Raw genomic sequence first — 239,893 nt, 5'->3', positions numbered from 1 at the left:
TGATTTTCCAGAGGCAGAGTGTCTTTTATTTTTTGTTAAACCTCCTTCATCAGGGATTTGATCTACCGCCCTCCAGGTCCCAGAATAGAATTCCATAATGCATTACCTACTTTTCTAGCTCTTTTCTGGGTGATCTTAAACTGCATCTGGATAATCTTTTTCATCCTGACATTTCTAAACTCACTGAGCCAATCACAATCCTTGGACTCCGGCAGCCCTGTATTATTCCCACTTACATCACCGGACATATTCTTGCCCTGTTTTTATCAATCACACACTCTTTCAAATTGCATCCCCCTCCTTCTCTCACGGTGTGAGTACCATCCGATCCCTATCAATATCACCACACTCCTAACTTTCAAAGTCATTCCTTAGCTACCACGAATTGCTCTCTAGCTCGACCTTAGTTAAAAAATAATCAATCTAAATTGCCCTATGCCTTGAGGAACACCTCCTCCAATCTCCAGAATATTTCTCTCCTCTCTCTGAAAATGTTAATACCTAGTTCTTATCAGCTCTGTACTCTAGAGCGCCTACAAAAATGACTAAGCTGCATAGAAAGCTAACTTCAGACCCCTCGGAAGGTAAACACCACTGTGCGATTTTGTAGAGTTGCTAGAGAAAGACCTATCAGATGGAAGCCAGACTGATGTATCTTACTGATACTGGTAAGTGGAAACAATTGATCAGATCAGTTTTCCCCATCTATTACACCACTAAGATCGAGATATATAAAAACTGCAAGTTGTACTTAATTGCGAAAAGCCTCTTGAATCATTCTGTATGCTGTAATAGCACATCTCTCACCAGCCCTAGATGATGATTGCTCTATATTCTTTAAGTATAATACAGACAAGATTTAGCAGAATTCCCCTACTCCCTCCTTCCCTGACTCTCGGTCACATTTTTCTTCCCTTATGACCTTCCCTGCAGGTACCTCACTGGTAGAACTCGCTCCACTGCCCACCAACCAAATTCAGGCCCTAGTGATAGCCACCAAGACAGGGTTTCCACTAGATTCATGCCCTCTAAAACGTCATTTCCTTGGCTTTGGATCTGATCACTCCTATTCTCTCCAAGTTTTGCAACTTTTCATTGACCAGTCCTACCGTCCCCAGCAACTGGAAACAGTTCCTGATAGTTAATACACTTGAAACACCATCTGATGAAACTGGCATCTTGTCATCTTCCCTCCTACCTCTGCCACCAAAGACTTTGGAGAAAGTAGTCAATCTCCAACTATTCAATTATCTTGAACACAATTCCCCGTTAGATCTTTCTCAGTCAGGATTTTGACCATTGCATAGAATTAAAGCTACTTTTTTGGCAAAGTCAGATGATCCCAGAACCGGTATGGTGAGTCCTGTTAGATTTACTTGCAGCATTCGATACAGCATCCCACTCTATTCTCATCCCTTGTCTCCCTTGTCTCTTTAACCATGGAATTCGTAAGCAACCATGGAATTTGTAAGCAAGCCCTCAAATAGTTAAAAAACAAATTCTGTCAGATACAGCTCAATCTGTATCTCTGCCACTTCTCTGGGAATCCCAGATTCCATCAAGTTTGGTGCATCTCAAATGTCATCCTTCAGCTGGACGACTCTAATCAGCATACACCTCTTCCTACTGGCTGTCTTGGTTCGTTCCTTTGAATCTGAAACTATACTTTCCCTACATCACCATTTCCATTTCCTAAACCATCTCTTAAACTCAAGACGATATTAATTCCTGCATGCCTGACTCTCTTCAGCACAGAAGGGACAACGCTAAGGTCCTTATGTTTGGTAACCAGGACTCAACTTGGTCTCAACTGTGATGGCCTCCAGATTTACAGTACTCCCATGCTCAAGTCAGTTGTGCAAGAAACATGGGTGTTTTTTTATTTTTTTACACAAAATTAACTTTTCCCAATCAAATAAGTTATGAGACTACCACTTGTTACCAAACACTGAGGATGCTATGGAAAGCCTTTTTGTTTGATTCCACAGCCTCTTACAAAACGGTGGTTCAAGCAATGACGTAACATAAGCCTCTGCAGTCCCCACGGTGCGGGATGGGCCGAGTGGTAGGTGGTGTGTCGGGGAGGGGCAGCCTCCTCTGTGTACTTTGCGGGGGAGGGTGGGTCCACAAGTTTCATTACGCTACTGGATTCAAGCTTTCAACTCCTCCCATCTCTATTTAGGGGTGCCACTCTGTCTCTTGCACTATCTACACACTCTTCAGAACTCTGCAACCTGCCTCATCCAGAACTCCAAACATTTTCCTCCTAACATGAAATTTTACTTTCACAGCCTATCTGTGAACACTCTACCTTAAAAATGTTCTGCTTCACTCACAGACCAATCAATTATTCTGACCCGATTGACTCAGACAAAATTTTACCTTACCATCACTCCCACCCTCTCCGTTCTTCATCTTGGAACAAGCTGGTCATTCCCTAGATCAAACAAAGCAGACTGGGAGAATACTCCTTTTAGTATTTGTCTACAAAATACTGGAACTCCCTTACCACACATATCAGAAGCATTCACAACATCAGTCTCTTCAGGAAACAATTAAGAACATGGGTGTTCCAATAAGCTGAATCCCCTACTGAAAAACTGCATCTGCTAATGCCAGGATGCCCTTTGGGTAACAGCTTGCTTTGCAAGATCGCTTTGTCAGCAGTACATGTACTACTAGACAGCCAAATGAAACACCCAGCCATTGAGACAAATAATTTGTCCATCACCTAAGATGAGACAGATCACATAGGATTTTTAAATGAAAGTTTTAATAATTGGTGCCAGCGCATGTAAGGAGGAACATCAGAGAAGTCGATAAGAGATCCCCTGTTACAAAGGACAAGTAACGTTATGCGAGACATTCTCTGAAATGATAGATGTGATAGCACAATCTTGGGCTTGAGAGATGTGCGAGCTGAGAGTGCATTGCCTCCAATGGACTCTGAAGCTGGGTAGAAACCTGTGGGGCATGTTCAGGTTAGAAGGACATAAAAGAGGTGTGAGAAATATATTGTCTAACGAGAGACAATAAATGATAATAAATGATTACTCATATAATTAGGGACACGCACAGGGATGTCAGAATAAAATGTCCTGTGACGCATGAGAGCTGTGTGAGCATCCTGTCTGGCAAAGGCCATGTGATATGGGTTATGACTGTCACCTGAATTTCGGTATACTTTGGAAATGCGAGGGGAATCTCAAGTAATCAGAGGAACATTTTTGAGTAATCACGGACCTTTGCATTTTGAGGGGCATGTAACAGAAGTAAAGTATGCCCTTTGAAGCTTCAAGAGGGCCGAGGGTCATTCAATGTGGCAAGGGGCATTTCACCTGCAATGAAAAGCCCAGGAGTTGTGTGAGGGTTATCCCTATAATAAAGAGGCATTAAAGAGGAGTGATCAAAATCTTCCCTGATGTGGGACATGTAACAGCAGTAAGGACACACTATATGCTGCTGTTGGGCATAGCAAGGTTACTTATGTGGGGCATCTTTCATGGTGAATGACATTTGTGAGATACCTCCTTTATTGAGGACTACGCGAGTGGGCAAATGCATAGCTCCAGCGGCTGATGAGGGAAGTGCGAGAGGAGTGAGGGACTACTATTTGCCCAAAAAACGGTGGCATGTAATGTAGGTGAGGGTCTACCATTGATATGTAGAATGAAAGATGTGTGAAGGGCATCCTTTGTGGTGCCACACGTTGTAAGCACACCCTTTTCATTGAAGAGTATGCTAAAGGAGAGGCTGCCCTGTGTTAGGAAGAATGTCAGATAAACCCTATGACGAGCGATTTACAGGATAAATATGCTCACACCTTATAACTAGGAAAGAGAAGGTAAATCTATTTCTTTTGGCAACATGTAGGTAAATGCTGAGAAAAATGCAAGGCAGTCAAGTGTTACGAAGGGCAGCACGTGTGGTAGCACATGATGAGAAGCAATATGGTGGCCAGCCTTTAATAAGGAAAGGGCATGAGGCTTTATGAACATCTTTTGTCACAGAGCACTTTTGAGTGATGGGTAAACGTCGTGAGGCATAGTCTCTGAAAACAAGTATGTAAACATCATGCAAACAATGCTCTTGATATGCATCTCAGTTGTTCCTCAAGCTATTAATGGTATTGACATCAACTACTCCAGAGCCTAATTTCCAGATCCTTTTGACTCCCGCACCATCCACCCAAAGGCCTTTCTATGTCCTCTCAAAGTGTGCTTGAAAAGTAGATACACTGGGCTTGGCAGGTCCGTAGCTCTGCAACTTCAGTCACATTGACTCGTCCTGCACCCAACCACCAGCTGGTACTTTAAACAAATAAATCTGCTCTATTTTGAAGAAAGCCTCAACAAAGTCCACGTGTTCTGACCACATAACACCTTGAAATCAGTGCCCAGCCAAGCAAAATTTAATCCTATGTTATTCTGCAAAACGGTATACAAAGCTGTCGTTCATTCAGTGAATCATTTATATCCGTTTCCACAATCTGCTTCATTTGCCTCAGATAGGCTCTAGCAAAGAAGCACTGTCCCACTGTACACCAGTGTAATGTCCTCCATATGGCCCCAACTGCAGAAAACATTTGTAGGTCATGTGTTGATTGCAGAGTTGCAGATAATCAGCTAGAATGCATTATGGCCACAATGTGTCTACAGTTGCTGAAGGAATTCATAGCCATGGATATCCCAGCATATGAATTGCACTGTAGCTTCATGTAGAATTACATCTTTAATTTGATTTGGCTTAGAGTGTCATACGTATTCTCTGTTAATGTGTCCAAGGTAAGGGCCTGATAAGTACTGTCTTCATTGTTTCTGCTGCTAGGGTTGGATGAATGGTTGTTTTGAACCATCATCTCATAGATTCCACTTTTCTCCTGCCTTTGTTCGTTGGCGCCATTCACAGGCCCAACGTGCTGACATGGTAGAGTGACTTTTTCGTAGATGTGCGGCATGCCTGGACTCCCATCTCCCTGTATCACATAACTGTTCTCAGAATGGTGAATTGCGAATGGTGAATTGAGGCAGCTGATGGGTCCTCCCACCTTTGCTTGGTTACTACCCATGAACTTGCCATCACTGATCTTCTCTGGAAGAGACAGTGAAAGAAAAACACATTAGAAAAGGCACTTCAGGAAACGGAAGGAGTGCAGGTTGTTAAAAACACACACTTTCGACGCATTAGCACCCAATTCTCATTAATCTTTAATCAGCCCCACCCAAGTCATGAAAGTGGCACACAATCAAAATTAAAGTGCTCCACAAAATCAATAAAAACAGACCAGAACAGTACCCTAGAACACCATAAACTGACTCACAAACTTTGGCCAGGACGTTGGTAAAGTAGAAGCATTCTGCAATGTGCTATGAGACCATAAGTTATGAGACAATAAGCAATGAGTTTGTTGAAACATGAACCATGCATTCTCTAGCAAAAGAGTAACTAGTAATATGGGCTAAAATGTTTTCTATTCATTTCTTTACTTCAGAGACATGCATTAATTTACCATAATGAGATAATATGAAATGATGCCATGAGCAATGGGAATAAGAATTATTAACCTGGAAAAATATGATCCATGAGATTCCATCCATAGGAGCCATGAGTTTCATATATCATACGTTAATAAATGTGTCACTTAATAAGACTCAAAATCATAACAGAACATGAATTACAGTGGCAACTCCTCCGCTATGGTGGAGGAGCACATCCCCCCCCCAAACCCCCTCCCTCCCACGGCAAGCGGCAACCACTGCAAATCCTTCAATAATGAAAGGTTAATAAACTTGGTTTATTATCCTTTCTTTGTTAAAGAGGTTGGGCATTGGGGTTGATGAGCAGTGAGGGGAGTGCACTCTGCACTCCTAGTGCACATGTGCGTTTGGCCGGCCGTCTTAGGCCAGCTTATCACACATGACACTGTGCTCTGTCCAGCTAGAGCTGGAGAGAGCAGGCACAGGCTCCCACTCTGTCTGGAAGCGCCCTGGCTGGGCGCTCCCAGCCAATCCTAACGCTGCTTTGAGCGGTGTCAGGATTGGCCTCCTGTGCCTGCGTGATGTTGAGAAGACGAGGATCGGAGGAGCGGTGGTAAGTTTTTTAAAATTTCTTTTTACATTTTATTAGTCTTCCCTCCCCCACCCACTGTGTGCCACCACGCCCCCTGAAAATCCTGGCGAGCCCGACTGATAAATAAATAAATTATGAGACAAATTTGCAAAATTGAATTTATTCAGGGAAATGAATTAGTTATGGCATTTAAGAAAAAAAAAGCATTTGTATGCGGCTAACTTGAACTAAGGCCTAGATTTATCACCATTTGGTGCAACACAGCAAGACAACCTGCTGTGCTGCATCAGATGGAGAAAGCAGGAATGCATCATGTTTATTAACCTATGATGCATTCCCAATCTCTCTGTCTTCGCTGATGTACTTGTGGTCGGGTGGGAACACCCACACTCCATCCATGGAATGCCTTCCCAACGCAGGGTAACGCAAGACAGTGACTTGCACTGCCTGCCTTGCGTTACACCAGATACACTATGCCACACACAGCCACACAAGGTGGCTATGTGTGGCTTAGTAAATCTGACTTAACGTCTTGCGCTGCCTTGCCTCGTCTTACGTGACGCTTGGGAACAGAAACCCTTGATAAATCTGGGCCTATGTTTCTTGAGTGACCTGTCAACTTTGACTTTACTTTCACAGTGTGAGGAGGAGCAGGGTCTGGTCTGGGGAGAGGAGCTGAAGCTTTGAGACAATCACACCAGCCAACAATACAGAGGGTGGGGAGGAGAGAAAGGAAAGGGGGCAGGACTTAGAGATCAGCGCTGACCAAGAAGACCCCACCACTCTTCCCAAACAAAAATAGATTACGGACACTTCTAATGCAATTGCTGATAGCCTGTGTCAGATTGTCAACCCCTGATGGACATAGGTTGGGCAGAGCCTCCACACAATTAATTGGAAACTTGCTGTCTTCAGGGATTTCCAGCTCACTGTATGCATAATGTGATATCAGCTGTTCTCTGGAAGATGGTGTGAAGAGAGCCATTTTCCTATCAATGTATAAGCCATATATCTGCCAAGATAGGTAAAAAAGGTTTTGACTTGGCATGAACCATGGAGTTGTCAGGATACAATTCAGAAATCTGTCAAATGGTTGCCCACGAATATGTCACACGGGGAGTCCATTGTTTGCTGATATATGATTGATGTATCTGCTACTATACGAGTCAATTTGCCAAGATAAGTAGGAAGGATCTTCCAAATACGAAACAGAAACTCTTATTTTTACAAGCTATTAGTCAGAGATTTACAAACATACCCTCTTTTGCAGGATAGGTGTAAGGCATTTACTGGAATATGACTAAGGGAATAATAAACATGAGTCTGAGAATTTCCAAGGCAGGGATTGGCTCAGATATCAATCAGGAATTTACAAGACATTATGCAAGTGATCTCAGTGGTTTGGAAAAGGAGTGCCACCATGCCCCATAGGTTTCCCTCCACTGATTTCAGCACTCTGTGTACATTGGAGGTGCCTCACAATTCTGCTATTCTATATAGTAAGAGAGCCTACCTCTGCTGACAAGTAACCAAAAGTGAACAACAAATGTCAGCATGCAGATGGACCGACTGCCCTGTGATCTTCTCTCATGAGGTGACTAGTAGTGGTGAAACTATGATTCTAAGCCAGGGTCAAAGGCATCATTATATGTAGCCCTGTAGGGAGAATGTTTATGTGTTCATTTGGATAGTATGTACCCTCTACATAACGGTGGGCCTCCCAACAGATTTGTTTTTGCCCTTTTGTGGACATTGCAAACTGCATGTTTATTCGATTTCTCTTATCTAAAATTGGTGTTTTCTGTTGTCTCAGTGAGATTTTCCATTGCTTAGTTTAGTTCAGGGCTTCCCAGCTCTTGTGGAGGTCTCCTTTGCCATGAACTCCTGTCACCTTGCAATGGTGGTCTTTGTACGAACTTCGTCTGAGGGCAATCCACATTCAAAGGCTGGTACGTTTTAGCAGATCTGACTTGGAACAGTTTGATCTTAGAGTTCATCAAAACCGTCGGACAAATATGACGTATTGTCGTCCATCCTTCTGGACTCAAGACTGATTTAAACTTTTGAAAAGTCACTTTGGTTGTTTTAGTTTCCTGCCCTAGTCACCGAGGTGGAATAAACACTGACCACCTTGGACCTGCATTTGTATTTTATATACACTGTTTTACATCTAGAGGACTCTGTGGCTCTTCCTATAGGAAATATGTTGCTAGGAATCAAACCTTTTCTGGGGCTAAATTATCTTACGCTCCCTAAAAAGAAGCATGTGCTCTAAAAACCTTTATAGATCTTACCTATGGAGAGAAGAGAAGCCATTCTGCCTTGAAAGAGTATAGCTGGATTGCTCCTGAAGGAAAGTCGCTCAGGGAATCGAGATCAGCCACAAGCCTTGAGTTACAAATCACAAAATCATTGCAGTCCATGGGACATAGGCAGGCAAGTATAAAGGGAAGGTACCATCTGGAAAGAAGATCTTCAAAACATCCTACTGATGCTTTCTGTTTAAATATTCACTTCCCATAGTGTTGTTGGCTTCCTCGTTGTGTGTGTGTGGGTGATATTTTGATAGTGTCTGATGACAGGGTCCATTTCGACTGTGTGTGCTGCGCAAGATAGTGATTCTCCATCATGAAGGCTGGCTCTTTTCAGGTCGCACATGCTAACCCACATACACTGCTGTCCAGGATCCCTCTTCGAAAACTGATCTACCTGATGGGTGTGGGGGAGGCACCCAGCCCAATCCCTTTGTATAATACTATAGTTGCTTCACTTGCCCATGTGAAATCAATACTTCCTTGTCATCCTGTAAAGCTGTTCTCTGCATCAGTGAACAGTGCTAGGGTCTGTTTGATATGAAATGCTCACAGTCAGCTTAACCACATCCAACTGTTCCAGCCCCTGTAGCTCATTGCCTAAGAATCCTGGGAAACTTGAACTTGAAAAAGAAGATGCCTTTCTCTGGGATCGAAGTAAGCTTAAAAAGGCAGCAGGTTGGTTTGCGTTGACATCCTGTCTCTTCAAGAAAAGTGGGATAAAGACTAGAAAACCACCACAAACCATATGTTCTGCCAGGAGCTGAACCGCTGCCACTTTGCTGTTTTGCTTCCTATTCAGTATTCATAGGTTCAGCCTCAATCTGGAGACCTACATGTCTTGTGACTTATTCAAACATGGGGTGCTTACTTACCTGGCAAGAGGTGATACAGTATACCCAGAAGAAAGTCCCCTAAGCTGATGAAGAACTATAATAGGTCCAGCTCACTGTGGAACCCTCAGAGGGGATATCCTAGTGAAACAAGACCACTCAGAACACACTTTGCTTCCCAATTGGTTGTAAAAAGAAAATAACCAGAAACAACTTAATCTGGGACAAGAGATGGAAAGTCACAAGCTAGTGAAACTGCATCCTCCCTAAACCTATTCCATGCACATACAACCTCTACCTTAGTCAAAGAAGGAGCAAGAAGACATCTGCCTTCACTTTTTCATCATCGGCTCTGGTTCTTTTGACTGCTGGAGGTTGTCTTAAAGCAACCATATATATATGGTTGTCCCAGGTTTCGGTAAGTTTGAAATTACAATCTTGAATTAGAACAGTGGTTGTTAACGGCTCTAGTACTGTGGACCCCCACTTAATCATTACTGGAACCCAGTTAATCATTATTGGAGCATCGGATCCCAACCTAAGCAAATTTGATGATCTGAATCGCAAGACAATATTTTTAAAAAATGTACATTGCTTTTTTATTTATATATTCTTTATAAATCTGTTAATATTTATGTTTTGGAGCAGTCGTAGACTCACTGGGTTGGCCTCACAGTCACCTAGGGGTCCCTGAACCACAGGTTAAGAACCATGAATTAGAACATTGACAACATTATAGCTAAGAGACAAGAGAGAATGATTTGCATATTGTTAGAAATTGGGTCTTTGGTTGGCATTCAGGTTAGAACCCTCACTCTAGTCAGGGTAAGTCACACACAATCCAAATTATCCTGTGCCCACCCTCTGGTAGCTTGGCACTGAGCAGTCAGGCTTAACTTAGAAGGCAATAAGTAAAGTATTTGAGCAATAAATCATGCAATAACACAGTAGAACACCACAAAAATACACCACACAGTGTTTAGAAAAATATATAATATTTATCTGATAAGAGGCATGTCAAAACGATCAAGATGCAATAAGTATGCAATGAAATATCACTGTAAAAATGATATAAAGTGTCTTTAGTCTCTTAAAAATCAACAAGTGTCTCTTGCAAGCACAAAGTACCTGGTTTGTGTTCAAAATCTCCACAAGGAACCACAGAGGAGGAGATGCGTGGAAAACAGGGAAGTGTGCTTCAATTTCTCGGGCCGCATACACCAATGCTTTGTTTATTTTTCACGCAGGGAAGGCTTTGCGTCAATTTCCGGTGCTCGGACTTGGATCCTCTTTGGGTTGCAGGGTTTTCGGGCACCCTGGGGACGATGCATTGAAATCCAGCACTTGCAGGATGAAGTCACATGGGCTGCATCGATCCGGTGTGCGTTTCCTGGAGATTTCTGCCGTATGGCAGGCGATGCGTCGATTCCTCTCAGGAAGTCGGGCTGCGTCTTTCCAGTTTGGCTTTGTGTCAATCCAGTGGGCTGTGCAGCAAATTTACGGTCGCTAAGCTGGCGCTGCGTCGATCTTCTCCTTGCGAAGTCGGGCTGCGTCATTCCGGTTTGGCATGCAGTGATTTTCTCACCGCGATGCACGCTGTTCGACGATTTCCGCTGCATAGGTAGTTCTTCTTGCAGGAATTAAGTCTTTTTGGACCTGAGACTTCAGGGAACAGGAGGCAAGCTCTGTCCAAGCCCTTGGAGAGCACTTCTGCAGCACAGCCAGAGAACAGCAAGGCAGCAGGGAAACAGCAAGGCAGCAGTCCTTCTCAGAAAGCAGCAGGTGAGTACTATGGGCAGCCAGGCAGTTCTTCTTGGCAGGTTGCAGGTTCTGGTTCAGGTTCTTCTCCGGGAAGTGTCTGAGTTGGTAGGGTCAGAGACCCTGCTTAAATACCTGAATGTGCCTTTGAAGTGGGGGAGACTTCAAAGAGTGGCTTAGAAGTGCACAAGGTCCCCTTTCAGTTCCATCCTGTCTGCCAGGGTCCCAGTAGGGGGTGTGGCAGTCCTTTGTGTGAGGGCAAGCTACTGTCCTTTGACCTGTAAGTGTAAGGTCCTCCACCCTCCCAGCCCAGGAAGACCCATTCAATATGCAGGTGTATGCAAGTGTGACTGAGCATCCTGTGTTTGTGATTGTCTGAGTGAATGCACAATGGAGCTGTCAACTAAACCTAGCCAGACGTGAATTGGTAGACACAGAAGGATTTAAGTGTAGAGAAATGCTTACTTTCTAAAAGTGACATTTCCAGAATAACAATATTACATCCAACTTCGCCAATAAGCAGGACTTTCTAGTACCATTCTGGCCATACTAAATATGACCTGGCTACTCCTTTCACATCAGAATCTACCACTCAAACAGTGTATGAGGGTAGCCCTAATGCTATCCTATGAAAGGAGCAGGCTTCACAGCAGTGTAAAACGAATTTAGGAGTTTTACGACACCAGGACATATAGAACACACATGTTCATGTCCTGCATTTTACCTACATAGCACCCTGCCCTATTGGCTACCTAGGGCTTACCTTAGGGGTGACTTATATGTAGAAAAAGAGGAGTTTAAGGCTTGGCAAGTACTTTTGTTAGACTTTTCATCCTTGGCGTGGTCTCCTTTAACTTTTTGCCTCTGTTCCCCAGGTTGTTGATGTGTGCTGGACTCTGATTTTGCTGTTTTTGTTACTCTGGGCACTTTACCACTGCTAACCAGTGCCAAAGTGCAAGTGCTCCTTTACAAAATGTGTATGTAATTGGTTTATCCATGATTGGCATATTTGATTTACTAGTAAGTCCCTAGTAAAGTGCGCTGGAGGTGCCAGGGCCTGTAAATCAAATGCTACTAGTGGGCCTGCAGCACTGATTGTGCCACCCACATAAGTAGCTCTGTAATCATGTCTCAGACCTGCCACTGCAGTGTCTGTGTGTGCAGTTTTAACTGTAAATTCGACTTGGTAAGTATACCCACTTGCCAGGCCTAAACCTTCCCTTTTCTTACATGTCAGACACCCTTAAGGTAGGCCCTAGGTAGCCCCAAGGGCAGGGTGTAGTGTATGGTTAAGGTAGGACATAAAGTAATGTGTTTGATATGTCCTGACAGTGAACTAGTGCTAAATTATTTTCTCACTGTTGCAAGGCCTGTCCCTCTCATAGGTTAACATGGGGGCTACCTTTAAATCTGATTAAAGTGTAGATTACCTTTGGGAGCGGATGGACTTGTGGAGTTTGCGGTCTCTGAGCTCACAATTTAAAAATACCTTCTTTAGTGAAGTTGTTTTTAAGATTGTGTGTTTGAAAATGCCACTTTTAGAAAGTGGGCATTTTCTTGCTTATACCATTTCTGTAACTCTGCCTGTTTGTGTATTCCCTGTCTGGGTCAGTTTGACAGTTGGGCTGGTTGCACCTACACTAGGCAGTGACACAAAGGGAGCTGGGGTGTAGTCTGCATTTCCTGGTGAGCCATCTGTGCTAGGAGGGAGGGGAGGAGTGGTCACTCACACCTGAAAGGGCTGTGCCTGCCCTCACACAATGCAGTCCCCACCCCCTGGTGAGTGACTGGGGCTTGGCCTGGGCAAGGCAAGTTTCACAAACAAGAGAGACTTTCCTTTGAAGTTAGCCTGCTTCAAAGGCCAACATGGATATAAGAAGGGCACCCAAAACCACAGACTTTAGAACACTTCTGGAAACAAGAGGAACCTCTGCCTGGAGAAGAGCTGAGGAGAAGTGCTGCCCTGTCTGTGACTGTGCTTTGTGGAGCTATCCTGCAGTTGCTGCTTCTGCCTGTCAAGGGGACAAAGACTAGACTTTGTTGTACATTCCTGCTTGTGAAGAAATCTCCAGGGGCTTGTCCTGAGCTTGCTTCCTGTTGTTGAAGTCTCAGGGCCATTAAGGACTTCTCCTGCCAGCACCTGGATGATCTGCTGAGACTCCTGCCCTGCCAAGTGGTGTCCTAACCAGTTCCTGGGGCCTTGGAAGGTGAAGCTGGCAGACCAAGACTGAAAAATCCACACACAGACCGATGTGTGGGGAAAATATCGACACACCTTCCGAGACGCAGCTGAAAAATGACGTGCCTCCGGCTTAGTGGCAAAAATCGTCGCTCCGTCTGCATCGCGGCTGGAAAATCGATGCACGCAGCTGGAGAAACGTCGCGCAACACCCGCTGATGGAACCTTGCTGGGTGCGAAAAAATTACGCAAAGCCTGCCTGGACCTGAGTGCTGCCCGGATCAACGCATCGCTGTCCTGCGGAGAATAAAAATGACACATGCCGACCCGACCAGAGAAGGAAAGACGACGCACGGTCTCGCTTGCGGGTGAGAAATCGATGCATCGCTAACCTTTTTCGACGTACAGTCGCCAGCGTGTGTTATTTTGATGCTACCCAGGTACTTTTCAACACTAACAGTGTTTTTACTGTTTTCTCAAAGATTTAAGACTCTTCTTGCTTTTTAATTAATAACTTAACTTGTGTATGTTGGCTTTTTGTCTTTTTGGTCATATTTTGATTAAATAAATATCTCCTATTTTTCAAAATCTGTGTTGTTTCATTTTGTGGTGTTTTCACTGACTTACTGTGTGTGTTGGTACAAATACTTTACACCTGAACTCTGAAGTTAAGCCTGCCTGCTAGTGCCAAGCTACCAGGTGGGTGAGCGGGGGTTAACTGAGGGTGATTCTCCTTTACCCTGACTAGAGTGAGGGTCCTTGCTTGGACAGGGGTTAACCTGATTGCCAACCAAAGACCGCTTCATACCGCCATGAGAAGGCTGGCGGGAGGGGGACTAGTAATCCCTTGGGCAGCGCTGCAAGCAGCGCTGCCCTGGGGGATTACAACCACCGGGACCAATGTGGCAGGAAACCGCCGGTCCCGGCTGTGCGACCGCGAATCCCATGTGAAGCACCGCCAGCCTGTTGGCGGTGCTTCCGTCGACACACTGCGAGGGTTGTAATGAGGGCCTATGTGTGTTGTAGCCTGAGTACAACAATATGGAAGGAGAAGACCTGCAGAAGATGACGGCAATCGGTGGATGTTATGAAGGACTATTTCATTTGCTATTGGACAGTAGACATTGCTGTAAACTTTATTTATTAGTTTGGAATTGTAGATGTTTGAGTTTATTCAGTTTTGAAGCGGATTGCTAAAAAAGAAGGAAGATGGCTGGGTGTTCTACTGTTTTATTAAGGTGGAACTTTGTGGTTGTTCCATGTTCTTTAAAGGGTCTGCTGTGAAGTGATGGCATTAAAGGAGAATGCAATAACATTAGCCTCTGCGCCTTTAATGAAATCCAGATTTTCTGTCCACCAAGCTGCAGAAAATCTACATTTTCCCTTTTACCGGGTCTACTCTTAGCCCTTCTCATGCATCAGCCTTATGCTAGTCTTCCTTTCTGAAACAAAACCAACTGTTGATTCCCTTTTCAAATTGTTTTATCAATCTGCTTGGTAAAATTGTTAAGCTATTGTTGTAAATAAAAGGATACATTCTTACACGTGTAGAATCTGAATGTGATCCAAATATTTAAAAATATGTACAAAAGTAGAAATGCACAGGTGCCGCAACACCCTGTTTGAATATACAAAAACACCAGACAATAGGGCATAATACATTTAGAAACTACTCCCTAAATATACCGTGCATGTGACAGTGTGAAAGGCATGTAGGACCTAACTAATCCTTATAAATCACTCCTGATATAGTATAATTTCAGTGTTTCAACCCGTACAAAATAATCAGCAGGCCACAATCAGGACATCAATTTATTTATACAGCATCTGAGGATATGGCAAAGGACCCGACAATTAGGACCTGCACTTCAGTACAATCAATGTTAGAAGCATGTGTAGTATATGGATAATGTGTTAAGTATTTTTGAAATAGAATGTAGGTAGAAAGCTGGAGAATTTATACCATTTGGCAATGGTAATGCTCGCCAGCAAGTCAAGAATGAAAGGCGGCAATGGAGTTTGCGGTCTACTCGTCGTTGGGTCCTCCTTTCCTGGCAGTTCTTAGTCCTAGTAGTTGCCACTCACTTGAACTCTAAGAGTTTAAAAAACAGTGATGGCATTTCTGTAGACATATGCCAGATACGATGAAAAAGGCAAAGTGCTCGAAGGGCAGAGAATTAGGCACTAGCAGCAGGATAAGGGGAATGCTGAGAAAGAATTAGATAAAGTTTTAGAGCCAAAACTTATCATTTTCTTGAAACTCAAAGAATTAGATGCATCAAAGCTCTCCACTACTGCACTACAGTTGCCACTACAGTTGCTTCTGTAACCATCTCTTATCTGTCTTATGTGTCATCATGCCTAAGGACATGTGAGACAGATTACAGGTGACCAACACTATTTATGCAGCTTTCCTTATATGGATTGTAAACATGTAGTTAACTTGCGCAGTGCAGGAGCTAACCTCAAAAGAAAAGGCTGGATCATGTTCCCTTATTTGATCAAGGCTATCTTCAAGTTTAGTTAGTGATACTGAAATTTTGCACTATTAGGTCATGAATGATGACTGAGGAAAAAGGTGTGGCCTGGCAGAAGAACTTAAGAGCCACAGTACGAATTATGGGTTGTTATTTGAGATGTAGATGCCTATTGGTGATAGGAACATTGAAGGCTAGTTAAATGGAAGGTAGGAAATAAATGTTAAATCTCTGTAAATCCGTTTATTATTTGTGTCCCTTCTGAAACAGTGCTCACCAGAACTGAAGCAGAAACCTACTGACTTAAAAGAGACTGAGTGGAAACTATTGATTGTACTAGCTGAGTAGTCGATGGCCATAAGGTACACTAGATAGGGTAAGATTGGAGGGGAAATAAGATAAGAGGAGAAATAGTCCTCAACAGCATAGACAGCAGCTTGAAATAAATTACCTGAATGCAAAAAGGGATATTGACTCTCATATCAAGCAACCAGATTGCTGCTTTCACTTTTGTCTGCCAGGGAACAGGAAGAGAGATTGCACAGAGGTGAACCAACAAAGCTCTGATCCACGTCGAAGACGAGTTTGCAGGGACCCCTACAGAAACAGGCATGGTGGTCCTAATTTGTGGAAAGGCAAACCTAGATTTGTCCCTGAGATCCCACTTAACACCAGCCACCCATAAACCTTTCAGGTAGCTACAGAATCACTGCTCTACAATAAAGTTTAGCCAGCAGGATGATAGTAAAGCCTAAAGTTGTGTCCTGCGAGAGGTAGTTCTGAGGAGGCACAGACCCCAAGTACAGAACCTTTGTAAGCACGCCATGGCTTATGTCAGCTTGTAGGATGAAGGCATAGTAGACTGAACTCTGGTGGATATAAGGAGGATCTTCCTGCTGAGTGAATCCTTTGGTGTGATCTTCTTGAGCCTGGTATGGTACTAGGTTTCTTATCACAAGAATCCTTTAGTGGACACTCCTTGGACATATGCTCGCCAGTATAGCCAAGGCAGATTAAGTGTGTCTCTGAGGGTTTCCCTAGACCAATAGTTTCCAATGGCTACTTTGCAAGCTAAGGAAGCTCACCAACTGCAAGGAAGAGACTCACAGACTTGGAGGTAAGCAGACTATTTCATTCATAGAGTTTGAATCTGAGAAGGGCTCTGCTCTGAAGACAATACATGGGAGGCATTGCTGTAAAGATCCAGACCCACAGAATTGCAGCTAGACAAATCAATGGGAAATGTTCTCGCTCACATATACACTGGGGTGACATCACTAGTTCTGCAACACATTCAATCACCATGGGTTGGAGGTCAAAGCAGCATACTTAGTGACGTTGTCGCAGATCTGATGTGATTAATCACATGGTATTTAGAGCATTAGACTAGAAAAGAAGATTATCAGTGGTAGCCTGAATAATTTGAGTTAAGGACTGCAGGAGTGAGTATATAAGGTTGTGAAATGGTGTGGAAGCAGACTGGCCCACCAGTGAAGGAGAAATTGGACCAAAGCAGACATGGAGACATGTGAGGAGTGTAGGGAAATAGGTGCAGTACATGTGCTCGTGTTTGTGTGCATGTACATGTGGCCGTTATTATCAGATAGTGTACATTGCTATTGGCAATTCCGAACATTATAGACATCAGTGGTATATGTATAATGGTAAACCTTGCGTAATAGTCATCCATCTAGACATAGTGTGTGTGCACCACAAGCCTTATTTAAACCTCTTCTGCCACAATGGTGCCCCCCATCAATATGGAGTGTCATTGAACAACATGTACAATATGGAGCTGGATCCACCACTCCCTCACGCACTTGCAACTACTGCCACAAATTATGTTGAGGCAAGTTATACGTGAGTGAGGGATCAAGGAATAGAAGAGTACACAGGAGCGTGGCTTCGGGATGGGGGGAAGGAGTTTGGAGTGTTACACCCCCTAAAATTTTATTTCTGCTAAATAGGTGCTTTCAGTTGGATATGGTGATGTGTCTGTCTGATTTCACCAGGTATTTTTACATGCATATAGAAAAAAACACATACACACACACTGTTTTGAAACAGTTGGTTAGTTTAAAAAATATTGTTTTTCATTCACTTAGTACCCTACCAATCTGCCTTCCTCATCCTTTCCACTGCCCCTTAAGCCCCTCTTGTACGCCCTGCTTGTCATATAATGTATGTTAACATTATGGGCCAGATTACAACCCAGGCGGTCGAGCCAACAGGGAACCGCGAGCTCTGCCAGGATCAGAGATCTCAGCAGTGTGGAGGTTGGTGGCGGTCCTAAGCAGCGCTGCACTGGGGATTACGACCTCATCTCCACCAGCCCTTGGCACAGGCAGTGCAGGGGCCCACTTGGCCAACACCATCGCAATGTTCACTGTCTGCTTTGCGCCAATGTCTGAACATTGCGAGGGTGCTGGTGCACCCTCTGGGCTACAGCTTTGCGGCCAGCTCGTTTACGAGCCAGAGACAATGCTGTAGCCTGTTTCCCGCTAGGCCAGTGGGCAGAAACTCTGGTTTCCGCCCGCTGACCTAGCGGGAAACCCTTAATGACACCGGTGGGGAGGTTGCCATGTAGGCAGCTGCCACCCTGTCGGGAGTTTGGCAGGCAGGTTTTTCCCATCTGCCAAACTCAAAATAGGGCCCTGTATGCCTCCATGACTGTTGGAAAACCTGAAGCACCCCCCTCCCCCCACCTTCTTATTGACCATGCTACACCCCTGGGAGTAAACATTGTGCTGCTTGGTCAACATCCTATTTTTTGGTATGCACCCAGAATCTGGTCATTATTTTACAAAAGATCAGTCTACAGGTGCACAGTCAACCTTGGAATTCCTTATTGAGAAAGCACAGTGTATAGTATTAATGGTCATTACAACCCTGACGGTCGGTGTTAAAGTGGCGGTAAGAACACCAACAGGCCGGCGGTAAAACTTTTGCAATTACGACCGTGGCGGAAACCGCCAACAAAGACAGCCACTTTAACACTCCGACCGCCACAGTGGTACAAACAAACAGCACGGCGGTCACCGCCAACAGATAGGCGGAGGGCAAAGTACCGCTTACAGTATCACAACCTACCAATCTGCCACCTTTTCAGGGGCGGATTTACCGCGGATAAAAACACGGCGGAAACAGGATTCCGAAGGGAAACCGCTCACCTCTACACACCCCACGAGGAACTAGGACATCATGGATCCAGAACTCCAAATTCTCCCTGCGATAGTCTTCCTGCTCCTCTACCAGGAGCACGAACGCCGGCGGCGGAGACCACTGTGAGTACTGCACCTAGGACACAGGGGAAGGGGGAGGGAAAAAACAGGGACACGCAACACCCCCACTCTCACCCACTACAACACACACACTAATACATATTTAAACGTCACAGTTAGCAATAAAACAGGCACCTCAGGGGAGGGAAAGGGGGGCACCTCAGCTGGTTGAGTGCACAACGCCAAATCCACGAGAGGGCCACATGCCCACTGTTTAATCCTGGGGAGTGAAAAGCCACAGTCTCTCAAGTCTCTACAGTGGGTGGGTTGCCCACTGTTCAATCCTGGGGAGTGCAAAGTCTCTCAAGTCTCTACAGTGGGTGGGTTGCCCACTGCCATATCCTGGGGAGTGCAAAGCCACAGTCTCTCAAGTCTCTACAGTGGGTGGGTTGCCCACTGTTCAATCCTGGGGAGTGCAAAGCCACAGTCTCTCAAGTCTCTACAGTGGGTGGGTTTCCCACTGTTCAATCCTGGGGGGAGTGCAAAGCACAGTCTCTCAAGTCTCTACAGTGGGTGGGTTGCCCACTGCCATATCCTGGGGAGTGCAAAGCCACAGTCTCTCAAGTCTATATAATGGGTGGGTTGCCCACTGTTCAGTCCTGGTGAGTGCAAAGCCACAGTCTCTCAAGTGGATAACAGTCTCCACTGGTTCTGGAGGGGGCTTTGTGCCCAGAGTGCTTCATCCTGATAAGGACAGAGGTAGTGGATGTGATGTATCTCTCCACTGGTTCTGGAGGGGGCTTTGTGCCCAGAGTGCTTCATCCTGCTAAGGATAGAGGTAGTGGATGTATCTCTCCACTGGTTCTGGAGGGGGCATTGTGCCCAGAGTGCTTCATCCTGCTAAGGACAGAGGTAGGGCATTGTGCCCAGAGTGCTTCATCCTGCTAAGGACAGAGGTAGTGGATGTATCTCTCCACTGGTTCTGGAGGGGGCTTTGTGCCCAGAGTGCTTCATTCTGCCCGTGACGGACTCAGTAGCGTCAGTGCCCTTGGCGCTCATGGGCCGGCGTTGCTTGAGACGGCGGTGCCCTGTTCAGTGGTGCTTGGAGCGGCGGGCTCCTTTGCAGTGACTCAGCTGCTGGCAGTCCTTCATGGCCCAGCGGGGCTTGTGCTGGCGGTCCTTTCTAGCCCAGAGGGGCTTGTGCTGGCGGTCTTCTCTAGCCCTGCGGGGCTTGTGCTGGCGGTCCTCTCTAGCCCAGCATGGCTTGTGCTGGCGGTCCTCTCTAGCCCAGCGGGGATGACGGCTGTGGCCTCCTGGGCAGCGGGGATGATGGCGGTGGCCTCCTGGGCAGCAGGGCTGGTGCTGGCAGTGGCCTCCTGGGCAGCAGGGCTGGTGGCGGTGGCCTCCTGGGTAGCTGGGCTGGTGGCGGTGGACTCCTGACCAGCAGGGCTGGTGGCGGTGGCCTCCTGGGCAGCAGGGCTGGTGGCGGTGGCCTCCTGGGCAGCAGGGCTGGTGGTGGTGGCCTCCTGGGCAGCTGGGCTGGTGCTGGCGGTGGCCTCCTGGGCAGCGGGGATGATGGTGGTCTTCTCCGCCGTGCTGCTCTTCCCAGACTTACTGAGTTTCTTGTGCCCCTTCCCCACCTTGGAAGGTGTCTCAGCTGACTCCACACTCCCACCTGTACCTCTGGGAGCGGCTTTGGTGGCTGGAGTCTTCCCCCTCTCCTGCCGGGCACTGGCCAACTTCTGATGCTTGACAGGTGGGGGACTGTCTGTGCTGTTGCTCCGTGCCACACTGGCTGCCCTGGTGGCCGGTGCACTCCAGATTCCAGTGACTACAGGAACCACTGGTCCCGGAGATGTTGTGGCTGAGGTGCTAGTTCGGGACCTAGGAGACGGAGGGGGTGGGTGAGGTGTGGGAAAGAGGTCAAGGTTGGACAGGAAAAGTTTTTGGGAGACACTGGGACTGGTAGCTGGAGGGTGTTTGGGAGTGGAGGAAGAGGTTGTGGTTGTAGGAGGTGTTCGTTTGCTGACTTTGGGTGAAGGTGCATGCGCTGGAGGCTGTCGTGAGGTGGATGGCTGTTGGGTGGGTGTGTACCTGCGTTTGTGTATCTTGGGAGGTGGCGTCACAGACACACTGGGAGAGGACACAGGGGACGTGTGAATGGTAGTGGGGGTGGTGACTGCACATGAGTGGGGTGTGGTGGTGGGTGTGCTGGTGATGGTAGTAGTGGCTGTAGAGGTAGTGCATGCAGGTGTGAGTGTAGACGAGACTGGGAGGGAGGAGGGAGACGAGGAGGAGGGGGACACAGTGGAGGCAGTGGATGTTGGTGTGTCTGCATGAGTCTGATGCTTGCGTGAGTACCTGTGGGATGTGTGGTGCTTATGTTTGCCTGAGCTTCCCTTGTGTGTTGACGTGTGTGCATGCTGGTCTAGAGGTGTGCTTGGGATAGGCTGGGGTACAGGGGATTGGATCTGGGTGGAGGAAGTTGGAGGGGGAGGCTAGACACAGGGACAATGGCTGCCATCAGTGCTGAGGCCAGAGTCTGAAAAGCTCGCTGAAGGGCCGCCTGACCAAAATGAATGCCCTCCAGGAATGCATTTGTTTGTTGCAACTGCATTTCTACACCCTGGATGGCATTGAAAATGGTAGACTGCCCAACAGTGAGGGACCTGAGGAGGTCAATGGTCTCATCACTGAGGGCAGCAGGGGTGACTGGGGCAGGGCCTGAGGTGCCTGGGGTGAAGGTGATGCCCACCCTCCCGGGTGAGCGGGCACGGGGCAAAGGCTGAGGGGCTGCTGAGAGGGCGGTGCTGGAAGGGGGGGTGGCGGCTGTACCTTTAGATGGGGGGGGGGGCACATATGTTGCCGCCACCACAAGGGAGCTCCCATCAGAGGACAAGTCCGTGTCACTGGTCTCAGCTCCTGTCCCCGCCGTGGAGCTCCCCTCGCCCTCCGTCCCACTGGTGAAGTCCGATTCCGTAGTGTGGCTCTCCATGGCCATGCGGGATGCAGCCCCCTCGTGCTCGTAATGCACACAAGAACAGGGAGACCACAAAAAGGGGGGGGGGGAACAGAAGAGAGACATGTTGAGTGCATGCATTACCGCTACCGTTGGCGGCCACGACAGACACAGAAGCCCCCTGCACTACGCCGTGCTCTTGGGCTCCACTGTTCAATTCCTGGGAAATGGCCTACTAGGCTATGGACGACATCTGCACACATGGATGACACAGGGGCATGACTAGGTGTAGTTGGCACTCTACAGAGGTGTGGTGGGGTGCCACATGGCCTGCCTTACGGAGGGACCTTGCTTATGGAACTTACGGAAGGAAACCCACAGCCCACCTCCCCTACCCAGACCCCTCCACTGCGCGCAAAATCAGCAGATTGAGAGTGTACTCACCCCCTTGTGGCTGCTGTGATGCCCTCAAGCGCCCATCCAACTCCTTGTACGCCACCGCCAGGATCCTGAACATCAGGGGGGTCATGGTGCGGTGGGCACTCCTCCCACGTTGGGAGGCCATCCCCAGCTGAGCCTCCACCGTCTTCTTGCTCCAGCGGCGAATGTCCTCCCATCTTTTCCGGCAGTGGGTGCTCTGTCTGTGGTAGACCCCCAGGGTCCGGACGTCCTTGGTGATGGCACGCCACATATATTTTTTCTGGTGGGCGCTGACCCGTCACAGTCATTGGCCGCCATCCCTACCTTTGCCATGTGGCACATGCACTCACCGTTGTTTCATGCACGCCGCACTCTCTCCCCTTCCTTCTTACATCCACCCCACTCCACACAGGCATAGCCCATACAGCATGCTCCCTGTGTACTTACCTGTTGGTCTGGAGGACCGTAGAGTACCGTGTACTGGGGGAGGACCCCATCCACGAGTTTCTCCAACTCCTCCGATGTGAAGGCAGGGGCCCTTTCCCCAGACACTCGAGCCATTGTCTCTTGCAGACCGAGGTCACAGCAGCACTTGCAGTGTAGGTCCTCTCCTGTCGAAGATCAGGTATCTAGTGATTTAAGTGATAGAAAATGGCGGTCACGTCCGTGGCAGTGCGTACCTTCACCGCCGGCGTACATCGTCATTGACTCCTGGGACCCATATGGTCTAATGTTAACCAATGCAGCATTGCGCCGCGGTCTTCGACCGCCTACCACGACGGTGTACAACGCCAGTGCAGTTACCTCACATCCCATTGTCCCACTTTAGAGGTCAGACAGCCGCCATTTCAGGGGCCCACATGGCTTCATTTTTAACTGCGTCACACATACCTAGGCCTAGACTCAACACACATACAGGCCACTTTTTAGATTATGATTAGTGTTCTGTGTAAGCTGTGGGTACGTACCTTTGAGTTGGTTGACTCTGTGCTCGCTGTTGTCCTTCATACTTGGGCAAACTTGGCCAGTACCGTTGCCATTGTCTCCTGGGAGTGGTGGTAGGCTCCCATGATGTTGGAGAGCGCCTTGTGATGTGTGGGTTCCCTGGGCCTGTCCGCCCCCTGTCGCACAGCAGCCCTCCCAGTTCCCCTGTGTTCCTGGGCCTCCGTCCCCTGGACCGTGTGCCCACTACCACTGCCCCCAGGTCCCTGTTGTTGTTGGGGTGGTGGGTTAGCCTGGGTTCCCTGTAGTGGTGGACACACTGCTGATTGACCTGTCCTGGGGACGGAGGTATGGGCCCGCTGGGTGGGTGCTGTGCTGGTGTTTCCAGAGGGGGGAATCTCTGTGGTGGCCTGTGACTGGGTGAATGGAACCAACTGTCCCGAGGTCCCCGATGAGCCGGGCTGGTCATCTAGATCCAGTTGGACAGAGGTGCTGTCATCACTGTGGGCCTCTTCTGTTGGTGGTGTGGACATGTGTGGACCCTCCTGTCCAGTGACGTTGGGTAGGAGTCCTGCAGGGGTATAAAAGGATGTTTATTACATCTGTGTGTGCCATGGTGTGCAATGGGTGGGTGACCGTGTAGCCCAGTGCTTGCATTCCTGTGTGGGACCTTGTGTGATGATGGTTTAGGGGGGTGTATGGGTATGTGCAGGGGCCATGCATTGGTGATGGGTGTCCATGCTTTGTTGTTGCATGCAGGGCTTGGTGTTAGGATGTGTGGTTTGTGATGTTGGGACATTTGTGAGGAGTTAGAGTGATGGGGGTGAGGGTGAGGGTTGGGGTATGTGCTGGCATGCAGGTAGAGTGGGGGATGTAATAGTTAAGATTTGACTTACCAGAGTCCATTCCTCCAGCTACTCCTGCGAGGCCCTCAGGATGCAGAATCGGCAAGACCTGCTCCTTCCATTTTGTTAGTTGTGGGGGAGGAGGTGGGGGTCCGCCGCCAGTCTGCTGAACCTCAAGGTGGTGTCTTGAGACCACGGAATGCACCTTCCCCCGTAGGTCGTTCCACCTCTTCCTGATGTCCTCCCGATTTCTTGGGTGCTGTCCCACTGCGTTGACCCTGTTCACTATTCTTCGCCATAGCTCCATGTTCCTTGCAATTGAGGTGTGCTGCACCTGTGCTCCGAATAGCTGTGGCTCTACCCGCACTATTTCCTCCACCATGACCCTGAGCTCCTCCTCCGAGAACCTGGGGTGTCTTTGCCGTGCCATGGGGTGGTGTAGGTGATGTGTGGGGTGGTGTGTGGGGTGATAAGTGTGCTGATATGTAGTGGTGTGTAGTGTGAGGTGCGTGGAAGTTCTGTGGGTGATGGTGTTGTGTGCCTGTGGATGCTAGAATTGTTGATGGTGGTGTCTCTCTCTGGCCTTCATTCGTGATTTTTGGTTGTAGAGGTTTGTGGGTGATGTGGGTGAATGTTTTATATTGTATTGGGTGAGTAGGAGTGGTGTGTGTATGTGTATCAGGTGTGTGTATTTCGAATTGTCCAATGTGGTAGTGTTTTGTAAGAGAGTGTGTATTTTTAGCGCGACAGTGTGTACCGCCAATGGAATACCACGGTTGGAAGACCGCTGTGTGGATTCGTGTGTCGTGATAGTGTGGCATATTTCTGTTGGCATGACGGTGGAGGTTTTGTTTTCGCCAGTTTATCACTGACCTTTGGTGTGGCGGACTTGTGTGGGTGTCTGAATTTTGGCGGATTCTGTGCTGTGGGTCATAATAGCTGTGGCAGATTTCCGCGGCCGCGGTGGTGTGTTGGCGGTCTTCTGCACGGCGGTAAGCAGCTTTTACCGCCAATGTTGTAATGACCCACTAAATGTCTATGTATATTCAATTCTATTGCAAACGTAATACAAGCAAGGTTTTCGCAGTTCTGCTAAAGCTACTGAATACTAACAAAACATTTTAAGGACATTTTTACGTAAATTTGTTCGCACTCTTGGTGGGATGTTCTTGGATTTGATTTACATTTATGCATTTCATCATGCTCTGAGAGGCTCTGAGGTTTTAAAAATACTTCCAATCAAAAAAAGCATCCATAGTATGTAGGAAACTTCCAAACTGTGCAGAAACAGGCCAGTCTTGAATGCTATGTTACAAGGCTTAGTTTGTAGTGCTGTAACACTAGGTAAAAGTATACTAAACCCAAACAGAGCTTTTAGATGCAAAACTGAAAAATGTGAGCAACCATGTGATCTCCCTAAATGACAAATTAATATTGCTTTAATCTTGATCTTCCAGCATTTATCAAAGAAAGAACTGTGAAGCAGGTGCTGGAACTGGAACTCTGGAGCTTATAAATCCTAGCACCTCGACACTAAAGATCATGATTAAGTTCTATAGGAATGCCGGTGAAGCGATGGGATGAGCTGGTCTGACCTGAAGAGTGGATTCAGGATAACATATCACCTACAAAAATATTGAGATTCAAAAATATTGCAGAAAAAATATTGAGGACCAAATATATGTTAGACCTGTCAGCATTAAATGGTCTTTCTCCGAACCTTTTGCCAGCTTACCTCTTATTTGTGCTGTATCTTTTTGTTGCCCTTAGGACTCTGAGCACCTTACCAACTTGGACCAGTGCTAAACTACATATGTTTCTCTCCTAAATATGGTAACACTGGTGTATACACAATTGGAATATTTTGTTTACTTGTAAGCCTTTGTAAAGTGGTATACTATATACCCAAGGCCTGTAATCTTAATGCTACTAGTGGGTCTGCAGAATTGGTTGTGTCACCCAACCCAATAGCCTTTCAAACCTGTCTCAGGCCTTCCATTGCAGGGCCTGTGTGTGCAGTTTACTGCCATTCGACGTGGCATTTAATACTTCTTGCCAAGCCTTAAACTCCTCTTTTATTACACATAGGCCACCCCAACATAAGCTGTAGGTAACCCTAAGGGCAGGTTGCTTTGTAAGTAAAAGGTAGGACATGTACTTTTAATTTGTACATGTCTTGGTAGTGACAAACAGCTAAATTCACTTTTCACTACTGTGATGCCTACTCCACTCATAGGCTAGCTTTAGGAATTTCTTAATACACTTTTAAGTTGTAATTCCTGATTATCTTTTTGTTGGCCTTAGGACTCTGAGCCCTTTACCACTACGGACCAGTTATAATATGCATGTGCTTCTCCTCTAAACATGGTAACATTGGTGGATACACAATTGACATATGTAGTTTACTTGTAAGTCCCTTGAAAAGTGGTATACTTTATACCCAGAGCCTGTAATCTAAATGCTACTAGTGGGCCTGCAGCACTGGTTGTGCTCCCCCACATCACTAACCTTTCAAACCTGTCTCAAGCCTGTCATTGCAGGGCCCGTGTATGCAGTTTACTGCCACTTCGACTTGGCATTTAAAACTACTTGCCAAGCCTTAAACTTTCCTTTTATCACACATATGTCACCCCTAAGCTAGGCTTTGACTAGCCCTAAGGTTAGGGTGCTGTGTAAATGAAAGGTAGGACGTGTACCTTTAAGTTTTAAGTTTTATATGTCCTAATAGTGACAAGCAGCTAAATTCGTTTTTCACCACTGTGATGCTACTGTGATGCCTACTCCTCCCAGAATCCTGATTAGAAAGGAGTAGCTGCATCATATTTCATATCTTTGGGATGGTAATGATAATTCCTCTTTAATGATAAAGTGGGATTTAACATTAATATTTTAGAAATGCCACTTTTAGAAAGTGGGCATTTCTCTGCTCTTACTGGTCTGTCTCCAATACACGTCTGGAGTGGGGGATAGCTACACTTTGTTCATTCCCTGTAGACAGCCAAAACGAAGGAAGCATGGGTGTGATAGGGAACTCATCTGCATTCTGATTGCTCTTCCTGGGAAGAAAGAGGGAGGGGGAGCTGACACACCTGGATAGTCAGTGTCCTCTGTCCCACACAAAGGGCTGATTTCCCACTACTCATATTGTGGCCCCAGGGCTGAGGAAAAAAGGATCCTTGTGCACTTCAAAGACACTTCTTTGAAGTCACACCGAATTCAAAGGCACTTGTGTATAAGCACTGGGCCTCTGACCCTACCAAGACAGTACACTACTGGAACTCTGCCAGGAGTAAGGACTACTGTGCTACAAGGATTGCCACTCTGCTGGACTGCTGCCGTGGAAGGACCACTTTCTGCTTTCATGAGCTACCCTGTTACCTGCTGATCTCTGCCCTGCTAAAGCAAAGCAAAACACAAATGATGGACGGAATGCAGAACCAATAAAACATTCACCCCCAGTCACACATCTGGGTTTAATCCATCATTCTTTTGCTCACCATGCCACCCCAGTTTAGACCCAGCCATTTACAAATCAGTCTTGACCCTGTTCCTCATGGGAAAAGTCCAGACCGAACTGGCAGGCCAGGTCCTCCCTGGACCAGAAACAAGCATCCTGGGACCGGTTTCAGGGTTTCACCCTTCATCAGCCAGGATAGCTTGAATCCAGTGGCATAGTGAGCCCGGGACCCACGTCTGGGCATACCTGGCGCACTTATGGCAGCAAAAGCAAAGCAAAACACAAATGATGGACGGAGTGCAGAACCAATCAAACATTCACCCCCAGCCACAGATCTGGGTTTAATCCATCATTCTTTTGCTCACCATGCCACCCCAGTTTAGACCCAGCCATATGCAAATCAGTCTTGGCCCTGTTCCTCATGGGAACAGTCCAGCCTGACCTGCCAGGCCAGGTCCTCCCTGGACCGGAAACAAGCATCCTGGGACCGGTTTCAGGGTTTCACCCTTGATCAGCTTGGCTAGCTTGAATCCAGTGGCATAGTGACCCCGGGACCTACGTGTGGGCATACCCGGCGCACTTATGGCAGCAAAAGCAAAGCAAAACACAAATGATGGATGGAATGCAGAACCAATCAAACATTCACCCCAGTCACAGATCTGGGTTTAATCCATCATTCTTTTGCTCACCATGCCACCCCAGTTTAGACCCAGCCATTTACAAATCAGTCTTGACCCTGTTCCTCATGGGAACAGTCCAGACCGAACTGGCAGGCCAGGTCCTCCCTGGACCAGAAACAAGCATCCTGGGACCGGTTTCAGGGTTTCACCCTTCATCAGCCAGGATAGCTTGAATCCAGTGGCATAGTGAGCCCGGGACCCACGTCTGGGCATACCCGGAGCACTTATGGCAGCAAAAGCAGAGCAAAACACAAATGATGGACGGAATGCGGAACCAATCAAACATTCAACCCGAGTCACAGATCTGGGTTTAATCCATTATTCTTTTGCTCACCATGCCACCCCAGTTTAGACCCAGCCATATGCAAATCAGTCTTGACCCTGTTCCTCATCGGAACAGTCCAGCCCGAACTGCCAGGCCAGGTCCTCCCTGGACCGGAAACAAGCATCCTGGGACCGGTTTCAGGGTTTCCACCTTCATCAGCCAGGCTAGCTTGAATCCAGTGGCATAGTTAGCCCGGGACCCACGTCTGGGCATACCAGGCGCCCTTATGGCAGCAAAAGTAAAGCAAAACACAAATGATGGAAGGAATGCGGAACCAATCAAACATTCACCACCAGTCACAGATCTGGGTTTAATCCATCATTCTTTTGCTCTGCCCTGCTAAGGTCAAGACCCATCTCACCTGAACCCAGAGTGACTCCATGGGCTTGCTGGCTTGTTCTTCTGCAGTCTCAGGGATGTGAAAGACTGCCTACACCCTGAAAGCAGCACCTGGACTCTGTCGGCTGTGAGTTCTGCTCCGCCAAGTCATGCCAATCAGTCCTGGGCCCTTCGAAGTGAGTATCTGTCCTGCAACTCAAGGAAACCAATGCATTGACCATGTTGCACCAATCAGCGCTGGAGCATTTCTACTCGGCATTGATGAATCGCCACTGCTGCTCGAGCCGCGGATACCGCATCTCTGACTTCACAATAAATCGTCCCCGGACTCTGAAACATCTTCGACTCTGTGGCTCAGCACTGATGCATTCCTTCATGCTGAAAGGAGCCCAGCAGCTCGACAACAATGCATGGCCTTGATGCCCATTGCTGCTTGACTTCTGCACTTTCTCAACACTGTACAGCTCGGAAACAACGCATATCCTACACTTCCATGATCAACAACAACTCCTCTCTTCCTAAGCTTCATGTATCAAGTTCTGAACATCAAGGTACTTTATCAGTGGGCTCTCCATCGCGGTCGGCTTGAACTTTGGATTTACCCCGGTCTAATGTGACCTCGGGTAACCCATATGCGCTTTTTACTTGTAAGCACTATGTTGTAAGTTAGTAGTAATATTATAAGGTAGCAACTTGTAATTACATATAGTCAGATTTTGCTAGATTAGAGGTTAGGACATAATTAAATATAAGTAGTACGTTCCCCCCTCACCTTCCCTTTAGAATGGAATGTTCTGACTGTTAGGTAGAAGAGTTCACAATAGAATGTTGGGAGAGAGAGCTGAGAGAAGAGGAGATGTGAAGAGCTGATGAGGAGAAGTGGAGATGAGAATAAAGTGTGATTCTAAAGAACCATTGATTTCTCTTCATTATAACACACTACTTTTTGATTTATTCTTTAAAAATTCATATCTTGATTTCTACTGATTCGATTTGTGTTATTTTGGTCTTGATTTACTCATAAAGTTATTGTATCTGTTTTCTATCTTGTGTGGAGTCTTTCTGTGGTGTGTTCAATGTGTTACTTTGTGTGTGTCTGTTGTACAAATACTTTACATATTGCCTCTTTAGGGTAGCCTGACTGCTGTGTACCAAGCTACCAGGGGATGAGCACAGGTTATCTCTATGTGAATATCTAGCTTACCCTGACTAGAGTGGTGGTTCCTCATTGCACAGGGTGTATACCCTGACAACAAGAAACCCCAGTTCTCGCAGGTACATGAATATTAACTACAAAAATATTGTGGACCGAAATATCAACTTTACTCAGAATAGTATTGTATTTAAATTAATGCAACTTAAAACAATACATTCATATTTTCTTCTTAAAAAGTTATAACTATGTAAATATATCTAATATAAAACATGTAAACATGAATTTAATAACTTAAAATATCACACAAATACTTGTGAATGCAAAATAACTTCACAAAAAAATCAAATAAACTGTGTTCATTGAGTAAAATCTAAAATACAGTTTTATACCAATAAATATGATTATTAATTAACATATCATTAATTTATCAAACCATTAAAATACATTTCATAAATATGTTTCTAAAACTAACATTTGCCAAATAATATATTACACAAGAAAACACAATGAAAAATGTAAAGAAATATATTTATTTTATGTACATTTTTAAATTAGTACCCTAAGTATGTCTAATGCAAAAGCAAAGGATAAAATAAAAAAATAGCAGCCTAACTCCAAACTAAAATTATTTAAAAAATTAGCAAATAAAAATAATTAAAATAGACAAGGATCCTGAGAAAACCTCAGGGACAAGATGGAGGCGCAGCACTATTTGTGTGCATAGATTTTTCCTGGGCGGATCCGGCCGAGATGTATTGATGGCGTTTTCAGGGTGCCGGAGACCAGACGGATACTCAGCACTCTTATGTATCTAGCTGCGAATGCGGGGGTCTCCTCTTGCGGTGCATGGATCTCGTCCACATTTGGCCAGCTGCACAAGACACAAGACTGTGGCGGGCAGCAGGGGTTGCGACTTCCCTGATGATTGTTTATCTGAACAGTGCAGATTGGGCAGAGCCATTCTGGTGGTGTGTGGAAGGATGCGTGGGATCTCCTGCAGCTCTGGACCGGCCAGATCGAGAGTAGTGAGCAGCGGGTATTTTCCCTATGGTGGGTGAGGGGCAATGCCTGCACCCATGAGGCAGCTTTTCCATTCTGTAAGACTCAGGTCAAGCCAGGGACTTTTGTAACAGGGAGAAGCGTCATTGAAGTTCCTGTCAACTGTCTGTGTTTTTCTGCCTACGTTCTACTGTCGAGTGGCTGCAGTGTAGCTGGGGTGGGAGACTTTCAACTGTTTGGCTGAATCTCTGGCTTAGTGTGTTTTTGCGGTCACCCTTCTGCCTCACAGCACTAAGGATGCCTTCAAAATCAGTTGTTGGGGGGGCTCCCCCCACCCATCTGAATACTAACAGCACACATATCATGGGGAAAAAGATCCTGCAGCGAGGCAAACCAAGTGCCATCCAGATTAGCAGCCGGGGAGATACTGTCATAGTACCAACTACAAAATAAGTGGTATCAGTGTTGCTCCTGAGACCCACCACCAAGAATGGTAAATTCCAAAGTCTGGATAAAGTCTCTGAAGGCATCTCAAGCCAAGTGGTTGTGGTGGCAGGTCCTTCATCTGCACCAACCATCGTATCATCCTCCCAGTTGACCCTGGATCAATATATCTTTCCTCTTCAGTCAGGGGGTCATACACTTTTAGGGAGATGAATATCGCGCACCTATGGGCAGCCACCTGAGGCCATTACTGGTGCAGTCATTGAGTCAGTCATTACCAGTTCGGGAGAACTGTTACTAGCAGGGAATGTACCGGCCACAGTCTCAACTGGATCCAATAGGTGTGAATCTCAGAGAATTATGTCTCCACAAATTCCAGTTGGGGCAGTAGAAGCAGAGTCAAGGCACCTTGGCCCAAGCAGCCTGATTGTAGAGCAACAAAGCCAGTGCAGTCACAGGTGCAGGTACATACCTGTTGGAGCCTCATGAGACCTTTTTTTCCTTATATGATTCTGGAAGCTTGTCAGGCTCTGATTCTGACTCAGAAGACCACAAAGTGGAGGGGATTGCGCAAACGGGCAGTCTAAAGGACTGATTTACAGCCAGAGCTAATGGCTCAGGGTGTCGCACGACTCCAAATGGTAGTGGACCGGAGATAGGGAATGCCTCCATCACAGCTTCCCACATTTAGGACCTGGTAACTCAAGTTTTTATACAGGGGGCTCTGGATCTTGTATTAGCACCACAAGATGATTTGCTGTGGGATCCTGGTAGCATCGAACTCACCTCAACAAGCTCTTCTCCCCTGATCCTAGATGTGGGCACTGTTCCATCAAAGTGCAGCAGTGGCCTCCTCTGTTGCCCCTGTCACTTCTTTCACCGAGTCGGACTATCCAACCTTAGTCGCTATTTACGAGCTCTTGCAACAACCTAGGGGAGGGTATCGTAAGGACTCACTCAAACTCAAAACTGCCCATTTAAAGACTCAAGGGTTTCTTGGGAAATTGGCTAGGAATTTGGACACTCTCAATTCCTGTCTTGGCAAAGCAGAAAAGGTGCAGCAGAGTCTTCAGACCACTGTAGGGGAAGTTCAAATGCAGTCTTCAGGGCAGGAATCTCAGCTGATCACGCTCTCATCAAGAGTTGAGGATAATGAGAACTGGTCCCGGCCGAACACCCTTAGGGTACTTGGTATTCTAGAGGGGGTCGAAGGGTGACCCCGTGGCTACATAGCTCGCCTCTTCAGGGAGTGTTTTCCTGCACCCAGGGACTGGGATAGGGACAGCATGATCCATAAAGCCAATTGATTCCTATTTCAGTTGGTCTTAGCAGGATACTGTTTGGATTCAGGTGATCGATGGATCATTGCAGGGGCTACTGGGGGAAACAATCGGCTTATGTTATTCATACTGTATGGTCCTCACGCGGATGACCTTGTAGTTTTTAATGCTCTTTTGTCTGAGCTGCATCAGTGGCCAGAACCTATGATAACATGTGTGGATTTCAGTGTTACTCTTCATCCACTATCTGACTCCTCTTACCTCAGGAGAAGGTTTACTGCTCCTAGTGGCACTATCGTTAGTGGGAAAAAATGCTCCAGGATGGCTCTACACCAAGTTATGGTTTCTTATGCTCTTGTTGATGTTTGGCAACACTCTCGGCCAGGGGGGTCTGGGCTTACCTATTATTTGGCTCTCTAAACTCATTCTCTCAGATAGATATGTTTCTTGCTAGCCACTCTCTGCTATCACATCTAAATATCTCCCTGAATATGTGGGTGATCTCTGACCATAACTCTCTCTCTTCCTTCATTTGGAAGGCTTTCCATTAACTCCTAAGCCCCATTCATGGACCTTTGATTGGAAGCTCTTTCTTGATGAAGCACTCATTCATCATGTGGACTTGGAGGTAAGGATTTTTTGGAGCAGAATCTTGGTTCAACATTTATTCTTTTGGTATGGGATACCCTTAAAGTTTTTGCATAGGCTATACTTTAAAATACTCCTCATTACCTGTGGATAGAGCTAGGTCAGACCGAAGGATGCATGCGGTCTTCACTTATTTCTCTAGAACACCTTCAGATATGCAGTGTAATATCTCAGGATAGGGTGACATTTACATTTCTGTTGGATCAATTTGCAGTCGCTCAAGCTTCCCTTTAGGAAGGATTACTTAATAACACAATCAAGAAGGGTTGGGCTAAGTAATTAACTACTTTCAAAATACCAAAGAAATGAGTTGAACACTTTCTTTCTTTCAGAGTCAAGGATAGGGCTAATGTTTGTATCATCCACACAATTATAAATGACAATGGGAAGTAAGTGACTGATCACAAACCATAGGTTTTATCAGAAGTTGTATAATAAAGAGGGGATGCATCCACAGATCGTATAGCTCAGTTTATACAGACATATCATCACAGGACGCTGTCTGATTTGCAGCAATCTAGGTTGTGTGGTCCAATCTACGCTTCTGAAGTTGAGACTGTGATTGGTCAGTTGTCAAGGGAGAAAGCCTGTGGCCACGTTCAAACCTCTCTTGACTTCACATGTGCTAGTGCCTGTCCTATGTGATCTTCTTAGTTATTTTGAGTCACTCGGCCTGGTTCCCAGGTCTTAGGCAGAGACTAATATTGCCATCTTTCCCAAGACATGGAAAGATTCTTTGTTGTTTGGTTCATACCATCCCATATCATTGATTAATGCAGACGCTAAGGTCTATACTCAAATCCTGGCCAACAGATTATCTGCGGTGATATCTAGTTTGGTAGATGAGAACCAGTATGAGTTTATTCCGGGGCGTGATACCCCTGCACATGTCAATACAGTAATTATAGCTCTTGAAGCGTGGTCAGCTGGTGGAAACTGGGTCGGAATTATAATGCTGGATGCAGACAAGGCATTCAACCGGGCTTCCAGGCCGTTTCTCTGGGGAACTATGAAGGCATCAGGATTTGGTCTGCGGTTTATTACCCTGGTTCAGCAAATATACCAGAGCCTTACCACCAGAGTTCTCTATTAGGGTAGTCCTACAGACTCTATTCTGATTAACCAGGTTATCCAGCAGGGGTGCCTGTTGTCACTCCAGCTCCTTGCAGTTTATATCGAACCCTACATTCAGCCCTTATAACATCTAAGGATATTCTTCCACTGCAAATCTACCAACTGGAGCTAGAAGTGCTAGCATATGCAGATGATCTTGCTATTTTGACCTCAGCTCCTGCTGCCTCTTTATCAGCAATTGAAACTATAGCAAGAGCATTCAGGTCTATATCAGGGTGCAAACTCAACCTTGGTAAGATACAGGTCCTGGCAAACACATTTCTTCTGGGACAAGATCAGCATTGGGTCCGCTCGGCTACATATTTATGGGTAGAAATATCTCTAAAAATGGAAGAGGTAATCAAGTCTAATTTCAGGAAACTCTTCACAAGGATGGTAGAGATTTTTACTACGTAGAACAGACTATAGATTGGGTTGATGGGAAGGTGCAATCTCATCAGCATGATCATATTGCCACTTATATCTTTTTCAAAGCATTACTCTTTACTTAATTAAAGTATTTTTCTGTCAGATCAAAGCCTTGTAGCAAAATTTTAAATGTGGGTATAAAAAGCCTAGATCTAGCATGCAACTTCTTCAGATGCCTCAGGAGAAGGGAGGTTTCTTGTTACCAGACCTACAGATTTACTATTTAGCCATGTTCATGGCATGTCTAGCCAATGTTTTGGGCAGCGAATCAGGAGAGTTAGGTTGTATGTTCCCAGAATATCTTCCCTGGGAGTGGATAGTGTTCCACCCAGTGATATCATGAATATGGTATATTTCAAAAGGACTCGCTTCAAGACCTTGCAGGCCTTTCATTCCATATGGGCATATCTCAAAACGAGAGTATAGGGCATCACTTTCTATAATACACATTCATAGTTAGGCTATAACCCTACTTTCCCTTGCAAGTTCATGAGAGTTTCATGGACTGCTGGGAGGCCGCTAGGCTTTTTACGTAGGGTCACTTTTATGAGGGTGATACTCTTCTCTCATATAAAATACTATGTCAAAGATTTTCTCGTCCCTGCTCTGGATTCTTCTGTTATCTTCAGGTCCGGCATAGGAGCTTGAAGTCCGAGAATGTAGACTGTTCTCCAAATACCTTCTTGAATTACCTGTGGCGTGGCCCACATAAGATGGGCATCAGTCTGGCATACAAAATGATATTATCTGCTGAGGTTGGGCGGCGGGCAGATCCTTTTGAACATGCTGCAGATAAGTAGAGCTGCCACCTTGGCGTGAAGTTACCCTTGAAGACGTAAGACTCTCAAACGTGTTTGTGCATACTGTCTTAAGTGTCTCTCAGGTTAAAACCCATCAGTTCATCTTCATTAATTATTTTCACTACAACCCCCTACCATCTATATATTATGAATCTTAGGCAGGACTCTAAATGCTTTCGATGCTGTGCAGATCAGTCGGATGCTGTCCACATCTTTGCCACCTGACCTACTATAGCTCATTACTGGAAGAGAGTTTTTGGGAAAATTAGTTGTTTCTGTTAGGCCATTCTGGTTTGGGACCCTAAACTAATCATTTTAAGTCATCGTATATACCGGGCCATCTGGGTAAGACCTATTTTTATGCAATTGCACTATTAATTTTGGCCTGTCATTGGCTACTTGCTCAAGCTCCTAACCCTACGCTTTGGTGCCATGTTTTTTAAATATGAGTCTCTGCTTAATGATAATGATGAACGAAGAACTAGGCTTGGGAAGATTTGGGATCCATTGAAGGAACTCTTGTCGGGCTCTCTGGTTGGTCATGACTATACACCATCATAGCAGACTTCCTCTCCCCCTTCCTTGGTGTCTGTCTTTTTTAAGTCTTGTTCCAGTCACACCCTGCATATGCTTTAATTTGTAGTTGTTCATCTTGGTGAATAATAATGGTATGTCATATCTTCTTCTGGATGTCTGTGCAATTACAATGTACTCCATATAAAAATTGTAAAAAAACAACTAAAATACACTACTGTAAATACAATCCTACAAATATTGTGCACAAACATTCAATGTCTGGGGCAGGGTCAAAGTTGCTATTCTAGTTCCAACCTAACAGACATTGGGGAAAATATACAAACAGGGTGGTAAATATTTTAGTCTAACTCCAGTCCACCAAACATTCGAGAAAATGCATACATTGGGTAAGAGGGTGGAGGATCAGATTTACTATTCGAACTCCAGTCTAATAAACATAAAGGAAAGTGTATATATTTGGTGTGTCACATATACTACACCCTAATAATATTGGACAGTGAAAAGCGCAATGGGGCTGTCCATGGGGGCCTCTGCACTGCCCATGCCAAGTGCATGAGCAGTGCAGTGGCCCCCGACTCCCCGTCTCCGCCAGCTTTTACATGGCAGAGAGTGGCGATCCCAACGGTCCGACCATGGTGCATTTGCCATGGTCATAATGTGGAGGCCGGACCGCCGCATTAGCGGTGGTCCTACCGCTAGACTTGTAATGAGGTCTTCTGTCTGGCTCATAGACAGCTTAGGGGGTCAATCTGACTCCCGCCGGCGGCGGTAACCGCACGCCCGGCGGGAGCCGCCGAATGACCGCACCGCGGTCAAATGACCGCGGCGGTCATTCTGAGTTTCCCGCTGGGCTGGCGGGCGACCGCCAGAAGGCCGCCCGCCCGCCCAGCGGGAAACCCCCTTCCACAAGGATGCTGGCTCCGAATGGAGCCGGCGGAGTGGAATGGGTGCGACGGGTGCAGTTGCACCCGTCACGATTTTCAGTGTCTACCATGCAGACACTGAAAATCTATTTGGGACCCTGTTAGGGGGCCCCTGCAGTGCCCATGCCAATGGCATGGGTACTGCAGGGGCCCCCAGGGGCCCCACGACACCCGTTCCCGCCAGCCAGGTTCTGGCGGTGAAAACCGCCAGAACCAGGCTGGCGGGAAGGGGGTCGGAATCCCCATGGCGGCGCTGCTTGCAGCGCCGCCGTGGAGGATTCCGTGGGGCAGCGGGAAACCGGCGGGACACCGCCGGTTTCCCGTTTCTGTCAGAATGCCCATGGAAGCACTGCCAGCCTGTTGGCGGTGCTTCCGCGGTCGTTGGCCCTGGCGGTCCATGACCGCTAGGGTCAGAATGACCCCCTTAGTGCCAAAGGACCCACTATGATAAAGGCAGTCTTGATCCCCTACTTCCCCAGTAGGGCTTTAAGATCCTCTACAGGCCGATTCTTGAGGGTACCTAGAATTCACAAGGCCAGATGGCGCAGTAGGTCCTTTTCATATCTCATTCCCAAACTTTGGAACCCACTCCTCATAGTATTAAGATGCCTAAACAATTAATCACAGTTCAGAAAAAGGCTAAAAGCATGGCTATATCCACATTCATAGCCCATGTGTTTCTCCACTTGTCCCAAAACAATGCTATGTCTTAGCCAGCGCTTGGAAGACTACTGGTACCATGCGCTTTAGAAATCCATATAGCATAGCATACCAAATATTTAAGCTAATATCTGGAAACAAGGTCAGTGCACTTCTCTAATATGTTTAAGGTTGATAGGTGAATGTTAATTCATGCTAAGTTTGCTTATATAATTTACCAAGCGTCAGAAAACAACTGCTGTTCACACTGAAATTTCATTACTTATCTAAAGGCATTTGATACTGACACAGCTTTTCATCACAATACTGCTGGAAACCCTGCCAGATTATGGATATGGACGCATCAAGTGTGTGTCCTGATAAATCTGCCACCATGAGCCAAGGGGTCAGTTGATGAAGATTTAAACAATATAAACAATAATTCAACAGGTTGTGAGATGGGCTGTTGAGGTCTGTGATCCTCCGGAGATGCCTGCCGCAAAGAGGATCCTGCCACAAAAAGGATCCTGCATCAGTGAGGGATAGTCTGGTATCTGTCTATTTGGATTTTCTGTGCCCACAAGCAATGATTTATTCTCAGGTATGGGTCTTCGAGAGAGATGTGGTGTGCAGGGAGCATGGGTCCTGGGACCTAATTGCTCTTGAGATAACTAGGAGTTCGCCAGGACCTCAAAATTGTCCTCAGGCTGATACCATGGGAATGGAAGAAGTCACTTTGGAATGATGGGTCAGGAGCTTCCTGGTGAATATTCAGGGAAAAATCCCAATTGTCCATTTGGGCCCTTGATCACTGGAAGGTGAAGTATCCTCCTCATGTCTTAGAGGATAGGGAAAGAACCCCCTAAATTGTGCCCCTTGGGAATAACATTCTATGAGATAAGGCTAGTTCTTTTACTATGGAGATAACAGTGCACTTCAGCTCTAATGGATCTGTGGAACTTGGTTAGAGGACATTGAGGACTTGTCACTTCCCTTTGTATTAAGACTCCAAGTCTGTTCTCTGTTTAGTTCCTTCCTCTCACTTTGCTTAATGTAGTTTTTACTTGCTCTGCTGAAAGACTACCCTGTCCCTGTGCTGTTGGCTGCCATTTGGCAATGTCAGCTTTATAATGCACTTTGTCAGACGGTTGTCCATGTTCACATCTTGACCAATTCAAATTGGTCTGACATTTGGCACTGTACTTTGGAGCCAATGAACAAGGTCGAAGATACACTTCTCCAGGACTGGGGAAAGACCTGTAGGTTTGAAAGAGCTAGTGTTTTGGTTGGCTCTAGCTTCCATGCCATGGGATAAATACTGCTTCTATTAATCCAGTAATATGTACATCATTTGGACATCAAGGTAATCTATAAGATTCAACCATTGAAGGGTTGTAGATTTTCTACTCCACATTACCTCTCGGAAGAATCCTTGTTTCTGTACATGCAGAGAGAATATGGGCTTACCTGCCTTGCAGGAAAGGAGCTCACTCAACTGGGGAATATGAGAAAAACTCCTCCTCTTGAGAAGATCTGCACAACGCCTATCTGACTGGAGAATCTGGTGGTTGCATCAAGGAAGTGAGACAGCCCAGGAGCAAGGGGATCGCTATGGCCCAGTTGGACTGGAGAGGAGCAAAGACGAATAAAAAATCATCACCCAACTTGTGACGATGCAAAGGTTCCTTTCCTTCATGTGAACTGTTGTGCCTGCACCATCTCTGGTTCTCAACTTACCTCTAGAGTGCTCTGCAATGATCCCTTTTCTTATGCAATACTGACTAGGTGGCTTTACCTTCAAACTCCAGATATGATTTTCAGAGATCTTGACAGAGGGTGTCATCTTGAATAAAGAACTGTTGGTTCCTTAAGACAACACAGGTTGTTTTTGTGGTTGAAATCTAACCCTAGAATCTCGTTCCCAAATGGTACTGTTGTAGTCTTTCGTCCATTGCATGCCCCCAGTCCGGTCCATGCTGTGGCCACTGGAATATATAGACCAAGATTGGTAATTTTAGAGATACTGTCTAATCACTGGTACCACTTAATAGTTAGAGTTGATGATTTGGTACCTCTGTCCCCTTCATAACATCTGAAAGCCAGCTGAGTTTTTATATGCTTTCACTGGGTGCTGCCTGTTTTCTGGCAACAGGACATCTGCTCACCATTGGAATGGACTTAGTTTTCTCTCTGATTTTACTAGGTAGAATCCCAGTTGTTTAGGTGGTTGAGATCTGGGTCCATAGGTTTTTTTAATATCTCTTTTGCTAGAAATGAATCGATTGCGGTTTCAGCCTACTGAGTTGTCCAGTTTTTCACTCAGAGAGACAGATCATACAAAGGTTTTTGATTTGTATTATTTTGTCTGGCACTTCTGTCCCATTGACTGAAAAATAAAATGTATATTTGTAAATTTATAAAAAAAGACCTGATAACTCTTAAAGTCACCTGAGACAACCTGAGTCTAGCCCCATTAGAAAAAAAAAACTTGCCATAGTGCTTAGTGCCTAAAAACTACAGAAATGTTTGGAGTGGCATCTAAGCATCAGAATACTCTAGCAGGTCTTGTTTTCTTTGTGTATCACACTTCCTTGTTTACATAGCTTTAAATAAAAGTCCTTTAGTCAAAGTTATACCACTGGATGAAATCCACCTTCATTGAGTGGTATTTGCTGTATTATACTATATTTGAGTTTCTCGCTAGAGTAAGCTTTGAAAGGCAAGATCCTGTTATCCAATGAGAGTATATTGATATTGGGGGTACTGGAACATTTAAAAAAATATATATATTTATTGATGAGTTTTGATCGTACAACAACAAAAAAAAAGGCTCCTCTTCCATAACAACATTAGCACCCAAGAAACCCCGACTCAAGTGTGACAAAATTCGGCAATGTTACAAACAAAATAGACCGCAATGAGCAAAATTTAGGGGTCACGAACAATAGCTGTCGGCATTCGAGGAGCAAAGAACAAGTACAACCAACATAAATATAGCAAGGCGGCCGGAACAGGCAAGTCGGCACTGGCAAACATCCCACAGCTCCCATCTTCTCACAGGTAGGGCGACACAAACCATTCCCCAAATGCATGCCAATTGAATCTAGCATATATCACTCAATAAGCAAACTCCAAATAGGTATGCAGAGGTGCCCAAATATCTCGTGGCCTAGAACCCTCAGGCGCCAACTCCCAGAAGGTCTCCAACTGTTCTCGACAAAAAGCAGCATCATGCAACCAATCAGAGAACTGTGGCCGACCGCGTTCCCAGCAAATCGCGACTCTGCGCTTTGCCAAAAGCAGCAACATGCCCACCAATTTCCTCTGAGCCAGCGGAACGGTATCCACACTGCCCAGCAGCACCAGCACAGGAGAGGGAACCAGCTCAAGCCCAGTCATCTCCCCAATCACATGCATGACCTACAGCCAGAAATCATGCACCTCCCCACATTGCCACGCCAGGTGGAAAAAGTCAGCATCCGGAGCGTGACATCGTTCACAAGAAGCATCCGCCTGCAGCCCCATAACACACAGGCTGCGAGGATTGTAATAGAGACGCTGCAGAAACTTAAAGTAAATGAGTCGCAGCCGATAGTTTGGCGATAGTGCCCTCATCTGCGCACAACACTTCTTCCATGTCTCATCAGAGATTGCTGCACCCACATCCGCCTCCCATTTTAACTTAGCGAGCCCACCCCCTTGGTCCTGCATGCAACCATATAACTTGGTGATTAGCTTCCTCGGCGTCTGTGCACTCCATACTACCTCCAGTGCTCGACACGTCACCGGAGACTCCGGAAGACCAGAGTATCGCGCTTGGAGCATCGCACACACACGCAGCACATATAGCCGGTGCAGCGCACTATCAGAACCATCTCTCAGTGCCACCTCCGGGGAGATCAGCCGCCCATCCACAAACCAGTCCCCCAAAAGAGACAAGTCAAGGGTACTGGAACATTTTTGGCAGACAATAGTACAACTTCCCAAGAAAAGGCTTCACAGTGTGCGTTAGGTTTTCTAGGTTACAAACCAGAGAACTACAAGGTGTGAATCAGTAATTTGACAACGTTTGAATCGATTGATCAGTATGTTTTTTTGCCAAGCTGTCCTAGTGATTTTGAATGTTGTGCTTAGGGGCTTTCCAAATTGATTTCAAAAGGTTAAAAGAAAGGGCCCAGGGCAGTGTGACGATATTAGGGAACACAATAATAAAAAACTATTTGAAAACCAATAGGTCTGGCTTTAATGTTGTAACGCATGGAGGCTAAGCAAATTAAATCCAGACGGAGAAACAATCTGCACTCTATAGTGAAGTATCCTTCTATGTCAAATAAAGGTTGGCTGGTAAGGGAGCCCTCGTAGTAGTCCTGAATCATGACTATGACGTAGAAAAAAGTAATAATTAAAAAGAAGGTCCTCTCGTCGCCCAACCTTCTTTCGACAGGGAAACTTAAAGAGGGCCATACTGAGGGCAAAAAAGAAAAAAACAATATCAGGTACAAGTGGCACTTATGAGAGGTCACTGCAATGAAAATGGGAACAAGGAGTCCACAATGGAAGAAAGGAGGAAAGGAAGGAGGAAGAGGAGGGAGGAGGGCTAAGGTAAAGAGCAGAGCTCAATGGGAGGAAGGAGAGACAGGAAGAAAGAATGAGAGGATCGTGGGTGAGTAGAACAAGGTGTGCACAGCAGGGGCGGCCCCTCTATTTGAGCGGAGGAGCGTCGCCCACCAAAAAAAATGACCCCCCCCATAATGGAAAAATAAAATGGTAATAAACTTTGTATTTTACCATTTTATTTTTCAGTGCCCCATCCTGAATCGAGTGTCAGGACGGGGCGGGCAATTGCTGCTGTGTGGAAGCAGGGAGCTGTGCATTTGTTTAAAGTGAGCATGTCCCTTTGGCCGGCCGTCTTGCGACGGCCAGCCAGACAAGCGCACTTAAAACTTCTCTAACCTCGCTGTATTAAGGCAGCTGGGTTAGAGAAGGCACGGGCCTCCAGCGCTCTGGTGAGCGCTGAGAGAGCCTAGTCCTACCAATCCTGACGCTGCTTTCATGCTGGTTACCAGCATGAAAGCAGCATCATGATTGGTTAGTGGTGTTTCCTGGTCCCATGCGTTGAAGCTTCCAGGAGCATGAGGACGCTGCGAGCAAGACATCTGAAGGTAAGTGCCTTTTTCTGTCTTTTTTAAAAAAAATTTATTACTGTGTCTCCCCCCCAGCCCCTCCCGTAAACATAAGCCAGCTGCCACTGGTGCACAGGGGAAGGTGGTAGAGGCGCCCAGGAGTAACAAGAGAGGGTGACAGGCATGAGGAACAAGGCACAAACAGGGAGAAGAAGGGAGGAAAGAAAGGCAGGCAGGAAAATGTGATACACATAGGAGAGGTAAAGGAGTCCAGTAGAAGCAGACAGACATCTTGTAAAGTAGTTCCTCATGCATTTCAATGTAAGTACTGCTTTGGAGGAGGAAAAGTAGATCCTAACAGCCAATAGCATCAGGTGAGAGTGAACTAGTGATCTAGGCCAGTGATTCCCAACCTTTTTGACTTATGTCGACCCCCAGCTTATCAATACTGGAACCCAGGTACCCCCACTGAATCATTATTGAAATCCGGGTACCCCCACTGAGTCATTATTGAAAGCTGGGGGCTCAATCTGTTGAAATTATTAAATTTTTTAAGCAGTCGAGGACACTCTGAGGAGGCTTCACGTACTCCTAGGGTCCCCGGACCACAGGTTGGGAACCACTGATCTAGGCTAAGCTTAGATCTGAATGACAGCGTCTACACCTCAGGGAGGCTGGTTAAAAAAGACTTAGGCCTATATTTATACTTTTTTGCGGCACATTTGTTGCATTTTTTGACGCAAAAGTGGTGCAAACTTACAAAATACAATTATATTTTGTAAGTTTGCGCCGCTTTTGTGTCAAAAAATGACGCAAATGCGTCGCAAAAAACGTATAAATATGGGCCTAAGTGGTTGAAGGGGCAGGGCTAAAGGTCACTCTAAGTATATTGTAAACAGAAGGTTTGTTTGACAGCTGTGCTCAGGTCGGAGTTCCCTTTTATGCTCATTAGTGAATTTGACTGATCTAACCTGCGGCAGTGTCAGCTTTCTTTGCAGCACAACCACTGTACCACTTCTTGTTATATGCAAAGACTAGGCCAGCAACCACGGCAGCAAGAACTACAACGGCAACAACGATGGAGGCAGCAAGCACCGTCACACGGGTCCCAGGACCTGTGAACAACCAAAGAGCATAAGGAACAGTTAATGACAGTCTTCAGGGTGAATGAGTGCATGTACGATTGAGTAAACCATTGTAAGACTTTTAACCCCCTACATAAATGGATGGGCCACTCAGTAAATTCATGAGGAAGTGCATCTGTGACCAAACGTTGGAGTAACTGGATGAATGTTGGAGTGAATGTATTAGGGAGAGGATGTCTGATGGAGAAGAAAGACTTCAGTTAAATGTGACAGGTGTCTATTATTAAAAGTGCAGGTAAGTCAAGGAGTGAATATAAGACAATTGACCCTCATTCTTCAGGGATGCCAAGTAAGACTGCATCAGCCTGTCTTGAGGAAGAAGAGACTAGCCTCAAACCAGGATATGAGTCACACTTTTCCTGACTAGCCCGATGTCTCCATAGGTGCCTTCTGATTGTCATGTTAAACGTTTTGTGTCGCCAGACCTACTGGTATTATGTGGCAGAAAAGCATCAAAATGATGCAGCAGGTTTGACTAAATTATGCAGCAAAAAAGACAAGTTATGCGGCATAATGTATTACGTTATTACTTGATTGTTGTGTCATTTTGACACATGGTAATACTGTATCGGCAAAGATTCCACCTCATTACTACCGGTTTGACAACTAAATACTGAAATAAGCAACTGATAAAATCACCATTTAACCTATGCAAAGGATCTTTCACTGCATGCAAACACGTCACTGCGTATTAAGTAACTTTAGATGTGCTTGCCGAGGAAAACATTTTTTGCTTGTAAAAATGTGCAGATTGTCCAGAAGATGATGGATTATGTGGCGAATGTGGTAAATTAGATATAATGCAAAAAAAGCTGCAGCTGCAAAGTCGCATAATTTCAGTTGGCCTTTGTATAGCAGAGCGTTCCTCACTTTCAGGGACTATTGGTGTATAGAAAGATTCAGTTCACAGACTATTGTCAGCTGGATGTTATATTTCTCACTTATGAATGTCAGGTCTTGCCCTCTTCCGCCAACAACCCTGTACGGGAAATCAGTGAGTCCTGTGTTTCAGTCTTGGTAAGCAAGTCAGTGTCTTCCTCTTTCCTTGTATTTGTCAGTTTCTCCTAGTGCGGGTGTCAGTTTTTTCTAGTCAGAATTTTCCTGGCCCAGCGCATGTCTGTGTTTCATTAGTCTCTGAAGCATATCTGTGTCTACCTATTCCATTGTCTATGTTCACGTCAGGAATTTGAGTTATTGGAAGCTGCTGATTCATTAATTAGAGGGAATGAGGTTCGTGGCTAGTGTTGCCGTGGTTAGGTGATTCCAGCTGGCATTTGTGGGGTGGCTTGCCTCTATGTCATACTACCATAATGCCATCTGTTAGGCCTGTCAGCCTTCTGGTGGTCTTCCTCTAAATATTTTGCCTGCTTACCTCCCCTTTTTGCTGGAGTTTTGCTTCCTTTGTCCTTAGGACTCTGTGCACTTTACCACTGCCAACCAGTGCTAAAGTGCTTGTACTCACTCGCCTAAACATGATTGATTGTCAAGCACCTGCCTGGCATATTTCATTTACTTGAAAGTCTCTTGTAGAGTGATGCACCATAAACCTAGAGCCTGTAAATTAAATGGCACGTGTGGACCTGCAGCACTTATTGTGCCACCCACCTAAAGAGTACTCTAAAATGTTGCAGCCTGAATTGAGTATCACACTGCTATGTCGACTTGGCATTTAAAACTCCTTGCCAAGCATTAAACTCCCCTTTTATTACATATAAGTCAACTCTGACGTAGGCCCTAGGTAGCCCATAGGGAAAGGTGCTGTGTAATTAAAAGGTTGGGCATGTATCTTTTAGTTTTACCTATCCTGGTAGTAAAAAACTCCCAAATAGGATTTTCACAAATGTGAGGCCTACCCCTCCCATAGGATAACATTGGGGATTCCTTATTACATTTAGGCCCTCATTCTGACCTTGGCGGTCTTTTCGCGAGACCGCCGAGTTACCGCCGCGGTGAAGACCGCCGACCGCGGCGGTATGCCGCTGTGCGCATTCCGACCGCTGGGAGCGTTCCGCCGGGAAACCGCCAGCAGCCACACTGGCGGTCGCCGGAAAAGTGGAGACTGGTCAACCTCCACCGCCACGCCAGCAGAACACCGCCCACAGAATTACGACCCACATATCTGTGTGGCGGTCTTCTGTTGGCGGTGTTCTGTTGGCGGTCACCTCCCCATGGCTCCCGTCGCCTCCCGGAGGACCAACGCACAAGGTAAGTTGACCGTCCGTGAGGGGAGGGGGAGGGGGGGTGTTGTGTGATGTGGGCGTGCATGGGGGTGTGCGTGTGAGTGTGTAGAGGGGGTGTATGAGTGCGTGTATGCGGGCGGGGGGTGCTGCTGTGTCTATGGGTAATGTGTGCTGTTCGGCAGGTGCGCATGTCTGCATGTATGTGTGCGGGTATGTGTCCCCGTTGTGTATGTGTGTGTAGGGGGTGTGTATATGTGCATGTTGGGGGTGTGTGCATGTCGGGGTGCATGTATGTGCATGTCGGGGTGGGGGTGGGGAGGGGGTTCGTACCACCTCTGGGGGGTGGCAGGGGGGTGGAGGGTGTGGGGGGAGGACTCGGGTGGGTAGTGGGGGGTGGGGGAGACCCCTATCAGTGCCAGGGAAGGAATTCCCTGGCCCCGATAGTGCTTACCGCCATGGTTCGCATGGCGGTTCCCGACCGCCAGAAACCGCGGCGGTAGGCAGGGTCATGATACCGTTGGCGGTCTTGGGACGACCGCCGGGCCGGAGTGCGCAAACTCCAGCCCGGCGGTCATGACCGCCGTGGCGGTCGGAGTGGGGAAGTGGCGGTCGATCGCGGCGGTGACCGCCGCGGTCAGAATGCCATTTTTCTGACCGCCGGTCTGTTCGCGGTCCGACCGCCGCCTCTCCGCCGACCGCCAAGGTCAGAATGAGGGCCTTAATAAGCAGTAATTCCTAATTGAAAGGAGGTAGATATATCATGTTTACTACCTATGAAATTATAATGATATACCCTCTTTAATGGTGAAGTCAGATTTTTAACAACAATTTTTAAAATGCCACCTTTAAAAAGTTGGCATTCATGTTCGTGCCCTTAGGCCTTTGTACCTGCAGCCTGACTTGGGTCACATCACTGGGTGTAACTGGCAGTTAGACTTTGTGAATTCCTGCTAGACAGTCAAACAATAGTGGGATTAGCAGAGCCTCAAAGGGCCATCAACTGGCAGGAAGGGGGAGCAGAGCCCCACTTGCACCTGAATAGGCTGTGCCCCGTCTCCTCACAATAGGATTAGTATTATCACTGCAGCCATCTTGGAGCCAGGGCAGGCGAGTCAGGAAATTGCAAGAACTTTAAAGAACCTTTCAGAAACTTCTCCCACCTTCAAGGAGAAGGGCAACTGGATATACAAATGGGACCTTCACCTTGACTCTGCCATCTGTGAGTCTACCCTGCCAAGTCCTGGACTCTTGGGGTGGGTCTAAGGTCCTTGCCAGTGGAACCAAAGCATCACCTCTGCTAAGCGACGCATCCTTGAGCAGAACTGACGCATCGCTAATGCTGCGTGGAATGGGCCCAACGTGAAGACCCCCATTGCCTTGTCAGTCCTTGGAAATGATGCATCACTCTGAAGGTGTAGAGCATCCACAGCCCAGGTCCTCACATCCCTCGTCGATGGCAGCCTCAATGTTGATGCCAGACTCCACATCACAGCCTCACAGCTCCTCAGAACCGATGCATCACCAGGTGTGCACCATAACCCCAACTTGAGACTTTACATTGCAAGCGCAATTGACAGGACTTTCAATGACGACACAACACGACCTTGCACCGCAGCCTTACTGCTCCTCGGAACCTACGTATTGCTTCGGCTGCGCTGCACATCTTCGACACAGCCCCACGCAAAGCTCCGCAACCAGGATTTATGGTACCTTGTACAACTGGCCTAACTGCGTCCCAGTAGCCGACCTGTGCTCCATTGCAGTAAGCCTGAAATTGTGCCTTTGTCCGGGTCTGTCTGCGGTTGGTGCTTTTATCTTTCAAGTGCTATTTTGAGCCTTAAACTTTAAGGGCCTGATTACAACTTTGGAGGACGGTGTTAATCCGTCCCAAATGTGACAGATATACCACCTACCGTATTACGAGTCCATTATATCCTATGGAACTCGTAATACGGTGGGCAGGATATCCGTCACATTTGGGACGGATTAACACCGTCCTCCAAAGTTGTAATCAGGCCCTAAATCGTCATAACTTTGGTTCTACTGATTGGATTTTTATTGTTTTGGTGTCAAATAATTTATTAAGATTTACTCTATTATTCCAAATTGGTTTGAGTGGTGTGGTTCACCTTGCAAGGGATTTTGGCTGCGTCTTGAGCAGGGCTCACGCACCAGTCAACCAACAACCCAATTTCTCACACCATCTTACTCTGCATTGCACCACAGAGGTCTGGAAGTGGGGAAGGGTGACCAGCAATGATGAGCAGAGAGTGAGAGTGGGCTGACCAGGACTTCTCTGGTACGATTTGAAGTGGCATCTGGGGGAAGTGAAGCTGTAAGATGCCAAGTCCATCCGGGAAATGGGGTACCAGTGGGCTTAAGGTGGACACATCAATGGTCGGAGCAACCACTTTACTTCAATTAAGTTAGTATACAAAGGTGGTAAATATATCTCTGAGGAAATAGCCACTTTGACAAAAACAAGCTGTGAAGGTTGGGGAACATAGGTTAATTATTTGCTGTTTTATTGGCTTATGCTATGTGCTGCACATGGTACCACAAATGTGGTGCCAGAATAGGTACGCACAGGTGTAGAGGTTTAGGAGTAGAAACAGCTACATTGACCAACTATGGAAATATTTGTCAAGGGAGTACATGTCAGTGACATAGTTACAATTAGGTAAAAGTGGCTTTATGGCTTTATAAACTGGAATGGGGTGACAGCTGGGTATATACATTGGTTCATTAACTGGAGAAGGGTAAATTGGTCTAGGGTGCTGGGGTAAGTAAGACTATATTATCCAGACATTTTGAGCACATCTCAGACCAATCTCTAGGCCTTCCTGTCTGGTAACAACTTCTCTAGAACAACCTGAAAAGGGAGACATGTTTAGGAAGCTGGCTGGTCAGGAGTAAGGAAGCACCTGAGAATCAAACTCCTATTACAGCGGCGAAATACCATGTTCATTCACAAGAGAAATCAGATCTCTGGGCTAAAGAAGGAATGCCAAGCAATGGCCACTGAGAATAGCAGCACATGAAGAACAAAACATAGCATGTGTTTCTGCTGTCACTAACCTTCTTGCACAAAACCTGCGGGAGTTGGAGTTGGAAGCACTAAAGGAGAAATACAAAAATGTTTAAGTTAGATGTGCAAAACCTTAAAGGGCATACATATATTTGTTCTAGATCTTGCTCTGGATAGTGTGAAAACTACTCACAAATAATTACAGTTACTATGCAGTAACACCCAGCTAGTGCCAGGCAATTACATGTTAAACCCCTCAGAATGGGAAATGACTATGTGGACTTTGACATACTGTGCGGTACTCTGCTTGGTATTCTATAGTCCTAGAGGGTTAACTCATACATTTACTACCTGTTCAGAAGAGTTGGCATATGTGTGCTAGGACTTCTGTGTGTGGCAGAATGGACGGACGGGAGGTCAGGCAGGACTGGATTCTGAGTCCTGGCTCCAGCTGAAGCCTCAAGTGATTTTACTGGCCAGAATTTCCAGCCGGTAAAGTCAGGTCGGGGTTCCCATACCCAGTAAAACTGTGATAGGGTGAAGCAAATTCCTCACTGGAATGCTGCTCCAGTAGACTGATAATTAGGGCTCAAGTGATGTGCAAGTGTGGTTGTGTTCAAATACAGGTAGAATTGGAGGAGTACGTGTGTCAGGACTTTGCTGTGTTCACATCCCATTTTTAGCCCTTCGTCTTGTTAGGTATTCGCATGCTCACCATAATATTCTGAGGACAAGTAATGAAAGTGGCATCATTTTTTTGGCTCATGGTTAGGGGTAATGTCCTATTTTTGAGTCATTGCTGGTCACGCCATTGTGTTGTCATACCATTGTGTGGACATCTCACTCTTGATACTTCCTGCTTCTTTTTTTCAAACCCCATCAAAAAGAGGGTAGTCATAACTTTCATGGAGTTGCACAGAGAGAATATTCCAAAGGTTTGGACCAAACACCAGAAAGGCTTCACCTCCACAGTGAGCCCTTTTGAAAAGCAGCATCTTTAAGAGATGGGAAGCGCACCGTGTTGAGAAGAGACACAATCATACTTGAGGAGCTCACAAGAATGTCTGACTGCCATATTAAGAAGCATTCACAGCAGTTAAAAATTCTGATAACCCGTGATATATTGAATTGTTGTAATCTAGATATGATGGAATTGTTGGCCCAGTGACATTGCAGCACCTCTGTTAGACCTATCAACTCTTGGCATGGTTTCCCCAATCTTTTTAGCTTCTGACCTCCTGTTTTGATCCTGTGCTTAGTTTCCTTTTTGCTGGTTTAAGGACTTTGGGCACCTTACCACTGCTGATCAGTGCTAAAGTACAAGTGTTTTCTGTCTAAATTATATTAGTTTATCCATGATTGGCATATTTGATGTGTTTCGCCTGTAGCCAGGAAGGGCATTTCCAGGGGAGTCTCAAGTATCCAAAGCGGGCACAGCTCCCCCACCGTTGGGTCAAACAGGGTGGCCAGTATAGTGCTTGGGGAGGAGTTGCCCCAGTTAGTGGTGGAAAGCCAGCTGAGTTGACTCTAGTCTCCTGGGTGAGGATGAGGTGGTCCAGAGAACCCTCATGCCTGACAATACTAAGAAGTACAGGCAGTGGGTGACCATCAATAGGAGGTGGGTGAAGGCTCTGAGAGAAACTGGAGCCAGTATGACAACAGTCCGCTGTCTTTTGGTGTTTCAGGAGCAGGTAGTCTCTAATATGGTCCACCAGGTTGTAGCAGTAGACAATAGTGAGCGGCAATGCTTTATAGCTCAGGGGGTCTCAGGTTCCCTGAGGGTAGCTATGAGTCCGTGCATGCCTGTTGACTGTCTACTATGGAATGACCTGGAGCATAGCATCTGGAAGGAGATGGAGCTTAGGTCACACTTGGAGATGTTGGTATTGCCAGAGTGGGCATGCATGACCACACAGTCCATGGCCACCAGAGATGGTGATCAGAGGAATCTAGTGCCTGAAACCGTGGTCTAAGTGCCTGCCAAGAGGTGGAGGGGTAAGGGGCATGGGAAACCAACTCCTGAGATTACCACAGTCCAGACGGAGGCTGACCCTGAGGGGGACACCCCGGAACCTACCGGAGAAGAAGTGGCTGAACTGGGGAACCTATCTGAGCTGACCAAATGGCAGCAGGAAGGAGGCCCCACCAGGGAGGAGTTCTGCATGGCGCAGAAAGTGTGCCCCACACTTGAGGGTCTTCAGAAGTAGGCCGAAGTTCAGGCAGCTGGTGACACATCTGGATCTCACCTGATTTACTGGGAGAATGATCTCCTGTACAGTGAGCCTAAGGTTCCTGAGCCTAGGTGGTGGTCCCCCATTGTTTTGGAGCCTTCCTAGTGGGTCTGGCTCATGATGTGCCACTGGCAGGTCTTTTGGGGCAGGACAAGATCTTTGAGAGGCTTGTCACCCAGTTTTATTGGCCTCAGATGCATTCCGCAGTACCTGTCAAACCTGCTAGGTGGGCAGCAAATCTGCGAAGAGGTGCAAGGCTCCTCTTCAACCAATCCCTGCCGTGAGCACCCCTTTTAAGTGGGTGGGCATTGACAATGTGGGGCCTCTACATCCCAAGACAGCCATGGGCAACAGGTTTATCCTTGTCTTGGTGGACCATGCCATCAGGTGTCGGGAAACTGTCCCTCTGAGGACAGTGACTGCACCCACTGTGGTCAGGGCACTTATGGGGATTTTTACCCGTGTGGGTTTCCTCAAGGAGGTGGTATCTGACAGTGGTACCAATTTCATGTTGTTGTTCATGAAGGCCATCTGAAGGCGTGTGATCTTACCAACAAGGTCACCACGCCTTAGCACCCCCAAAGTAATGGGTTAGTTGAAAGGTTCAACCGTACCCTGAAGGGCATGATTATGGGTCTGTCAGAGCGCATGAGGCGCGAGTGGGACGTCCTGTTACCACACCTCTTGTTTGCCTACAGACAGGGACTGCAGAAAGGGGTTTGCTTCAGCCCTTTGAACTTCTGTATGGGCACCATGTGAGAGGGCCTCTCAGTTTGGTGAAGGAGTGCTGGGGTCAAGCTCCCAAGAAGCCACCCCAGGATGTATTTAGTTACATGCTGGCCTTCAGGAACCAGACAGCCTGCTTCCGGAAACTCACTCAAGAGAATCTGGAGGCTAGCCAAGAGAACATGAAATGTTGGTATGACCAGAATGCCACTCTGGTTGAGTTTCAGCCTGCCTAGAAGGTGTGGGTGAAGGCCCTGGTAGAGCCCCAAGCTCTCCAATATTGTTGGTCTGGGCCATTTGGGGTGAAGGCCCGCAAGAGTAATGTCACCTACCTAGTGGACATGCAGACTCCTCTGAACCCTTTGAGGGTTCTTCATGTGAACAGCCTCAGCCGCATTTTGAGAGGTCTGAGTTGACCATGCTCTTGGTCACGAATTATGGGGTGGAAGAGGAGAGTGAGCCTCTCCCTGACCTCCTGTCTGCCAAAGAGCAGGATGGGTCAGAAACGGTGTGAACCTCTCCTCTTCTCTGACCCTAGAACAGCAGAGGGACTGTCACCAGTTGCTGGGACAACTTGCCTCTATGTTCTCACTCACCCCTTGAGTCACCCAATGGTGTACTTAAGGAATTGACACTGGGGACAGCCTACCTGTTAGGCATAAGTCTTACAGGATGACTGATAGCATGAGAAAAAGCATCAAGGTGGAAGTCTCTAAGATGCTGGAGTTAGGGTGATTAAGCACTCCAACAGTCCTTAGTCCAGCCTGGGATTTCTGGCCCCAAAGGCTGCTCCACCTGGTCTCACACCTGAACTGAGGTTCTGTGTTAACTACTGGGTGTTCAATGCTGTCACTAAGACTGACATGCACCCTATCCCCTGAGCTGATGAGCTCATTGGCCTGTTGGGAGCTGCCAAGTTCCTCAGCACGTTTGATCTAATGTCTGGGTACTGGCAGATTTCCTTAATCGATGGGGCTAAAGAGAGGTCTGCATTCTCAGCACCAGAGGGACATTAAAAGTTCTGTGTTATACCCTTTGGGTTGAAGAACGCCCCTGCCACCTTCCAGAGGCTGGACAACCAGGTCCCGGTTAGGCTGGAGAGCATCAGGGCCGCCTACCTGGATAAAATTGCTGTCTTCAGCTCTAGCTGGGAGAACCACTTGTACCACCTCCAGGAAGTGTTGAGGTCTCTGCAAAGTGCAGGCCTCACTAACAAGGCCAGTAAGTGCCAAATAGGGCTGGGGTCTGTGGTGTACTTGGGACACCAGGCAGGGAGCGACCAGGTGGTGCTCCTACAAGCCAAAATTGATACTATTCTGGATTGGGCACCCCCAAAGACCCAGACAGAGGTGACAGCCTTTTCAGGTCTCACCCTATACTACATGAGATTCCTCAAGGGGTATGACACCATTGTTGTCCCCTTGACAGAGCTGACTTCCAAGAAGCAGCCCCGTCAGGTGATCTGGACAGAAGCATGCTATACCGCTTTTGACACCCTGAAGGAGGCCATGTGCGCAGCACCCATGCCCAAGGCTCCTGACTTCTCTGAGGAATTTGTGGTGCAGACAGATGTCTCATAGTATGGTGTGGGAGCTGTGCTCTCACAGCTAAATGAAGAGGGCCTAGATCAACCTGTGGCTTTCATTAGTAGGAGGTTACTTTCCTGGAAACAGAGGCGGAGCACAACAGAAAGGGAAGCTTTTGCTGTGGTCTGGGTGCTGAAGAAGCTAATACCCTACTCGTTTGGGACTCACTTCTTGGTTCAGACATTCCACAGGCCCCTCAGATGTTGAATGCAGATGAGGGGTGAAAATCCTAAACTGTTGAGGTGGTCCATCTCCCTACAGGGAATGGACTTTATCGTGGAACATCGCCCTGGCACAGAACACACCAACGCTGATGGTCTGTCCAGGTTCTTCTGCCTTGGTGATGAGAACTTCTATGAGGTTGGGTAGTTCTTCCCACTTTCAGCTGGACGGGGCACTTGTTAGACCTATCAGCTCTTGGTGTGGTTTCACCTATCTTTTTGGTTTCTGACCTCCTGTTTTGATCCTTTGCTTAATTTTGTTTTTACTGGCTTCATGACTCTGGGCACTTTACCACTTCTGAACAGTGCTAAAGTGCAAGTGCCTTCTGTCTAAATGATATTGGTGATTGGTTTATCCATGATTGGCATATTTGATTTACTAGTAAGCCGATAGTAATGTGCACTATGTGTGCCCAGGGCCTGTAAATCAAATGCTACTAGTGGACCTGCAGCACTGATTGTGCCACCCACATGAGTAGCCCTGTAAACATGTCTCAGCCCTGCCACTGTAATGTCTGCGTGTGTGGTTTTAACTGCCAGTTCAACCTGGCAAGTGCAGGCACTTGCCAAGCTCAAACATTCCCTTTTTCTATATGTAATTCACCCCTAAGTTAGACCCAAGGCAGCCTCATGGGCAGGTTTCATTGTATGTAAAAGGTAGGACATGTACTGGTGTGTTTTACATGTCCTGATGGTGAAATAACGTTACATTCAGCTTTCATTATTGCAAGGCCTATCTCTCCAACAGGTTAACATGAGGATTGCCTTGAAATATTTTTCAAGTGTAATTTCCCGTTGGGAGAACATTGAGATCTGGAGTTTGGGGTCTCTGAACTCACAATTTGAAAATATGTTTTTGGGTGAAATTGTTTTTTAAACTGTAAGTTTGAAAATGCCACTATTGAATTTGGACATTTTCGTGCCTAACCATTCTGTTCCTCTGCCTGTCTTTGGAATACACATCTGGGTCAGAATGATAGTTGAGCTGTTCACTCTAGACAGTCACACGAAGGGAGCTGAGGTGTGCCCTGCATATACTGATGGCTGTTTTTGGGCTAGAGTGGGGGGATGAGCTGACACTTGCACCTGAATAGGGCTGTGCCTGTCCTTACGCAAAGCTGTCTCCATTCTCCTGCAGTGTGTTTGGGGCCAGGGCAAGAAAGGCTAGGTTTTGTGCACTACAAAGAGTTTCCTTTGAAATTTGCCTACTTCAAAGGCAGAAACGAGTATAAGTAGTGAGCCTCTGAGACCTCAACTTCAGAACACGTCTGGACTGAAGACATTCTGCCAGGAAGAAAAGCTAAATGCTGTAGGAGGAACTGCCACTCTGCCTGTTGCTTTGATGTGCTGGCCTGCTGCTTCTATCCTGGGAGTGAAAGGACTGGACTTTGCTTTCTACATCCTGCTTTCCAAAATTCTCCAAGGGCTTGAACTGAGCTTTCCTCCTGTTAGAAGTCTCCGGGACATCAAAGAATTCATCTGCCAGCCCCTGGGCTCTCTCGCTGAGAGTCATAACTCTCCAGTGAGTTCTGGTGCAACCAAGAAGAAACCAAGTGCATCGACTGCACTGCGACTTCGGAACCAATGCCACTGTTAGGCTCCACGCCGATTCCTGCACTGGAGCTGTGGTCCCTTCTGAGTGCAACGACCGCGACCAACGCCACTGCAGCACCTCTGATGTCCTGCTGCAGTATGAGTCGTGAGTGCCATGTCTCCAACGTCTGGGAAACCCAACTCTGACCCCACCGTAGCACATGCGGCCCCATGGTGTGATTGCAACACCACAAAGTCAACGCCTCACGTCTTGTCCTGCTGGATTCATCAACCCTGCTGGATCATAAGGAACCGACGCCTCGCCACTGACACCGCATCACCTTCCCCACAACCGTAAGGAACTGACACCTCACCACCCCTGCCTCGCAGTAAGGAACTGATGCCTCACCTCCCCAATAGCAACAAGGAACCGATGCTGCACCGGCTCCAGCGATGCCTCACCTCCCCAAATCTGTGCAACATCTTTGTTTCATTGTTTTCCAAAGGTACTGTGCCTGAGATACGTGTGATTCCTTGATAGGCCCACACTCCCTTGCGAGTGGTGTCAGACTGTTGTAAACCAATCCATCAACAACGTCGTGATAGCCCCAGTTGGAGCTGTTGTGTTTCTAAGCGCTTTACTGAAATTACATTTTTTTAAATCATATCTCTGCTTGTGTATGTTGGAGTTTTGTTGTTTTAGTCTTGTTTTACTCAGATAAATATTGGCTATTTTTTTATGTGTCAGTACAAATACTTTACACATTTCCTCTGAGATAAGCCTGGCTGCTTGTACCAAGCTATTAAGGGGTGAGCAGAGGCTATCTTAGCTGTGTGACTCCCTTACCCTGACTAGAGTGAGGATCCCTACTTGGACGGGATGCACACCACTGCCAACTAGAGACCCCATTTCCAACACCCTCTATGGAGGAGTGAAAGGAACGATCCATCTCAGAAGGTTCAACTACAGGAAGCAGGCAGACCAAACCTTATGGACCTGGTCAAAATAACAATGACAATAAGTCACAGACCACAACTCAAGGCACTAATAGGTGTAACTGCTGTACTAGATGGTACCCTTTCAAAAGATAAAGAACATATTTACAAGAAAGTGGATCTGCGCTGCACCAAAATTGGCAGTGGCGCGTCACATCAGAAATGCAGGGATGCACCCTATTTACAAAAATACGGTGCACCCCTGTGGTTCCCCTCGCACTGGTGCTAAATTTAGCTGCCTAGTGCCAACGCAGGCACCCTTGCACCGCGTTGCGTTGCAGGAAATTATTGTTTATGTGTAGAAAGATGTCCCTTCCTGCACATAAACAATAAAAAATGGTGAGTTTGTACTTCTATGTGTTCTTCAGAATTCAGCACACACAGAAGTAGCAAATCGTCATTATTTAGTGATTGTTTATGTGCAGAAAGGGACACCTTCCTGCACATAAACAATAATTCGTGGCATTTGGCGCTTTCTATGTGTTCTGCAGGATTTCGCACACTTAGAAAAAAAAAAAACAAGGAGAAATAAAAGTATTTCTCCGCGTTGCGCCACCTGGAGTGTCGCAAAAAGTAATGCTACAGTGGTGCCAGGGGCTTGTAAATATGCCCTTAAATGCCAAATAAGCCTCATCAGGATTTGCACCAAAATCTACAGATCTCTATAGAGAGAACATTCATCTGTTAGCCTCTTTTAACAGCTTTATAATCATATACAAAAACATGTCGTAGCTTGTATACCACTGTTTATTGGCATCTAAAGACATATTTATCAAATTTTGAATTCGAAAATATCACAGCTCATGATTTATACACTTTTTATTTTTAATAAATTATTCAGATAAATTCGCTAACAGCTGTGGAATCGTTGTATCAAAGGATTTTTGTCAGTGGTTTTTGAAGTGTAAGAGATACCGTGCATTATGATACTGATTGTTTTTTAATTGAACATAGTGTCCTAATTTACAAAAGCCTTCATGAGAATGTAAAGTAGCTCTGCAGGAGTACTACTTCATGTACTCATGAATGTCTCTGTGCATTAACCCAATAGTTTGGACTATAGAATGCGCTTTTTATGTGTGGCATTTATTTTTCCCACTCCTCGTTTGGGTCCCTTTCCCCATGTCTTCCCCCTTGCTGTTTGGCTGTTTCCCCCTCTCCTCCTGCTTGCCATCTACATTGACCCCACTCCTGCATATCTCACTCGCTCCCATGCCCTGTTGGCAGCAAAGCTAGATGCCCCTTAAACCCTATGCCCTGGCCTCCTGATGTTTCTTGCCCCTTGCTGCCGCCTGCTGGCTTCTCCCCTCTGCACAGACTGCGGTCACAATTTTCTGAACTTGGATGTAAGTGAACTTCCTTAAGTGCTATCCTAAAGAAGCAATGTGATCCTCATTAGATGTCCTTAATTACCCAAATGTAAAATTGACCTCACAAATTGCTCACACTGTTACAACTACAACATCCTCTCTCCACTCTATAAAGAACATAAACTCTTGCTTCATCAGAAGAGCTTCCGCACTGTGGTTAAGGTCCTCGCTTGCACTCTAGTAGGTATGCCAACCTCACCGTTAATGTCTATGAATGCCATTCTGCGAATAGGGTGCACGCTTGCAAACACTAGCGATTTAGGTCATAGGCTACCACTTTTGAGGCAGTGCTACTGCCCACTGAATTATCTCTGACTTTCTATTGCTTTTTATGCCCAGATAGGACCAGAAGTTGGTGTGTACACGAGTTACAAAAAAAATGAAAATTAGCCACTGATTAAAGGAGTGCTAATAGCCAATCATCTGAAGATACATAGCATTCAGAGTCAATAAGGCGCTATGAGTGTGTGATTGTGGCCCTCAATGCCTCCTTTAGAGTAATTGTGTGCAAGCAACAGACATGGGTGGTCATTACAACCCTAGCGGACGGTGTTAAAGTTAAAGCGGCAGTAAGACCGCAAACAGTCTGGCGGTAAAAATTTAGGAATTATGACCCTGGCGGAAACCGCCAACAAAGACAGCCACTTTAACACTCCGACCGCCACGGCGGTACAGACAAGCAGCGCGGCGGTCACCGCCAACAGACAGGCGGAAGACAATGTACCGCCCATAGTATCACAACCCGCCAATCCGCCACCTTTTCCGGGGCGGATTCTCCGTGGATAAAAACACGGCGGAAACAGTTTCTGCAATGGGAAAACGCTCACCTGAACACATCCCACGAGGAAGGAGGACTCCATGGAGCCTGAACTCCAAATCCTACCGGCCCTTGTATTCCTACTCATCTACGAAGACCAACGCCTGCGCCGGCAACGACAACGGTGAGTACTGCACCTATGACATAGGGGAGGCAAAAGTTAGGGACACACACACGCAACACCCCCACCCCACGCACGCATATTACAACACACACACCAAAGCATTTACAAAAATAACATCAACAACCCACAACCCCCCCGGAAGAAAGCAAAGACAAAACGAAATCAGTCCAAACCTTGTAATGTATCAATATACATGTCTCAAAAATATACAGATATATTAGCTAACCATACAAAAGTATATACATTTCGAGAAGTAGTGCAGATATGCACATATAAATGTCCGTGCACCACTTGTCCAAAAATGCATGGGCGAGGCCCACAAAAGATACCTGTCCACACACGGAGAGAACACTGCCGGGGCATCAGATAGAAATACTACAGGCACATCAGGGGGAAGGGAAGGGGGGGCACCTCTGCCAGAGGAGTGCAAAGCCAGATCCACGACAGGGCTCCATGCCCACTGTTCCATCCTGGGGAGTGCAAAGCCACAGTCTCTCAAGTCTCTACAGTGGGTGGCTTGCCCACTGTACCATCCTGGGGAGTGCAAAGCCACAGTCTCTCAAGTCTCTACAGTGGGTGGCTTGCCCACTGTACCACCCTGGGGAGTGCAAAGCCACAGTCTCTCAAGCCTCTACAGTGGGTGGCTTGCCCACTGTTCCATCCTGGGGAGTGCAAAGCCACAGTCTCTCAAGTCTCTACAGTGGGTGGCTTGCCCACTGTGGGGAGTGCAAAGCCACAGTCTCACAAGTCTCTACAGTGGGTGGGTTTCCCACTGTTCCATCCTGGGGAGTGCAAAGCCACAGTCTAACAAGTCTCTATAGTGGGTGGGTTTCCCACTGTTCCATCCTGGGGAGTGCAAAGCCACAGTCTCTCAAGTGGATAACAGTCTCCACTGGTTCTGGAGAGTGCCTGTTGGCCAGAGTGCTTCTTCCTGTGCAGGAATGAGGTAGTGTATGCATGTCTCCACTGGTTCTGGAGGGGGCCTGGTGCCCAGAGTGCATCGTGCAGCCCTGTCCGACACAGATGCGGCACTGCCCCTGCCGCTCATGGGCCAGCACTGCGTGAGATGGTTGTCCCCTGTTCAGCGGTGCTTAAGATAGCCGTGCCCTGTTCAGCGGTGCTTCAGATGGCGGTCCCCTGTTCAGGGGTGCTTGGGATAGCCGTGCCCTGTTCAGCGGTGCTTCAGATGGCGGTCCCCTGTTCAGCGGTGCTTGAGATAGCCGTGCCCTGTTCAGCGGTGCTTCAGATGGCGGTCCCCTGTTCAGCGGTGCTTGAGATAGCCGTGCCCCGCTCAGCAGTGCTTCAGATGGCATTCCCCTGTTCAGCGTTGCTGCCCATGCCGGGGTGCTCATGTGCCATCTGGCCTGGGCCTGGCGGGGCCCTCCTGCCCACCTGTCCTGTGGGTGCCGGGGCCCTCCTGGGCAGCTGTGCTGGGGCTTTTGGTGGCCTCCTGGCCAGCTGGGATGATGGCGGTGTTGTCGGGTGTGCTGCCCTTCCCAGCCTTTCCTGCTCTCCTGTGGCCCTTCCCCACCTTGGCCGGTGTCCCAGCTTCCTCGACACTCCCGCCGGGAGCCCTGGTAGGGGTTTTTGGCCCTGGTGTCTTGACCGTCTGCCGCCGTGCACTGTCAATTTTTGGATGTTTCTGAGGGGGGGGGGGAATGGCTGTGCTGTGGCTCCGTACCAGACTGGCGGCCCTGGTGGGCCGTGCACTCCAGTGACCATGTACGACATGCACCACTGGGCCCGGTGATGTAGTGGCTGAGGTGCTAGCTCTGGGCCCATGACATGGACGGGGTGGGGGAGTTGAGGGAAAGAGGATAAGTTTGGAGAGGAATTTTTTTTGGGGAACAGTGGGACGGGTAGGTGTAGTGGGTATGGGAGTGGAGGAAGATGTTGTGGTTGTAGGAGGTGTAAGTGGGGTGGCTTTGGGTGCAGGTGCCTGGGCTGTAGGCTGTCGTGAGGTGGATTGCTGTTGGGTGGGTGGCTGCCTGCGTTTGTGTATCTTGGGAGGGGGCGTCACAGACACACTAGGAGAGGACACAGGGGACGTGTAAATGGCAGTGGGGGTGGTGAGTGCAAGTGCGCGGGGTGTTCTGGTGTGTGTGCTTCTGAGGGACGTAGTGGCTGAAGATGCTGTGCATGCAGGTGTGAGTGGAGACAAGACTGGCAGGGAGGAGGGAGACGTGGAGGAGGGGGAAACAGTGGAGGCAGTGGATGTTGGTATGTCTGTATGTGGATGTTGCTTGTGTGACTGCCTGTGGGATGTGTGGTGCTTATGTCTGCATGAGCTGCCCTTGGGTGTTGAGGTGTGTGCAGGCTGGTCTGATGGTGTGCTTGGGATAGGCAGAGGTACAAGGGATTGGGTCTGGGTGTAGGAAGTTGGAGGGGGGAGGCTAGACACAGGGACAATGGCTGCCATCAGTGCTGAGGCCAGAGATTGCAGGGTTCGATGAAGGGCAGCCTGACCAGAATGAATGCCCTCCAGGTATGCATTACTTTAGTGCACTTCCCTTTCTACACCCTGGATGGCATTCAAAATGGTAGACTGCCCAACAGTGAGCGACCTGAAGAGGTCAATGACCTCCTCACTGAGGGCAGCAGGGGTGACTGGGGCAGGGCCTGAGGTGCCTGGGTAGAAGGAGATGCCCACCTTCCTGGGTGAGCGGGCACGGGGCAAACGCTGAGGGGGTGCTGGGAGGGCGGTGCTGGTGCGGGGGGTGGCGGCTGTACCTGTTGTTGCTGGGGGCAGAGATGTTGCCACCACCACAAGGTAGCTCCCATCAGAGGACGCGTCCGATCCACTAATGTCTGCTTGTGTCCCTGCCTTGGAGCTCCCCTTGCCCTCCGTCCCACTGGCGAATTCAGAGTCGGTAGTGTGGCCCTCCATGGCCATGTGGGATGCAGCTCCCTTGTGCTCCGGTGCCACTGCTCCTCCGCCTGATGATGCTAATGCACACATGAACAGGAATACCACAAAAAGGGGGGGGGACAGAAGAAAGACATGTTGAGTGCATGCATTCCCGCTACCGTTGGCGGACAGCACAGACACAGAAGCCCCCTGCACTACGCCGCGCACTTGGGGTCCACTTTGCAATCCCTGGGACATGGCCTACAAGGCTATGGATGACATCTGCACACATAGGTGACACAGGCCCATAAATAGCTGTACTTACGGAGGGGCCTGGCCTACGGAACTCGCCCTGGCCTAGGGATACCCACAGCCCTCCTCCCCCACCCAGACATCTCCACAGCGCGCAAAGTTAGCAGAATGTGAGTGTACTCACCCCCTTGTGTCTGCTGTGATGCCCTTACGCGCCCATCCAACTCGGGGTAGGCCACCGCCAGTATCTGGAACATCAGGGGGGTCAAGGTCCGACGGGCACCCCTCCCACGTTGGGAGGCCATCCCCAGCTGAACCTCCGCCGGCTTCCTGCTCCAGCGGCGAATGTCCTCCCATCTCTTCCGGCAGTGGGTGCCCCGTCTGTGGTGGACCCCCAGGGTCCGGACGTCCTTGGCGATGGCACGCCATATATCCGTCTTCTGGTGGGCGCTGACCTATATGAAATGTACAGGGGGAGAAGAAAAGTAATTGCCTTCTGCACCATCAATGTGAGTGGCCCCCCATCCCTACCCTTGCCATGTGGCACATGCACTCACCGTCGTTTCAAGCATGCCTCAATCTCTCCCCCCCCATCTTTCATCCACCCCACTCAACACAGGCATAGCCCATACAGCATGCTCCCAGTGTATTTACCTGTTTGTCTGGAGGACCGTAGAGTAGCGCGTACTGGGGGAGGACCCCATCCACAAGCTTCTCCAACTCCTCCGATGTGAAGGCAGGGGCCCTTTCCCCAGTCGCATGAACCATTGTCCCTTCCAGACCGAGGTCACAGCAGCACTTGCAGTGTAGGTCCTCTCCTGTCGAAGATCAGGTATCGAGTGAATTAACAGAGAGAAAATGGCAGTCACGTCCGCGGCGGTGCGTACCGTGACCGCCGGCGCACATCGTCATTGGCTCCTGAGACCCATAGGGTCCAATGTTAACCAATGCAGCATTGCGCCGCGGTCTTCGACCGCCTACCGCCACTGTGTGCAAAGCCAGCGCAGTTACCTCACATCCCATTGTCACACTTTACAGGTCAGGCAGCAGCCATTTCAGGGGCCCACATGCCTTACTTTTTGTACTGCGTCACACATACCTAGGCCTTGCATCCACACTCATACAAGCCATTCGATGGGTTAAGATCCGTGTTTTTTTAAAGCTGGGGTTACGTACCTCTGGGATGTTTGACTCTGTGCTCGCTGTTGTCCTTCATAGGCACTGTCCGCTGGGACATGTGAGGAGATGTCGGCATCCTCCGGTGTACAGACCGCGGGTGGACCTGTCGACAATGGAGGAGAGACATCTCATCCTGACATACAGGCTTGACCGTGCCACTATTCTGGAACTGTGTGCCCAGCTGGAGCCAGACCTGATGTCACCTATCCGCCATCCCACAGGAATCCCCCCTCAAGTGCAGGTGCTGTCAGTACTCCATTTCCTAGCAAGTGGGTCATTTCAAACAACAGTGGCCATAGAATCAGGGATGTCCCAGCCTATGTTTGCCAACGTGTTGCCCAGAGTGTTGTCTGCCCTGCTGAAACACATGCAGAGCTACATCGTTTTCCCTGAGGTGGAGGATTTGGCTACAGTGAAATGTGACTTCTATGCCCTTGGACATATCCCCAACATCATAGGTGCCATTGATGGGACCCATGTGGCTCTGGTCCCCCCCCCACAGGAGTGAACAGGTGTACAGAAACCGGAAGAATTATCATTCCATGAATGTCCAGATGGTATGTTTGGCAGATCAGTACATCTGCCATGTGAATGCCATGTTCCCTGGCTCAGTGCATGACGCCTACATCCTGCGGAATAGCAGCATCCCTTATGTGATGGGTCAGCTCCAGAAGCACTGTGTGTGGCTAATTGGTGACTTTGGTTACCCCAACCTGTCATGGCTACTGACCCCAGTGAGGAATCCCAGGACTAGGGCAGAGGAACGCTACAATGAGGCCCATGGGCGAACTAGGAGGGTGATTGAGCGGACCTTCGGCCTCCTGAAGGCCAGGTTCAGGTGCCTCCATATGACAGGTGGATCCCTATTCTACTCACCAAAGAAGGTGTGCCAGATCATCGTGGCCTGCTGTATGCTTCACAACCTGGCTTTGCGTCGCCAGGTGCCTTTTCTGCAGGAGGATTGTCCAGATGGTGGTGTTGCAGCAGCTGTGGAGCCTGTGGAGAGTGAAGAGGAGGAAGACGAAGAAGACGGCATAGACAACAGGAACACGGTGATACTGCAATACTTCCAATGAACAGAGGTAAGAATACAAACCGGCCTACTACGTGTACTTAAACACTACTACCTCTGTACTGTCTGTCCTTTTCACCCAGTGTATGGTAACTGAGTTGTCACTTTCCCTTACGATTTCAGAGATCTGGGTCCCACAGTGTGACATCTGCTTTGTTTTCCCACGGACTACAGCTGTGTGACATTGGTATGTTGGCGTCACAATGTAAATAACATTTTGGCACTGTAATTACAGATAACTATATTCACATTCACAGACAGACTCCTGATTGTTTTGTGCAATAACGGTGTTTATTAAGGTGCAAATTATTGGAGGGGGGTTGTAAATTGGTGAGGGGTGATGGTGGAGGAATGTCCATGGCAGAGTCAAGTCTATTAGTCTCACAGGTGCATTGTCCAAATGGGTCTGGGAAGTGGAGCTGGGGCAGTTTAAGGATGGACAGGGTGACAAAGTGGGACAGTGGGATGACTATCAGTGTGGTATCCTTTCTTGGCGGGGGTCTTGGCATCTTACTCTGTCCTCTTCCTGGATCTCTGGGACCGCTTGCAGGGTGGTTCTCCTTCTGCAGGGGGTGGGGTGCTGGTGGCCTGTTGGTCCTGTGTCGGTGCCTCCTGTCCACTAGCGCCGGCGGAGGTGGTGTGCAGTTCTTGGTCCATGCTAGTGTCAGGGGCCCTTTGTGGTGCCACAGTATCCCTCAAAGTGGTCACTACCAGATTCAGCACCCCTACGATGGTGCCCAGGGCGGAGCTGATGGTTCTGAGTTCCTCCCTGAAGCCCAAATACTGTTCCCCCTGCATGCGCTGGGTCTCCGGAAACTTGGCCAGTACCGTAGCCATCGTCTCCTGGGAGTGGTGGTATGCTCCCATGAATGAGGAGAGGGCCTCGTGGAGAGTGGGTTCCCTGGGCCTGTCCCCACCCTGTCGCACAGCAGCCCTCCCAGTTCCCCTGTTTCCCTGGGCCTCTGTCCCCTGGACCGTGTGCCCACTGCCCCTAGGTCCCTGTTGTTGTTGGGGTGGTGGGTTAACCTGGGTGACCTGTAGTGGTGAACACACTGCTGCTTGACGTGTCCTGGAGACAGAGGTGTGGGCCCGCTGGGTGTGTGCTGTGCTGGTGTTTCCAGAGGGTGGTAGGTCTGCAGTGGCCTGTGGCTGTGTGAGGGGAACCGACTGTCCCGAGGTCCCCGATGTGCCGGGCTGGTCATCTAGATCCAGGTCGACAGAGCTGCAGTCATCACTGTGGGCCTCTTCTGGGGGGGGGGTGGACATTTGTGGACCCTCCTGTGCGGTGACGTTGCATAGGGGTCCTGCAGGGGTATAAAAGCATGATTAATGCATCTGTGTGTGGAATGGTGTGCAATGGGTGGGTGCCAGTGTCCCCCAGTGCTTGCATTCCTGTATGGGGGCTTTTGTGTCGGTGGTTTGGGGGGGGGGTATGGGTATGTGCAGTGGGCATGCTTTGGTGATGGGTGTCCATGCTTTGTGGTCGCATGCAGGGCTTGGTGTTGGGATGGGTGGGTTGTGATGGTGGGACATTTGCAAGGAGTAGGAGTGATGGGGGTGAGGCTGAGGGTGGGGGTATGTGTTGGCATGCAGGTAGGGGGGGGATGAAGTAGTGAAGATGTGACTTACCCGAGTCCATTCCTCCAGATACTCCGCCGAGGCCCTCAGGATGCAGGATCGCCAAGACCTGCTCCTCCCATGTCGTAAATTCTGGGGGAGGAGGTGGGAGTCCGCCGCCAGTCTTCTGCACTGCAATCCTGTTTCTGGATACCACGGAACGCACCTTCCCCCGTAGGTCATTCCACCTCTTCCTGATGTCATCCCGATTTCTTGGGTGCTGTCCCACTGCGTTGACCATGTCGACTATTCTGCTCCATAGCTTCATCTTTCTTGCAATGGACGTCTGCTGCACCTGTGCTCCGAATAGCTGTTGCTCTACCCGGATGATTTCCTCCACCATGACCCTGAGTTCCTCCTCCGAAAACCTGGGGTGTCTTTGCGGTGCCATGGGGTGGTGTTGGTGATGTGTGGGGTGGAATGTGTGGTGATGTGTATTGGTGTGTTGTGTGAAGTGCGTGGTATTTGTGTGGGTGATGGTAATATGTGCGTCTGGGTGCTCGATTCTTCTATATGGTCTCTCTCTCTGTGCGTCGTCCCGATTTTTTTGTGGTGGGGGTTTGTGGGTGATGTGGGTGTGTGTTTTATATTGTATTGGGTGTGTGGGAGTGGTGTTTGTATGTGTATCAGGTGTGTGTATTTGGATTTGTCCAATGTGGCTGTGTTTTGTAGGAGTGTGTGTATTCTGAGCGCAGCGCTGTGTACCGCCAATGGGATACCGCGGTTGAAAGACCGCCGCGTGGATTCGTGTGTCGTGATAGTGTGCGCGTATTTCTGTTGGCGTGACGGTGTCGGTTTGGTTATCGCCAGTTTATCGCTGGCCTTTGGTGTGGCAGACTTCTGTGGGTGTCTGTATTTTGGCGGTTTCCGAGTTGTGGGTCATAATGATATGTGGGTGCAGGTCTGCCAGTTTTATCCTTGCTCCTGGGTGAAAAACAGGGAGGTCCTGATTCTCCAATCAGGTGCAGGGTCCTTCCGCCTGTGATGACCACTTCTTGGGAAGTGTGGCAAAAATCAATCCCAAGAGGCAACATTCTTCAAAAATACATCATGGCTGAATCTGATTTTTGGAGGTTACATCTGGCTGAGCCCACCCACTGGTGTGGCTAAAAATCATAAACACACCCCTCTCCTGCCCTCTCCTAATGTAATCAAGGGGGCACCTAGTTGTCTAGGGTTGCAGGATGTGAGGGTGTTGCTGGGGTGCTCCAAATGTCCTTCTCTGCCTTCGAAGACCAGTTTGTCAGCCCTCCCCCTTCCTGCCTCACCATCTGCTGAGGGGAAATTCCCTCCCACAGGCACCTCTCTTTGTGTGAAGCCAGGCCACTTCACACCTCGCCAATCAGGGCACAGCAGCAAAAACAATGCAGGGCTGAAATTGGCAACTTTTCAGGTAAAGTTTAAAACTCTTTACCTGAACAAGTTATATTAAATCCCACAACTGGAAGTTGTGGGATTTATTACAACAATTAATTTGATACCAAACTCTTTGTATCTGTCATTTAAGGGGACTTTAAAAATTAAAATAAAGTCTCCCCATTTTAACCTATGAAGGCCATTCACTACAATGAGGGAAAAACAAATTTGGCTGTTTTTACCTCACCAGGGCTTATAAAACTATTTTTAGAAGGTCCCTGCTTATAGTTACATGGCACCCAGCCCTAGGGGCACATAAGGCACACCTTAGGGGTGGCTTATATGTAAAAATAAGGTAGTTTAATACTTTGGAACTACTTTTGATTCCAAAGTCGAATTTTCATATAACCTTAAGTTAAAAGCAGCCAGCAAGGCAGGCCTGCCTTTAAAATGACACTGGGCACCTCAGCAGTGCACCTATGGGTGCATTACCTATGCTGTGGTCCCTAAATCTACATGCCCTACCATATACTAGGGACTTATAGGTAGGTTAACTTAGCCAATTATAATTAGCCTAATTTGCATATCCACTTTACACAGAGCACTGGCCCTAGGACTGGTAAGCAGTACCCAGGGCACAGCCAAGAGTCAGTAACCACCAGTACCTGTCCAAAAAGTGAGGGGGTGACCAGGGCAAAAAGGAGGACTTTCCTACACCCTACATCTAGAGCCCGCGTTTCCCGGAATGGAGAGGGCTCCACTTTACTTCCTCTGCTTTGCTTGTCTTCTGCGGGGATATGCTTGTACTCATGGGCATCGTCCTATAACATAACAGATGGTTATGCCACATAAGCAAATTGTAGTGCCCTGCTGGACACACGTGCATTTCTGAATGTAGTATTTTGCCAGCCTCTCCCTGAGAGCTGAACTAAACACCTACCCCACAAAGGCGTCACCAGCCAAGTGACCCTGCAAATAAAAGAGCCAAAGTGCAGGTGCTCATCACCAGTTACCACTATCCTAACTATGGGCCTGATTCTAACTTTGGAGGACGGTGTTAAACCGTCCCAAAAGTGGCGGATATACCACCTACCGTATTACGAGTCCATAATGGACTCGTAATACGGTAGGTGGTATATCCGCCACTTTTGGGACGGTTTAACACCGTCCTCCAAAGTTAGAATCAGGCCCTATATGTCCGTGTGAGTTATTGACCTACTATGTGGGCCCAGGGCCCATGACAAAACATTAGCAAAAAGTGGGTCTGATCCCACCAGCCACCCTGCCTGAGTGAACTGCCAAGAAAAAGGAGGAAACTGGCTGTGGAACGCTATGACTGAGAGAAGTCACAGCATGCCTGCCACAAGAATGCCGGTTCTCTTTGCCTGAGGGAGGATTCAGAGCCCATCTGCATTGCACACCTTGCTTCAAATACTGCCGTCTGCCTGAGGAGTGACAGTGTAGACCTGGCAGTCAGTGCAGAGAAGTAAGGGCAACGCTATTGGAAGATTGCCAAAGACTGACAGGCACTAGCAGATCAAGAGGGAAGAGGGCCACAAAATGTCACACTCAACCTGGCGAGGCGCCTACACCCTACCCGAGCCAACCTAGATCCTTTCTCATAAGAGGAAGAAGATGCAGCACAACCCCTGCAAAGTGATGGCCGCATACACAAATGCAGGAAGCCCGTACATAAGTCCCCGCTCGAATAGTGGCTGCCATCTGCTATCATTCAACCCTACACGTCAATACCCTTGCCTGACCTGCCTGTTTGAGCACTGCATGGTGCGTGGAGAAACTGTGACCCGAGGTGAGGCACTCTGGTGCGCAGACTTTTGTTCAGCTGACGGCAACACCCTGCCAGCATGGGAGAAAACTGAGGCCGCACTTTGCGCAGAGAAAAGCCCCCTCTCCACCTGCAGATGTGGATGGCGCCGCACCAGCAGGTGAGACGAGATGAGCATGGCTCAGCCTTCTGATATGTGCACTAAAAGCACTCCCAGTCTTACTAATACAGTGCTAGCAGGAGTGACACAGTCTGCAGTAATGAGAAGGCTGCTGTGGCCTACAGTTGAAGCGGCAGCCCTCCAGCGGTGTGAGGAGACATGCTTCCCTGCCGCATCTGCAATGCAAGCCTAACTTCCCCCTCTGCAGCTTGAGGTTGAGAGCTGTGACGTGCCTGCAGAGGAGAGAAAGCAGCTGCAGCATCATCTAGCTGCAGCCCAGTGAACCAAACCAGTGCTGCACACAGCCCTGCACCTCCATCTGAGCAAGACGGGCGCCTGTGTCACCCAAGAGACCACAAGACTGCTGCGGCCTGACTGGTGGTTGCAGTGCCATCTAACAACTATTTGTGGGCTGCACTTTGAAAGTGTCACTGTTTGCAAAGTAACGGCTTCAAGGAAGTAGACACTGTGCAAAAAACATACCTGCTACATCGCATATGACACAAGTCTGTAGCACCTCCAAAACCTCGCTCCAAGATGTTGCACCCCAACAAAAGACTGCACCACCACCTGGTGATTTGATCGCTGGTGCCGCATCCCGCAGCTGGAAAGGACTGAAGTCGGACCAAGCCTGCATTGGCATCTCCAGCCCTGCGTGGACACCATTTTGTGAAAGCTGCCAGGCATTGAAAGTGGTTATAGCACCACCTAGCGGTGTTTCTGCCAACGAGCACTTTAGCCTGCCCCTGAGAGACCTGTCTGTGACCTGAACGGGAGAAGCCCTGGTTAAATGTACACGGTGCCCCAAATTCAAGCCCCTTGCCACATCTACACATAGTGGCTGTCTGTGTTGTCAGCACTCAAAGAAAAAAAACAGAGCATACAAAGACATGGCAGGCAACACTGAGGAGAGTGCACCCTCAGCCACATAACAAGAATGAGGAGAGTTCACTGTACCAGCCTGAGGCAGTGCCCTTAAGCGAAGAGAAGGCAGAGAGGGAGAGTCCTACCATCGCTGCCCACAGTGGGCCAGAGACTGGCCAAAGAGTGTCCTCCCTCCACTGCCTTAAGATGGAGTCGGTAGTGACCCACAGCAGGTAAGAAGAGAGTCGCACACCCTGAGTAGCAAGCTGCCACTGCCAAAACGCAAAGGGAAGAAGATGCCTAGCTTTCGGACAGGGCCAGACTTGCGAGAGGTCCTTACACAAAAGGAAGACATGTGGCCAGATGCCACATCATGGCAAAAGAGAAGAGAGCGTAGTGTGATGTCACACCATGAAGAAGGAAGGAAAGAGAAGAGAGATCGTGTGACAACACCTGTCACACTGGAACACTTGGTGACCACAGAAGTACAGAGCAGAAGATCACAGGGTTAAGAGATGGAGGACTCATTTCACTAGAGAAGAGTGCACCTATAGACAAGCCACCCACCAGGTTGCAGTGACAGCTTGAGACAGCACAGCAGGAGTACCAAACGTAAGCTGCCTGTCTGTGCAGACCGCGTATTTGTCCCACGCTTCACATTGCGACCGCCCAGCCACCTGTCACCAGCTGCTTGGAGCAGATGTCATCCCTGTCAACAACCGCACATGCCGACAGAGAAGAATTGCACCAACTATGTAACCAGCCATGTGGTGGCGAAGTCCCTCCAGTCACCCTCACTCCAGCAACATCAACACCTGTCGTCCAGGTCACCGAATGGCAAACACCATCATTGCCATGTGCATCACCTGATCCAAGGGAGGAGCATCTTAATGCCAAAGTGGAACTGCACCTCTGCAAAACATAAAGAAAACAACAAGGCACTCCTGGCAATGCAAGATACTAATTGTCCAGAGACTATGAGAGAACCCGCCCACACTTGGTTTCTGTTGGCAAGTGCACTGACCACGCATCATCCACCCTTGCGGTTGCATGAATGGCTTGGCCGTGGCTCCTGTCAGAGAGCCTGCAGCGGCCCATAGACACCCCACACGCAGCCCAGCACAGTAAATGACGATCCCATGGCTACCCAACACGAGTGCCTCAAGGAAATTCCTGAGTGAGGAATCTGTTACCGAGAAGTGGTCTGAAAGCTGCTCTAACAGTGGGGTATCAGGACATGCCAGGGCTTCAGAGGATGCCATGGTATCACCGCAGATGTTGTACCAGTCTTCGTGGGATTGGCTGTCATGAAGTCAGGTTGTCTCAAAAAGCATCTCTGCAGCGGACTCCACCAACGCTCCTGATGCACCAAGTTTGAACGGTTTACACCAACTGCATCACCACGAGAGCAGGCAGGACTGACCAACAGCGTGTAAGTGGACATTAAACCAACCAACCGGCTGTCACTGAATCCGGACTACATTCACACCGTGTTCGTGCCTAGCAGCAGCTGGTTAAATCATGCGGAGATGCCCAGGTGCTCCCAGTTGCACCTGTCCACTGCCATCTTGAGGACTGCATCTCAAGGCTATTTGGGGTCTTAAGTGTTTTTCTGTTTTGTTCTTACAGGCTGGACTTGTTCTCTTCTTATTAAAGTTTGGGAGGAAGCGAGTGTCCTGCTGGACACACATGCATTTCTACATGTAGTATTTTGCTAGCCTGAGGGCTAGACCTAACACCTACCCCACACCAATCCAACAATGATGTCACCAGTCAGGTGATCCTGCAAATCAAAAAGCCGGAGTACACATGCTCATCGCCAGTTACCACTACCCTAATCATGTGTCCATGTGAGTTATTGATCTAGTATGTAGGCCTAGGGCCCACGACACAACACAAGTGTGTTTCTAATTTAGTTTCCCTTTGTATTGCATTCCTTGTAGTGTTGGGGAAGCCTGGCCCTTCTACTCAAGTTTATGCTTTCTGCTAAATGTGTTAATTAATGTTTTAATGCGCTTTCCTATTTTAAGTTTTATCTTACTTTTTATTTCAATGTTTTCACTGTTGGTTTAGCCTGCTTTCACTTTTCCATGAAAACACCCTTAAGCCTACAGACATGGTCACATCTATCTGGAATGACCATTTTTTACACACTACTCATGTCTGTAACTACATCCTACAGTAACATGAGCAAAGTTTCAGAATCTGATTTTTCTAGGCCCCCCATTAGCGTATGATCAGTTTGTTCTGCCACTTATCACAGCTATTGACCTGGTCGCTCTGTTCTGGTTTCCTAATACTCAAAATTCAAGTCCCTAGTTTCTAACCTGAACTTTATACTTGCAAACACACGTTGGAGCAACAGGACCAACAGTGGAGGATGTTTTCTTTAAACTACTGCAGAGTACTCTATTGAAAGCCTACTCTATTGCGTTGAAAACTTCCTCCACTGTTGCTCCTGCTGCTCCAACGTGTGTTTGCAAACATAAAGTTCAGGTTCTGTTCTCTAAATACTCTTCTTTATAAACTCACAAATGAAGTGTACTCACGTGTGGGGATGACAGTTATCAAGTGTATGAAGTAGAGGGAGTGACATGACTGCTAAGGCCAGGAGGCTCTGTCTCTCCCACTCCAAACGCAAGCCCAGTGTTCTCATGCCAAAATATTCCTATGTCTTAACTCTCAAATTAAGTTTACTCATCTGGGAGGATAACATTTGTATGGTGGTGGGGGGAGTAGAGAGAGTGACCGGAATATAAAACCCTATAGGCCCTGTGTCCCTAACTCCAAAGACAAAAACAATGTTCAGTTTCTCAATTCCATCTAATCATTAAATCTCAATTGAGGTTCACTCACCTGGGAGGGTGCCATCTGTCAAGTGTGTGTAGTAAGGAAAGTGACATGACTACAACTCCCAGGAAGCACTGTTTCAGTAACTCCAAACACCACACCAATGGTCACTTGTCAAATACCCTTACCTATTAACACTCAATTGAAGTTGACTCACCTGGTAGGGACCAAGGCACAGATCATGCTCAACTCTGAGATGTGTCAGGCAACCTATCTCCATCCTGACCAGCTAACCCAAGATGAAACTATTGAGGACACGAAGGACAACTTACCCAGTGTGCAAAACAATGCCTCAAGATGCATAACAAGAATGGTATTGGCAGCAGACACAATGATAATGCACTGATCACATAACACCTCCAATCACATATACAACACAGTCCTGGATCTGCCTGCATAGCAATCAACTAGGCCTCAAAATGGTTAAAGGCATATCTTGCCTAGCCAATGATTTGCCTGCACTGGTGGCAAAATGGCATACTCAGGCCATCCTCCTGAAGGCTAATGATCTGTACATTACAGCAGCTGCTTAACTTAAATGGAATTGGTATGCTTCAGAAATGTCAGGTCAATACAACCAATAGCATGTATACCTGTCACAATAGGATAACCTGCAAATCAACTGTGTACAAGGTCTTTACGAAATGTCACTGTAAACTTTTGGAGGAAGATGTCACAATACAACCAGTAACATTGTACATTTGATATCAACAGGTCGAGCTGCCACTGGCCACACAAAGCCCACAGAAGAGACTGCCACTGCCCCCATGGATGAAGCCCTCAGTGACGAAGATAGACCTGGATGTCTGGATGTGGAGGACTGTTCTGGCCCATCTGGACAATCTGGTTGGACACCAACAGCCTGGTTGCCTTCACATCACAGACAGCCCTTTGCCCCCCAACCTCTGTCACTAGGACAGTGGCAATCATCTTGTGCCCCCCAGTCCAGGATCCTGTGTTGCAGCACAACACCTCTGACAATGCTGGTCCTGAAACCAGTGGGAGGGGGCACCCTGTGGCAAGGGCATAGGGCCATGGTGGTGGGGTCGGTGGGAGGAATGCTGTTGCCCAACGAGGTGAGGCCACGGGGCTGGTCCTGGCCAGGACACCATCAGCCACATCCTGGAGGTCTATCAAGAGTCCCAAGGTGTGGTGGGCCAGGTACTTGCTGAGCTATAGGAAATCAAGCAGCTACAGTGTGAACAGTGGGAGGCTTACAATACCAACATGGCCTCCCTAACAGGGGTGTTGAGGGACATTAATATCACTCTGATCAAGGATCGACAACAACACACTATCCCTTCCTTTGGTGCATCTACAACAGGCCCTTCATTGGTGGCAGCCACTGGAAGGGAGGCCCTGTCAGTAGAAGAACCCGCCCCAGACACCCTTGCCGATCCCCCCACCACGCAAGCGGGGCATCCAGAAAAGACTCAAGGAGATGCGGAATGCAAGACACTCACCACTGACAGCTAGTGACCTCTTTCAAAATGACCTCCTTTGTATGCAAACTATTCACTCTGTTGACTGTTCTTCAACCACCTTCCATTTCCAACGGGAGGAGTTCACTGGACTTTGGACTTCCAATGGTATGGCATCTACTCCAGTGATTTCATCCACTATGACTAAACCCTTCACTTTTCTGTTCCATCATGCCCCAATTTTATTTTCTGCACACATTTTCAATAACTCCTCTTATCACAAATTCATTGTCTGCTTGCTTCTGTTATACATTTTGATATATGGAGATGTAAGACCATGTGAGGCAAATGGGGAAGACACAAGATACTAATGGAAGTAGGGATATGTAACAGGTATAGTGAGTGTCCTCTAAGGATTACTACTAACACACACAAACACATTACTATATGTGTCTGGTCACAACAAACATTTTATTTTTCTGTACAGCACATAGGCTGTTGAAATGTCTGGTCTGTCATAGCCAAGAATGTCTGACTCATATTGTGTCAAAGTACACATACCAAGGTAGAGCTCCTCCAGACCATGGAATGAAGGGCCTTGTCAGACATTGTCCTGTAGAATAGGCAAACAGAAAAGTGGATGGTATCACCAGCTTGAACCTTATCACATACCACACCAAAGTAATCCAACATCACATAAACCAAGGTACAGACAGAGGGAAGTACAACAGTCCCTGACCACAGGCCCATCATAATCCAATGACCATACATCTGGTGGTATGACACAAACATATGCTAGTGTTGTGGCACAGGCACTGTGGTCTGCAATGATGAAACGCATCTACAGCTTCATACAGGTCATACAAGAAGAGCGTTTAGCCTGTGTGAAGGGTGAATGCCTTGCCTGCAATAGATGACTACATATTTCAGGCACAAATGATCACACACATGATACAATCTGCCCAACACAGAGCACACTAAACAAGTCTAATGTGCACTTCTGACCTTCCACCCAAACACTGTTTCAAGCTGCCTTGGCACAGGTCTCATGCACCTCAAATCTGTGACCTACATTACCTGGAACAATTCATGTCCACTTTGTATTTCAGAACTGCATCAGATACCTGCCAATGTCACAACTTAGAAGTGCCCACATGAGGATGTCATGGTGAAGGTACCTGTACAAAGACAAAACAAGAAGTATAGGCTTGAAACATACCTATTACACAAATCACATAGCAAGGATCTGGAAAGGAAATTACACTGTACTCAGACTGACACAAACAAAGCAGCTACATCACGGTGGGGCTATGTCAAAGGCACCCTTTGGCTGAATATTACAGAGTATCAGCTCCCTAGTTGTTGCCAAAACACAACTCTACACATTCTCGCTACTGCAGTTCTTCATACAGTCACAGTCATTACATCACAGGACATAAACAATACAACCACAGCACTCAATTTAACGACAAATAATCATAAGGTCATGTAAATCTCAGACCAGTCTGTATTGTACTTCAAAATCTTCTTTTATGGTGAAATGTCAGTCCGTTTTGTATTCCAATGCAATTCTTTGTATTCAATTATTCACACCTAACAGCCAACATGTGTTTCATCACAAAGTGACTTTATCAAGGCAGCAAATCTTCAAAAGACCAAATTATCATATGTTCAGATCCATAATTTAGCTCGGATATGCTTCAATATATGCGTATAATCAGTAATTTTCTCAAAAAGAGAGTCCAACCATTGTTATTTATTTATGATTATTTACAATCAAGGAAAAATAGTGTTTCCAGAGTTTTGATGCAAGGGCTATGATAAGCCCAATAATCATGTATGAGTTTCCTTCTCAAGTTTTACCGCATTTTTCAGAAACCATGGTTTTTGTTTAGATTTATCATGTATTTGTGAATACATGTTTCTGCCTATGGGTAGTAAGGTAGCCAACCACATAGCACCATTGGTAGATGTACTGAAATATGTCTGTTCTAGCCCATATTGTTGGACACTTATGGGAGGTGCATTTTTGTTTTACCATTGCTACCCTTTATTGAAAGACGTTTACATCACAGGACATACTTACACTCATGGAAAGTAGCCACTGATGAGATCTTCCCACAAGTCAGATCCTTCCTCTTCACCACTGTCATCATCACTTACCATTTCATGAATCTCACCCAATAGCACTACAGGCTCTCCCTTCCTCTGGGATGTACAGGATATTCCTCCGCAGGGTGGTGTTGTGGGGCATGCAGCATGCCACAGTGATCTGACACATTCCCCGGTTGAATAGAGGAGGGCTCTAGCAGTCCGGTTGAGACACCTAAACCTTGGAGCCCAAACGTCCACTCTACTACCCCCCTTGTTCTTCCATGGATCTCGCTGAAGCAGACTTCCCCTTGCATAGTTGGATTCCTTAGTGACGTCAACAACCAAGGACGGTTTGGATATGTGGAATCTCCTGTTAAGGAATGGGACATATGTGCAACAATGAGTCACTCACTTAATTATTGTAGCATCAAACATTGTACACACACAAACAGGAAAGATGTGACTTACCAACCAGCCAGGCCCTCTCTGGGTACAGTTTTAACATCATCCGGGGTATGGTACTGTTCTGCCTTATGAAGGAATCATGTACTGAGCCTAGATAACCGGCACAGACCTGTGAAATGTAGACATCTGCCAAACAGACAACTTGCACACTGATGAAATGGAAGTTCTTTCTGTTGCAGTATACTTGTTCATTGGCCTGCGGTAGGACCAAGCCAACATGTGTGCCATCAATGGCCCCCACAACATGTGGGATGCCTGCAAAACCATAAAAGTCAGCCTTCACGTGGGCTAAATCGTGATGTTGGGGAAACTGAATGTAGCTTTCCAGGTGTTTCAACATTGCTGAGAGGATATCCTTCAACACCAGACTGAACATAGATTGGGACATGCCAGCTGATAGGTCCACTGTATGTTGGAAGGACCCTGTGGCTAGGAAGTGCAATAGTGACATAACTTGTACAAGGGGTGGTATGCTGGTTGGATAACTAATAGCTCGCATCAGATCTGGCTCCAACTAATGACATAAGTCCACTATTGTTTGCTTATTCAGATGTTAAAGAGGGATAATGTGGAGTTCTTCCATGTTCTGAAGGTCTGGCAGTGGGTGGTAGACAGGAGGTTGTCACATCCTTCCTCTCCCTGGGTACCTATGTATGACAAGACATGATTTCTAACATTAGTCATTGTGTCCACAGCAACATACATGAAGTATGTCAATGATATCATGTGGGAAGGCATTTCTGAAGGGACAGACACGGCAACCAGGACACATCACTGCTGCAAAGAACACAAGAGTCACATATGATCCCCATGGTTTTCCACACGTGTCCAGAACATGTATCTGGACCAATCTCAAAATGTACAACACAATTGCCCCTCAAAATGTGACTGGATAGCCCTACTGCCAAAATTACTTTTGGTGGGGGTGGACTGTGCCCCACTGTTAAATGCCATCTGTTCTTTGCAACATGCTACAATGGTGTTTGAGTAGTAGGACATACATGACAAGACAGGTTAAACACGTTGGTGAGCTCAAAAACATTTTCAGAGGTGTGACACAGTTTATGAAGCACAATACAGCATTTCAGGCTACCAAAATGGCGGCTGCCTGACCTACTCCACTAGACTTTAGGAACTGCCCACGACCGCTGGCGGAAGTTGTCATAGCGGTAGGTGTTGCCAGTGGCGGTCATGGGCCAATGGCTGTGTCCGCTGGAAGTGCCAGCCACGTGCGTGGTGGACGTGACCGCAATGTTCTGCAGATTCATTCACTTAACGCCTGACACTGCTGCCAGCAACACCTCCAGTACCACCTCTGGGAGCAATCATGCCACATCCAGCAGTTGATAGGGCCCCAGCCTTCTCTCCAGCAGAGCTGGAAAGGCTAGTGGATGAGGTCCTAGCTCTATAAGGACAGCTCTGTGGTTCACCAGAGGAGCAGGTAAGTACCTCATATGCACAATTTTCTCTGTTCTTCACCATCCTTTCCATCCTCACAGGCTACATTGCGGCCAAATGTGCCAGGTCGACTACTCATATGCCTGTTGTTGCGGTCTATGAGGCATCAATGGGAGGGACAATTTGCAGGTATTTGTGGCCAGTGCCATATGTAAAGTTTTGTCACATAGTGTTAGGTGGGGTTTTTGGGGTCCTAGATCCTCCTTGTGTTTGATGCACATAACTAGATGAGGAGACATTACTGCCATTCCCTCATGATTGTTGTAAATGTCAGACAACATGTATGTGCATGACAGAATGAGCTGAGTGTGCACGCTGTATGAGTCAGTTGAAAGTAACGTGAGCAATGGGCATTGTGCCACAGAGATTTCTAAACAGATCTGCTCTTGCTAAACTGTTGTTTGGAAGGCATATCATGACTCAATCTGCCCTTCTGGTTGCCACACACACCACATGCCAAATAGCTGTTGGCTACATGATGTACCATCATGCCTGGAAGTGAAAGGAATGGAGTGTCATGTAGGTTATGTCAGTTTAGCCTGCAGAGACCAGGGCCTTTCACATGTATCTCCCAGTATGGGTCCTAGTCTAGGCTGTGGTAGAGTCACTGTGGCTATGCAACTATGGCACTGTGACCACTCCCTGTACCCCAGCAGATCCTTTTGTGTGGTCAATATGAGGCTCTGGTGGTAAATTCTGCCCAGAATGCCTCGTTCCTTTGATTAGATTAGGAATGGGTACAGAGGCAAGTCATTAATCTAAGCCATATGTGCGCTTAGCATCCTTGTCAATATGCGTCTTTGACAGGTCCCTTACTCCCACAGCCCTGTTGTCACCTTCGCACAGGTTATATTTGTCTTGTATAGGCTTATTGCATAAATGACAGTCCCACAGTGCAGACAGTGTGTTGATTCCTGGGAGGCCATGATATGTGACTCAGTAGTTTGGTCACATAACAGAAACTGTACAACAATTGCCTTTCTTTGTTGGATGCCATCTCTGTAGAATGGACACATATGTCTGAAGGACTATTCTGTATTTCAGAGAACATAGCACACAACCCCACCCCCTGAAGTGGCATGAGTCTGCATTTGTTATGGCACATGTACACACATGGCCAGGGAAGACACTTTCTTTACCCACCATGCCAGTCCCTTCATTGTTACTCATGTGTAATGTTTGAATTCGTACTCTGGCAGTTGCCTGTAGGGACAGTATGCAGAGAGTCACAGAGTGTGGTCCATTCATGCCTAAGGAGATTAACCTTGAGAAGCCACATAGATGTGATGTGTTTCATAGTGGCTCACATCACAGTACAAGTTGCTAGAGCATGGGCTACCTGATGTCAGTAAGCTTGCTTAGTCATTGTAGGGCCTGAGGAGGGTAGTAGGTTAGTCTACAGATGGATAAATATATGTCTGTAGTCATGTCCCTGTACGTATTGGCTTGTATGTGTCACACTTGGGAAGTATTGATAAATAGGAAAGTCCTAGCTTGATGTTACTGACATGTTTACAACCCAACCATTTGTGATGAAAGTTGTGATCATGATATCTTGATTTGTCCTTTTTATCCATGCAGGTTAACGTTCATCAAAAGAAGGGATTATGGAGAGCCATCGCCCAGAAGGTGTGGACCTTGATGGTCCACAGCCGGCAGAGCCCCCACTGCAGGAAGAGTTGGGAGGAACTGAGACGCTGGGCCAGGAAGATCGCTGAGGTTCAGCTCGGAATGCCCCCCCAATGTGGGTTGGGTGCCCGTCAGACCACAACCCCGTCTAATGGCCCCCATTCTGGCAGTGGCCTATCCAGAGCTTGGTGGGTGTTTGAGAGCAGCACAGCAGCCACAAGGGGGTAAGTATGGGCCATATTCTTGCTTGTCACATTGCCAAGTGCATTAGTTAGGTTCTGACAGCTCCCCTTGACAATTAGGGATGAACCGTGTGTCACACAGTAGATGAGTGATTGTTTGTGTAGACGTCATGTGATGCATACTGATGTGCCTTTCATATTGGCCCAGGGACCAAGGAAACAACTGTGTAGAATCCACATACCACATGCTCTGCAGGGACGACATATGGCTGGGTACATTGATAAATAACTACTGTTTGTTGTTGTAGTGTGTGTAATTTCTATGCAACAGACCACTTCTAAATGGTACATGCCAAAGGTAAGTAGGTGATAGATCACTGTCCTCAGCAGTGTGTCTGGGTAAATGTGTATCTGGGCATCTGCCACCTAGAGGCCATTTGTCTTCAGTGTATGACAGGTGCTGGTGCCTCACTGCAGTCTGTAATGTGAAGATGGCCAACATACATGTGACAGAGCTCACATTGTTCTTTGGGTGCAGCTATAGGACAATACATTCCATTGGTTAGTGGGGAATGTCCACTGACATGATTTATGTGCCATCACTGTTGCCAACATTCCTTGTGGCTACATGCCAGCATGTGTACCTTTCTCTTTTGAAAAACATTTGTAAGCTTTTGTTTCATGCATGGTCTGCCAATGTTGATGGAATGATGTCTGTATTTCCTCACATATATATGTGCACGGCAAACTGTGTGAAATAGGACATTTACAATGAAGGTACACTTCATGTTGTGCCACAGACATCAGTGTGTCACCATTGTTTGTTGGCTGGCACATTCCCTCATGCATCTTAGCATGTCATTTGGCATGTATCACTGCAGTAGCAATGAGGGACAAGACAGGACAGATTGACCTAGAGTTTAGAACTACAATGTGAATATCCATTCCCTTGATGTGGCATCATGTGGAAAAGTGCACTGCACTTGTGTAATGGGTAAGGTCTGTGGCCTGACTGTTGACCAGCATCATGGAGTGACTTGCAGTTATGTTTGCATCACTTGTGTTTGGGTACAACCATTCATCCACAGACAGACATCTGGGTCAGCATGACCATAATGGAGACAATAATGTACCTTCCAATTGGGCAACATGTTGAGGGCCTTCAACAAGTACTTGCACATCTCTGAGCCTCTCCAACATCCAAGGGATTATTGACATTTAGTGATGCACTCAGGATATGTAATTGTAAGGGATGCCAGACATTAATGGTGATTTCCCTAGGGTTTGCTGATTCATTGTGTTGTGGATTTTAGGTCTATCTCTCCCTGACATATTGCACGTGATGTCTATAGTGTTTTTTTCCATGCCAGATGTGTGGCCTATGTGAGCAACATTAATACTTCCTCCATGACTATATTGGGACAAATATCACTTGGTGAAGTGTGCATAGTGGAGCTGCTTCCAGTGTGACATGAGTATTTCCATATCACCTTCTCCAGGATATTGTACTTTTGTCATCAACGTGGCAGGTTTTGGAGCATCATTTATTATTGTTGGTCATCATGTATGTGACACATAGATATGTGAATGACCTTGTGTGGGATCTATGGAAATGCATTTGGCATCGGCCTACTATTGTATGCCAGCAGGTAACTGAGGTCTGCTCCATGGGGCAAAGCTTTGAGGGTGATGGGGACTCCTACTTGTTCAATGGATATTGTGATTGCACAACGTCAGCCATGCAATTGTAGTTCTCTGAGATCCTGATTTTCCTGTGGGTAACTGTTTACAGTTCATATGGCATGAATGCATATGATATAACTCATGTATGGCCTCTTTGGTAGAGTTTTTTACTGGGGCCTACTTGATATCTTGGTAATGTTTGCTAATTAGAGTTGTTGTTCAGGTGTGATCATGGACATGTGATGACCCTATTTCTATTTGTATTTGCAGCATCAGCACCAGCATGTGAAGGAGACAGGGCACAGCTGGTGGGAAGCATCCGGCCACAGGACCTCAACCCGACCACTGACACAGGGGGACCTGGAGGGCGAGGGGAGTGCCACAGGGGAGACCGGAACATCATATTCATCATCGGATTCTTCCTCCTGTGGACACTCCGAATGGTGGGGGGACCCATCAGGCATCCCCTGTACCATTGATGTCTGCCACCCTCCATTCTATCACCACCCTGCCTGTTGCTCCCTGCCCAGTTGGCCATGCCTGCTCACCCAAAAGGGTGGGTGTCTCCTTTGCCGCAGGCACCTCCGCCCCAGCCCCTCCTACCCATGCTGCCCTCAGTGAGGAGGCTATTGACCTCCTGTGAAGTATCTCTGTGGGTCAGTCAGACATTGTGAATGCCACCCAGAGATTGCCAACTTCATCTCCAACAAACAAATGCATTCCTGGAAGGCATTCATGGTGCAATGGCTGATCTACAGAGATCTTTTCAGGCTGTGGCCTCAACAGTGACAGCTCCAGTCACAACCCTCCACCACCCTCTTCCCAATCCAAATCCCTCATTCCCCTACATAACCAAAGCACACAGACCGATCAGCATGCATCCACCTAAACACACAAGAGCAGCACACACAGACACAAGCAACACAAAACAAACCGACACGCAAGCAAACAACAGCCACCCACAGACACAACAGCCACCACTTCCACAGACACCCTCACCACCCCCAGCATTACAGGCACAACATCAAGCTTGCCCACATGCACCACACCAACAGTCAGTGACACACCCAGCATACCCAAAGACACCATCCCAACAGACCCCCAGACATCCACTGCAAGCACCAGACCTGCAGACACCACAACAGACACACAGACATTCACCACACCCAGCATACCCGCAGTCACCACCCCAACAGACATACACACATCTATCACTCCATCCCCCAGCACCTCCACCTCCTAGACCCCCAGGACACACACACTTGTTCACTCACCCAACATACACCAACCAAACACAATCATACCTCCCAGAAGCACACACCCACAATGTCTACACAGACACAACAGACAACCACTCCATCGACCTCCAAATCCTAAACCCCTTCTGTTAACCATCCCCTGTCTCTAAGAAAGTTTTTTTGTTTGACCTGGACCTTTCCCCTTTTCCCTCCATCCACCATCCCAAACTCGAGGCACTCACCCACCTCCCAGCCCCTCCCTTCTACCTCCAGGGCCTCACCTGCCCTCCTGCAAGCACCCATACTTCTCCCCCCAAGAAGAAGCCCGCTCTTCCCTAAAAGCAGACCAGACCACCCCTCCCAAGACTGAACCCCCCTTCCAAATCTGACCCCTCCAAGAATGATCCCTGAGGTGCCTGCCTGCCCACTTGATACCCCTTCCTGTGGAGGTTCCCTGGTAGTTAGGAGTCAAGTGTTGGCACAATACTGTGCTATGGGGATCTAATACATGGACTGGTGAATGACCTTCGTTCTGAGGATTTTCAAGATAATAAACCCAAACAGTTGTTATTTTTTTGGGTACACATTTGTCCTGCAATTCCCTTTCTACCTTTATGTTGTTCCAGAGTAACTTGTGTAGCCTGCCTACAGTTGTGTGTGTTTCAGCCTGCTTGCTGCTCCATTTGCTGATGTTTGCAGTATCTGACTTTGTGGGCAGTGCTGGTGTCCCCCAAGACAAGGGTATATTTTGACTGTATGGATATGCGGGTGTAAATTCAATGGTGGTGTCATAGCATTTTGTTCTGTTTGTTATGGTAAGTATTTTATCTTTATGTTGTGCAATGTAAGCATGTAAGCATACATGTCCCCCTGATATGGATTATGTATTCATCTGATGTGTGTCAGCTTGAGTTTTGTTTGTGCAGACATGGAGCGTATTCAATTGTGCTAACTTTGTTTGCCTTTGACTGTGCATGTGTCAATTAAGCTGTGCATATCTTGCAGCTAGTTCATGTAGAGGTATGTCCCACGTAGTTGGAGTTGTATGTGCTTTGTTGACTTGCACTTCCACATTGGGCAGATAAGCATGTCACTTGATTCTAGTATTGTTTGTCCCAGAGATACCTGAATGGCCAGTTCCTGTGCAATAGTTGTTTTCTGGGCAGTTGCAAGGTGATATGTGTCCAGTGCAGCCCATTTACCTGAGTGCTCCTACTGGTCCCATCCCTATTGTGTAGGTATTGTTTGCATTGTGATTCTTGTATATTTGTCTCTCTATTGTGCATCCCATTGTCCTTCCATTGTTTTGCAATGTGTGTTATGTGTGTGTTCATTGCAGGGCTGTTTACTGGGGTATTGTTTGTGTTCCATGCTACATTCATACATATATGTGTTGAATGTGACCACAGTTCATGGAATGTGTGCAATGTGAGTGTGTGAGTTGTTTTGTAGATGTGATGCTGGTGTTTTATTGGTGTTGTGTGAGACAATGTTGTGTACTCGTCATAAATCATGAGATGTGCAGAGAGGTGTTTTGTGTAGTGTTGTGGTGCAGTGTGAATGACTGTGCCCAAATGGGGCTTGTTGTGACTGTACATGTGTCCTTCTTTGTGTATAATTCCGACCCGGGACACAATGACATATGTACTTGGTGTCTGTAGCGTGACCTCCATATCATGTGGAGGACAGCACAGCGATCTGTTGTTATGGTTAATGACACAGGTAGGTGTGTGTATTTACGGTCAGCTGCGTCCACAGGGGTTGATTTTGTGCACATTCAATGAGCCGCAATAGTGGCAGGACGTGTGTGATGGGCTCCATGGCAGCACCGGATGTGTAATGCTGCCTGCAGGTGAGTGTCTCCCTTTATAGTCCCCGTTTCTGCTTGCTGGGATGTGGTAGTTGTACCACCATGGTCACATTGGTGGTGTGCAACCTCATAATGTGTCAGGCAAAAACACTGGCTCCACCGGCCTGTTTGTGCAGGCGTTGTAACCTAGGTGGTCTGTGGTGCTTGGCGGTACCGGCGGAACCGTGTCAGTCTTTGTTTCATTGACCCACATGACTCGTAATCTGGTGGTCTGATCGCCAACCCGACGGCACCCAGTCCACAGACCGCCAAACTCATAATGAGGCTCTCAGTATGGTAGTTGGTGCCTAAGCATTAAAACATGCTCATCCTATCTCTCTTAAGCATACTGCTACACATTGAAGATCCCATACTCCACATGTCATTATTCCATCTTCTCTACCGATCAATGCCCACAAATTAGCAGGACCTTTTTTACTTTAGATAATTGTCACCTCCAGAGCAACAGTTTGCTGTTCTCTGTAATTTTCCCAGGGGATGGCACTGCCAATTCTGTTTCACTATCTGCAGTAAAATGCAGGTCCCCCAAATTGTCCTCTTCTCTAATACCGCAGCTTTGAACATCAGGATGTCCACATACTGCTGTAATGCACTACCACAACAAACCTGGCAATACTACCCACCAAGCTTCCATTCTGCTGCAATGGCGCCAAACCAAGGATTGCTGTTCTAAAGAAAGCATGGGTTTTTCACTCTCTGGCCTGGTTTCCAGAGTACATACCTGATAACTTTGAGTTACCTTTCATTTCCTCCTAAAGGCCAGTTGAGTACACATTTCTAGTCTTGGAAGATCAGCTGGCTGACTTGTGGTCCTATAGACTTGTGGTCCTTTCCTGTCAACCTCACTAGTGATTTTTTTTACATAGAGCACATCACTGCCTTTCTCTTTTTATCATGTTAATATTATTTAGGAGAAATACACATACTCAGATTTAGGGCCATATGTACCAAACATTCCTGCAACGCAATGCAGCAAGCCACCTGGCTGTGCTGTGTGAAAGGTCAGGAATGTGCTGTATTTTGTACATTGTAGGGTGCATTCCTGTCTTTTCCCAGCACTGGTCCACTTTTGGCTGCCTAGCACCTACTCAGATACTCTAGCACCATAGTGCAAGAGTGCCTGCGTTGTAAGAAGGATTGTTTTTGTGCAGGAAAATACATTTTTCTGCACAAAGAAATCCTCAGAGGCTCTTTCCTCTTTCTATGTGTGCTGCAGAAAACAGCACACATAGAAATAGGAAAAAAACAAGGAGAAATAAACACATTTCTCCTCATTATGCCTCCCATAGGATTTAGAGCCATTCCCAGGTCTATCACTAATGGCAATTCTGGGAATTTGCCAAAACAAATGGGTTGATGCATGGGAACACTCACACTCTACCCAGGTAACACCTCTCTAGGGCAGAGTAAGGCAAGGTAGTGATTGACGCTGTCTTGCGTTACCCCAAATGTAACAATTCATGCAGGCCCATGCAAGGTGGCCTTGCATGGCTTGATAAATCTCACTCAAAACCTTAATAAATCTGGCCCTTAATACACTTTCCATTCGTAGTTTAGAACAGCTTCATTCAGCTTGATTCCTTATTATACGTCAGGCATCACAAATGATATCTGTGCAAAAAGGTCGAAAGCATGACCCAGATTGGCAGTTTTCACCACTAACAATTAGAAATGTAAAAGTATACTTGATATATTTCAACAACCTGAAATGCTTGCAAATGCACATCCCTTTAACAGAAGTCATCTTTCTTTTACTTGATAAAATGGACAGAAGTGTAAGAGTTCTGGGAGGATCTCACACTCCCAAACTAGTTACACTTCACATCTTCAGTAGGAAACATAGCTTCTAAATACATATGTTGTAACTTTATGACTGAGCTTTCCATCATTATTTCATAATACCCTCTTTTAAACACCTATTACCTACATAGCTATAAGCAGCACAAATATTTGCTTTTGAAGACACATCACTTCTATGGAACATGTTATGGTTTTCATGCTTGTAACTGATTAAAAAGAAACATACAATGTTGCAATGTGTTCCAAATGCAGATAAAAGTAATTTTATGAAAGACAACTATGTAGAACATTCAGGGGGCTTGCTACGTGGTACATTTGTCACACAGGAATTACAACGCATGGTACTTTTACCATGCAAGATTTCACAATGCTAGATCTTACAACACAAGACTTTACCACTCATTGTAAGGTAAGTATGGTAAGTATTTTATTGTTGGGTTATGAAAATTAAAATTACTACTCTGGTATTATTTGTTTTTAATGCTTTTCACAGTATTAGATTTGAAAAAGGAAAGGGTACTTTGGAGTTTAAACCCTCCAATTAGGATACGATAAAAAAGGGATCGTTGGAATGTTAGATTAAGAAATTTGGGATTTAGGAATTTTACACCCTGCTCTCCATAAGTTAAAATCATAGGAGTGTTAGGGTTAAAACATTGAATGAAACACACTTTATTAATACTTTGATATTGATTTTAAAGAAATAATGACTGGTAATTTTCAAAAATACTAACATTTGTAGAAGGGAGATGTGTGGTGCTTTAGGGGGCCCTAGGTGGGAAGTATTTTAAAAATGATTTAAATTAATTTAAAAATACTTGTGTAGTGTGTGAAATACTTCAGTAATACTTTATTTTAAAAAACAGTTTATAATTTTTTTAAACACATATATTTCAGTTTCTAAGAGCGGGGTTTATGGGGTTTACGGGCCATGAGTGAGGAGAAATTTAAAATGATTCAATAAATAGAATATTATTTTATTTAATCTTTTTAATACTTTAAATTAACACTAAACATATTCAAGCACTGTGTGGTACTACATAAACACATCATTATTTTGATGTATCATTAATAAATAAATACATAATACAGAAATATACTGTATGAATATCATTCATTTTTACAACGCATTAGTAAATATAATTTATTTAAAAAATACATTTTATTCTTAAAAAAGTAAACTTCTGGTAACTGTTTTTGTAAAATATTTATTTACAAGTAATTCTTTTTTAATACCAAACCTTTCATTTTAAGAACTCATTTAATCAATTTTTAAGAATATTTACAAATTGATAAAAAAAACATATTCCTGCAGTTTCTCATTTTTTCCTATGAAATATTGTGGGCTACAACCATTTTCTTAGGTATTTCATGCTTGTACTCCTTCGGTCAGTGGAATTCCGTGGTCAAGGACGAATTTGTACCACTGTGTCAGAGAAGTAGGAACTTTTAATTTTACTGGTAGATATCATGTGAAAGTTACCTTTATTGTAGGAATAACCTAAGGGAGGTGTTTCAGGTAGAGTAATTGTCAATTAACTTTTGTGATGTTTTATTTTGTATTTTGAACCTTTTTTCCCTATTCAGGTTGACAGGGATATGGGAAGCTAGAATTGTTGTTTATTTTATCTTTGAGTGGTGTTATTGAGACCTTTTTTCCTTATTTGGGTTTTAAAATATAATTCATGTATAATTATTTGTGAATTACTAAGTTTGTTTTTTTAATAAAAAATGTGTTTTTGTTAATTTCACAGTTTTCTGTGTTTAATTGTAACTGCAATTGAAAGATGTTAATATTTCCTACAGTCATGTTCTTCTTTTAACAGGGAGACATTTTCCTTTTTGAAAAAATACCTTGTGGGAATTGTTAAATGGATTTTCTATGTTGATTTTTGGATGTTTTCTGAAGTGGTTTTTGAATTGGTATTCTTTAGAAAAATGAAGTTTCAGGTTTTTCAGTTAAAGTATAATGATTTTAAATGCTACTGTCACTTGAAAGAGAAGACTGCTTAAGGTAATAACGTGTCCATTTTTAAGTTTTTTGAGTTGTAATTAGATGTATGTTTTTTAGACAGGAAAGTGAAGGTCTGTTATTGTGTAAGTGACGTTGGTCGTTTAAAAATTAGGGAATGTTTTCTAGGTAGCCTATGCTACCAAACATGCCAAATTGCAAAACCTATGTAAGGAGTCTTTCATACATGTCTTTTGGTTTTTTAGCTGTGCTTGGCTGTAGAATACTAAAGATTGTCCTTCTCTCATTTGTGACCTGCTTAAATGGCCAATCCATGTTTCTTTATAGTAATTTAGAAGTGGGGCAAATCATTCTTCATTCTGTAAAAAGTATTCTGATTGCAGTGTAGAAATCATCTGCATGTCTAGGAGGGACAGAAGCTAATGCATTTTTTATTTCACATTGGAATTAGCTATCAGACACGTAGTAAGCTTCTAGGAATATTTTTGTATTTTTTACACAAGGCCTCAGAAAAGTGGAAAACAACATTCCTGTATTTGTGCTTTGAGTAAGGTTTTTAACTTTTGTAATCATAGCCAATTAAGAATTCATTTTTGCTTTTTGAGGACTTTTGTTTCTACTTTTGTCTTATACTACACTCACAAATAAAGGGCATAATGTTATTATTTATATGACTGCGAATAGTTTGCGTTTGGGTGAATGGATCTGGGGGTAAATGAAAAGTACCAGTCATCATCCAAACAGCACTATTTTCAAGTGTTTACAAATTATGGAGGGTAGCAAAAATAGCATAATTAGTATACATGTACTAGAGTGGTTGTTATAGTAAAAGGTGAAGGGTTTGTGGTAGTAGGTTTTGGTTCATTGGGGAGGGATATCTATGTCACATACTTTGTTATGTGCAGGGGGGTTCAAATGTACTTGCTTGTCTCTTGTCTTTTACAACTTATCAAACAGTTCAGATGGCAGGCATATCTCTAGCAAAATTAATTGGAATGTTCTTTGGGAACTCCCTTATAGTGCATCACTAGGGTCATTGAAGGTGGTAGCAAGGTGTTTAATTTGTTGTGGATTTTCCCCTGCTTCAACCTTAGTTACAGAAGCAGAGTGGTTATGCTCTAATTTACGTTCAATATATATCCCCAGAGTTACCACTCTGTAGAGTAGAGAACTAGCTAACACACCTCTGATGAGCTCTGGGTTTAGCATGCCTTTTGTATCTCTGTCTTTACAATAAAGGTACCATTTGTTTTTTGAAAGTCTATTTCAATGTTTGGAAAAGATGTATGTCACCTTAGGCAAGTTCTCCTATCCACAATTTAAAAATGTTCAGAAAAGAAAGATTACTTTCATTGTCAGTTCCAGAATGTTATGTTTTGCAACATTTAGGGTCTCGTTGCGAGTTTGGTGGTCGGACTACCATGTTGGCGGACCTACAGACCACCCTATTACGAGTTATACATGCAGGACTGCCATCCGCCAACCAAAGAAGGCAGACTCCAGCCCAACAGCACAGCAACCAACCACTGACCGTATTACAAGACCAAAGTCGCCATGGTGGTCAGCCAATGGTGGTCCAAACCACGGCGGTCCGTAGTCACCAAAGTAATATACAACTGCATATTGTATGGATTTGAAAACAACACAGCTGACACACATTGCCACACTGGACACACCTGCAAATGACACTTCAAAACACACCTCTTAACACACCACAATCCTTTGTATTTACACCGTAACACACTGAAGCCAGAGCAACCTTTGTACACTGAACAGATATTAGGCTCCAGTTTTTTCTCACATTTTCTTTTAACACCCATTACACAACTTTGTCCAGTCACACCCTTTTGCTCTATCCCCCTTTAGTACATCACTGTCACTCTTCTACATTTTAAGTGAATATGTTTATCCCACCAAGTTCCAAAAATCCCTGTTTCACAGACGAAGAGTTGGCAGTCATGGTGGAGGAAATCATGAGAAGAACCACAATTGTTTGGAACTCAACTCCAGGGCACTACTCTCAGTAGGAAAATGGAAATGTGGGGCAGGATCATCAATAGATTGAATGCTATAGGCAATACCCTGTGCCCAAAGGAGGATATCAGAAAGAGGTGGAATGACCTCAGCGGCAAGGTCCATTCCCTGGTATCCAGGTACCAGCTGCAGGCCGAGAAGACTGGTAGTGGCACTCCCACTCCCCCCTTACACCTCTGTCCCTGCGAGGAGAAGGTCTTGACTACCCTGCATCCTGAGGGCTTGACAGGATTACCTGGGGGAGTGGAGTCTGGTAAGTCACAACTTTAAAAAAGGTCACCAAATTGCAATCTTGTACATGCTCACTGCTCATCTTTTGCCCTCTTCACTGTCACTCCACTCACCAGCCCAGTGTCCACCTGTCCAAAGACCCCTGTCTAGCATCTCACAATTGAATTAGACTCAGCTTGGGACACAACATCTGTGTATAGTGTGTTTATAACAGGGAGTTACATGACTACAACTCCCAGCAGGCACTGTCTACAACTCCAAACACCAGACCAGTGTTTCCTTCACCAAATACCCAGGCTTGTCAATGTCCAACCGAAGTGTACCTACCTGGGGGAATAACATTTGCCAAGTGTGTGTAGTACAGGGTCTGTTACTGTTACTCAAACCGCCAGCACAGTGTCACCTTCACTTTGTTTGTTCACTCCCAATTGTAGTGTACTCAGCTGGTAGGATAACAAATTAATTTTGTGTGTAGTACAGGGAATGAAATGGCCAGGGGGCACTGCCACTATCAGCCAGCCATGTCTCCTCTTCACCAAATACCATTATTTGCTAACTCCCAAATACAGTATACTCACCTGGGAGGATAACATGTGCATTGTGAGTGTACCAGAGAGAGTGACATGACTGCCACTCCCAGCAAGCCCAGTTTCTGTAACTCCAACCCCCAGCACAGTATTCTCTTCTGCAAAGACCATTGTGTTTCAACTCTCTATTGATGTGTACTCACCTGGGAGCAAACTAGTCGTATAGTGTGTGTAGTACAGGGAGTTACATTACTTCAACTCACAGGAGGCTCTCTTACTGTCACCCCAACCACCAGCCCTGGGTTCTCTACTCCAAAAAAACATATTTTGGTACACTCACATGAAGTGTAGTCCCCTGACGTATAAAGTATGAAGTAGAGGGAGTGACATGACTGTCAAGGACCGGAGGCTATGTCTCTCCAACTCCAAGCACAAGTTCAGTGTTTACTTGTCCAAATACCCTTGTTCGTTAACTCACAATGGAAGTGTACTCATCTGGGAGGATAGCTTTTGTATTGTGTGTCGTACAGGGAGTACCATAACTGTAACTCCCAGGATGGTCTATCCCTGTAATTTCAATCACTAGCACAGTGTGCACTTGCCCCAATGCATCTATTATTGAACTCTCAAGAGACGTTTACTCACCTGGGAGGTTACTAGTTGTCAAGTGTTGGGAAGCAGAGGGAGCGACCTGACTGCAAACCCCAATATGCCCTGTTTTGCTAACTCCAATCACTAGCCCAGTGCCCACTTGTCACAATGTATCTGTTAGTGAACTCTCAAATGAAGTTTACTCATCTAGGAGGATACCAATTGTCAAGTACAGGGAGGAACATGCATCACCAGACCGGTATTGGCAGCAGACACATTCACAATGCACTGACCACATGATGAACCCAATCACATATATAACAAACTCCTGGGTTTGTGTGCATACCAATCAACTAGGCCTCAAAATGGTCAAAGCCACATTCTGCCCAGTCACTGTTTTGCCTGCACTGATGGCAAGATACATTTTCAACCCATCCTCCAAATGCTAATTACCTGCCAATTCAGCAGCTGTCTGACTTTAATGGAACTGGCATGCTTAACAAATGTCAGGTCAATACAACCAATAGCATAGATACCTGTCACAATAGGATACCCTGCAAATTAAATATGTACAAGGCTTTGCAAAATGTCACCATAAACATTTGGAGGTAGATGTCACAATACAGAAAAAAACATTGTATCTTTCACTTCAACACAGCGAGCTGCCACTGGTCACACAGAACCTACAGAAGAGACTACCACTACCCTCATGAATGAAGCCCTCAGTGAAGAAGACACTCCTGGATTTCTGGACATGGAGGACGGTTCAGGCCCATCTGGACAACCTGATCAGATCCCAATTGTGAGTTTTACTGTGCCTCGTTCAACACCTCCCAGCCCGGTTGCCTCAACAGCACAGGTCGCCATTCACCTAAAATGACCTCCTTTGTGTGCCACATATTCACTGTTATTCAACTACTTCCATTTCCTATGGGAGGAGTACACTGGACTTTGGACTAACAATTGTGTGGCATCTACTCCAGTGATTTCATCCACCATGACTGAACCCTTCACTGTTTTTTTCAACCATGCACCAATTCAATTTTAAAGCACAATTTTTCAATAAATACACCTATCACAAAAGTCATTGCTTGATTTTGTTCCACATTTTGCTATGTAGAGATGTAAGACAATGTGAAGCAAATGAGGAAGACACAAAATACTAATGCTCCGAGGGATATTAACAGGTTCAGTGTCCTGCTAAGGAGTTCTAACTACACGCACAAACACATTGCTACAAGTGTTTGGTCACACCAAAATTTTATTTTACAGTACCGCTGTTGGAAAATGGGTTATTGGTAAGGGCAGGTAGGTACCTACACTTAGCAATAGGCCACTAACCTCCACTAAGGTCCAGTTAGGTCTCAGTAAATTAACCCCAGCTCAACCCTTGGTAGCTTGGCAACGAGCGTCAAGGCTTAACTTAGGAGACAAAGTGTAAAGCATTCAAATATCACAAAACAGTAATTAAATAAAACACAGGAAACAGTTTAAAAATCCAAAACCAATTTATTAAAATAGATTATATTTTTATCTTTAAAATGACACCAAAACGAATAAAATCAGATAAGGGGAACCGGAGATATGAATTTTTAGATTTGTTTTTTTTTGCGCCTGGAAACAAAAAGCGCCAATCGGGTCATCTGGTTGCACCTCGACCGGGGCAAAGTCAAAGTTTCAAGCCGACCGCGATGGAGCCCTGCTCGGCTACAGGCCGCTGGAGGCCTCGGTTAAAAGTTTACCTTCACACTTAGGTGGTCATTCCAACATTGGCGGTAAAAGGTGCATACCGCTGTCAGAAGACCGCCAACATACCGCCGCGGTAAACTGCCACGGTCATTCTGACCCACAACACGGAAACCGCCAAAATACAGACACCCACAAAAGTCCGCCACACCAAAGGCCAGCGAGAAACTTGCGATAACCAAACCGACACCGTCACGCCAACAGAAATACGCCCACACTATCACGACCCACGATTCAATGCGGTGGTCTTTCAAACGCGGTATTCCATTGGCGGTACACACCGCCGCGCTCAAAATACACACACACTTACAAAACACAGCCACATTGGACAATTCCAAATACACACACCTGATACACATACGCACACCACTCCCATACACCCAATTAAATATAAAACACACACCCACATCACCCACAAACCCCCACTCCTAAAAAATCGGGACCACGCACAGAGAAATAGAGAACCGAGAACCCAGACGCGCATATTACCATCACCCAGCACTATTACCACGCACTTCACACAACACACCAATACACATCACCACACTTAGCACCACACAATCCACCCCACACATCACCTACACCACCCCATGGCACCGCAAAGACACCCCAGGTTTTCTGAGGAGGAACTCAGGGTCATGGTGGAGGAAATCATCCGGGTAGAGCCACAGCTATTCGGAACACAGGTGCAGCAGACGTCCATTGCCAGGAAGATGGAGCTATGGAGCAGAATAGTCGACAGGGTCAACGCTGTGGGACAGCACCCAAGAAATCGGGATGACATCAGGAAGCGGTGGAACGACCTACGGGGGAAGGTGCGTTCCGTGGTATCCAGATACCGCCTTGCAGTGCAGAGGACTGGCGGCGGACCCCCACCTCCTCCCCCAGAATTTACAACAGGGGAGGAGCAGGTCTTGGCGATCCTGTATCCTGAGGGCCTCGGCGGAGTATCTGGAGGAATGGACTCTGGTAAGTCTCATCTTCACTACTTCATACCCCCCACCCCACCAGCATGCCAACTCATACCCCCATCCTCACCCTCACCCCCATCACTCCTACTCCTTGCAAATGTCTCACCATCACAACCCACCCATCCCAACACCAAGCCCTGCATGCGACCACAAAGCATGGACACCCATCACCAAAGCATGCCCACTGCACATACCCATCCCCCCCAAACCACTGTCACAAAAGCCCCCACACAGGAATACAAGCACTGGGGTACACGGGCACCCACCCATTGCACACCATGGCACACACAGATGCAATAATCATGGTTTATACCCCTGCAGGACCTCAACGCAACGTCACCACGCAGGAGGGACCACTAATGTCCACTCCACCCCCAGAAGAGGCCCACAGTGATGACAGCAGCTCTGTCGACCTGGATCTAGATGACCAGCCCGGCTCATCAGGGACCTCAGGACAGTCGGTTCCCCTCAGACAGCCACAGGCCACAGCAGACCTTCCCCCCTCTGGGAACAACAGCACAGCACCCACCCAGCGGGCCCATACCTCTGTCCCCAGGACACGTCAATCAGCGGTGTGTCCACCACTACAGGGCACCCAGGTTAACCCACCACCCCAACAACAACAGGGACCTGGGGGCAGTGGCAGTGGGCACATGGTCCAGGGGACAGAGGCCCAGGGAAACAGGGGAACTGGGAGGGCTGCTGTGCGACAGGGGGGGGACAGGCCCAGGGAACCCACTCTTCATGAGGCCCTCTCCAACATCATGGGAGCGTACCATCATTCTCAGGAGAGGATGGCGACGGTACTGGCCAGGTTTCAGGAGACCCAGCGCCTGCAGGAGGAGCAGTATTTGGGGTTCAGGGAGGAACTACGAACCATCAGTTCCACCCTGGGCACCATTGTAGGGGTTCTGAATCTGGTAGTCACCACATTGGGGGACACTGTGGCACCACAAAGGGCCCCTGACACCAGCATGGACCAAGAACTGCCTACCACCTCTGCCGGCGCTAGTGGACAGGAGGCCCTGCCACGGGACCAACAGGCCACCAGCACCCCACCCCCTGCAGAAGGAGAACCACCCCGCAAGCGGTCCCTGAGATCCAGGAAGAAGACAGAGTAGGATGCCAAGACCCCCGCCAGGAAAGGAGACCACCCTGATTGTCATCCCACTGTCCCACATTGTCACCCTGTCCATCCTTAAACTGCCCCAGCTCCACTTTCCACAGGCATTTGGACAATGCACCTGTGATAATAATAGTCTGGACTCTGCCATGGACATTCCTCCACCATCACCCCTCACCAATTTGCAACCACCCACCAATATAGAGCACTTTAATAAACACAGTTATTGCACAAAACAATCAGGACTCTGGCTGTGATTTTGAACAAATGTATTAGACATTACTGTGCCAAAATGCTTATTTACATTGTGATGCCAACATACCAATGTCACACAGCTGTAGTCCATGAGGAAACAAAGCAGATGTCACACAGTGGGGCCCACAACTCTGAAATCAGAAGGGAAAGTCACAACTCAGTTACCATACACTGGGTGAAAACGACAGACAGTAGAGAGGTAGTAGTGTTTAAGTACATGTAGTATGCCGGTGTGTATTCTTACCTGTGTGTCATTGGAAATATTGCTGTATTATTGTGTTCCTGTTGTCTATGTCGTCTTCTTCAGCTTCCTCGTCTTCACTCTCCACAGGCTCCACAGCTGCTACAACACCACCATCTGGACCATCCTCCTGCAGAAAAGGCACCTGTCATCGCAAAGCCAGGTTGTGAAGCATACAGCAGGCCACGATGATCTGGCACACCTTCTTTGGTGAGTAGAATAGGGATCCACCTGTCATATGGAGGCAGCGGAGCCTGGCCTTCAGGAGGCCGAAGGTCCGCTTGATCACCCTCCTAGTTCGCCCATGGGCCTCATTGTAGCGTTCCTCTGCCTTTGTCCTGGGATTCCTCACTGGGGTCAGTAGCCATGACAGGTTGGGGTAACCAGAGTCACCAATTAGCCACACATGGTGCCTCTGGAGTTGCCCCATCATGTAAGGGATGCTGCTATTCCGCATGATGTACGCGTCATGCACTGAGCCAGGGAACTTGGCATTAACATGGGAGATGTACTGGCCTGCCAAACATACCATCTGGACATTCATGGAATTATAACTCTTCCGGTTTCTGTACACCTGTTCACTCCTGTGGGGGGGGACCAAAGCCACATGGGTCCCATCAATGGCACCTATGATGTTGGGGATATGTCCAAGGGCATAGAAATCACCCTTCACTGTAGGCAAATCCCCCACCTCAGGGAAAATGATGTAGCTCCGCATGTGTTTCAGCAGGGCAGACAACACTCTGGACAACACGTTGGAAAACATAGGCAGGGACATCCCTGATGATATGGCCACTGTTGTTTGAAATGACCCACTTGCTAGGAAATGGAGTACTGACAGCACCTGCACTCGAGGGGGGATTCCTGTGGGATGGCGGATAGGTGACATCAGGTCTGGCTCCAGCTGGGCACACAGTTCCAGAATAGTGGCACGGTCAAGCCTGTATGCCAGGATGAGATGTCTCTCCTCCATTGTCGACAGGTCCACCAGCGGTCTGTACACCGGAGGATGCCGCCATCTCCTCACATGTCCCAGCGGACGGTGCCTATGAAGGACAACAGCGAGCACAGAGTCAAACATCCCAGAGGTACGTAACCCCAGCTTTAAAAAAAACACGGATCTTAACCCATCGAATGGCTTGTATGAGTGTTGATGCAAGGCCTAGGTATGTGTGACGCAGTAAAAAGTAAGCCATGTGGGCCCATGAAATGGCGGCTGCCTGACCTGTAAAGTGCGACAATGGGATGTGAGGTAACTGCGCTGGCGTTGCACACCGTGGAGGTAGGCGGTCGAAGACCGCGGCGCAATGCAGCATTGGTTAACATTGAACCCTATGGGTCTCAGGAGCCAATGACGATGTGCGCCGGCGGTCGCGGTACGCACCGCCACGGACGTGACCGCCATTTTCTATCTGCTTAATCACTCAATACCTGATCTTCGACAGGAGAGGACCTACACTGCAAGTGCTGCTGTGACCTCAGACTGGAAGAGACAATGGCTCATGCGACTGGGGAAAGGGCCCCTGCCTTCACTGCAGAGGAGTTGGAGAAACTTGTGGATGGGGTCCTCCCCCAGTACGCGCTACTCTACGGTCCTCCAGACCAACAGGTAAGTACACAGGGAGCATGCTGTATGGGCAATGCCTGTGTGGAGTGGATGAAAGATAGGGGGGGGGTGAGAATGAGGCGTGCATCAAACGACGGTGAGAGCATGTGCCACATGGCAAGGGTAGGGATGGGGGGCCACTCACATTGAGGGTGCAGAATGTAATGACTATTCTTCTCCCCCTGTACATTTCATATAGGTCAGCGCCCACCAGAAGATCGATATTTGGTGTGCCATCGCCAAGGACGTCCGGACCCTGGGGGTCCACCACAGACGGGGCACCCACTGCCGGAAGAGATGGGAGGACATCCGCCGCTGGAGCAGGAAGACGGCGGAGGCTCAGCTGGGGATGGCCTCCCAACGTGGGAGGGGTGCCAGTTGGACTTTGACCCCCCTGATGTCCCGGATCCTGGCGGTGGCCTACCCCGATTTGGATGGGCGCGTGAGGGCATCACAGCAGACACAAGGGGGTGAGTACACTCTCATTCTGCTGACTTTGCGCGCAGTGGAGGTGTCTGGGTGGGGGAGGAGGGCTGTGGGTATCCCTAGGCCAGGGCGATTTCTGTAGGCTAGGCCCCTCCGTAAGGCATGGCCCTGTGCCCCCGCCCCCCATCTCTGTAGGGTGCCAAGTACAGCTATTCATGGCCCTGTGTCATCTATGTGTGCAGATGTTGTCCATAGGCTTGTAGGCCATGTCCCAGGGATTGAGTAGTCGACCCCAAGTGCACGGCGTAGAGCAGGGGGCATCTGTGTCTGTCCTGTCCGCCAACGGTGTCGCCAATGCATGCACTCAACATGTCTATATTCTGTTTCCCCCCCCCCCCCCTTTTTTGTGGTCTTCCTGTTCTTGTGTGCATTAGCATCATCGGGCGGAGGAGAAGTGGCATCGGAGCACGAGGGAGCTGCATCCCACCTGGCCATGGAGGGCCACGCAATGGACTCCGAATTCACCAGTGGGACGGAGGGCGAGGGGAGCTCCACAGCGGGGACTCGGGCAGACATCATTGACACCGACTCGTCCTCTGAAGGGAGCTCCCTTGTGGTGGCGGCAACATCTGTGCCCCCGCAACAACAGATACAGCCGCCACCCACCGCACCAGCACCGCCCTCCCAGCAGCCCCTCAGCATTTGGCCCGTGCCCGCTCACCCAGGAAGGTGGGCATCTCCTTTGCCCCAGGCACCTCAGGCCCTGCCCCAGTCACCCCTGCTGCCCTCAGTGAGGAGGTCATTGACCTCCTGAGGACGCTCACTGTTGGGCAGTCTACCATTTTGAATGCCATCCAGGGTGTAGAAAGGGAGGTGCACCAGAGTAATGCATACCTGGAGGGCATTCATTCTGGTCAGGCGGCCCTTCAGCGATCGTTCCAGACTCTGGCCTCTGCACTGATGGCAGCCATTGTCCCTGTCTCTAGCCTCCCCCCTCCAACTTCCTCTACCCATACCCTATCACCTGTACCTCTGCCTATCCCAGACACACCATCAGACCAGCCTGCACACACCTCAACACCCAAGGGAAGCTCAGCCAGACATAAGCACCACACATCCCACAGGCAGTCACAATAGCAACATCCACATACAGACATACCAACACCCACTGCCTCCACTGTGTCCCCCTCCTCCACGTCTCCCTCCTCCCTCCCTGTCACCTCTCCGTTCACACCTGCATGCACAACATCTTCAGCCACTACGTCCCTCAGCAGCACACACACCAGAACACCCCACACATGTGCAGTCACCACCCCCACTGCCATTTACATGTCCCCTGTGTCCTCTCCCAGTGTGTCTGTGCCCCCCTTCCAAGATACACAAACGCAGGCAGCCACCCACCCAACAGCCATCCACCTCACGACAGCCTCCAGCCCAAGCACCTGCACCCAAACCCACCAGACTTACAACTCCTACAACCACAACCTCTTCCTCCACTCCCATACCCACTACACCTACCCGTCCCACTGCTCCCAAAAAGTTTTTCCTGTCAAAACTCAACCTCTTTCCACCAACTCCCCCACCCCGTCCATGTCATAGGACTACAGTCAGCACCTCAGCCACGACAAAATCGGCCCCTGTCATCACAGTCTGCCATGGACAGTGGAGTGCCCCACCCACCAGGGCAGCTAGTTTGGTGCAAAGCCTAGGCACGGGCAGCCCACCCCTGGAGAAACATCCCAAGATAGGCAGTGGCCAGCGGGAGAGGGTGAAAACACCAGGGACTAAAACCCCTACCAGGGCTCCGGCAGGGAGTGTGGAGACAGCTGGCACACCGCCCAAGGTGGGGAAGGGCCACAGGCGATCAGGGAAGGCTGGGAAGGGCAGCACGCCCGACAACACCGCCATCAGCCCAGCTGGCCAGGAGGGCCCCGCCAGCCCCATCCCAGGTGGGCAGGAGGCCACCAACAGCCCCGGCACAGCTGCCCAGGAGGGCCCCGCCAGCCACAGGACAGATGGGCAGGAGGGCCCAGACAGCCACAGGACAGGTGGCAAATGAGCACCCCGCCATGGCCGGGACCGCTGAACTGGGCACCGCCGCCTCAAGCACCGCTGAACTGGGCACCGCTGTCTCAAGCACCGCTGCACTGGGCCCTTCATCTCAAGCACCGCTGAACTGGGCACCGCCGTCTCAAGCACCGCTGCACTGGGCCCTTCATCTCAAGCACCGCTGAACTGGGCACTGCCGTCTCAAGCACCGCTGCACTGGGCCCTTCATCTCAAGCACCGCTGAACTGGGCACCGCCTTCTCAAGCACCGCTGAACTGGGCACCGCCGTCTCAAGTACAGCTGAACTGGGCCCTTCATCTCAAGCACCGCTGAACTGGGTACTGCCGTCTCAAGCACCGCTGCACTGGGCCCTTCATCTCAAGCACCGCTGAATTGGGCACCGCCGTCTCAAGCACTGCTGCACTGGGCCCTTCATCTCAAGCACCGCTGAACTGGGCACTGCCGTCTGAAGCACCGCTGCACTGGGCCCTTCATCTCAAGCACCGCTGAACTGGGCACCGCCGTCTCAAGCACCGCTGCACTGGGCCCTTCATCTCAAGTACCGCTGAACTGGGCACCGCCGTCTCAAGCACCGCTGCACTGGGCCCTTCATGTCAAGCACTGCTGAACTGGGCACCGCCGTATCAAGCACCGCTGAACTGGGCACCGCCGTCTCAAGCACAGCTGAACTGGGCCCTTCATCTCAAGCACCGCTGAACTGGGCACCGCCGTCTCAAGCACCGCTGCACTGGGCCCTTCATCTCAAGCACCGCTGAACTGGGCACCGCCGTCTCAAGCACCGCTGCACCGGGCCCTTCATCTCAAGCACCGCTGAACTGGGCACCGCCGTCTCAAGCACCGCTGCACTGGGCCCTTAATCTCAAGCACCGCTGAACTGGGCACCGCCGTCTCAAGCACCGCTGAACTGGGCACAGCCGTCTCAAGCACAGCTGAACTGGGCCCTTCATCTCAAGCACTGCTGAACTGGGCACCGCTGTCTCAAGCACCGCTGCACTGGGCCCTTCATCTCAAGCACTGCTGAACTGGGCACTCCATTTCAAGCACCGCTGCACTGGGCCCTGCATCTCAAGCACCGCTGAACTGGCCACTCCATCGCAGGCACCGCTGGCCCATGAGCGGCAGGGGCTGGGCCGCATCTGTGTCGGGCAGGGCTGCACGAGGCACTCTGGGCACCAGGCCCCCTCCAGAACCAGTGGAGACTGTTATCCACTTGTGAGACTGTGGCTTTGCACTCCCCAGGATTGAGCAGTGGGCAGCCCACCCACTGTCTGGACTTGTGAGACTGTGGCTTTGCACTCCCCAGGATTGAACAGTGGGCATGGAGGCCCCTCGTGGATCTGGCGTCGTGCACTCATCTGGCTGAGGTGCCCCCCCTTCCCTTCCCCCTGAGGTGCCTGTAGTTTTGCTATCTGATGCCCCTGCAGTGTTCTCTCCGTTAGAGTCAGGTATCCTGTGTGGGCTTTGCCCATGTGATTTGGGCCCAGTGGTCCACGGACAATGCCTGCTACAATGCTCGGTCTTGTACATTTCTGTATATAAGAGTTTTTGATGTGTATATATATTTTTTGGCAGTATTGCTATATATTTCAATGTTTAAAATCATTTCCTTTTGTCTTTGCATTCTTCCGGGGGGTTTGGGGGGTGTAACTGTGATGTATTGCTATGCATTGATTTGTGTGTTGTAGTGGGTGTGGGTGGGGGTGGGTGTGTCGCGTATGTGTGTCCCCGTAATTTTTTCCCTCCCCTGTGTCGTAGGTGCAGTACTCACCGTTGTCTTCTGCGCCGGCGTTCGTGCTCCTGGTAGAGGAGCAGGAAGACTATCGCTGGGAGTATGTGGAGTTCGGGTTCCATGCTGTCCTGATTCCTCGTGGGGTGTATGGAGGTGAGCGTTTTCCCTTCGAAATGGCTGTTTCCGCCGTGTTTTTATCGGCGGGGCTACCGCCCCGGAAAAGGTGGCGGATTGGTAGGTTGTGATACTATGGGTGGTACATTGACTACGGCCTGTCTGTTGGCAGTGACCGCCGCGCTGTTTGTTTGTACCGCCGTGGCGGTCGGTGTGTTAAAGTGGCGGTCTCTGTTGGCGGTTACCGCCTCGGTCGGAATTCCATTTTTTTTACCGCCAGCCTGTTGGTGGTTTTGCCGCCGCTTTATCACCAACCGCCAGGGTTGGAATGACCGCCTTAGTTTCTTTTTTGAAGATTTTCTTCAGCGGGACGAACCTGCCAGTCCAATCCGACCTCCTGGAGCCCTTCTCCGGATACGCAATGCTGGAATCCTCGGTGGAGATTTTTACCTTCGGACTCAGTCGTTTTTTCGAGGTGAAAATCCTTCGAACGGGGTAAACCTGGATCTTGATCCGACGTCCATGGAGCCCTCCTCGGACACGCTGGCTGGGAGGTCCCGGTCAACTTTTTACCTTCGGACTTAGGGGGTGATTCTGACCTCGGCGGTCTTTTCGCAAGACCGGCGAGTTACCGCCGCGGTAAAGACCGCCGACCGCGGCGGTATGCCGCGGCGCGTATTCCGACCGCTGGGAGCGTTCCGCCGGAAAACCGCCAGCAGCCACACTGGCGGTCGGCGGGAAAGTGGAGACTGGTCAACCTCCACCGCCACGCCAGCAGAACACCGCCCACAGAATTACGACCCACATTTCTGTGTGGCGGTCTTCTGTTGGCGGTCTTCTGTTGGCGGTCACGTCCCTATGGCTCCCGTCGCCTCCCGGAGGACCAACGCAAGGTAAGTTGATCGTCCGTGAGGGGAGGGGGGGGGGTGTTGTGTGATGTGTGCGTGCATGGGGGTGTGTAGAGGGGGTGTGTGAGTGCGTGCATGCGGGCGGGGGGTGCTGCTGTGCCTATGGGCAATGTGTGTAGTTCGGCGGGTGCGCATGTTGGCATGTATGTGTGCGGGTATGTGCCCCCGTTGTGTATGTGTGTGTGTAGGGGGTGTGCATATGTGCATGTTGGGGGTGCGTGCATGTCGGGGTGCGTGTATGTGCATGTCGGGGTGGGGGGGGCAGGGGGTTTGTAACATCTCTGGGGGGTGGCAGGGGGTGGAGGGTGGGGGGGGGACTCGTGGGGGGTAGTGGGGGGTGGGGGAGACCCCTATCAGTGCCAGGGATGGAATTCCCTGGCCCCGATAGTGCCTACTGCCATGGTTCGCATGGCGGTTCCCGACCGCCAAAAACCGCGGCGGTAAGCAGGGTCATGATGCGGTTGGCGGTCTTGGGTCGACCGCCGGGCCGGAGTGCGCAAACTCCAGCCCGTCGGTCATGACCGCCGTGGCGGTCGGAGTGGGAAAGTGGCGGTCGATCGCGGCGGTGACCGCCGCGGTCAGAATGCCATTTTTTGGACCGCCGGTCTGTTCGCGGTCCGACCGCCGCCTCTCCGCCGACCGCCGGGGTTAGAATCACCCCCTTAGTCTCTTTTTCAGAGATTTTCTTTACCGGGACGAACCAGCAAATCAGGCCGGGTCGCGGTTGAGGCAAGCCGCCTAGAGTTGCCGCGGCGGGTCGGTCCCTCTATGGAGCTCTTTTACAAAAGTTGTCCAAACTTCTCCAAACTTCTGGGGCTTCTCCCAGATGTCCTTTTAAGGTTCTTTTGGGGTCCACAGCTCACCCCAAGGGTCCAGAAGTTCTGAGATGGTCCTTGGCGTGTGCGGACTACAACTCCCAGAATGCACCTGGCACAAACTCCTTTTTGGTCACTGGACAGTGGTCAGCTGGTCGCTTTCTTCAGGAGTTGGTGCAGGGGACTCTGGTTAGCAATTTTTCACCTGTAGCAAACAGGGAGTCCCTCCTTGAACCAGTTGAAGCCAGGCAAAGTCCTTCTTGCGGTGAAGCCCAAGTGTGCAGCTGGTTCAGTCCTTCTGAGTGCAGGTTCCAGGTGTAGGCCAGGGGTCCAGCAGGGCAGTCCTTCTTCTTCTGTTGTTCTTCCTTGTTGGATGTGGTAGGGAACTGAGGTGTGGGTGCAGGTCTGCCAGTTTTATCCTTGCACCTGGGTGAAAAGCAGGGGGGTCCTGGTTCTCCAATCAGGTGTAGGGTCCTTCCCCCTGTGATGACCACTTCCTGGGAAGTGTGGCAAAAATCAATCCGAGGAGGCAACATTCTCCAAAAATCCATCATGGCTGAATCTGATTTTTGGAGGTTACATCTGGCTGAGCCCACCCACTGGTGTGGCTAAAAATCATAAACACACCCCTCTCCTGCCCTCTCCTAATCTAATCAAGGGGGCACGGGCACCTAGTTGTCTGGGGTTGCAGGATGTGGGGGTGTTGCTGGTTGCTCCAAATGTCTTTCTCTGCCTTTGAAGACCAGTTTGGCAGCCCCCCCCCTTCCTGCCTCACCATCTGCTGAGGGGAGATTCCCTCCCACAGGCACATTCCTTTGTGTGAAGCCAGGTCACTTCACACCTCATCAAGGTAGCTTGGCCAAGCTGCTAGAGGCTGGCCAATCAGAGCATAGCAGCAAAAACAATGCAGGGCTGAAATTGGCAACTTTTTCAGGTAAAGTTTAAAACTCTTTACCTGAACAAGTTATATTAAATCCAACAACTGGAAGTTGTGGGATTTATTACAACAATTAATTTGATACCAAATTCTTGGTATGCATCATTTAAGGAGACTTTCAAAATTAAAATAAAGTCTCCCCATTCTAGCCTATGAAGGCCATTTACTACAATGAGGGAAAAACGAATTTGGCTGTTTTTACCTCACCAGGGCTTATGAAACTATTTTTATAAAGTCCCTGCTTATAGTTACATGGCACCCAGCCCTAGGGGCACATAGGGCACACCTTAGGGGTGACTTATATGTAAAAATAAGGTAGTTTAAGACTTTGGAACTACTTTTAATTCCAAAGTCGAATTTGCATATAACTTTAATTTAAAAGCAGCCAGCAAGGCAGGCCTGCCTTTAAAATGACACTGGGCACCTCAGCAGTGCACCTATGGGTGCACTAGCTATGCTGTGGTCCCTAAACCTACATGCCCTACCATATACTAGGGACTTATAGGTAGGTTAACTTAGCCAATTATAATTAGCCTAATTTGCATATCCATTTTACACAGAGCACTGGCCCTGGGAGTGGTAAGCAGTACCCAGGGCACAGCCAAGAGTCAGTAACCACCAGTACCTGTCCAAAAAGTGTGGGGGTGACCAGGGCAAAAAGGAGGACTTTCCTACAACTGCACATGTCTGAGTCAAGAATGGCTGACTCATATTGTGTCAAGGTAGATATACCAAGGTACAGCCCCCCAGACCACAGAAGGAAAGGCCTTGTCGGACATTGTCCGGTAGAATAGGCAAACAGAAAAGTGAATGGTGTCACCTGCGTGAGCTTTATCACATACCAAACCAAAGTAATCCAACATCACATAAACCAGGTACAGACAGAGGGCAGTACAACAGTCCCTGAGCACAGGTCCATCATAACCCAATGCCCATGCATCTGGTGGTATGACACAAACATATGCCAGTGTTGTGGCACAGGCACTGTGGCCTGCAATGATGAAACACATCTACAGCTACATATGTCATACAAAAAGAGTGGTTAGCCTATGTGAAGGGTGAATACCTTACGTGCAGTTGATGACAACATATTTTATGGTCACATGATCACACACATGATGCAATTGGCCCAACACAGCACACTAAACAAGTACAATGTGCATTTCTGACCTTACATCCAAGCACTGTTCGAGCTGCCTTGGCACAGGTCTCATAAACCCCAAATCTGTGACCTACATTACCTGGAACAGTCCATCTCCACTTCCTGTGTTGGAACAGCATCAGATACTTTCCAATGTCACTACTCTGAAATACCCACATGAGGATGTCATGGTGACAGTACCTGAACAAAGACAAAACAAGGAGTATAGGCTTGAACAAAATCCTATTACACAATTCATATGGCAAGTATCTTGAAAGGAAATTACATTGCAATGAGTCTGACACAAACAATGTAGCTACATCAAGGTGGGGATATGTCTAAGGTCAACCCTTCAAGTCCCTTTTGGCTGAATATTGCAGAGCATTAGCTCACCAGTTTTTCCCAAAACACTCTGCTTCACACATTCTGACAACTACAGTTCTTCATACAGTCACAATTGTTATGTCACATGACACACTTACACTCAAGAAAACTAGTTATTGATGAGATCTTCCCACAAGTCAGCTCCTGCCTCTTTACCACTGTCATCCTCACTTGGCATTTCAGGAGATTCATCCGGTGGTACTTCAGGTTCCCGAACCTCTGGGATATTTGGGATATTCCTTTGCAGGGCAATGTTGTGGAGCATGCAGCATGCCACAGTGATCTGACACACTATCCCAGTGGGTAGAGGAGGGCTCCGCCAGTGCAGTCCAGACACCTAAATCTAGCCTTTAGGAACCCCAAAGCCCACTCCACTACTGGCCTTGTTCCACCATGGGCCTCATTGAAGTGGACTTCCCCTGGTGTAGTTGAATTCCTTAGTGGCATTAATACCCAAGGACGGTTTGGATATGCAGAGTCTCTTGACATTGCACACACACAAACAGGACAGATGTGACTTACCAATCAGACAGGCCATCTCTGGGTACGTTATAACATCAGCTGGGGGATAATGCTGTTCTGCATAATGAATGAATCATGGACTGAACCCGGATAATGGGCACAGAACTGTGAAATGTATTGGTCGGCCAAACATACAACTTGGACCTTGATGAAATGGAAGTTCTTTCTGTATACTTGTTCATTTGCATGCGGTGGGACAAGCCAACATGTCTGCTATCAGTAGTACCCTCCACATGTGGGAGACGTGAAAAACCATAAATGTCAGCCTTCATATGGGCTAAATCATCACGTCGGGGAAACTGGATGTAGCTATTTAGGTGTTTCAACAGTGTTGAGAGGACATCCTTCAACACCAGATTGAGCATAGGTTGGGACACGCCAGCTGACAGGGCCATTGTATGTTGGAAGGACCCTGTGGCTAGGAAGTGCAACACTGACATGACTTATACAATGGTTGGTATGCTGGTTGGATAACTAATAGCTGGCATCAGACCTGGCTCCAACTGATGACTTAAGTCCACTATTGTTTGCCGATTGAGGCGATATAGGAGAATGAAATGTTGTTTTTCCATGGTTTGAAGGTCTGGCAGTGGACAGTAGACAGGTGGCCTCCATCTCCCTGGAAACCTATATATGACAAGAAATGAGTTTTGACATTAGTCATTGTGTCTTCAGCTACATACATGATGCAAGTCAATGATAACATTTGACAAGACATTGTAGAAGCGATGTACATGGCAAACGGTACACATCACCGCTGCTAAAAACACAAGGGTCACATGTGACCTCCATGGTTTGCCACACATGTGTTCACATCATGTATCTGGACCAAACTCAAATATGTAAATCACAAATGCCCCTTGAAATGTGAATGCATATCCCGACTTTAAAAATTACCATTTGACGGAGGTGGATTTTGCACCACTATGCCCTGCAATCTATGCCCTGCCATCTATGCCCTGCTGTCTATGCCCTGGGGTGTGATGCAGTTTCTGAAGCCCAATACTGCATTTCAGGCCTCTAAAATGGTGGCTGCCTGACGCTGCCTGACCTACTCCACTGGACATTAGAAACCTCCTGCGACCGTCGTCAGAAGTTGTCATGGCTGTAGGTGGTTGCAACCGAGGTGGACAGTCATAGGTTAACGTTGTTGCCAGTGACGGTCGCACGCCAATGGCTTTGTCCGCCGATGGTGCTGACCTCATGCATGGCAGACGTGCCCGCCATGTTCTGCAGATTCACTCACTTGACTCTTGATACTGCTGCCAGCAACACCTCCACTACTGACCTGCTGTGTTCTGCCTCTGGGAGCAATCATGCTACATCCAGCAGATGACAGGGCTCCTGTCTTTTTTTCAGAGGAGCTGGAGATGCTAGCTAATGAGGTCCTACCCCTGTATGAACAGCCCTATGGTGCACCAGAGGAGCAGGTAAGTACCTCATGTGCATAATTTCTCTGTACTTCACCATCCTTTCCCTCCTCACAAGCTAGAATGTGCCCATGTGTGCCAGATTGACTATTCATGTTCCTGTAGGTGCAGTCTGTGTGGCATCAACAGGAGGGTCAATGTGCAGGTATTAGTGGCCAGTGCTATATATTGAGTTTGTTCACATTGTGGTGTGTGCGATTTTGTGTTCTTAGATCCACCTTGTGTTAGAGGCACACAACTAGGTGAGGTGACATTACAGCCATCAACTGACATCTCTTACCTCATGATTGTTGTATATGTGAGACAACATGTATGTGCATGATAGCATGATCTGAGTATGCATGTTGTATGTGACAGTTGTGAGTATTGTGAGCTATGTGTATGTTGTCTCAGAGATTTCTTCTCACATCTGCTCTTGCTAGGCTATTGTTTGGAAGGCATGCCATCACTCTCTCTGCCCTTCAGGTTGTCACACACACCACATGCCAATTTGCTGTTGGCAACATGATGTACTGTCATGCATGGAAGTGATGGGAATGTAGTTCCATGTAGATTCTGTCTGCTCAGCCTGCAGAGACCAGCGCCTGTCACATGTATCTCCCAATATTGGTCCTAGTCTAGACTGGGGTGGAGTCACTGTGGCTATCCAACTGTGGCACTGTGCCCACTCCCCGTACCCCAGCAGATCCTGTCATGTGGGCAATGTGAGGCTCTGATGTAATATCCTGCCTAGAATGCCTCATTCCTTTGATTAGATTAGGAATGGGTACAGAAGCGAGTTACTGTGCACATTACACATGTGCACTTAGCATCATTGTCAATGTGTGTCTCTGACTCATCTCAGGTCCCTTACTCCCACAGCCTTGTTGTCACATTTACGCAGGTCATATTTGTCCTGTGCAGGCTTATTGCATAACTGACATTTCCACAGTGCAGACAGTGTGTTGTTTACTGTGAGGCCATGATATGTGACTCAGTAGCATGGTCACATAGCAGAAACTGTACAATGCATGCCTTTGTTTGTTGGATGCCATCGCTGCATGATGGGCACATATTTCCAAAAGTGTGTTCTGTGGTATAGGTACATAACTCAGAACCCCGCCCACTGAAGTGGCATGAGCCTGCAATTGTTATTGCACATGTCCACACATGAACATGGTAGACACTTTCTGAACCCACCATGCCAGTCCTTTCATTGTTAACCATGTGTGATGTTTGAGTTTGTTCTCTGGCAGTAGCCTGTAGGGACTGTATGCAGAGAGTCATTCTCACAGAGTGTGAATGTGTTGGTCCATTCATGCCTAAGGGGTTTACACATCAGAAGCCACAGAGAGGTGATGTGCCTCATAGTGGCTCATTGCTCAGCCAGGTTGGTAGAGCATGTCCCAAATGATGTCAGTAAGCTTGCTTACTCATTGTAGGGCCTAAGCAGGGTGGTGGGTTGGTCTGCAGATTGGGAAATTCTTTCTGTAGTAATGTCCCTGTAGTTATTGGTTTGTATGTGCCACACTTGGGAAGTATTGACAAATAGTAAAGGTCTAGTTTGATGTTACTGACATGTATGTGACTCAAACTTTTGTGATAAAACTTGTGATTATTATCTCTTGATTTGTCTTTTGCAACCATGTAGGTCAAGGCCCATCAAAAGAAGAGAATTTGGAGAGCCATTGCCAAGAAGGTACGGACCCTGGGGATCCACAGCCGGCGGAGTGCCCACTGCAAAAAGGTGGGAGGACCTGAGACGCTGGGCCCGTAAGATCGCAGAGGCCCAGAAGGGGCTATCCTCCCAATGGCCCGTTGTACCCTAATGGCCCACATCCTGGCGGTGGTCTATCCGGAACTTGATGGGCATTTGAGGGCAGTAAAGCAGCCACAAGGGGGTGAGTACATGGCATATTCATGCCTATCCCACTGCCAAGTGATTGAGTGAGTTTCTGACAGCTCCCCCTGACAATTTGGGATGAGCCATGTGTCACACAGTAGATGAGCAATTTTTTTGTGTTGACATGCATGTGTAGTATGCGGATGTGCCTTGCCTATTGTTCCAGGGACATAGGACACAGCTGGGTCGATTCCACAAACAACTTCTTCTGCAGGGACCACATATGGCTACGCACATTGATCAATCATGTACTGTTTATTGTTGTAGTGTGCAATTTCTACGCAACAGATCACTACTCCTAAGTGTCCCAGACAAAAGGTAAGTAGGTGATGGATGGGTCACTGTCCTCTGCCCTGTGTCTGGGCAAATGTGTATATAGGCATCTGCCACCCAGAAGCTATTTATCTTCAGCGTATGATGGGTGCGGGTGCCTGTTTGCAGTTTGTAATGTGAAGATGTCCAACATACTAGTGACAGGGATTACATTGGTCTGTGGATCCAGGTATGGATCACTACTTTCCCTGGGTAAGTGGGGAATGTCAATTGACATTATTAATGTTCTATCCTTATGCCTACATGTCAGCATGTGTCCCTGTCTATATATAAAACATTTGTGAGCTGCAGTTTCAAGCATGGTATACCAACTTTGATGGGATGATGTCTGTATTCCCTCACATATATGTGCATCCCAACCTGTGTGTGGATTAGGACATTTACAATGGGTACATTTCATGTTGTGACACATACAGGAGTGTGTTACCATTGTTTATTGGCTAACACATACCCTCTGCCATCATAGCATGTCATTTGGCATGTACTCCTGCAAAAGCAACGAGGGACATGGCAGGGAGACTTAGAGTTTAGAGCCACGATGTGAATATCTATTCCATTGATGTGGCATCAGGTGGAAAAGTGCACTGCACCTATGTAATGAGTAAGGTATTTGCTCTGACTGTTGGTATGCATCATGGAGTGACTTCAGTTATCTAGAAATCACATTTACTTGGGTACAGGCATTCATCCACAGACAGACATCTGGGTTTGCAAGACCACAATGTGGAGAGTGATGCAGCATCTGTTAGGCAATATGTTGAGGGCCTTCAAGAAGTACTTGCAAATATCAGGGCCTCTCCAACACTCAAGGGAATAATGGCTTCTGCTGATGCACTCAGAGTATGTCATAGTAAGGGGTAACAAACGTAAGTGGTAATTACCGTGGGGCTTGCTGATTCATTGAGCTGTGGAAATTGGGGACATCTCCCTGACATAGTGCACATTATGTCTACAGTGTCCATTTCCATGCCTAACATGTGGCCTATCTGAGCAACATTAATATTTCCTCCATGACTCTATTGGGACGAATTTCACTTGGTGAAGTGTACATTGTTGATATGTTTCCATAGTGACATGGGTATTTCCATGTCTCCTTCTCCAGGATATAGTACTGTTGTCAACAACATGGCCTGATTTTGTATCATCAGTTCTCATTGTTGGGTCATCATGTGTGTGACAAAGAGATGCATGGCCTTGTGTGAGTTCTGTGGAAATGCATTTGTATTGGCCAACTATTGTATGCCAACAGGTGACCGTGGTCTGCTCCGTGGGCTAAAGCTTTGAGGGTGATGATGTCTCCTAATGGTTAAATGGTCACTGTGATTGCACAACTTCACCCATGCAATTGTAGTTGTGTGAGATCCTGATTTTCCTGTGGGCAGCGGCTGGCAGTTCATATGGCATGAATGCATATAGTATGGCACATGTATGGGCCACTTAAGTGGAGTTTGTTGCTGGGGCCTACTTGACATCATGGTAATGTTTGCTAATCAGAGCTGTTGTTCAAGTGTCATCATGGGCATGTAATGACCCAATTTCTCTTTGTCTTTGCAGGGTCAGCACCAGCAAGTGAAGGAGAGGGGGCACAGCCAAGTGAGGAAGCATCTGGCCCCGGGACCTCGGGTCAAGACACCACTAATGTAGAGGGGCCCAGTGGCCCGGAGGGCAAGGGAAGTTCCACAGAGAAGACTGAAACATCATCAGATTCTTCTTCCAGTGGACACTCCCTAGTGGTGGTGGACTCATTGGGGCATCCCACTGTACCACCTGCGTTCTATCACCACCCTCCCTTTTGCTCCCCATCAAGTTGGCCGTGCCTGCTCACCAAAGAGGGTGGGCGTCTCCTTCGCTGCAGGCACCTCCGCTCCAGCCCTTGTTATCCCTGCTGCCCTCAGTGAGGAGGTTATTGATAGGGGTGTGCGGGAAGCTCTGCTCCGCTGACAGAGCTAGCTGAGTTTTTGGAACTCCATGTTCGTCTTGGGGCACAGAGTTATCAGCCGGTGCGCACTGCAGGCCAGTATGGGCTGCACAGCGCAAGTGCAGACAGTCTGCGCTTGCGCTGTGCAACCCATAACTGGGCTGCAGCATGCACTGGAGCAGAGCTAGAGAGAGGCAATTGCTGAAGAAGACTCATTGTTGTCGGACGAGGAGAGGAGGGCCCCCGGGAAGGCCCAGGTAAGTCCTGGTTTCATTCTTTTGTTGTTGTTCTTGCACACTGGTGCACAAACAAGGACTGAAATGGCAGCTTTTGCTGCCTATTGCCCTGGTCTGCATTCAGGCCAGGACCGTAGGCAGTAAAATCTGCCAGGCCTCTTGTGCACCGGCCTGTCCTGTTGAGAATGAACGGCCACTTTGAATGCCATCCAGGGATTGGCAACCCAACTCCAGCAGACTAATGCATTCCTGGAAGGCATTCATGGTGTATTGTCTGGCCTACAGAGATCTTTTCAGGCTCTGGAATCCACACTGATGGCAGCCAGTCACCTCTATCTTCCATCCCCTTCCACCTCCCTCTTCCCACCCCAAATCCCCCCTTCCCCTACCTACCCAAAGCATACAGACAGATCTGCACGCATCCACATCAACAAACGGGGAGTGCACACAAACAAAAGCACCAGAAAACACACTGGCATGCAAGCAAACATCAGCCCCCCCAGACACAACAACTTCCCTAGACACCCTCACCACCCCCAGCATCACACACACCACATCCAACATACCCACAGGCACCACACCAATAGTGACACACCCACTACACCTATCATACCAGCAGACACCGCCCCAGCAGACCCCCAGACATTCACTACAAGCACCACACCTACAGACTCAGACACATCTACATTCCCCTCATCCAGCCCAATAGTCACACACACATCCACCTCTCTATCCCCCACCACCACCCAGTCCCCCAAGACACACAAACGCCATCACTCACCCACCCCAAGAAACACACACCGCACATAAGCATACCTCCCAGAAGCACGCCCTCACGACATCCACACCAACACAGCAGACAACCTCTCCCTCGACCTCCAAATCCTGACCCCTTCTGTTGACCGTCCCCATTTCCTAAGAAAGTTTTTTTTTTTACCTTGACCTCTCCCCTGTTCCCTGCAACCTCTGTCTCAAACCCAAGAGGCCTCCACCCACTTCCCAGCCCCTCTCTTCCACCTCCCAGACCTCCCCTGTCCCTCTGCAAGCATCCATACCTCTCCACCCCAAGAAAAGCCCACCCCTCCCAAAAACAAGACCACCCATCCCAAGCCCAAACCCCCTATCCCAAATCCAAAGATAATTCCTAAGGTGCCTGCCTGCCCCCTTGATGCCCCTTCCTCTGGAGGTTCCATGGCAGTGAGGAGTCAAGTTTAGGCACAGCAGTGTACTATTATTGGACTTTATATGGATGAGCCCATGGCCTTTAAAATCTTGCTAGTTAATAAACCCAAACAGTTGATTGTTTGGATATACATTTGTACTGCAATTCATTTTCCACCTTAAAGTTGTGCCTAAGTGACTTATGTTGTTTCTACAGTTGTGTGTGTTTCAGCCTGCTTGTTGATTCATTTGCTCTTGTTTGCAGTATCTGACTTTGTGGGCAATGCTGGTGTCCCTCAAGATAAGGGTATATGTTGAGTGTATTGATATGTGGGTGTAAATGCAATGGTGGTGTCATGGCATTGTGTACTGTTTGTTCAGGTAAGTATTTCATCATGTGTTGTCCAATGTGTGCATGTATGGTGTTGGACCTGCCCCCCTCATATGGCTTATGGATGTATCTAATGTGTGTCAGTGTGTCTTTTGTTTGTGCAGACATGGAGTGTGTTCAGTTGTGCTAGCTTCATTTGCATTTGACTGTGCATGTGTCCATTTAACTGCATGTCCTTTGCAGATAGCTCCTGGAGAAGTATGACCCATGCAGTTCACCTGTACTTCCACATTGTGCAGTTGAGCATGTGATTTGAGTGTAGTACTGTTTGTCCCTGTGACACATGTAGGGCCATTTCCTTTGCACATGATGTTTGAGGGGTGTGTGGAAAGTGATATGTGGCCTAGTGCAGCCTCCTTCCCTGAGTGCTCCTGATGCCACCATCTCTATTGTGCAGGTATTGTTAGCATAGTGCTCTTTGTCTATTGGTCCTCCTGTCTATTGCACATGCCATTGTCCTTCCATTGTGCTGTGATGAGTGTGTCCATTGCAGGGCTGTTTACTAAGAGTGTTGTTTGTGTTCCATGCCACATTGATATATATGTGTGTTATAGGTGAGGTCATTCCATGGCCTGTGTGGAATGTGAGTGTGTGAGTTGTATTTGTGGATGTGATGTTTGTGTGTTGTTGGTGATGTGTGAGACAATGCTGTGTAGCCTTCACTATCCCTTTGCCTGAGATGTGTGGATGTGTGTTTTTGTGTAGTATTGCCGTGCAGTGTAATTGACCTGCCCAAAGGGGGTGTATTGTGACTGTGAATGGGTCCATCTTTATATATGATTTGACTGTGTCCATGATGAGACATGTACTTGGTGCCCATAGCGTAATCCCCATATGATGTGGACTACAGCGCTACAATCTATTGTTATGGGAAATTACACAGGTAGGTGTGTGTACTTACGGTCGGTTGCTCCCACTGCGGCGTTGATTTTGTGCTTCATTGATGATCAATAACAGCGGTAGGACGTGTGTGCTGGGTTCTATGGCAGCATCAGAAGTGTAAAGCTGCCTGCAGGTGGTAGGACCGCCACAGTCACATTGTCTCTGTGCAACCTCGTAATGTGTCTAGTGAAAAACAGGCTCTGCCGGCCTGTTTGTGCTGCCTTGTGGTGCTGGCGGAACTGCAGCAGTCTTTGCTCCATAGGCCAGCAAGACTCGTAATACAGCGGTCCGACCGCCATACCGACAGTGGTCGGACCACCACTGCCACCATGGTGGTCGACAGACTGCCAAACTTGTAAAGAGGCCCTTGATGTTTCAATTTGCAATTCTTTTGTTTACCTGGTATCTGGTTTTCAAATCTTTGGGTTGCTCTGGTGGCTGTTTTTTTATTATAGTTGTGGTATTTTTGGTAAATGTTTCGTGGTATCTCCTGTTGTAAAAAAGTAGAACATTATTACTATTTTTGTAATAGGAGTTGTGGTACTATTTTGATTCCTTCATTTTTGTTGAATTTATAAAGTTTAAATATTTTTCTACGGAAAGTACGTTAGATTGTTATTTTGTTAGTCAAAAGCACATAAGTATTTTAATTGGTTAACTATAATAGAAAAAATTTGACTAACATATAGTTTTGTGTTGTTACCTTTTTTAAATTATAGTGGAGTATTTAGGTTTTGCATAAATGGATGTGTGATTCGTTTCTGTTGTCAGAATTATTACACAATTGTTACATTTTTTCTAGTACTCCATAGTGCCAAAAGACGAAATAATGGATCATTTGTGTGTGTTCCTCTCTTGAAAAAAATATAAAAACTTAATTATTACCCTTAAAATAAGGAAAGGTGTCTATTACCTGTTTGTTTTTTTACCTGCGAGTAGCGCTGCTGATTTGAAAATGGACTGAAAAGAGTCCTTCAAGGACTAGTACACAATGGGAGTTCTTTTCTTGAAAAATACCTATATACTTGATACTATTGTCCGTGAATTTCTAATAAGAGTGTTTTGTGCTCTTACGTGTGAACTTACACTGCAGGAAAGTAGGTGGCTCTCTTTGGTGAAGCTGACACTTGCCAGTGCTTCACCTCCACACAGCTGTCACCTGCTGAGTGCTGACAAAATGCATGTCTGTCGACTTATCTGTGTTTAATTTACTTGCATTCTTTTTGAAAAAATTTTTGGGAATGTCAATTTTATTTCAGAATTATTTCTGATTGGAACATGATTTACTGTTGTGAACATTTTTTGTCAAATGTATGGACTTTGTCAATTGTCAGAAAATGGGTGCAATCTTGGTAGGGGGCTGTACATTCCAATTTTGCTTTTCACATAGAAAAGTTTATTATGTGTTCCCAATTTATACATCAATATTTAAAAAAACAAAAAAGGGATAAATAATATTGATTTTAAGCTATGCATGGTAAAAAAATAGCATTGTAAATGCAACTTACATAGAGTTACTTTAAAACTCGTGCTACAGTCTAGTGTGGCAAAAACGGAGTGCTAAAGTACTCTGTAAATATACGTGTAGTAACAACAACTGTAAGGAATTTTTCCTTACTGCTTCATCGCAGGCCCCTGTGGTCGCTTCCTGTGCATCGGCTCCACCGCCATCCTCGCTCGCGGCTTCATTTAGCCTGAGGTCTGAGCTGCGGGGCCGCACCGGCTTGCACCCTGCCATGTTTTCCTCCTGCATGTCCTGGAGGAATTATGGGGAAATTGCCCTTCCTACGTGCTTGCATTTCAAAACACCGCATGCAGGAAGATTGCTATGACATCATTCAATTCACATATGCCTCTACATACATAATTAGATGTATTGCGCTAAAAAATATTCTGCGATTCCTGAATTTTTTTTCTTATGTTTATTGTAACTTAGAATCTTTAACCATTATTTAACTTCCCAATTCAAGATTTCTGAACTACTTCTTAGATTTCATGATATCTTGTTTTACACCATAAAAGGGGAGTCCATCTTGAGTGTGGTTTGATTGCTTGCTCACTCAACTCAATTACTGCTGGTTACTCCTTGCTCCTCGCTCTGCTGACTGACCTGCTCATCTGGAAAGTTTTTCTGCTGTTCAATGTTTCCCTCCTGATGGATACTATTCTAGACTCCCAGTTACATTCTGGAGCTGTGTTCTTTTTCTGGCCTACTAGGCTGTTCCTATACACCAAGAAGATGCTGCAACCGTCTCCAAGAAGACCTTCTCCTGACCTGCTCCTGACAACACTGATCAAAGACATATCTCGTCCATGGAACATGCCATGGTTTTCCTGCTTGTAACTGATTAAGAAGCAGCATAGAATGCTGCAATGTATTCCAAATGTAGACAAATAAAGATAAATTTCGAGAAATTATGTGAATAGCCACAAATACAAACAGAAGCTATATTTACTGTTCATAAGTATGAAATACCTAAAAGTAGTTTTATAAATGACATATGTAAGTGTGAAGACTTTGGAGCATCCAGGGGAGTAACATGGGCACTTGTAGCCCTTGTAGCATGTGGTTGGCCCTAACTCTTCAGGGGGGCCAAAATCAGCCGAAGGAGTAACTTTAAGATTTGGGAGTCTCAGGGGCCCCTCATTACATTCTGCAGGTGGACCACATAATTTTGTTTAATGCCACTGGAGCTATCAGTATTATTATTATACCTTTCATATTGTCCATTGTTTGCATGCTTTAAAAGGAATACACAAAATGAATACTAAGACAAAAAAGGACTGCGCACCTACAGTACAAAGACAATTGTTAGCAATATTAGAGAAACAAAAAATGTAATTACTAAATTAACTTTTAAAATGTGTGCCATGGATTTACAATCACTGTTAAACATTTAGAACCTTGATATGCAACCTAAAGAACAAGTTACTTACCTTCGGTAACGCTTTTTCTGGTGGATACAATAGCTACGTGTGGATTCCTCACCTTATGAATTCTCTCAATGCGTCAGCATTTGACGGAAATGTTTTCCTAGCTCTCCATGTCGATGAGGACGTCACAATTACATGGCTCCGCACACGACTCCGTCTGCGTCATCTGAGCCATAAGAAGTCCTCGCTGGCGTGCTGACGTCAGTTTCACCACTTTTTTTTTCGTGCCTGTGAGGCGAACAGGTGAATACCGACATCACAAGGACAACATGTGCCAACTCAATATATATACATTAAAAAAGCTTATATATATAGATATATATATATATATCTATATATATATATATATATAGATATATATATATATATATATCATGTAACATCAATAGTACTCTTGGTATGACCAGACAGGCAACGGGTGGAACTGTGAGGAATCCCCAGGTAGCTACTGTATCCACCAGAAAAAGCGTTACCGAAGGTAAGTAACTTGTTCTTCTGATGGATACAACTACCTGTGGATTCCTCACCTTATGAATAGAATCCCAAAGAAGTCTCACACTCGGAAGTGGGTGCCTGACTGGTCAAACCAAGAAGTCCTGCAAAACAGAACAGGCAAAATGACCATCCCTCTTCACTTCCGAATCTAAACAATAATGCTTTCCGAAAGTGTGGAGGGAAGCCCAAGTTGCTGCCTTACAAATAATAGCAACACCACACCTCTAGCTAAAGCCAAAGTGGTAGGCTCAGCCCTGGTGGAATGGGCCCTAATGCCCTCAGGAGGAACCATCTTTGCTAGCGAATAACAAATCTTTATGCAAAGAATGACCCACCCTGAAAGAGTCCTGTTGTGGATAGCTTTGCCTTTCATTTTGCCCACATATCCATTGAAGAGCTGATCATCAATTCTGAAGTCTCTTGTCCTTTTTATATAGAAGCTCAGGGCCCTTCTCAGATCCAAGTGATGCAGCCTCGTGATCGTCCGAAAAGTGCAGACTGAGACCGTCCGCACATACGTTGAGAACTCCAGCCAGATGGTTTGCTACTATGCAAATCTGATGGTCCTGTGCCCAGGACCAGAGCCGCAGAGCCCCTCTGCTGAGAAGGTACGACCCTACTCCTCCCTGCTTGCTGATGTACCACATTGTGGTAGTGTTGTCTGTTGAAACTTGAACCAACTGACTGTGAATGGACAGGAGGAAGGCCTTGAGAGCCTGACATATTACCAGCAATTACAACAGATTGATGTGAAACATCTGTTCTATCAGATACCAAAGGCATTTGATCTCTATGTCCCCCAGAAGAGCTCCCCAACCCTAGAGTGGAAGCATCCGTTATGAATGTGGTCACTGGAGGTGGAAGACAAAACGGCCTTCCTTGAGAGAGATTGCTGTCCACAGTTCACCATCACAGATCCACCGGAGTGTCTCTGGAGATCGTTATTGACTCCTCGAGATCCCCTTTGTGTTGAAACCAGTGATTGCGGAGGCACCACCGGAGAGCCCTTATGTGCCAACATGCGTAAGTGACCAACAAAATACAGGATCGAACAGACCGAGCAGATAGGACCTTGAGGACTGGAACAGCAGTTCCCTTTTGAAACATTGAAATCAATGCCTGAATGTCCTGAATCTTCTGTGGAGGAGGGTAGGCCCGATTCAATGTTGTGTCCAGAGCTGCCCCTATGAACAGGAGGCGTTGAGAGGGCTCCAGGTGAGACTTAGGCATGTTTACCATAAAAAGCCCAAACTGAACAACTAGGTTGTCACCTGCAAATGATGCAGCACAAACTCTGGGGACTCAGCTTTGATCAGTCAATCATCTGGGTAAGGGAATACAGATATGCACTTCCTTCTGAGGTCCGCTGAAACCACTGCCATCACCTTTCTGAAGACTCAAGATACAGAAGTAAGATGAAAACAAAGGACCGCAAACTGGTAGTGCTGCGATCCAACCATCAACCGGAGATACTTCCTGTGCGACTTCAGAATAGGGATATGAAAATAAGCATCTTGCAAGTCGATAGACACCATCCAGTCCTTGTTCAACGCAAGAAGCACCTGTGCTAGGGTCAGCATTTTCATCTTTTCCTGTTTGAGGAACCAATTCAAATTTCTCAGGTCCAAGACAGGATGCAATCAATCATCCTTCTTGGGAATCAGGAAATACCTTGAATAACATCCCTGACCCCTGCCCTGCTCTGGGACCAACTCCACTGCACTTTTAAAACAAAGGGTGTGCACCTCCTGCTGAAGCAACAGGAGAAGTTCTTCTGAGCAAAATGAATGAAGGAGAGGTAAGGGGCGAAGAAATTCCCAAAAGGGAACGGCATAACCTTTTCTCACTACGCTCAACACTCAATAGTCAGATATTATTAACTCCCAGTTTTGGAGAAAATGTAACAGCCTTCCACCTATGGGTAAGACATGCTGGAGAATGGAGCGAGAACTAGATCTGGTTCCATGGCTGGATTCACCCAGAGGATGAAGAAGAGGAGGAAGGCTGCTAAACTACTCCCCGTACTCTAACTCTCCCACGACCCCCATAGGACCTGTAGAGAGGGTTGGCAGGCTGTTGGATCTGGGACTGCTGTGTCCCACGCAAGGATGACCCACCACCAAGTCCTCTGAGCCTACAGAAAGCCTGAAGGCCCAACGATTTTGCAGTGGCTCTGCTATCCTTGCACCTTTCCAGGATGGAGTCCGCCTTTACCCCAAACATTCTTGCACTATTAAATGGGAGGTCAATCAATGTAGCCTACACATCAGAGGAAAAACCAGAACCTCCGAGCCAAGCATGCCTCCTAATCGTAATGGAAGTCCCCAAGGCTCTAGCAACTGAGCCCGCAGTGTTCAGACCTGACTGAATCACCTGCTTAGCTGCCCCTTGACTGTCCTGCAACAGTTCAGTAGAATGTTCCTGTACTTCCTGCTGCAATTTATGGATGACCACCTTCACCGTATCCATTAGGGCATAGATGTACCTCCCCAGTACACAAGTTGCATTCAGCGATTTTAAGGCCATGCTTCCTGAGAAGAAGCATTTCTTTGCCGACTTCTCCATGCGCTTTGACTCCCTATCAGATGGTGTTGTAGGGAATGATCCCAGAGCTGATCTTGAAGAACAAGAAGCTTGCACCACCAAGCTTTCTGGTGCTGGGTGTTGGGACAAAAATTGTGGATCACCTGGAGCAACTTTGTACCTTCTGGCTACAGTCTTTGGAACCGCAGATATAGTAGCTGGTTTATTCCATATTTCTAATATGGGCTGTGTCAAAGTGTCATTGAATGGGAGAAGGGACGTAGAACCTCTGTCAGAATATTGTTTTTTAACTCTGATGCAGGCAGTGGGAAGTCAAACATTTTTGCTGCCTTCCTAATCACCCCTTGGTAGGTAGTTGCTTCTGTTGAGAGTTCACCTCCAGGGGTCAAAAGCTCTCACTCAGGGGATGTATCCAACCCACTAGCAGTTTCTAATCCCTGGAAATCATCCAAAGGCCCAGGAATTTCTCCTTCTTCCTACTGTTGTTGTTGTTCCTCAAGATACTGCTGCTCTTCCAGAAGTCTTAAGGCCTTCCTTCTAGACCTTAGCCTAGACTCCAAATGTGGCATTGACAGAGAATTCATCGACGTTGACGGACGTCCTTAAAGGAGAGGGCAAGACTGGTGGAAGAGGTGGAGGAGGAGGAGCCAAATCCACGCTGGAGTAGATCTATCCGACCCTGGCACTGGCGCCGCCGGCGCCATCATCTGGGGTTGAAGTAGTGACTTTCTCGGCACCGTGCCACTACCATCGAAAGGTGTTGCTGGTAAAAAGGGTATAAATGGAGCCTGCTTATACAGTGCTGGCAACCCCAGCGTAAAAGCCACTGGACCCATGGGACCAGCAGGTGCTCCAGAGGGGACCATTGCCCTATTAAAAATGCTAAACAGCATTCAGGAACAAAGACAGATCTGCTCCTGTAGCTGGAAAGGCAGAATACTCTTGTTTCACTTGTGTGGCTGTGCTGGATCTGGTGCCCAAGCCCCACACTCCTGACCTTGGGAGGGTGCAGGGGAAAAATGAGCAGTTGGACTCATAGGTGACTCTGAGATCTCAATCAAAGTCCGTGCCGGAGATGCCTGAGGTAACTGTGGTTGGGGAGTCTTCCCAAGACGTGCGGTGCCGTGACCTCAAAAAGGGAGACACCAACCCATATCTAGATGAGTGGCGTACCCATATCTGTGACTCATGTCGTTGACATTGCTTCTTGTGAGACCTTGATGACCTGTGTGACGAAGTATCCTGAGTCCTCGAGCTTCATCGACCTCTTTTCTCTTTCTTTGCCTTTGATAGAAAGAGCTTTGCCTCCCTCTCTTTTAGAGCATTTGGGTTAATGCGTTGGTAGGACGAGCAACCTGCCACTTTGTGATCCGAGCTCAAACACCAGAGGCAGTTCTATGGGCAGATCCTCCACTTACATATGACCCCCACACTCGCTACAAGGTTTGAACCTGGATTTCTTTAGGGAACTGACGTCAGCAAGATGGCGAGGACTTCTTATGGCTCAGATTACGTCAGACGGAGTCGCGTGCGGAGCAGTGTAATTGTGACATACTCGTCGATGTGGAGAGCTAGGAAAAAATGTCAGTTGAATGCTGGCTCACTGGGAGAATTCATAAGGTGAGGAATCCACAGGTAAATGTATCAACCAGAAATATATGTCACACTTTAAAAACAAACAGTCTACAAATTTATCGAGAGGTTCTGAAGTTTTTAGGTATTTTTTGCTAACTAAAGCATCCTCCTACCATTTACTTGTCTTTCCAAGCAGATTTCCAGCCATGAACACATCCGTGAATCTATTTGCAACAAGAGTCTTGGAAAAATCAAAGGAAGTGAAAAGAGAATTTGTATTCATTTTATAGAGTAATAGCAGGCCATTCCAAAAAATATGTATCAAATAAAAATGACTTTTTTGGCCCCATTATTGTTAAATTTGGGTCATTTGGGCCCATTCCATTTTTAAATGGAAAATGAGAAGTGCCACATATGACAAAACAACTGTAGGACTTTGCGCTATGCAGACCCTCATTGAGAATTTTGAGTGTAAAGGTTTACAGGGAATTCATGGCTGAAAGTCTTATGGTTGCCTCTGACTCATTCTTCACCAATAGAAGTTTCTGCATGGTTACAACTGGCAGGTGCTGTGGTGACTCTGAAACGTAATTACAAACTGATGTTTATGGTGTTTTAAATGTCAACACATTATTTCTGCTGCTGTTTACTTGCCATTTCCCAAAAACTCCCCACCGTTGTCAAAACTGGCAGAACTTTCCAAGAAATTGAAACAGAATTGATAAGTGAAACTCAGACATGGCACTTCTAGAATGTTTTGCTAGTGGCGAATATGAAAAAAATAATCTCCTGAAATTCTGAAGGAAGTTGAAATCTCTAGGCAGCTTTTTTTGGGATTTTGTTTTCTAATTTTAAGGGATGGCAAATGCTTAATAATGCAAAATTAATGGTTGATCTGGCAAACTTCTTCCAGGTGCCACGTTTCCAATGGATCTCTGTTTGTCATTACATTTAAACTCTGGAAGAAAACTGTAAGAGAATTGTAAAGCTGTTTTTCTTAAAAATATGAAAATAAATGGTATTTTTATAATGTTCAGAGACTGAACATTCAAGGTCACAGTTGCATAAAACTGAGAACAAGGCTGAAGAACCTCTTTGTTAACCTCTTTTATGTAATGGCTCACTGATGTGACTCAATTGCTCACATCTGTTAGATTTTGTATTTGTCTAGTAGTTTGGCAGACACCATCATCTACAGACAGGATTAAAGCAGCTCTTCAATCACCCAGCACCATAGGTTAAGCGCACCCCTAGTCAGTGGTGTGCCGTAATTTGAAAAGGTCCCAATGCAGAATGTGAAGCGTGGCCCTATTTCTCAAGTATATACCCTGGCTTTGGGCTGAATGAGGGCCACACAAAGGGTTGGGCCTCTTAAAGATTGGGGGCCCAAATGCCCTGCAGGGGCTGCAGGGATGTGTGTTACTCCCCTGCCTTGAATATTTTGTGGAATATTGCTGACCTCAATATACATTTACAGTAATTTAGATTTTTTTTAACAACTGGCATACCTCTTTTTCACCAATTACTGTTATAATTCACAATATTCAAGTAACATGAATTATTTTTTTGGTTATCTAAAAGACAAAAAATTCATTCCTTAGTTTGCAAAGTCCAGTGACTAGAAAATGACAATTTCTTCAAATTCAAAAGGAGGCTGGACATCCACTTCTCCATTGAGGATATCAGCTGTCACATATCTGTGTGGATTGGGTTTCTCTGGATTTGAAAGCATCAAGTGCCCACAGACATGCATGTATGACCAGTGGAGTCATGAATTTTATTTGAAAATACATAGTGGAGACATGCAATTTTTGAGAATTTGAGGGTAACTCACCTTGCTCCCAATGGCTTTCATTTGTGTTTGCAATTGACACATGTTGTGATGAACCTGAAACAGAATTACAAAATTTTGTTAATTTTGTTTTAAACATGAACACATTATTTCCATTGCTAGAGACTTAACATTTTTTCCACGTTGTCAAAGTTTTTTGGGTTCTCTGAAAAACCTAGAAAAAGAACAGCTTGTACATGATATTTCTAGAACGTCTTGGAACTAAACTTGAAAAACACATAAAGGGCCTTTTTATGACCTTGACGGAGGGCTTTTCCTCCATCGCAGATGTGGCGGATATCTCGTCATTGTATTACGATCCAATTATATTCAATGGAGATTGTAATACAATGGACGGGATATCCATCACATTTGTGATGGAGGAAACCCCCCGTCAAGGTCGTGTTAAGATCCACAATATCCTAAAATGCATAAAGAAGCTGAAGACATGAATCTTCAGACAGGCTGGCATCTCATATTTTTAGGTGGACTCAAATGCCTATTTTTGGCTAAAACCTCATACTTTCATGGAAGCTTTAGGAAATCCTCTTTTCTTGTCAGAGAAACCAGCTGGCTTGCTAACTTCATACAGCTGCAGCATCTTAACTGAGATTTTTCCTGCAGTTAAAGTGCCTTTTCACCACGTCTATTTTTTCATACTAGTGCTCTAAAGTGATGTGCTTACTGAAAGAGATGGATAGCCATGCATGTTCTCGAGCAACTAAAAACTAACATTTATTTGAGAGTACAAGGGTGATGTCATCAAGTTTTAATACTGTATGTTCTGAATACCTTCAGTTTGATTTTGAATCTCTAACAGAGTTCTGTCTGTTGTTGATGGTGGTGGACTCTGTGTCGAACCTGAAACAGAATTTCAAAGTGTAGTTACATTTTTTAAAACATAAAAGGAAATGATATTATAGAATCTCCTAAGACTAAAAATTCCACATATTTCAGAACACGGTTGAAGAATCTCTTCTTCATGCAGGTGTTTAATTGATGTTCAAGTGCTCTCACATCTGCCAGACTCCTGATTTCTTAAGTTTTAATAAGCACATGCATCTACTGAAAAGATGATACCTGTTATTTAAACTATGCAAATCATGCTTAAAAAGGGTTTTAAAGATGAGGTCTTAGTGTGATTGGGATAGATATTAGTCATTGTTGACCAGATGTCTTTCAACTTTCTGTTCACAACCTTTCTTCTATGGGTTTCCACTTGGCTCTTCGACTGACCCGTGTCCCCCAGCTAGTGCCTTGAGACCCCCTGGGTGATAAGCTGCGCTTTGTAAATGTTGATAGATTGAATGATTGATTGTTATAAAAGCAGAGCTGGACTTCGTATCCAAAATCAATCCTAGCAAAAATGCTTTAACTAGCCCCACTCCCTTTGTCTCCTTACACACTCTGGGCCTGATTACAACTTTGGAGGAGGGTGTTAATCCGTCCCAAATGTGACGGATATCCTGCCCACCGTATTACGAGTTCCATAGGATATAATGGACACGTAATGCGGCGGGTGGTATATCCGTCACATTTGGGACGGATTAACACCATCCTCCAAAGTTGTAATCAGGTCCTCTGTCTCTTTCTATGCATTCTCTCTCTCTCATTGTCTCCTCTCTCTTTCTTCTTTGTCTCTAATTGCTTTCACTCTACTTTCCTGATCCCTTCCCTCTCTCCTTCCCGAAGCCTCCCCATGTGTACTGCAATTAACTGCGAGTAGCTGAGGAAAGCCACAGAGGCACCAGGAGCTGCCCTGAACTTTCAATCTTGACTGGGGAAATCACCAGTGGAATAAAAGGCCTGTCTAGCCCTGCATTAAAGGTGTTATTCTCTGTGAGAAATCAGAAAAGTGTACTTTATATGTCTGTAAAACCAAATATTCAGGGAATCTTCCACCTGATATAATTTCCACATGCAAGCCATGGTGCAGCACCTCTCTTTAGCCAACCTGCTATGTCATTATATGCTGTACTTAGAGCTAACAAGCATTTCTGGGTAAAATGCTCATGTATATAATTGAATAACTAAACTGCTTCCGTATTTCTGAGATTCTGGAATGTTTTGGTTTAAAGAAGCCACAAACACTCATACAGAGCAGTGTCCAATAATTAAGAATTGAGATCGGTTAACACAATTTTAATCAAAAACACTGCTTGACTGGAAGGGAAGAAAACAATCCCAACCCCTCAAAAAAAAATTCAAAAGATGCTCATGAAAAATGCTGGAATTTTGCAGTGTCAAAGATTTTTAATTGATGTGTTCACATAGAACCCTTACAAACAATTACAAACTTTCTGTCTACACCCAGTATATAGAACTATGTATCCTAAAATTCCACTAATTTGGGAATGGCTGCAAATCGTATATTGTAAATAGTCCATCTTCCTTCAACAGTTATCTATATGCCTACATTTCGTTTTTAAGACTATGGGCCTGATTCTAACTTTGGAGGACGGTGTTAAACCGTCCCAAAAGTGGCGGATATACCACCTACCGTATTACGAGTTCCATAGGATATAATGGACTCGTAATACGGTAGGTGGTATATCCGCCACTTTTGGGACGGTTTAACACCGTCCTCCAAAGTTAGAATCAGGCCCTATATGTTATGTTATGTTATGTTATTGAGACTTATATAGCGCCAGCTACCCGGAGGCCTCGTAGCGCTATATACATAAGCTATGTTTAGTTTACACATATATGTATTACTCTCAGGTACAATATTAGTATATTCAGCATAAAAAACAAATTGGAGTTGTGTGCCAGAATATCATTACAAAAACATTGTGATACAAAGTATTATGACAAAAACGTTATAAATATCAATTTTGTATTGTAATAATGTAAAGTACAAAAATTTCAGCAACAATAATATTGAGAAAAAATAGTAAGTATAACTAACTACTACATAATAGATAACTGCTGCTAAATACCTGCTACAAAACATGGGGCCTCATTACGAGTTTGGAGGTCGGATGAGCTGAGCGCAGGCATATACGTGGGGAGGATGCCACCATCATACTGGTGGGGTCCCCTGAAGCATATTAAAATGTTCCCACCAGGCTGACCAGCGGGAACATTATATTATGGCCCTCATTCTGACCTTGGCGGTCTTTTCGCAAGACCGCCGAGTTACCGCCGCGGTGAAGACCGCCGACCGCGGCGGTATGCCGCTGTGCGCATTCTGACCGCTGGGAGCGTTCCGCCGGAAAACCGCCAGCAGCCACACTGGCGGTCGGCGGAAAGTGGAGACTGGTCAACCTCCACCGCCACGCCAGCAGAACACCGCCCACAGAATTACGACCCACATTTCTGTGTGGCGGTCTTCTGTTGGCGGTCTTCTGTTGGCGGTCACCTCCCCATGGCTCCCGTCGCCTCCCGGAGGACCAACGCACAAGGTAAGTTGACCGTCCGTGAGGGGAGGGGGTGGGGGGGTGTTGTGTGATGTGGGCGTGCATGGGGGTGTGCGTGTGAGTGTGTAGAGGGGGTGTGTGAGTGCGTGTATGCGGGCGGGGGGTGCTGCTGTGTCTATGGGTAATGTGTGCTGTTCGGCAGGTGCGCATGTCTGCATGTATGTGTGCGGGTATGTGTCCCCGTTGTGTATGTGTGTGTAGGGGGTGTGTATATGTGCATGTTGGTGGTGTGTGCATGTCGGGGTGCATGTATGTGCATGTCGGGGTGGGGGTGGGGAGGGGGTTCGTACCACCTCTGGGGGGTGGCAGGGGGGTGGAGGGTGTGGGGGGAGGACTCGGGTGGGTAGTGGGGGGTGGGGGAGACCCCTATCAGTGCCAGGGAAGGAATTCCCTGGCCCCGATAGTGCTAACCGCCATGGTTCGCACGGCGGTTCCCGCCCGCAAGAAACCGCGGCGGTAGGCAGGGTCATAATACCCTTGGCGGTCTTGGGACGACCGCCGGGCCGGAGTGCGCAAACTCCAGCCCCGCGGTCATGACCGCCGTGGCGGTCGGAGTGGAGAAGTGGCGGTCGGTCGCGGCGGGGACCGCCGCGGTCAGAATGCCATTTTTAATACCGCCGGTCTGTTCGCGGTCCGACCGCCGTCTCTCCGCCGACCGCCAGGGTCAGAATGAGGGCCTATGTGTTTTCGCCTGGCTGACCGGTGCGAACAGTTCTTGGATATTGGTCTCGGCTCCCTTAAGGGACAAAGCAGACAGTGTGCATTCAGATGGTGCTGGGCAGGGGGGTCCTTGCACTTCCCATGCAGGCCCCCTCCCCCCATAGCACCCAGCCCTTGCTTTCCGCCAGCCTTTCTATGGCAGGGTGGCTGCCATGGAAAGACTGGTGGAAAGCTGAGTTGAAATCAGCATGGCAGCACTGAGTTCAGTGTCGCTGAGGCTGAGTACAACTCAGACCACCGTCAGCCCATCAGGAACGATATTACTGATGATGACGGCAGACCCCTGGCGGGTCCACCTACCAGAGTTGTAATGTGGCAGTAACGGTCCGCTCGGCACCGCAAGTGTTCCGGTCTGAGGACCACCACACTCGTAATGAGGCCATAGCTTTTCGAAAATAACAGTAGAATAACAATATGGGGCAGATTTAAGAAAAGTGGCGCTGCACACAGTGCCCAACGCCCCTTAGCGCTCCCCTCCCACCACCATGTGTGCGCCGTAGTTAAAGTATGGTACACCATGGCGCAGGGTAGGTAGCAATAGAGTCAACGTTTTTGACGCTATTGATGTACTGTTCAGGGTTAGCGCCCCCTTAAATCTGGGTCTATGTATTTGAAAATCTAGTGCACAAATATATTGACACATTTTAAAAATGTATTTGTATTTAATACTATTTACACCGTAAATTAAATTGTAATTATGTTAAATTATATATACATTTAAAAATCTAGTTTACAGAAACAATAAAACTATACCATGTTTGTGTTATTAAAAAACATTAAGGTATGTTTCACATTCTAAATAAAAAATTTAAAATATAAATGTAATTTAAGTACATCAGTGTTAAACACAAATGTATTTTATCTCAAAAAATGCATTCCACCATGCACTTTTTGATAAATGTACACAAATATAAGATTCTATAAATATTTCATAAATTATTATAATAATCTACAAAATAAATGCAAATATCTATATTAATTTCAGTTGTACAAAGATTGAAATAGAAACTTAAATTATCAGTGGCGTGAGAGTTGTTTTTGTAATTTCAGTCTAACAAAAACTGGAGAAACTGCATAAATTAAAAGCTGTGAGGTATGACCTCCAGTCCCACATTAATAGAAGAAAGTGTATAAATTAAAGGGGGGTAAGATTTACTATTCTTACGCCAGTATCTTAATATTCTGGAAAATGTATATATCTGAAGGACCAGCTGAACATGTCTTAATAAAAGGTGTAGGGTTTAATAAATGCAGTCCAGCAAACCTTGGAGAAAGTGCATAAGTGGGAAGAGTAAGTTTACAATCCTGTCTCCAATCCAAACTAAATTGGAGTACGTGCATAAATGAAAGTGGAGAAATTCAATTCAAATCCTACAAACAGTGTGGAATTTGCATAAATCGAGGGGCCAAAATGTATTATTCTAACTTCAATCCAACAAAAGTGGAGAAAATGCTTAATTAAAAGGGACAAAATGTATTGTTCTAACTCCTGCCTAACTAATTGTCATAGCCAATATGTTGTCCAACCTTTTGAAAAAGGGGAATAGTTTAGGACATGTTCTACTCACATGATGCCACCGTGTGACGCATGATATTGACTCCCTTCACATGGTCACCCGGTGAGGAGCCGATATCACATGGTGGTAGGGAAAAGTAGCTGGATGTCAGATTGTTTTGAGCATCTGTGTGAAAAGACCATGGGACATCGGCAACAGCTTCAGCAACGTATGTTGTTTTTTTTAGGAGAGAGTTTGGGGCTGGATTGGGGGCACAAGTGCCATTTAATGTGCTTCTTAGCATGAGACACTGCCCCTCCAGGCCCCACCCCCTGCTACACAATGTAATTCTTGATTTAGTTGGCAGGTCTGCTTGTTATAGAAGTCTCCCGGATTCTAATGCACAGTTCCGTGGGCATTCTGCAGAGTGTGAAAATTCTTGTAAAGGAGAATGCAATATCTTAATCTTCACTGGCCTACATCCTGACTTTATGGCCACTTCTTTATGGTCCTGCAGGGCCTCTTCATATTCTGAGTTATCAAGGAGCCCAGGTTTAATTCCCACCTTGTTCTTAAGTTCGGCAGTGAGGGTTACATTGTTTACTAGGGTCCTGTCTATCACTGACTTTGCTTTCTTGGGTAACAGCTCTGAGAGGACCATGTGCTCCGGTGTGGAACCTGTCTGACAGGACTGTGATCTCCTGCGTGTGTGCACCGATGACGTGTCTGAGTTGCCTGTATCTAAGGAATTCAGAAGCTGGTAGCTGAAATTCATTTTAGAGTTCTGCAAAGAGTTTTGGTGTGTCCCTCCTCAAATATCTGCCTGCATGGCTAATCCAATTTTGTCCCATTTACTGAATCCCGATAGGTGTTTCAGCGCCCAGAGATTTTCACACATCCACTGTGAAGTGCTTTCTATAAGGACATCATCAGCTCCCAACCGCCATACATGGCCTCACTACTGTATCTGTGTTTGTAGATAGGTTGCCCCTTCCACCTGTCATATAGTCCTTCTAAATATACAGACCCGCCAAATGCCTATAAACTTTCACTGATGATTCCTGTTATGCAGCAAATGTCCACCCATTGACAACCTGGAGTTGTACCACCCAAAAGTATTTTCTTACGTGAGGGAGCGCAATGCTGTCATCAAACACCACACAACAGAGTGTGTCTAGGGCCAGTCTAGGTGGATGTGCATTTCACGACAAGGTATAGAGCATACTATCAAATCTCCTGAAGAAAATCTCCATGCCTCTATCCGGTGTGTTTAACAAAATACATATTAGCTTGGAGAGGACAAGCCTTTTATACAAGGTTGCAAGTCCTAAGAAAGACACTGGAAGAGTAAGTTAGGATCTCACCTCTTTAAAATATGCCAAAGCACACTTACTTTTCTACAGGAATGATCACGTATCCCAGATGATGTAAGTCTTGGGCTAAGTGAAACATGAATGTTCAATCTTGAATGGAACTCACAACCCAGATTTTGGGAGCCAGGCCATTAGTGGAAACAGTGCTGAATTATACCAGTTGATCGTAAAACCGGAATAGCACGCAAACCCCTCAAATATATGTCAGCTCCTATCGAGTGTCATGTCTAGGTCAGCCACAGACAAGAGGGCATCATCCGCTTACATTGATAACCTATCTTCCCATGAGGAATCCCACTAAGCCCTCCAATAAAAGTATTCTGATAATCCATTAAGTCAGAGACTCCATCCCATGTAAATAACAAGGATGAGAAGTCTCAGTCCTGTCTTATCCCTTACGTACAAAACAACCATTCAACTTAACGGTGGCCATCAGGGTTGCATAGAGCATTTTTAACCATGACAGGACATACAAGCCAAAGCCCATTTTCTCCACTATGCAGAATGTTTAGGGTCACTCAAAAGAACTGAATGTCTTTGCTGGGTCTAATAAAAATCTCACTTAGGTTCAGTGACCATCTTAGTATATTCCATTAAGCCGAACAGTCTGCACATGTTCATTCTGGTGCTACTACCTGACATGAAACATGTTTGCTCTGGGTGGATCTGGCTCCCTATCACCCTACTGTACACATCACCAGTATTTTAGCCAGGATTTTAATTTCAATAATTCATAATAGTATTGGCTTATAGAAGGCATGATCCATTCTTGGTTTCCCATTTTTATCTATGAGAATAACTGCTGGTCAGCCAGTAATATATCAACACTTCTCACTCTCTCAAACATTGAGAACATTGGTGCTGTCTGTTTGCCAGATAACCTTTTAAAGAACTCAACAAGGGAATACATTGGGAATAGGCATCTTGACACTTTGCAGCTATTTATTTGCCCCGCACTTCCTCATCGATGAGTAGCTACTCTAACAGGGCCCTGTCCTCTGCCCCAAGAGTCAAAGGTCAGCAGGTTGGATGGAAATGCCCATATCTCTGTTTATTTAATACCTGCTCAAGCCTCATACCAAGCACCAAAGTACTCTGCAAACGTTTGTGCAATCTGTACATTCCACCCATCAGTGCCCCACTGCCGTACTCTACTGCACTCATCTACTTCCTACCCTTGTCTCGTTCACCGAGTCTTGCAATCAGTTTACCTTCCTAGCTTCCCCATTCACACAGTCGCTTTTGTTAGCGCGTCTGACCTTATTTTGTTTCTTATTGTTAGATAATAAGGGGACGTGTTAGAGGTTCGATAGATCTTTTCACTGAGAGTAGTTCCCACCAAGACCCAGTTCCAAAACAAATCAATGGTAATACCAATCAATAACATAAAAAATCTTGGAAGTCAATGATTTCCATGCACCATGACCCTTTGGCCATGAATAACCACACCTTTATGTAAAAGTTAGAATGTTTATTTCCCTATATTAACAATGCTAATATCACGTTACTTAGTCTCAAAATCAAATGATAAACATACAGAAACAATACTAGTTGAGCAAATCTCCTAAAGGACTGTAATTTAATCAAAGCTTGGAACACTACACATTCTAATTTTACAATACAAATCAATAGCAAGAATAACTGTGCAAACGAAATGGCATACATTTAGTTTCAGCAAAGAAAATACATCAACTGTCATTAAAGTTTAGCAAGCATCATCAGTGAGTTGCCTAACTAACCTCCTGATTAGAATAACATGTTTGGGCTTCATGCAAGACAATTTAGTCAACACAAATTTGTAAAAACATCTAACTATGGCTCTATCAAAATTGGCGGTTGGTACCTAAGGACAAACGCAAATAGACATAACAAACAGTAACATCTTATACCTTGCCTCAGTATGGTTCAGCAAATGGTAACAGTCTTCGTCAATTGGACATCTGTTCGGTCAGCAAAGCATAGGAACTCAGCATAAAGTTTAAGATAGGAAATGTCTCTTCATGAAGTTCAGAAAGAATAACAATTATCCTCTCAAGACAGTTAGAAAAAATGGGGAGAATGGCCTCCCTCCTCTGTGCAGGTTTGGAAAGAATATGGCTGTCTTCTCTCAGTATAGTCTGGCTAGGTTAGATTCCCTAAAACTACTTCCCACGTTGCTATTGGTCCAAGAATCGTACGTTTATGTTTAGTCCAATGAAAGTAGAACCTCAAATCTACGAATTTACTAAACCAGTGTTCACATGTCGATGATTGATTCCTCTTCTCCTCTTCCCGTCGTTGTGCTCGTCAGTTAACAAAGTTTTATCAGCTTATACTCCAGTCAGTGCTTCCATTGTCAGCTCCTGGGAACCTTGCCTTTACACACACTAAGTTATACAAAGTATCTGTAGCTGGTACAACATTTTCTAATAAGCAGTTCTCATTGGAAAGAATTTCAACTACTAGCATTTAGTCAACGCAATGGAAAATCACAATATTAATTCTCTAAGCAGCCGTGTAAGTAGGCCCAAGAACTCGCTAAATTAAGGCCTACAGTTAATAAAGCAAATACATAATACATAACCATTAATATGACTTAATACTACATTAATCCAAATGTAAGCTTAACATTTTACATTAATAAGCTGTTAATAAGTACACTTTGTGATTATTGATGGTCACTCAAGTGGGCACATTTTCAACTTGTGTATTAATTTTCTACATTAACTCATTTTCTATGCAGATTCAACATTCAGAATACATGAATATTAATTAGTAAAATGTCAGCGTTAACAATCCCTCCTCTGATGACTAAATATGTCATCACACTTATATCTTCCCACCCAAATGTTCTGCTTCCCCTAAAAATTGTAATCTCTATCCCTTTTAATCTTCCTTCCCTCCTTGAATTTTCCCAAAGCACATTTTCCCTTTTCATTTCTTCCCTCCTCTAACCATTTTTCAATTTCCTTGATTTAATTCCATGATACAATTTACATATTCCTCATGCTCCAATTAGGCAAATCACATTAATCAATATTCCTTGTATTAATTTCAATATTATCCCTTTCCCAATGTTGCTGAGACAATTTACCATTGAAGCAAATCCCTTGCCAACTTTCTCCCAAACACCTGGTTCATTCAGTTCCTTTAAATCAGACTATCATTAGTCAAATTAGTGAGTAAGCTTCCAATTTCTTTGCTATTATCAGGAATATATGAACAACAATGCTTTGAATTCAGCATTTTGCAAACTCTGCCATCTTTTGCTAAAAGAATGCCTAACGCAAGGCTGTTCTGAAGAGTCACAGATCTTACCGAAGCCATTTCTGTATTCATTAGGATCATGGCTCCTTAAAAATGTGTCCACATGTTTTCCACAATAGTAGACAACTTTCGAATTTTTATAGAATTCAGAACAACTCCTCCTGAAGGAATCATTGCTCCAAATATATCCCCCACTATACTAGAAGGAGAATCTCTCATTTGTTTGTTATGATGTAACTCAGTCATTTTCGGTACTCCTTTTAAGTCATCAAGTTGAAATATCTTTGGGAAAACTACTAAAGTAACATGTGTCATACCATCCTCTTGGAAGACGGTTACAAGCATTTGGCCCACAGATGTAATAAATTCCAGGAATTGCTGGATCCTGTCCCTTCAACATAAATGTCCATTTACTCTGAAACAAAAACACATGTCTACATTCACTCATTCCCACAAACAACGTGTCAGTACTAGATTTAGGCTTGTATATACAAAACTTTCTCTATGTGTTGCGCATCTAAAGCTATCCTCTATTGTGTTTTTATTTCACTAAATGCATAATCATTTCTAAAAGTCCTTTTCTCTAAACCTTTTTCTAACTTCTCCTTTAATGCCTTTCTCCTATCTGATCTGAAAAGCTCTTTTCTAGTGGTGTAAGCCAGCATGTTAGATTGTTTCTATGGGCATATGTGGTGCCAAAGGTTAATGTAGGCTCAAAGAATCCTGTCACAAATTCTATAGTGTTCTGCTTAGCTACCCTACTCAGGTACTTTATTATCGGAACAAACGAAAACACAACATCAAAATTAGAATAGAAATATTGGATGTGCTCCTGGTTATAGAATCTTGTTAGTAACAGACTACATCTTATCCCAGACGTGAGGGGCAAACTATGATAGGTACCTCCTTCTTCGACTGATGAAGGAATCTGCATGTAAACATAACTTCTCGCATCCATTGTCCCAACATATTCACTCAATAAGCTATAGAAATCATTAGAAGAAAGTTCTATGCGTGCATTATCTATGTGCAGATACTTCTCATATAACCTGAACTTTTCTATTTCTGTGACTGCGGTAGTTGTCTCTAAAGCTGAAGTATGGCTGGCTATACTCTTGTCAAGAACAGTCAGTCCCACAATCAATACCAGGAACAATATCATGCACACAATCGCCAAACCAATATCCAAGTATTTTCAGCCTCTATTCTTCCTACCCTCCTGGCTAATGTTAATCATAATCTGTAAAGAATCAGAAAGTAGAAAAGAAAAATAATAACTATGCAGCAAAAATCAAAAACAAAAAACCTAAATCTTCAATCTTCTTTCAGCAAATATTTACAGCTTTCAGTCTTACTTCCTGGATCCTTTTGTCAAAATCAGCCAATTTGGCAAAAATCAGTTTAGCAGCTTATGCAATCAGGTTATTTTGTCAAATCAGGTTATCAAAAGCCTTTTCCTGTTACTTTTAATAGTCTCTTTTTCTTAGCACTTCTCTCAGTCAATAGTATCAACAGTTCAGTTCATTTGTTTCCTTCAAGTGCCAAAGTATTGACCTGGAATGTCTCGATCAAAACAAAAAGACAAAAAATTCCCTTTGTCATTCACTTGTTGTTGCATACTCCCATTCAGGACCAGTGTACCTTCATCTTGCAATTCTCTTTCTATTCAACTTTTGATCTCTGTTGAACTCTCCTTCACCCAGATCTTTTCTCATAGTCATATCAATGCCTTTTGTCAATGCTCTTTTTAGTGCACAACTTGTAACTTCTTCTTGATCTGCAGGACTTTCTCTTGACGGACCTGCAACTGGTTCAGGAGGAGTCAGACCACAATGGCTTTGACCCGCCTCAACTCCTTCCCCCTCGAGGTCTGTCGTTTGTTCTGTTTGTCTCTCAAGATCGTCTACTTCTGGGAGAGCCCTCCTGTGACTGGACTCTCCTGCAGCCTCAATAGAGATTTGTTCTCTGTCCCTCTTCTGTAGCTCTTCTCCTTTGTCTCTCACAGGAGTGGCTAAAATGTTCTCAATTTGCTCAGATCCGGTCTCAGTTCCTCTTTCTCCTCTTTTTGGCTCTGAGGTTGGTCTGGTCGTTGTTGGAACCCTCAACAACTCCTCTTCATTGTCCAGAGGACATGCCACTTTTCTTGTATGACTTGCATGGATCCAATTCGGAACTCCGATGCACTTCACAGCTATGGTAGTGATCAAAACCACCTGGAGAGGGCCTTTCCACCGAGGCTTCAAACACATCTTCCTCACGTGTTTTCTAATCACGACCCAGCCACCTGCTTTCAGGTTGTGTTCTTGATCTTGAGACAGTTGCAGTGTGGTGGCTTTCACCTGATGAGAGAATGAGTGAACCACATCAGCCTGACCCTTGCTGTAGTCCAACACCATATCATCTGTTATATTCACAAGAGCATTTACAGGAACCCCTGGCAGCCTCATTGCTCTGCCCATGGGGATCTCAGGCGGTGACAATCCTGTCTTCCTGTCAGGTGTGTTTCTCATTGTCATCGGAAGTAATGGTAGTGCGTCGGGCCATTTTAGATTCATGGATGCACACATTTTCACCATTCTTGATTTCAAAGGTACCATTCATCTGTTTACAAGTCAGAACAGATGACTTGTAGGGTGGTAACTGCAATGCAACTTCTGCTCAATGTTTAAGGCTGAGCATAGTAATTTAACTACTTAACTGTTGAAGTGACTTCCTCTATCTGATTCTAAAAAGATCGGAAACCCAAAACGTGGTATCAGTTCCCTAAGCATTAATTTCACTACTGTGAGACTGTCATTCCTTTGGGTAGGGTAAGCTTCAATTCAATGACTAAAAATGCAGACAATCACCAACACATATCTCAATCCTCCACACACAGGCATCTCAATAAAATGCATCTGCATTCTGCTGAATGGACCCCCTGCTCTTCCAGTGTGGCTCAAATTGACCACTGTCCCTTTTCCCGCATTCATTTGTTGACAAATGACGCAACAATGGCAAAATGCTTCAGCAACTTGTCTAAACTTTGGATTGAACCAATTCTGTTTGAACAATCGAATCATTGCATTCCTCCCAATATGTGCTTGACCATAATAATATATATCCATTTGAGTCAACAAACTGTTTGGCAGTACTAATTGACCTTCTTCTGAAATCCACAATTCATCCTGTCATTGTACACATTTCATTTTGGCCCATGACCTTCTTTCCTCCCTGTCATCATTATTTTGCAATGTTCTCAGCTCTTCCAAGGTGTCTACAACATGTAATGCATAACTTGGAAATGTCTCATCTTCCTCATGCAACAATTCCCACTTATCCTTGAACGATGTACAGTTCAATGCACAAAATCTTGAGACTTGATCCTCATACCCATTTCCCATAGACACAAAATCTTGCGATTTCATATGTGCACTGCATTTCACCACTGCAATCTTCTTAGGCATTTGGATAGCTTGCAACAACTCCTGAATTCTCTCACCATTTCTTACTGGTAAACCAGAAGAGGTCAGGAGACCTCTCTGAGACCACAACTGGGCAAAATCATGCCCTAATCCAAATCCATACTGGCTCTCCGTATAGATGGTAACTTTAAGCTGCACAGAAACATGGCATGCTGTGGCAAGGGCTAACCGTACCGCTACTTGTGCAGAGTATACTCCTCAAAGTCAGAACTCTTTAAGTATACCAGAAATTGTGCCCACAGCATATCCTGCTCTAAGCATTGCTGTATTGCCCCTTAAACAGAAACCAACAACAAAAATAACTTGATCACTTTCTTCCAATCAGGTGTCTCTAATACCAGGTCTCGGTTTTGTGCACAGATCAGTAGCTTCAAGACAATCATACTCAATATCTTCCAATTTTTCTATTTCAACATTTTCATTGGGGGTACGGTTTCCAGGTTAAGCACTGTACATCTTTTCAGTGACATATTAGGAGATCCCAGGATGCTCGTTTCATAACGAGTCAGCCTGGCACCTGTCAAATACTGCGTCTTTGTGTGTGTAAGTAAAACTTCAATGGAGTGAGGGACCATAATAGTTGGGGAATGTCCCATCACAATTCTTTTGCACTGTGCGAGGCTCTGTCCACCCACACTGACTTAAATGCAAACAGACTGGTAAAGCTGCTGCAACTGGGTCCAAAGCAGCTGAAAAATATGCTACTGGGCGGTTTAACCTCCATGGACTTGAGTTAAGACAGACAAAGAACATGCATCACGCTCTTGACAGAACAACATGAAGGGTTTTGTGTTGTAAGGCATTCCCAAATCTGGGGCTTTGCACAAACTTTCTCTCAACTCAGAAAATACTTTCATACCGGCTTGATCTAACACTAGGGGATCAGTGACATTGTGAGTCAGCTTCTGCAATGGCTTCAAAATGGCTGAAAAGTTGGGAATCCACTGGCGATAGTAGCCTACCATTCCCAAGAACATCCTGACATCTTTCTGGGTGGCTGGAGGACTCATTTGCAATATGGCTGTGACCCTTTCTCTGGATATCTTCCTACTTCCCTTCTCAATCTGGTGACCCAAAATATTCACTTCTTTTTGACAGTATTGTAGTTTAGTTGGGGACACTTTATGAACATCCTTTCCCAAATGGTTCAGCAAGGCAATCGTATCATATTTGCACTCTTCCCTTGTCTTGGATGCAATCAACAAATCATCAATGTACTATACCAAACTTGATTGGAAAGGCATTTCCAATGACTCCACCTTCTTTTTCAAGATCTGATTGAATATGGAAAGTGAGTCTGAAAACCCTTGAGGAATTCTATAACAACAGTAAACTCAATCAAAAAATTTGAAACATAAGAGAAATTGACTATCCTCACGTCGAGGCACAGAAAAGAATGCTTGTGACAAGTCTATAACCATGAACCATCCAGCATCACATGGAATCTGAAAAAGAATCATGGCTGAATTTGGCACTACAGGACAACATTGAATCACAATGTCATTTATTTTTCTCAAATCCTGGAAATCCGCACTTTCACACAGGGCTTTCTCAATCCCATTATCAGTGAATCACATGGGCTGCTCAATACTTCTTTCAAAACCCCCTTGGTTCACAAATTGTGCAATTATGGGAGCAAACCTTTCAATAATGTCCTGTATCATGTGATATTGGGGAATCTGGGGAAAAATTGTGTTTGGCTTCACTGGAACCTTAACTGGCCCAACTCCCTTCATCAGGCCAATGTACTTCCCTGTCAGATCCCATACTCTCTCTTTAACTGTTGCCTGCAAGTCAGAAGGAACATCCTTCTCTGTGAAAACCGGAAAGAAGCTAATCAGGGGGTACTCTTCATGTATTATTTCACACTCTGTCTCTGGAACTGGGTCATCCTCATCTGTATTTCAGTTCCATTGTTTGAGCAAGTAATCAAGCACCTTGTTTTACACAGCACGTCCCTTCCCAGTGGGGAGACCAAACTTGAGTCACAGACTACGAATTTGTGTAATCATTTAAAGTTGCCAATTTTAACCTGAACTGGTTCTGTAATTGAGTTGGTCAAATACTGATTCCCTACTCCCACAATTCGGACTGTTATTCCTGAAAAGGGCAGGTTTGGAACTTTTGGAGTTCTCACTGTAGAGCGTGTAGCTCCTGTGTCAACCAAGAAGGAAACTTTGTGACCCACTGCCTTTCCTTTCACATATGGTCCCTTCTGATCTACTTCTTAGGAAGTTGCAAGCACACATTCCTCTTCGTCCGAACTATCGCTCATCCAATCATTGTTTATTCCATACTCTCTGTGTGACAGGAATTGATGTACTTTGTTATTACTGTGGTTAAACCATTGACTTGCGACCTGTTGAGGAAGCATTACCTGCTGCTGCTCCATTGGGGCTTGAGGTATTTGAATTTGCTGTCTAGGAACCATTGAACCTGCTGTTACATTGGCTGTAACTGTGTTATCTGCACACGTGGCATTTGCACCTGTTGCATGGGTTGGAAATGTTGCATTTGATTCACATTACTTTGGAAATTCAGATTGTGACCCCTCATTATTGTTCCTCTCATGTTTTGGAGACACTTGTTTGCTAAACAACACCTTCCTGTACCATTATCGGTCACTCCTGATTCCAATGCCGATTCCTCTGCAAGCGTGACATGGCAACAATCTTTTCATTCTCTGCACATCATTCTGTACCACTACATTACCCAAATTGGGACTACAGTTTCCGTTTCCCATTCCTCCATGACTTCTACCTGTCACCTGATTTTGAAATACCACATTTCCCTGCTCCTGTTGTGGATAATTTCCCTGCATCCCTGTTTGTGCTGCTTTAATCTGCATCACCATCGCCTTTTCTTTCAACTTTCTCTGTTTCCACTCAATCTCATCACTACAGTATTTTGCATGGTGCAATACCTCATCAATCGACTTCGCTTACCAGCAAATCAAATGACTCTTAATTATCTGGCTAATTTCGTGTCTCAATCTTTCCACAGATCTGAACACAAAATGAATTATGTCTTTCGGCTCAATTGTTTCGGTATCACCGTAATGCTTTAACGCCTGCAACTATCTCTCATAGTATGCATGTATTGATTCTTTTGCTTCCTGAGCTGCCCTGTATATTCTCTGCCAATCAAAGGCCAATATTTATACTTTTTTGTGCTGCATTTGCATCATTTTCTGATGCAAAAGTGGCACAAACTTACAAAATACAATTATTTTTTGTAAGTTTGAGCCGCTTTTGCGTTAAAAAATGACGTAAATGTGGCGCAAAAAAAGTATAAATATGCCCTAATAATTTTAGGTGAAATTCTCATTTTTAAAAAATTCAATCACTTTATAGTAGTATTCCATTACCTCTGGAGATGGTGCACCTGTAATCGGATTTCTCTGGTTCTTTCGTCAGCCAATCTACGCTCCGCTTGCACTCATTCCATAAATCAGCTGGAACCACTATCTCTAATAGAGTGTTAAAATCATCCCATAGGTATTTTGCAAGTTTCACAACTGTCTGCTGGTACCATTCTACTGGTTTCTCTCTCAACCTGGGATAATCATTTGTAAAGGACAGAATGTCACTTCTGCTCCAAGGGCCATGAACAAAATTCCCTCCTGGAATTTCTCTCATCTGTAAAATTTTTACCTGATCCTCGACCTGCTGCACATTCGCAGTATGTTTCGCGGAATCTCTTTTCCTTTTATCTCTCTTCTTTACCCATCTGCCTTCCCACTTGTCTAATGCTCCCCAGGTCTGGATGCTTTGTAGTAACTCCCTAATGTGTGCCTCCATCCCTGCACAGCTTATGTGTTCAAAATCTTTTGGGTTAAAATCTAACCTGTAACTCCTCTTCAAGGGTTTTGTTTTCTCTATTTCTATTCCGTATCTCTCTGCTAAATCTGCTAACGTTTGATGCACATTGCTCTCTTCCCTTGTAATTTTCGGGCACAAGTATCTTAATTCTGCTTCGGTGTAGGATTCAAGTCTGTTTACAGCCGTAGTTCCTTTAATGAGTTCACCCACTTCCATCCCTAGTCTAGTATAGTTCAAGTACTCTTCTTCTCTAGGAGCACTCTGCGGGGTTTTCAGCTTATCTAACCACTCAGTCAATTGTTGTGCAGTCAAACCTTTCAATGAAACATTGTTGGGCTGAGTATTTGGCAACGGCTGTAAAGCTAAGTTTGGAGATTGCGGTGTCAGTAACTTCAGGCTATGACATGATTCCCGCATTTGGAGGAACTCCAACTGGACTGAGGTCTAACAATGATCCAGTTCCGTCAAAGGTCTGTCCCACAGGAGAGACTATCCGAGTATTGTCATTGAGTCCTCCCCTCATTAAATTCTGACTCAGGACTCCCTGTCCATTTGTACTGTTACTTCCCTGGGCAAACAAGGGTATGACTGGACCAATGGTGACGGGTGCAGATACAGCGTCTGGACTTGGTCTAATGTTCGGGTTCTGTGGGTGCATGATTCCCATATTCTGACTCATCAGTATGGACATGTCTGTCTGTGTCCCCGTTATAGGAGTGTACTTTGGCATTGCTTGCGGCTGCACTTGAGGCAGTGAGAGTGGAGTTGGCTCTGTCTGAACCAATGTTGGTTTTGGGAAAACGTGTCCTGTTGGCACTATCAGGTTTGTGGCAGTTTCCACAATGGGTACATCAGGGTAAATTCTCTGGACGTTCGTCTGTAGCATTGAATTTTGAGCTGGCTAAGTAGTAGGTAGGTTAAGAATGCTCTGCATTTGGCTTTGTGTCATGCTAAGATTAATCTGCACTGGACTCATCGTCATGTTAACCGGAGTCGGTGCCGAAGGGTTTATGCTAGTGCTCGGACCGCTCTCTTGTGCTACATATGGTGGGAGACGATTTCTCAGTAACTGTAAAATGAACTCATCATCACCTGATTCTTCCTCAAGTGTTAAAGATCTCCTAGGCTCTTTTGTTCTCCGCTCCCTACTCTAGGAGGTGCTTCTGTTTGTCTTTCTGGTAGCTTTCCTTTCTTCTTTCTCGCTTTCCTGTGTAATTGGAGGATACAACTTAATTCCCTGTAATGACTTAGGCGGTCATTCTGACCGCGGCGGTCGGCGGTCGCCGCCCGCCAAGCGGTTCCCACTGAAAGACCGCACCGCGGTCAAAAGACCGCGGCGGTCATTCCGGCTTTCCCGCTGGGCCGGCGGGCGACCACCAGAAGACCGCCGGCCGGCCCAGCGGGAAATCCCCTTCAACAATGAAGCCGGCTCGGAATGGAGCCGGCGGAGTTGAAGGGGTGCGACGGGTGCAGACAGTGAAAATCTTTGTGGGGCCCTGTTAGGGGGCCCCACGGCACCCGTTCCCGCCATCCTGGTTCCGGCGGTGGACTGCTTTGTATCTCTCTGATATCATTGCTACAGACTGGACAGGCCCTATATTTTCCTGAAAGAAATGCTGTGTGGGCTCCCCAGCCTGTTAACCACTATTTTATCTTTCAAGTCCTTTGCTTCTGGTTTCCTATTTATAACTGTGCTCTGGTACCTAGAAAGTAATTTACCCCATATGGGGGAGGTGATCAAAGTACCCAGTGTGAGAAATCTCAAGTCATTGTCACTTTATCTGAGTGTGCAGGGTCTCAAAGTGAGAAGGTAACTGATTCTACAAAATTACTTATTAATTGCAGCGTAGGTTGTGTATTGTCTGTCTGCCGCATGTGCCTCTCTCAATAAGTCACTCAATCCACATTTTGAGACGAATGTGCTCACCTCATGTCCTCTTTTGGAGCCACTCCCCGCTTACCACCCCTATTCATGCAGCACTCTCTACACAAGTCTTCTCTTTATCCTATCTCATTCACATTCGAGGAGGCTATTCTGAGAGTAGTTAAAATTATTGCGCCCCTAGCTTTCCGATATATTTCTAAATCCGCCTCCATTCCTATGTGTATGGGATTGTGACTCATTCTCAATAATTTACCTGAACCCTCAAAAGTCTTTTGATCAACCAAAACACATCCCCACAAACCTTCCCACTCCTTGCTTCATATTGCTGTCTCTAAACTGCTCAGTTCACCAACTCATGTTGTGCCCGTTGTCTGAATTGTTGCTAAACATTTCAGGGAACACCTCTGCTACAGACCCCATCAGGTGGGGTGAGTAGATGACAAGTCCTCCCACTCTGACATTCCATTAGTTCCAGGTTTAGTATTGGGGTCTCATTAAACATAAGAATCTATACCTCTATGTGACATTGAGGATTACTCATGTTTAACGTTATTTTTTTCAACCCTGTCACCTTGTAAAGAAGAAGCGAAAAGGTTATACAGGAACAATCAGCCAGGGTGGGCGGCGGGCAAAGACTTGCAGCACAGTTGCATCAGAACCATCGACCTCTGTGATCTGCCAGCCACACGCAGAGTCCCATTTCAGCATTCTTGGGGCTGCACTGGTCAGGCAACCATCATTGTCAAATTGCCACTTCCAGGTTTTGCAGAGATTGCCTGCATCAGTCGGTGCAGTCTTTCTGGGGTTGATTTCATATCACAGGACTGCCAAGGCTGCAGGGAGGACGCTGCCATCATGCAGCAGCGTCCCACTCATCTTATTACAATCTTCCCGCCGGTTGACAGGCAGAAACATTGTTTTATGACTTCCCTGCTGGGCTGACCAGTGGGAATAGTGCTACAATATTGGTCTTGGCTCCCTTAAGAGGAATGCACACTGTCTGCAAAGCAGACAGTGATCATTCTGAGGGTGCTAGGCAAGGGGGGCCCTGAACTGCCCATTTCATGGCTGTAGGCAGTGGAAGGGCCCCCCTGGGGTCCTCTGCCCTGTGCTTCTGCCAGCCTTTCCAGGGTGGGGTCCCACATGGCTGACCACCAGTCTGACCGCCGTCAGCCCGTCGAGAACCTTGTTCCCGGTTTTGAAGGCGGTCCCCTGGTGGGCTGACTGCCAGGGTCGTAATGTGGCAGTCAGACCACCTGGAGTGTGGCGGTCTAACTGTTACTGTGGGGCTGGCGGTCTCAATACTGCCAGCCTCCTAATGAGCCCCAAAGTGCCATGAGCCCCCATCATTCGACAGCCCCGCCCCTGAGGCCTGGCTGCCCTCCAGAGTTTATAGTCACTTGTACAGCTTTCCTCTGATTATTTTCCTTGCCTAGACACCTGGCTTTTCAGAGCACCCTGCTGGGATTGAGGCTAAGGCCTTCTCCAGATCTCATGAGCGGTGTTTGTGCATGATGTGTTCTTCTTTCATGCTGTTGCTCTCACTGTCTCATGCACCTCTGAGGCCCCTGGCCTCTTCAGGGCTGAAATTCTGCCTGCACTTCACCTGTTACTGTATGTGTTTCTCCTGTGTGCACCAAATTTGTTCTGGAGCTCTGTGGCTGCACCTCCAAAGTCTACCTTCTAAACTGTGAGGTTGAAAGCTCCTCCTCGACATTTCCTCAGCCTCACCAGCATTATCTTTGCTGACTGATGAGAGTCTACACTGTTTGATGGTCCATTTGAATCCCAATTCATGATATTGTAAAAGGATTTTATGTTGAAAGACTGCAGCTTTACATTCCTATAAAAATATAATTAAACACTTTCCAGTCAAGCCCCAAGTAAACCATTTAACCTGTAATTAAAACATACAAAGAAAATATTACATGCCAAAGCACTCTCATTCAGGACCTGAATGAATATGATGACATACTCCCATCATGATGAATTCCTTTGCCTCCCCAGCCAACTACATCATTACAAAGCCACTACAACCAACACAAGCTTTCCATCTCTGGCGGTACTCAGCATACCTCAGCCAGGACACCATCATACTGCAGACTACAAAGTGTAGAGAAGTAAAAGCTCAAGGCAGCATGACTTTCACATCTCTGCACCCACGATCTTCCTGTTCATCAGCAAGGCAGCTCCAATTTAGGAAAGAAGTGAAGACACATCTCTTTAAAGAACACTGCATCACAATGCGTTAACTTGCCACAAAACAGCTACCTCTCCTATTATTGACTGACTTTATGCTTGTCTTTGACCCTGTACAGCACTCCACAGCCTTTTGACTAGGTTCCCACTATAGAAATACCATATACATACCCAAGCCTGAATGTATGGGATTGTGACTCATTAGCATTTAATAAAGGATATGTTTTTAAACATATAAAAAATATAAAACTTGAAAAATATTTATAATAAAATTTTAAAATACTGAATGATTAAATATATGTTTAATTGAAACCATATCCACACAAATATGAACCCCCAAATAATGGACAGCGTGCTCTTAGAACTTAGAAACAACAAACATAATTACATTTTAACACACAATAAAACACTAAGTACCTTATCAATATAAAAATATTTATGCAGCCAAATAAATATATATATATATATATATATATATATATTCACTGAAAAAACAAAGGTTACAGGGACGTTATAGTTATGAAATAGAATTTAAAAAAACATAGAAATTCACTTAAAAAAACAAAGGTTACGGGGACATCATAGTTAGACTCATATTTTAAATGTACCAAACATTAGAAATTCACCTGTTATAGTTAGAGTTATCTCAAGTAACTATAACTCGTGCCCTATGGTAACTATGAGTCATGGCCCAGCCATGCACAGTTTTTTCATCAAAAATGTTGCTGCAAATAGTACATCGATATTATCAATGATGTTATCAAAGATGTCATCAGTGCCGTAATTTGCGGGGTAATTAGCAGTACATGACGAGGGCGCAAGCTATATTTGAATTTGAATTTAATGTTCATGTGCACCATTAGCCCCAAACAAATAGCATTCTTCGATGTTGAAATTGAAATAAGAGGTATGTGCTTATGCACTAAGATACATCAAAAGAAAACAGCACTTAACAGCATACTCCACGGTAATAGTGAACACCTTAAAAATCTTAGCTGTAGCATTCCCTTTGAAGAAGTGTTAAGAGCTAGAAGAAATTGCTCCAAAATAACAGATTTTGAAGAAGAAATAAACTGAATGAAATTGAGAGTCCTCTCTAGGGGATATCTGCTTGAGGTGGTTAAGGAGGCAAAGGAGACGCCAAGAACCAAAACCAAGGAAGAAGGTTTAGTCCCTAGGAGAAAGACTGCACAAAAAAAAATATATTTTTTTTTATTGTTGATTATAACATACACATAAAGCAATGAGACAGGTGATCCAAAAGAAATGGGGTAACCTTATATTAGACGAGACACTAAAATAAATATTATTGGATCACCTTGAGGTTACCTATTGAAAAGTGCCATCTCTAGGTGACATGTTGACCAGTAGTCATTACCGAAATGTAACAGGTAGGAAAAACGCAAACTGGTTGAATCAGACTGGTTTTTGGAATTACACAAAGTGCAAGGCCTGCCAACATGGCACCAATAAGACCTCTTACACATTACATAATGGCAGGGAAGAGAAAATCTGAGAGCATATCACCTCAAAATGTATTTTGTAGTATATGCCCTAAAATGCTTCTGTGAAAAATATTATGTGGGGAGAACAGTAAATAAGATTCTTTTGAGAATCTTGAAGCATCTTCAAGTCATAACAAAACAGGATTTATCATACCCAGTTGTGAAACACTTCTGGGAAAGTCACCATAGTGATATAAAAGATCTAGAATATTTTGGCCTAAAACACAATAGAAAGAGTGACAGGGGAGGAGATCGAAAATTATTGTATTGTATTATTGTTAAGGAGGATGGAGTCTAGATTAATTATCTTGATGGACACAGATGCAACAATGGGGCATAACCTCGATGCTGAACTACATGTTCATCACTAGAAGTCTCCGCTCCTTATCTCCCTCCATTTGACCCCGTCTCACAGAATAATAATGAACAGGAAAGTACCAGTTGAGAAAACAGCTCCCCTGTTAACAGAAACAATGTGCAAGGGTTGATAAATAGTGGGTAGGGTATCATGATGAGTATATAGAGATTTACATGATTTGAGGTTAATTTGGATATGGCCTGTTGTACCCTTTTTATGGAATAGCGGTGTCAAAGATAGGACTTTGAAAAGTGGAAAGATATTCTTACTCCACAAAACATGTTATTTTTGATAATATGAGGGGAAAGTATGAAAAGTAAGGGGAAAGTATGAAAGGTAATCCTGCATATTATAGACTATACACCTACAGACTCATATGACATATATTTGACCCATCTTATTGGAAGCGGGAACAGGCATTTGAATTATTATTGGTGTATTTTTATACAGGTGCAGATTTAGCAAAGAATTGTAAAAGTGGGAAAAAGTATTTGAATTATTATTTGTGTATTATGCATACGCACATTTTGCACAGGATATTTATGTCAGAGATAATGTAGGAGCTAAAGAAGAGGCATTTGCATTTTAAGAATTTGTGATTTGCACAATTGGTCTATAAAACATTATTTAAGAAGTTGAAGAAAAGAATTTGTATTTTAGAATTGATTTCTATCCATATTTTTGAGGATAGTCTGACTACATATGAATGGGACAATTGGGGCCGAGTGTAGGCCTTTGCAAAAAGGATGTGAGAGAGTCGGAGGTAGCTGAAAAGATCTGTCTAAAACATGTTAGGATGGACGACAAAGCTGAGGAAGACATACAAACCTGGAACACATTGGTACACAATTTCAAAGCATGTGGAGAACACACACTAAGGGACACCACTGACGAGGAGCTATAACATAATAACCAACACGCATAGAGGCAGGCGATAGCCTGAGGTTGGGAAGACTGGAGTGTAGAGTAATACTCTGTATTTGTAATACAACAAACATGTGGTCTCATTGTAAGAATACTAATTATGCTTATAATAACGGATGTCTCTCAAAATAATCTTGTTTGTTAATTCATGTTAAAGCAATGTACTCATGTAATTGCAAATGTTAATAAAGGATTCTGGGCTACCTTGTGAATTTGGAAAAGACAGGGTGGAGTCTTCGTGAGAATTGTAATTGTACATATTGAAGATCATCTAGTTGGGATGTTGCAAGGAATAACTAGAAGATCATGTTATAGCATTTGCACTTTCATATATACATTTTTGCAAATAAATGAGTCTGTATGAAATATGTGTAGAATAATGATAATGTGGAAATCATAAAAAATACATTTGCACTTTCAGTTGTGCACGTCAAGAATATGCAGGGTTATATAGTTGGCTGAAAAGATTAATGGAGCTTAACATCTGCCAAACCTTCCTATCTATATGGTGTGTTTGTGTTTTCCACAGTTAGTTGCACGATAATAGTCCATGTACTAATTGTATGCAATTAACTAAAAGTCTGGGCCCTGATTAAGATTGAATTTGGACGTAGGTGATAATGGACAATTAATTATGAACATTATTAAGCCTCATATATATTTTTCAGCCATATGGAGGATTTTGTTGGAATGACCATCTGAATGGTAGGATTCGAAAAGAGGAAAATAAAATGTAAAGAAAGATTTGAAAAAGTACTTTACTGTTATTGGTAAAAGGTTGTAAAAAATTAGGAAATGAGCAAATATTCGAAAATGATGGCATCCAACTTATCAGGATGTGTGTGCAGTCTAGTTGCTTTTTGTAATGGCAAAAATGATGGAGTAATTGGTGAAGGGCACTTTAAGAATGGACATTCTAGAAAGCACAACTCTATAGTCCTCTGGAAGGCTAATGCCAAAAAGCAAAGAGTCGACTGCCTTGGTTTTTATGCACTGTTAGGTATTAATAATCTAGATACTTGTTATTGGCCTGTGGTGCTCTATGTTCCTGCTGTAGAGAGTGGAACGGGAAAGCGGGTCATTGAAGTTTTATATATATATATATATATATATATACATATATATATATATATATATACATATATAGATAGATATAGATATCTATATATATCTATATCTATATATATATATATATATATTTTCCAAACCGAAATGCTTGTAACAGGCCTGATACCCATGGGGGTAGGAGGGGTGTGGGGTGAGGGGTGGAGCGCTAACCAACAGACCTAGTCGGTGAATACTATTCTAAATTTCTGAATTTGTAACAATGAAAGCTCTCACTCAGATGGTGCAGTAGTGGAGAAATTAATACAAAGGGTACGCATTTTGGCCTTCTGAGTGGCCTTGTTCACAAGATTTGGACACTTCGTTCCCAGTGGTTTAACTATTACTTAGACATAAAGAGTGGGCAATACAAAGCATAAACAATCAACATAAACGATGGACAAAACAGCATTGTATACAACGCAGCCGCCATGACATAATAGTAAAGTTATATTCAAACTGTTTATTCTCTAGTATTTGACTTGCATGTAATCCTATATGGTCAATGCTGTCCCGTTTGCATGTATCTCAAACCTTTCCTTCATAACTTGACATAAGTATGAAGCTTTACATACATGTCGATATTGTCCTCCGTATTGAATCATAAGCAAATGTTGCATAGTTAACTCATCCCTGAAAAATACTAATAGTGCATAGACTTTCTAGTCCCATCGTGGGGCTTGTATTATTATCAATAACATACACATAGGTGATTATGTTACGAACTCATTAGCAAACTACTCACACGGGGCCATACGCCACATGCTACGAACATCAATGTATCCTCATCATTCTGACCCAAGTGGGCCAAGCATACCACCCTAATGGTACCAATCCATAATGGTGTGATCCCTCAGACATATATGTATGAATCCATAAACTGTACACTCCTATTACCTTGTGGTTCCCTATTTCTCTACATACTGTATAGCCACACTAGATGTCATATCCGTCCTTTAAATACATAAATACATCCAAATATGTTACTAGCAGTGATCTGCAACAAACAAAGTGCACATATAATGAAGTGTAATGGTAAATTTGAAAATACTATTATAAGAAAAATCTATGAAGTGATGGAAGAAGAGCAAAACAAAAGGGAGGGGAGGGGAGAAGGGGATCTAAAACGAGAGAGATTACTGTTGGTACATCTAATATATCATAATCACATCTTATTTTTGTAAATGTATGCTTAATTCCTCATCCATATTAAGACCTCTGGGGCTCAGGGCCATATTTATACTTTTTGACGCAAAACTGCGCTAACGCAGTTTTGCGTAAAAAAAATTAGCGCCGGCTAACGCCATTCTGAAGCACCATGCGGGCGCCGTATTTATTCAATGACGTTAGCCGGCGTTAGCCGGCGGCGCTGCCTGGTGTGCGTGAAAAAAAACGACGTACACCAGGCAGCGCCGGCGTAGGGGGATATGGAGCTTGGGCGCCAAAAAATGGGGCAAGTCAGGCTGAGGCCAATTTTTTGCCTCAACCCGATTTGCGCCATTTTTTCCGACTCCCAACCCCCATAGAAATGACTCCTGTCTTAGCAAAGACAGGAGTCATGCCCCCTTGCCCAATTGCCATGCCCAGGGGACTTCTGTCCCCTGGGCATGGTCATTGGGCATAGTGGCATGTAGGGGGGCACAAATCAGGCCCCCCTATGTCACAAAAAAAAACAAAAAAACACTTACCTGAACTTACCTTAATGCCCCTGGGATGGGTCCCTCCAGCCTTGGGTGTCCTCCTGGGGTGGGCAAGGGTGGCAGGGGGTGTCCCTGGGGCATGGAGGGAACCTCTGGGCTCCTTCAGAGCCCACAGGTCCCTTAACGCCTGCCTTTTCCAGGCGCTAAAAAACGGCGCAAAAGCGGCCGTACGTCATTTTTTTTGACCCGCCCACTCCCGGGCGTGAATTTTGCCCGGGAGTTTAAATACGGCGCACATGCCTCGGAGTCAATTTTTTAGACGGGAACGCCTACCTTGCATATCATTAACGCAAACTAGGTGTCCACGCAAAAAAATGACGCAAACTCTATGGACTTTGGCGCTAGACGCGTCTAACGCCAAAGTATAAATATGGAGTTAGTTTTGCGTCGAAATTGCGTAAAAAAAAACGACGCAATTCCGGCGCAAACAGAGTATAAATATGCCCCTCAGTGTTTCCAAGTCAGTGATCAGTTCAGACTCTCTATGTCTAAGGAGTAAGGTCCTATTGCCTCCAATAGGATTGTACTTATCTGTTCCACTGCAAAAAAGGATAATTTACTCCGATCACTGTCATGTTTTTTTTTTTAAATGTCAGACTACTAGATTTTTACTATCCTCATAATCTATGGCTCTCAGGTGTTCTAGTATTCTCGTTTTTAATGTGTAGGTGGTACTACCAACATATGTTAAGGAGCAAGGGCATGTCAGAATCCTCAATAGTCTGTATTGATCTAAAAAAATAGTAGATTTACCACTACTTTCACTGCCAGACGTAGTATCCGATACACCAGAGATATCATTGCTCGTATTGCTATCATCAGTTGATCCTTCTTTTGTGCTTTGTTCCATGTTCTTTACTTCTGTATTCTTATTTGACAACTTATGAAATTCAACATCAAATTTTCGATTACATGTTAGAGTTCTCCCTTTAATATAATCATCCAAGTCTCTTTGGAATTTGAATTGTTTTCTTCTTTTTATATCTTCTTCATGTTTAGCCATATCCGATTTAAATTTGTCAATTGCCTCTTGTTCAGATCTCTCCTTCAGTTCATTCTGTAATGCCTCTATCTCAATCAAAAGTCTCTCTCTGTCTGACCAGGCATATTTGACCAGAATTTCCAACATTCTTTTAGAACTCAGGGCTACATTTTCTGCCCATTCCTCTAACATTTGTGGGTTCCGTGTTTCATAGGAGGGCATGGTGTGTAACCTCTAGGAACCATTCCTTTCTCAATATAATTTTGATATTTCTGCTCTACCTACTTTTCCCAGTTTTTTTAGCAGCTCACGCAGATCCTGTGTATCACTGGTTAATTTAGTCTGTCCCACTGCCCCAATGCAGTTCACATTAAACAAAGCTCGTGCCGCTGCTTTGCGCAGATTGTCAATATCTTCCATCATCACAGATTAATCACAGAATGATAAAATCTTCAACCAAATCCACCTTCAAAATATTCTCCGCAACCTACTCACCCCTTGTCACAATAGACAAGTTCCCCCAGCCAGCAATATTAATATTCAAAGCAGTGGTGACCCACTTTTTTTGAGTAAATGAAGCTCTTCACATTGGAGTTCCGTAAGCAGTCCAGGCATTTATTGTGATTAATGCGTTGTTCAGAACTTCATTCTGTAAATTGCCTCTTGGTTTGTCCCCGGGAAAAGCCTGTCAAGGGCCACAGCCTCACCGTGTCTTCTGATCCGCCCAGACTACCCCCAAAAATTGACAGGCTAATCCTCACTGGGACTTACCTTGCATCGTCATAATTCGACACCTGCCAATAACATCCATCTTTCTGATACTCTTGTTTACGTATCAGAAACACTTCTGGGTGGGTACAAATTAAAGCTCAAGAGTTCACCAAGTCCTTACACAAAAGCCAGCTGGTCAGGGTCCCGTAATTAAATTCCAAACCAAAGTGCTCGTAACAGGGCCTGATACTCGTGAGGGGGTGGAGCGCTAACCGACAGAGCTAGTCGGTGAATAATATTCCAAATTTCCGAACGAGTGAGCACTTTCATTGTTAGAAATTCAGAAATATATATATATATATATATATATATGTATATATATATATATATATATACATATATATATATATTTTCCAACAATTGACTCTTAGTCATACACAGCACACATGGGATCTTCAGAAGTCCATATTTATTGTGTATTGATAAAAATACAACCCACACCAACGTCTTTCAACCCTCCAGGGTCTTGATCACGGTACAGAGTCCTTCATTCCTCACAATTTATACTCTTCGTCCCAGTTTACCCTTATGTTGCATTCTGGGATTTGTAGTATATTGTCGCGTAGGCTCTCATTATTCTAATGGGACTACTGGATTTTGAGCAGCAAGATCATCCACAGTGTGGGAGACTGAGTCTGACCCACGGTGTGTGACACCTGTCGCTCTAAATCTGGGTTTTGCTCCGGCTAACTAGCAGTGCCTCAGCTCTCCCGAAAGGTAGAGATGATTGGGGAGCCGAGCGCATGACATCTTATACTTCTCAGGGAAGTCTTGGTCACTCAGGTTGCATTCGGTTCTCTCATTCACAATTCGGTCTCATATATAAATATATAAATGACAATGAAAGCAGTATAAGTTTTAAAGACTAGTTAAATAAAACGACTGCATTTTAGATAGCAAAGCATGAGCTGCAATAACCTGAACGACACAACATAACAATATTAAAATGGTGACGATGAGAGTGAAGCATAAGAATAATGCTATCATATTGCCACTAAAGTCGATGGACTATTTTCTATCTGAATCATAATTTGAGCACGGCATGTTAAACTCTAATCATGCCTCCCCCGGGAGGACATCAACCCTCAGACCTGAGCAAAGGCCTGTAGTCTGCGTTAGTATCTGCAGCGAAACATTCAGCATACAGTTGTGGTTCCCTGGCTTGAATCTCCCTCTTAACGTGTAATGGAACCAGGAACTGTTTTTATAATAACACAGCTAATATTCTAAGAAAATGTCCCTACGCAAGGATATATATTTTCTACGAATGTTGGAGACTAAACTTCTACCACGTTCACCGACAATGTACCAAACTGTAGCCTTGACTGAAGCACAAAGTAATCAAGAATGTGTTGTTTGAGAACATAGGCCCTCATTCTGACCTTGGCGGGCGGCGGAGGCCGCCCGCCAAAGTCCCGCCGTCAGGTTACCGTTCCGCGGTCGAAAGACCGCGGCGGTAATTCTGACTTTCCCGCTGGGCTGGCGGGCGGTCGCCTTCAGACCGCCAGCCAGCCCAGCGGGAAAGAGGCTTCCACGATGAAGCCGGCTCGGAATCGAGCCGGCGGAGTGGAAGCTGTGCGACGGGTGCAGTTGCACCCGTCGCGTATTTCACTGTCTGCGCAGCAGACAGTGAAATACATGTAGGGGCCCTCTTACGGGGGCCCCTGCAATGCCCATGCCAGTGGCATGGGCACTGCAGGGGCCCCCAGGGGCCCCGCGACCCCCCCTACCGCCATCCGGATCTCGGCGGTCCGACCGCCGGGATCTGGATGGCGGTAGGGGGGGTCGGAATCCCCGCGGCGGTGCAGCAAGCTGCGCCGCCGCGGAGGATTCAATGGGGCCGCGGTACACTGGCGGGACCCCGCCAGTGGTGCCGGTCCGACCGCGGCTTTACCGCCGCGGTCGGAATCCCCATTGGAGCACCGCCGGCCTGTCGGCGGTGCTCCCGCGGTCCTCCGCCCTGGCGGTCAAAGACCGCCAGGGTCAGAATGACCACCATAGTGCTGGGCTAAGCAAAACAGTTAGATAGAAGATATTTAAAACAAGACCGTAAAACTGGTTATTGTAAAAATAACAATGCAAAGCTGAATAAAATATATCTAGGTCAAGGTGCACAGCGTCCTAGTGTACTAAACTAACGTGCATGGAGCTATAACTAAAATGGCTACACAACACCCTCCTCTTGTCGGTTGAAAGTGGTTCAAGACAAAACTACAATTTCTCAACCTAAGAGATATATATAAAATCCTAGTCAATTTGGACAAGTTAAAAGGACACACAAGCACACTACTTGCCAATTTAAAACATGAGCATGTGGCTTATAACCGAATTCAATGATAATGTCAATTTAGAAAAGTTCCAAATTAAGTACGAGTCATGGAAAGTAGGAGATCTTCCACTTCGGCCGATGACAGAATCGGAAAGTCTGCGCCAAAAATGATCGAGAAGCAAGTGTGTTCCATAGCCCCAGTATCAACCAAGGTGGCATCCCGTGGATTGCCCATTGATGAGTTGATGGCAACTTCCTCCAGGAAGGGTAACTCATAATTAGCTTCACGTAGCAAACGCAGCCTCAGTGCGCATGTCTGGTAATGAACCCCCAGCAAGAACATCAACAGATCAGCATCTATTGCTGGGGGGCAGTGCTATGAAAGACAAACTTCCAGTGCATATTCAAAACAGCAGTAAAGGCACCAGAACACGGGCTGCACACAATACAAAACCGGTCTGAATGACAAAGACCAGTCACCCTCCAAATGCTCCAGGAGTGTTGCTCCAAAATGCTTCATCATACGTTCACGACACAGCTGCGCTGATGGGAGCGCTGTCATTTGCCCTTGTTGCGGCAGGACAGCCATTGCGCATAAATCCAAAGTTATCGGAAATCCCCCCAAAATACTACCGAAAATTGAGTGGATAGCTGAAGGTTTCAAACCGAATATGGAGAGAAGGTTTAAACAAAACCAGAACCAACAGCTTTGAAAAAATGTGCTGTTCCAGTCGTGCTGGACCCATTAAATATTCTTCCCACAAGTTCACCAAAGTGTCTCTGAAAGTTCGTATTTAATGGGGAGTGTATTTCTGCTGATGACCTTGCCACTTGAAGTGCGTAGGTCTCGCGTGCAGATGTAAGGGCCACATGCTTTTGAAACAATAAAGCCTTGAGTCTACTTAACTTGTCAAAATTCACATTTGAAGTAGCAATGTAAGGCCAGATATCAGCTACCTCCTTAACCCTTAAATTTAGTGGTGGGAAACAGTACGTTCCCTCAGCATGTAACGACCTTAGAGACCGAAACAACGTAACCTATTCTGGCTCGCATGCCACAACAGTCTTCACTATTGAGAAGGACGTAGCTGCCGTTTGAAAGCACCTGGAACGTAGGTCTAATCAAGAGGACTGGAACTGCCTTAAGATAACAAGCCAAGTTTGCAGCCCCATGCAAGGACAGCTGTTTACAAATCATTGAATGGCTGACAGAGTCTCGCATTCACTACCGCTAAGAAAGACCTCTTTCATGCCATTGAAGCATTTGTACGAGAAGGGAAGCTCCCACAGCTCATGGATGTAACTATCTCCCAGCTTTTATATTTGCCAACCGGAATGTGTTTCAAACAGGAGGTGAATTGTAGTGAGGAAATAGGGAGATTAATAACCTTGTGTATTAACCACTCTGCCGATGGTATTTCGGCCACTGTAAAAGGCAACTTTTCTAATTTCTCGATATTAAGCATGACATAAGTCGCTTCTTTCTTAGCCATTAGCTGTTGTTGTCACGTCAGATTACAAGAAGAAAATATCTCCCTTGCACTGACGTGCTGCCATGGAACTCGATCCGCCTTCAATGTTTGAAGCGTCCAACCCTACTGCATAATGGACCTGATCTGACTCTGTCCATGGTATAAAGAAGACATATCAGATTGTATAATGTCTATAGCAGAAGAGACAATGTTGTTAATTGTATATGTCCGGTCGGACAAAGTGTTAATCTGATTATCCACAACAGTTAATGCCTTTTTTAGATTTTCCTGATCTATTTGCCTTAACCTGGCAGCGGCATCTTGTTGGGAAAGTTTCCATATTTCACTGTATACTGAATTTAAGAAACACTTCCTATGTGATGTTCTGGGGCCTGACAAGAAATCTTGTAAGTCAATGGTGTTAGACAAGAGACTGAGGTGTTCTTTAACCACGTTTTAGAGGATGATTTTAGCCACTGTTGGCATAATTTTCCTACACTATATGTTATAATGATATCTGCATGTTCTGGAGATATATAGCGAGGGTCTAGCCTACTTGTCCTAAAACCCCAGGGGAGTTAATAAAACGTTAATGACACCCATTGGTATCTATTGGCCACAATAAACACCCACCTGGATGTGTCAGTGAAGCATTAAACGTACCATTCTGGACCCACTCATCGAGCTCATCTTTAGTTACATTCGTGTATTTTTGCCATTTGTAAAAAATTTCAGGGGCAGGTATACTGGGCATGTTTAATTCTCTGATTGTTGCTAAGCCTAAACAACTCGTTTGTTGCAGAGTTTCATTTAAGAAGATCATCTGAACAGGAATAATACATGCTCTAAACAATGTTTCTTTTCCCTTAATTTGCCAATTTTTTGTTCCCCAGACACTTTTCAGATCAATTGATTTGGACCAATATTCATAGCCTTCTATTGATAACCGGGAAACAAAGGATTCTGAATATATAAATTTTGTATTAGTCAATAACATGTGTATATTCTTAGTAGGTGGTACCTTAAAGTAATACGACTCAGCATTCTTTTGATTGTGCCCAGAAAAATATGCAAACTTTTCAGAATGTGTTTTAGAACTTCCTTGTGGTGGAGTTAGAAATGTTCCCATTACGTGTAATTAAATACCATTTTGGGACTGCTCGCTCTATGTATGAAGTGGTGCCCATAATAATTGTAGCAAAACATATCACCATAATTTTCTTTGAATTGGTAAACATCTTCGTTTTCAAAGACAGTATAATATTGCAATTCTGTCATCATAGAATCAACTGTTTTCACATCCGAATCATCAGATACAATGCCTGGTATTACTATATCATTCATTGATAATTTGAACACATACGGTATTTGAATAATTTCTGTGGGACCATATATATCAAACATTACTTTGTCCCAAACAATCCCATCAGGAATTGGCACTGCGGAAATGTTCACAAACGATAAATCTCTTCGGACTTTGTGTGACGAAAAATGTGGTTTCAAAACCTCCTCCACCTGTTCAACTGTTGATCTTTCAGGAAGAAAATGACCATGTATTAATAAGAAAAAGGTAATAACAAACCAATCCAAAGTAGAAAGGCTAGGACAGTCAGAGAAAGCCATATATTGTTCCAAGGAAAAATGAAATATGTTTCTTTAAGCCAGTTTGTTAGCTTACGCGCACTTGACAAATCAGCTGTCGAACATGCGAATGAGTCTGAGAAATCATCATTGAAGTCGGCAAAATAACCTGAGGCAGTTCGTGCAAATGGCGTAGCCGTTTTCAGTGGTGGAGTTGGTGTTTCCTGTGGTGGCACACTATAGACAGCACCATCCGTCTGGCTTGTAGTCGAGTTGACTTGGTCAAATGTTTCTAAGTTAGTTGATGTTAGTGGAACTAATGCAAGATCATATTCCACCCTCCCCAAGATCAGAGAGGTATCAGTGTTGGTATAAACAACTTGTAGTGGAACTACTTCGCCAGTAGTGAGAGGGATTCGGGAACTACTGGATGTTCCTCTTGGTCGGCTGTGTAGGATCAGCCACATGGTATAATCTGACATTGTCAATTGAGACAAAACGATTTTCTTTGGCACCTGCCAACAGTGGTACAATAAAAGTCCTGGTACCGTGTATCCCTAGTACAGGGACTGGTGCTCGATAAGAAGGGCCAAATTCCTTTTTCACTGTGACTTTTTCATGTACAAGATCCCCAACTCTGGGAATCTAGCTGGTAGATGTTACTGGCACATCCTTAATTCCTGTGGAGGCGGCACTTTTGGAAGAATTATCATCACGGAACTGTTGCAATTCCTGTAAGACAGTGACACGTTCACTTATGTCAAAAGGTGTTTCTGCTGCCTCCAGGCCAGGACCATCAAGATCCGGAACATACATTTGAGTTCCGAACAGGCACTCATATGAAGTATGACCCCCCCAGGGACCTTCTAGGCAGGTTATTTAGTGCTATCTGGACTCCATACAGGTGATTAAACCAACTATGACCCATACCTAAGACTCTGGCTGTTAAGTATTGCTTTAAATCACGGTTTAATCACTCCACAACACTATTTCCCTCTGGAGAAATGGAGACAAGTACTGTAGTTGGACCCCCAACGAAGCCATGGTGTCCCTGAATGCCCTTGAGGCGAAAGCAGGGCCCTGATCCGAATGGAAGGCCGCAACTGCATATGTACCGATAAAGACTCACAAATCTTTAATAACAGTCCGAGCGTCAGCCGAGCGTTGTGGCCACACCCATACAAATCTGGAACCTGAATCAACAGCGACTAATATGTATTTGTATACATTATCAGGTGATAGGGGACCGCAGTGGTCCAAGTACACAGACTGTAATGGTTTGTTTGAAATTAAGAGGGGTGTCTGCGGCGGGTGCTTGGCCGTGGAAACTTTGATTTGTTGACAGATTTCACAACAAAGGACATACTGCTTAGTCTCTTTGTTGAGACCTGGCCACCAATAACGGGCCTGTAAGATTGAAATTGTAGCCGCCACACCAGCATGTGCAGAAGCAACCCCCTCATGCGCTGCTTTAATCAATTGTGGTCTTACATCTTTGTTAGGGATGTCTCATACGCCTACGCCTGGTATCTTAACTTTAGCGATCAGCATTGTAGGAGGCTGACCTGGCTTGTAGTGGGTACCAGAGGTACTTACACCTTGTGCCAGGTCCAGTTATCCCTTATTAGTGTAGAAGAGGTGTTTCTAGCAGCTTAGGCTGATAGAAGGTAGCCATGGCAAAGCAGCTGAGGCTGAACTAGCAGACATGTAAAGCTCCTACTATACCACTGTTTTCATATGCACAATATCATAAGAAAACACAATACACAGAAGTACTAAAAATAAAGGTACTTTATTTTTATGACAATGGGGGTTATTACAACTTTGGAGGAGGTGGTAATCCGTCCCAAATGTGACAGATATACCACCAGCCGTATTACGAGTTCCATAGGATATTATGGACTCGTAATACGGCTGGTGGTATATCCGTCACTTTACCATCACTTTTGGGACGGATTAACACCTTCTCCAAAGTTGTAATAACCCCCAATATGCCAAAAGTATCTCAGTGAGTACCCTCAGTATGAGGATAAGTTATATACACAAGATATATGTACACAAACCAAAATTATGAAGGTAATAGCAAGACAAGTAATGCAAGCAGTGCAAAATTACAGTAGATTGCAATAGGAGAACATAGGTATAGGGGCAACACAAACCATATACTCCAAAAGTGGAATGCGAACCACGAATGGACCCCAAACCTATGTGAGCTTGTAGAGGGTCGCTGGGACTGTAAGAAAACAGTGAGGGTTAGAAAAATAGCCCACCCCAAGACCCTGAAAGGTAGGTGTAAAGTGCACCTACTACCCCCAGAGAGCACAGAAGTCGTGATAGGGGGATTCTGCAGGAAGAACAAACACCAGCAATGCAACAACAGTGTATTCCCGGACCTGAGTACCTGTAAGACAAGGGGACCAAGTCCAATAGTCGCAACAGTGTCGAGAGTGGGCAGGAGCCCAGGAAATGCCAGCTGAGGGTGCAAGGAAGTTGCCACCTGTTGGAAGAAGCTTGGAGTTCGGCAAGAAAGAACAGGACTAGGAACTTTTCCTTTGGAGGATGGATTTACCACGTCGCGATGAAGCTTGCAGAGGTGTTCCCACGCAGAAAGACCACAAACAAGCCTTTCTAGCTGCAAGGGTTGCGGTAGAGGTTTTTGGGTGCTGCTGTGGCCCAGGAGGGACCAGGATGTTGCCACTTGGAAGAGGAAACAGAGGGGGCACCCAGCAACTCAGGGAGCCCTCACAGAAGCAGGCAGCACCCACAGAAGTACCTGAACAGTAACTTGGAAGAAAAGTGAACTGGAGTCCACCCAAAGTCACAAAAGGGAGTCCCACGATGCCGGAGGACAACTCAGAAGGTTGTGCACTGCAGGAATAAGTGTCGGGGACCCAGGCTTGGCTGTGCATGAAGGAAATACTGGAAGAGTGCACAGGTGCCGGAGCAGCTGCAAATCACGCGGTACCCAGCCATGCAGTCTAGCGTGGGGAGGCAAGGACTTACCTCCACCAAACTTGGACCAAAGAGTCACTGGACTGTGGGAGTCACTTGGACAGAGTTGCTGAGTTCCAGGGACCACGCTCGGCGTGCTGAGAGGGGCCCAGAGGACCAGTGATGCAGTCTTTTGGTGCCTGCGGTTGCAGGGTGAAGATTCCGTCGACCCACTGGAGATTTCTTCAGAGCTCCTGGTGCAGAGAGGAGGCAGGCTACCCTCAGAGCATGCACCACCTGGAAACAGTTGAGAAAGCCGGCAGCATGAAGCAATACAAGGTTGCTAGTAGTCGTCTTGCTACTTTGTTGCGATTTTGCAGGCGTCCTGAGCAGTCAGCGGTCGATCCTTTGGTAGAAGGTGAAGAGGGTGATGCAGAGGAACTCTGATGAGCTCTTGCATTCGTTATCTGGTGAGATCTCCAAAGCAGAGACCCTAAATAGCCAGAAAAGGAGGTTTGGCTTCCTAGGAAGGAGGATTGGCTACCAAGAGAGGTAAGAGCCTATCAGAAGGAGCCTCTGACGTCATCTGTTGGCACTGGCCACTCAGAGCAGTCCAGTGTGCCACGAACACCTCTGTTTCCAAGATGGCAGAGGTCTGGGACACACTGGAGGAGCTCTGGGCACCTCCCCTGGGAGGTGCAGGTCAGGGGAGTGGTCACTCCCCTTTCCTTTGTCCAGTTTCGTGCCAGAGCAGGGCTGGGGGATCCCTGAACCGGTGTAGACTGGCTTATGCAGAGATGGGCACCATCTGTGCCCATCAAAGCATTTCCAGAGGCTGGGGGAGGCTACTCCTCCCCAGCCCTCACACCTATTTCCAAAGGGAGAGGGTGTTACACCCTCTCTCAGAGGAAGTCCTTTGTTCTGCCTTCCTGGGCCAGGGCTGCCTGGACCCCAGGAGGGCAGAAACCTGTCTGAGGGGTTGGCAGCAGCAGCAGCTGCTGTGGAGACCCCGGAAAGGCAGTTTGCCATTACCCGGGTATGTGCTAGAGACCTGGGGGATCATGGAATTGTCACCCCAATACCAGAATGGTATTGGGGTGACAATTCCATGATCTTAGACATGTTAAATGGCCATGTTCGGAGTTACCATTGTGACGCTGTACATAGGTAGTGACCTATGTATAGTGCACGCGTGTAATGGTGTCCCCGCACTCACAAAGTCCGGGGAATTTGCCCTGAACGATGTGGGGGCACCTTGGCTAGTGACACTATGAGTTCAGAGAAGGCACGCCAAAATGGGGTTTCCTTTTAAAGTTCAAGCTTGAACAAGGATTACCTACACAGCTGTGGTGGAAATCCTCAGTACCACGGATGTCTCCGCATACGGCATTGAAGTGTCATTATATGTAATGAGACAGAGATACTCTGGAGGACCCGAAAATTAGAGCCTGACCAAACGTTGGCGGCACCATGTTGCTTAGGCTTTCATTATTCTAATGAGACTACTGGATTTTGAGCAGCAAGATCGTCCACAGTGTGGGAGACTGAGTCTGACCCACGGTGGGTGACACCTGTCGCTCCAAATCCGGGTTTTGCTCCGGCTAACTAGCAGTGCCTTATCTCTCCTGAAAGGTAGAGATGATTGGGCAGCCAAGCGCATGACATCTCATACTTCTCAGGGAAGTCGTGGTCACTCAGGTCGCATTCGGTTCTCTCATTCACAATTCGGTCTCATATATAAATGACAATGAAAGCAGTATAAGTTTCAAAGACCAGTTTAATAAAATGACTGGATTTTAGATAGCAAAGCGTGAGCTGCAATAACCAGAACAACACAACATAACAATTTCAAAATGGTGACGATGAGAGTGAAGCATAAGAATAATGCTATCATATTACCACTAAAGTCAATGGACTATTTTCTATCTGAATCATAATTTGAGCATGGCATGTTAAGCTCTAATCCTGCCTTTCAGGTTCCCCCGGGAGGACATCAACCCTCATACCTGAGCAAAGGCCTGTAGTCTGCGTTAGCATCTGCAGCGAAGCATTCAGCATACAGTTGTGTTTCTCTAGCTGGAATCTCCCTCTTAACGTGTATTGGGACTAGGAAGTGTTTTTATAATAACCAGAAAATATTCTAAGAAAATGTTCCTACATAAGGATCTATATTTTCTATGAATGTTGGAGACTTAGGCCCATATTTATACTTTTTGACGCAAAACTGCGCTAACGCAGTTTTGCGCCAAAAAAATTAGCGCCGGCTAACGCCATTCTGAAGCACCATGCGGGCGCCGTATTTATTGAATGGCGTTAGCCGGCGTTAGCCGACCGGCGCTGCCAGGTGTGCGTGAAAAAAAACGATGTACACCAGGCAGCGCCGGCGTAGGGAAAAATGGCGTTTGGGCGTCCCAAAATGGGGCAAGTCAGGCTGAGGCAAAAAAATCGTCTTAACCCGATTTGCGCCATTTCTTTTGGGCGCCCATACGCCATTAACATGACTCCTGTCTTAGCAAAGACAGGAGTCATGCCCCCTTGCCCAATGGCCATGCCCAGGTGACTTATGTCCCCTGGGCATGGTCATTGGGCATAGTGGCATGTAGGGGGGCACAAATCAGGCCCCCCTATGCCACAAAAACAAAATTAAAAAAATACTAACCACAACTTACCTTTTCTTCCCTGGGATGGGTCCCTCCATCCTTGGGTGTCCTCCTGGGGTGGGCAAGGGTGGCAGGGGGTGTCCCTGGGGGCAGGGGAGGGCACCTCTGGGCTCATTCTGAGCCCACAGGTCCCTTAACGCCTGCCCTGACCCAGGCGTTAAAAAGAGGCGCAAATGCGGGTTTTTTTGCCCCGCCCACTCCCGGGCGTGATTTTTGCCCGGGAGTATAAATACCACGCACATGCCTGGGAGTCATTTTTTAAGACGGGAACGCCTACCTTGCATATCATTAACGCAAGGAAGGTGTTCACGCAAAAAAATTACGCTAACTCCATGAACTTTGGCGCTAGACGCGTCTAACGCCAAAGTATAAATATGGAGTTAGTTTTGCGTCGAATTTGCGTCGAAAAAAACGGCGCAAATTCGGCGCAAACGGAGTATAAATATGCCCCTAAACTTCTACCACATTCACCGGCAATGTACCAAACTGTAGCCTTGACTGAAGCACAAAGTGATTAAGAATGTGTTGTTTGAGAACACAGTGCTGGGCTAAGCAAAACAGTTAGATAGATGAAAATAAAACAAGACCGTCAAACTGGTTATTGTAAAAATAACAATGTGAAGCGGAATAAAATATATCTAGGTCAAAGTGCACAGCGGCCTAGTGTATTAAACTAATGTGCAAGGAGCTATAACTAAAATGGCTACACAACAATATATGAGACACCAAACATAGATACAAAAAATAAAACCAATAAAAATAAAAGTACACATACCATTATCACCAAAAACTATCATTAAATCTCATAAGTGCTCCTAATATTTAAAAAGATATGTGTCTAATCCCATTAGTACCCATATACACAATCCTGCTGACAATTGCTCAATTCTATCTATAAATTGACATCCTTTATATTCTTTGTGCTGCTCCAATACAATTTTACCATATTGTTTTTCAAAGTTTCATTTGTTTACACTCAACCATTATATCGTTTTTTTATAATTTGTCATACGTCTAACCAAACTTTTATTCACAAATGGTACTTCACCTCTTTATCCATAATATTCACTATCTTCCACCTGTTTCTTTGTCTCTATAGATGACAGCATAACTCTTCGTCCATATTGATCCCAAATAGGATCTTTGTTTTTAAACTAATAATGTACCTCGATTCTAGGCGTCTAAGATGTTGGACTCTGTCTCCCCCTCTTTCATGTTTTGCAATGGTTGCAATCCCTTAATATTTCATGTGTAGCCAATTATCCCCATTGTGATTTTTCAAATGCTTAGTCATGGCATAATTCATATCATTGTTTTGTACTGCCCTGATATGTTCCAGTGTTCTTTTCTTTAGGGGACAGATGGTACTTCCCACACATTTGGTGGAATAAAATGCAGAGATTCTGTAACCTTATGTTATTCCTCATTTATTCACACCATGACAGCCTGGGGTGACACCATGAAGTAACATCACAATCTCATGCGTCTGTTTTTTTCTTGAGAGTGAGACTGACTGTGTCTAATAGTAGAAACTGATGCCCAAAAATACGCTATCTTTTTCTGCAATCTTCCTTCTCTCGTTGAAGTTGGCCAGACTGCTGAAGACCCTGAAAGAGAATTGTAAGCTGTGGTTTGTGTGTCACAAATTAAAAAAGAATGTGCTGTTCTGAAAGCTGAAGTTCAAGATGAAGATCTTCTTGTAGCATTAGGAATGAGACTGAAACCTCATTTTTTAGGGTTGAGCGCAAATCGCTCCATCCCTGGTTAGATCTCTCTGTGGGCTTTCAACCATTCCCACCGCACGCCCATCAGTTTGGTTGGTTTGTGGGCTTGCCTTTTAAAATGCACTTGATTTAATTAGTGAAAGACATGCATATGTCATGTCTTTTCCAATGTTTAGCCTACCTCGAGCGCACCGGCCAACTACTGAAAACATACGAGGCTCCATGTTTTCCGTACGGTTTCTGCACTATTTCTTTTCTTTATTTCGCAGGCAGTACAACCTCGCTGGGCAGTAGTAGAGCGCTTTGCATAACATCGACTCTGTTACACGTATAATTGCACTTGTGCCGGTAGCATGGATAATTGCACATTTGCTGATATGTTTCAGTGCAAGCGAAGTTCTATTTCCTTTTGTGCGTTTGCTTTGTGCTTATGGCGGCCTTTGGCTCGCTTATGTGAAACTGTTTTACTTTTCAGTTTATGTGGCAAGCAAAGTCCAGTTAAGAGTTTACAACGCTAATAGCTTTAACTCAAATAAACTCGAGACCCATTGCATTGCAAATGCTTGGTTCTCTTGCCAGAGACCCTTGCGTTTCATTGTTCGGAGATGTCAGGGAAAGTGTGTAGATGGAATTCCAGCGTGGTTCAGAGGGACAATCACTTTGTCATTTTGTGATTCCTGCAGACTGTTACATAAATTCCTGACGAACAATAAACTAAACCCCATGCTCAGCAGTTTTACCCCTTTTAGAATATTCTTGAGAGACCTGATTGTGGTCAGTTTTGCGAAACCCTTCATTCTCAGTTTGTTTTTGTTCAGAAATCAAATGATGATGCGACTGACTCCGGTTAAGTGATAGAGTTGCTTGGTGTTGCTTTTATTTATAAAAAAAACTGAACACAAAATGTAACTCTTGCATACAGGTGGCTCACAAACTTCTTTCATCTTGCATTGGCTCCTGTTAACACTGGTCGGTCACTTGAAACAATCTACCAGCGCCTGTGCCGTTCCCCAAAACGCAGTCCTTATGAAAACAGCTATTTAAAAGATCACATTTTCCCATATCTACTAACTTAGGCAAATAAGTATGGGAAACACAAAAACTGTTACTGCACATTCGTAATTTACGTATCTAACTCCTGTCATACGTATGCTTCCATGCTATCGTTGAATTTACTAACACAAGGTAATACTGCAAGTCATACATGAGCATGTGATTTCTACTGAATGTATAGCATTCTGTGAGCCTCGCCAGCACATACAGCGACTGCATAAAAAGCCCAGGTGAGAGTTGCCACTAAAATCGTGACTGTTTTATAGAGTACAGGAACAGTGACACTATAACTAGAATGCTGAGAGTCTGCATTCTGCTTTTGTTTTGCTCAAATGTTGCTGTGTGAAAGATGGGAGGGTGACAGGCTGCCCCTTATTCCAAGCTCATAGCCAGAAGACTTTGTCTAAGCACAATACCACTAGCAGCATGGGAAAGTTAATCACGAGATATTCTCATCATGTACGTGCCACGGTGCTACCATTAAGGGTTAAAAGGATTTCAGAACCCAAGATAAGAATATCACTTTAGGACCGGTCACTATCTGGCCGTTCATAGATGTAGAGAAATGCGACCGTTGGCATGGTTACCCCCCACTTTTTGCTTAGTGTTGATGCCAACTTTGATTGAAAGTGTGCTGTGACCCTGCTAACCAGGCCCCAGCACCAGTATTCTTTCCCTAAAACTGCACCTTTGTTTCCACAATTGGCACAGCACTGGCACACAGTTAAATCCCTTGTAAAAGGTACCCCTTGTACCAAGGGCCTTGTGACCAGGGAAGGTCTCTAAGGGCTGCAGCATGTATTATGCCACACTGGAGACCTATCACTCAGCACATGCACACTGCCTAGCAGCTTGTGTTTGCTGGTGGGGAGAAAAGACAAAGTCGACATGGCACTCCCCGCAGGGTGCCCTAGCCCTAAACCACTGCCTGTGGCATAGGTTAGTCACCCCTCTAGCAGGTCTTACAGCCCTAAGGCAGGGTGCACTATACCACAGGTGAGGGCATAGCTGCATGAGCAATATGCTCCTACAGTGTCTAAATCAATTCTTAGACATTGTGCAGGGTAGCCATACTGAGTATATGGTCTAGGAGTTTGTCATTACGAACTCCAGAGCACCATAATAGCTACACTGAATACTGGGAAGTTTGGTATCAAACTTCTCAGCACAACAAACTCACACTGATGCCAGTGTGGGATTTATTGAAAAATGCACACAGAGGGCATCTTAGAGATGCCCCCTGTATGTTAGCCCAACTACTAGTGTAAGGCTGACCAGTCTATGCCAGCCTGACACGTCCAGACGAGTTTCTGACCACATGGGGTGAGTGCCTTTGTGCACTCTGTGGTGAGAAACAAAGCCTGTTCTTTGTGGAGGTGCTTCACACCTCCCCCTGCAGGAACTGTAACACCTGGTGCTGAGCCTCAAAGGCTCAGGCCTGGTGTTACAGTGCCCCAGGGCACTCCAGCCACTGGAGATGCATGCCCCCTGGACGAGCCACCACTTTTGGACGCAAGTCCAGAGGGATAATGAGAAAAACAAGGATGAGTCACCCCCTCAGCCAGGACCACCCCTAAGGTGCCCAGAGCTGAATTGACCCCCTCCTTGGGAAATCCTCCATCTTGTTTTGGAGGATTAGGACCAATAGGGATAGGGATGGGCCTCCCTCCCCAGAGGGAGTGGGCACAAGGAGGGTGTAGCCACCCTCAGGGACAGTAGCCATTGGCGCTGACCCTAACACACCCCTAAATTTAGTATTTAGGGGCGACCCTGAACCCATATCATCAGATTCCTGATGACCTCAAGAAAGAAGAAGGACTGCTGAGCTGAGAACCCTGCAGAGAAGAAAAGGAGACAACAACTGACTCAGTCCCAGCCCTACCGGCCTGTCTCCTGCTTCAAAAAGCTGCAAAGGAAGAAGCACTTTCATTTAATATACTTACCTGCCTAATGAATCTTGTGGTTCTAGAAACAAATTAAGAAAAAATATTTTTCTATATAAAAAACTATTGGTCTGGAGTTAAGTCATTGAGTGTGTGTTCTCACTTATTGCTTGTGTGTATACAACAAATGCTTAACACTAACCTGTGATAAGCCCAACTGCTCGACTACACTGCCACAAATAGAGCATTAGTATTATCTATTATTGCCTCTGTCAAGCCTCTTGGGGAATTTCTGGACTCTGTGCACATTATATCTCATTTTGAGATAGTATATACAGAGCCAGCTTCCTACAATAGCTAAACGCAGAATCTTTGAGCTGGTTTTGTGCACATAGCATTAAACATACCGGCCTTCTTATGTGCCCGCTTCTTTAGGACTTGGCCTTTCTCATTGCAGGTGACTTCTCCTTAAAGCATTATACCATGCAGACACACTTGGTTAATCTTGATTTTGTGTACACTTTAAAATAAACCAGAAAAATAAGGTGCATTAGTTATTAGACTGCCCGAAGGCTAGAGTTTTGGATAACATGCACCCAATTGTTAAGACTATAATCATTTTTTTTTTCTCTTTCTCTTCCCACCTCAAGAGGTTAGTGCTGGTGTGGCACTTAAGCATATGTCTAGGAGCGCAAGATCCGTGTTGGATTTTCTTAATAGCGAGGTAAAATAATTTACATAAAAATAATTTAAAATGAATTCCTTTAGACTGTCAAGGGCTAACCTGAATATTTTACCTGAACCCAGTTTAAACACTTCAGGGTTAGTGAATTCTCCTAGCACAATAGCCAAGGTATAAGTGATGGAACTATGTCAACTTCAAGTTGCTTCTGTAAGAACTGTGTGTTTTTGTATGTGATGTTAATGAGTGGTTATTTCCCTGTCCCCGAGTCTAAAGTTGCAATCTATAAGGCATATGACAATACTACAATTTGGCACGAAATCCTGTGTTTGGAATGGGGAATAACATAAGGACTCCAGAATTACGGGGCATTTTCCTGCATGTTTATTACCACTTTTGGTTATGTTTTGGTTACGTTTCTGCGCACAAATCCATCCTTTCAGAAAATAAATTGTAAAATACAAGGGACGCAGTTAAGGAGAAAAAATTCTAGATTTATTTATTGAAAAAAAACATTTTTGATTGAAAATTAGAAATCCCTTTGGAAGCTCATAAGTACAGGAAAAAATCAGCTCTGATAGCCATTTCATATATACACAATTCATAATCCTTTCTAAAAGTCCATGTTATTCAATCAATCAAGGCTAGCTGTTTTATATACTTCAAAGAATCACCAGTGCTAACAGTGCACTCTTTGTCATATACTAGAGAAGGCAGACTGACTAAAACATAGCCAACATGTTTTGACATGGAAAGGGGATATTCTGACTCAACATCTACTACCAGGGTCCCACTGTATTACATTGATATTCAGAAGTATGCTATATTACGATTTACTGAGTGGTGTAGTTAGTCCTGCTGCCCAAAGTCTTGTTAGAAAAACTGCGGGGGAGTGTCTACCAAGTAATACTTAGTGTAATCCAGGGCTTTCCACACTTTTTAGAACAACGACTCGCTTTTTAGAACAACAAAGCTTCACAACCCGCCTAGCTTTAATGAACATGAGGCATTCCTTTTTAGGGTTGAGCATGCAAGTGCTCTAACCTGCTGTAATCTCTCTGTGGGCTTTTAACAATGCCCACCGCAAGGCCAACAGTTTCGTTGATTTGTGGGCTTGACCTTTAAAAATCGCTTGATTTCATTTGTGAAAGGCATGCATGCGTCATGCCTTTTCCTTGTGTTTAGCCCTCCTTGATCGCACAGGCCAACTACTGAAAACATAAGAGGCTCCGTGTTTTCCACATGGCTTCTGGACTACTTTCTCTTTTTATTTCCTATGCAGCTGATCTCGCTGGGCAGTAGTCGAGCACTTTGCATGACATCGACCCTATTACATGGATAATTGCATAACTGCTGATACGTTTGACTGTGAGCGAACTTCTGTTTCCTCTTGTGTGCTCCTTCATGCTCATGGCGTGGCGCTTTAAATCGGCGTGATTATGTAAAACTGTATTACTTTTCATTTTCAATTTATGTGGCAATGAAAGTCCGGTTAGGACTTTACAAAGCTAATAGCTCTAAGTCAAACAAATGCGAGACCCAGTGCATTGCAAATGCTTGTTCTTTCATGTTTTCGACTGTTAATTCAGCTGCTGCCAAACTTGCAAGCTCACAGAAACGTGGTATAGTATGTTTTTTGTAGTATAAGAGCACCCAATGGGGTGCAGTTGGGAGTTTGGGATCACCTTCATGGATGAAAGCCAAGCTATTTCTAACTCATCTGTTTTTTGTGGGCTTCTGCCTGTCACAGTTAATTCTGGCACCGAAGAGGAATCTGAAACAGAAATGCAAACTTTTAATGTTTGAAAATATAGGCACTCATGCAAACATTTAAAAAAATCAAAAGTTTAAAAACATTCAAAAATAAAATCAGAAAGAAACCTGCTATTCAATTTAATGTAAATTACTTAATTTATGCAAGTCATTTACAGCCTGGGGTAATACCACAAGGCAACATTATTATTTCATGCACTTGTTTTTCTTGAGTGTGAGAGTGCTTGTTACAAATGCTAGAAAGTGATGCCCAAAAGTAACCTACCTTTCTCTGCAGATCTTCCTTCTGTCGTTGAAGTTGGCCAGACTGCTGAAGACCCTGCAACAGTACTGTGAACTGTGGTTGATGTGTTAAAAAGGAAAAATAATGGTGTTTATGTGTTATTCTGGAAGTGGAACGTCAAGAAGCAGATTTACTTGTAGCATTAGGAATAAGGCGGAAACCCCATTTTGCCATTCAAGGTTTCAACTGCTAATTCAGCTTCTGCCATATGTTTAAACTCACAGGAACTTGGATTACCCTGCTTTTACTAATATAGCAGCACCCAATGGGTTGTGATTAGGAGTTTGGGAACACATTCATGGATGAAAGTCAAGCTATTTCTAAATCACCCGTATCTATTGAGCTTCTGCCTGTCATAGTAAATTCCGGCCCCGGAGAAGAACCTGAAACAGAAATGCAAAGTGTTCATCTGTTTGAAAATATAAAAAGTTTAAAAAAAATTAAAAATAAAATAAGAAAGAAAGGAACCTGATATTCGATACAATACAAATTATTTAACAGATGTAAAAGCAAAGGACTGTATGATAAGACTCCAAAACTGTTACCTCTCCTTTACGTTCCAGAATCTCTGATGTCCCTGGTTCGTTCTGAAGGTAGCATTATCTCTAGAACTACTTCCTCTCCAATATTCAAAGTGTAGAATATGCTTTGATTTATTTTCAGATGACACTGACTTTACCCCAGGTGAATCCTAACATCATAGTAAATGGTGTGATTTCAAGATATAATGATAATTAAATAAATTATATCATACTGAAGTAATGCATTTATGAAGAGAAGCTGCATCCAAGTATGAGTTAAAATGTTTTGTTCAGTAAGCGAGGGTAGATCTACAGTCCTTCCTAAGCAGTGTCTTCAGTCTCACCACGCAGAGCAGCTCTGTCAGACTCCTCAACATTCTAAACAGACTCTATTGAAATATTTCCAAAGAATGGGTCATGTAGGGGAGGAGGGAAGGAGAGAAAGGGTAAGGGAAGCTAGGTAAACCACAACATATCTCCCTCCCTTGAAAGAAAAGTGTAGGTAGGATAAAACAAGCATAAAAGTTAAAAATGAAATATCCCGTTGAATTAAGAATACTAGGAAGGTTTACAAAGATAATACAGTCCATTACTTTGTCAAAATCTAATAGCTGCTAAGAGAAGAACATATTAACACTGTCACAATTTAAGAGAAAAGTTCAATATAATTCAGATCTGCATTTGTTTGCAGGCAAAGATATGCTATCCTCTTTATAATCTGTTTGCCATTTGGCTGGTTGTGTGTTCCTGGTGTTTTCCTCATTTTTGATGTTTCAGCATTGTTTTGGTCATCTTCAAGCTGTGGAGGTACATCAGTGATGGGAATTTGCATGCACTTAGTTATTTTGTCCATGCTCCACAATTTACCATCATCCAAAATACCTTCATTTTGTTTTACTTTATAAATCTTAAATGGTTGAGAAAACTTGTTCAATTTGCTCTTACTCGCAGGAAGAACTTTTACCACTACCGATTGTCTTACCTTTTATTTCTTTTCCTTCACGCCCCACTTTTTGCTGCACCATGACTTGTACTTGTCTTGATGTACTTGAACTGCTCTTACAAAGGCATCTCTATCAACCCATACTGCATTCAACCAATTAGGAGTGAGTTTGGGTCCAAGTTTCCTGTCTTTTAAGGCTTTGAAAGGAGATATCCCTGTTACTGAATTTGGAGAGGTGTGGCATGACCATAACATCTTGCATAGTGCCTTCTGAACTATTCTGCCTGTAGTATGAGCTAGTTGAATGGATTTTGTAATCTTTTTGTTTGTTCTTTCAACCATCCTGTTGGTTGTGGGACAGGGGAGGGGGGCCTTTGTGATTAATAGACAATGAGGGTCATTCCAGGGCCGGGGACCGCGGAAGCACCGCCAACAGGCTGGCGGTGCTTCCTGGGCCATTCTGACCACGGCGGTAAAGCCGCGGTCAGAAAAGGGCAACCGGCGGTTTCCCGCCGGTTTACCCCTGGCCCAGGGAATCCTCCATGCCGCCATGGGGATTCCGACCCCCTTCCCGCCATCCTGTTCCTGGCGGTTTTTACCGCCAGGAACAGGATGGCGGGAACGGGTGTCGTGGGGCCCCTGGGGGCCCCTGCACTGCCCATGCCCACTGGCATGGGCAGTGCAGGGGCCCCCTAACAGGGCCCCATAATGATTTTCAGTGTCTGCTTTGAAGACACTGAAAATCGCGACGGGTGCCACTGCACCCGTCGCACCCCTACAACTCCGCCGGCTCCATTCGGAGCCGGCTTCATTGTTGAGGGGGGTTTCCCGCTGGGCCGGCGGGCGGCCTTCTGGCGGTCGCCCGCCGGCCCAGCGTGAAAGCCAGAATGGCCGCTGCGGTCTTTTGACCGCGGTGCGGTCATTCGGCGGTGACCGCATGGCGGGCGGCGACCGCCGCCCGCCGCGGTCAGAATGACTGCCAATGTCTTTAAAAATGTCCTCATTTCTTCAGACACAAATTGTACCTCATTGTCTATTATTATTGTCCCTGTGATACCTTCTAGTGAAATGGTGTCTATTAGGTGTTCCATCAGGGATTTAAGGGCTTATTATGAGTTCAACGGACAGAAACATCTATCCGCCAGACTTCCGAAGGGGGGGTTGCCACGGTGCTGGCGATCTCACCACCAGCCCTATTATGACTTTCCCACTGGGCTGACTGGTGGAAACCAAGGTTTCTGCCGGTAAGCCCAGTGGGAAAGGTGCGGCAGCATTGCCGCTGGCTCATTATAGAACCAGCGGCAATGCTGCTGCTCTCAGGGAGCCCCAGCACGCTTGAAATGAGCACTGTCTCCACAGCAGACAGTACGCATTTCAGGGGTGCTGGGCATGGGCAGTGCAGGGGCCCCTTCTGCACTTGTTCTCCGCCAGCCTTTTCATGGCGGTGAGGCTGGTGGAGAACAAGGTTGTAATCAGCTGGGCGGCGCTGAGTTCAGCGCCGCCCTGGCTGGTTACAACCAAGAGTGCTGTCACCCCGTCGGGATTGGAGATCCTGGCGGAGATGGTGGAACCCTGGTGGTTGGACCGTCAGGTTCATAATGTGACGGTCGGACCGCTGCGAGTCTGGCAGTCCTAGGACCGCCATACTCGTAATCGGGCCCTTAGTGTTTGTGCTGCTCAAAAATCTGATGGTGACCCAATGTGAGAGATAATCAATAAGGACAAAAATGAACTTGTGAAATGCTCCAGGTAGATTAATGGGACCTATCATATTCAACCCCACCTTTTCCATGGTTTGGATGAAATTTCAATGGGAGAGAGTGGAGCTTTACATATCGTTTTTTTTTCTTCACTTTGCCCCATATGCATAGCAAGCTTGCACTTTGTTTTTTACTATGTTGGCCATGTTGTGAAACCAATACCCTGCTCTGATTTTACTTTTAGTCAAGTTCCTTCCCAGGTGATCTTTGTGGGCAATATTAACAATGCATTATCTTTTCAGGAGGTACAAATCTATTCACTTTCAACTAATATTATCATTGAATGGAAAATTCATTTCTCACTTTCCAATATGGTTGTAGGTGGTCAGATAAAGCTTTCCATTTCTATGGCTATCCATGTAATTATTTTACAGATAACGGGGCTCTGTTACTTCTGGTACTGTCCTCCCATTTTTTTCTCAAAATTGCAGAGAAAATGATAGACGAAACTATTTTATCAGTAGATAATATGTTGAGTGAGTAATCAGTGATCAACTGTTAGTTTCTTTGCTCCTGGTACATATTGAATTTTAAAATTGTACCCTTGCAAACCTACAATCTATTTAGATGTTTTTTCAATGCTTTTGGTGGAGTCAGCCCTTAGCAGGAAAGGTAGACCACACAAATAGAATTTGAAATGGTTAATGCCTCAAGAACAAACTGGTGCTTCCTTTTCCACACTGGTGTAATTAAGTTCATACCCATTTAATTGCCTGGATGCAAAAGCTATTATATATTCTTTGTACTTTCCACTATCTAGGACAGAATCTCCCCGAGACCCTTATTACTTGCATCAGTTGTCAAAACGGTTTTGTGGTTCACATCAAATTTTCCATAGTTAGGTGCATTTATAATTATTTCTTTAACTCTTGTTAACGTTTTAGTGTGTGCATCATTCCAATGAAATGTGGTGCTTTTTTTTAGGAGTACACATAAGGGGTGTATTGTATCTGAAAATGTTTTACAAACTTAGGCATTTATTCAGCTAATCCTAAAAAGGATTTCCATTCTTCTTTATTGGATTGATAAGGGACGGTTCTTACGGAATCAACAAGTTTAAATTTAGGTTTGATAACTTCATTGGAAATGGCGTGACCTAAGTAGTTAATAGCAGTCACACAAATTTTACATTTCTCTTTTTTATGGCTAATCCAGACAATTTTATTTTATTTTGATCTCAATTTCTAATTGTGTTTCTTCTCTGATGTTCCTTATTTTAAAAGGTTCCCTGAAAACACAAGAATCCATAGCAATCTTTTAAAATGTGTTGCATCACCCTTTGGAAAATGGCTGCAGCTGGTACCAATCCAAAGGGCAGTCTGCATCACCGGTAGACTCCAAAAGGGGTGGTGAAAGATGTGATTTGTTTGGGATCACTGTGGAGCTCAACTTGGTGGTAAGCAGCAGATAGATCGAGCACACTAAAAACATTTGCATTAAGTTTAAGACTTAACATTTCATTTGTCCTGGGTAGAGGATGTCTGTCAAACCAGATGTTTGAATTAAGGCCTCAAACCTACACATAATTGTATATTGTTTGAATTGTTCTTGGTAGCAATAATGATACAACTAAACATTTTGAGCTTTCTATCTTTTCAATCACCCTCTGAGAGTCCGATTGGTCTAGTTCCTTTTTCAGAGGATCTTTCATAAGCAATGAGATAGGTCTAGTTTTTGGTACTACTGGAACTGCATTATTTTTAATTTAATTTTGTGAACTAAATCTTTCAAAAGACCTAGATCAGTGGTAAAAATTGCAAGAAATTCCTTTCACATCTTTACCTATAATGGATCTGTCAATCATAGGTACTTGCCTCTTTATTGTTGGGATATGTTTCCCAAAGTGATTCTATCTTTAATTGATATATGCATCTTTATTATTCCTTCCAATAGAATGCGATCTTTACTGTAACCCCTAAGTTTAATGTTTGGTGATTCTGATGTATAATTTCTTCCTGCAAATTTCTCTTTAAAGATACTTTTATCTATAAGAGTGTATGGTGAGCATGAGTCAACATAGACATTAAAAATCACCCCAAGAAGGGCAATACCACAGGTAGAATAATTTATATTTTTGTTCTTTTTCTATAGAGTTTACTTGAAAGATAATTTTATTATCAGCTTCACTTTCACTATTAATTGGTCTGGCCAAATCGCTTTCTTTGGTTTCAGAGTCTTTACACATTTAAGCAAAGAGTCCCCTCTTATTACATTTAATACACACTAATGTTCTTGGAATTGTTTGGTAAATGGTTAACATTACCACATCTGTAGCATTTCAGTTTATCTGATTTGTTAACTTTCTTGAGAGGTTTCTGTAATTGTAGATTGTTTAGTTTGTAAATTTCACCTCTTTCACTTATATTGTTAACATCACTAAACTAATTGAGCAACTCATCTTTCATCTGAACTTTCATCTACTTAATACACATCGCTGTATGCTCTATTACACTTGCAATATTGATAGCTTCTTGTAGATTAAGAGTCATTGCTAGCAGTTTCTCCTGAACCTTAGGTTATTAGTGCAACTTACGAGTTGATCCTGTATTGAGGAGTCAGTAAGTTGACCAAAGTCACAAGTGGCGGACAATCCTCTAAGTACTGCAATGTAATAGGCTATTGTTATGTCTGTTTAAGAAGCTAAATGTAATCTTCACTACAGAGATTTCGGGGAAAGAATGTGAGAAATTGATTCGAGAGACGTTAGGATGATGTGTGGAGGCTGGGATGTTTTCTCCTTGTAACCTACTCTAATTTATATTTAATAAACGAGGACAACTACTCTACGCCTGCAGAAACTTCATTTCAACACTGGCGACGAGCAGAGAAAACTTATCCTACACGAAACAGCATCCCAACTACGACACAGCATTTCAAAGATTGATACGCCTTTGTTTCTATTTCCGGTCATTTTGTATCCTGACGACGGTGGGATTTTGTGCTGTTTTCTTTTTACTATTTCCACGTTGGTTAAACGTGCTAAAACAAATTTTGCTTATCGTCACTGATTTGTTGTTTTGTTTTAATGGTATCCTGGCAACGCGTCACTGCGGTAGCGTCCTTCTCCGGTCTGACGTGGCGGTCTCCTAGCAACCCTGTTATTCAGGAAGATGCCATCGACAATGAAAACCACACCCATACATTTTCTGACGTGGCCTGACGTGGTGGTCTCCTAGCAACCCTGTTATTCAGGAAGACGCCATCAACAACAAATCCATATGACGTAACTAATCATTTGGAATGATGCCTTCATTTTCCTAAACCGCACGCATCAATTACTTTGTGCTCTAGAAAGACGCTGACGCGGTGAGTGTGTAAGCCAACAGTCTTTTCTACACTAACTCCTCCCTCGCATAAATCAAGTGATTATTTGGATTTTCGTGCATCTCAACACTCCTGCAACATTGCCTGTCATACTTTTGGATACTGCAATAGGCACACACTTTTAACCCAGCTACACATGGATATGCCAGACTTGCCACAGTGTGAAAGGCATGCTTCGTCTGCTGTCTTTGAATTTTTTTTTTAATTCCTGATTTGTTTTATTTTTTCATTTTCTTTACTTATTTGCCTGTCATAATACTGCGATAGGCACGCACTTACAACTTATATACCCTGGGAAACTGCCTTTGGGATTTCTTACCTAATATTCATATTTTGTTAGATATATACTTATTATTTGTTTTTCAACGTATTTATCATGCAGAATGTTGCAGCGCATCCTTTCTTTCTTTCCACTCCTGGGGAACCACCCATTAAGTGGGGAAAATGAAAGAAGGTATTTGAGAGATACTCTAGGATGTGTGGTACTTCATTGAGTACTGAAAGGAGAACTGTGTTATTACTACACTGTCTTGGAACAAAGGGTCAAGAGGTTTTTGACCATCTTCCTGATATTCCTGACAGTGAAGCTATCAGTCTTAATGAATACAAAATCTGCATTAGAAAGTTAGATTTATACTACTTACTGAAAGTTAGCACTATTTTGGAAAGATATTATTTTGGCAAAAGACTTCAGTTTGAGAGAGAAACTGTTGAGAATTACATAACAGATCTAAGACACTTAGCCTCCTCATGCAAGTTTGGAGCATCACTGGATGAAATAATTTGTGACCAATTCATGCTAGGGTGTAACATTGATAAGGTATGTGATGAATTGTGGTTATTGGATGATCCTCAAATTGATGAAGTGATATCACTTGCTAAGAAAATTGAACATTCCATGAAGTGGGTTGAAGTGATGAAAAACAATGGTACCAAGGATGTTAGTGTAGTAAGAGGTGGTAAATCTAAATATAACGAGTTTGTTAACAGAGAATCAACTCAAAATACAGACAAAAAGAAATGTTAAAGGTGCAGCAAAGAAGGCCATTTTGCAAATGATAAGTCTTGTCCAGTAATTAACAGTTCTTGTTTATTTTGCAAAAAGAAGGGGCATTTTTCGACAGTGTGTAATTTAAGAAAATCTAAACAAACAGTTGATACAATTGATAGTCGGTCAGGTGAAAATGAAGATACTTCTGATTTTGTCTGTGGACAGATAGTTTAACAAGTGTCTGATAATAATCTCAGTGGTCCTTTAGGTTAAATTGTTGTTTAAGGAAAAAAGACGAAAGTACTATTTGGTTCAGACGCTAAAATCCCTATAATTTGTAACTCATTTTATCAAAAGGAGCTCTTAGGAAACGTCAAATTGTTAAAACCTGACATTAGACCATGTGCATATGGTGGTGAACCTATTGATCTGCAAGGTTATTTTATAGGTCTGATTGAATACGATCAACGTTACACTTCAGGAAAAATGTATGTTTCTCAAAAAGGTGACAGTATCTTATGTTGTGGCATCAGAAGGATCTAGGTGTGATGCTAGATCCTAACAGTTCTCTACCCATTATAGTAAAAGAAAGACAAAGTATAAATAAGGTTGATCAAGAAGTGTTCCCATCTGATCTTTCAGCTGTCTTACGAAAAGAGTTTAGTAAGATATTCAGTGACAAGATTGGGAGAATGAAAGGATATTCCCAAAAAATCAGACTAGTTCCTGGTGCATTACCCTTCTGCAGCAAAGTTTGCTGTGTTCCCTTTGTAGTGAGGAATGAGTTACAAACTGAATTGGGAAAATTGAAGGATCAAGGTATAATTGAGGAGGTGGAAGGGACAGAATGGTTGGCGCCCACTGTGATCACGAAGAAACCTAATGGCAGTATAAGGTTATGTATGGACCTCTGAAGGCTTAACAAGAGTGTGGTAGTTGACAAGTATCCCCTTCCTAATATTTCCGAATTGTTATCCATGTTGTCTGGGGCCAAAGTATTTTCTACTATTGATCTGACTTCGGCCTATCACCAAATAGAATTAGATGAATCTTGCAGGAGTCTAACAGGATTCATTACACTATTTGGTACTTATAGGTTCATCCAGCTACCTTTTGGTTTGATTTGTGCTGCCTCTGCCTTCCAGAGGGTACTGTAACGAATCTTGAAGGGCATTTGTAGGGTGTGTATTTACCAAGACGATATTTTAGTTTAAGGCAAAGACATGATTGAACACAATAGAAGACTCAGGAAGGTTTTGGAAAAAAATTCTGAACACAACTTAACCATCAAAGCAGAAAAGTGGAAATTTGCTGTTGACACTATTGATTATTTAGGCCACACTATTTACTGGTGACGGCTTAATACCCAAGAAAGAACTAGTGAACACTATTCAAGGTTTGACTTCCCCTACATCAAAAGAGGAACTAATGCGATTCCTAGGAATGGCTGAGTATTATAATAAGTTTGTTTGATTTTGCCAGTTCCTGTTTTAACATGAGACTCTTATTGAAAAGAGGGGTAGATTTTGCATGGAATGAAGAATGAGAAAAGGAATTTATAAAATTGAAGAAAAGTTTATCTGAAGCTCCAAAATTGAACAACGTTGACCCTACTTGCAGTTTATCTTGACTATTGATGCTAGTGGGAAAGGTTTGGAAGCTGTGTTACAACAAGGTGGATTTGGTCCTGAGAACACCATTGCTTTCATTTCCAGAAGCTTGAAAGGTGCCGAAAATAAGTATTCAGTTATAGAAAGGAAAGCATTTGCAGTTATTTGGGCCATTAAGAAGTTGAAGAAATTTTTGTGGGGAGGTTCATTCGTGGTAAGAACTGATCATAAACCCTTGTGTGAAGTTTTCAGTTCAAAGGGTATTGAAGCTGTATCAGGAAGGATCACTAAATGGATTGTAAGCTTACAAGACTATGATTTTGTAGTAAGAAATGTCCCAGGTTCAGACAACTTTTCAGTTGATGTTTTATCCAGAGTGGTGCCATCTGATCTGCACAATCAGGAAGATGTTGGTTTAGGTGATGAGTTGTAACATTTTGAACGTGTATGTGAAGTAGATTACAAAATCATATCCGAGGTGGCGTGAAGAAATTAAGGGGGTCATTCCGACCCTGGCGGTCCATGACCGCCAGGGCCGGGGACCGCGGAAGCACCGCCAACAGGCTGGCGGTGCTTCCTGGGCCATTCTGACTGCGGCGGTAAAGCTGCGGTCAGAAAAGGGCACCCCTGGCCCAGGGAATCTCAAGCAGCACTGCCATGGGGATTCCGACCCCCTTCCCGCCATCCTGTTCCTGGTGGTTTTTACCGCCAGGAACAGGATGGCGGGAATGGGTGTCGTCGGGCCCCTGGGGGCCCCTGCACTGCCCATGCCACTGGCATGGGCAGTGCAGGGGCCCCCTAACAGGGCCCCATAATGATTTTCAGTGTCTGCTTTGCAGACACTGAAAATCGCGACGGGTGCCACTGCACCCGTCGCACCCCTACAACTCCGCCGGCTCCATTCGGAGCCAGCATCATTGTTGAGGGGGGTTTCCCGCTGGGCCGGCGGGCGGCCTTCTGGCGGTCGCCCGCTGGCCCAGCGGGAAAGCCAGAATGGCCGCCGCGGTTTTTTGACCGCGGTGCGGTCATTCGGCAGTGACCGCATGGCGGGCGGCAACCGCCGCCCGCCGCAGTCAGAATGACCGCCTAAGTCTGACAGTGTTCTAGTGGAGGTCATGAAGTTGATGCAAATGTGTTGGAGGAATAAGAATCAAGGTAGTGAAGAGTGTAGGACTTTTTGGAGTGTAAGAGATCAACTAGCAGTAGATTGTGACTTGCTGCTGAGGGGAACAAGATTAATTCCCCCTATTAGTGTGAGGAATCTGTTGATTGACCAGGCACATGTTAGCCATATGGGCATTACCAAAACTAAGGAAAGATTACGGTCTTCTTACTGGGGGCCTGGCATGGATACTCAAACTGAAAGGTTGGTGCAAGATTGTATACAGTGTGCCATTAGTGAGAAAGCCACGAAACCCAGAGTGCAACCTATGGTAATAAGGGATAAACCAAAAGGGTCATGGCAGGATATTGCTTTACACATTTTAGGACCCATTTATAATGAGAGTTCAGTTGAATACATCATTGTTGTTGTTGACATGTTTTCTAGATGGCCTGAAGTATGTTTTACCAAGATCATTGAAATCGAAAAGGTCATAAGGTTTCTGAAAGATTTGATAGCTAGGGAAGGCATTCCTTTTACAATTCTCACTGATAATGGTGTTCAACTGGTTTCCAATGAAATGGAAGATTTTTTGAAGGGGTGCAGCATAAAACATAAATTGTGTGCTTTGTATCATCCTGAATGCAATGGTATGGTTGAGCGATTTAACCATGTTATTAAAGAGACCATCACCATGGCAAAGAACAGTCAGTTAAATTGGAAACAAGAAGTTATCGAAAAGGTTGGAGTATATAGTCCAGAAAGAAGACTGTGGTTAATATTGGTGATTTGGTCATGATAAAAAAAAACCTTCTGTTAAGTATGGGGGGAGAAAGTTATCATCTCCCATGAGAGTGTAACTTTCTCCCCCATACTTAACAGAAGGTTTTCTTCTAATTTTTCCTTGTACCCTGCTAAGAAATGAATGTCTTTCCAAGACCACATTAATTTTTCCTTAATTTCTATGTTCTTCAGTGTGATTTGATATAAATTCTGTTGCCTTTCTTCTCCTTCACCACCTCCTTCAATAATGTATTCAAGGAGATCTTCATATATTTATCCATCATGTATACCAATATTGTTTAATAAAAATGCTGTTTACTTAATGGACTTAACATCTTCCCTCCAATTTCAGTAAAGATAAATTTCAAATATTTTAACCCATCTTTCCCATGGCAGTTCTGCTTCCCCCTGTCATTTTGGAAAGGAGGGGGCTGATTCATGCTAGCTGCGGTCACTGTAACATATTATGGAAGAATACAATACAATTAGGGGAATATACAGAAAATATAGCTTATGCAGTGTTAACATACACATAACATGTACATAATTTAGAATCTACTTAAATATTTTCACAAAAGGTTGCATATTAATTAAATTAATTCAATATACTCATCTACTTCAGCTAACAATGCATATTTAAAGTCCTCTTTCCGTATTTGTCCCAGACCGATCACATGTCTGATGGAGCTACAACAATAAGTGGCACAGTGCAGAAAACTGATTCCATCCTCAGGTCTGAGGTGGCGAGGTCATTGTGTTTGGAAGAGGCAGCGACTCCCACAACCGCAATTCTTCCCGAGGGTAGGCAGCACCATACTGAGGCAACAAGTGGACCCGGGATCAATGACTGGGAGACGTGGCCATCAATCAGAAGAAGGGCAGCAACCAGCAGTGTATTCAGGATTGCAAGTCCATGACAATCAGAAGAGGCAGCCCGCAATAAAAGGAGGGCAGTGGCAGTTATAAGCAGTTTGTTGAAGATGAACTCAGGCAAGTCCACCAGCAAGGCCATGCATGTGCACCGCAAAGGGACCTCTGAAACTCTGGCGTCCCCATTTGTGCCTTCAGGATTCTGGTTGGCCTACCAGCGTCAAGCATCCACAAACTCCTAGCAGCAATTATGCCTCAGCGTGTCTGCTCCCATGTACTGCAACAGCAGCTACCATGGACGGATGGATGGTAAAGTTCAAGCAATACATCCAGCTCCACATCGATAGTAGGAGTGTCAGGAGAGTCAAGGGAATAGTCAACAGATAAGCACTGCAACACTCTCCTACTTTCTAAAGGCCAGCTAGTGAGAGGAAATCTACAGGGGGAAGACTCTTCACTGCCCACTGCAAAGCATCCCATCCTTGTCACTATTTGAATAGAAGATGCATCCAAGTATGAGGTGAGATGCTTTATTCAGTAAACAAGGATAGATCTACAGTCCTTCTTAAACAGTGTCTTAAGTGTTACCACACAGGGCAGATCTTACAGACTTCTCAACATTCTAAACAGGCTCTCTTAAAGTGTGCCAAAGACTAGGGGCCTGATTATGAGTCTGACGGTCACAAGTCTGCCAGACTCGCGGTAGCGGTCTGACTGCTGTAACTGTGGTGGTTGGACCGCTACATTACATGTTTAGCGGGTGGACCCGCCAACAGACCACCTTCTCCATCAGGATCTAAGATCCCAATGGTTTGACGGCGGTCGGAATTGTAACCAGCCACGGTGGAGCTGAAGTCAGCGTTGCCTAGCTGATTACAAGCCTCTTTTTTCACCAGCCTTTTCATCGCAGTATGACCGCCATGAAAAGACTGTCGGAAAGCCAGTTCTGGGGGCCAGAGAGGTGTCCCCCCTGCCCAGCACCTTCGAAATGTGCCCTATCTGCTTTGCGCACTCTCTGAATGTGCTTTGTAGACAGTGCACACTCCGAGAGTGCTGGTCGGCCACCCTGTGTGATGGCATTGGACTCGGCTCCATTTGGAGCCAAGTCCAATGCTGCCGCACATTTTCCACTAAGCCGACCGGCGGAAGACTTGGTTTCCGCCGGTCAGCCCAGTGGAAAACTCTTAATGGGTCTGGTTGTGAGACCTCCAGCACCGTGGCAGTCTCCTCACCGCAAGTCTGGCGTCGGGTGTTCAAACCGCCACACTTGTAATGAGGCCATAGGTCATGCAGGGATGGAGGGAAGGGGAGTAGGTGTGAGAGATGGGTAAAGGTAGGTAAAACACAACAATTTAACTAAATAGGTAGAACAGTTTGTTAATTTTGAGGGACTACTGGGGAGTCTAGACAGTATGCACTATGGTGGTTGAAGTATTGTGGCCAAGACGTCGGCCACCATGTATTTTCTTGCCTGGTACCCTGAAGGCACAGTCAAATGATGGAACATTTCTTGGGGATAGTGTTGTGACGGAGTAGATGGGGCAAACCATGGCAGTCACACAAAAGGTAGTGACAGTGAACCAGAGCAGTCACATGAAAGGACATTCATCCATTCATACATTTTTTGTTTCCATACAGCCAGTCGTGGCTCACTGGGATTACAGGGGCGGAGCGGCACGTGGGGGGGGGGGCAATTTTATTAACCTTTTTTTTAAAAATAATAAACTAAACTTCCCTCTGCTTCTCGCTATGCCGCCGCTCCTCCTTCTTGCAGTGCAGGCACAGGCTCCCAGCCTGCTCTGCTGCCAATCCTGACGCTGCTCAGAGCAGCATTAGGATTCACTGGGAACCTGTGCCTGCTCTCTCCAGCCCGGCAACACAGTGCCGGGCTGGAGAGAGCCTACTGCACATGTGTGTTTGGCCAGCCCGAGATGGCCGGCCAATCGTACATGGGCACTGAGGGGAGTGGACAGTGCACTCGCCTTTCTGCTCGTCACCCTCTTGGCTCGCCCCTTTCACAACAAAGGGATAATAAACAAACCTAGTTTATTATCCCTTTGTTGTGAAAGGTTTGCAGCTTGTGCTGCTGGTGGGGGCTGACGCTCCTACAACTTAGCGGAGGAGCCGCCACTGCATACAGCATAGTTCACACATCTCTAGTTTGACATATTCCATGAAATTCAGGACTGTGCCAGGAGTGGGCCACACCTAGAAATTTTTGAAACTTTTGAAATTTGGCAGTTAGACATTACCTTTTGCAGAGCCAGGATGCATTAGTGGAGAAATATAGTCAAAGTATCCACTGATGGTGGGGGAAGACACCACATCTTGATACTGAGTCTGATGAATAGGAGTCTTCTCCCAAAACTGTGTATATTTAATATTGAATTTTAAATCTTCATGATGTATGAGACCTTTTCAAAGATAATTTACTTATGTAGTTACACGTTTTTAAAAATGCCATGTTAGCATGTGAAAAGGCATCAGATCACTCTACGTAAACAGTAAAAATCACTGTTATTTACCACCATTGGGCATGTCATTCTAATTGACATAATAATCAGGAGAAACATGACTAGAAGATGCACATTTGCAACAAAATATGGAATAACACTGTTATTAGTGTAGGCCTAAAACCAAGAGATCCGTTTCACAAAATGCATTTTGTAGTATGCAGTACTACTCAGGTACTGCAAAGTGAAATTCACAAACCTATGAACAGAGTTCTCTGCCTCTCCTACCTGTTTTCTGTGAAGATCTCCATCACATGTGCAGAGATCTCCACATATGTACACATACATTCCTGTTATAAATGTGTGAGGAACAAGGGGGAGTGGCTGAAAATACTTACGTCTAAAAGCGAGTGGTTTAGAGAGAAACATGCAAAAAACAATTCCACACAAGAGCATATCTTTTTAACATATTATACATATGTATTTTTACATGTTATATTATTTTGAAAGTAAATATATTATTTGAATTAAATATTGTGTATAATTGTTAAAACTCAATATGTGCACCTACTTTATGACAATATCAGTGGTTTTCAATATTTTTGGTGTCAATAATTTTGACTTCACAAATTATGTAAAGGTGATATTTTTCTGGCAATATTTTTCTCACTAATATTTTTTGTCACCAATATTTTGTAATACAACTGTTTTGCACATTGCAAAAACCTATGTGCTATAACCGCAGGCAGTGAGCCTGAGACACACAAGGCCTGACTTCTGGATGAATTGCTCTTTCTTACACCAATTTCTGCAGATACAAAGGAATTGTACATATGGTAAAATTGTCAAGGAAGGTTACATAAGGTCAGTGCGTGTTGGCTACATGGAAGTAGCAAATCAAAGTCAAACTATTTATTATTGTTGTGAATTAATTAATGTTGAGAACAAAACACATGAAAAGGTTACTACTTTTAACTAGCACATCACAATATTCCTTTGTGTAACCATCCTGACCCTTTCTGCAATTTTGGTTTTCTTTATTTGTCCAGCACAGGCAATCATTTAATGTATCAAAATCCAGCAAGGACATATGTGTATGTCTTCAGTCTTCTGACAACAACAGAAGATCCATTGTGTCATTTTTGGACCTGGCCCCTTTTTTGCAGTGTCATCCTCAAACTTTTTGTCTCCTTCCTCCTATTTTTTCTGACCAGTTTTTGTTGGCTTTAGGACTCTGGGCACCTTACCACTGCTAACCAGTACTAAAGTGCATATGCTCTCTATCTAAATTGTATTGGTGAGTGGTTTAACCTGGATATTTGATTTACTAGTAAGTCCCTAGTAAAGTGCACTAGAGGTGCCCAGGGCTGATAAATCAACTACTACTAGTGGGCTTGCAGCACTGATTGTGCCAGCCACGAGTAGCCCTGTGAACATAGCTCAGACCTGCCACTGCAGTGTCTGTGTGTGCAGTTTTAAACTGCCAATTCGACCTGGCAAGTGTACCCCTTGCCACGCCCAAACCTTCCCTTTTTGTACTTGTAAGGCACGAATAAGGTAGGCCCTAGGTAGCCCCAGGGGCAGGGTGCATAAAGGTAGGACATGTGCTAATGTGTTTTACATGTCCTGACAGTGAAATACAGCCAAATTCGGTTTTCATTGTTGCAAGGCCTATCTCTCTCATAGGTTAACATAGGGGCTGCTTTCAAATATCTTTTAGGTGCAATTTCCCATTGGGAGCAGATAGATATCTAAAGTTTGGGGTCCCTGAACTCACAATTTAAGAATACACCTTTCGGTAAAGTTGATTTTTAGATTGTCAGTTTGAAAATGGCAGTTTTAGAAAGTTGGCATTTTCTTGCTTAACCATTCTGTGTCTCTACCTGCTTGTGTATTCCACATCTGGGTCAGACTGACAGTTGGGCTGTTGTGAATTCCCGCTTGAAAGTGACACAAAGGGAGCTGGGGTGTAGCCTGCATATCCTGTTGAGTCTCCTGGGCTAGAGTGGGGCCGGAGGACCTGACACTTACACCTGAATGGGGCTGTGTCTGTCCTCACACAGTGCAGTCTCCAACCCCCTGGTGTGTGTCTGGAGCCAGCCCTGGGCAAGGGGGGATTTTGTTAACAACAGGGACTTTTATTTGAAGTTTGCCTTTTTCAAAGGCAGAAAGGGTTATAAGTGGTGGACCCAAAACCCCAGACTTTTACCAGGAACCTCCAAGGAGAAAAGCTGGAGGAGGACTACTGCCCCTTTGCTGTGTGTGCTTTGCTGGGTTGGCCTGCAGTTGCTGCGTCTGCTTTAGAGAGGACAAAGACTGGACTTTGATGTGTATCCTGCTTCTGAAGTTTCTCCAAGGCCCTGGATTGAGCTTGCCCCCTGTTTTGATGTCTCAGGGCCATCAAAGACTTCTTCTACCAGCACCTGGACTCTCTGCTGAGACTCCTACCCTGCCAAGTGGTGCCTAAACCAGTCCCTGGGCCCTTGAAAGGAGAGGCTGGTGAAAAACCCAGAAGAACCAAGTGCACCAACGACTCCGGAGTGATGCATTTGCCTGTTCCCGTGACGCCGCCTGCAACTGAAGCCGTGGTCCTCAGTGGAATGCGACGACCCCACAGAGTCCTGAAGTGCCATGTCACCGACGTCTGTGACACCAGACTTCGCCGCAACATGCCGTGACCGCCGGATATCGACCCCACCAGAAGTGTACGGATCCAACGCTTCGCACCAATGCCGCTTCACCTCCACAGCTCTGCAGCAAGAACCCAATGCCTCGTACCGATGCCTCCGCCCCTTCACTCCACAGAACCGGAACCGACACCCCACCAGATCCAGCGACGCCTCGATCCCCGACTCCGTACACTGGCTTGTTTCCTCATTTTCACAAGGTACTGTATCTGTGGTCCGTGTGACTCCGTGACCGGCGCCATTAGCATCGGATTGTTGTTAAAGACTCCATCATGATGCCGTGATATCACCAACTCGAAGCGTTTGTGTTTCTAAGCGCTATATTGAAGTTTAGTCTTTAAAAAATTCATAGTTTTGTTTGTGTATGTTGGATTTTTCTCGTTTTGGTCATGTTTCACTCAGATAAATATTGGCTATTTTTCTAACCTAGTGTTGAGTTTTTTTATGGAGTTTTCACTGTGTTACTGTGTGTGATTGTGCAAATACTTTACACATTGCCTCTGAGATAAGCCTGACTGCTTGTGCCAAGCTACCAAGGGGGTGAGCAGGGGTTATCCTAGGTGTGTATCTCCATTACCCTGACTAAAGTTTGGGTCCCTGCTTGGCAGAGTGCAAACTGACTGCCTACCAGAGACCCCATTTTTAACACTGGTGATCAGCGGTGAGGATAGAACTTGTATTTGTACTTGACATACAGTGATTATGTGTACACTACTATTTTCAGTGCAGCCCATTAGGTGACCACATTCTGTTTTTCCTTTTTTTGTTTTCTGGTGTCCTCCTAGTGGACGCGGAGGCGGTCAGACAACCGTGGCTATGGCGGTCCGACTGCCACATTACAAGGTCGGCAGGCAGACCTGCCAACTGACCGCCATCACTGCCAGGATCAGTGATCCCAATGGGCTGATGGTGGTATTAGTTGCAAACAGCGAGGGCGGCGCTGAAGTCAGCGGTGCCCTGCTGATTACAACCTTGTTCTCCATCAGCCTTTTCATGGCGGTTTGACAGGTGGAGAACAAGTGCAGGACCCATGGCATGGGCAGTGCAGGGGTCCCCGTGCTCAGCACCCTTGAATTGTGCACTGTCTGCTGTGCAGACAGTGTGCATTTAAAGGTTGCTAGTGCACCCTGACTGCTGCACCTTTCCCACTGAGCTGACGGGTGGGAAACTTGGTTCTGTCCGTCAGCACAGTGGGAAAGTTGTAATGGGGTTGGTGGGGAGACGCCAGTACCGTGGCAGTCTCCTCTGCGGGAGTTTGGGGGTCAGATGTTTCCGACCGCCAAACTCATAATGACCCCCTATGTTTTGGGTTTCTCCTTCAACTTGTATGCAATAATGCTTACTTTTGCTTTCGGTTTACTTGTACACTGTTGTAATTACATTAGCAGTAACTTGACATATATTATGCTATAGGCAAGTACATAACAACTAATAGTTCAAAAAAATATGTAACTTTAGTAGCTTTCTCCCTTTCAGACAAAACGTTAAAATGTCATCTTTTCCACGTTGGTCTAGATGACTAGGAATTTAAAGATTGTTTTTTAATTCACTATTTTGAATCTTTATTATCACTATTTAATTAATGCTCCTTAAAGGCTCTTTACTCTGTTTTAGGTAAAGCGCACTAACACCAAGGCAGTGGCGTAACTAAGTTGCCATGGGCCCTAGTGCAAACAAAAAGTAAATGGGCCCCTCTCTAGGGCAACATCTCAGTCTTTCTGCTGCCCCTGACACTCATCAACATCCTTCGGCAAAGTCTTCATCTGCCATATCAAAACTCACTATTCTCAAACACACGCTATTAAATTTTCACTCCCTGCACTACATTTCTGCAAGTCAAAGCTATAACCCTAAAAAGCATCAACAAAGTCAATAGATTAGGCCCTTCATTGCATGCACACAAAGACGTAACATGAAGGGATCCCATGCTCACAAAATTGCCTTCACAAAGGCACATACCTCACACTGAACTCACACAGGAAATTGCTTCACTCTGCACTCACACAGGCACAACTTTGAACCTGTAAACTACTTATCCTACACTCACAAAAGACGATGTTAATCCCATATTCTCACAGTCAGAGCCCTCACAAGCACACAGCTCACATGCATCTACACTGCTCACTGGGAAGGAGCACAGTTTGGACAGGTGGTGGCATGGGAGAAACAGGTCATCTAATATCTTGTAAACCACGCTTGGATCAGCACTGCAGACTATGGGAGTCTGGTCTTTGTGGACTTTTGCGGCCAAAATAGTTCTCTTTACAAATTCTTCACATTGTGCAGTTAGTAAAAGAAAATAAACACTGTCTCCATGGTAAAAGAATAAGCAGCAATCTGTGAAAAAACGGAACTGAAATTTGGCCTCTGTCTTTGAATGCTGATAAAATGTGATAAGATTAAAACAAAAACATATCATTTTCAATTCTTTGTTTAGGTGCTCTCTCAGGGCTCAAAAAGCTGTTGAAGTTGGGCCATTCTCATCTCTAGGCCTCGGCCCATTGAACTGGCTGCATCACTGGTATCTACAAAGAGATGTAGTTGCGCTAAAAAAACTTAAAATAAATGCATCAAGTTTATTTTCTCAATGATAACATGAAACGAATTGACTAGCCCAAAAATTACATATGGATAGAACGACTACTGACAATTGTGATATTCAAACACAGGGGACTATAGTGAAGCTTTTAACTGCCTCCTGCAAGCACCGTTATTTATTAATAAAAGAGATGTATTCAGAAAAGTTTTGTGTTTTTTTAGAGTTGTATAAATAACTTACTCCTGCTCAGAAGTAACAGAAACTCACATAAATGTGGCCCTCGGTCTGTTCCATTTATTATTTACCACCAATTTGTATGGCACTATGGGCCAGATGTATCATTCTTCACAATAGCTATTACCTAATTATGTTTTATTGTGAATCGCAATTAAGTAATTGCTATTGGAATGTGTGAAACTCCAGGAGTTTAATACTGTGATCTGCAAAGGCTCGCAAATGGACCTACCTCATTAATATTCATGAGGTAGGTCGCAATTTGCGAACCATTGCGAATGGCTACAATCACAGGGATGGTGGCCTGCTGGGCTCAACAGACCACCATGTCTGTGATCGCTTTTGAATTAAGCAATCTTTTTTTTTTTTAAATGCAGCCCATTTTCCTTAAAGGAAAACGTGATGCATTTAAAACTGAAAAATGAAAAGTTTTCTTTTAATTTTTTAAGAGTAGGCAGTGGCCTGTGGGACTCTTAAAACGTTTTTGCGTGCATTTACAAAGGGGAAGGGTTTGCGAATGGGTTACTAATTTGTCATAGTCACAAAACAATCATACATACCTTTGCGATTCGGTACTAGGAAGGGACGCCCTTGACACGCCCGCTTCCTAATACCGAATCGGTACGTAGTCGCAAATCGCAAATTGGCCTTGTTACATATCAAAATGCATTTTTGAGATCGGGCCGTTTGTGATAGCAAAAATGTTTGATACGTCGGGTCCTATATCATTAGTGATTTTATAGCATTAGACAAAGGACTTACTGTTCCCCTGTTCCACTGTTCTTGCATCACTCCTCGGGGAGAGGAACACTTGTGATGTTCGAGCAGCCTTCACTTCATACTGGCAGAGATATGCACCCTTGATTGCAGCTTCTGGTCCAATGTTGTGCATTGCTGCTCTCTCCGTGATGTCTAATGGCATGGTCTTTATGGGGGTGGGGGCGTCCACTTGATAAAAATTAACAGCAGTACTTTGGTGAAGTGGCGGCACTGTGCAGGTGAGGCTCAGGCCTCCCGAACTCAAGGAAGAGAGGGAGATGTTTGGTTTGGCTAAATCTCCTGTAACAGAAACAAAGAAATAGTGCACGAGGCAGACTCAGTGTAAAGCATCGTCGCCATCACATGGATATAAAACGTTCACACACAGTGCAGTCCAACGTCGAATTGTAACACTAAGCAACTGGTCTCTGGTTGTAAATGCATTCAACTAATACATTCAGACCATAACTATATAACATGGCCTGGACAGACGAGGTAGATTGAAAGCCGAATCTCAGAACACAAGCATCCAAAGTTAAAAGCTGTGCAGGGCAGCAGTACTAAAAAGAGCCCCAAGCAAGTAGCGCACTCCAATAATATACGTAATAAATCAAATGTAGCAGCGCCTAAATATCGCTGCGACCAACAGGCGTTGACCCAACATTTTTTCAGCTAGCCCTGGGCTTTAAATCCGTAGCGCTCCATGGAGAGTGAACACTTGGGTTGTGTCTGTATCTCATTCCACTTTATCCTGCTCTGCCCACTACCACCCTTCCTAGACTACATGCCAGCCCTAGCAGTTGTGGACTAGGTTCTATTCCTATGTTCCCTGTGATATGTTGCATACCTGACAGTCCTAAATGCCCAATTCTTGGCAATCATTATGTTCTATTTTCATTTTTTTGCGAATTTCTACCTGGACTGTGGCTCTTTCCTAGACCGTGTAAGACTTTGCCCCGCTTTTACTATTCTGACGGACATTTCGGCACCTACACTGCATCACTTAATCAAACAGTGCTGCAGGTGTAGGTGGCGAAATACCTGTGGCACAGTGAGCGAGGGCAGCGGAGTCATTGAGGGGTGGGGGCACCCCTTCCCATGCCCCCATAAAAAAGAAAAAAACAGCATTCACCGCGGGGCAAACGCCGGCGTCCACAGCGTATCGGTGTTTGTCCTGCGGTGAAATATCCGCAGATCTTCCCAGATATATGATGTGTATCATTCCCAGCTGCCCTGAAGTACGTTCCACTTCCACCCAACCTGGATTACCTTCCATTTATAGCTATTTCGAACTGCAATCGAATCCTGTTTCTGGCTGCAAACTATTTCTTGCTCTGCAAGAGTACCTCCCATTCGCTTCCTAGCTATTTTTGCCCAGGTCAATTTCTTTTCCACCCTGGATTACGTTCCTTGTACTGCCCTGGAATGAATCGCTTTCCTAAATACCACAGAGTACTACACATTTCAGACTATCCTGTTTTATGCTGTGTATTACCATGTGTAAGGAAACGCCTCCTTGGCATGGTTACCCCCTAACCTTTTGCCTTTGCTGATACTAAGTTATGATTTGAAAGTGTGCAGGGACCCAGCTAACCAGGCCCCAGCACCAGTGTTCTTTCCCTAAACTGTACCTTTGTCTCCACAATTGGCACAACTCTGGCACTCAGGTAACTCCCTTGTAACTGGTACCCCTGGTACCAAGGGCCCTGATGCCAGGGAAGGTCTCTAAGGGCTGCAGCATGTCTTATGCCACCCTAGGGACCCCTCACTCAGCACATGCACACTGCTGCACAGCTTGTGTGTGCTGGTGGGGAGAAAATTACTAAGTCGACATGGCACTCCCCTCAGAGTGCCATGCCAACCTCACACTGCCTGTGGCATAGGTAAGTCACCCCTCTAGCAGGCCTTACAGCCCTAAGGCAGGGTGCACTATACCACAGGTGAGGGCATATGTGCATGAGCACTATGCCCCTACAGTGTCTAAACAAAACCTTAGACATTGTAAGTGCAGGGTAGCCATAAGAGTATATGGTCTGGGAGTTAGTCAAACACGAACTCCACAGTTCCACAATGGCTACACTGAAAACTGGGAAGTTTGGTATCAAACTTCTCAGCACAATAAACGCACACTGATGCCAGTGTGCAATTTATTGCAACATACACCCAGAGGGCATCTTAGAGATGCCCCCTGAATACCTATCCGACTTCTAATGTAGGCTGACCAATTTCTGCCAGCCTGCCACACACCAGACATGTTGCTGGCCACATGGGGAGAGTGCCTTTGTCACTCTGTGGCCAGGAACAAAGCCTGTACTGGGTGGAGGTGCTTCTCACCTCCACCTGCAGGAACTGTAACACCTGGTGGTGAGCCTCAAAGGCTCACCCCTTTTGTTACAGCGCCCTAGGGCATCCCAGCTAGTGGAGATGCCCGCCCCTCCTGCCACTGCCCCCACTTTTGGCAGCAAGGCTGGAGGAGATAATGAGAAAAACAAGGAGGAGTCACCCACCCGTCAGGACCGCCCCTAAGGTGTCCTGAGCTGAGGTGATACCTGCCTTGAGAAATCCTCCATCTTGAGTTTGGAGGATTCCCCCAATAGGATTAGGGATGTGCCCCCCGCCCCAAAGAGAGGAGGCACAAAGAGGATGTAGCCACCCTCAAGGACAGTAGCCATTGGCTACTGCCCTCCCAGACCTAAACACACCCCTAAATTCAGTATTTAGGGGCTCCCCAGATCCCAGGAAATCAGATTCCTGCAACCTAAAGAAAGAAGGACTGCTGACCTACAAGCCTGCAGAGAAGGGGGAAGACAACAACTGCTTTGGCCCCAGCCCTACCGGCCTATCTCCAACTTCGAAAACCTGCTCCAGCAATGCATCCGACAGGAACCAGTGACCCCTGAAGCCTCAGAGGACTGCCCTGGACTACAGGACCAAGAAACACCCATGAACAGCAGCCCTGTTCAAAACCAGCTACTTCTTTGCAACAAAGAAGCAACTTCCAAAGGCTTCATGTTTCCTGCCGAAAGTGTGAGACTCTACACTCTGCACTCAACGCCCCTGGCTCGACCTGCAGAAAACCAACACCTCAGGGAGGACTTCCCGGTGACTGTGAGTAACCAGAGACAAACTCCGTGAGTCCCCAAAGCGACGCCTGCAGAGAGAATCCAGAGGCTCCTCCTGACCACGACTCCCTGTAACAAGGGACCCGCTGCCTGGAACCAACACTGCACCCGCAGCCCCCAGGACCTGAAGGAACTGAACTTCAATGCAGGAGTGACCCCCAGGAGACCCTCTGCCTTGCCCAGGTGGTGGCTGACCCGAGAAGCCCCCCCTGTGCCTGCCTGCACTGCTAGAGTGACCCCCGGGTCCCTCCATTGAAACCTATACAAAACCCGACGCCTGCTTTGCACACTGCACCCGGCCGCCCCTGTGCCGCTGAGGGTGTGTTTTGTGTGCCTATTTGTGTCCCCCCCAGTGCTCTACAAAATCCCCCTGGTCTGCCCCTCGAGGACCCAGGTGCTTACCTGCTGGCAGACTGGAACCGGAGCACCCTTGTTCTCCTTAGGCGCCTATGTGTTTTGGGCACCTCTTTGGCCTCTGCACCTGACCGGCCCTGTGCTGCTGGTGTGGTAACTTTGGGGTTGCCTTGAACCCCCAACAGTGGGCTGCCTATGCCCCAGGACTGATACTTGTAAGTATTTTACTTACCTCCTAATCTAACCTTTATTTACCTCCCCAGGAACTGTTGATTTTTGCATTGTTTCCACTTTGAAAATAGCTTATTGCCATTTTTACAAAGACTGTACATGATATTGTTTCCATTCAAAGTTCCTAAAGTATCTAAGTGAAGTACCTTACATTTAAAGTATTTACTGTAAATCTTGAACCTGTGGTTCTTAAAATAAACTAAGAAAATATATTTTTCAATATAAAAACCTATTGGCCTGGAGTAAGTCTTTGAGTGCGTGTTCCTCATTTATTGCCTTTGTGTGTACAACAAATGCTTAACTCTAACCTCTGATAAGCCTACTGCTCGACCACACTACCACAAAATAGAGCATTAGAATTATCTACTTTTGCCACTATCTTACCTCTAAGGGGAACCCTTGGACTCTGTGCACACTATTTCTTACTTTGAAATAGTATATACAGAGCCAACTTCCTACACCATGGACTACGGCCCTTTCATGGCTGCGCATAGTCTTGCAACCCTTCCTATCAGCCCTGTACCACTTGCCTTTTAAAACTATCCTAGATTAAACCCCATGCCTAGCTAATATTAGCTCTGTTCCAAATCTAGACCTCCCAGCCTATATCCCATTACTAGCTACTCTGAATGTAGGAACGCCAATCTTCTTGCAGCCTCCTCCATTTGTTTGACTGAATTGCTGGCATATTTGAACCCTTTGGCCCTTGGAAGAAACACAATACTGCTCAGTGTCTGTATGCTAACCCTAAACATGGCAAAAAATTGGCAAGCCCCAATCAGCATATTTGACTTTTAGGTATGCCGTTGTAAAACTTCATAACTGGGATAAACATCAAGTGCTGAGCTCACCAACATGAGACATAAGTGTAAACAAGCATTTGCAATGCACTAGAGTCTCGCATTTCTCCGACTTACAGCTATTAGCAGTTGTAAATCCCCAACCGGATTTTTCTTGCCACATTGAATGGAAAAAAACAGCGCGATCGCGCTGCTACAGTTAACTCGTAATGAAACCTATCGGCAAAAGTTCAATTATCTACGTAACCGGCAAAAGTGCAATTAACTATGTAACAGGGTCGATGTTATGCAAAGCGCTCGACTTCTGCTAAGCGAGATTGCGCTGCGAACAAAAGATAAAAAGTAGTCCACAAACTGGACGGAAAACAGTAAGCCTTGCATGTTTTCAGTACTTGGTCGTTGCGCTCGAGGAGGGCTAACCACTGGAAAAGGCATGACGTATGCATGCCTAGCACTAATGAAAGTAAGCCGATTTTAACAGGCAAGCCCACAACCAATGAAAGACACTGACGGGATGTGGACGGGGCTCCAAACCCTTTTCTAAGTCCTAAAGCGTCTCGCAAGCGAAACGCATGCGCAAGCGTATGCGATGCAAGCTCGACCCTATAAATGTGTGGTGTTGTTACCGGTATGTGCTTGGGTGTTAATTAAAGTTATAATTGTTTAACTGCAAGCAGTCACAAAAAGCTCTCTTCAACCTGCAAGAGCCAATCACAAAGTGGAATGCGCACCCTAGTAATAAGATGTGTTGTGTGGCGGTCTGCCCTTACTTTGTGCTATGTACCTGGGCTATTCAATTAATCAATTAAGAATTTGTAATTTGTACCTAAATAATTTTGTTAATCCAAACTTATTTAAAACAATCCTTTTTTCATGAGTTTTTCAGTGCATAGATTCAATATTCAGTCATATCTTCATTTGTGCATTGTTGATGTTTTGGTTCCTAACTCATTTCGGATTCGTCTTCCCTCAAGGGTCATTAACTTAAAACCAGGACATTTCCTACACATGGGTGGCGCTGTATTTTTGAGCAAAAAAACATTTTCTATGGTTACTCTCTTCAGGACAAAAAGGAAAAACAACTATCTGTTTTTCATAATGGTGCATAGAGGTGTCCTCTTCTTCAACCCTCCTAAAAGTATACATCTTATTTTGCCACATTACTTTCAACAGGGCTGAAAATCTCATTTGAACTTTTTCCCCCATATGTTGGGCAAAAAGGATGCACACATATCTCATAGTACACAGCTCCAAGCAATATACTGACTTGGTGATATTCATCAAAGTACAAACCAATGTAATAAAATGGGCCAGAGGCGAAAACAGACACTTCTTTGGTGCCATGAGGAATCGGGAGGCGTCCCATGGGGAGGGAGGGAGCAAGTGGGTGTAGCATCGGTGAAGGGAGAAAATAAAGAAAAATTAAGTCCCTATTCAAGATGAAGAGATATGAAAACAAATACCCTAACAAAACTCAATCCGTCTTCCAAGCTCACAATGATGTTGATGTCTGGGAACATTTACAGTATAAAATCAAAAATGAAACAGCAAAAGGTTATGGATTATTTCAAATGAGGTAAAGCAAATGTAACCTTACTAGAAGAGACACACTTGCCCCGGAAGAAGCTCACAAAAATATTTAGGAGAGCGATGGGTCAAGCAGATAGTATGCACAGACTCCATAAGTATACCAAAAGGAGTAGCAATAAAAGTTATACCATCTCCCAATATTGAGGTATTACAGTCCGACATAGACATATCAAGAAGGTGGGTAATAAGTAGAATTATATATTATTGCAACGTCTGTGTCTGTGTGAGCTATTACGGCAGAACTTAGATGAGAGTAGTCCTACAGATTTATTAGTAGCTCATATCCTACACCATGTCTCCTTCCAAGTTCTTCTGGAATGTGTCCCTTTACTAGTCACCCAGAACAACACCACATTTTAATTGTTTCTTTCTATGCTCTGTTCTTAGGAATCATTCACTATATACCTTTTCTTAGCTATCCTAGACTGCATCCTAGCATTTCTTATCCTTGATAGTGTACCATTTCTGGCTTTCCAAGAAAATAGGTCCTAGTTCTAGACTGTGTGTCACTCCTAGGTGGATATGTCCCTTTCCTACCAATTCTGGAATGTGACTCATTTATTGGTGGAAGTGCAAAAAACACAAGGAACTGTGTTCTTGAGAGAAAGCGGCACAGGAGTAAAAGGGTAATAAAGTGGCGACATAGGGTGCGGGCAGGATCTGATGTTTAACTAAAAAGAGCAAACTATCTGGTAAGTATGGTGTTGGACTTTCACCTACGATAACGATCTGGAAAACACTCTATCTAACTACACATTTAACTTATTGCTAAACATTTGATTTCTAAAAGTAGATTGGTGGTGTTTCAACTTGTGGTAAATGGATGTTTATCATTGGAACTTTAAAGGAAAGTTCTGCTTTGAGTGGATCTGTAGAAGCATTTGTTGATATCTTTGAAGTTATCACAGCATAGTGAAGTAAATAAAATGACAACACTACAACAAAAAGAGGGCACTATACAACAAAACAATCAGAATGCAACATAACAATCACAGTGCTACACGTCACATTGCGACACTGGAGCACAAAGACACAACAGCACAAGAACAACACAACATATCCCCAACACAACAAAATGCAACATAACAAGTATGGCCAAACATTCTTGTCATGCATCACCACCTCCAAACACCTGCTTCTATAAAATGGGGTTAAACAGGGTATTCACCATGCGCTGCTATACTTATCCTGAGGGACATGTATTTGCACCAGTCAAAAATGTTTTGTGACCCAGACCTGTATCTCTAGGTTTGGAACCTGCAAGACACTGTTTACACGTGGAGAAGTGTGGCTCAATGGTTAGAGCAGCAGACCCTGCTGCAGAAATCTGGCCTGGGACCAGGGTTCAATTCCCGCCTCGGCGGGTCTTGGGCTCAATTTCCTCGGACCTGATAATTCTTGCATTGGTGCCTAATCTAATTCATGGGTCCCACTCTGTAACTCTGGGCTATAGCTTGCTTAGTCTCCACAATGGCCCCAACAGTGCTGGGATGCCTGGCTTCACCTTGGAGGTTGCCCAGGAGTGGGCATCTCACAGGGAAAAACCAGGAAGGGTTCCACAGCAGTATGTGTACAGCACCTTGAGACTCCAACGGGTGAGTAGTGCACTATACAAGTACGTAGTTTACACATAAAACACTGCAGTAGTTAAATCAACCTAAAGATGTAACTTCCTATGATTAGAACCTGTAAACAAGATGTTACATGTTACTGTAACATTGTAATTCTGGAACAGCTCTCTGGCGTTCTGAAGTACGTGTTACAGTCCAAGAAGCCCAAATGTATAACTTGGTTGTGTGTGTGTTTCCTCCTGGATATACTTTGCACTTTACTGTGCAACAGTTTTTGCAATTATATTTGTGTGTTTTGATTTTACCTTATGCTTCCTGGATCTGCAATTTTAGTCTTTCTCCAGCCTCTTTGGTGGCCAGTCGGGGTCATTCTCAAGCCCCATTGAGAGAGATAGACCTTCCACAGTTTCCGTGACACCACCGCCATCTTGGAAGGGCTACACAGACATTCTGATTCTATGTGAGGACCGGAGGCTTCAGATTATGCTTCTCTTACTTTACTGTTAACATACCAAAAATCTTCATTTCCTATTAATATGCATCATGACATCAGTAACCTATACTCCAATCAGGGGCACGCCAGCCTGTAATATCTGCTGTCTCCATCGTCCTTCTTCTTTCTTTCCTGCTCCAGCAGCCATGAAATAAGTGATTTTCCTCTGTCTCTGTGCCATAATGATGTTGAATATGATTGCCAGTTGTATTCCGTGATGCGCATAGCGATTGCGTAACTTGGTATTTGTTGTTAAGATCTTTGAGATACGCCGACTTATGGCTTGCTGATAAAGCAAGTGTTCCCTTACATTTTCTTTTACTGAATAGGTTTGGGTGGTGGAACTGTGGTCTCTTGAGCTGCCCTCCCACCCCACTGTCTTGGAGCAGGAGTCGAGAAGACAGGCAAACTCTTTTTATTGCTGGCACCTGCTTTGGCATGCACACAGGGCACCTGGCCAGACAAGCCCATGGCACTGATTCTTGTTGCTTTGCCCTAAGAGGGCTGTAATAATTTAGTGAACAGCGTTGGTCTCGGGGTGACAGTCTGCTCCCTTCACACAAACTTGCCAGGGTTTTTCCTAATGTCCACAAGGCTACAATACTTAGCCTGTCTGGGTTTTCCCCAATTCTCTGGTGAAAAGTGTAAGACAAACCATTATGGCAGAGTTCTACCCTAAAGAGAACAATGGTTCTAAGAAGTATAGAGCACCACTTGATTATCATATTGAAGAGCAGTTGTTGGAGACGATTGATAACTCTGTCCTGGAGTCTGTAAACAAGGCATTGGTGATCCCCCTTCCCTCAGTTAGACATACTCTTACCCTCTATGGACTCAGTGATCTGGGTAGGGATGCCCAGGTGCCAATGTTGGGGTGAAACTATCGGACAATCCAAATGCCCTTAAGCAAAGAGGCCAACATGGCTCCACACAGAGACCCTAGAGAAGACTTTGAAAAGCACCCTGCTACACCATGGTTATGGAGCCTCTGAATCATTTGGGCCTGCAGAGTCTTCTACTCATTTAGAGGTAATCCAAGATGATGTCTCCACTCAATTGTCTCGGTCTGATAACTCCCAAAAGGAGTCCTCCCACCCCTGTGGCACAAAAGCGGAAGAGCTGAACACATTATAGTACTCCACAGAGACCAGCCCCTAAGATCCAAGGCAGCTTCCCGGATTTCAGTCCCAAAGAGATTATCCATATAAGGTAAGCAGAATGGTTCCCTTCACCCGAGGTCACAGGCAATATCCAATCCAGGTTATGTAAGGGATTCGTGAGGGAGATCAGAGCCAAACTGCAGCCAGAGTACGGCCGACCGTCTCTAGCTGAGAAAGAGGCCAATACTCCTAAGGTCAAGCAGAAAATGGCAGTTTTCTTGAAAAAGTTTTCTAAAGACCCGAAAAAAGCCATTGACTTCGCCTGGCGCAGGTGTCAAGATGGAGGGCCTGAATTAGAGTTTTGCAGAGGGGTTACTCCATCATAATCGTGACGGATATCCAGTCTGCCATATCGCAAGTTCCATAGGCTATTATGGAATTATAATATGTTGAACGGGATATCTGTCACATTTGTGACGGAGTAAACCCGACCGTCAAACTATAAATCAGGCTCAGAGTCTTGGATCTGTCTGGCCCATCAACTAAAATACTGGAGATGATGGCTCACACCAAGGAGACAGGCTCTCCATTGGACCCATATATCCTGATGGGGTGGACGCACCAAGCAAAATGTTTGCAACTGAGACCACACCAAGGATGCCAAGTCTAACACATATCCCCCCAGCTGAAAGTGGGGAGAAATCACCCAACCTCATGGGAGTTCTCATCATTAAGGCAGAAGAATCTAGACAGACCATCAGCATTGGTATGTTCCACCATAAAGACCATCCCCTGTAGGGAAATGGACCACCTCAACAGTTTTGGATTTTCGCCCCTCATCTGCATTAACCATCTGAGGGGCCTTTGGTCTTTCTGAACCCTGAAGTGAGTCCCAAACAACTAGGGTCTTAGCTTCTTCAGTGCCCATACCACAGCAAAAGCTTCACGCTCTATTGCACCCCACCTACGCGCCCTGGGAAGTAACATCCTACTGATAAAAGCTACAGGTTAATCTATGCCCTCTTCATTTAGCTGTGATAACACTGCTCTTATACCATGCTCTGAAGCATCAGTTTGTACAACAACCTCCTTGGAGAAATCAGGTGCCTTCAGCGCAGGTGTTGTGCACATGGCTGCATTTAGAGCATCAAAAGCTGTCTGGCAAGACTCCGTCCAGATCACCTTCTTTGGTTGCTTCTTGTAAGTTAACTCATTCAAGGGAACAACAATGGTGCCATACCCCTTGACAAACCTCCTATAATAGTCAGTGAGACCCAAAAAAGGCCCTCACCTCTATCTGGGTCTTGGAAGGCTCCCAAGCCAGAATAGTGTCAAATCTTGGGTTCTAGGGGTGCCACCTGGCCACTCCCCACCTGGTGTTCCAAGTACACCACCAAACTCCTGCCCTATTTGGTGCTTACTTGCCTTAATAGTGAGGCCTGCCTTTTGCAGGGCCTCCAACAATTTGCAGAGGTGCTGCAAGTGTTCCTTCCAAGTAGAACTGAACACAGCAATGTCAACCCGGTAGGCTGCACTGAAATCATCCAGTCCAGCCAACACCTGGTTGACCAACCTCTGAAAGGTGGCAGGGGCATTTTTCATCCCAAAGGGCATCACTTTAAGCCAGCAGTGCCCATCTGGGGTAGAACATGCTGACCTCTCCTTGGCCCCCTCAGTCAAGGCAATCTGGCAATACCCAGACGTCAAGTCAAAGGTGCTAAGGTACTTGGCAGCTCCCAACCGATCAATGAGTTCATCAGCTCGGGGATGGGCTGCGCATAAGTCTTAGTGACTGCACTGAGATCCTGGTAATCCACACAGAGCGGAGTTCTGGGGTGGCACCAGGAGCAGCAGCCTTTGGCACCAAGACCACTGGGCTGGCCCAAGGACTACTGGAAAACTCAATTACCCCTAGGGTTAACATCTTTGATACCTCATCCTTGATGCTAGCCCTGACCTTATCAGTCACCCTGTAAACCTTCTATTTAACAGGTGGACTGTCTCTAGTCTCCACATCATGTGTGCACAAGTGTGTGACCCCTGAGATCAAGGACAACAGGGAGGCAAACTGACCCAAAACCTGGCAACAGTCCCTCTGTTGTTCTGAGGTCAGGGAGGGGGAGAGGTTCACACCGTCCACAGACCCATCCTTCTCTACGGCAGACAGGAGGTCAGGCTCACTGTCTTCCTCTACCCATCATCTGTTGCTAGGATCATTGTCAATTCAGTTCGCTCAAAGTGCTGCTTGAGGTGATTCACATGCAGGACCCTCAAGGGGTTCCTGGGAATTTGCAAGTTCACCAAGTAGGTGACTTCGCTCTTGCACTCCACCATCTCAAATGGCCCAGTCCACTTGTCCTGGCGCACCCTGGGCTCCACTGGCACTATCACCCACACGTTCTGGCCGGGCTAAAACTCGACCAGAGTGGCATTCTGGTCATACCAGCGTTTCATGTCTTCCTGGCTTGCTTCTAGGATCTCTTGGGTGAGAGCCCTGAAAAGGGCAGTCTGGTTCCTAAAATCCAGCATGTAACTGAATACATCCTGGGGGATTTACTGGGGATTTTCTCCAATCCCTCCTTTACCAGACTCAAAGGTCCCCTGACAGGTTGGCCATAAAGTAACTCAAAAGGACTGAATCCAAGCCCTTTTTGAGACACCTACCGGTAGGCGCACAGAAGGCAAGAGGATGTCCCACTTATGCCTCAAGGGCTCTGACAAGCCCATGATCGTGACTTTCAAGGTGCGGTTGAACCTTTCAACCAGGGGGGTGATAAGGAGTGGTGAACTTATACTTTACCCCACACTCCTGCCACAGAGACTTCATGTAAGTAGATATGAAGTTGGTACCTGTCATAATAAGTCCAAAGCACCTAGTAGTTCTTCAGTAATGTTTAATAATACACCATCAGCTTTTCAGTCAATGAAACTCTCTCACATACCAATCTAAACACAATCACTATTGAGTGTTCAACTGACAGGAACATTCCATTAGAATGGGAAGGGGAGGGGGAAAGGAAAATGGATGAGGGAAAGTAGTAAGATAATATATACAATGGTTCGACCCATAGGTCAAGTAATTACAACAGTACCCCTATCAGATACCACTTCCTTGTCGAACCCCATGTGGTTAAAAAACCCCATCAAAGCACGTCCAACCACAGAGGAGGTGCTTGACCTCAGAGGAATGGCTTCTGGGTACCGGATGGCATTGTCCATCAAGACCAGGATAAACCTGTTGCCCATGGCTGTCTTGGGATCCAGAGGCCCCACAATGTTAATACCAACCCTTTCAAATAGGGTACTAACCACTGAAAAAGGTTGGAAGAGAGCCTTGCATTTCCCTCACTCTTGCCACTTGCCTGACAAGTTTGGCAAGACCTACAGTGTGCATCTGAGTGCCTGTGAATTTGGGGCAACTAAAAGTGTGTGACAAGCCTGTCAAAGGTCTTGTCTTGCCCCAAATGTCCTGTGTAGGAAAGTGCCACTGTTGGCATGGGTACCCCCCCCCCCCCCACTTTTTGCCTAGTGTTGAGGCCAACTTTGATTGAAAGTGTGCTGGGATCCTGCTAACCAGGCCCAGCACCAGTGTTCTTTCCCAAAATCTCTTCGTTTGTTCCACAATTGGTATAACCCTGGCACACAGTTAAGTCCCTTTTAAAAGGTACCCCTGGTACAAAGGGCCCTGTGGCCAGGAAAGGTTCCCAAAGGCTGCAGTATGTATTATGTCACCCTAGGGGACCCATCACCAAGCACATGTACACTGCTTATGCAGCCTTTGTGTGCTGGTGGAAAGAAAAAGACAAAATCGACATTCCACTCCTCTCAGGGTGCCATGCATACAAACTACTGCCAGTAGCAAAGGTAAGTCACCCCTCTAGCAGGGGAAACATCCTGAACAACTAGGTCTAAACTACTACTTGCCTGAACCACTACTCCTAAACAACTAAAACATCTCTACAACTAAGTACTGAACAACTACTGTCTAAACAACAATTGTGCCTGAATAACAATTGCCTGAACAACTAATTTTAAGGTAAGGTTTTCTTTTTACTTTTTTATGGTTCATTAGTTGTTTAGAATATATATATAAATTTGTTATTCAGGCAATAGTTATTCAGGCACAATTGTTGTTTAGGCAGTAGTTGTTCAGTACTTAGTTGTAGAGACTTTTTAGTAGTTTAGCAGTAGTGGTTTAGGCTATAGTTGTTTAGGACCTAGTTGTTCTGTCACATATTCCTCTAGCAGGCCTTACAGCCCTAAGGCAGGGTGCACTATAACACAGGTGATGGCATAGCTGCATGAACAATATGCCCCTACAATGTCTTAGTCCATTCTTAGACATTGTAAGAGCAGTGTAGCCATATTAAGTATATGGTCTGAGAGTTTGTCATTCCGAACTCCACAGTTCCATAATGGCTTCACTGAATACTGGGAAGTTTAATATCAAACTTCTCAGCACAATAAACCCCCACTGATGCCAGTATGGGATTTATTGAAAAATGCACACAGAGTGCATCTTAGAGATGCCGCCTGTACGTTACCCAAACTGCTGGTGTAGGACTGACTGGTCTGTCCCAGCCTGCCTCTTTCAGACAAGTTTCTGACCACATGGGGTGAGAGCCTTTGTGCTCTTGGTGGTCAGAAACAAAGCATGTCCTGGGTGGAGGTGCTTCACACCTCCCCTCTACAGGAACTGTAACACCTGGTGGTGTGCCTCAAAGGCTCAAGCCTTGGATTACAGTGCCCCAGGGCATTCCAGCCCGCCCCCTGGACAAAGCCCCACTTTTAGCAGCAAGTCCGGCAGGAAAATTATGGAAAATAGGGAGGAGTGACCACTCCAGCCAGGACCACCCCTAAGGTGGCCAGAGCTGAGGTGACCCCCTCCCTGCAGAATCTCCTTCTTGGTTTGGAGGACAGGGACCAATAGGATTAGGTTTGTGCCCCCCTGCCCAAAGGGAGTAGGCAAAAGGAGGGTGTAGCCACCCTTAGGGACAGTAGCCATTGACTACTGCCCTCTGACCCCTAAAACGCCCCTACATCTAGGATTTAAGAGACTCCCTGAACCCAGCTCACCAGATTCCTGGTGACCTACAAGAAGAAGAAGGACTTCTTGGCTGAAACCCCTAGGAGAGAAGAAGGAAGATGACAACTACTGTGGCCCCAGCCCTACCAGCCTGTCTCCTGCTTCAAAGAACCTGCAAAAGAACAGCAATGCATCCAGTGGGACCAGCATCCTATGCTAAGCTCCAGAGGAATGTCCTGCACCCAAAAGGACCAAGAACTCCCAAGGACAGCAGCCCTGTCTAAGAAAAATCAACAACTAAGGACTCCCACCTCACTCTGGATGTGTGAGTCCTGACCACTCTGTGCCTGAAGCCCACGGCCCGTGTCCAGGTGGTCCACCAAGCTAGAGAGGGTCCCCAGGCGATTGTGAGCAAGTGCAACCCTGGGTTGACCTCTTCACCCCGCCACAACAACTCCTGCAGAGGGAATCCCAAAGACCCTCCTAACCGTGAAGCTCCGGACAAAGATATCCAATGCCTAAAAACACACTGCACCCGCAGCCCCAGGCCTTGGAGAACCCAACCTCCGGTGCAGCAACGGTCAGCAGGCAGCTCTCCTCCCTATCCAACCTGTGGTCTGCCCGAGACGACCCTCTGGACCTCACCTGCAGCCTCTGAGTGACCGCTGGGGTCCCCTAATAAAGCAGCATTGGAGACTCGATGTCCTGTTTGCACCATGCACCCGTCCACCCCTATGACGTTAAGGGTTGTGTTTGGTGCCTACTTGTGGCCCCTCCAGTGCTCCTCTAATCCCCCCTGGTCTGCCCTCTGGGCCGCGGGTACTTACCTGCAGGCAGACTGGATTACAAGTAACCCCTGGCTCCATAGGAACCCACGTTAAATTTGCCATCTTTGACCTCTGCACCCCGGCTGGCCCCGTATTGCTGGTGGTGGGTGTTTAGGGTTTGCTTGAACCCCAACCGGTGGACTTCCTAAAACCAGGAGACTGAAACTGTAAGTGTTGTACTTACTTACAAATCGAACTAACATTTCTTACCCCCAGGAACTATTCGGAAAATTGCAGTGTCTATTTTTAAAACAGATTATTGCCAATAATTCAAAAACTGTAAAACGTATGGATTTCAAACAAAGTACTGTTGATACATGTGTGAAATAGGATTCTATTGCGGTACTTACCTGCAACTTGAATCGTGTGGTTCTAAAAATAAATTCAGAAAATATATTTTTGCTATATAAAAACCATTGGTCTGGAGTTAAGTAATTGAGTGTGTGCTTCTTTTATTGTCTGCGTGTGTATAACAAATGCTTTGCACTACCCTCTGATAAGCCTAACTGCCCGACCACACTACCACAAAAGAAAGCATTAGTTTTATCTACTTTAGCCTCTGTTAAGCCTCTGGGGGACACTCTGTGCAAACTATGGCGGTCATTATAAACTCAGCGGTGTGGGTCGGCATGCCGGCGGTGTCGGGAAATCCCGCCAGCCAGCATGGCGGCCCACACCGCCACATAATGAACCCATGGAGGGCCGTCATAGGTGGCCCTCACTCACCGCCAGGCAGCCTGGCGGTGATCTGCATCATTATCCGACAGGACAGCGGTGCTGCCCCTCGGATAATGATTCCTTAGCCTTGCATGGGCAGTGCAGGGGCCCCTGTGCAGTACCCCATTGCGCAGATATGCGTGCTGGGTGCAGCTGCACCCGCCGCACAGAGGCATTGGCGGAGGCTCCATGTGGAGCCACCGTCAATGTCCCTGCCAGGCATTCCTCTGGGCCGGCGGGCAGAAACAATGTTTCCGCCCGCCAGCCCAGAGGAATGTTCATAATACATCCGGCGGGGTTCCGGGGGAGCTGGCGGTCACTAGAAAGACCGCAATCATAAACACAACGGTTTCGACCGCCATGTTCATAATGAGGGCCTATATCTCATTTTGACATGGTATATACAGAGCCTGTTTCCTACATTGGTAGATCAGCTGTGGGGTCTACGACTTTGCATTTGCTGGACTACTCAGCCAATACCTGATCATATGACTAACTTCCAAAATTGCCTTTAGAAAACTTATTTTTGAATTTGACTATTTAAAAAAAATGTAAAAGTCCAGCTAGGGTCTTGGTTAAGTCTCCTTAGCATCTCTTTTTAGATTTAAAAGTTATTGTAAAGTTAGGTTTTAGCTACTAGAAGTAGTTTTCGGTTTTTAAAAGTAATCCCAACTTTTAATAACATAATGAACAGCTCAGAGAAAATGGCTGTGGAACTCAACTTCACCCCTTACCTCCATCTACGGATGGCAGAGTTAAGGTCCCTCTGTAAACTGAATAAGATTAAAACAGGTTTCTATCCTATCAAGGTCAAGCTCCAGGAGCTCTTCGCAGAGTACACCAGGGACCACCCTGCTGAGGAGGAAGAACTCCACTCAGAAAGGGAAGATGTTGGCAATGAGCAGGATGACCTCCCCCTCCTCACCTAACTGGGGAGACCCAAGACTCCTGTCTCCAATGATAGTTCTCACTGGATCTGGATCTTCTACAGGGGAGTCCAAATTCTCTGGGAACATTGGGGAGAGACTAAATGAAGAGGATATCCGTTTAGCAAGGATGGCCATAAGGTTAGCTTTGGAGCAACAACTCCTGGCTATAGAAAGGGAGAGAGCAGAAATGGGCTTAGCACCTAATAATGGTGGCAGCAATATAAATAGGGTCAGAGAGAATACTGACATCCTAAAAATCCCCAAAGGGATTGTCCCAAAATACGAAGAAGGTGATGATATCACCAAGTGGTTCACAGTTTTTGAGAGGGCTTGTGCAACCAGAAAGTTAAACAGATCTCACTGGAGAGCTCTCCTTATGAACTTTTCACTGGTAAGTGTAGGGATAGACTACACACTCACACTATCTGGTAAAGATGCAGAATCCTATGACCACATCAAGGCTACCCTGATTGAGGGCTTTGGATTCTCCAGTGAGGAGTATAGGATTAGGTTCAGGGCAGCTCACAAAACCTCGAGCCAGACCTGGGTTGATTTTGTTGACTACTCAGTGACAACACTAGATGGTTGGATAACTGGCAGAGGAGTGCATGACTATGATAGGCTTTATCATTTGTTTATGAAGGAACACTTGTTAAGTAACTGCTTCAATGACAGGTTGCATCAGCGTCTGGTAGACCTAGGTCCAATTTCTCCCCAAGAATTAGGAAAGAAGGCAGACCATTGGGTCAAGACTAGGGTGACCAAGACTTCCACAGGGTGTGAGCTAAAAAAGGGGTCACAAAGCTTCCCCAGGAGAAGGTGGTGAGACACCTAAGGACAAAAACAAAGAGTCTTCTCAAGGGCCCCAAAAACCTGCTCAGTAGGGTGGGCCCCAGCCTCTTCACAGTCCACAAATGGGTACAAGAGTAAAGACTTTGATCACAAGAAGGCCTGGTGTCACAGCTGTAAGGAGCATGGACACCAAACTGGAGACATGGCCTGTCCCAAGAAAAATCCCACTAGCACTACTCCAGTTAGTACTGGACTAGCCAGTCTCCAGGTGGGATCAACAGTGTGCTCAGAACAAATCAGGGTTCACATTGAAGCTACTCTAGTCTCTGAGGGTTGGGTGGACACAGCCACACTGGCTGCCTGGTCGGCTAACATGAAAAATACAGGCAGCAGCTTTTAATCAATGGGACAAAGGTAGAAGCCCTGAGGGATACAGGTGCCAGTGTCACCATGGTGACAGAGAAACTGATTTCCCTAGGACAGTATTAGGCTAGACAAACATATCCAGTTACCAATGCTGACAATTAGACTAAAGTCCATCCCATGGCTATGGTGACTTTAGAATGGGGAGAGGTTACTGGCCTGAAACGGGTAGTGGTCTCTTCTGCAATTCCAGCAGAATGCTTGCTAGGGAATAATCTGGAGTCCTCAGCTTGGACTGAGGTAGAGCTCAAACACCATGGAGCCATGCTGCAAATCCCTAAACTGGTGTATGTGAAAACAAGAGCAGAGTATGGGGTGAAAAAGAAGTGTTGTAGTTTGGAATAATGGCCCAACCTTCCAAGAGAAAAGGGGACCCTCAAGGAAACAGCTGTGCACTCTTGAAGGTCTGAGGCAGCAAGCAACTGCACAGGAGAATGGAGATGTCAGAGGCTCCCACAGGGTCTATTGGGAGGATGGACTCCTTTACACTGAGGCTAGAGATCCCAAACCTGGTGCCACTAGAGGAGTGGTAGTGCCTCAGGAGTTTAGAGAGTTTATCCTTACTTTGGCCCATGACATCCCCTTAGCTGGGGATTTGGGAAAGACCAAAACGTGGAACAGACTTCCCAACCACTTTTATTGGCCCAATATGTCCCAGAAATAGAAGGAGCTTTGTAGCTCCTGTGTCACCTGTCAAGCCAGTGGCAAGATAGGTGGCCATCCAAAGGCCCCACTCATTCCACTTCCTGTGGTGGGGGTTCCCTTTGAAAGGGTTGGTATGGACATTGAGGGCCCACTTGAACAAACCACAGCCTCAGGGAACCAGGACATGCTGGTGGTAGTGGATCATGCTACCAGATACTCTAAAGCAATTTCTGTTAGATCAACTACTGCCCCTGCAGTAGCCAAGGCCCTGATTGGTATTTTTACCAGAGTGGGTTTCCCTAAGGAGGTGGTTTCTGGCAGTGGTACAAACTTCATGTCAGCTTACCTGAAACACTTGTGGAATGAGTGTGGGGTTACTTACAAATTCACCACACCATACCATCCACAAACCAATGGACTTGTTGAGAGATTCAGAAAGACATTGAAGGGCATGATCATGGGCTCCCTGAAAAACTCAAGAGGAGATGGGATGTTCTCCTGCAATGCCTGCCTTTCGCCTACAGAGAGGTGCTTCAGAAGGAAGTAGGGTTTTCCCCCTCTGAGCTTCCGTTTGGCCATCCTGTAAGGGGACCACTGGCACTTGTAAAAGAAGGCTGGGAGAGACCTCTCCATGAGCCTAAACAAGAGGTAGTGGACTGTGTGCTTGGCCTCCGCTCTAGGAAGGCTGAGTTATGTTATGTTTTGTTATCATATTTCTAAAGCGCATGGCTACCAACCGGCTTCCCAGCGCTAGAGGACTACGAACCAAAACAAATGGGAGAGAAAAAAACCCTGTACCTAGAGTAGCCAAGTTTTTAAAGACTTCCGAAATCTGAGTTCATCTGTCGTCAGCCGCAGGTCAATGGGAAGAGAGTTCCAAAGTTTGGCCCCTTGATAAGCAAGGAAAACGCGTCCAAAAAACTTTGAGGCCACCCACAACTCCAGAAGTTGTGGTATGACCAAACGGCTGCAATGGTTGAATTCCAGCCAGGGCAGAAAGTCTGGGTCCTGGAGCCTGTGGCTCCTTGGGCACTTCAGGACAGATGGAGTGGCCCTTACCCAATCCTGGTGTTGTGTATCCATTTTAGTTATAGCTCCATTCAAGTTATTTTCGCAAAACCAGGCCTGCAGCTGTGCTCTTTAACCTAGATATATTTTATTCAGCTTTGTTTATTATTTTAACAATAGCCACATTTGTGGTCTTGTTTTATTTCTCTCTATCTAGCTATTCTTTGCCTTGGCCAGCACCGTGTTCTTAAACAAGCCATTTCTTTCATTCTGTGCTTTTCTCAAGGCAGCAGTAAGATAGGTTGCCAGTAAACATGATAACGCTTTGTCTCTGGTATTCATAGAAACATACACATCCTTACGTAGGGACATTTTCTTAGAACACCAGTTGTTTTATTATAAAAAACGTCTCCGTCCCATACACGTTAGAGGGAGATTGCAGCCAGATGACCACGACTGTATGCTTATTGCTGAACGCATCGCTACAGCTGCTTATGCAGCCTTCAGTCTTCTTGCTCAGGTATTAGGGATGATGTCTTCCCAGGGGAACCTGGAGGGCAGAACTAGAGCTTAAGATGCTGTGCTCTAATATAGCCTAGGTAGAAATTATATCAATGACTCTAATAACAATATGGTAGTGTTATTTTTATGCTTAACTCTTCTTGCCACAATTTTATTCCTGTCATGCTTCATTGTCCTGGTTATTGCAGTACATGCTTTATTATCTAAGATGCAGTTGCTTCATTAAAACCTTATTGAAACATGTGCTGCTTCTGATTGTCCTTGTATATGTGAGACTAGTGTAAATGAGAGAGACGGATGCGATTTGAATGACCACGATTTCTCTGAGGAGTCAATTGTGCCATGCACTCGGCTGCCCAATCATCCCTGCTCTTGGGTAGAGATGAGGCACTGCTAGTTAGCCGGAGCAAAACCTGGATTAGGCCGACAGGTGTCACCTGTAGTGGGTTAGACTCAGACCCCCACACTGCAAGCGATTCTGCCGTTCAAATCGAGTAGTCTCATTAGAATAATGAGAGCCTACGCAACACTAGGAAAGAAGAGTCAGGTCACTTAGCGGACCTGGGCATTAGCAGGACACCCAAGAGGGTGATCAATGTTAACTGCCTGAAACTCTATAAAGACAGGGCAGACATAACCATGCTGATGGTTACTGATGAGGATCAGAAAGCAGAGAGTGAACCTCTCCCTGAGCTCCTCACAACTGACCCTAAGGATGGGTCAATAGATGGAGATGTCTATTCAGACACCCTCTCTGCCCAACAGTAAGCTGACTGCAGGCACGTCCTGCAGCAGTATGCTGAGCTCTTCTCTTTGACCCCTGTTCAGACACACCTGGTTATCCATAATGTGGACACAGGAGACAGTTTACCTGTCAAAAATAAGATATATAGACAGTCTGTCCAAGTCAAAGAGAGCATCAAAGTGGAGGTCCACTTTGGTGCTGGGGTTAGGGGTAATAGAGCTCTCTGACAGTCCCTGGGCTAACCAAGTGGTCGTGGTCCTCAAACCTCACACCAAAGATGGCAAGAGAGAAATTAGGTTCTGTGTGGACTACAGAGGGCCAACTCTGTCACCAAGACAGATGCACATCCAATACCCACAGCAGATGAATTGATTGACAAGTTAGGTGCAGCCAAATTTCTGAGTACCTTTGACTTAACTGCAGGGTACTGGCAAATTAGGATGGCACCTGGAGATGTCTTCAGCTCCAGCTGGCAGGATCACCTGATCCACATGGGGAAGGTTTTGCAGGCCTTGAAAGCAGCAGGCCTCTCTATTGAAGCATCTAAGTGCCAAATAGGGCAGGGCACAGTTGTATACTTGGGCCACCTTGTAGGTGGAGGCCAAGTGCAACCGTTACAATCCAAGATCCACACAATTCTGGAGTGGAAGCTCCAAAAACCCAGACTCAAGTCAAGGCATTCCTTGGCTTGACTGGGTATTACAGGAGGTTTGGGAAGGGGTATGGATCCATTGTGACACCCCTCTGTGAACTGACCTCAAAGAAGATGCCAAAGAAGGTAAACTGGACCCTTGACTGTCAAAAGGCCTTTGACACCCTGAAAGAAGCAATGCGCTCAGCACCAGTTCTTAAAGCTCCAAATTATTCTAGGCAGTTCATTGTGCAGACAGATGCCTCTGAAGTTGGGATAGGTGCGGTCCTGCCCTAAACCAATGATGATGGCCTTGCCCAGCTGTAGGAGGCTGGCCTGGTTTGTAGTGGGTACCTATGGTACTCACACCTTATACCAGGCCCAGTTATCCCTTATTAATGAAATGTAGGCAGTGTCTAGAAGCCAGGCTCTCTAGAGGCAGCTGTAGCTGAGCAGCCAAGGCTTATCTAGGAGACATACAAAGCTCATGCAATACCACTGTAGTCACACAGTACTCAAACACATGAAAGAAAATACTCAGTGTTACAAAAATAAAGGTACTTTATTTTGGTGACACAAATACCAAAAATACCAGAGAGACTACACTCCCTTATGAGGTAAGTAATACACAAATTATATACATTTGTATGCAGAAATAGGCATAAAAACAGTTAGTGAAAATCACAATAGTTAGAAATGGGCCTGGGGGAACATAAACCATATACTAAGAAAGTGGAATGCGAATGTCAGTTTCCCACCTAGGCAAGTGTAGTGTGTAGAGGGGCGCTGGGAGTATTCTTTCCACATTGCTAGAACACACAGAAACACAAAAAAGTAGATTATGCAAGAACCAGAAGAGACTGCAAGACACCAACAGTAGATTCCTGTACCTGAAAACCTGTGGAAGAAGGGGACCAAGTCCAAGAAGCACAGAAGAGTCCAAGGGGAACAGGAGCCCCTGCTAACCTGAATGAAGGTGCAAAAGAAGAACCACCGGTGAAGAAGAACTGTCAGTACTGCACCCAAGATGACGGATTTGGGTTCCTGGTTGGTGCAAGTGATGTCCCATGCCGGATGGAGGATTGCAGTCTGGTTTGCATCACTGGAGTCCACCAACAAGCCTTGGAAAACGCAAAGCTTGCGGCTAGTGAAAACTAGCGCTGCCCAGAACCTGGAAGGACCAGGTGGACTCTACCCAGGAGGCGGAGTCAGAGAACCCACAGAGGACCAGGCAGTGCGCACAGGAGTCCCACAGCACGGGGACAAAACATGCAGTGCACTGGGGTACTGTCTTGCGTGGGGAGGCAAGCTCTTACCTCCACCAAAGTTGGACATTAGGACGTCAGGACCATCAGAACCACTTCAGTCCACCACCCATGATGCAGGATCCACGCAGCTCTGCAGGAGAAGGGATCCATGCAGCCAGTCGTCGTTGCAGTAGGTGCCTGCTGAAGCAGGGGAGTGACTCCTTCACACCAAGGGAGATTCCTTCACTCTTCTGGTGCAGGCTAAAGACACGCTGTCTAATGAGGATGCACGACTAGGAAACAGTTGTAGTTGCTGGCAGGAGCTGAAGATACAATGTTGCAGAAGTCATCTTTGCTTCTTTGTTGCAGTTTGTAGAGTTCCTGGAGGGTCCAGATGCAGTTTCTTCGGTGAGAAGGTGAAGTAGAGGATGCAGAGGATTCCTGCTGGAGTCTTTCAATCCAAATCTGAAGAACAACCCAAAGGATAGACCTTAAATAGCCCTGAAAGGGGGATTGGTCAGATAAGCAGGTAAGCATCTATCAGGGGAGGGCTCTGATGTCACCTGCTGTCACTGGCCACTCAGATGCTCCCAGAGTTTCCTGCCAACTTCGAATCCAAGTTAGCGCAACCCAGGGTCCCTCTGGAGGAGCTCTGATCAGCAACCCTGGGGTGGTGATGGACATGGGAGTGGTCACTCCCCTTTCCTTTGTCCAGTTTCATGCCATAGCAGGACCTGTGGATCCCTGAATCGGTGTAGACTGGATTGTACAAGGAGGGCACCAAATGTGCCCTTCAAAGCATTTCCAGTGCCTTGGGGAGGCTACCCCTCCCAAGCCTGTAACACTTATTTCGAAAGGGATAGGGTGTAACACCCCTCTGCCAAAGGAAATCATTTGTTCTGCCTTCCTGGGCTTGAACTTTTCAATCAAGAGGAGGGCGGAAACTTGTCTGAGAGGTGACAGCACCTGGGGCTGCCGGAAAACCTCAGAAGGCTGGAATGGCAATACTGGTGGTCCTCTAAGGAGCCCCCAGAGTGCATAGAATCATACAACCAATGCTTGCAAAAGCCATGGGGTATGTTTGATACCAAACATGCCTATGTTCAGAGTTACCATTATAGTGACCCATGTACAGTACACGTGTAAAATGGCGTCTCCGCACTCACGAAGTCCGGGAAAATGGTCCTGGAGGTTGTAGAGGCACCTCTGCTAGTGCAGGGGTACCCTCACATACAGGTACTCTGCCCTTGGGCTGAAGGGCCTGCTATAGGGATGTCTTATAAGTGACCTAGTGCAGTGTGAATTGGCAGTGAAAGGGTGCATGCACCTTTTTACGCAGGCTGCAATGGCAGTCCTGCAGAAGCCTGTGTATGGGCTCCCTAAGGGTAGCAAAAGATATGCTGCAGCCCATAGGGATCACCTGGAACCCCAATACCCTGGGTACCTAAGTACCATATACTAGACTTATAAGGGGGCACCAGTATGCCAATTGTGGGTGAAATACTGAGTTGCCAGTATGCAACAACCAAATTTAGAGGCGAGAGAGCATAGTCACTGGGTTCCTGGTTAGCAGGATCCCAATGAACACAGTCAAGCACACTGACATCAGGCAGAAAATGGGGGTAACCATGTCAAAAAGAGCCTGTCGCTTTTATTAGCAGCGTTGGAGTGCCATTGAGAGGGAGGCCTTTGCTACGGTTTGGTCCCTGAAAAAGTTGAGACTATACTTGTTTGGCACTCACTTTGTTGTTCAAACTGACCACAGACCTCTCAGATGGCTATTGCAAATGAAAGGTGAGAACCCTAAACTTTTGAGGTGGTAGTGGAACACAGACCTGGGGTTACCCCTCCACACACACATTTTGCCTAGTGTTGATGCCAACTTTGATTGAAAGTGTGCTGTGATCCCGCTAACCAGGCCCCAGCACCAGTGTACTTTCCCAAAATCTCTAGATTTGTTCCAAAATTGGCACATCCCTGGCACCCAGTTAAGTCCCTTGTAAAAGGTACCCATGGTACAAATAACCAGCAACCTCTGCCAAGCGCCAGAGGACTGCCCTGTACCCAAAAGGACCAAGAACTCCAGAGGACAGCGGCCCTGTCTGAGAAAACCCAATGACTAAGGACTCCCACCTCACTCCGGATGCATGAGTCCTGACCGATCTGCACCCGATGCCCACAGCGCGTGTTCAGGTGGTCCACCCAGCTACAGAGGGTCCCCAGGTGATTACATGCAAGTGCCCACCCTGGGTTGACCTCTCCACCCCTCCACGGCAACGCCTGCAGAGGGAATCCCGAGGACCACCCGACCGCAAAGCTCTGGACAAATATATCCGATGCCTAAAGACACACTGCACCCGCAGCTCCCAGGCCTTGGAGAACCCAACCTCCGGTGCAGCAACATTTAGCAGTTGGCCTTCCTCCCGAGATGACCCCCTGGACCTCACCTGCAGCCTCTGAGTGACCCCCGGGGTCTCCTCGTAGACCAGCATTGGAGAACCAACGTCCTGTTTGCACCCTGCCCCCGGCTGCCACTGTGCCGCTGAGGGTGTGTGTTTGGTGACTACTTGTGGCCCCTCCAGTGCTCCTCTAATCCCCCCCTGGTCTGCCCTCCGAGCCACGAGTACTTACCTGAAGGCAGACTGGATTCCGAGTGCCCTCTGTCTCCATAGGAGCCCACGTTAAATTTGCTCATCTTTGACCTCCATACCCGGCTGGCCCCATGTTGCTGGTGATGGGTGTTTGGGGTTAACTTGATCCCAACCGGTGGACTTCCTAAGACCCAGAGACTGAAACTGTAAGTGTTGTACTTACCTGCAAATCGAACTTACATTTCTTCCCCCCGGAACTGTTCTGGAAATTGCAGTGTCCATTTTTAAAACAGATTATTGCCAATAATTCAAAAACAGTATAACTTATACGTTTCAAACAAAGTACTGTTGATACAGGGGTGAAATACAAATTTATTGAAGTACTTACCTGCATCTTGAATCTTTTTGTTCTAAAAATAAATTAAGAAAATATATTTTTGCTATATGAAAACCATTGGTCTGCAGTAAAGTCATTGAGTGTGTGCTTCTTCTATTGTCTGTGTGTGTACAACAAATGCTTTGCACTACCCTCTGATAAGCTCGACCACACTATGACAAAAGAGAGCATTAGCATCATCTACGTTAGCCTCTGTTAAGCCTTTGCGGAGCCCCTGGAGTCTGTGCACACTATGGCCCTCATTATGAACATGGCGGCAATCAACGCTCCGCCGGTGGTGGCAGTAACTACCGCCAACAGCCTGGCGGTCTGGACCGCCAAATAATTAAGCACATCAGAAACAGCCAGCGGGATATCCACACACCAACAGCATTGAAGTGCTGACAACGACGGGCCGACGAAAAGGCCCCACCTGCCCAACAAATAATGAAGCACAAGACCACCATCAGTTCCCGGGTGGGAACCACTGCCACGGAAATGAACCAAATAAAAGGAAACACTCACCGTAGGCACACACAACATGCCGAAGCAGACATGGAGAGAGAGTTACAAATAATGCCAGTCCTGCTCCTTGCAATATACCTCCACCACTGTGACGGCCGACAAAGTTGACGACGGTGTAGGAGGCAGGCCTGGCTTATAGTGGGTACCTGATGGCACTTACACCTTGTGCCAGGTCCAGTTATCCCTTATTTGTAGATTAGTAGTGTTCTAGCAGCTTAGGCTGATAGAGGTAGCTATGTCCCTGGGCTTTCAGAAGGTTCAGTCACTCCCAGATCTAACATTTTCTGAATCTCTTGTTTTATGCAATCCCCGACATGGTCAGGCTGCCTATAAATCTTACTTTTGACAGGTAAACTGTCTCCAGTGTTGACTGTGTGCTCACACCAGGTAGTAGTACCTGGGATCAGTGAGAAGGGGTCAGAAAACTGTCTAAGAGATTTATGCAGTTGTGATTCTGCTCAGCAGTAAGGCAATCTGCAAGCAAGCACAACTTCCTCCACTAAGCCATCAGATTCAGTGGTGAAGAAGAGGTCAGCGAGAGGGTCACTCTCTTCTTCCTGCCCCTCATCAGTTGCCATGAGCAGGGCTAAGCCAGCCATGTCATAGTAAGGTTTCAGGTGATTGACATGGTGCATCCTAAGGGGACTCCTGGCAGTGCCCAGGTCTACCAGATAGGTGACCTCACCTTTCTTTTCAACAATGAGAGGGGGTCCACTCCATTTGTCCTGGAGTGCTATTGGGGCCACAGGCTCCAATACCCACACCTTCTGTTCTGGGTGGTACTGGGTCAGGACAGCCTTCTGGTCATGCCATTGCTTTTGCAGCTCTTGGCTGGCCTGAAGGTTTTTACTGGCCTTTTTCATGTACTCAGCCATTCTGGATCTTAGGCCAAGTACATAGTCCACAATGTCTTGCTTGGGAGCTTTTAAAGCTTTTAAAGGTTGTTCCCAACCCTCCTTCACAAGAGCAAGGGGACCTCTTATAGGGTGCCCAAAGAGAAGTTCAAAGGGGCTAAAGCCCACTCCTTTTTGGGGTACCCCCCTATAAGCAAAAAGGAGGCATGGCAACAGGGCATCCCATCTCCTTCTGAGTTTTTCAGGGAGTCCCATGATCATACCTTTGAGAGTTTTATTAAACCTCTCAACCAGACCATTTGTCTGTGGATGATAAGGGGTAGTGAACTTGTAAGTTACACCACACTCCTTCCACATAGCTTTGAGGTATGCAGACATTAAGTTACTACCTCTCTCTGACACCACTTCCTTCGGGAAACCCACTCTGGAAAAGATTCCCAGGAGGGCTTTTGCCACTGCAGGAGATGTAGTGGTCCTTAAGGGTATAGCTTCAGGATACCTAGTGGCATGGTCCACTACCACAAGGATAAACCTTTTGCCTGAAGCTGTTGGAGGGTCAAGGGGGGCAACTATGTCAACCCCCACCCTCTCAAAGGGCACCCCAACCCTGGCAGTGGAATTAAGGGGGCCTTAGGTGTGCCACCAGTCTTGCCACTGGCTTGGCAGGTCACACAGGAGCGACAATACTCCTTGGTGTCCTCTGACATGTGAGGCCAGTGAAACAATGGAACAAGTCTGTCCCAAGTTTTACTCTGGCCCAAATGCCCAGTGTTGGAAAATGGGTTATTGGTAAGGGCAGGTAGGTACCTACACCTAGCAACAAGCCACTAACCTCCACTTAGGTCCAGTTAGGTCTCAGTAAATTAACCCCAGCTCAACCCTTGGTAGCTTGGCAACGAGCGTCAAGGCTTAACTTAGGAGACAGTGTGTAAAGCATTCAAATATCACAAAACAGTAGTTAAATAAAACACAGGAAACAGTTTAAAAATCCAAAACCAATTTATAAAAATAGTTTATATTTTTATCTTTAAAATGACACAAAAACGAATAAAATCGGATAAAGGGAACCGGAGATATGAATTTTTAAAGAATTATTTTTTTTCTAGCGCTTAGAAACAAAAAGCGCCAATCGGGTCATCTGGTTGCACCTCGACCGGGGCAAAGTCAGAGTTTCAGGTCGACCGCGATGGAGCCCTGCTCGGCTACAGGTTGCGGGAGGCCTCGGTTAAAAGTTTACCTTCACACTTAGGGCCTGATTCTAACTTTGGAGGACGGTGTTAAACCGTCCCAAAAGTGGCGGATATACCACCTACCGTATTACGAGTCCATTATATCCTATGGAACTCGTAATACGGTAGGTGGTATATCCGCCACTTTTGGGACGGTTTAACACCGTCCTCCAAAGTTAGAATCAGGCCCTTAGGGCCTCATTATGACCCTGGCGGGCGGCGGAGGCCGCCCGCCAGGATCCCGCCCTCCAAATTACCGCGGCGGGTATTACGAGTTTTCCCCTGGGCTGGCGGGCGGTTCCAGTTAAACCGCCCGCCAGCCCAGGGGAAAACGACCTTCCCACGAGGATGCTGGCTCGTAATCGAGCCAGCGGAGTGCTACCCGTCGCGTATTTCACTGTCTGCAAGGCAGACAGTGAAATACATTTTGGGGCCCTCTTACGGGGGCCCCTGCCGTGCCCATGCCATTGGCATGGGCACGGCAGGGGCCCCCAGGGGCCCCGCGACCCCCCCTACCGCCATCCTGTTCATGGCGGCTTTCCCGCCATGAACTGGATGGCGGTAGGGGGGGTCAGAATCCTCATGGCTGCGGAGCGCGCTCCGCAGCCATGGAGGATTCCAATGAGCAGCGGAAAGTCAGCGGGAGACCGCTGACTTTCCGCTTCTGACCGCGGCTGAACCGCCGCGGTCAGAATGCTCATTGGAGCACCGCCAGCCTGTTGGCGGTGCTCCCGTGGTCGGTGGCCCTGGCGGCCACCGGCCGCCAGGGTCAGAATGACCCTCTTAGTCTTTATTTTGAAGATTTTCTTCAGCGGGACGAACCTGCCAGTCCTATCCGACCTCCTGGAGCCCTTCTCCGGATACGCGATGCTGGAATCCTCGGTGGAAATTTTTACCTTCGGACTTAGTTGTTTTTTTCGAGGTGAAAATCCTTCGACCGGGGTAAACCTGAATCTTGATCCGACGTCCATGGAGCCCTTCTCGGATACGATGGCTGGGAGGTCCCGGTCAACTTTTTACCTTCGGACTTAGGCCCTCATTCTGACCTTGGCGGTCGGCGGAGAGGCGGCGGTCGGACCGCGAACAGACCGGCGGTCAGAAAAATGGCATTCTGACCGCGATCGACCGCCACTTCCCCACTCCGACCGCCGGGCTGGAGTTTGCGCACTCCGGCCCGGCGGTCGTCCCAAGACCGCCAACGGTATCATGACCCTGCCTACCGCCGCGGTTTCTGGCGGTCGGGAACCGCCATGCGAACCATGGCGGTAGGCACTATCGGGGCCAGGGAATTCCTTCCCTGGCACTGATAGGGGTCTCCCCCACCCCCCACTACCCACCCGAGTCCTCCCCCCACACCCTCCACCCCCCTGCCACCCCCCAGAGGTGGTACGAACCCCCTCCTCACCCCCACCCCGACATGCACATACATGCACCCCGACATGCACACACCCCCAACATGCACATATACACACCCCCTACACACACATACACAACGGGGACACATACCCGCACACATACATGCAGACATGCGCACCTGCCAAACAGCACACATTACCCATAGACACAGCAGCACCCCCCGCCCGCATACACGCACTCACACACCCCCTCTACACACTCACACGCACACCCCCATGCACGCCCACATCACACAGCACCCCCCCTCCCCCTCCCCTCACGGACGGTCAACTTACCTTGTGCGTTGGTCCTCCGGGAGGCGACGGGAGCCATGGGGAGGTGACCGCCAACAGAACACCGCCAACAGAAGACCGCCACACAGAAGACCGCCACACAGATATGTGGGTCGTGATTCTGTGGGCGGTGTTCTGCTGGCGTGGCGGTGGAGGTTGACCAGTCTCCACCTTTCCGCCGTCCTCCAGTGTGGCTGCTGGCGGTTTCCCGGCGGAACGCTCCCAGCGGTCGGAATGCGCACAGCGGCATACCGCCGCGGTCGGCGGTCTTCACCGCGGCGGTAACTCGGCGGTCTCGCGAAAAGACCGCCAAGGTCAGAATGAGGGCCTTAGTCTCTTTTTCAGAGATTTTTCTTTACCGGGACGAACCAGCAAATCTGGCCGGGTCGCGGTTGAGGCAAGCCGGCTAGAGTTGCCGCGGCGGGTCGGTCCCTCTATGGAGCTTTTTTACAAAAATTCTCCAAACTTCTCCAAACTTCTGGGGCTTCACCCAGATGTCCTTTTAAGGTTCTTTTGGGGTCCACAGCTCACCCCAAGGGTCCAGAAGTTCTGAGATGGTCCTTGGGGGGTGCGGACTACAACTCCCAGAATGCACCTGGCGCAAACTCCTTTTTGGCCACTGGGCAGTGGTCAGCTGGTCGCTTTCTTCAGGAGTTGGTGCAGGGGACTCTGGTTAGCAATTTTTCACCTGTAGCAAACAGGGAGTCCCTCCTTGAACCAGTTGAAGTCAGGCAAAGTCCTTCTTGTGGTGAAGCCCAAGTGTGCAGCTGGTGCAGTCCTTCTGAGTGCAGGTTCCAGGTGCAGGCCAGGGGTCCAGCAGGGCAGTCCTTCTTCTCCTTTAGTTCTTCCTTGTTGGAATCTGATGGGGATCTGAGGTGTGGGTGCAGGTCTGCCAGTTTTATCCTTGCTCCTGGGTGAAAAGCAGGGGGGTCCTGGTTCTCCAATCAGGGGCAGGGTCCTTCCCCCTGTGATGACCACTTCCTGGGAAGTGTGGCAAAAATCCATCCCAGAGGGCAACATTCTCTAAAAATCCAACATGGCTGAATCTGATTTTTGGAGGTTACATCTGTCTGAGCCCACCCACTGGTGTGGCTAAAAATCATAAACACACCCCTCTCCTGCCCTCTCCTAATCTAATCAAGGGGGCACCTAGTTGTCTGGGGTTGCAGGATGTGGGGGTGTTGCTGGTTGCTCCAAATGTCCTTCTCTGCCTTTGAAGACCAGTTTGGCAGCCCTCCCCCTTCCTGCCTCACCATCTGCTGAGGGGAGATTCTCTCCCACAGGCACATTCCTTTGTGTGAAGCCAGGCCACTTCACACCTCATCAAGGCAGCTTGGCTAAGCTGCTACAGGCTGGCCAATCAGAGCACAGCAGCAAAAACAATGCAGGGCTGAAATTGGCAACTTTTTAGGTAAAATCTAAAACTCTTTACCTGAACAAGTTATATTAAATCCCACAACTGGAAGTTGTGGGATTTATTACAACAATTAATTTTATACCAAATTCTTAGTATGCATCATTTAAGGAGACTTTAAAATTTAAAACAAAGTCTCCCCATTCTAGCCTATGAAGGCCATTTACTACAATGAGGGAAAAACGAATTTGGCCGTTTTTACCTCACCAGGGCTTATAAAACTATTTTTATAAAGTCCCTGCTTATAGTTACATGGCACCCAGCCCTAGGGGCACATAGGGCACACCTTAGGGGTGACTTATATGTAAAAATAAGGTAGTTTAAGACTTTGGAACTACTTTTAATTCCAAAGTCGAATTTGCATATAACTTTAATTTAAAAGCAGCCAGCAAGGCAGGCCTGCCTTTAAAATGACACTGGGCACCTCAGCAGTGCACCTATGGGTGCACTACCTATGCTGTGGTCCCTAAACCTACATGCCCTACCATATACTAGGGACTTATAGGTAGGTTAACTTAGCCAATTATAATTAGCCTAATTTGCATATTGATTTTACACAGAGCACAGGCCCTGGGACTGGTTAGCAGTACCCAGGGCACCATCAGAGTCAGGAAAACACCAGCAAAAAGTGGAAAATGGGGGCAAAAAGTTAGGGGGCCTCTGCAATCAGCCCTGTTTTCTCACACAAGCCCCCCCCAGCCCACACGCCCAGGAGACTCAGCCCAAACCTGGGAGAGTCTTCCTGGCTTGTTAGGCGAGGAAGACAGTGAAGAAAACTGGCTGTCCCTTTGCAGGGCCTACTCTGCCTTACATCCTCCTGTCATGGTCACTCCCTCTGGGTAGTGAAGCCATCCCAACAGTGAAAGGACCCATCTCAAACTGAAACTTCCCTCTAGGGGGGTCTTCCTCCTCTCTCTCTGCCAACTTGGGTAGTGAGGTGCCCACCTCCCCTACTCCTAACTTTGCTAGGGCAACACCAAGCTTACCCAAAGAGGTCACCCAACACTTGAGCAACCCCACCATGACCAACAGGGTCAGGGGGCCTACTTTGCTATTGGCCCTGGGGTCTGCCTCCCAGGCCAAGTACAGTGCTGCCAGGAAGGCTAGCACCCAGCAGAGGCTACTGATAGCTGTCAGTACCCAGAACCACACCCTAAGCTCTCCACTGACAGGTGGCTGAGCTGCTTTAGGGGCAACTTTGGGGTCCTGGCACCCCTCTTGCTGTCTAGAGTGGGGGGCTACCACCTCCTGTGGCAGACACCCTCCTTCCACTCTCCCTTCTGTCAGTGCAGGGGCAACACCCTGCATCTGGACAGCTGCCTGACTACTCAGGACTTCCTTGGGGTCAGGGGAGGCCTCACCAGTGCCAACTCTGGGCTCCCCCCCTACTGGGGCAGAAGGCCTTTGGCTCCCTGGAACTCTCTTTAAGAGTGGCCTACCCTTCCTTTTCTTCTTTCCTTTTCTTGGGGACCCCTGTCTCCTAACTGTAGGGACTGACTCCCCAGGACTTTGGGTTGGGGGGGCGCCCTGGGCGACCGCCCCATCTGGGACCAGACCCACCTCTGGGAGGTCATTGCCCAGGATACAATCTAGGGAGAGGTCAGCACTGACTACCACCCTAAACCAGTCAAGGATACCCTCCCTCTCTAGGGGCACTATGGCTACAGGTTTGGAGGTGACCTCCCCTGTGGCTATCCTGACTTTCCTGGTCTCTCCTGGGACATACATGTCTGGGGTCACTAACCGGTCACTCACCATAGTGTGACTGGCACAGGTGTCTCTCAGGCCAGTGGTAGGGATCCCATTCACCTGAATGGGGTGGAAGTGCCTACTCCCACCCTCAGGGATCACCATCTTACCATCTGGTCCTGTCTCCCAGCTCAATGCTAGGAGGACCTCATCATCTGAGGAGTCCTCCTCCATGGCTACACTGGACAGCCCAGTGCTAACCACCTTCTTTGGACAGGCTGCATCTCCTCTGAAGTGACCTGTCTGCTGACAGTCAAAGCAAGCCTTACTGTCCAAGAGCTTTTTTAACCCTGGGTCTCCCTGTCTCTGCTTGTCAGAGTGGGAGTAGGATTTACTCTCCTCCTTCTTAGGGTTCTGGGGTACAGAGGGAGTCTCTGTGGTGGGCTTACCACCTCCCTCCTTAGGTTTTTGGGGACCTGACCCCCCCTTCTTGGAGTCTCCCCCCTGGGACTTGACAACCACCCTGGTTCTCAACCACTCATCAGCTGCCTCCCCTAGCTCTCTAGGGTTGGTCTGCTTAGAGTCCACTAGATGCTGGCGTAACCTTTCTTGGGTACAATTGGTCAAGATGTGCTCTCTCATGATCAGATTGTATAACCCCTCATAAGTATTTACTTTGTTACCAATAATCCAGCCCTCTAGTGCCTTTAGTGAGGTGTCTACAAAGTCAACCCAAGACTGGGTACTGACCTTCTGGGTGTCCCTGAACTTCATTCTATACTGCTCTGGGGTCAGACCAAACTTCTTGGTTAAGCACCTCTTCATACTAGGGTACGAATCTGCCTCCTCCCCCCTTAAGGTCAGAAGCCTATCCCTCCCTGAGTTGGGGACCAACTCCCACAAAAGGGAACCCCAGTATTGAGGCCTAACCCTTCTCATTTGGAGTGCCCTCTCAAAGGCCTCCAACCACTTGTCTATATCATCCCCCTCTACATAAGCAGGAACCACCCCCTTGGGTAATCTGGGGCAAACTCCCCCACCCATGGACACCTCAACTTCTCTGTCGCTGCCACCATCTCTTTTCTCTTTCTTTGCCCACTTTTTCTTTTCTAGGGCCAGCTTGTCTGCTTCCAAAGCTATGTATGCTAGCTGGGCCTCCAGCTCTCTTTCTCTGATGGATGGGTTCTCTCCTCCTGAAGGGACCCCCTTCCCACCACTAGCTTTGGGTCTGCCCCTAGTGACTGTATGTACTGAGGACCGGTCTTCCTCATCCTCACTTAGGCTCAGATGCCCTCCCTCCCCTGAGTGGTTAGAGCTAGCATCCTCCCCTGTTTCTCCCTCCTCTGGAGCTTCCCCTGGGTCTACCTCTTGGGCCTCAGCCCATGCTGTCAGGGATTTGATCAGGACTTGCTTCCTGAGGTCAGTGGTTGCAGGCAACCCTCTTTCAGTACACAACCACCTAAGCTGGACTACTGTCAGTGTGGGTAGGCTAGCCAGATCAAGCTCCATGGGTTCCTAGTTTTGTGTCAACAAAAACTTTTTGCAAAAATTGGAAACAATAATTTAGAAAAATTACAAAAATTCAATAATAGAAATTAATCAAAATATATATATATTTTTTAAACAAACAATTTTTGCACTAAGACAATTTAAAGGATTTTTAATTTGTTTTACTTAAAACTGTAATGTGATACTGAACACAAGTACAGGATCCCACCGCTGCCACCAAAAATGTTGGAAAATGGGTTATTGGTAAGGGCAGGTAGGTACCTACACCTAGCAACAAGCCACTAACCTCCACTTAGGTTCAGTTAGGTCTCAGTAAATTAACCCCAGCTCAACCCTTGGTAGCTTGGCAACGAGCGTCAAGGCTTAACTTAGGAGACAGTGTGTAAAGCATTCAAATATCACAAAACAGTAGTTAAATAAAACACAGGAAACAGTTTAAAAATCCAAAACCAATTTATAAAAATAGTTTATATTTTTATCTTTAAAATGACACAAAAACAAATAAAATCGGATAAAGGGAACCGGAGATATGAATTTTTAAAGAATGATTATTTTTCTAGCGCTTAGAAACAAAAAGCGCCAATCGGGTCATCTGGTTGCACCTCGACCGGGGCAAAGTCAGAGTTTCAGGCCGACCGCGTTGGAGCCCTGCTCGGCTACAGGTTGCGGGAGGCCTCGGTTAAAAGTTTACCTTCACACTTAGGCCCTCATTCTGACCCTGGCGGTCGGCGGAGAGACGGCGGTCGGACCGCGAACAGACCGGCGGTATTAAAAATGGCATTCTGACCGCGGCGGTCCCCGCCGCGACCGACCGCTACTTCTCCACTCCGACCGCCGCGGCGGTCATGACCGCGGGGCTGGAGTTTGCGCACTCCGGCCCGGCGGTCGTCCCAAGACCGCCAAGGGTATTATGACCCTGCCTACCGCCGCGGTTTCTTGCGAGCGGGAACCGCCGTGCGAACCATGGCGGTAAGCACTATCGGGGCCAGGGAATTCCTTCCCTGGCACTGATAGGGGTCTCCCCCACCCCCCACTACCCACCCGAGTCCTCCCCCCACACCCTCCACCCCCCTGCCACCCCCCAGAGGTGGTACGAACCCCCTCCCCACCCCCACCCCGACATGCACATACATGTACCCCGACATGCACACACCCCCAACATGCACATATACACCCCCCCTACACACACATACACAACGGGGACACATACCCGCACACATACATGCCGACATGCGCACCTGCCGAACAGCACACATTACCCATAGACACAGCAGCACCCCCCGCCCGCATACACGCACTCACACACCCCCTCTACACACTCACACGCACACCCCCATGCACGCCCACATCACACAACACCCCCCCACCCCCTCCCCTCACGGACGATCAACTTACCTTGTGCGTTGGTCCTCCGGGAGGCGACGGGAGCCATAGGGACGTGACCGCCAACAGAAGACCGCCAACAGAAGACCGCCACACAGATATGTGGGTCGTAATTCTGTGGGCGGTGTTCTGCTGGCGTGGCGGTGGAGGTTGACCAGTCTCCACTTTCCCGCCGACCGCCAGTGTGGCTGCTGGCGGTTTTCCGGCGGAACGCTCCCAGCGGTCAGAATGCGCACAGCGGCACACCGCCGCGGTCGGCGGTCTTCACCGCGGCGGTAACTCGGCGGTCTTGCGAAAAGACCGCCAAGGTCAGAATGAGGGCCTTAGTCTTTATTTTGAAGATTTTCTTCAGCGGGACGAACCTGCCAGTCCTATCCGACCTCCTGGAGCCCTTCTCCGGATACGCGATGCTGGAATCCTCGGTGGAGATTTTTACCTTCGGACTTAGTTGTTTTTTCGAGGTGAAAATCCTTCGACGTGGGTAAACCTGGATCTTGATCCGACGTCCATGGAGCCCTTCTCGGATACGATGGCTGGGAGGTCCCGGTCAACTTTTTACCTTCGGACTTAGTCTCTTTTTCAGAGATTTTTCTTTACCGGGACGAACCAGCAAATCAGGCCGGGTCGCGGTTGAGGCAAGCCGGCTAGAGTTGCCGCAGCGGGTCGGTCCCTCTATGGAGCTTTTTTCCAAAAAATTTCCAAACTTCTGGGGCTTCACCCAGATGTCCTTTTAAGGTTCTTTTGGGGTCCACAGCTCACCCCAAGGGTCCAGAAGTTCTGAGATGGTCCTTGGGGGGTGCGGACTACAACTCCCAGAATGCACCTGGCGCAAACTCCTTTTTGGCCACTGGGCAGTGGTCAGCTGGTCGCTTTCTTCAGGAGTTGGTGCAGGGGACTCTGGTTAGCAATTTTTCACCTGTAGCAAACAGGGAGACCCTCCTTGAACCAGTTGAAGCCAGGCAAAGTCCTTCTTGTGGTGAAGCCCAAGTGTGCAGCTGGTGCAGTCCTTCTGAGTGCAGGTTTCAGGTGCAGGCCAGGGGTCCAGCAGGGCAGTCCTTCTTCTCCTTTAGTTCTTCCTTGTTGGAATCTGATGGGGATCTGAGGTGTGGGTGCAGGTCTGCCAGTTTTATCCTTGCTCCTGGGTGAAAAGCAGGGGGGTCCTGGTTCTCCAATCAGGGGCAGGGTCCTTCCCCCTGCGATGACCACTTCCTGGGAAGTGTGGCAAAAATCCATCCCAGAGGGAAACATTCTCTAAAAATCCAACATGGCTGAATCTGATTTTTGGAGGTTACATCTGGCTGAGCCCACCCACTGGTGTGGCTAAAAATCATAAACACACCCCTCTCCTGCCCTCTCCTAATCTAATCAAGGGGGCACCTAGTTGTCTGGGGTTGCAGGATGTGGGGGTGTTGCTGGTTGCTCCAAATGTCCTTCTCTGCCTTTGAAGACCAGTTTGGCAGCCCTCCCCCTTCCTGCCTCACCATCTGCTGAGGGGAGATTCTCTCCCACAGGCACATTCCTTTGTGTGAAGTCAGGCCACTTCACACCTCATCAAGGCAGCTTGGCTAAGCTGCTACAGGCTGGCCAATCAGAGCACAGCAGCAAAAACAATGCAGGGCTGAAATTGGCAACTTTTTAGGTAAAATCTAAAACTCTTTACCTGAACAAGTTATATTAAATCCCACAACTGGAAGTTGTGGGATTTATTACAACAATTAATTTGATACCAAATTCTTGGTATGCATCATTTAAGGAGACTTTAAAATTTAAAACAAAGTCTCCCCATTCTAGCCTATGAAGGCCATTCACTACAATGAGGGAAAAACAAATTTGGCTCTTTTTACCTCACCAGGGCTTATAAAACTATTTTTATAAAGTCCCTGCTTATAGTTACATGGCACCCAGCCCTATGGGCACATAGGGCACACCTTAGGGGTGACTTATATGTAAAAATAAGGTAGTTTAAGACTTTGGAACTACTTTTAATTCCAAAGTCGAATTTGCATATAACTTTAATTTAAAAGCAGCCAGCAAGGCAGGCCTGCCTTTAAAATGACACTGGGTACCTCAGCAGTGCACCTATGGGTGCACTACCTATGCTGTGGTCCCTAAACCTACATGCCCTACCATATACTAGGGACTTATAGGTAGGTTAACTTCGCCAATTAAAATTAGCCTAATTTGCATATTGATTTTACACAGAGCACAGGCCCTGGGACTGGTTAGCAGTACCCAGGGCACCATCAGAGTCAGGAAAACACCAGCAAAAAGTGGAAAATGGGGGCAAAAAGTTAGGGGGCCTCTGCAATCAGCCCTGTTTTCTCACACCCAGCCAAAGGAATATCATGTGCCAAGGACAGAAGAAACTCCCTATACTGCAAAGGGATTACCAATCTCCTGGCAGCTCCAGGTTTAGGGTCCCTTGACTCTGTGTAGAGGAGGTTATCTTCCCAATAGACCTTATGGCTCTCAGTGATATCTCCATTCTGCTGTTTGACAGCTTGCTGTCTTAACCCCTCTAGTATGGGACAGGTCTGCTCTGCCACACTTAGCTCTTCCCTAGTAGGCCCCACTGTACCCGAAAACTCAGCAGTGTCTGCTGCTAGCTCATCTGGTGTAGTTCTGCATAGGGAGAGGATTCCTCTTCCTCAAAATGGGAATCTTCTGGCGAGGGAGGGATAGTGGGCAAGGATTTACTGTTTCTACCCCTAGCTTTTGGGAGTACTTGGTCCATTGTTCCAGGATCCAAGCTTCCCTGTCCTCTTTGCTTCTGGGCCTGAGACCTTGTGAGACCAAAGAAATGCCCTGGAATGCCCAGCATTGATGCATGAGCCTCCAACTCCACTTCAGCCTAAGCTGATATCTCCAAATCATTGCCTAATAAGCAGTCTACAGGTAAATTAGTGGCTAACACAACTTTCTTTGGACCAGTAACCCCCCCAGTTGAGATTCACAACAGCCATATGTAGCTAAGAGTGTTGTTATGAGCATCAGTCACTTGGTACTGCTGACCAAGTAGGTGTTGATCAGGGTGAACCAGTTTCTCAATCACCACAGTGACACTGGCTCCTGTATCCCTGTAGGCCTCAACCTCAACACCATTTATTAGGGGAAGTTGCTTGTACTTACCCATATTAAGGGGACAAGCAACCAAGGTGGCAAAGTCAATACCACCATCAGAGACTAAAACAGCCTCTGTGGTCTCCCTAACAAGATCAACCCTGACAACATTACCAATGGTGATCCCAGCTACACCCTTTGATTGGCTATTTGTTGTTGACTTCCCACCACCACTTCTATTACTAGGGGCACTAGAGGACGCAGTTGGGGTTGTGGTAGTGGGAGCCTTGGTGTTTTTCTTTGGACAAGTGTAATCACTTGCCCAATGGCCTTTATTCTTACATAAGTAACACCATGGCTTATTTTGATTGTTAGAAAAGGATTTGGACCCAACTCCCCCAGAGGATTTTTGTGGGCCTGATGAAGACTCAGAATGCTTTTTATCTTTGTCCCCACCCTTGTCAGAAGACTTGCCATCCTTCTTCTTGCCGTCCTTGTCACCACCTGTATGAACTTTTCTGTTCACTCTTTTTCTGACCCATTTGTCTGACTTCTTTCCCAATTCTTGGGGAGTCAACCAAGTACTGATGTAACAAGTCAGACACACAATTATTCAAAATATGCTCTCTCAAAATATGATTATATAGGCTTTCATAGTCAGTCACCTTACTGCCATGTAACCATCCCTCCAAGGCCTTCACTGAACACTCTACAAAGTCTGTCCAGTCTTGAGAGGACTCTGGTATCTCTGAACTTTATCCTGTATTGTTCAGTGGTTGAGCCAAATCCATCTAAGAGTGCATCTTTCAAAACTTTGTAGTTGTTGGCATCACTTTCTCTGACAGTACAGAGCCTATCCCTACCCTTACCAGTGAAAGATGATGGCAGACCACTGCCTTTGAGAGACCAACTGTACCATACAGGCCCTCTCAAGTGCAGCAAACCACTTGTTTATGTCATCCCCCTCCTTGTAAGGGGGGACAATCTTGTGCAGGTTTCTTGAATCTTTTTATTTTACAGGATGACTATCAAGAACACTGCTGCTGCCACAATGGGGAACTAACCCCTACCTCTGTCTTTCTCGCTCTGCATCTAGAGACTCCCTGTCTAAGGCCAACTGCTGCTGTCTCAGCTTCAGTCTGGCCTCTTCCAACCTCAACTTTCTGAGTCCCCTTTTTAGGGTGTTATCCTCAGGGTTAGAGGCTTGGGAATGCTCTGACACAGAGGTGATGTGGGAACTGGTAGAAGTGGACCTGTCTCTAACTGCCTGAACTCTAGGTACCTGGCCTTTTGGAATGAAAGGTGCCCTACTGATGTGTGCCCCACTCCCACTACCAGCTTCACTAGATGGCCTGTTAGCTGACAGGTCTTTGGAGGAACCCTCCCCAGAGTCCTCAGAGCCCTCCCCTGATTCTATCTGGGTACCCTCCTCCTCTACCTCCTGATCCTGGGATGGGCCAGACTGGTTCTGGTCACTTTCTAGGAGAAGATCTTTGGTAGGGTTCTTACCAATGCTTAAACTTCTTTCTATACAGAGACCCCTCAAACTTTTAAAGTTTAAATTGCCATAAGTTGTATGGACAACTTTGGGAATGGCCTCTACTACAGACATAGCTGCAAGAAGGAGTTTAGGATAGAGAGAAAAAAGTTTAGGAACTTTTAAAGAAAAGAGAAAAACTTTTTCAAACTTTTCAAAACTTTTCAGATTTTTTTTTAAAGGTTTTAGAAAAAGAGTTAGACTGTTTAGGTTAACTGTGTATATTTCTAAGTATTTGGAATATGTTTTTCTTACGAAGAGCACCAATGACAAAGTGGTAAAGCAGTTACAAGTACTTATCCTACCGCTGCACCACCAATGTAGGAGGCTGGCCTGGCTTATAGTGGGTACCTGAGGGTACTTACACTTTGTGCCAGGTCCAGTTATCCCTTATTAATAGATTAGTAGTGTTCTAGCAGCTGAGGCTGATAGCGGTAGCTATAGCAGAGCAGCTTGGCTGAACTAAGAGACATTCAAAGCTCCTGCTATACCACTTATGTCATATAGCTTCTATATCATAAGAAATACAAATTACTAAAAATAAAGGTACTTTATCTTAGTGACAATGTGCCAAAAATATCTCAGAGGATATACTCCCTTAGGAGGTAAGTCAAATACACAAAATATACACACAAACCAAAATCAGGTAAGTAAAACAGTCAGAAAGTAGTGCAAACACAGTAGAATATAATAGGATGCAACAGGCCTAGGGGCAACACAAACCACATACTAAGAACGTGGAATAGGAACCACAAATGGACTCCTAGGCTAGTGTAGTATGTAGAGGGTCGCTGGGAGTGTAAGAAAACACTAAGGGTGTCCAAGATACCTGTGAAAAGGTAGCCTCTTTCTAGCTTTGTTACCATCACTTTTGGCCTGTTTGTGAGTATATGTCAGGGTGTTTTTACTGTCTCAATGGGATCCTGTTAGCCAGGGCTCCAGTGCTCATAGTGTAAACCCTATTCGTCAGCGTGTTTTGCCTGTCTCACTGGGACCCTGCTAGCTAGGAACCCAGTGCTCATAGTTGTGGCCTAATTGTGTATGTCTGAGTAGTACCTAACTGTGTCACTGAGGTTCTGCTAATCAGAACCTCTGTGTTTATGCTCTCTCTGTCTTTACATTTATCACTATAGAATAGTGAAAACTTTTACCAATTTCAGTTGGCACACTGGAACACCCTTATTATTCCCTAGTATATGGTGCCTATGTACCCAGGGTATTGTGGTTCCAGGAGATCCCTATGGGTTGCAGCATTTCTTTATAGGGAGCTCAGACAAATCTCACACAGGACTGCCACTGCAGCCTGAGTGAAATAACGCACATGTTATTTCACAGCCATTTTCACTGCACTTAAGTAACTTATAAGTCACCTATATGTCTAACCTTCACTTGCTGAAGGTTAGGTGCAAAGTTACTAAGTGTAAGGGCACCCTTGCACTTGGAAAGGTGCCCCCACATAGTTCAGGGCCATCATTGTCACCTACAGACTCAATCGTACAACAATCCATGACCTATGTGCTTTACTGGATCCTGTACTGAGACCGGCTAATCGGAATCAGCATGCCATCCCTACTGAAGTGCAAGTGCTCTCTGTACTCCATTTCTTGGCTATGGACTCATTTCAGGTGACAGTGGGCATGGGTGCAGGGTTCTCACAGCCAATGTTTAGCCTTGTCCTGTCCAAATTCCTGGATGCATTTGTACAACACCTGCAGACATATGTCAAATTTCCCCAAAGGGCTGAACTCCCTGCCATCAAGTCTGAATTCTATGCCTTTGCTAACATTCCCCATGAGATAGGTGCCATCAATGGCACCCACATAGCTCTCATCCCCCCAAGAGTGAATTAACAGGTGCACCGGAACAGAAAGAACTTCCACTCAATTAATATACAATTGGTGTGCACTGCTGACTAGTACATTTCACATGTAAATGCCATGTTTCCATGACCAGTTCATGATTCCTTGGTCCTGAGGAACAGCAGTTTGCCACACATGATGGAACAACTACAAGGGGACGGAGGATGGCTCATAGGTGAGTGTGTATGACACTGGATCAGTACATAGCTGGCAGCCAGGCTGTATGCAAGTAATGGCAGTTTGTTACAGTCCTCTTTCGCCCACTTTTGGAGGTGATTCTTGCTACCCCAACTTGCAATGGCTCCTGACACCTGTGAGAAATCCCAGGACAGATGCAGAGAGGAATTATAATGAGGCCCATGGACATACTAGGAGGATGGCTGAGCACACTGTTGGTCTCCTGAAGGCTAGATTTCATTGCCTCCCTCTCTCTGGGGGATCCCTGTGCTATGGCCCTGAGAAGGTGTGTAGAATAGTGGTGGCCTGCTGCATGCTGCACAACGTGGCTGTGAGGAGAGCTATCCCCCTACTAGAAGAGGAGGGTGCTGTACATCTAGAACTGCTACCTCTGAGAGGACATGAGAGTGATGGTGAGGATGAAGAGGGGGGAAGATGTCCACTCCAGGAACCAGCTGATCCAACTATACTTCCAGTGACTGTGGGGTACTGTTCACTGATGATGTTGTCTGCACTGCATAATGTTTGTCTGACTCATTTGTTTTGGGATGTGGTGTCTGTAGTCATTGACACTGTTACCTGAAGATTAGGCGGCATGTGCCATGGAAACAAACATGGTGTACATTTTGGTTTACTCCAGATGATGTTGTGCGTGGGGTACCATTCCTGCAATAAAGGTATGAATATGGAATTGACTGGCAAATGCATTCACAATCACAATTGAATCTTCATAATGACAAGGGACATACAAATTGGTGTAAATGTGTTTTTTTTGGTGTCACGAATGCATTGGTGCACTCTACAGTGATACGGAGTTGGCTCATGGTGGATGTCCATACTGGGTACATGGACTCAGTGATTGGTGGCAGTGGGAATTGGTCCATATGTCCCTTGCAAGTTGTTAAGTTGCTATTGGCAGGTGAGAATGGTGGCACAGTGGCACACTTGAGAGACAGTTCAGGTCAAAGTAACTTCTTTGTGGAGACCTTGGTCTTGGCAGGGGTTCCAGTGCCATATCTGGGTCTGAGGGACCATTTGAGTGTCTGGTTCTGGGCTGCACAGGTAGGGGTGCTGGTCTCATGTGTGTCCTCTGCCAGTGCCACCAGTCCAGTTGCTGCTGCTGATGTAGAGTGCAGGTCTGTGTCCTGGGCAGTGGTAGGGGCTTCCAGGTATGTGGAGGTCTCAGGCTGGGTTGGGTAGTGGTGCCGCAGCTCCCCTGCATTAGTGACCATGGTGACATTAAGTTGTTTCCACTGCTCCATTGTCTCTTGATGTTGGGCTATCTGAAGCCTTTGACTCTGTTCCAGGGTAGCCAGGATCTGGCCCATCCTGTCTTCTGTATGGTGGTATTCTCCCAGGACCTCAGAGATCAACTCCTTGGCTGCAGCATCCATCCTTTGGCCTCCCCCCTGGGCCACAGATGCCCTCCCACTGGGCCTAGCCCCCTGTGCCTGTGTCCCCTGCACAGGTCTGGGAGTCCCACTTGCACCTGGGCCATCATCATCGTGCCTGTTAGTAGGTGGTGACTCTGGCCTCTGTACTTGTGGTCTGCCAGTCTGTGGCCTGGAGATACTGGTGTGGGGTCGTTTGGCTAGAGCTGATGTTGGTGGCTGGGTGGTAGGGGTGTCAGTGGTATCCTGGGTAGGGCTGCTGGAGGGTGACAGTCTAGGACTGTGTGATGGGCCAGGTAATCCTCACTGTCCATACTTCCCTCTCCAGCCTCCTGAGTGGGGCCTCTGTCTCCATGTGGGGCGCTGGCACTCCTTGGCCTTTCTGTCAGGGTGGCATGGGTGGTGGTGCCTGTGGGGGGTATAGACATGTATGTTACATGTACTAATTCGAATTAGGATGCACAGCTCTGCCCTATTTTGTGCTGTTTATTCCCCTGTCTGGCCATGCAGGGACCTATTGTGGGGTTGTCCTAACATTTTGCATGGGATGGGGGGGTGCATTATGGGTGTAGTAGTTCCATTGTGATTCCTTGCAGGGGTAGGTGGCTGTGCATACGGGGAGGGATTTGGGCCTGTTAGTGGGTTTGTGGGCACGCAGGGTGACTGGATGTAGTGATTATGGCTTGGGTGGGGTAGTGTTCCTGGTGGTTAGTTGGAGGGGTGGGATAGTACATGCATTACAGGTGTGGTGGATATGAAGTTATTGTAGATGACTTACCCGAGTCCAGTCCTTCAGTGAGTCCAGTGAGGCCCTCAGGTTGCAGGATAGCCAGTACCTTCTCCTCCCAGTCGGTGTATTCAGTGGGGTGTAGGTTGGGGTCCTCCACCAGTCTTCTGTACTGCAATGTTGTGTCTGGATGCCATAGACCTCACCTTCCCACGCAGGTCGTTCCATCTCTTTCGGATGTCGTCCCTTGTGAGTGGATGGTTTCCCACTGTGTTTACCTTGTTTACTATAGTCTGCCATAACTCCATCTTCCTGGTGTTGGGTGTGTGCTGGACCAGTGCCCCAAAGACTTGTGGTTCGACCTTCAGTATTTCATCTACCATTGTTCTTAGCTCCCTATCTGTAAAGCGGGGGAGCTTAGGGGGTGCCATGGTGTGTGTTGTGGGTGGTGTGTTGTAGGATTACTGGTGAGGGTGCTGTTGTGTGGTTGGGTGTGTGACTTGTGTGATGCTGCATTCAGTGTTTGCGTGTTGTGTTGTCAATCTCAGTTGTCCTATTGGCGATGCAAAGGAGTGTGGGGTGTGTATGTGTGTGTTTTATAGTGTTGTGGATGTGTGTCAGGTGTGTGGGTTTCAACTTGCCAATGTGTGCATTTCTTGCTGTTGGGTTCACTTGTTGGCCGTGGCGGTCAGTACCGCCAATGATCGTTCGCCATCCACTATCCGCCGTGGTGATTTGTGCATCATTATTTGGAGGTTGGGGATTTGTCTTCTTGGTGGTGGCGGGGTGGGGTGTCCAGCCTTTCAGCCATCAAGGGCCCTGGCAGTGGCTGGAGGTAGCAGATTTTTGGGAGGTTTCTGGTTTTGGCATCATTATATGGCGTTGTGCTGTTCACCGCCACTGGCGGTCTTCTGTTCACCGTCACTACGGCGGTCGGCGGTGTTTCCCACCATGTTCATAATGACCACCTATATCTAATTTCGATATAGTATATACAGAACCAGCTTTCTACATCCAGCTAAAGGCACATCATGAGCCAGACCCAGTAGGAAGGCTCTGAAGCACTGGGGTACCACCAGCACACAGGCTGATGCAGGCTTGGCATCCTTAGGCTTACTATACAGGAGGCCGTCCTCCCAATAGACCAGGTGTGATCCTGGCTCCTTGCCAGCCCCTTGGTCTACAGCCTGCTGCCACAAACCCTCCAGAGTAGGGCATACTTTCTGTGCCTCACAGAATGCCTCCCTGGTGGCCCCCCATTCCTACTGCCACTGTGACAGCTCAGGGACCTGCCTCAGCTCGGCCACCTGTTTCCCTGTAGGCTCCGGATTGTCACCCTCAGGTTCAGCCTCCTCCCGGACTATGGGAACTTCTCGGGTCGGTGTCCCACGCCCCTTGCCCTTCCTCCTACTGCAGACCTCTTGGCCACTGTTTCAGGCTCCTGGGGCTTCTGACCATCCTGGAGGGCTGCCATTGACTGGGTAGACACACACACCCACCCAGGCAGACCCAACATCTCCAAGTGTGACCTGTGTTCCACCTCCTTCCTAGGGGAATCCTCTACGTCATTGCCAAGCAAACAATCTACAGGCATGGTTGGACTCACAGCTACTTTCAAGGAACCTGAGACTCCTCCCCCCCATTCAAAGGGAACTGCGCCACTCTTCAGAGGTGCTCTGAATTGATCACTGCAACTATTTGGTGAAGTACACAAGGATCTATCTGCTCCTCAGACACCAGGTGACTCCTCACTGTAGTCACACTGGCTCCTGTGTATCCCACTGCCTCCACCCTCTGTCCATTGATGGTCACCCACTGCCTGTACTTAGTGTTTTCAGGCACCAGGGTTCTCTGAACCATCTCACTGTCCCCTAGTGAGACAAGGGTAATTTCAGCTGGCTCCCACTCACCTGGAACCAACTCCTCCCCAAGAGCTACACTAGGCAAACCCTGTGACTGAGCATCAGTGGGTGCCAGTGTCCCCATGGGACATTTGCGATCCCCCTCACATGACCCACCTGGTCACATGCATAGCACTTGCTGAGACCCCCCTCTGCAGGTTTTCCTTTGTAGAACCATGGTGTCTTCTCACTGGGGTGCTAGAAATCCTTACCCTGTGTTAGACTTTTCGTCCTTGGTGTGGTCTCCCTTAACTTTTTGCCTCTGTTCCCCAGGTTGTTGATATGTGCTGGGCTCTGATTTTGCTGTTTTTGTTACAATGGGCACTTTACCACTGTTAACCAGTGCTAAAGTGCAAGTGCTCCTTTACAAAATGTGTATGTAATTGGCTTATCCATGATTGGTATATTTGGCTTACTAGTAGGTCCCTAGTAAAGTGCACTAGAGGTGCCAGGGCCTGTAAATTAAATGCTACTAGTGGGCCTACAGCACTGGTTGTGCCACCCACATAAGTAGCTCTGTAATCATGTCTCAGATCTGCCACTGTAGTGTCTGTGTGTGCAGTTGTAACTGTAAATTCGACTTGGCAAGTGTACCCACTTGCCAGGCCTAAACCTTCCCTTTTCTTACATGTAAGGCACCCCTAAGGTAGGCCCTAGGCAGCCCCAAGGGCAGGTTGCAGTGTATGGTTAAGGTAGGTTTAGAAAAATTACAA

General features: G+C 46.3%; 1 protein-coding gene across 1 annotated transcript; it reads right to left on the bottom strand.

Moving 5' to 3' along the window:
* Positions 1–4,379: 4,379 nt before the first annotated feature.
* LOC138247042 (uncharacterized) lies at positions 4,380–125,244 on the bottom strand. The gene is made up of 6 exons (XM_069201792.1): positions 125,167–125,244; positions 124,647–124,700; positions 67,904–68,009; positions 49,311–49,349; positions 43,879–44,022; positions 4,380–5,091 (listed from the first exon to the last, which is right to left on the bottom strand). The coding sequence occupies exons 1-6, from the start codon at positions 125,242–125,244 to the stop codon at positions 4,724–4,726; spliced, it is 789 nt and encodes a 262-aa protein (XP_069057893.1). The 3' UTR covers positions 4,380–4,723.
* Between the last annotated feature and the right edge of the window lie 114,649 nt (positions 125,245–239,893).

The sequence above is a fragment of the Pleurodeles waltl genome, chromosome 7 (genome assembly GCF_031143425.1).
Source record: "Pleurodeles waltl isolate 20211129_DDA chromosome 7, aPleWal1.hap1.20221129, whole genome shotgun sequence".
In the NCBI taxonomy this organism is placed as follows: Eukaryota; Metazoa; Chordata; class Amphibia; order Caudata; family Salamandridae; genus Pleurodeles; species Pleurodeles waltl.
Note: the sequence above shows the minus strand (reverse complement) of the source record. Positions and strands in the feature narration are given on the sequence as shown.

Coding starts and splice junctions, on each gene's coding strand:
- LOC138247042 (XM_069201792.1), bottom strand. CDS start 125,244: ATGCTGCAGCTGTATGAAGTTAGCAAGCCAGCTGGTTTCTCTGACAAG. Junction 44,023..49,310: donor CGCAGGTTTTGTGCAAGAAG/GTTAGTGACAGC, acceptor GGTTGTTCACAG/GTCCTGGGACCCGTGTGACG. Junction 5,092..43,878: donor GAAAGCTGACACTGCCGCAG/GTTAGATCAGTC, acceptor TGTCTCTTCCAG/AGAAGATCAGTGATGGCAAG.